The sequence below is a fragment of the Salmo trutta genome, chromosome 36, assembly GCF_901001165.1.
Source record: "Salmo trutta chromosome 36, fSalTru1.1, whole genome shotgun sequence".
In the NCBI taxonomy this organism is placed as follows: domain Eukaryota; kingdom Metazoa; phylum Chordata; class Actinopteri; order Salmoniformes; family Salmonidae; genus Salmo; species Salmo trutta.
The window spans coordinates 30,465,985-30,754,342 of NC_042992.1; the positions used below are offsets into that span (position 1 = coordinate 30,465,985).

A 288,358-nucleotide genomic window follows, 5' to 3' on the forward strand; every position below is an offset into this window, starting at 1 on the left:
GAATTTTTTGGTGGCAAAACCATCAGTAGAGTTGAAAATGCAATGGAGACCCATTTGACTTCCATTTTTTATTCAGTACATGGAAGTTTAACTGCAACAAGTGAATTTGATGGAAACACATTTCTGTTGGTAAATTACGCATATTGTTTTTATGCAGATTTTTTATATTCGCATGAAAATCTGTCTCCAATTGGATGGAAACCTAGCTTCTTATTCATTTTTGTTAGCTCTACCAGCTAATGTGAGATTTGAAGATTACATAACATTTGAGGACACAAATTATGGTCCTATGTACAGGTAACTGCCAAAATAATGGAAACACTTGAGTAACTGAGGGATTCAAAGTATATTGAAAGCAGGTGCTTCCACACGTGTGGTTCCTGAGTTCATAAAGTAATTAACATCCATCATGTTAAGGGTCATGCATAAAAAATTGCCAATTTGCCCATTATTTTGGCTACCATGGCTAGAGGAGAGCTCAATTACTTTGAGAGGGTTTCAAAGGAGCATAGGGGGATTTAAGTTTGTGTGTGTGTGTCTCAGTCACCAGATCTCAACCCAAATGATCACTTATGGGAGATACTGAAGCGGTACCTGAGACAGCGTTTTCCACTACCATCAACAAAACACATAATGATGGAATTTCTCATTGAAGAATGGTGTCGCATCCCTCCAATAGAGTTCCAGACACTTGTAGAATCTATGCCAAGGTGCATTTAAGCTGTTCTGGTGGCTCATGGTGGCCCAATGCCCTATTAAGACACTAGATTGGTGTTTCCTTTATTTTGGCAGTTACCTATATTTTCAATGTTTTGTTCACCTACAATCTAACCACAAAGCTGGCAATCTTTTCCCCTCTCTTTCTGTATGCCCTCACCCTTCCCTTCTAAGTTCAAGTTTGTTTATTTTTCATATACACATGATATACATGGAGTACATGCTTACTTGCAGGTTAACCTGCAAGGTCCAACGTAAATAAAGGTTGGGCTTGTTTCAATCTTGCCCACATGCTGGCAGCACACAAGTTATCATCAATTCTGCATGCGACCCGATCATAATGCATATTGCAAATTTGGGTTGACATTGGATATCTCTATTGGGCAGGTTACCTGTCGAATGGAATGGGTTATAAGACCCTCATTTCATTTGGTCAGTTCTACCACCTCAACATAATTTGTGCTCAAGAGGTAATCCTACAGATGAGAAACCGATTTTAATTAGAACAGTTTTGGGTGTTGTAACTGTTGGAAAATAATGACAACTAAGAATGTGAGAGTTGTGTGACTCCCGTAGCAGGTCTCGAACACGGGCCACCAGCACCAATGACGAACAGCCACTGTCCCAATAAGATATCACAAAGGCAGGGTTTCCCAACTCTCTCCTTGGGCCCTCCCAGACGTTTCACATTTTTGTTTTAACCCTAAAATGGCATATTTGATTACATTTGTCAAAGGCTTGATGATTACTATCATGTATTGTTTTTTATTTTATTTATTTATTATTATTATTTATTTATATATATTTTTCCCTCTTTATGCGATGCGCACTGCAGAAAACAACGGAAGAATAATTATTACTGAATTATCACAGTGAATTATTGTAATGTTTGTTTATGTGTCAATTAATCGCCAACTGACGATTTGACAGGGTTAAAAAATAATAATCATTCATTCATTAATTCCAGCAACTTCACACAGCCATTGAAGAGGACCAAGACAACATTCCACATGCCACAATCAACAACCGGATTAACTTTATGCGAAGTAGATGTGTCGAGCTGCATGAGGCAAATGGTGGTCACACCAGACACTCACTGGTTTTCTAATCCACCCCCTATGTCACGCCCTGACCATAGAGAGCCCTTGGTTCTCTATGGTGTAGTAGGTCAGGGCGTGACTAGGGGGTGTTCTAGTTCAACATTTCTATGTTGGTGTTTTGTATGGTTCCCAATTAGAGGCAGCTGGGGATCATATATAGGTAGCCATTTTTTCCCACCTGTGTTTGTGGGATATTGTTTGTACCACGTGGTCATGGTTCGTTGTTTGTTTATTGTTTTTGTTAAGTAGTTTCACTTTAAATAAATATGTGGCACTCAAGACACGCTGCGCCTTGGTCCGTCACTTTCAACACCCTACCTTTTTTAAGGTACAGTATCTGTGACCAATAGATACATATCTGTATTCCCAGTCATGTGAAATCCATAGATTAGGGCCCAATGAATTTATTTCAATTGGCTGATTTCCTTATCTGAATTGTAACTCAGTAAAATCTTTGAAATTCTTGCATGTTGTGTTTATATTTTTGTTCAATATAACATACTTTTAGAAAAAAAACAGTTATATTAACTGGCTAGCTAGTGGTCAATCAGACTGAGGCTGGGAGCTAGTTTACCAGCTGAGCTAGCAAACACTGTAACAAAAGTATAATTTCGGATTCGAAAAATACTCCAACAGCAATTGCATTTCAGGAATCACAGTAGCAAGTAACCCTGGTGCACTGTTATACTATTTTGCCATTTAAACTATCCGTTTTTGCAATGCCCTCAATGGCTTCCATGCGTTTAAAATATGAGCTTGTCTGAGGTGACGGACTCAAAGCGCTACGATTGGTTCCCCCAAATTCTGGGGTGGGGCTTAGCGAAGGGTCAATAAAGTACCTTTTCCACCACTGTGCTACATTTAAAACCAAATACTTTTAGACTTTTACTCAAGTATTATTTTACTGGGTGACTTTCACTTTACTTGAGTCATTTTCCATTAAGGTATCTTTACTTTTACTCAAGTATGACAATTGAGTAATTTTCTCACCACTGTTTCCACGAAACTGGTCTAGGACATTAATATGTTATATTCTGAGAACATGGCAACTATGTTTTGTGCATGTTTGGTGGGCGTTGATGGAATATTCTCTGGACTGTGAAAAGACGCCTGGTGGCATGTCCGGTGGGGTAAGTGTGTGTGTCAGTGCTGTGTGTAAATTGACTGTGCAAACAATTTGGAATTTCCAACAAATTAATAGTTCTTATAAAAACAAGAAGTGATGCGTTGTCTTTCCTCAACTCTTAGCCAAGAGAGACTGGCATGCATAGTATTTATATTAGCTCTCTGATTACAATGAAGAGCAAGATGTGCGGCTCTGTTCTGGGCCAGTTGCAGCTTAACTAGGTCTTTCTTTGTAGCACTTGACCATATAACTGGACAATAATCAAGAAAAGATAAAACTAGAGGCTGCAGGATTTGCTTTGTGGAGTGTGGTGTCAAAAAAGAAGAGCATCTCTTTATTACGGACAGACCTCTCCCCATCTTTACAACCAGTCCTGTGGGCGCGCTCCACCTCAATCTTCCTGTGGTCCAACTTCAGTTTCTCCGAGATAATTTCCTCACTTTGTCCTTAGACTCTGTCCAGGTCTCATGTAGAGATTCTGCAATCCCTGGGAGAACTGAAAACTGTTATTCAGGTCCTGGACCTCTCTGGTCAGGTCGTCCATTATTTTGTTAGTTGACTTCACCAGTATTTGGACACAACACTTAAAGCTGTTTTCTTGTTGTTGTAACAACTGCTTGTAGAACTATTTTTGTTTGTTTAAAAGATCCTTCACCTGTGATAGAGAGACACCACTGTCCTCAACGGTACTCCCGCCGGCTTTGGTCTTGGTTATGGTAGCAACGTAGGTTACGCTGTTACTCCTCGCAGTTCCAGACTGGGCAGGTTGCAGGGAAGATTGGAAACAACAACAACAGTAAACAGCAGGGATCTAGACGGCCACAAGCCCGGTGCAATCCGCGGTCCCAGCCACAATGGCTAACCGCATCGCAGGCTGCGTTCAAGCCTCTATGGTACAGTTTTTATTGCTATCTATCTGTACTGTTAGTCCTTCCATTTGCTTTGTTAATATGGACTCTTTTGACCTAAATTGCGTTTGCTTTAGAGAAGAGTACTGAATTGCATGGCCTCTAAAGGCACATTTAAAAGTGTCCCATACAATAAGGGGATCTGCTGTACCTATGTTATGTTGGATAAAGTCAGTTCTAAATTCTTCTGTCCTAGTTAAAAAAAAGTTAGCATCCAATAGGCTTTTATTCAATATCCAATATCCTCACCCACGTGGAAATTCTGTAAGAGTAATATATATATGCCAATTATGTGATGGTCCGACCTCATTCTATCCCCTATCAACACTTTTTAAACTTTTGGTGCCAGAGAGAATGACATAAGAAAGTAATCAAGTGATCTTGACTCAGAAAACGTTGGTGACCACTGGTGTAGGGGGTACAGTGTATAGTAACCTTATGTGTAAAATAGTAAATGATGGCTACTTCTCAGAAAGTTTTAAACTGTCAAGAGGAGTAAAACAAGGTTGTCCACTATCGGCATGTCTATTTATTACTGCCATCGAAATGTTAGCTGTTAAAATCAGATCCAACAATAATATTAAGAGGTTAGAAATCCAGGGCTTATATTAAAAATCATTGTACGCTGATGATTCATGTTTTCTTTTAAATCCACAATTTGGATCCCTCCATAGCCTCATAGAGGATCTAGATACTTGTTCTAACCATCTGGATCTCTAGATTTAAACCAAATTATGATACTATATTACATATTATAAACTGGGTGATTCCGAGCCCTGAATGCTGTTTGGCTGACAGCCATGGTATACAACGGGTATGACAAAATATTTATTTTTACTGTTCTAATTACGTTGGTAACCAGTTTATAATAGCAATATGGCACCTCGGGGGTTTGTGGTATATGGCCAATATACCACGGCTAAGGGCTGTATCCAGGCACTCCTCATTGCGTCGTGCTTCAGAACATTACCATGTAGTTTACCAGTAAAATGGTCTGACGGGGATGTGGACAAACTCGGTATACATATCCCGAAATAAAGAAATTATCTCACTCCAATACATTTTAATAGAAAGTTAGCAAAAATAGATAAGATCTTGCTACCATGGAAAGGAAAATACCTGTCTATTTGTGGAAAAACCCTGATTAACTCTTTAGTCATATCCCAGTTTACCTATTTGCTTATGATCTTGCCTACACCTAGCAATCTGTTGTTTAAATTATATGAGCAAAAAAGATTCCATTTTATTTGTAATGGCAAGCGAGACAAAATTAAAAGGGCCTAATGAATTTGAATTCGGAGGGTAGAAATTATTAAATATTAAAGCATTAAACCTCTCACTAAAGGCGTCAGTCAAACAAAAGTTATACTTAAATCAGAACTGGTTCTCTAGCAAATTAGTAAGAATGTCTCACTCCATGACCAAGAATGGCCTTTTTCCCTTTATTCAGATTACAACTTCTCACTTTCGGTTATTCGAAAATGAAATCATCTCCAAAATATCGCTATTTTTAAAACAAGCCACAGAAATGTTGTTGCAATTTCAGTTTAATCCACCATAAAAGACAGAACACATATTACAACAAATATGATGGTTAAACTCAAATATATTAATTGATTAAAAAATCTTTATTTTTTTAAAACATTTTTAAAAACTGTATAATCTTTGTAAATTATATCATAAATAGGACTGGTGGAATTGTCACACATGCAGCTAACAAAAATATATGGAAATGTCTGCTCTACCCAAAATTACAACCAACTAATTGCAGCATTAGCGCAAAAATGGAAGAGGCATGTTGAAGGGGGAAAAAGTAAGGAATTTGTCTGTCGGCCCTGCATTAAAGACCATAATTGGTTAAAGAAAATTATGATAAATAAAAAAAATATACCAGTTTAATTTAAGGACCAAAAAATTGACAGCTGTGCCATATAGATTGCAAAATAGTTGGGAAGAGATTTTCAATGTACCAATTCCATGGCACGTGGTTTATGAACTGATACGCAAAACGACTACGGATTCAAAACTTAGAATTTTTCTATTTAAATGATTATACACAATTATTGCAGCCAATATGATATATATATATATATATATATATATATATATATATATATATATATATATATATGGGGATACAACCTTCCTAGCTCTGCAGATTTTAGATAATTTATTTTGGCATTGTCCATATGTAGCTTGTTTTTGGTCACAGGTCCAGGAATGGCTGAAGAATTGCAACATTTACCTACAGCTAACACTGCGTATAGCAATACTGGGTAATCAATCAATAATATAATAATATTTTTAGCAAAAATGTTATCTTTCATTTACAATCTGTAGAAACTAAATGGATGGTGTTAAGAGATAGATGGGAGGAGTTGAATGGAGCTGAAGGGTGGGACTAATAACAACAAGATAACAAATGTAAAATATACTGTGTCGGTATAATGTATATAGGTTAAAAACTTTTATGAAACAGCTGTGGTGGATGAATCAGAATTAGTTGGGTAACATAGATAATTAAGATGTCTTATCTGCATAATATGCTTATGTGATATACTTGTTATTAGAATGTATCCCTTCGGACTCTGGTGTTGGCAGTTGTACTTCTTCCTTCAGCTGGGGCTCAGTCACTTGGGGCCCAGAGAGGGGAAAGGTCAGGCTTGTCTTTTACATGTCTCTGGTGCTATGCAGAATATGAGAAAGGTAAGAGGACAGGATGGAACACTGTCTTCATATGTGAATGTGTCTTTACCTATTCTTAAACCATGTGAAGGGATGGCGTGATTAATGGGGAACCAATTACTTGTCTCCACAATGTCTGTGCGCAAGTTACTCCCTCCTTTGACATTGGGGGAGGTGTATGGCAGTGTATGGAACCATTGTATGTCCTCTCTGATGTTGCACTTATCCTGGGATAGTGTATAACCTAGAGACTCACTCCCCTCAGTGAGCTTGTCCAGGAGAGGGGTCAAGAAGGAGTTTTACTTGAGATGGGAGTATCTAGAGTTGACAATTGAGTTATGCCATTGGATGAGTTGGTGTTTTTGTGCTATGAAGTACCAGGAATGAGATTAAAACCTTCTCTTAGGAACCAAACTGAACGATAATTTATAGCGAATGCTATCTGGCTACGGGATACTCCTTTCTCATTATAAAGTCTTCCTTTGTGAACTGTTCCTAATATCTGTGGTTTGTTATGTCGACTAGGGGGGTGGATCTTTGCTATAAAAGATCTCAGTAGCCATTGTGTTGTCACTCTCAACGGTTCATTCGAAATAGGGAATCGTTGAAAGTCATTGCTATTGCAAAGCTCTTATTATTAAAGATGTAGTTTAAGTATAACTCTGACTGGTGTGTGACGTTTGTCTCTCCTCATTTGGAAATACAGAAATAGATGAAAATAGAAATCAAACTGGATGGACATCAGAAATAGATGGGAGAGGTTGAGGGTAGAGGGAGGACAAGACTAAAAACAAATAAAATATAACTATTGTAAAATAGATTGTGTCCGTAAAATGTATATAGTGTCGATAAGCTGGAAATAGAAGCCTAGGTGTTGTTGTTCATTAGTTTACTCCAATAAGGGGAGAGGTTCTCAGGGTTAGTGGAAAATGAATATACAGTTGAAGTCAGAGGTGTACATACACCTTAGCCAAATACATTTAAACTCAGTTTTTCACAATTCCTGACATTTAATCGTAGTAAAAATTCCCTGTCTTAGGTCAGTTAGGATCACCACTTTCTTTTAAGAATGTGAAATGTAAGAATAATTGTCACGCCCTGACCTGAGAGAGCCTTTTCTATGTCTCTATTTAGGTTGGTCAGGGTGTGATTTGGGTGGGCATTCTATGTCCTTTTTTCTATGCTTTGTATTTCTTTGTTTTGGCCTGGTATGGCTCTCAATCAGGGACAGCTGTACATCATTGTCGCTGATTGGGAGTCATACTTAGGCAGCCTGTTTTCCTTTGGGATTTGTGGGTAGTTAATTTCTGTTTAGTGTGTTAGGATACCTGACAGGACTGTTTACACGCTGCACCTTGGTCCTCTTCTTCCAAAGACAGCCGTTACAATAATAGTAGAGAGCATGATTTATTTAAGCTTTTATTTCTTTCATCACATTCCCAGTGGGTCAGAAGTGTACATACGCTCAATTAGTATTTGGTAGCATTGTCTTTAAATTGTTTAATTTGGGTCAAACATTTCAGGTAGCCTTCCACAAGTTTCCCACAATAAGTTGGGTGAATTTTGGCCCATTTGTCCTGACAGAGCTGGTGTAACCGAGTCAGGTTTGTAGGCCTCCTTGCTCGCACATGCTTTTTCAGTTCTGCCCACACATTTTCTATGGGATTGAGGTCAGGGCTTTGTGATGGCCACTCCAATACCTTGACTTTGTTGTCCTTAAGCCATTTTGCCACAATTTTGGAAGTATGCTTTGGGTCATTGTCCATTTGGAAGACCCATTTGCGACCAAGCTTTAACTTCCTGACTGATGTCTTGAGATGTTGCTTCAATATATCCACATAATTTTCCTACCTCATGATGCCATCTATTTTGTGAAGTGCACCAGTCCCTCCTGCAGCAAAGCACCCCCACAACATGATGCTGCCACCCCCGTGCTTCACGGTTGGGATTGTGTCCGAGAATCTTGGACGGCCCTCAAACCAAGGGCTCAGTTTCTTGCAGGGCAGGCGGAGTGGGAGGTTCCTGATAGAAAGCCAGACACGATCCCCAGGGATGAACACAGGGGTCGCACTGAGGTGGCGGTCTGCCTGCTCCTTTCGACGGCGGAAGGCAGCGCGCCGGAACCACTCATTAACCGCAGGCGCTTCGGTCTGGCCCGGGGTCCACAGAGCCAGGGCTGGCTGAAAACCCAGAACACACTGAAAGGGGGTCAACCCAGTGGAGGAGTGATGTAGCGAGTTCTGGGCACGCCCACTCTTCCTGCTGGTCCTGACAATGACTCCTCAGGAACCTCCCCAGCTCCTGGCTCATCTCCACCTGCCCGTTCGACTGAGGCCGGTAGGCGGAAATGAGGCTGACCGTGACCCCGAGGTTCTCCATAAAGGCTTTCCATACCCATGATGTGAATTGGGGACCACGGTCGGAGACAATGTCCTCCGGAAAGCCATAATGCCAGAAGACCTGCTGGAAAAATGTATCAGCGACCTGGAGAGCAGTAGGGAGACCAGAAAGAGGGATTAAACAATTGGATTTGGAAAATCTATCCACAACCACCAAAATGGTGATGAAACCGTCAGAGGGGAGATCAGTAACAAAGTCAAAGGATAGATGGGACCAGGGACGCAGGAGGGGAAGGAGCTTCCCTGCTGGAGAGTTCCGGGGGGATTTGGTTTGGGCACATACAGAACAGGAGTTGACATAGCGAGTGACATCCTGCGCTAAGGTGGGCCAACAGTATTTCCCAGGGATGGATTGGGAAGTGCGAGAAATACCTGGATGTCCAGTGACAACAGCTGGGTGTCCCCAGGTCAGCAGCTGGTCCCTTATCCCTGTAGGAATGTAAATGCGCTTGGAAGGACAGTTAGTGGGTGCGGGCTCCCTCTCCAGAGCCTGGCATATGTCCACATCGATGTCCCAGATCAAAGGAGCTACAACTCGGGAGGATGGGATTATAGGCGCATTCTGGACAGGACCCTCTCCGGAATCGTAGACATGGGACAGGGCATCAGCCTTGGCGTTCTTGGAACCTGGGCGGTAGCTCAGCATGAAGTCAAACCTTGTGAAGAAAAGTGCCGACCTTGCTTGGCGCAGATTCAGCCTCCTCGCTGTCCGTATGTACTCCAGGTTCTGATGGTTGGTGAGAATGACGAATTGTTCCTTGGCGCCCTCCAGCTAGTGTCTCCACGCCCTAATGCCAACTTCACCACCAGGAGCTCACATACACCGACGTCGTAATTCCTCTTTGCAGGGAATAGTTTCTTCGAGTAAAAAAGCACATGGGTACAACTTCTGTGGGTTACCCTGTCGTTGAGACAGAACTGCCCCCACGCCTACCTCTGAAGCATCCACCTCCATCACAAAAGATTTTGTGGGATCTGGATGTTTGAGCAATGAGGTGAAACGTCCCTTGAGTAGTCAGAGGGCCTTGTCGGCTGCTGGGCTCCACACCAACCTATGGGGGTCTCCCTTAAGGAGAGAGGTGAGAAGAGCGGCGACAGAGCTGAAGTTACCGATGAAACGGCGGTAGAAGTTGGAAAACCCCAAAAACCGATATAACCCCTTTATGGTGGTTGGGACTGGCCATGACTTGACTGCATCTACCTTCTTGTCATCCATCCTCACTCCCTGCGGACTGATTTGGTAGCCTAAGAAGGAGACAGCCCTCTGATGAAATTGGCACTTCTCAGCCTTGACGAACAGATGGTTAGACGGGAGGCGTTCCAGGACTGCTCGAACGTGAGTGATGTAATTCTTCAGGGCAGCCGAGAAGATCAAGATGTCATCGATATACACGACCACCTGGCATCCGAGCATGTCCCTGAACACCTTGTTAATGAATGCCTGGAACACTGACGGAGCATTGACTAAGCCAAATGGCACCACCAAGTACTCGTAGTGACCAGACATCATTCTAAACGCAATCTTCCACTCATCCCCCTCCCGGATGCAGATGAGATTGTAAGCACTCCGCAGGTCCAGTTTGGTAAAGAACCAGCCTCGCGGCCCAGTTCGATGGCTGCCGGCACCAACGGGAGAGGGTACCGATACTTTGTGTTAATCTCATTGAGTCCTCTGTAGTCAATGCATGGACGTAACCCTCTATCCTTCTTGGCCACGAAGAAGAAATCAGCTAACGCAGGAGAAGTGGATGTGCAGAGGAAACCTTGTTGGAGCGCCTCTTGGATGTAATCCTCCATGGTCTGGGTCTCAGCCACCGACAGAGGGCAGATGCGTCTGTGCGGAGGTGCTGCACCTGCAAGCTGGTTGATGGCTCAGTCCCAGGGCGATGAGGAGGAAGACAGGTGGCGCGGTGTTGGAGAATACCTCCCGCAGGTCCTGTTATACCTCCAGGATGTTGGGCTGAAGGGCAACCACAGAACTCAACCGATGTGGAACCACAGGGGACAGGGAAGCAGGTCCTCCAGCATTCGGGTGACCAGTCTGTGATTCTCATCCTCAACCATGAGATTGTAGGGTTACGGCGTTGAAGCCAAGGGAGGCCAAGACTGATCTTGTGAACTGGTGCACTGGTAATGAAGAAGAGGATGTTCTCCTGATGAATGAACTCCATGTGAGGTTGAGTGGTTGGGTGATGAGTGTGATGGTTACGGATCCTAATGGCCGACTATCGAGGGCTTGAACCGGAAAAGGAGAGGAGAGCGGGTATGAAATTATGTTAAGAGAGGAGGCAAGGGTCTAGTCAATAAAGTTCCCCGCTAATGCTGTAGACACAGTACATGAGTGACAGTCAACTAGTGTGATGGACACCAAAAAGAGCCAAGCAGAAAGGGATGAAGGTGGAATACTCACTCCTGCCCCAGGGGGAGGAAGATCACGTGACCGTCCTTCTGCTCTCTGATCCTGGATTTGGAAGTGATGGACACCGCTGGAGCTTGTGCCCTCCTGGCCCACAGTACAGACAGAGCCCCAGCTGTATCCGTCTGCGGCACTCCGCCGCGGGGAGGCGTGTGACCCCTACCCCCATGGGTTCAGGCTCTGATCCTGAGTGTTCGCTGAGGGAGAGAGAGAAGCAATAAGAGTACCAATACTCCCGAAGTAGGTTGTCCAGACGGATGGCCACCAAGTTGAGGTGGTTGTTGTTTCGGCCAGTTCCGTCTGGACCTCCTCGCGAGGACCTCTTCTGAAAAGCATACGACGCGCTGGCTCATTCCATCCACTGGATGCTGCTACTGTCCGGAAGGTGAGCGCGTACTCGGCATCCGTCTGGTCCCCTGCTGTAACTGAAGCAGACCCCCTCCCTCTTTGCCCTCCGGGGGATAATTGAAGATACCTTTAAAACAGAGCCATGAACCCCTCATTGGAATCTAGCTCCTCCTCTCCTCTCTCCCAGACGGCCGTAGCCCATTTCAACGTCCGCCCAGTCAGCAGAGAAATAACCATGGCAACCTTGGACCTCTCGTGGTGGGAGCTCCCATCTTGTTTAAAGCAGAGGGAGCACTGAAGTAGGAAAACACAGCATTTGGATGGGGTACCGTCATATTTATCCGGGACGGACAAACGGGCATTGAAGTAGGAAGACACAGCATTTGGATGGCGTACCGTCATATTTATCTGGGAGGGATAAACGGGCATCGCAGACCTAAGCAGGTTGCTGACTGGGCTGTTATGCTGGCTTGCTGGTTGTAGAGTATCCTCTGATAGTTGACGGTAACGCCTCCCTGGTGTGTTCGAGACCTTGCAAACTGCGAAGAACCTCTACCATAGCCATCCCTAGTTGTTCCAGCTGGTCATTGTGTTGACGTACAAGGTAACCCTGCTCGTCAACCGTCTGAGAGATATTCGGTTTTCCTGCTGTGAGTCGAGAAGCAGGTGAAACGTTTAATAAAACAACAAACATGAAATGACACAACATAACAGTGGCGTTTACGCATGAACACAGGAACAATACTGACTGAGGAAGGAACCCAAGGGGGTCACAGATACAGGGGAGGTAATCAGGAAGGTAATGGAGTCCAGGTGAGTATCATGATGATCTGCAGGTGCGCGTAATGATGGATGCCAGGTGTGCATAATGATGGATCCCAGGACCGGTGGTTAGTATAGCGGCGACGTCGAACCCCGGAGGGGAGGAGCAGGAGTAGACGTGACAACCGCCACAGGAAAGGAAGACCCAGAGTTACCTCTGCTGCAGAGGATTAGTTCATTAGAGTTACCAGCCTCAGAAATTGCAGCAAAAATAAATGCTTCACAGAGTTCAAGTAACAGACACATCTCAACATCAACTGTTCAGAGGAGACTGCGTGAATCAGGCCTTCATCGTCGAATTGCTGCAAAGAAACCACTACTAAAGGACACCAATAGGAAGAAGAGACGTGTTTGGGCCAAGAAGTACGAGCAATGGACATTACCCCGGTGGAAATCTGTCCTTTGGTCTGATGAGTCCAAATTTGAGATTTTTGGTTCTAACCGTGTCTTTGTGAGATGCGGTGTGGGTGAACGGATGATCTCCTCATGTGTGTTTCCCACCGTGAAGCATGGAGGAGGAGGTGTTATGGTGTGGGGGTGCTTTGCTGGTAATACTGTCTGTGATTTATTTAGAATTAAAGGCACACTTAACCAACATGGCTACCAGAGCATTCTGCAGCAATACGCCATCCCATCTGGTTTGGGCTTAGTGGGACTATCATTTGTTTTTAACAGGACAATGACCCAAAACACCTCCAGGCTGTGTAAGGGCTATTTTACCAAGAAGGCGAGTGATGGAGTGCTGCATCAAATGACCTGACCTCCACAATCCCCGACCTCTACCAAATTGAGATTGTTTGGGATGATTGGACTGCAGAGTGAAGGAAAAGAAGTCAACAAATGCTCAGAATTATTGAGAATTCCTTCAAGACTGTTGGAAATGCATTCCAGGTGAAGCTGGTTGAGAGAATGCCAAGAGTGTGCAAAGCTGTCATCAAGGCAAAGGGTGGCTATTTGAAGAATCTCAAATATAAAGTATATTTGATTTGTTTAACACTTTGTTGGTTACTAAATGATTCCATTTGTGTTATTTCATAGTTTTGATGTCTTAACTACTATTCTACAATGTAGAAAATTGTAAAATAAAGAAAAACCCTTGAATTAGTAGTTGTGACTGGTACTGCATATAAATAGAAAAATAAAAAGTATGTGAACCCTTTAGAATTACCTGGATTTCTGCATAAATTGGTCATCACATTTTATCTGATCTTCATCTAAGTCAACTATAGATTAACACAGTCTGCTTAAACACACACACAATTATAATTGTTAATGTCTTTATTGAACACCGTGCAAATATTCACAGTGCAGATTGGAAAAAGTATGTGAACCCTTGGATTTAATAACAGGTTGACCCTCCTTGGACAGCAATAACCTCAACCAAACGTTTTCTGTAGTTGTGGATCAGACCTGCACAACAGTCAGGAGGAATTTTGGACCATTCCTCTTTACAAAACTGTTTCAGTTCAGCAATATTCTTGGGATGTCTGGTGTGAACCGCTCTCAATCGGGCTGAGGTCAGGACTGACTGGGCCATTCCATAAGGCGTATTTTCTTCTGTTCAAGCCATTCTGTTGTTGATTTACTTCTGTCTTTTGGGTTGTTGTCCTGTTGTATCACATAACTTCTGTTGAGCTTCAATTGGCGGACAGATAGCCTTACATTCTCCTGCAAAATTTCTTGATAACTTGGGAATTCATTTTTCTGTCGATGATAGCAAGCTGTCCAGGTCCTGAGGCAGCAAAGCAGCCCCAAGCCATGATGCTCCCTCCACCATAGTTTACAGTTGGGATGAGGTTTTGTTGTTGGTGTGCTGTGCCTTTTTTTCTCCACACAGTGTTGTGTGTTCCTTCCAAACAACACAACTTTAGTTTAATCTGTCCACAGTGTAACGGCCGTTGTATTGAGTAGACCAAGGTGCAGCGGGAAAATGTATACTCATTTTCTTATTTATTATAAAAGAAGTAAAAACCAAAAGAAACACGTATACAAGAACGAACAAACGACACTAAACAGTCCCGTCAGGTGCTACATACACTAAACAGGAAATAACTACCCACAATTCCCATTACCAAAACACCCCTATACATAGGACCTTCAATCAGAGGCAACGAGGAACAGCTGCCTCCAAATGAAGACCAAATCAATAAACTAAACATAGAACTAGAAAGACTAGACTAGAACATAGAAATATACTAACATAGAACATAAACTAAAACCCCAGAACACTCTAATCAAACACCCCTCTACAAAACACATAGCCCAACAAACCCCGAAACACTCTAAACAAATACCCCTTGCCACGTCCTGACCAAACTAATATAACAAATAACCCCTTTACTGGTCAGGACGTGACACACAGAATATTTTGCCAGTAGCGCTGTGGAACATCCAGGTGCTCTTTTGCGACCTTCAAACGAGCAGCAATGGTTTTTTCTTCCATTGTGTCCTCCCATGAACATCACTCTTGTTGAGGGGTTTACGTATTGTAGACTTGTCAACAGAGATGTTAGCATCTTCCAGAGATTTCTGTAAGTGTTCAGCTGACACTCTAGGATTCTTCTTAACCTCATTGAGCATTCTGTGCTGTGCTCTTGCAGTCATCTTTTCAGGACGGTCACTCTTAGTGAGAGTAGCAACAGTGCTGAACTTTCTCCATATATAGACCATTTGTCTTACCACGGACTGATGATCAAGGCTTTTAGAGATACTTTTGTAACCCTTTCCAGCTTTATGCAAGGCAACAAATCTTAATCTTAAATCTTCTGAGATGTATTTTGTTAGAGGCATGGTTCACATCAGGCAATGTTTCTTGTGAATAGCAAACTCAAATTTTGTGATTTTTTTTTTATGGGGCAGGGCAGCTCTAACCAAAATCTCCAATCTCGTCTCATTGATTCGACTCCAGGTTAGATGACTCCAATTATCTTTTGGAGAAGTCATTAGCCTAGGGGTTCTATCGAGGCACAAGGCGAGACCCAGATGCAGACACAGGAGGCAGATGGTTAGAGTCTTTGATATTTATTAACAATCCAAAAGAGGTAGGTAAGAGAATGGTCGTGGACTGGCAAAAAAGTCAAAACTAGTTCAGAGTCCAGGAGGTACAGAGTGGCAGGCAGGCTCGAGGTCAGGCAGGCAGGAATGGAGTCCAGAAAACAGGCAAGGGTCAAAACTGGGAGGACTAGTAAAAGAGAAATAGAAAGCTGGAGCACACGAAAACATGCTGGTTGACTTGAAAACATACAAGACGAATTGGCATAGAGAGACTGGAAACATAAGGATAAATACAATAGGGGAAAAAAGCGACACCTGGAGGAAGTGGAGACAAACACAAGAAACAGGGAAACAGATCAGGGCGTGACAGGTTCACATACTTTTTCCAACCTACACAGTGAATTTTTAATTGATGAATTCAAGAGAGAAATACAATCATTTGTGTGGTATTAGTTTAAGCACACTGTGTTTGTCTATTGTTGTGACTTAGATGAAGATCAGATCAAATTGTATGTCAAATTTATGCAGAAATCCAGGTAATTCCAAAAGGTTCACATACTTTTTCTTGCCACTGTATATATTTACAAAAAAATTATATGGGGGATTGGAAATGATGCAAACAATTACACTGATGGAAGCTACAATCTATATTCAATATTAAAGCTGATCTTCCCCAACTGCCCCCCCCCCCAAAAAAAATCACTTTCGCAGTCAAAAAGCAAGCCGAGATCCAACGCTCAGATTTTTATTTAAACATGACTTAAAACATGTAACATTAACCTAATAAAAACAGTTCTATAGGAATGAGCTTTGTGCGGTAGGCCTTATATAGTATCACAGCATATTGGCTATATGCCTGGCCTGCCAATATTGTTCTTCTCAGACCATATTATATTTCCAAACTCAAGCTTTTGATAACAAAATAGATCAGTTGGTGTAGAACTTGCGAGGCACAGATGAGCATAAATTGAAATAATTTGCAAATAATTCGCTTTTTTATTTTACTGGACTGATGGTACCTGCATCTGATGGTCATGGTGCTTTCAAGAACACTGGGAATTCAGAAAAAAACGAGGTCAAATCATGTCAGTGAACTTCAGGTTGGAAAGTCTGAGCTCTAGAAAGATGCCAGAGTTTCCGAGTTTGATTACTTTTCCCCAGTCGGATCTCGTTTTTTCTCAGTTCCCAGTTATCTTGGACGCACTGAAGGCGGAGATTTCCGAGTTCCTTGTTGTTTATAACACGGCATTAGTCTCAGCAGAGGGACGAAGGGAGCAGCAGAGTCCCCGTCTCTCACTGTCCCTGCTCTCTCCTTCCTTTCCTCCGGTGAGAGTGACAGTCTCTCACCTGATGGCGAAACTCGAGTCGCACCGCATCTGCCTCAGGCACAAATTCCTGTTGTTCATATGACCAGAGAAAGTGAACTACTCCTAACACGACGAGCTGCTAATAACATCAATACACTTGGCTACTCATTCATTGCAGCTGCAACGCGAGTGGAAGTAGAGAGAAGCGCGTTTTATGTTTTGTAATAGCGTTGAATAAAAACAGGGTTGATAGTTCTGGATAAAACTTAGACATGAACTCACTGATAAAAACAGCAGCACTTTGCTGTATTCTTTGACACCCTCTCTCTCTGGTCATGGTTTTAAAAGTTATGAAATCTCATGCAGACTTGTATCTAACTTTGCTGTGGCCGGAGTCGTGGATGCTGTAGGGAGGCACGGTGATTTCAGCTATCCAATTGTCCAGCACAGTAGACGCAGTCGATTTAGCAGATCTCCCAGTCCGTCGGGTAGGCAGTTTTTCTTCTCAGACAAATGAAATGTTCAAGATGCGAACAGTTTGCCTACTTGGTGCGCAGGGCTTCTGAATCAAGCGCAGCTACCTTCAACAGTGCAACACGGGAAAAAAGAGCGCAAGCCTTCATGCTTGTATCGTTGGCTTTTCTACAGAAATGTTTGGCTTCAGTATTAGTCAGAAACATTTATTCCAGTGCCAAACTGGACTAAAAAGTGTAAATAGAAAAATGTAAGTCATAAAGTCAGTATATTCCAAAACAGAGTTGTGAGATTTGTGTTTTGTGAGCCAATGCTAACTAGTATTAGCGCAATGAAAACCATAGGCTTCCAGTCATTGCGCTAACGCTGGTTAGGAATTTGCGCATCCTTCAAACTGCACGCAGAGACATAAAAATGGTATCCAGGAATTCATCTAACTATGGGGAAGTAGATAAAGGTCCTCATTACCACAATCCCAAAGTATCCCTTTAACCATCATAAAGTCGATCATGTCGCTATAACTTATTACATTGCTGTATCATGTTGTTGTTATTAGGTTGACGTTTGGTGTGATCTGAGCCTTGGTGCTTCAGTGATGATGGTCAACTTATATTGAATTCTGTTCAAGTCTCCAACCACCCAAGCCATATACTATTTTCTCTGCTGCCGCACGGCAAGAGGTACGGTGCATCAAGTCTGACACCAGCAGGCTATTGAACAGCTTCTATCCCCAAGCAATACGACTGATAAATAGCTAATAAAATAGCTACACGGACTATCTGAGTTAACTTTTATCTTTATTGACCTTTTTATTTCAATTTCGCTATGCACACTCACACACACTGTCACCCCAACACCTAAACAAAAACTCACTCCACCATTTGCTCACTCACACATAATATGCACATACAATTACAATGACTCTACACACCCGCACATCCACTCACATACAAGCTGCGGCTAGTCTGTTTATCTTATATCCTGTTGCCCTTACCCCTATACATATCTACCACCATCACTCCAGTATCCCTGCACATTGTAAATATGGTATTGGAACTTACTTAAAAATATAAACTTCCTGTATATGGTATGCTTACTTACTTTGTGTATTTCAAATGTCTTATTCTTATTTCTCATGTTTTTTTCTACGAATACATTGTTATTGATTATTGCATTGAGTTTCAAGAAAGACATTTCACTGTACTTGTGCATGTGACATGAAAGAACATGGAATCAACACTAGGTCATAAGTATTTTATACTTTGGGATGATTTTGACATGAAGCGCAAAAATGCTAATATGGGCACCATTGACCATTGATTATGCATAACGCACAATATAATGAAAAGGATGTAGAAAAGAGGAGGCTGGTGGGAGGAGCTATAGGAGGATGGGCTCATTGTAATAGCTGGAATAGAATAATTGGAACAGTATTAAACACACGGAAACCACGTTTGACTCTGTTCCATTTATTCCATTCCAGCCATTACAATGAGCCCGTCCTCCTATAGCTCCTCCAAACAGCCTCCTCTGATATACAGTTAATGATAGATAGCCTAAGGAACTGAAATATTATGCAACATATGGTGTTTTCTTCCCAATCTGTCATCAATTCCTGCCACTACTAAAAGGGAATGGGTATGGCTGACTTACAGTGGCTCCAGAAAGTATTCATACCTCTTGACCTCTTGACTTCCACATTTTGTTGTGTTACAGCCTGAATTCAAAATGGATTACACACATTTTTTTCCACCCTTTTACACACACTACCCCATAATGACAAAGTGAAAACATGTTTTTAGACATTTTTGCAAATTTATTGAAAATAAAATACTGAAATATCTCATTTACATAAGTATTCACACCACTGAGTCAATAGTTGTTAGAATCACCTTTGGCAGTGATTACAGGTGTGAGTCTTTCTGGGTAAGTCTCTAAGAGCTTTGCACACCTGGATTGTACCATTTTTGCCCATTATTCTTTAGAATTCTTCAAGCTCTGTCAAATTGGTTGTTGATCATTGCTAGACAACCATTTTCAAGTCTTGCCATAGATTTCCAAGCAGATTTAAGTCAAAACTGTAATTCGGCCACTCAGGAACACTCACTGTCTTGTTGGTAAGCAGCTCCAGTGTAGATTTGGCATTGTGTTTTAGGTTATTGTCCTGCTGAAAGGTGAATTCGTCTCCCTGTGTCTGGTGGAAAGCAGACTGAACCAGATTTTCCTCTAGCTCCATTCCATTTATTATTTTATCCTGAAAAACTCTCCAGTCCTTAACGATTGCAAGCATATCCATAACATGATGCAGTCACCACTATGCTTGAAAATATGAGGATTGGTACTCAGTAATGTGTTGTATTGAATTTGCCCCAAACATAACAAACATTGCATTCTGGGCAAAAAGCCACATTTTTTGCAGTATTACTGTAGTGCCTTGTTGAAACACAATGCATGTTTTGGAATATTTGTATTCTGTACAGGCTTTCTTCTTTTCACTCTGTCAATTAGGTTAGTATTGTGGAGTAACTACAGTGTGGTTAAATCCATCCTCAGTTCAGCTATTAAACTCTATAACTGTTTTAAAGTCACCATTGCCCTCATTGTGAAATCCCTGACCGGTTTCCTTCCTCTCCGGCAACTGAGTTAGGAAGGACACCTGTATCTCTGTAGTGACTGGATGTATTGATACACCATCCAAAGTGTAATAACTTCACCATGCTCAAAGGGATATCCAATATCTGCTTGTTTTCTTACACTGGAAAACCTCCCTGGTCTTTGTGGTTAAAACTGTGTTTGAAATTCACTGCTCAACAGAGGGACCTTACAGAGGGACCTTGTAATGTATGTGTGGGGTACAGAGATGAGGCTGTAACACAACAAAATGTCAAGTCAACGGGTATGAATACTTTCTGAAGGCACTGTATGATAGAGAAAATATGTCCTCCAATGTTCAACCTGAGCATTAGCATGCCTATGGACACTAGAATAATTGTCTCTCCTCAAAGCTGCTGTGTGGCGGAGATACAGCGACTGTGAAAAGAGACGACTAATTCTATTTGTTTGGGAAACGCTAATCTCACCTGCCAGACTTTACATTACTTTTATGCTAAATTCAGAGACACTTGTCTGGCTCTGTGAGATAAGAAAAATGATTGGAGTGGCTGCAAAGCCAATATAACAATGAAATGACATGGTTAACAGTGTTACACTAACCGTGGAATAACATCAATCACAATCTTAAACCGCTTTTATAAGGGTATGAAGATCATATGACACACTTATGACTATTGTATAAAGGCACTTCAAACCTCGTACTATAAATGTCTTGTAGGAGAAGCCTTGGATACATACTGTGCAACATTAGCAGAAACTTTCACTCTGCCTTGGGGCAATGTTCCTTTTATCAGAAACTTTAACCTTGCCTCAGAGCAGTTTCCTCTACCAAATGTTTCCCATTGTAGATTAACATTTCAGATTTTGTACCCTAAGGACTTGAATACTGGAACTAAATGAACATGAAAAGTCAAACAGTGTCAAAACACGACAAAAAAAAGTTTGTATTAAAATGACAATGCTGTATTTTTATTTCACTTTGGTGTACAGTCAACATTACAAGAGCAGCACGTCTTTTTACAATAAAATAATTACAATTACAACAATAATAGAAATAACAATACCATAAAATAGCCAAATTGAGTAATTTCACACTTGATAACATATTGTCTATTATATTTTCTGTTTTAAAACGAAATAGATCATTTATGTACGGAATGATGTATGATTCCTGTTGAGTGACCATCTCACTCACGTTCTCTTTGGTGACAGGTATCAGTTTGAATGTGGTCAAATGCAGAGGAACACGACATGGGTCTCAATTAGGGTTGCAAAGGGAGGGTATATTACTGGAAACTTTCAAAGTTTACCAGTAAACTACCAGAATTTTGGTATCATTCAAGAATTTTCTGTAATTTATCAAAATACATCTAGTGGCCCTGTTGGGTACTTCATATTATCACCGGAGTGTGTAATTACCTCTGGCCCTCCATGTGGCCTTATCACAGGTCAAATAGAAAATACAATGCCAAAGCTGTAAAACATTATCCTAAATATAAACCATCAACTTAGCGAATACCACTGATGTTTAATATTAGGGTTTCAGCATGAAATAGACTTGTTTTTATTTTTACTATGTCAATATGTGTTTGTTGTCAATGTTTTGGCATCAAATTGGTGGCAGTTGTGAAAAAGTCAATAGTTGGAAGAGTTGCAGAGTTAAATGAAAATAATGGCACTGTTGATTTAGATGCTTTTTTCATGCATTAGATCATATAATTAAACAGAAAATAGCCTATCTACTAGAAACTCATGGACAATATGGACACATATAAAAAAGGAATAATATATATGAATACATTTTTTTTAAGTCATTCAAGTATAAATTACCAAAGTTAAGATAAATTGCCACAGACTTTCTGTTAATTACCAAATTTACTGAAGATTCTGGTAACTTTGGAAAACTACCGGTAGCTTTGCAACCCTAGTCTCAATGGTTAAAGCGCTGGTTGAGGGGAGATGTAGTGGGGTAGATATAGCACTACGATAAGCAGAGCCATAGATGGAGCAACAATAGTTTTAAACCTCTCTTCATCCCTGAATACATAACACTCCCAGACACATGCCGAGTCCAAGTGACAAATAATGAAATAACTGTGACAAAGCTGTGTGGAGTGCATGGGCAGTTTCAAGGGGCAGCAAGTTTTCCAATTCATATTAGACACCTTAGGAACATAATTGTTCAGTATGGCTAAACAACACAACAATGGCTATATGGATATTTGGGTTAGAACTGTTAAACAGTATTAATCCATAACCAGCCTGATACAATAATAAAGTGTTATGTAATAACACCTGCAATGGGGCTGTAACACAGTACCTGAGGGAACCACTAGATGTCGGTCTCAATCTAACTCAGGGGCTGTTGAGCGCAACACATTTCACTTCTTATTGCTTCACTGCCCGAATTGATCAGCAAAACTCAGTGGCATGTACAAACACTTGAGCTGTGTTATTTTCCATTCCCCCCCCCCAACCGACACACTCAACAGATGGGATAAAACTATTGAGATGACAACCAGTATATCATGGTACTATATATCTACAAAGGAAGACAAAGTGTAGTTTGTGTGTTACAATCCAGTGTGAGGTGTATCATCTACTTTGACTAAAACTAAAGGCACTAATCACAAACAGTGAGTATAAATGGCTGTTCACTTTAAAGCAGTTGTGTTAAATGACAACAATTACATGAAGTCTAACTTCTATCTTCAACATAACCGGAGACAACTTTTTCAACCCTGCAGTGAGGCTTCTCTTTCAACAAAATCTCTTGTATTACTGAATAAACTACCACTAAAATTGTTGAATAGAATTGTTGAATAGAATTATTGAATAGACTCTTTCAATGACAGTTTTTAAAAGAGCTATTGAGATTCTCCCAAAACACAAAGGACACCGTTTGACCTTGAGCATTGTTGCCAACATGTAGGCTTAGTAGAAATCCCACTACAACTGGAGGAGTAAATAGTCACGCTTTGGAGAGGCCCCACTTATGAATTACATAAACCCTGGTGTCTGAAGTACATTCCTAAACAGCTTGACTAGGAGAACGGAAAGGCACAGGTATCAAATGCACTAGAGCACAGGAAGGAGCAAATAAAAGCACTCATGTTCCTGCCCCTGGATTGGGTGAAGGTTTGCATTCAGTCCAGGCACTTCAACCCAAAATCACGAAGCCAAGCCTACTTTCTACTACTGTAGAAAATGTGTTACGTCTTATATGATTAGCTTTCATATCGTATCACGCATCAACGTTATAACATCAGTCATAACTTCACTTTAGTAGGCTTGAGGTTGATTGTTACCAACACTAGGGTACCTGATTTAAATTAATGCAAAAAAGTGAAGATACATTTTATGTTATTCCAAAGTGTTCTAAGTCACAGTATGTGATATTATTCTGGACTAAGTTAAATTGACTGAGAATGAATCGTTCTATCCAAAAGTGGGACATCCTATTAATATGATATTTGAAAAAGTTGTGTTGGGTCTCTACTGAAAAGATTATTCCCACGAGTCACTGGATTTAAACTTTTAAATCTGAGCAACTACTGTATTACAGCCTGGATTATGTCTTGGTGTTCCCCAAGGCTCCATTGAGGGTCCACTCCATATTCCATCTTATATTGATTTGGTGATACAGGCATAATGTGATATGAGGCTGTAAGGGGGAACTTACAAGAGGAGAAAATGCTGAGAGTCTGAGGTTTTGGCTGAAAGACAAACTGTGGGTTTACACTGTTATCATGAGGTATTCTGGCTTTGGTGAGTTCCACCATATGGCAAACTGTTTGGTTACATACACTGTACTGCTTCATCACAAATACAAACACCACTTTTAAAGCTGACATTTTTGGGCTTTTTTTTCTCCATCTTTTGGTAAGAAAATAAATTAGCTTGAGAAAGGTGCCCTGTGCTATTACAGGGCTAACGAGCTAACAATGTTAACAATGACTAACTATGTGATTTGAGATCCACACACAGGAGAACACAACACAAGCACAGATATGACAAAAGATTGGCTGGCTAGGTTCATTAGAACGCTGGTTCCATCACTCTGGTGTTCTTCCAAGGTCACAAGCCATTTTGGTTCTGTGACCCAGGTTTTGGTCTGGATTTGCCAAAAACTCTGTAAATCTTCTAGGTTAACCTTAGAATCCACATCTGATTTTTTTGTGTGAGATGTGTGTGTGACCAGGTCATATTATTCATGAGTTACTTGGGTAAAGTTCTTTAGTCCTCCTGGGTTTGGGACATCTCTGGATTTCTGACCTATGTTTGTGTGTATATAAGCAGGAAATAAGCAAGTGTGGATTGTGTGTGCATTTGAGGAGTACCAAAGTGTATCATGTTACACATCTCTGAAACACATCCCTATATTTCTACAGTGCAAATCTATTTCTGTAGAGAACAGAAGACGAATAAACATAAATTACTCAGTAGACATATTCACTAAAGTTACCTGATTATACTATAATAAGGAACCTATATGAAAGGTAATTCATGGGTCTGGGCTGCATTGTAGTGTTTGTGTTTAGCATGTGGGAGCTGTGCAAAAACAATGAATGTTCACAAAATATTGAAAGTATGTTAAGGACATCAGTAGCTTTATGTCTGCATGCCCACAGACATGTGGTTTGGTTAGTGGTTGCATGACCATGTGGGAGACCGTACAAGTGGTTAAGAAGTGTGCAGGGATTGTTGGCTGCTTGAGTGTGTGTGACGGAGAGATTGAGGTTAGTGTGGGGCTTTGTGTGGCTCTAGATTGTGTGCGTTAAATAGAAAGAAAACATGCATGTGCCTGTATGTGGTTCTATCTGCATGTATCGGTCTATATGTATCATCAAGAGGGGGGAAATCAGTGTGTGTGATTGTAAGTTTTTAACCCAGTATGGATTTTTAACTGCTCATTTTCCTTCCACTCAGTTAGCGGGTCCTGGGTCGGCCAAGGGCATGGTGTGTAGTACCTCGTCCAGCAGCTGCAGAGCCCGGTGCAGGTGTACCTCCACCCAACAGGGGGTATGTTTGATGCTCTGCCGGGGGTAGTCGGGCCCCCAGCCCTTCACAAAGCTCAGCCGCAGGATACACAGCCTCCGGAGATCATCCACACCTATCCCCGCTGCTGCAGAAAGACCTGGAAGAGAGAGGAAGTGAGGTATTAGGGATATGCATTTGAAAGGATTTCACTATTAGAATAATAGTTGAAATACATGTTTTTTTAAGAAAACCCTTATATATTTTTTTACTTCAATGGGGAGTTGCTCGCATGACTTGGGAGGGAGCCGGTGCGCTACGCTACACTCTTAGAAAAAAGGTTTCCAAAAGGGTTCTTCGGCTGTCCACATAGGATAACCCTTTTTGGTTCCAGGTAGAACTCTTTTGGGTTCCATGTAAAACCCTCTGGGGAAAGGGTTCAACATGGAACCCAATAGGGTTCTGCAAATGTTTCTCTATGGGGACAGCCAAAGAACCCTTTTAGGTTCTAGATAGAAAAAAAGGTGCTAAGAGTGCATGCTTGTTTCAGCAGTAGGGTGGGGGAGCGGCGGAAGAGGAGCAGGGGCTGGTGTGTGTGACAATAAGTGTGGCATGGAGGGAGAGGAAGAGAGAAAAGTAGCCAAACAGACTCTCGCTAGATAGAGAAACGTATTGCTTTCATAGGTTCCTATCATACCATCTGGTAGTGCCTGTCTTGTCTGCATCAAATCAATGTAAAGAATCTAGCTAGCTACAGTAGCCTGTTCAATTAGCCAGCTAGCTAGCTAATGTAGCAAGGCTAACTGAGGCTATTTTGCTGAGCTCCCAGTCCTTGTCTACATCTTCATTCATATTAAACAACAGCCTACTTGTTGGTTGATCATTGTAGCCTTCTCATTTAGTCAACGTAATTTGGCTGCACAGTAATGTCTCTTATCGCTGGCGGTTATGATGTCGTTTAGGACCTTGAGCGTGGCTGAGGTGCACCCATGGCCAGCTCTGAAACCAGATTGCATAGCGGAGAAGGTACGGTGGGATTCGAAATGGTCGGTAATCTGTTTGTTAACTTGGATTTCGAAGACCTTAGAAAGACAGGGTAGGATGGATATAGGTCTGTAGCAGTTTGGGTCTAGAGTGTCACCCCCTTTGAAGAGGGGGATGACCGCGGCAGCTTTCCAATCTTTGGGAATCTCAAACGATACGAAAGAGAGGTTTAACAGGCTAGTAATAGGGGTTGCAACAATTTCGGCAGATCATTTTAGAAAGAGAGGGTTCAGATTGTCTAGCCCGGCTGAATTGTATGGGTCCAGATTTTGCAGCTCTTTCAGAACATCAGCTATCTGGATTTGGGTGAAGGAGAAATGGTGGGGGCTTTGGCGAGTTGCTGTGGGGGGTGCCGGGCAGTTGACCGGGGTAGGGGTAGCCAGGTGGAAGCATGGCCAGCCATAGAGAAATGCTTATTGAAATTCTCAATTATAGTGGATTTATCGGTGGTAACAGTGTTTTCTAGCCTCAGAGCAGTGGGCAGCTGGGAGGAGGTGCTCTTATTCTCCATGGACTTCAGTGTCCCAGAACTTTTTTGAATTAGTACTACAGGATGCACATTTCTGTTTGAAAAAGCTAGCCTTAGCTTTTCTAATTGCCTGTGTATATTTGTTACTAACGTCCCTGAAAAGTTGCATATCACGGGGGCTATTCGATTCTAATGCAGAACGCCACAGGATGTTTTTGTGCTGGTCAAGGGCAGACAGGTCTGGAGTGAACCAAGGACTATATCTATTCCTAGTTCTAAATGTTTTGAGTGGGGCATGCTTATTTAAGATGGTGAGGAAGGCACTTTTAAAGAATAGCCAGGCATCATCAACTGACGGGATGAGGTCAACGTCATTCCAGGATACCCCGGCCAGGTCAATTAGAAAGGCCTGCTCGCAGAAGTGTTTTAGGGAGCGTTTGACACTGATGACGGGTGGTCATTTGGTCGCAGACCCATTACGGACGCAGGCAATGAGGCAGTGATCGCTGAGGTCTTGATTGAAAACAGCAGAGGTGTATTTGGAGGGCGAGTTAGTTAGGATGGCATCTATGAGGGTGCCCGTGTTTACAGATTTGGGGTTGTACCTGGTAGGTTCATTGATAATTTGTGTGAGATTGAGGGCATCAAGCTTAGATTGTAGGATGGCCGGGGTGTTAAGGATGTCCCAGTTTAGGTCACCTAGTAGCACGAGCTCAGAAGATAGATGGGGGGCAATTAATTCACATACGGTATCGAGGGCACAGCTGGGGGCAGTGGGAGGTCTTTTGCAAGCGGCAACAGTGAGAGACTTGTTTCTGGAAAGGTGCATTTTTAGAAGTAGAAGCTCGAATTGTTTGGGCACAGACTTGGATAGTAATACAGAACTCTGCAGGCTATCTTTGCAGTAGATTGCAACACCGCCCCCTTTGGCAGTTCTATCTTGGCGGAAAATGTTATAGTTAGCGATGGAGATTTCATGGTTTTTGGTGGTTTCCCTAAGCCAGGATTCAGACACGGCTAAGACATCCGGGTTGGCAGAGTGTGCTAAAGTAGTGAGTAAAACAAACTTATGTAGTAGGCTTCTAATGTTAACATGCATGAAACCAAGGCTTTTACGGTAACAGAAGTCAACAAATGAGAGCACCTGGGGAGTGGGAGTGGAGCTAGGCACTGCAGGACCTGGATTAACCGCCACATCACCAGAGGAACAGAGGAGAAGTAGGATAAGGGTACGGCTAAAGGCTATACGAACAGAGGAGAAGTAGGATAAGGGTACGGCTAAAGGCTATACGAACTGGCCGTCTAGCACGTTCGGAACAGAGAGTAAAAGGAGCAGGTTTCTGGGCACGATAGCATAGATTCAAGGCATAGTGTACAGACAAAGGTAAGGTAGGATGTGAGTACATTGGAGGTAAACCTAGGCCTTGAGTAATGATGAGAGAGATATAGTCTCTAGAGACGTTTAAACCAGGTGATGTCATCGCATATGTAGGAGGTGGAACAACATGGTTGGTTAAGGCATATTGAGCAGGGCTAGAGGCTCTACAGTGAAATAAGACAGTAATCACTAACCAGGACAGTAATGGACGAGGCATATTGATATTAGAGAGAGGCATGCGTAGCCAAGTGAACATATGGGACCAGTGAGTGGTTGGGCTGACTGGGGACGCGGTGATTCAGAGAGTTAGCAGGCTGATGCTAACAAGCTAACAGTTAGTAGGCCGGGGCTAAACAAGCTAGCAGTTAGCAGACCGGGGCTAGCAAGTTAGCCTTTGGGGGACGTCGCGATGGGGGTAAGTCTGTTTTTGCCTCTTCGTGCGGTGACGTCGATAGACCAGTCGTGGAATTAGTAGGGTTCCAAGTAGCTCTAGGTAGCTAGTAGGCCGCGGTTAGCAGAATGGGCCTTCAGCGGACGTCGCGCCTGAGGGCCCTGTTGGAATCCTCCGGGCAGATTATGTCAGTATTCCGGTCGTAGAGAATCGGAGGGGATCCGTGCCCCGTACCGGCAGTAGAAGGGGTCCGGATATTGTAGCCCAGGAGTGGACTTCGGTGGTAGCACAGGAGCCCTGGCTGGGCTAGCTTCAGCCTAATTGGTGCTTGCTCCGGGATGGAAACGCTAGCCAGGAGTAGTCACCCGGGATTGCGAAGATCCAGATGAAAATGTTCAGAGTTTGCGGTAGGAATCCGGGGATATGGGGGGAAAAAAGACAGACGTCTGACTGCTACGCCAGCTTGGATTCCTGTATGGCTATAAGGTATGCCTTTTTATGGGGCGCACGTCATAATAACTACATTCAAAAGTCTGAGGTTTTATAAAATTAAGAATTGAAAATGTCATGGTATATCCTTCTGTGTAGCAATGTCACATATAATTGTATTTAATTGAGAAAGTCTTCACAGTTAAAATGAGTCTATATATTTTTTATTAAAAAAATGTATACTCTCAAGTAATCGAACACTAACGTCTGTTTGGATATTCAAATAATCCTACCCATCCCTACGAGGTATACACTGAGTATACAAAACATTAAGAGTTAGACTGACCAGGTGCAAGCTATGATCCCTTATTGATATCACTTGTTAAATCGACTTCAAATCAGAGTAGATGAAGGGGAGGAGACAGGTTAAAGAAGGATTTTTAACAATTGAGACATGGATTGTGTTTGTGTGCCATTCAAAGGGTGAACGGGCAAGACAAAAGATTTAAGTGCCCTTGAACGGGGTATGGTAGTAGGTGCCAGGCGCACCGGTTTGTCAAGAACTGCAACGCCAATGGGTTTTTCACGCTCAACAGTTTCCCTTGTGTATAAAGAATGGTCCACCACCCAAAGGGCATTCTGCCAACTTAACCAAACTGTGGGAAGCATTGGGGTCAACATGGGGCGGAATTCTTGTGGAACGCTTTTGACACCTTGTAGAGTCCATGCCCCGACTAATTGAGGCTGTTACATGGAACAAAAAGACCGAGGGTGCAACTCCATATTAGGAAGGTGTTCCTAATGTTTGGTATAGTCAATGGTGTCCCACAGGGGTCAATACTTGGACCCATTGTCATTCAACAGAGGTTATAAATTCACAACAGCCTAATGGAAAAATGTAAATAAAAGACACTAAGGCTGTGCATATCTCATACACTGTACATTGTACTTACTGACTGCAGGGGCAATGCCTCCAACACTGCCTGGCCCGGGGATGTTGCCGGCCACGGCAGCAGCCTGAGCTGCTGCGGCTGCCTGCGCTGTAGCTGCCTGCTGCTGCATCTGCCTGTGACACTGTCTCAGGTCAAACACCTACAGGGGAGAGAACAGTTTGATGTCAGAACACCTACAGAGAGTCATCAGTGTCCAGTCAAATTCCTATAGGAAGAGGTCAAGCAACTGCAAAGAGAACAGACAGAAGTCATTGTTTTCCTCACCTTGATGTAGGCGCCGGGGTAGATCTTGTGTACTGCGTCGCCTGGTGCTCTGCCTGCCTCTCGGTCCAGGTAGTAGCTCTGCACGAACACGGCGTGGTCGCTCATACAGCGCATCCACACATCTCCCTCGCCACGACACTCCAGCTGCACTCCTTTACCTATGTGCAACCTGTGAGAGAGAGGGAGAGGTGAAGATGATGAGTACAAGTGAATATAAGTTGTATTAAAGTGTTATATTACGGCCAATAAAAGAAGTAGCATTTTGCTAGAGTGGGTCTTCTGCCACTGGTACAAACAGATAGAGACTGGCATGATTGTGAACGAGAGATATACACCTATACATAGTTTGCAAAAAGGCATAGATATACCAATCAACATTTCTGAGCCAAAACACAGACACATAAAAACATACAAAATAGACATTTGTGGCAAGGTAAGAACTAGCATGCTTTTTGATATAGAGATGGCACTAGAGGAGCACAGACCTGGCTCTCTCGCTGGAGTCGGTGCGGTGGACGTTGCTGAGCTGGCCCAGACAGAAGCGGTCGCCCCCTGAGGGGTCCACGTAGCCGTCCACCGTTACCACCGGGCAGCTGGCCGGCACCTTGAACATCTCCCCCACCTGGACATCCATCTCAAAGTAGGAGATGGAGCACCAGAACTCTGGTCCTGCACACAGACAAAAATGTGGATAGCAGAGTGTTTGTGCATCTATACATCTGCGTACAGTGCATTTGGAAAGTATTCAACCCCTTGACTTTTTACACATTTTGTTAAGTTATAGCCTTATTCTAAAATGTATTAAATAGTTTTTTCCCCTTGTCAGTCTACACACAATACCCCATAATGACAAAGCAAAAACAGGTTTTAGAAATGTTTGCAAATTTACAACAAATTTAAACCTGAAATATCACATTTACATAAGCATTCAGACCCTTTAATCAGTACTTTGTTGAAGCACCTTTGGCAGTGATTACAGTCTTGAGGTTTCTTGTGTATGACACTACAAGCTTGGCACACCTGTATTTGGAAAGTTTCTCCCATTCTTCTCCGCAGTTCCCCTCAAGCTCTGTCAGGTTGGATGGGGAGCTACTTTCAGGTCTCTCCAGAGAGGTTCGAGGCTTCTCCCGAAGCCACTCCTGTGTTGTCTTGGCAGTGTGCTTAGGTTCGTTGTCCTGTTAGAAGGTGAAGCTGCCCCCTAGTCTGAGGTCCTGAGCACTGTGGAGCAAGGTTTCATCAAGGAGCTCTCTGTACTTTGCTCCGTTCATCTTTCCCTCGATCCTGACTAGTCTCCCAGTCCCTGCCGCTGAAAAACATTCCCACAGATGATGCTGCCACCCCCATGCTTCACCATAGGGATGGTGGCAGGTTTCCGCCAGATGTGACGCTTGGCATTCAAGCCAAATAGTTCAATCTTGGTTTCATCAGACCAGAGAATCTTGTTTCTCATGGTCTGAGAGTCCTTTAGGTGCTTTTGGCAAACTCCAAGCGGGCTGCCATGTGCCTTTTACTGAGGAGTGGATTCCGTTTGGCCACTCTACCAAAAAGGCTTGATTGGTGGAGTACTGCAGAGATGGTTGTCCTTCTGGAAGGTTCTCCCAACCTTACAGAGGAACTCTGGAGCTCTGTCAGAGTGACCATCAGGTTTTTGGTCACCTCCCTGACCAAGACCCATCTCCCCCGATCGCTGAGTTTGGCCCGGGCATCCAGCTTTAGGAAGATTCTTAGTGGTTCCAAACTTCTCCCATTTAAGAATGTTGGAGGCCAATGTGTTCTTGGGGATCTTCAATGCTGCAGAAATGTTTTGGTACCCTTCCCCAGATCTGTGCATCGACACAATCCTGTCTCGTAGCTCTATGGACAATTCCTTCGGCCTCATGGCTTGGTTTTTGCTCTGACATGCACTGTCAACTGTGGGACCTTATATACAGGTGTGTTCCTTTCCAAATCATGTCCAATCAATTTCCTTTACCATAGGTGGACTCCAATCAAGTTGTAGAAACATCTCAAGGATGATCAATGGAAACAGGATGCACCTGAGCTCAATTTTGAGGCTTATAGCAAAGGGTCTGAATACTCATGTAAATAAGGTATTTTTGTTTATTCTTTTTAATACATTTGCAAAAACAAAATCAAATGTTTTCGCTTTGTCATTATGGGGTACTGTGTGTAGATTGATGAGGGAATACATTTATTTAAATCAATTTCAGAATAAGGCTATAACGTAACCAAATGATTCAACGGGTCTGAATACTTTCCGAACATGTGTTGTCTTACCTGGATGATTGGACACAGGGGGAGGAAATGAAGCCGAGCCATGATGCTGAGACCCTAAAAGGTCAACAAGTAAAAGATGTAGATTACGACACAGGTTACCAAACATACACTATTCCTAGGGCTGGGCGGTGTACCATATTTTACAATACACCGTTATTGATGCCTGGATTGATTAGGGTTTTTACTTGACCTTCTATAACGGTATTAAATGTTTGTTTTGTTAAATATGATATGCCATGTGTAACTTACATTTTTACAATTTACTCCGATACTTGAGTAATTTTTCGCCACTTTCCACACAGACCTAGCCCCGCCCCCTGTCACATGCATTGAGTCTGCAAGGTCAATGCAGCACAAGCAACATTGTTGATGACAACCATGCTGTTTTCACTTTGCTTCTTAATAGAAATCCACTAGCGTGCTATAATTACATTATTAGTTTGTTTCTTCTTTTCTTAGCAAGTTAGGCCTAAATCGCGTTAGCTGCTAGTGCTAATCAGCATACCACCCTGCATCCCACTTCAGGGTTGCCTCTGAAGCTAAATAGGGTTGGTCCTGGTCGGTCCCTGGATGGGAAAGCAAATGCTGCTGGAAGTGATGTTGGAGGGCCAGTAGGAGGCATTCCTTTCTCTGGTCTAAAAAAATATCTCAATGCCCCAGGGCAGTGATTGGGGACATTGCCCTGTGTATGGTGCAGTCTTTCAGAGGTGTCCTGACTCTCTGTGGTCACTAAAGATTCCATGGCATTTATCGTAAGAGTAAGGGTGTTAACACTGGTGTCTTGGCTGAATTCCCAATCTGGCCATATAATCATCCCCAGCTTCCAAATGGCTCATTCATCCCCCTCCTCTCCCCTGTAACTATTCCCCAGGTTGTTTCTGTAAATGAGAATGTGTTCTCAGTCAACTTACCCGGTAAAATAAGGGATAATAAAATAAATAATCGCTAGTTAGCTAGCTACCTAACAAATACATTTGAGTCAACAATATCTTCTAAATCAAAGAAGAATATTCGAGGCATGAATATGTTAGCTACATGAAGTAGCTATGAGAACATTAAATGTTACCAAAGAGTATAGGGTCCCCTAGGAAACACTTAGGTTCCTACCCTGTCACAATAACTCCTCCCTGGCATTTTCATTTGTTGTCACGTGAAACACTGTATTCAAAGTGCCCACTATTATATTTTAACAATAGAATTAGAATAATCCTTCTATTTCAATGATTCCAACAGTTCACCAAAGTGTTTTGCTCTAAAACGCCAGTCAAATCGCAATTTCAACATTTGGTTAAAAATAAGTCCTAGATTGTTTGCTTATATCATGCAGCCCTATGTGGCAGTGCGGAAATGATCCCAAATGAGTGCAGGAAATGCAAAAATGTATCAATTGTTTTTGGTTGAAGTTGAATTGAACAGTATAAAACAATCAGAATGGAGAAAGACCCATTGAAATCACTTAGAATATATGTGTTGCCACCCTAGGGTCACACTACTCATAAAGCAAATGTAGAACTTTTATTATTCAAAAACATAAAATACCGTCCAAAATGTAAAAAAGACCAAGATATGATATTTTGGCCATATCACCCAGCCCTAACTTTTCCTAACAATATCCAAAAAAAGCACCTCAGAAGACATACGGACACACTTTGGGCTTGCATACTATAACTTACTGTAACTGCCTAACTTACAGAAGTGGGTTGGATGGTGGAGAGGAGGCTGTTGGTGGCCACGCCCATTCTGTTGTTGGGGTCCTACAGGAGTGTAGGAGGCTGTGCTGCTGCCTGTCCAAGTTGCTGAATTCCCAAAAAATAAATACAAGTTAACAACAGGCACATCAATCTAGCAAACAATCATTTTGCATTTTCACTAATAGTTCGATTTCATTTTACACTTTTTAAATATGACGATTCATCATGCCATTGAAATGAATTGTGTATTGCTCCCTGAGTGTTTGTGTGTGTGTGTGTGTGTGTGTGTGTGTGTGTGTGTGTGTGTGTGTGAGAGAACCGTATGGCAGTACTAACTGTGGAACGCAGCCTGTGTCTGTGTGTGTTTGGAGCTGTTGTATCCATTCTGACCAGACGGGAGCTGGGGTGGCTGAGGGGTCTGTGGTGGCCCGTGTGGCAGCCCGTGTGTTGGGGTGGAGGGGGGCGGCGTGGGGGTTATAGGGGTCATGACCTGACCCTGAGGAGAGGCGATCTGTAGGAGCCCCTCACTGTGACCTCCCTGGAGAGGCAGCATAGAGCCGGACACTAGAGAGGAGAGAGAGAGAGACAGAGAGAGAGAGAGAGAGAGAGAGAGACACACACAAGAAGAGCTAACGGGTTGTTTTCAATATCAATAGGTAGGCAGAAGTCGATAAACAAATGTCATAAAATGGGATTACGTAGTAACACCCTTAGAAACAAAAATATAACCCTTGTGGACATCCTTGGTAACACCTATCTGCCAAACAATCCCCTAAGCTTATCAAAAGATCACCTTAGGGAGCAGCAAAACAGGAGCGGACATTCCATGTTTCTCTACGCATTGGAACTTCTTTCTGTCTAGTTCCCATTATTATGTTGGATGTGCGTATAACTCCCTCCATTCATTAAACAACTATCGCTTTTACCTGTGGGCGAGAGGGGCATGTTGGGGTAGAGGGTGATGGGCGGAGGGGCGCACTGCGGTTCCGGCGGGAGCTGCAGAGGCGGGAGGGGCTGGCCGTAGTGGTCGGGAGGCGGTAGCTTGAGCGCCCCTGGGTGGGGGTGGTCCGACGGGGACATGCCTAGCGGCATATCCATCTGGATACAGTCATGAATGTACTCCTCTTTGATCAGCCTCCCAGGGGGGCCTAGAGGAGAGAGGGAGAGGGCTACCAACAACATGGTATAACATTGTCATTAGTTTACAGTTTTATTAGGCGTATGTAGGGGATGCACATGGTATACACCGTCCAACGAAATGCTAACTTGCAGGTTCCTTCTCGACAATGCAACTATCTTAAGAAATAATTAAAGATAATAATACCTACATGAAGTAAATGGCTCAGTAGAATAAACATTTTAACATAAGAATAACATGAACCATGTGTGTGCAATTAATTAGCCACCTGTATTAACAGGTTTAAAACCTGTGTTAAAGTATTACCACCTGTGTGTAATGCATTGTGAACGCATTTATGCAATTATAAAACATTAAGTTCAATGCTTTGTAATGAATTCAAGTCATTTTTGTCTAGGCAACTATAAAGAATTGATTAATGCAGAAACAGTCTTGCATCCAGGCCAGTGAGGCACGAGCAAACCTCAATAGTACTCTTTTCACACTATTGTGCCAAGCCGAACCGTTGAGTGTTGGCTTGGATATTTTTTTCTCCCACATTGTCCTTTCCAGCAACTATGGTGGATCTTTAACCAGACCAGCACAGTGCAGCTAGGCTCAGTGGTGTGAAAAGGGTATAGGAATGAAAGGAAAGAGGAATGTTTGGTCATCTGATACCATCAGCAAAGTATAATAGTGTTATACTTAACATGCCTGCAGTAAGTTCGTTAGTGCTGTGACAGGGCACTCACCTGTATTCTGAAGACTGAGACCAACTTTGAAAGAGAAAAGAAAGAGGGGCAAATAAAGAGGGGCAAAGAAAGAAAGGAGAGAATAAGATACAGAAAATGCTTATCATTTGTATTTAAGTTACATTGTGGTGAAGTCAAAATATCATTCACATAAACCCTTTTATGTGAGTAAAGTACATCTTGGATAAAAATGTCCTGACAGGCCTGACGGAAACAGCACAAATCAATACTGGTATATCGGAAAAATGTGGGACCTTTTTGTGTCAGTAAAATGTATTACGTGAGAAATGGCAGTGAAAACACCTCGATATAATAACCATCATATCGAAGTAAAGTTGGAGTCACGCTGATGATATGTTGGTTGGTCTTCCCACTACGACTTGGGAAAGCTTGCAGTTTGTTAGGCAACACATGAAATAAGTGATGAACTTCACAGGGAGGTGAAAGTGCACGCTGATGAGCTTGATGTGCTTTTCCAATAAATATTGAGGGCCTAATTCTGGTTACATTATGATCGATGCTTGGCTGCCGTTTGACAAATCTAAAATCTTGCTCTTATCCATAATAATCTCATCATGTAGGTAACCTAACCTTGACTGTATCTGCGAGCTGATGGCTAGAGCGCATGTGCCAAGACCAGAGCAGGCGCATTAGATTACTATTACGCAATTTCTTTGGGACAAAACCATCAGTGGTACCGAAAATGCGATGGAAACTTTAAAAAAAAATGTTTGGTGCATTACATCATCACGCACAGCTTTTTATCCACAGAAAGTCAATTTGACTGAAACATCTCGGGTGGGAAAATGCATATTGTTTTTCTGCGGACTTTAATTTTTGGCATGTTATGACAGAAAACAGTGTTTACATATCAGAAACAGCTGCACCATTAGACATTACGCGATATATGGTGAACTATCCCTTTAAGCTGTTGAGCAGACCTACCAATGCCGGGAGAAACCACTCTCTCGTAGTGGTAGGGGTTGACACACACATTGTCATATTTGAGGTCGAAAGCGTACTGGCAGAACTTGACGTGCTTTAGCTCGTTCTTGTGCAGGTCTGGCCAGCGCCATAGTCGAGCGTAAATCACATGGGGGAAGCCTTTCCTCCCTGCAACCTGGAGATAAAGAGAGAAAGAAAGGATGAGAGAGGGGGGGCGAGAGAAAGAGAGGGGGTGAGAGAGAGAGGGTGACGAGAAAGTGTTAGATACATAGAGATACATGGCCCTATTCAATCAAAATTTGTACATGGGTTTATCTATAATCTTTTAACTGGGTAAGAATTTTAAGAGGCTGTGCAATCAAAAACGTGATTTAACTTTTTTTTTACACTATGAGGTTGAACTTATGATAATGTCCTTTTATTGTCCTTGAACTTCAGCCTTTTCAGGTAGATGGAGTTTTTTGCCCACATCATGACATCACAATCTGATTATTCTGACCAATGACCAGTCATCTTTTATTTGCATATGTATCCTCCTACTTTGAAGGGGGAAGTAGGGTAGGCTCTAGGGCAGGGGTCTCCAACCCATTTACTGGACAACTACACTCATGTAGGTTTTCGCTCCAACCCCAGTTGTAATTAACCTGATTCAGCTTTTCAACCAGCAAACAAAGTACAAAGTTAACCTATGGAATTGTTTTAAGATGGTCATTTAGCAATTTGATTTACAATTTTAGGACACCTCTAAGCATATATATATACATACACAGTACCAGTCAAATGTTTGGACACACCTACTCATTCAAGGGTTTTTCTTTATTTTTTAAATGTTCTACATTGTAGAATAATAGTAAAGACATCAAAACTATGAAAGAACACATATGGTATCATACAGTAATAAAAAAAACACACATATGGAATCATATAGTAATCAAAAAAGTATTAAACAAATCTTAATATGTTATATTTTAGATTCATCAAAGTAGCCACCCTTTGCCTTGATGACAGCTTTGCACATTGTTGGCATTCTCTCAACCAGCTTCACCTGGAGTGGTTTTCCAACAGTCTTGAAGGATTTCCCACAAATGCTGAGCACTTGTTGGCTGATTTTTTTATTTTACCTTTATTTAACCAGGTAGGCAAGTTGAGAACAAGTTCTCATTTACAACTGCGACCTGGCTAAGATAAAGCAAAGCAGTGCGACAAAAACAACCCAGAGATACACATTAACAAACGTACAGTCAATAACACAATTGAAAAATCTATGTACAGTGTGTGCAAATGTAGAAGAGTAGGGAGGTAAGGCAATAAATAGGCCATAGAGGTGAAATAATTAATATTTAGCATTAACACTGGAGTGATAGATGTGCAGATGAAGATGTGCAAGTAGAGATACTGGGGTGCAAAAGAGAAAGAGGATAAATAACAATATGGGGATGATGTAGTTGGGTGTGCTAGTTTGTATAGTTGCCTAGACAAAAATGACTTGAATTCATTACAAAGCATTGAACTTAATGTTTTATAATTGCATAAATGCGTTCACAATGCATTACACACAGGTGGTAATACTTTAACACAGGTTTTAAACCTGTTAATACAGGTGGCTAATTAATTGCACACACACGGTTCATGTTATTCTTATGTTAAAATTTTTATTCTACTGAGCCATTTACGTCATGTAGGTATTATTATCTTTAATTATTTCTTATTATAGTTGCATTGTCGAGAAGGAACCTGCAAGTTAGCATTTCGTTGGACGGTGTATACCATGTGCATCCCGGGAACTAGACAAAAAGAAGTTCCAATGCATAGAGAAAAATGGAATGTCTGCTCCTGTTTTGCTGCTCCCTAAGGTGATCTTTTAATAAGCTTAGGGGATTGTTTGGCAGATAGGTGTTACCAAGGATGTCCACAAGGGTTATATTTTTGTTTCTAAGGGTGTTACTACGTAATCCCATTTTATGACATTTGTTTATCGACTTCTGCCTACCTATTGATATTGAAAACAACCCGGTAGCTCTTCTTGTGTGTGTCTCTCTCTCTCTGTCTCCTCTCTAGTGTCCGGCTCTATGCTGCCTCTCCAGGGAGGTCACAGTGAGGGGCTCCTACAGATCGCCTCTCCTCAGGGTCAGGTCATGACCCCTATAACCCCCACGCCGCCCCCCTCCACCCCAACACACGGGCTGCCATACAGGTCACAGTGGTGGGTAGTATATGGGGCTTTGGTGACAAAACGGATGGCACTGTGATAGACTATATCCAGTTTGCTGAGTAGAGTGTTGGAGGTTATTTTGTAAATGACATCGCCGAAGTCAAGGATCAGTAGGATAGTCGGTTTTACAAGGGTATGTTTGGCAGCATGAGTGAAGGAGGCTTTGTTGCGAAATAGGAAGCCGATTCTAGATTTAATTTTGGATTGGAGATGCTTACTGTGAGTCTGGAAGGAGAGTTTACAGTCTAGCCAGACACTTAGAATATGTGGACAACTACAAATACCTAAGTCAGAACCGTCCAAAGTAGTGATGCTCGTCGGGCGGGCGGGTGCGAGCAGCAATCGGTTGAATTTAGTTTTACTAGCATTTAAGAGCAGTTGGAGGCCACAGAAAGAGTGTTGTATGGCATTGAAACTTGTTTGGAGGTTTGTTAACAGTGTCCAAAGAAGGGCCAGAAGTATACAGAATGGTGTCGTCTGCGTAGAGGTGGATCAGAGAATCACCAGCAGCAAGAGCGACATCATTGATATATACAGAGAAAAGAGTCGGCCCGAGAATTGAACCCTGTGGCACCCACATAGACTGCCAGAGGTCCGAACAACAGGCCCTCCGATTTGACACACTGAACTCTGTCTGAGAAGTAGTTGGTGAACCAGGCGAGGCAGTCATTTGAGAAACCAAGGCTATTGAGTCTGCCGATAAGAATGCAGTGATTTACAGAGTCGAAAGCCTTGGCCAGGCCGATGAAGACGGCTGCACAGTACCGTCTTTTATCCATGACGGTTATGATATCATTTAGGACCTTGAGCGTGGCTGAGGAACACCCATGACCAGCTCGGAAACCAGATTGCATAGTGGAGAAGGTACGGTGGGGTTCGAAATGGTCGGTGATCTGTTTGTTAACTTGACTTTCGAAGATTTTAGAAAGGCAGGGCAGGATGGATATAGGTCTATTACAGTTTGGGTCTAGAGTGTCTCCCCCTTTGAAGAGGGGGATGACCGCAGCAGCTTTCCAATATTTGGGGATCTCAGACGATACGAAAGAGAGGTTGAACTGGCTAGTAACAGGGGTTGCAAAAATTTTGCCTGATAATTTTAGAAAGAGAGGGTCCATATTTTCCTTCACTCTGCGGTCCAACTCATCCTAAACCATCTCAATTGGGTTGAGGTCGGGTGATTGTGGAGGCCAGGTCATCTGATAAAGCACTCCATCACTCTCCTCCTTGGTCAAATAGCCCTTACACAGCCTGGAGGGGTGTTGGGTCATTGTCCTGTTGAAAAACAACTGATAGTCCCACTAAGCGCAAACTAGCCGCAGGGGTAACTCTGGGTCTTCCTTTCCTGTGGTGGTCCTCAAGAGAGCCAGTTTCATCATAGCGCTTGATAGTTTTTGCGACTGCACTTGAAGAAACTTTCAAAGTTATTGAAATTTTCCAGACTGACTTACCTTCATGTCTTAAAGCAATGATGGACTGTCGTTTCTCTTTGCTTATTTGACCTGTTCTTGCCATAATATGGTCTTGGTTTTCACCAAATCTTCTGTATACCACCCCTGCCTTGTCATAACACAACTGATTGGCTCAAATGCATTAAGAAGGAAAGAAATTCCACAAATGAACTTAACAAGGCACAACGGTTAATTGAAATGCATTTCAGGTGACTACCTCATGAAGCTGGTTGTGAGAATGCCAAGAGTGTGCAAAGTTGTCAAGGCAAAGGGTGAACTTTAACTTTTTAAGGTATAGGGGGCAGTATTTTAGATTTCGGATGAAATGTGTGCCCAGAGTAAACTGCCTAATACTCGGGCTCAGAGTCAAATATTTGCATATTATTAGTAGATTTGGATAGAAAACACTCTGAAGTTTCTAAAACTGTTTGAATGATGTCTGCGAGTATAACAGAACTCATATGGCAGGCAAAAACCTGAGAAAAATCCAACCAGGAAGTGGGAAATCTGATGCTTGTAGTCTTTTCAAGTCATTGCCTATCTAACACACAGTGACTTAGGGTTAATTTTGCACTTCCTAAGGTTTCCACTAGATGTCAACAGTCTTTAGAACCTTGTTTCAGGCTTTTGCAGTGAACAGAGTGCGAACAAGAAGGCCAGGAAGTTGGTGACTCAGAAATGACATGAGATCAGTGGCACGCATTCACATGATGAGGTAGCTGTGTTCAGCGCGCTTCCTACATTTGGAGTAGCTTACTGAACGCGCAAACAACAAGGAGGTATTTGGACAGAAATTATGGACTTTATCGAACAAAACAACATTTATTGTGGACCTGGGATTCCTGGAAGTGCCTTCTGATGAAGATCATCAAAGGTAAGTGAATATTTATAATGCTATTTATGATTTTAGATGACTCCAAATCGCGGGTATCTGTATTGCCTGATGTATTTTTCTGAGCGCCGTACTCAGATTATTGCAAAGTGTGCTTTCCCCGTGAAGCTTTTTTAAAAAATCTGTCACAGCGGTTGCATTAAGGAGATGCTTATCTATAATTCTTTGTATAACAGTTTAATATTTTATCAACGTTTATGATGAGTATTTTTGTAAATTGTTGTGCTGTTTCACCGGCAGTTTTGGAGGCAAAATATTTTCTGAACATCACGCGCCAATGTAAAATGGGGTTTTTGGATATACATATGAACTTTATCGAACAAAACATACATGTATTGTGTAACATTGAGTCCTAGGAGTGTCATCGTCAAAGGTTAGTGCTTAATTTTAGCTGTATTTCTGGTTTTTGTGACCCCTCTCCTGCTTGGAAAATGGCTGTGTGGTTTTTCTTGTGTTGGCACTGTCCTAACATAATCTAACTTTATGCTTTCGCCGTAAAGCCTTTTTGAAATCGGACAATGTGGTTGGATTAAGGAGAAGTGTATCTTTAAAATGGTGTAAAATAGTTGTATGTTTGAGAAATTTGAATTATGACATTTTGTTGTTTTGAATTTGCCGCCCTGATATTTCACTGGCTGTGTCCCGCAGGTGGGACGCTAGCCCATAGAAGTTAAGTGCTCGGAGGAGACCTGGGACACCGCTCATGTGCACCTGCAACGGGCCGTGAGGCGGCAGAAGGCGAGCGCCGACCGCCACCGCAGTGAGGCCCCGGTAGCCCATAGAAGTTAAAGAATCTCAAATATATACTTGATTTGTTTAACACGTTTTTGGTTACTACATGATTCCATATGTGTTATTTTATCATTTTGATGTCTTCCCTACTATTCTACAATGTAGAAAATAGTACAAATAAAGAAAAACCCTGGAATGAGTAGGTGTGTCCAAACTTTTGACTGGTACTGTAATATATTTTTATAAAATATTGAATTTGGCCTTTACTACTATAGCCCATAGAAATATATTGAATAACACATTCATAAAAGGCAAAAAAGACAATCAAAACAAATCATAAGGAATCAGGTTTTGAAGTGTCTGTCCTATATATCTAGGAGATATAAGAACACTTGTTTTTTGGACACATATTTAACCCCTTATTTTCGTTGGCACAAAACTACCTCCATACTTCTATTTGTTTGTATGGGTTACCTTCAGACAAATCCCTTATGGGGTCGTAGAGCAAAACGGAGAACACCATCATGTTCGTTTTCGTGAGAAGACAGATTTTCGATATGTCTCATGGTCTGACAAACACAGCTGTAGCTCAGCCATCTTCCACTTGGCAGAAGGCCAACACAGGCGGATGAGGCTGTTATCTCTAGCTTAAACTGACGGATTGATGGGAATGTTTTAAATTATGTTACTTAGATTGAAGCAAAGATGGAACCTCATGATAAACTTTCATGAGGTTTCTTTGGAAGAGGAACAGAGAGAGACAAGAGACTTTAACCTCTTTTCATACACGTTTGGGCTGAAGGTCAGGGATCAACTGATAGGAGCTACCAGGGATTCTGTAGCGGTGTAGCGGACATGAGTCGGACTCATGGCCTCGTGATGAGGTAACCCTGCCTGTGACTTCACCCAAGGCCCATCTAACAGTCAAGACGTTCGTTTCCCCTGTGGGAGACCTGGGTTCGGATCCTGTTCGTGACAATGGTACCCAATTGTGGGTCAGTCTCTTGTGAAAGAGGTGGTCTAAAGGGGGTGAATGTAGCAGACATGAGTCGGACACATGGCCTCGTGATGAGGTTGCCCCTCATTGTCACCCTTGGTCTAACAGTCAAGACATTGGTTTCCCTTGGGATACCTGGGTTCAGATTGTGCCTGTGACACTGGTTTCTCCCATTACAAATCAGGGCACCCTCATAAGTCTTGAAAATATTAACATATAAACATACACTACCGTTCAAACGTTAGGGGACACTTAGAAATGACCTTGTTTTTGAAAGAAAAGCACATTCTTTGTCCATTAAAATAACATCAAATTGATCAGAAATACAGTGTAGACATTGTAAATGACTAATGTAGCTGGAAGCGGCTGATTTTTTTAATGGAACATCTACATAGGCGTACAGAGGCCCATTCTCAAGCAACCATCACTCCTACAGTTGAAGTCGGAAGTTTACATAAGTTGTAGACCTTAAAACTAGTTTAAGTGTTTCAACCACTCCACACATTTCTTGATAACAAACTATAGTTTTGGCAAGTCGGTTAGGACATCTACTTTGTGCATGACAAGTCTTGTTTACAGACAGATTATTTCACTTATAATTCACTGTATCACAATTCCAATGGGTCAGAAGTTTACATACACTAAGTTGACTGTGCCTTTAAACAGCTTGGAAAATTCCATAAAATGATGTCATAGCTTTAGAAGCTTCTGATAGGCTAATTGACATCATTTGAATCAATTGGAGGTGTACCTGTGGATGCATTTCAAGGCCTACCTTCAAACTCTGTGCCTCTTTGCTTGACATCATGGGAAAATCAAAGGAAATCAGCCAAGACCTCAGATATATGTTTTTTAGACCTCCACAAGTCTGGTTCGTCCTTGGGAGCAATTCCCAAATGCCTGAAGGTACCACGTTCATCTGTACAAACAATAGTACGCAAGTATAAACACCATGGGACCACGCAGCAGTCATACCGCTCAGGAAGGAGACGCGTTCTGTCTCCTAGAGATGAATGTACTCTGGTACGAAAAGTGCAAATAATCCCCAGAACAGCAGCAAAGGACCTTGTGAAGATGCTGGAGGAAACAGGTACAAAAGTATCTATATCCACTGTAAAACGAGTCCTATATCGACATAACCTGAAAGGCCGCTCAGCAAGGAAGAAGCCACTGCTCAAAAATGGCCACAAAAAAGCCAGACTATGGTTTGCAACTGCACATGGGGACAAAGATCGTACTTTTTGGAGAAATGTCCTCTGGTCTGATGAAACAAAAATAGAACTGTTTGGCCATAATGACCATCATTATGTTTGGAGGAAAAGGGGGGAGGCTTGCAAGCCGAAGAACACCATCCCAATCGTGAAGCACAGGGGTGGCAGCATCATGTTGTGGGTGTGCTTTGCTGCAGGAGGGACTGGTGCACTTCACAAAATAAATGGCATCATGAGGTAGGAAAATTATGTGGATATGTTGAAGCAACATCTCAAGACATCAGTCAGGAAGTTAAAGCTTGGTCGCAAATGGGTCTTCCAAATGGACAATGACCCCAAGCATACTTCCAAAGTTTTGGCAAAATGGCTTAAGCACAACAAAGTCAAGGTATTGGAGTGGCCATCGCAAAGCCCTGACCTCAATCCTATAGAAAATTTGTGGGCAGAACTGAAAAAGCATGTGCGAGCAAGGAGGCCTACAAACCTGACTCAAGTTACACCAGCTCTGTCAGGAGGAACGGGCCAAAATTCACCCAACTTATTGTGAGAAGCTTGTGGAAGGCTACCCAAAACGTTTGACCCAAGTTAAACAATTTAAAGACAATGCTACCAAATACCAATTGAGTGTATGTAAACTTCTGACCCACTGGGAATGTGATGAAATAAATAAAATCTGAAATAAATAATTCTCTACTATTATTCTGACATTTCACATTCTTAAAATAAAGTGGTGATCCTAACTGACCTAAGACAGGGAATTTGTACTAGGAATAAATGTCAGGAATTGTGGAAAACGTAGGAATTGTGGAAAACGTGCCATTGGAACTGTATGTTCCAATGGCACATTGTGTTAGCTAATCCAAGTTTATAATTTTAAAAGGCTAATTGATCAATAGAAAACCCTTTTGCAATTATGTTAGTTATGTTAGCACAGCTGCAAACTGTTGTCTGATTAAAGAAGCAATAAAACTGTCCTTCTTTAGACTAGTTGAGTATCTGGAGCATCAGTATTTGTGAGTTCAATTACAGGCTCAAAATAGCCAGAAACAAATAACTTTCTTCTGAAACTCGTCAGTCTATTCTTGTTCTGAGAAATGAAGGCTATTCCATGCGAGAAATTGCCAAGAAACTGAAGATCTCGTACAACGCTGTGTACTACTCCCTTCACAGAACAGCGCAAACTGGCTCTAACCTGAATAGAAAGAGGAGTGGGAGGCCCCGGGGCACAACTGAGCAAGAGGACAAGTACATTAGAGTGTCTAGTTTGAAAAACAGACGCCTCACAAGTCCTCAACTGGCAGCTTCATTAAATAGTACCAGCAAAACACCAGTCTCAACGTCAACAGTGAAGACTCCGGGATGCTGGCATTCTAGGCAGAGTTCCTCTGTCCAGTGTCTGTGTTCTTTTGCCCACCTTAATCTTTTCCTTTTATTGGCCAGTCTGAGATATGGCTTTTTCTTTGCAACTCTGCCTAGAAGGCCAGCATCCCGGAGTCGCCTCTTAACTGTTGACGTTGAGGCTGGTGTTTTGTGGGTACTATTTAATGAAGCTGCCAATTGAGGACTTGTGGCGTCTGTTTCTCAAACTAGACACTCTAATGTACTTGTCCTCTTTCTGCGTGACCCCAAACTTTTGAACGGTAGTGTATATTACCATGAGCACTCCCATGGTAGTCTAATTAAGCAATAAGGCCCGGTGGGTGTGGTATATGGCCAATATACCACGGCTAAGGGCTGTTCTTATGCACAACGCAAAGCGGAGTACCACAACCCCCCCGAGGTGCCTTTTTGCTATTATAAACTGGTTACCAAAGTAATTAGAGTAGGAAAAACAAATGTTATGTCATAACCGGTCTGATATACCACGGCTGTCACCCAATCAGCATTCATGGTTCAAACCACCCAGTTTATAAGTGTTTTTATAGAGAACTTTTCAGGCCAACTCCAAGAGTCAATATATAATCCACAACCAGCACTAAGTCTTATGTAATGATGTCACTTTTGCTCTGCATCTACTGGTGTCAATACTGTTCTGACTGTACCTGGAGCATTCTGAAAGCAGGGAGATTAATTATGTGTGAAAATAGGGGTGGGGAGTGAGTTTGTACAGTATTTAATGTGTATTTGCATGTGTGCCTGCATGTGTTCATGCATGCATGTTTGTGTGACAGAAAGAGAGAGCGAAAGCGAGACAGAACGGGAGAGTGGGTGACAGAAAGAGAGGATATGGATCTACATGTGACTGTGAGCAAAGTCCTTAGACATTTGAAGCCTGATCTAGTCTACAGCTATGTCTATACAGCGCCCCCTCTCTCTCGCTCTCTCCCTCCCCCTCTTGTTGGGGAGAAGGTCACAGAAGGTGAGACATGTCTTCACTCAGCAGTTAGGATTTATTCTGCCAGGGCGTATTGAATTAATTCCCTCTCTCTAGTTCCACCGCGCGCACACATACATACAGTATATATACACACACTCAAAACAGACGGCCTCAGATTAGCCCGGCCCCTTTCCTGTGTCTCAGACAAAACAACTTTAACAGCCCCTCCAGCCCTCCCCTCCCTCCCACTCTTTCTCCCCCTCCCTCTTCAGGGGGATGGGTGGGGGTTCATTGGGAACTCCCTAAAACGTTCTCTCTCGACACGCAAAACTTGACTGTGGTACTGGCCACCATAATTCAGGCTTCAACTGTTAAACACAAGTTTCAGATAAAAAAATGTTAGCATCACCAATAACCAAACAGCCTCAACCAACATAGGAGATAGGATTCTCCTTAGCAATACTGAGGTGTTAGCTACTATTAGCAAGTATCCCTTTGTTTCACTACTATAGCACCAGCCACATTAGCAAAACCTGGCTGTTAGCTAACACGTTTAGCGTTTACTATAAGTAGTGAGATCTCCAGCTGTCAGTAACTCTATAGTGTTAGCCTCAGTGAGTACAGTCTGCTTCCTGGTAACTTTGCAGCATTAGCCACCATTAGCAAGGCTTAAGTCACTGAAACCTCATAGCATCCGCATAAATTAGCAACTGCTCATTTGACTATTGCCCTGTAGCATTAGCCAACACTTTTTCCAGGAAAAGTCTATGAAAGAGTTTAGCATTTAGCTGTATCGAGGCAAAGATTTATACATTCCATGTAGGCTATCGTCATTAAACATTTTTCATGTCTTTCAGTACAATACCTCCCACATGTGTTTGACAGCAAGTGCTTGACAGAAACCTGGGCCTAACTCTCAACAGAGAAAACCAGGGCAACAGCTGCACAGACAAACGTATTGAGAGGTTTCACAGTAGGCTACATATGATGTGGCATGACATACATAAGTTGTCTATGTATTTCTCAGTTTACTAAAGTGTAGTCAAATAATCGCCTCCTCATATCGCACAGTTGTCAAATTAAATCACACTGCAAGACTACGAGGTTTACGCTATTTTTTGCACTTTTCACAATGCTCTTGCACTATGAAAATGTTGCCCTAAGTCTTTGTCTGTGACGCTACATGTGCATTTGAGTCATTTAGTAGATGACTTACATGATCAATCAGGGTTACGTGCATTGCTCAAGGGCACATCGGCCCATTTTTCACCTAGTCGGCTCTGGGATTTGAACCAGAGACCTTTCGGTTACTGGCCCAATGCTCTTAACTGTGCTATAGGTTGCTCTCTGTATGCTATAGGTGACCCATCTGCAGGTGTCCATATACATGAATGAATATACAATATATAATTTATACTATAGACTTTGGACAATACTTTTGCACTATGAAAATGTCTGTAGTATAAATTCTATATTGAGTATTCATTAAATGCATATGGACACCTGCAGATGGGTCATTTATAGCACACAGAGAGACATGTAAGTAGTGCATGTGTACACCGTACAGGCCTATATCACAGAGAAAGACTTGGGGCGATATTTTCATTGTGTCCCTCTCTTTTTACTACTGTATGACCCACTTGCAGGCGTCCGTCTAGGGTCCTCTGGATGGTAACACACTTGCTGGGGTGCACTCCGTTGGTGGTGATGGCGGTGATGAGCGAGTCCAGCTCGTCCTTCTTCTCCTTCAGCTTCTTCACCAGGCTCTCGATGGCGCGCTTGGCGAAGCCCTCATTCTCGCCGCCCTGCCGGTGGCACATGAGGCTGTGCACGATGCTCAGGCAGGCGTCATTGCTGCTGGGGGCATTCACCGACATGATACTGCAGAGGGAGGGAGGAAGGAATGGAGGGAGGAAGGAATGGAGGGAGGAAGGAACGGAGAGGTCAGTGGTTGGCATAATGATGACCCTCAACATATGTCATAACGCTTGTCATAAAGGTTCAGGTGCATGCAAACTGACACTGTCTTGTCACTTGACATTCAGTTATGTTATGTTTATGACAACATTGTGATACTGTTATAGCATACAATTGAAAATAGTGTCCTACATAAGAACTTAATAACCCATTCATAACCCATACATACTGCATTTATGAGCACAGACATGAGTGCACACCATTAGCGCACACAGTCACACACACACACAAAAGGGAATGAAGTTGTGTATCAAGGCTTGTGCTTTTAGTTGTTACGACTTGCTTCTGTGTGTGTGTGTGTGTGTGTGTGTGTGTGTGTGTGTGTGTGTGTGTGTGTGTGTGTGTGTGTGTGTGTGTGTGTGTGTGTGTGTGTGTGTGTGTGTGTGTGTGTGTGTGTGTGTGTCATCATTCTTTACTGGCATTGTTAGTCAGCTGATAACACTCAGTATCAACAAATGAATTTAAGCGTTCCAACTGGCTTCCCTCCATCTCTCCTCTAGAAAGAGTCCCAGGGTTACATTCAATAAAATCTGCTTCTTCAATGTTGATTCTGATGCAGTGTCTTTGCTTACAAGCTGCTGCCCCTGCACAGGTTGCCATTTCCAACCCTCCCGGCTGGTCTCGACCAGAGTCTCCAGGAATTGGCCTTTATCTTGGAGTATAAAGCTATTTCGGGAGATTATAGTAATGTCGTTGACTGAGATGTGAAAAATGTTAAAAGGCTTCCTATGAATACACTTTTCATAATGCATTATAATCACATTTATAATATCTTATGAGCCACGGATAATGCACTCTTATGCACAAAATACATGCCAACAACTATAATCTCCCAGCCTGAGCTTGATCCAACTTGGCAACCTTAGCCTCGCCTGGAGGCACCTGCCTGTGATGGGAATCTACCTGGTACTTTAAAATAGCCTGCCCTTAACCAATCTACAGTTTCATTTGACAAAAGTGGAAAACATGTTTGTGCTACTAGTGCAATGTGAATTGAATTAAATTGAGCCCCCCATACTCACTAATCAACATACCTCCACTACCAGGGTCGAGTTCAGAGGCACAAAACGAAAGAGAAAAAAAAAAAAAACACTTCAAAACTGAGTGAAACAGGGTGGTACTATCTGCATTTATACTTCATATTACGTAAGCCAATTTCTCTACTGTTAGGCCAATAACCCCAAAATGTCACTATTAGGAAATCCATGGCAAAACTGCAGCCTTGCTTTGTTAATACGTGCAAGAACTAAAATAATTCTGCAATGACATAGCTATCATAACCTGTTAACATCTACGTGGCTAAGCTGACTGGAAGTGACTCCATGTTCTCCCTCCTCTCATTATCTTAATATCTGTCAGTTTGGAAACATCCTCGCACAACAACATGGCTCCAAGCTGTGGGAGAAAGTCACAGGCTACCAGTGTGTGTGTGTGTGTGTGTGTACTCTCAGGAAATTCATTGACACAGCTTCTTCAACATAGAACAGCCATAAAAAGACAAACTCAGTCACCATAACGTGAGTCACATCACAAAACAGCAAGTCCTACTTATATCAAGCGATGTGTGTCTTCATTATTCAGGATATACTGTATAGGCCAGGACCACTGAGTGGGTGGTGTAGTATAAAGCTTATCTAGAGCAGGATAGCATTCCTTTGATAGTTCTTTTTTCAAAGTAGTCATAGGGAATGGTGCATGTCACCATCAAAAAGCCTGGTGTGTCTGTCCTCTTACACTGAACCAATCTGATAAATATCAAGGGACAGGGGACATATTGGACTAAGCCAGTGTTACTGTGAAGTCAATGCTCCAATAGAGATGGAGAGGGATATTATGAAAAGAGAGAATTTGGGGGCTCTGTGCAAAGGGGAAAACTCTCATCTGATGAGAAAGCTACGACGGCTTACAGTAGGTCTAACGACTGTCGATCAACCTGTCCTCAGACCGACTATAAACCAAGCTTTAGACAGACTCTAAATCAAAATTCAAGAATTCAGACTTGAATCCATGCAACAGGTGACCAACAAAAAGGGCATTCTGAGAAAAGAATGATAGCCTGGAGTAGAGATGTCATTCTGTGGGTAGATGATAAATTTGTACTAAACTAGGGCCTACCTCACAATTAATAGATATATAACTAGCAAATTATCACTTCAACAATTAATGAATGAATGATTGCAATTCTGTTCTGCACACTACTGCACACTATTCCTGTAGGCCCATTTTGAAGGTAATATTTTATTCAAATGTAATATTGTAATAACAACATGAGCACACGGTTAAGGTCCACTTATAGGCCTAAATGTATAACATGTTGCGGTTACATTTAATGTGCATCTTTAGACCCTAGTAGTGAAGCCATTATTAAATTACAGTATGGCCTACACTACAGAGTCTGCTGTTATGTAGCAAGTAGTGAGCATTCTGCCATTTCCCTCATAAAACAGCTGATGCTGCCAATAACATTACCGATCCAGCAATGCTCACAATATATAGGCCCCTACCGCCCAAATAAGATTTGCCAATTGAAGATGTACACTCACTGGACAGTCTATTAGCTACACCACCCCGTCACAAAAATGGATCGCTCCTACAGACAATGAGTCATGTGGCTGTGGCTTGCTATATAATGCAGGCAGACAGGCATCCAGTTACTGTTTGATTGACCATTAGAACGAGCAAAACAAGTGACTTAAGCGGCTTTGAATGTGGTATGATTGTCTGTCCAGTATCTCAGAAACGGACGCCGTCCTTGGCTTTTCACGCACGACAGTGTCTATCAAGGGTTTACCGAGAATGGTGAAAAAATTATAATAACAACCCAGTCAGCGGCAGTCCTGTGGGAGAAAACAGCTCGTTGACGAGAGAGGTCAAAGGAGAATGGCAAGCTAACAGGCAGGCCGCAAACAGATAAATAACGGTGTAGTACAGTGGTGTGCGTTGGCAGAACGCACAACTCGTCGATCCTTGTCATGGATGGGCTATTGCAGCAAGCGACCACACCACGTTCCACTCCAATTATCTAAAAACAACAAGAAGCGGTTCCAGTGAGCACGCGATCACCAACACTGGAATATTGAGAAGTGGAAAAACATTGGCTGGTCCGACGAATCCCGGTTGCTGTTGCGTCATGCTGATGACAGAATCAGGATTTGGCGTAAGCAGCATGAGTCCATGGCTTCATCCTGCCTGGTGTCAACGGTACAGGCTGGTGGCGGTGGTATACAGTTGTGGGGAATGTTTTCCTGGCACACGTTAGGTCCCTTGAGACCAATTGAGCAACGATTGAACGCCACAGCGCATCTGAACATTGTTGCTGACCAAACCCACTGGAGTATCATTGGGATAAAATGGAACGGGCTGTTGGCAGCATGAATGTACTGCCGTCCAATCTGCAGCAACTGTGTGATGCCATCACATCAGCATGGACCAACATCCCTGTGAAATGTTTGTGACACCTTGTAGAATTCATGCCCCAAAGAATTAATGCTGTTCTGGAGGCAAAGGGGGGGGGGGGGGGTCCAACCCGGTACTAGATGGGTGTACCTAATAAACTGGCAGGTGAATGTCTGTGTCAATTTCTGCACGACTATAGGCTAATCTCAGGGAATGGAAAGGATCCTTACATGACAAAAAACATATGCTACAACTAAAACACAGCATTGTTGGCGTGACCTTCTTGGCCGACCCTTATAATGCATTATTATAACTCATTCTGACCAATTTTCAAGCCATACATTCCCTTTACGAGGGTCTTTCCGCGGAGAAGCAAACACTGCCACACCATATTTGGTCATGTCGCGTCACCAAGTCTAGGCTACAGTCAACATTTTAAGAAATCCCGGTAGGGATGATAAAACGTTGTATCAATCTAATCCTCCGAAAGCGGGAACTACAGTGTAACTCATTGCAGTGCTACATCTAGTAGCATCTTTGAATAGAACATTAGACGTTGGTAAAATAGAGGGCAAAATGTCATATCAACTACCTTTCCGAAAAACCATCGACAGCGCAGACTACAGTCATGCAGCCAGTGAAATCACTGCTGGACCAAATCATTCGAAATAAAAGCAGCTAAAACAAGCATATCATAAAACCGAAGACAGACAGACACACTCCCCAGACATATGTCTGGTTGATAAAACTAGCGAGTAATCAAGCTATTTTGACAGTCTGGTCCAGAAATCTCCTCCCCGGTCTCTTACTGTATTTGGTATGCTTGGAGATTACAGAGCTCGCCTGACTAGAAACCGCATAATTTGATAAATTGACTATACTTACACGTCAACCAGAGTACTGAGGGATTAGGAGAGAAGTAGTGGTGAATGTGTTGCACTGAGGTAGCTAGTATTCCGAATTCCCTTCCTCCCCTCCTGGGCTATCTGTTTCTATCCCTGTCGATATCAGCCTCTCCGTCTCCGCTCGTGCATCCTGCTAGCTCCCCCAAACCTCTCCTCGCGCTCGGTACAATAACAAAAGAGAGTAGATATTTTGCGCTTGAGCGTCTCACCGAGCCCCAGCCAATGCGGCCTCCAGTCTCAAAGGGATGGCGGCTCTCAGCCAATAGTGATGCGGCTCTCACGGGAGAGCCCGGGCGGAGGTCTGTCTGGGTCGCGTCAAGATTGACATATCAACGCGACTGTTTTTTTTAAAGTGGCGCCGCCGAGATTACCACGCCCCTCTGCCTAACCCACTCACCCCCCCTCCCCGACTCCACTTTGTCCGTCCTACTAATGACTGGTGTTGTACACTACTACAAATAGGCCTACACACCGCCCCAAGTTGGATGACTATTGTATTGTTTCTTAAATCCCGATTACTTTGCGCCACATTGGCCCTAATTTGTTAACATCAGGTTCAAGAAACCATGGTGATGAATAGGGCAATTAGTTTTCAATTTAAAACACCTGTCTCCAGTAATACATTTGGTCTACAGTGATACAATCCAGTCACACAACTCTATATAAAGGGGTGGGATAACTTTTTTCTGCCTAACTTTTGAAAACAACCGTGTCCCCTCCTGCACCACAGGATCATAGATTCGAGCCCCCCTGCAGCTTTTCTCTAAATTACAATAGACAAAGGAATTAAGCATAAAAAAAATACAACAGTGAAACTCTAACTCTCCATTGCAAGTGCCATACATACCTGTCTGCACAAATTCTCTCCAAATTCATGTTCAGGGAAATTCAGGGATATTCAAGAAAATCCGGTTTGATCTGAAAAACACATCAAGGGCCGTACAGTCAGTGTAAGATTTTTACTTTGTCTCAGCCTTTCCCTCCATCTCTTTCTCTCTAACTACCCCAACCATAAAACTCAAACTCAGCCGCCCTCACCCAATCCATTTTTATCAATTCCTCTTCCACAAGCCTTCCCTTCTTGACCTTTGCCCCACTCTCAAATCCCTCTCACGCATTCCCTCCTACTCCAGCTCAAACCCAACTGGGTCACCTTCAACCTACCGTCTCTCGTTACAAAACATTCAGTATTGACATAGGAGGCAGACATACTTTGCATTTTACCACTGATCCAATTATGCAGGAGCGCAATCCTTAAGAAGGTATTCAGGTGAAGGACTTTTTAAAAGAGAGAAAGAGCATTTCTAGCCCAGTCTTAGATTTGTTTGTGTCGCTTCATTCTCGGTAAACTGTAGACACTGTCATGCTTGAAAAGCCCAGGAGGGCGGCCGTTTCTGAGATACTGGATCATACCACGGTCCAAGTTGCTTAGGTCACTTGTTTTGCCCATTTTAACATTCAATTTAACAGTAACTGAATGCCTCAATGCCTGTCTGCCTGCTTTATATAGCAACCAACAGCCATGTGACTCACTGTCTGTAGGAGCGATCCATATTCGTGAATGGGGTGGTGTACCTAATAAACTGGCTGGTGAGTGTAGGTCAGAGCTGAGTTTCCTACAATGCTGTCTTTCTTGGCATGAAAACACATTAAAATGATTTAAGTTCAGTATATCCACATAAACATAAGGTTAGTTTGTGAGAAAGATGGTGTTGGTTGAGAATTGTGATTAAAATTACAGAGCAGAAATTTGAATCACAGAGCAATCCCTCAAAATCACATTTTTCAAAGGTGTCCTTGAAGTTTACTATTAAAATGCTTGAAAACAGTTGCTAATAAGAATACTAACTTGCCACCATTCATCTTAAACTTTGATATTGATCTGTCATCTTGAACCAATAAAATGTGTTTGCGTAAAACTTCAGAGTAAATATTTGGCTACTGTAACACATTTCATTGTGTTGTCAGACCACTCCGCTGAAACACAAATAATGTTAAGGACTCTGATTGTCTATACACACACAATACGACAATGTCACGACAGTAGTACTAAGACCGTTTCCTTATACTAAAATGTATACACTAACAGAGTATTTGCACAATTCATAATATAAAGGACCGGAAAATGGTAATGCTTCTGTTTTATTCAATTGCACCTACTAAGTGCAGACGTTGTCACTAACATGTTGTTTTGTACTATTAGGTATTACTACACTGTCGGAGCACTTCGCTGCACCTGCGATAACATCAGCCAAATATGTGTATGCAACCAAGAAAAAAGGTTTGACAAACCGTATGTGCATATCAGCTGCTGCTAGAAGCGTGAAACAGTGACGGCGGTTTCCAAACATTCCCTGCATCTTTTTTTCTGCACTATATTGTGTTGCCGGGTCTAGTTACTGAGTCCATTGACAAAAAAATACATCACCCTTCAGAGGAACTGGTTCTATCAACTACATATCTGTGGGCATAGCTTTGAATGGAATGAAGAGGCATCCATTCACATATTCTGGAAAGAGGTTCGTAAAAATCTGTACGCCCAAAGCATGTAAACTCATATTTCCTTGCATAACTTGAGGATAACCAGCCACCCATGGTTCTACACTTAATCCTATTTGAGTTGCAATGTCTGAACATATTAAATGCATTGTTTCATTAATTTTCATGACCTACGTGAAAAATAGTGTGACAAGTGATTGATTGGCAAACCTTAGTCAGTGTCATGTGTTAAGGATGAACCATACCCTCCCGTGGCCATAGCAAACCTGTACATATATGCAATGGTGAAAAGCATGACTTCAGATCGCTTTCAAATTATTTTTATTTGCAATTCTAATTTTAGATTGCACAATCTTAACATTGTATCAAGTTGTGTCCGTTTTCGAAGCAAAGCCCTCCTGATTCTAATTGCTTTCGTCTTATTGTAAATTAGTAATTTATGACTATACAAGATATGTACACGTTGATACAATAGCACAAAGCAGAGGTGAGGTCGGCGTTTCAGCAGGTAAAATGAGCATAGCCTTAGTCTCACTGCTGCAGTGGTACATCCCACCTGCGTGAGGCGTAGACTTGGGCAATATACCGCATGCCGGGATATTTTGAAATACAGATGGTATGATTTTCAATACCGTCTGCTATGCCACTGCTTATAAATATAAGTTAACCATCTATGATGTGCCAAATATATTATGGCCATCTCAGGGCTCCAGCGATGCAGCTAGATCAAGCTTCTTGGTTACAGCAAAGACAATCAATCCCTACTGGATCAAGATCCCTGCTATCTAATATTTGTTTTGTACTACAGCAAACTGTGAGTAGCCTTTTGAGATGGTTAACTGTCCTTGCAATTAGTTTATGTTCGCTTGTTAGCATTTAGCTAGCATCCGCTATGGGAATTCACTAGTAATTTGTTATAATTTGTTGGGACCCCAACACACACATATATATACACTTTTTACATTTGAAAATAAATAGCGCCCCTTGTACACACTGACGGTAATCCCGCATACCCCGGTATGGTACAGGAACGGTATGAAGGTATGAAAATCTGGATACCGCCCAACCCCAGTGGAAAGTTGAATGTGAAAACTTTATTAAGTCCAGGAGGTAGGCAGACAAGTTTTGTTGTTTCCCAGGCTGAGGAGTGGGGCTGTAGTCATGGTTTACTAGGCGACCGAGGAGTGAACGCTCCAGAGGTCTCCAGCATGGTCTTTCGACGCGCCGTCTCCTTGGCGACGTTGTGATTGAGCCGTCGCAGCCGTTCCTAGAGAGGGAGAAAGAGTGAGTGAAATTCAAGTGAGCATTGAATGTTGAAAGTCAGTAGCTTGAAATTATATACCACCTAAGCAGTGGCGACCTGTCATTCAGGGCCTGAGCCCCAAATTTGAGCTAAAATAAATGTTTTGGGCTTGCCTGGTTTGCATGTTATTTTGGCATTAATACGTGTCATATATCAATTTGCAAACAATGTGAAAAAATATATAATTGAGTTAATAAAGCTACATACAAACATGGTCTCTTTTGTTTTCTTGAGTAAGGCAGCTCCAAAATGCAGGTGTTTCAGCCTAGCTCAGTGCTTTCTGTGGTGGTGGGGCAAGCCAGCAGAAAATATGGAGCGTTGCGCTGTGATTGGCTCAGTGTTCTGTCACTCATGGGGACACTACGTCACCGCCAAGTCTAAGAGTAGACCTCGAAAATTCTAGCCCTTTGGGTGCTGCCAAAGAGTTACATTAGAAGTGCCCATCCAAGAAGGCTGAAGGTCATTGGCCACAGATAAAATGACGTCAAGTCACATATCTAGCTTTGATTGGACTGTCAAAATCATACTTTCAAAATCTTAGCTAGCAGTCATCATGAATCAAGTCGACAATCTACTGGCAAATCCTTGTCATATGAAGAGAAATAATGAAGAGAAATTATAGATAAAACATATCGCTGCTCATCGGCTATTGGACATAAACATTACACAACAAGTTGGAAATCACAAATTAAAAAATGTGTGGTTTGGAAGGAATCAGTGACCGTGGCTGTGTGGTCCCAAATTTGGGATTAAGGGGCTCTTTTCCAAGTTTAAAATGATTAACATTCAACATTGTCCATACTGTCAATGAAGCATGATTTGTGCCGCGCTCAAAACAACTGTTAACTCGGAACTGCGAAAACTTGACTTCGGTGAGTTTAAAACAACTGGGAAGTCGGGAATAAATGAGCTTTGACTGGAAAAATTCATTTTGAACTGTCATCCAACTAGGAATTGTAAATCCGGCCTCTTTCTAGAGCTACGACCTGAAGAACAATGACATCATCATGATTTAACCTTGTTTTTTTCCAGAGTTCCCAGTTGTTTTGAAAGCACAATAAATCTATAGAATGCCCGACTTTGATGACAAAATTTGCCCACGAGAACCGCCCACCACCTTCCTGTTCAAGTGAGCACAGCACAATGCGAGTCCAAAAATGTATTGTATGCTGCTGCATAAATTATGTAATATGCCAGGGAGATATGTATACTGTAGCTAAGAAAGTAATACTAAGTGTATGTTGTGTAGTAAGATGTTAGTAGCACATGTGCCTCACCCTAATAATTTGGTCTATTTACTCCTCTTAATTTTGCCTACTGTTCTGAATTGGTGGTGCACATGTAGCCAGCCTATAACCTGTTTTAGAGAAATGTAATCATTTAATATTGTAAGAGCTTTCATTGTCTGCTTATATGCCCCCTTTATTTATCCTACGGTTCTGACTTGGTGTACAGGGAGAACACTGTAAGAATGGCCCATGTTCTGAATTCTGTCGTTGTACATTTCAAAAGTGCTAAAAAAATTGTTATATCGACTACGTCTGTCCGAGCTCGACCATTAATGTCTTAATTAAAATTACGGATTGCCTTTAATCCGCTTGTCGTCCCCTTATGCCATAGTTTGTAAATCTCAATTGTCATTAGAAACCACATTTGTTTAAGCAAGTCAGCCATATCAGTTATGTAAATGAGGCTGAATGAACTGTTTTGCTGCCAGAAAAGTCTCCGCTGATAGCCAGGTGTAGCAGTGGTAATGTGTTGGGACTGCTGTTGGGACATTATGTAGGTTTGTGGGCACCGTTTGTCACCGTTATAGTGCAATTAATGTATTGTTTAGTGGCTGGCATGCATCCCACTTTTATTTTTTTCCCCCACCAAGATTTACATGATAAAATCGCCACTGCACCTGAGTAGCTAGCAGAGCTGCATGAATGCAAAATGCACAGACAAAGCAGAATTGCCATGCCCATTGGAATTGAACAAATACACATTTCATCCACATATTTAATGTTTAGATAGACACATGGGATGAACACTAAGACAATTAATTGGACACAGTGACACATACAAATAGAGTGTTAGGTAAAATGACAGGAGTAAAAGAAGGCCCACAAAACAGCACAGGTAAATAAGAAAGAAAGCATCCAAGCTCTTGCTTTGAGCCACTGACCTGGGCATTCTGTAGTATGTTGTTGACCAGCACCACCCTGCGTCTCGCATTCAGCAGCTTTTTCACATAGGGGTCCAGGTCTAGCACCACCTTCTGGTGCTCATTAATCCTGCACAGCTCTAAAAATGAAGGGATGAGCTGAGGATGACTGACAGGATGGTTTGGCTAACCATAAAGAAAATTGATAAGACAGCAGCCATTTTGGTAAGGTATTCAGGTCTCATACATGCCTTCAACTGTAGGATTGATTCTGTATATAATTAAACAACTTTTTTTATGATCTCATGAAAATCACAGGTTCTGAATAAAGGATATACCTCTTTCGATTGAATTACCCCCAGGCAGCACATGAGCTTGTAGAAGCCTTACACGAGCTTCAAAAGCTGTGGTTGTACTGGTCACATCACAGCAGCGTCTGCCTGTCTCACACAGTGGTTTTCATGGGCTTGGCTATGGGCTTTCTTTCACAGGGTCAAGTGCATTAACCTGGCACCACTCCACTTCCCTGTTCCCCGGGAAGGCATAATAAGCATGTAAAAGTAAATCATTTTACCTGTGGCTAGATTGTCTATGTGTTCTCGTAGTTCCACCTGGCTTTCCCTATAACAAGAAAACACAATAGCATTATTCATAGAGAAAAATAGTAAAGTAACAATCATTGCTACTACAACAGACAAAGAGTGGTTACAGCAGATTACATTGACATCTGTAGCATAGGCCTACTTGGGCTACAGCAAGTAACAAAGTAATGAGGAAAGGAGACATTCAGAATGTCCCTCCCTAAAAACACGCCTCTTCAATACAAGTGACTTTTCGTAGCAGGTTAGGAGAGCATTTTCTTTAACCCTAACCCTTTTTCTAACCTTAACCTAATTCTCCTAACCTGCTACGTAAGTTCTCTTAACTTGCTATGAAAAAGTTGTAGCTGAGCCACCAACACAGAGAATAGTGAGGCACTGGACACAGGAGGCAGACTCAATGCTGCAGGACTGTTTTTGAGTATACTGATTGAAATATGTTCAAAGATTAATCACCCAAGACTCATCCATCAACGTTAAGGAATATACATTGTCAGTCACAGGCTTCAATAGGAAATGCGTTGATGATGTTGTATCCGCAATATCAATCCGGACATACCCCAACCAAAATCCCTGGATGAAAGGAGATATCCGTACCATGCTGAGAGCCCGTACGGCAGCATTCAATGCCAGCAGAACGAACCCCAATGACTCGATGGCGTACAACATGCACAGGGCAAGCAGGTACGAGCTCCACAAATCCATTAGGGACGCAAAAAGACAACACAGACTCAAACTTGAAATGTATGTCCGACACCTCAGACTCGCAACGCATGTGGGAAGGATTATAGACTATCACGGACTAGAAAGGAAAATCCAGCTGTGACGAGCTCAACACATTCTATACTCGCTTTGAGGCAGACAATACCGAGCCATTCAGGAAGACTCTCACTGCTTCGGAGGACCAGGTGCTTTTGCTCTCTGAGAAAACTCTCGAGTGAAAACTCACAAAGCCGTCGGTCCAGATGGCATCCCCGGCCCCTTCCTCAGAGTGTGTCCTGAAAAGCTGGCGGGAGTCTTCTCGGACATCTTCAACCTCTTCCTCTCCCAGGCTGTATTCCCCACCTGCTTCAAGGAGACCACCATCATCCCAGTGCCAAAGAAAAACAAGGCGACATGACTATCGCCCTGTCGCTCTCACCCCGGTCATCATGAAGTGCTTCAAGGGGCTGATGATGGCCACATCAAGGCTAGCATGCCACGCACACTGGACCCACTCCAATTTGCCAACCACTCCAACAGATCCACGGAAGATGCCATTTCCATCGCTATTCACACAGCTGTAACACATCTGGACAAGAGGAACACCTATGTGAGAATGCCGTTCAGTGACTACAGTTCAGCATTCAACACTATTGTTCCCTCCAAGCTTGACACAAAGCTCAGAGCCCTGGGTCTGGACACCACCCTCTGTAACTGGATCCTGGACTTCCTGACGGGCAGACCACAGGCTGTGAGGATTGGTAACAACACCTCCTCCACACTGACTCTTAACACAGGAGCCGCCCAGGGTTGTCTTCTCAGCCCTCTGCTGTACTCCTCTGCTGTACTCCATGTTCACCCACGTGGCTTTGCATGACACCAACTCCATCAAGTTTGCTGACGACACCACGGTAGTAGGCCTGTTGTAGGACGAGTCAGCCTATAGGGAGGAGGTAAGTGAACTGGTGTCAGGACAACAACCTCTCCCTCAACGTCAGCAAAACAAAGGATTTCAATGTTGACTTCAGGAAGCAGAGGAGGGAGCATGCCCCAATCCACATGAACGGGACTGCAGTACAGAGAGTCAGCAGTTTTAAGTTCTTCTGCATCCACATCACCGAGGACTTGACATGGACCAACAACACCACCAATCTTGTCAAGAGGGCGCAACAGCGTCTCTACTTCCTAAGGCAGCTAAAGAAATTCGGCATGCCATCCCGGAATCTCTCCAAATACTACTAATGCACCCTCGAGAGCGTCCTGACCGGTTGTATCATGGCCTGGTACAGGAATTGCTCCGTCGACGACCGCAAAGCCCTCCAGCGGGTGGTGAAGACGGCCCAGTACATCACTGGGACCATGCTCCCAACCATCCAGGACATTTACTCAAAACTGTGCCTGAGGAAGGCCTGCAGCATCATCAAGGACCCCACACACCCCAGCCACGAGCTGTTCACTCCCTTACCGTCAGGCGGACGGTATCGGAACATGAGGTCTGATACCAAAAGGCTCAGAGACAGTTCCTATCTACAAGCCATTAGACTGACCACCTGCTCTGATTCTCTGCACCTTAGCACACATGCACTCTATCACACACAACACAAATGTTACAACCAGACTCTTATTATAATTGCTAAATACTGTACAATTTAAACACAATTTAAACCAGACTCTTATTATAATTGCTAATTGCTAAATACTGTACAATTTAAACACTTGTCCCCAAATTCCCCCTTCCCCAAATATTGGAATATAAATTGTGCCTTCCTTTATTATACATATGCTCAAATCTTTTTCTATTCTACTGAGCCATTTCCTTTATGTTTGCATTCTTATATTTTATAATTTCTTATTGTTGTTGCATTTCGAGAAGGAACCTGCAAGTAATTGGAATTGTAACCCCCTGTAAAGACTGGGTTTAATTTATTATGTGTGGCAATACTCATGTCTGCGTTCTGGAACTGCCTGCATCCCCGTACAGAACTGTCCATGTAAGATGTGGCGTGAAGTAGATTGGGCGGGAGTAGGACTGAGGTGATCTTGGGGAACAACGACACCGAAGTTTATTGTTCAATTAGCTTTTTGTTTAATAGTCAGGGGCAGTATGAGTGTAGCCAGTTCCTTTTCACTCACTATTCTTGTTTCATTTTGTGGTTCACCGGATTGGTCATCATCCTCGAGGGGCAGTCGAACGACCTGCTGGCTAGCCAAGCTAGTCGGTACAGCTACCTAAGCAGCTAGCTACTCTACCAGCAGGATCCTATTGATCCTACCACTACATCATCACCGGCTTCCTGCAGTTGTGCAAGTTTTCTCTCGGCACCGATGGAGCTCCCCTGTTGTTTTTTCACCTGTTAAATCCTGTGGAGGGCTTGGCCCTCTCGTTGACGGATGCCGGCTATCTACGCTCCCTCTGTCCGGTTCCCCTCTCTTCACTGGATGGATGGTAACTTGAATGTTTAACCCCTCTGTGTCCAAGAACAAGGGCCAAACTTATTAATATTATTTTCGGGGCGCCCCAAGGTTTTTATTGTATGTAAAACGTTTTTTTTTTACTTTACTATCTACCGGCTTTTAGGTATATATTCTGGTACTAGTTTCAAACTAGCTTCAGCATACTAGGGTTCTAGGTTTGGAAAGTAACTTTAGCTAATTTTACCCCGGGTTTAAGCTGTTTACAGGTTTTGATCCATATTTGTTATAACCCATGTGGCTCATTTGGTAGAGCATGATACTTGCAATACCAGGGTTGTGAGTTCAACTCCCACGGGGGACCAGTATGAAAATGTATGCACTCCTTACTGTAAGTCGCTCTGACTAAGAGTGTCTGCTAAATGACTAAAAAGTAAATATATATATTAGTAATTTTTTTATGCAGCTTATTCAAATCATTTTCTCATTTTGAGGTTTTAATATTATACCAGTTTACAATTTCTCTCAGGGTTTTATTAGGTTCAGTATTATTCTGTGGTCCTCCGTGGCTCTGTTCTTTGCGATAATTGCTATATCTTACATTTTTTGGCATTCTAATTTATTTTTGACCATTATCTTTAGTTTGAATCAATTCTACTAACGTGGAGGAAAAAGGTTGTGTTTGTCACTGTGTGGGTGTATCATGTAATTTCCTAATAAGCTAATTATAACCTTTCACGTCTTATTGCTTATTAGGTGGAGGCACAGCATTACTCTATACATGGTACATATACAGTCTCATGGTATATCTTACCCCTGTATCATTCATGGGCATACTGACTCATGGTAATACACAGTGTCCTGTAGGCCTACTGGGTTTTTCTTTATTTTTACTATTTTCTACATTGTAGAATAATAGTGAAGACATCAACACTATGAAATAACACATATGGAATCATGTATGTTCTCTATAGTTATGTACTTGAAAATGTATCAATTCGGCACATTTGGGCGGACTTGCTTCACTGGATCAGTCTGACACTTTGCACATACACTGCTGACACCTAGTGGCCAAAATCCAAATTGTGCCTAAACTGCAATATTATATTATGGCCTTTCTCTTGCATTTCAAAGATGATAAAAAAATTTAACAAATGTTTTTTGTTTGTATGATTTTTTACCAGATCTAATGTCTTATTCTCCTACATTAATTTCACATTTCCACAAACTTCAAAGTGTTTCCTTTCAAATGGTATCAAGAATATGCATATCCTTACTTCAGGTCCTGAGCTACAGGTATTTTAGGCAAACATACATTGAAAAAAAGGGTCAGATCCTTTAAAACATGAAGGTCAGTCAATGGGGAAAATTTTAAGAACGTTTCTTCAATTGCAGTCACAAAAACCATGAAGCACTATGATGAAACTGACTCTCATGAGGACCACCACTGGAAAGGAAGACCCAAAGTTACTTCTGCTGCAGGGGATAAATTCATTAGAGTTACCAGCCTCAGAAATTGCAGCCCAATGAAATGCTTCACAGAGTTCATGTAACTGACACATCTCAACATCAACTGTTCAGAGGAGACTGTGTGAATCAAGCCTTCATGGCCAAATTGATGAAAATAAACCACTACTAAATTACACCAATAAGAAGAAGACTTGCTTCGGCCAAGAAACAAGAGAAATGGACATTAGACCAGTGGAAATCTGTCCTTCAGTCTAATGAGTCCAAATTTGAGCTTTTTTGTTCCAACCGCTGTGTCTTTGTGAGACACGGAGTAGGTGAACGGATGATCTCTGCATGTGTGGTTCCCACCGTGAAGTATGGAGGAGGAGGTGTGATGGTGCTTTGCTGGTGACACTGTCTCATTTATTTAGATTTCAAGGCACACTTAACCAGCATGGCTACCACAGCATTCTGCAGCGATATCCCATCTGGTTTGCGCTTAGTGGGACTATCATTTGTTTTCTACTGGACAATGACCCAACACCCCTCTAGGCTGTGTAAGGGCTATTTGACCAAGGAGAGTGATGGAGTGCTGCATCAGATGACCTGGCCTCAGTCATCCTACCTCAACCCAATTGAGTTGGTTTGGGATGAGTTGGAGCACAGGGCGAGGGAAAAGCAGCCAACAAGTGCTCAGCATATGTGGGAACTCCTTCAAGACCGTTGGAAAAGCATTCCAGGTGAAGCTGGTTGAGATAATGCCAAGTGTGTGCAAAGCTGTCATCAAGGCAAAGGGTGGCTACTTTGAAGAATCTAAAATATATTTTGATTTCTTTAACACTTATTTGGTTACTACATGATTCCATACATGTTATTTCATAGTTTTGATGTCTTCACTATTACAACGTAGAAAATAGTAAAAAAAAAAAAAAAACTCTGGAATGAGTAGGTGTTTCCAAACTTACTGGTACTTATAGATATATATATATATATATATATATATATATATATATATATATATATATATATATATATATGCCCACCCTGATATAACCCAGGTATTATCTCTATATCAGTACGTGCTTAGTTAAAGTCATAACAAAGCTGCCAGAAGAAAGAGGGGTCACATAAGCATTTTGTTGGCTGGTGTATACCATGTGTATCCCGTACATACAACTAATAAAACTTGAAACTATATCGAAGCGGCATGTTTTTAGGAATCTCTGTCCCTGATAACTACCGCTGCATTCACGTGCTAGTCGGAACTAGGAAACTCTGACTTGCTAACTGGTTGTAGTTATAGAGCTTGCTAGCTTGTAGTCCTAAAACCCAGAATGAGTTACCTCTGGTTCGTTCAACCATCCCTATGGAAAATATAATGGGGAAATAATAATCTTTCCCGGAAGACCTTTATGAATAATGAAGCCTTTATGTGCTTAATGTGCTTTTTTATTAAATGTTTTTTTAAAGGTGGCGTTAGCTGTTGAAGATTATCATAGAACAAAACCGTATAAGATCTAAGCCGTTTTAGCACAGACTTTATTTTTGGCGTTTATCCAAAAACGCCATTCATTTTCTCCATAGGCATTGTCCAACACACCATGGCGGAGTTAATGCCTTCCAAACTGACGACATTATTATTTCTCTACACATGCTGCGTTCAACCGTTAGCTAGTAGGACATTTCCGAATTCCTAGTTCCGACTGGCATATGAACGCGACATTACTAGGGAGGAGAAAGGGCTGCATCGCGGGACTGTCATGACTATGGGGTTAGCTTATTACCGCGTTCAAAACAACTGGGAACTCGGGCCTCTTTCTAGAACACAGACATTTAAACCTAAAGATCACCCACGTCATGATTTGACCATGTTTTTTTTGTGTTCCCAGCTGTCTTGAACGCATCATCTTTGATAGCAAGCTAGCTAGCTGTGAATGGAGCGGTATCTAGCGAGCACATTTGAAGTCGAAGCACATATCTTGCTACCCACCTCACTGAGCGTACATGAAGATCAAGCTGCTGGACAGCTGGTTTTAAGAGGTCAAGCAGTCCTTCTGCAATTGCATCTTTCCCGGATGGTGTCTCAGCCACAGCTAGAGCGGCAGCCATTTCTCTTCCAGAAACAGCGACAACAACAAACGTAAACCACTCCAGGAAGTAACTTTGTGACGTAGCTATAAAACCTCTCCATTTTCCGTCAGTTAGCACCATTTTGTAAGGAAGGGAGCTAGGGAGAACAGGCTGTTATCAGTTTTAAATAAATAAATAAATAATAATCATCAAATAACGTTACTGTTTTAGTCATTGTAGCTAGCTAGGATAGTTCGTATTTTAATAGTATCCGAAAGAGCAAGGCGAAAGAAAACATCAAGTGAGAAGTGGATCCAGATCTTTCGATTGCAACTAGCTTAGCTGCTAGCTAACTCGTAACTGATTCATCGCTCAAGTTAACGAAGATAACTAGCACAGCTAGTAGTTAGCTTGCTAGCCAAGTGAAACGAGTATTGACAATATAAGCACCGATCAAAGTAAGTTTCTACCAATCGTCTACTGAACTTGTTTCAGATAATGTTTACTTTAAAAAAATAGTTTATAGCTAGTTAACATTATTTACGTTGACTAATATTCAGACTCGTTAGGGACGCCAGCCCAACGTTAGCTCACACTGCAGGTTCCTTTTTTGTTGTTGCTTACAGGCTGCTTATAACTAGTTAATTAACTACCGCGACTAGTTACTATAGTTTTTGTAGATGTCCCGTCTCTCGTTTGTCATTTAAAAGCAGTGAAGCCAACGCATGTGATACATTTCCTTTCTTATTAACTGGACGTGTAACGTTACGTTGTGCCTGCAATGTCCACGATATGTTTATTTCGAGCCCGTGGCGTGGCCCTTTTGTGTATTTTCTTAATTAAAATGATGCATCCAATTATCGGTTAATGCTAACTAACTAGTTGGATACCACAACTAGCCAACGCTAGCGATCTACTAACTAAGGTAACCATTTTGCCAGCTAAATATAATGAATTATTATACAACTAGTTAGTTATGCACAGATGAAATGGCCAACACGGGTGAATTTCCATCTCCTTGCTTGTGAAGTCTTTCTAACCAGCCCCCTCTCCCCCTCCCTTTACACCCTCCCCTGGCACATCCCAATTTGATCTATCCCTCCCTCTCTTGTCTGTTGCTTGTTCCAAGGAGTTCCAGTGAAGTCAAAATGAGTGCTCCCTCCTCCCAAAAAGTTGTGCTGAAAAGCACCACCAAGCAGTCCCTGAATGAGCGGTGAGACGCGCTACGCACCCTGACAGCACTAAGCGAGGCGAAGGGCGAAACAGTGGTACAGACGGCCCTAGTGTGCTCTACTACGGAAGGCCACTGTTGGGGACCAGACATGGACGCTAGGCTGCCCGGGGCCGACGTGTGCGCCGCTCACTCAAAATGCATGCCGTATTCAGCATTTGCTGACAAAAAGTTTAACAAACAGAGTTTGGAGTGCAAACATGGTGCTCCGGGTCTACCTTTTGTGTGAGCAGCGCACACTTAGACCCAAGGAGAGAGGGTAACGGTGATGCTTGGTAAGGCGACTGCCCTAGAATGGGCACAGGCCGCACTCCTGATATGCCCGGGCACTCCTCTCTGTGTGTCACACAACCCAAAATATACTGTACGTATGGGAGAGGAGAGACCAAACCAATGAAAAGGGGAGGGTGCGCCAAAGCACCCTCCTGCTCCTCTCCCACCCTCTCTACACACACAACTCTCTCTCAACTAAATGACTGTTTGTTTAGCCATTTGTCTCCTCTTTCTCTCTTTGCTACCACTTTAATTTTCAGTTCTCTGTGCTCTGAAGTCTTTCTATAAGACTAGGTGCCCAGTCCTAGCCCGGACGTGACCAACCCCCCCACCCCCCGCCTTCTATTCTCTCTCCCCCTTCTATTCTCACATGTGTGGCGTGAGCACAAGGCACGGTCCGGGCTGTAAGTGGCTGGGTTGCCAGATACCCCTCCAGTCCTGGGCCTCCAAACTCCGCCAGGCCTTTTTCGCAGGCGGATGACATCAAAACAAGGTGGCGGGAGGCCTGTAAGTGGCAATCACTATCCTCTCTTGACATCCTCTTTCTGCTCTCTCCATTTTCTCTCCTGCCTTTCTCATTCTTGTCTTCCAATCTGTCCCTTCTGTTCCAGTGTTAGTTCTACTGCCTTTTCATCCATCTTTCTACTTTCTTTTACTTTAACCTAAAATGTGCTGAATTGCTTCCAAAATACATTTTGGGTTGTCAAATACTTAACAATGAGAGAGAGAAACAAAGAGAGTGAGGTGCCAATAAGTGGGGCATTCATAACACACACCACCGCTCCTGTGGCCGTGTCCATGGTATGAGAAATGACTTGATTTGGAACCATCCCTCCCCCTCCGTATCCTCTCTCTCTCTCCCTCCTTTTACCCCCTCTCTGTCCCGCTCCCCCTCCCCTCCAAAGCTTCACTACCATGCTGAAGAACAAGGCGCCGACAGCGGTGAGTGTGCGAGCCACCATGCAGCAGCAACACATGGCCAGCGCCCGGAACCGCCGCCTCGCCCAGCAGATGGAGAACAGACCCTCTGTGCAGGCCGCCCTGCACCACAAGCAGGTGAGATAAGGTGCACCATCTCGTTTAGTCTTTCTGCAATTCCTCACCTTACTCGAGGAAAGAGAAAGAAACAAATGGGGAGACATCTGAAGCACTAAACGGGTGAGAAGGAGAGAGGAATGGGACACCGGAAACAGGCCATGTTCTATATAAGTGTAAGATGGGGAACGGGAAAAAGGCTTTACATTGAAATCACAATATATTAGGAACTTGAAATGCTTGACGCAGACCTAGTTAGAGAGGGGACCGTAGAGCAAAGGTTAATATACAGATCACATAAATGCTGAGTGCTTCACCATCTCCCTATCCCTGCCACTTGGTATCAATCTTCCACCTAACCCTCCCAGAGCCTGAAGCAACGCCTGGGGAAGAGCAACATCCAGGCCAGGCTGGGCCGGCCCATCGGGGCCTTGATGCGGGTGGGTGCTGGAGGCCGGGGATTTTCCATTGGAGGGATGCGGGGGATGACCAGAGGAGGTCTGCGAGGCCGCGGCAGAGGAGGAGTCCTGAGGGGAGCTATGGCTCTGAGAGGTGAGCATTTGGTACCACACAGCAAAGCCTACTTGGATTGATATTGTGGTACTATGTTAGACCTGAAAATGTTGGCTTCATAAATTGTTGGAAGACGACGACAAGAACGTTTTCTCTGAAATGTTCTACCCTGGGGCTGGAATATACTTTCCACAGCTTTTATGTAAGCCTTGTACTTTTTTTGCATAGGTGAAAGGCACATTTAGTTATTTTAAGGGGTGACTTTATCAGTAAACTAGCTTGACCAAATGCCCTCTGCTGAGTTGAATGGAATACCCCAGCTGTCTGTCCAGGTGGAGCTGTCAATCAAAGTATGGCTTCACCCCCTGGTTTACTATCATTCCCTCAACCTGAGGGAATGTGGCTTTCAATCATGTAACTCCACTCTCCATAAACCCCCCGCTGTCCTGATTGGCCCGGCATCTTGGCAACTGTTGTGCTACTGAACATGTGGTGACGGATCTAACAGCTGCACTGTCCCTACTTATCCACACAGTCACCCCACACCCATTTCTACACACTCCTGGTGGAGGGGATTGATTTTAGAAACCATTTAGAATAAAACATTTTAAAAAATGACGGTAATACTTCAAGTGAAATTAATTTAAATAATCCTGATGTCTACACGTTGACTTTACATTTTCTGTGTTTAGAATGTAATGGTGCAGATACAAAATGTGCACTGCCGTCGCATATCTGTTGCATACAGAGCATAACTGCCATTCCGTGATTTTTTTTTTTAGAATTTTTTTTTTTCAAACCAATCTTGGTCATAGCATTTGAAGTTATATTAGTGCATTTACAGTCTTGCTAATTGTTACTCCGTCAGAATACCTCATGCCTAGCTAGAACGGAAGTAGGTGATTCGAGAGAATACATGGGCAAACACCTCGACCCTGTCTGTCAAGGCTAACTTAAAACAAGATGGAGTACAGTTGCGTAACCACGTTTTTTCCCCCCTCATAGAATTTGAATACTTTAGCTGTTTTAGTTAGGTATGTGGGTGAATGATAAGCTTGTAGAAGGTTTTTGTATTCACTTGACAACTTTGTTCTTAAACTGAAATGTGATAGTTCAATTCCTAAATGATAAGTTATCAACCTTCAGCTAAGTCGCTAGTTAACTGTTTGTTTTATTACATCCTGTGTCTTGATAGGGAATGGCCTTGCCCCAGGCATGGGCCAGATGCGTGGCAGAGGGGGTCCAGGCCGGGTGGCCCACCGTAGGGGGATGCGTCAGAGAGGAGGGTTTGCTGGTCGTGGAGGTGCCTTCGGAAGAGGAGCTGGAAGAGGAGTGGGAGCCAGGGGTATGGAGCTGGATTTTGAGTTGGGATTAATTAAATCTGTATATTGACATGTCATAATCTACCTCAAGTTTCTTGTTTACATGAACGCTTGTGCAGCAGCCATTTTGTTAACACATTGTGATTCTATCGTAGTTTGGTTGGCGTTGTTGACCATCTCTCTGCCTCCAGGACGAGGCGGTCTGCGTGGGCGTGGTGGCTTTGCCGGTAGGGGTGGTGGCCGCGGTCGTGGGGGGACAAGAGGAGGCCGGGGCAGGGGAGGTGGCCCAGGGATGACCCGCGAGCAGCTGGACAATCAGCTTGACGCCTACATGTCCAAGACCAAGGGCAACCTGGACGCTGAGCTGGACGCGTACATGGCCCAGGCTGACCCAGAGGGCATGGAGTGAACCTGGACCTCCACCACAAGAGAGCAGGGACTCCTTCAACAGACCCCTTAGTGAGACAGTACTGATAACATGGTGACATGGAGAGAAGCTTGTATAGTGCTATTACTCCACACAAGCGTAATGATAAACGCACATACGTAAACCCTGAGTGCACTGTCTCACACTACATGGCTAAAATTTTAGATGTGATCACAACCTCGGGCTTAAATAGGAAACCTGCTTACTCACCGACACACATGCATACAAACTCACTCTAAAATGTCGGGCCTATGAAGAGAACTGTTTGAAATGGATTGTTTCCCTGAATCTGGATTTGACCATTCTATCGGTATCAGTGCAACGTAGACACACCTGCAGTTTTAAACCCTTTTTCTGTATGTGCAAGTGTGCATGAAGAATGCAAATATCTTAAACTTGAATGGACGACACTGACCAAACTAGAGACTTGAAGAACCAATATTATCAATGTTCCTGAAAGGCCTGCTTTTTGGACCAGAATCTGTTTTGATGCTGAATTGGACTGTTACTGAACTTTGCGTCTATGTCCAAATTCTTAAAAGTGCTTCATTTTTATGGTATGAACCATGCCCCCCCCCCCCCCCCAGCGCCATAATCATGTCCAACAAGCATCCACTTATCATATTTCTTAAACCTATTTTTTTACTACCATGTTTTTGTTAGGATTTGTATTTAGCAATGGATGCTCCTTTTATTGTTTTAGCAGTAATGTACATCAACTTGACTCTCGGGTAAAAAAAAAAAATCTAAAGAAAATGACCAGGGGAATTCTAGAGAAATCATTTAGTGGTTTTCTCCAATTTAATGCCTCCAACTTAACTTAAGCTTTGCTTCTGGTGACTTGAAGTATGTTGATGTCTTCAGTTGAAATTCCCCTAAAAGAATTTTATGGATGCTAGACATACCAAATAAGCAACTACACAAGGAGGTGCAAAATATTTCCATCAAGTTGCAAACGTGTGAGTGGTCTTCCCTCCTGGTGTCAATTGTATACATTTGAAATGGTCTTTAAGCTGTGGTTGTTGTACACAACACTCCAATGAAGTGAGTGAAAAATATTTTCAGATTGTGTCCATCTGGATGAAACTATCAACTCCAATTTCTATGTAATTCCCTCTCCTACCTGGTTAATGTCATAGAAAAGAGAATAAACTTTATATTGTCATCTTCTCTTAACCTAGTAGTTGTTGTTGTTTGAGTACTGGTTCCATCATGTATTCTCTCAAAACTAATCCACTTGGCGTTTGGCCAAATCACCGCACACTCACCACCCCCTTCATGAAAATGGATCGCTCCTACAGCGAGCGTGGTATCATCGTTGGTGCCAGCCGCACTAGATCCAGTATCTCAAAACAACGCCCTCCTGTGCTTTTTCCACATGACAGTAGAGGGTTTACCAAGAATGGTGCGACAAACATCCAGTCAGCGACAGTCCTGTAGGCGAAAACACCTTATTGATGAAAGAGGTCGAAGGAGAATGCCAAGAATCGTGCAAGCTGACAGGCGGGCCACAAACACACACAATGATTTGTAGAGACCTGATCATATCGATGATCACATCAATGTCTTTGATATGTTAAGACTTTACCATAAGTTTCTCCGTAGTAATTGTAATCACTCTAGTACAACATTGCATTATAGTTGCAATTAGCATTTTTTTGTTCTTGAGGAACACAGTCCCTATTCACTTGTGTAATTAAAATGGCTGAACTCATAGCTTAATCACAAAGCAATTACTATGTATACTGAACAAAAATATAAATTTAACATGCTAAAATTTTCAAAGATTTGACTGAGTTACAGTTCATATAAGGAAATCAGTCAATTGGAATAAATATATTAGGCCCTAATCACATGACTGAGAATACAGATATGCATCTGTTAGTCACAGATACTTAAAAGTGAAGTGGTGTGAAAACCAGTCAGTATCTGGTATGACCATTTGCCTCATGCAGCGTGACACTTCTCCTTCGCATAGATTTGGTTGTGGGACAATGGTTGTGGAATGTTGTCCCACTCCTTTTCAATGGCTGTGTGAAGGTGCTAGATATTGTCGGGAACTGCAACACACTGTCGTAAATTGTCAATCCCAAACATGTTCAATGGGTGACATGTCTGGTGAGTAAGTATTTTCATTTTCCAGGAATTGTGTAGAGATCCTTACATGGGGCCGTGGATTATCATGATGAAACATGGGGTGATGGCGGCAGATGAATGGCACAACAATGGGCCTCAGGATCTCGTCACGGTATCTCTGTGCATTAAATTGCTATAGATAAAATGCATTTGTATTTGTGGTCCGTAGCTTATGCCTGCCCAGACCATAACACCACCGCCTCCATGGGGAGCTCTGTTCACAATGTTGACATCAGCAAACTGCTCGCCCATACAAAGCCATACATGTGGTCTGTGGTTGAGAGGTCGGTTGGACGTACTGCCAAATTCTCTAAAACGATGTTGGAGGCAGTTTATGGTAAAAAAAAAAGAACATTAAATTCTCTGGCAACAGCTCTAGTCAACATTCCCACAGTCAGCATGCCAATTGCACGGTCCCTCAACACTTGAGACATCTTTGGCATTGTGTTGTGTGACAGAACTGCACATTTTAGAGTGGCCTTCTATTGTTCCCATCATAAGATGCGCCTGTGTAATGATCATGCTGTTTAATCAGCTTCTTGATATGCCACACCTGTCAGGTGGATGGACTATCTGGGCAAAGGAGAAATGCTCACTAACAGGGATGTAAACACATTTTTATGCACAACATTTGAGAGAAACTTTTTGTGCGCATGGAACATTTCTGGGATCTTTGTTTTCAGCTCATGAAACATGGGACCAATACTTTTCATGTTGTATTATTTTTTTGTTGTTGTAACATAATTACAATAATTTCAGGCTTACTACCCAAGCTACGCTATAAATTATCTTTGTTAAAAGCCTAATGGCCTACTTATTGGTAGATCTGATGATTTTGAATATTCATATAACAAGAATATCCATGCATTTCAATATTTGTATAAGATATACACTCCCCTATGTATTTATTTGGACAGTGAAGCTAAAACCTTTCATTTGGCTCTATACATCAGTATTTTGGATTTGAGATGAAATTATATATGAGGTGACAGTATAGAATGTCAGATTTTTTAAATTTATTTCAAAAACATTTTTTTTATTCATACAAGTATTTGGACAAATCCACTTATAGGCTATTCATTACAAGTTTAGTATTTGGTCCCATATTCCTATCACACAACGACTACATCAAGCTTGTGACTCTACAAATTTGTTGAATGCATTTACAGATTGTTTTGGTTTTGTTTCGCATTATGTTGTGCCCAATAGAAATGAATGGTAAATAATGTATTGTGCCATTTTGGATCACTTTAATTGTAAATACGAATAGAATATGTTTCTGAACACTTCTGTATTAATGTGGATCCTACCATGATCACGGATAATCACAAATGAATTGTGAACATGATGAGTGAGAAATTGAAAGAGGCATAAATATCATCCCCCCAATGCTAACCTCCCCTGTTAATGTTAATGTTGAGAGGTTAGCATGTTTTGAGGGCATGATCTTTGTGCATCTGTAACTCATCATTATTCAAAATTCATTTATGATTATCCATATTCATTGTAGCATCCACATTAATGTAGAAGTGTTCAGAAACATTTTATATTCTTAATAAAATAGCTTCCAAAATGACACATCATTAACTATTCATTTCATTTGGGCACAACTTATTCCGACACAAAAACTAACTGCATCCAACCAGTTTGTAGTCACAAGCTTGAGGTAGTCATTTTGCCTTAGGAATATAGGACAAAATACTAAACTTTTGACATAAATGTAATACAATATAAGTTGAATTTCTCCAAACACTTGATACCTTCAAATGGGGGGACAAGATACATAAAGTGCTCCCATTTCTAAACAGTAAAACAGATATGTATGAAAATACCCTCAAAAAGGTGGCAGACAGCCTCATATAAAACATTTGATCTCAAATCCAGATTTTCTGTCCAAATACGCAGGGGAGTCTGAACTTGATATAGGGGGGCATTGAGGTAGGAAGTGTCCCCTACTTGTCCTCCAACAACACACTTCCAGCAGCATCTGGTCTCCCATCCAAGGGTCGATGGTCATCAAAATGAGAATAATTTCATACATTTGCAATTAAGTTGGGTTATTGGGTAGTTGTACTTAGTAGGCAAATTGCTTCATATTTGAGTAACCTAGTTGACAAATATCACTTCAATGAGAAAGAATGCAAACACTAAATTATTATTGGCTTTTAGATTTTAAGGTGTCAAATCCATCTGTCATACTTTTTGTTGAAGTGATTTTTGTATCTACAGTACCAGTCAAAAGTTTGGACACACCTACTCATTCTAGAGTTTTTCTTCACTTGTACTATTTTCTACATTGTAGAATAATAGTGAAGACATCAAAACTATGAAATAACACATATGGAATCAAGTGTTAAACAAATCAAAATATTTGTTATATTTGAGATTATTCAAAGTAGCCAACCACTCTTCAAGTGCTGTCACAAAAACTATCAAGCGCATTATGAAATTGGCTCTCATGAGGACCACCACAGGAAAAGAAGACCCAGAGTTACCTCTGCTGCAGAGGGTATGTTCGTTAGCGTTACCAGCCTCAGAAATGCAGCCCAAATAAATAACAGACACATCTCAACATGAACTGTTCAGAGAAGACTGCGTGAATCAGGCCTTCATGGTCGAATTTCTGCAAAGAAACCTATTAAAGAACACGGATGAGATGGAGAAACTTGTGGAAAGACCGGTGGAAATCTGTCATTTTTTCTGATGAGTCCAAATTTGAGGTTTTTGGTTTCAACCCCTGTGTCTTTGTGAGTTGCAGAGTAGGTGAATGGATGAACTCCGCATGTGTGGATCTCACCGTGAAGCATGGAGGAGGAGGTGTGATGGTGTGGAGGTGCTTTGCTGGAGACAATGTCTGTGATTTATTTATAATTCAAGGCACACTTAATCAGCATGGCTACCATAGCATTCTGCAGCGATATGCCATCCCATCTGGTATGCGCTTAGTGGGACTATAATTTGTTTTTCAACAGGACAATGTCCCAACACACCTCCAGGCTGTGTAAGGGCTATTTGACCAAGAAGGAGAGTGATGGAGTGCTGCATCAGATGAATATATTTTGATTTGTTTAACATTTTTATGGTTACTACGTGATTCCATGTGTTATTTCAAAGTGTTGATGTCTTCACTATTATTCTACAATGTAAACAATAGTACAAATAAAGAAAAACACTTGAATGAGTAGGCGATTCCAAACTTCTGACTGGTACTGTATGTATTTGAACATTAATCGAAAGAAAGTTAAAATGCAACAAGTAAATACATTTGTTACATTTCTGAAAAATATTTAGCAGAGGATGGTTTCGATCCATCGACCTCTGGGTTATGGGCCCAGCACGCTTCCGCTGCGCCACTCTGCTACTGTAGACATTGGAAGATCCTAGCTACTTATTCACTTTTTCTGATGGCAGTTTGCACGTCGGCGTTGTGTTTTTGCAGTTAGCAACAGGTAGTTCCATTTCGGGCCCTGACTTCCGTCCGTAGCTGTACTCCATCTAGTAGTCTAGCTGACCGGCGTTGGATGCTGGTGATTTCTCTTTGAATATCTACATTAAAACATCAAAACGTCGTACGCAATGAGGTAATTTCATGCATTTGATAAGACCGTAATGTTGGATTATATTTATACAGTATCTAATTGTAAAAGAGTTATAGACAGATGGAATTTAAAGGGGTGGTTTAGAGGGGGTTGCATTATTAGCTAGTTTACGTGTAGCGCGCTAACGTTAGCCCAGCTAGCCAACTTTGTTAGCCAGGTGGCCTGTATCATAGCTTATCTGATAACTGACTAGTTAGCTATTGTAGCTACATATCTACAGAGATATCCATCAACTATCTTGCTTACTAGTGTATGATTTGCTAGCTAGCAACCTTTATTAGCTACCTAGCTAAACGTGCTTTGTTTTGTCTAAGTAAAATCAATGGACGAATGAATGAATGAACAGTCAGTAGCTAGCCATGCTATGCTATGGTAGCAGCTAGCTAGTTATCTGGCTAGCTGCTGTTGCTTCTAAAACAATTTAGTTAATGTGGTAATTGCTATCACTCAACTAACTGTATTAATAATGTAATCAATTTCAGAGGCGATAGGGGCAGGGGCCGTGGTGGCCGGTTCGGCTCACGTGGAGGACTGGTGCAAGGGTGAGTAGCCAGTTGCTAACATAATAATGCCCACAACTGTACATTTAACCTGTCCAATGTATGATTTAAGATTCATGCGATCACTTTGCCAACTGAAATTCATAGAAGAATGTCTGGCACAATATAAGATGCATTGATGTTTCCTTGTCCCTTGTTTCAGGTATCGGCCATTTGTCCCCCACATTCCCTTTGACTTCTATGTGGTGAGTATTTGCCACTATGCCAAGCATCCTTCCCATACTCATGCACCAATGGTTATGTTGAAGTGGTGCAGCATGTAGCTCACATGAATTGAAATAAACAAAGAGTCAGACAGTAAAGACAGATTATAATCATTGGAGATCAGCTCACATACTCCTACACAATGGTCTAGTAATGCTCTAGTCGAAACGACAGGGATCTTGTCAAAGTAATACGGTAGCGCAGATAGGGAGGTCGAGTGGACAGGGCTAAGCTGCCTCGCTGGTTCCCCCAGTGTGAGATGGCCTTCCCCAGAGTGAAGCCGGCAGCGGATGAGACTGCCTTCAGCGAGTGTCTACTGAAGAGGAACCAGGACCTCAGTCCTACACCTGCAGAGCAGGTAGAGAACACATACATTCTCTCTCTCTTAAACATTCAACACACTTCCCTCGGTCAAACCACGCTCAGTCCAACTGTTGTATGCACACAGCGACATATTCCTTTCGGTTATGTGTTAAAAAACACACTCCTACACTATGCCACCATAGAAGTCTTTCTGTTGACTCCATGCAAACTCTCTGCTCCGACTTTCAGTCCTCTATCTTGTCCCTGGTCACCAAGATCAACAACGTCATCGACAACCTCATCGTCGCCCCCGGCAACTTTGAAGTGGTGAGTTCCAGAGCTTGGTAGAGATTAGCGTGCCAAAATGGTTATGTATCTGTATTGGATAACGTATTTAGCCATGTACAACAACAATGGGAATTGCTTTCTCCTCTCATTCCAGCAAATTGAAGAGGTACGTCAGGTAGGCTCATACAAGAAAGGCACCATGACAACGGGACACAATGTCGCTGACCTGGTGGTCATCCTCAAGATCTTGCCCACACGTGAGTTGTGTGTGTGTGTGTGTTTGTGACCCAACAAAGCAAAGCCCAGTTGTACATTCATTAACTGGTGTTCAAATGTCAACATAATGTCACAGATGTTGATTGCTGCACAGCATTTTGCGTCTTTGCTGTGTTATAATACGAATTAGTCTTCATTCTGGACTGTATTTCCCAGAGCAGCCATTTTTGAAATTGCGTCTATTGGTTGTGCTGAACCCCCATAATGGAAGTTCTCTCTCTGGCAGTGGAGGCCGTCGCAGCTCTCGGCAACAAAGTGGTGGAGACCCTTCGCACACAAGACCCTGCTGAAGGTGACCTATATTACACAGTTACATTTGTTTTCATGTAGCCACAGTGAAACATCAGTCACAGAAGTTAGATTTAGCTTTCAATAGTGTACATTTGATAATGGGATATTCTCGATCTTCAGTGGTTACGATCTAATGTTGCCAAGTGACTCCCGCTCTGTCCTAGTTCTCTCCATGCTGACCAATGAGACAGGCTTTGAGATCAGCTCTGCCGATGCCACAGTGAAAATCCTCATCACCACCGTTCCCCCCAACCTGCGCAAGCTGGACCCCGAACTGCACTGTACGTGCAGACAGAAACCCACACACAAACACGCAGTACAATGTGATAGAATGTAAACATGAGCTGCAACATAAGTACACTCATAGAGCTACAGAAATAAGTCAAAACACTCACATAGATTCACTGGGATTGGCAAACAGCTCCGTATACCATGCATGCCATACAGAAGCATTCACTGTAGACTGGAGGAAGAGTGTGTGTGTTTAATGTAGATGGTCCCAGGACCGAGTTTGGGGAAACCCTGCTATAAGTGGTCACATTGGTGTTGATGTTGATATGGTCTGTTTCTCCCTAGTGGACATCAAGGTGCTGCAGAGTGCTCTGGCCGCCATCCGCCATGCCCGCTGGTTTGAGGAGAATGCCTCCCAATCTACGTAAGTCACCGTTTCCCCTTAACCTTTTAGTCTTTTACCGTTTACCCTCCCAAACCGATATCTCCTCAGAATGTGTTCGTTTTTGTAGTAGGTCCTTACACCTCACTCTTTTTTTTCTTGAACCTTTTCACGTCAAGGAGGAATAGAGGGAGGCTTTTTAATCCTAAATGTTTCAGCCATAATGACCTTTGTCTTGAAAAATACTGTCTCCCTTAAAGGATCAAGTTGGCGCCGACTAACTTGATCCTTTAACTTGTTAAAAGTCTTACTCATGTCCTGTTTGCTGTTGTTATTTAGGGTGAAAGTGCTGATTCGCCTGCTGAAGGATCTGAGGGTGCGTTTCCCCGGGTTCGAGCCTCTCACCCCCTGGATCCTGGATCTACTGGTGAGTCCATTGCACTGACCATAGTTGACCTGGATGTACTGGTTTGGTCACTACATCCACCACTATCACGACTCAACACTTAACATATGATACTAGTAAGCCCACTGCATTCACCGTATTTATGCTAATGTACAGTTATACTGGTGAGGGCGCTACGCCTACCATTAACACAACCACTGGTGAACCAATAGCATGTGATACTGGTGAACGTTGGCACTTGGAGAGGCATGATAATGGATGATTTAGCTATTCATTTGTCGTGGATTACCACACACAGAGCAAGTCACCTGGCTGATATGTTTTGTCTGATTCTCTGTCTTTGCTATCATATTGACCCGAACTGAAAGCTTGTATCGCATCACGTCATATCTAAAGGACGAATAAGAAATGAAAAGCGTTTCATGTGTGTCTTCTCAGGGTCATTCTGCGGTCATGAACAACCCCTCCAGGCAGCCCTTGTCCCTCAACGTGGCTTACAGGTGAGCCTCCCCATTCCCTCAGTCAGCTCTCGATGTATCTGAGGTTGTTTTCTTACCACTTACTGTTAGATATAGTCGTTTTTCTGTTATACATGTTTTTCATACCACATTCCACTATCATTTTGTATTAGACACCAATATTTCCCTAAGTGTATGCACCAAGTTGTTTTTCAACTGTAGGGGTCTTTGTTGACAGTGTCTCAATTTATGATACGTTGCTGGCGGTGCCTATTTTGCAATCGGAAAGTATTCAGACCCTTTCCCCTTTTCACATTGTTACGTTACAGACTTAAATAAATAAATGTCTCCAATCTACACACACTACCATATAATGACGAAGCAAAAACGGGTTGTTAAATTATTTTTGCTAATTTGTAAAAAAAAATATATATATAAACAGAAAACCCTTATTTGCATAAGTATGCAGACCCTTTGCGATGACATTCGAAATTGAGCTCAGGTGCATCTGGTTTCCATTGATCATTCTTTAGATGTTTCTACAACTTGATTGGAGTCCACCTGTGGTAAATTCATTTGATTGGACATGATTTGGAAAGGCACACACACCTGTCTATATAAGGTCCCACAGTTGACAGTCAGAGCAAAAACCAAGCCATAAGGTCAAAGGAATTGTCCATTGTGTTGAGGCATAGATCTGGGGAAGGATACCAAAAAATGTCTGCAGCAATGAAGTCCCCAAGAACACAGTAGCCTCCATTCTTAAATGGAAGAAGTTGGGAACCATCAAGACTCTTCCTAGAGCTGGCTTCCTGGCCAAACTGAGCAATCGGGGGAGAAGGGCCTTGGTCAGGGAGGTGACTAAGAACCTGATGGTCACTCTGACAGAGCTCCAGAGTTCCTCTGTGGAGATGGTTGTCCTTCTGAAAGGTTTACCCATCTCTGCAGCACTCCACCAATCAGGCTTTTATGGTTGAGTGTCCAGACGGAAGCCACTCCTCAGTAAAAGGCACATGACAGCCCGCTTGGAGTTTGCCTAAATGGCTCAGACCATAAGAAACAAGATTCTCTGGTCTGATGAAACCAAGATTGAACTCTTTGGCCTGAATGCTAAGTGTCATGTCTGGAGGAAACCTGCCACCATCCCTATGGTGAAGCATGGGGGTGGCAGCATCATGCTGTGTTGATGTTTTTCAGCGGCAGGGACTGGGAGACAAGTCAGGATTGAGGGAAAGATGAACAGAGCAAAGTACAGAGGGATCCTTGATGAAAACCTGCTCCAGAGCACTCAGGACCTCAGACTGGGGCTAAGGTTTACCTTCCAACAGGACAATGACCCTAAGCACACAGCCAAGACAATGCAGGAGTGGCCCAGCCAAAGCCCGCACTTGAACCCGATCGACCATCTCTGGCGAGACCTGGAAATAGCTGTGCAAGAACGCTCCCCATTCAACCTGACAGAGCTTGAGAAGATCTGCAGAGAATAATGGGAGAAATACAGGTGTGCCAAGCTTGTAGCGTCATACCCAAGAAGACTCAAAGCTGTAATCACTGCCAAAGTTGCTTCAACAAAGTACTGAATAAAGGGTCTGAAGACTTATGTAAATGTAATGTTTCAGTTTTTTTTTATTTAAAAAATGTACAAAAAAATATAACCTGTTTTTGCTTTGTCATTATGGGGTATGGTGTGTAGATTGATGAGGGGGAAAAACGATTTAATCATTTTTAGAATAAACCTGTAACGTAACAAAATGTGAAAAGGTCAAGGGGTCTGAATACTTTCCGAATGCTCTGAGTATTTTTTCCCTTAACCGTACCACGCCCGCCCCCCTCCCCCCGGAGTAAACTAATGGACAACACTTAGGCTTCTACTTCCAGTTATACATACTATATAGTTATCTTTTGTTTGTTTTTAGTCCCATCCTTCCAAAAGTGAGATGTTGTAATCTGAATAAAGGGGAAAAGGCCATTCTTGATTGTTAATTTTTGTTTATGTTGCTCTTTTCAGGCGCTGCCTACAGATGTTAGCCGCCGGACTTTTCCTGCCAGGCTCAGTGGGCATCACTGACCCCTGTGAGAGTGGAAACTTCCGGGTGCACACCGTCATGACCCTCGAGCAGCAGGTAATAATTTTGCTTTAGCTGCCTTCATGGTGCAGGGGTAGGGAACCTTGGTCCTGGTGACAGGGTTTGCGCCAGCACTAAAACACTAAATTAATTTCCATGATCATATGTGTTTGGTTAGGATTATTGTCAGATGATTCACATTTAGGTATATGAATTGAAAGTGTGTGTGTCTGTTTTGCTTTTGTAGGACATGGTGTGTTTCACTGCTCAGACGTTGGTGAGGGTGCTCTCTCATGGAGGGTACAGGAAGATCCTGGGCCTGGAGGGTGATGCCAGCTGTGAGTCTCATTCTCTCGCGTGTGCTCACACACACACACACACACACACACACCATTTTCTCAAAGTAAACATTAAACAAATCTAACTCACTCTCCCAGACCTGGCTTCGGAAATGTCCACCTGGGACGGCGTGATCGTCACACCCTCCGAGAAGGCCTACGAGAAGCCGCCAGAGAGGAAGGAAGAGGAGGATGAGGCGCTGGAGGAAGGAGGAGATGTAGAGGATGAAAGCATGGAGACACAGGAGTGAGAAGGACCCGGAAGGTGGTAACCTGCCAGGTACCAGTAGCCAGTAAAAAAAAAAACAGGCTCATTACCAGGCTAGCTTGCTGCTTAGCTTGTTACAGCTCCTACAGTAGCTTTGTTAGCGCATTAGCTAACTTAAGGCATAGTTAGCTAGAAACGTAACGTTCTATAAATTAGCCTACTTTGCATAGATGCTAGTAGAAAATCTCATTCAGAGTTAACAAAATCAACATATCTTTTTTTGTTTATGGAAAGAAGTCATTGTAATACCAAGTCATAACAAAGTAAACTATGTAGCCAACAAGCAGTGCTGCCACACATCAACTCACCAGCGAGAGAGACTAGCCAGCGATAGTACTGCATGGTGTCATAGTGCATAGCGCCATCTACTATATCAGCGTTATTGGCAAGAATTCTGCAAAATCAACTCCACTTTACACAGAGTATAATAGGAGAGGGTTTGCGAAGGATATGATTTTGTCTTTGAGAACCACCCAAAGTTGAACTTCAATTCTAACCCTGTGGGCAGAGTGATGGTTGTCCCAGATATCCTCTCTAGTAAGACAAAAAGGTCAAGGGTTAATGGGAGACGGGCAGCGCCATTAGCGTTGCGAGTGACAGAAGGCCAAATCGTGTTAGTGGTGGGATCCAATTCACCCTTTTACCCATACAATGTGCTCTGAGGCTTAACAACGTTTTATTTTTCTCTTGTCGCCATCCAGAGGATCCGGTGCCACGTCTTTTAAACAATTGTTTACCCCTGACCCTTTTGGAAACCCTTCACTCGCCCATTTGTCCTTCATTGAAGTTCATGTCCACTAATCATGAATTGACTGCATTGACCTGGACCAAAGTGCGCCAACTGGACGGACAGACTTGCATATAGACTGTTACTGGTCCCTCAACGCCCTCAACAAAAATTAAATTCATGGTCTTTTCAAAAGGGGTGGGTGTCACTATCAATTTGTATTCCGTGTGTTTGTGTGGTTTTTACTTTGTAACAGCAATGATGACTAAATTAAACAACTTCTTTATTTTAATATGCCTCTTTATGTAAATGTATACATTTAGAAATGCATATCCTTATTTTCAAATGTGTGGGTGGCTGGCTGGATGGGTGGGATACATATGGGCCATGCTTGTGCGAAAACGCATACTTCATTTTTAGATCTGGCCATAGAATGTTTAATTACCTCCACAGAGCCAGTCTGTACCCCAAATTTGACAAACTTTTAAATGTTTTATTTGATACTTTGAAGCACAGTTCAAATGAAATGCTGTTTTGCAGTTCAGATTTAAGATACTTCTGGAAAATACCTGGATCTTTCAAATGGTCTCATAGAGATTCTATGAAATTACTAGAGGGGATATGTCACTGAACCCTCAAAGTTCCATAATAGGGTGAAAATGGCATCCATCTTGGTCAGGGAGAAATCCAAAACCAGTCTAATTGGAATGAATGGCAGTAGAGATAATGGTGTGGTGTTACCTGCTTCTACTTATGCAGGAAAATAAAAGTAAGGCATGTGATGTATTAGAAATTGTAATGGAATTATAGTCATATAGTTATAAATACAGTTTATACAGGTTTTATACACATTTTCTATATAAATAGTCCCTATCGTCAACTGATTTCAGCCAATGTTTGGCTGTGGATTGACTGCATTGTTTGAATGAAATGTTGGCATATTGGCAGTTAATTTGACAAATGTATGGAATACTTCCTCTAAAACTAAATGCAGATAAATTCTTCAAATTCATTGTTTTACACTATTTATTAACAGCACTGGAAAGCCATGGTTGACCAACTCCCTGACCTGTATTCTAGTTTCTCATTTTCAAGTTGAAGTTACCACAATTGAATTAGGACTTAAAGTAATATAGTAGGGTCTAATGATCTAACTGAAGAAGACTGCATAACATTAGAACAACTGAGGACCAGCCACAAGTAGCACCGCATGCCTGTAGATGGCATCAGAGTAAAGGATATTGCATACGGCAGCCAAGCTCAACCAACTTTTGCTGAAATCACCCTTATGGTCTATCGATCAACTCTTCAATTCAAGCTAATCACACTGTACCATGATCTTATCATTTACCAAATCTCCTAATTCTATTCTTGAAGACTTTATTCAGAAACAGGATATTCATGATATTCTTCTCAAGACATTATTCAGAAACAGGATATTCATGATATCTTTATTAATTGTCTCTGTGTTTTGCAATGGGAGTGTTACCTCATCCAGCTCCAATATGTAGCGTTGGCCTGGTTGACACACGGAAGCCATTTTGTGCCCGAAAACTATGCTCACATCTGCGATTATAGCAGAGAAGTGAGGGTTTGTTCCCTGACCAATCTGTTTCACTTCTGAAGGGTTACACAGACAGACTAATTGAATAACAGAGTATCTGGAAAGCCATCATGCACTTTATCTGCCAGTTCTGTTTTCTGTTGCTTTTACCAGACCGTTCAAGTCCATCCAATGGTGTGTTTACTGAGTGAATTTAGCCAATTAGCTGCAGTGAATTAGTGTCTGTGTTCCAGATGGCCAAGTGATCTTGTTTTTGACCCAGTAGACCTTATTAACCCAACAGTGACCTCGTCAAGACATTCGGACCGCTTGGCTTTACAGCTAAAGTGTTGGGTTTGATAGTAGCATGGGTTGAGGCCCCGGTTGGGACTAAACCCTGACTTGTCTATGTGAAATGTACAAATAAAAAATACATTTCCAATGCTGATTATAAGAGAAACAATATTTTAGAATACAACAGCGACAGTGTGTGGTGGTAAAGCACTACAGTTTAGTCATATCTGATAAACTGGATAGGCCTTATTAAGTATCCAAGCCCAGGTCCTTCAGCCTTCAACCAGCAGGTCCTTCAAATGTACCGTTTGTCACAGTTAGCTACATTGTAGTTTTTTGGATTACAAAGATCTCTCAACAGCTCCTTTTCAAACAAACGTGACATCCTTCCAATTTTCTAACAACCAAGTCACACCTGTAAACGCCACATCTTGTGTTCACTTTCCATTTCCCTCCTTTCTGAAGCAGTTGCCTGGAACGGCCTATTTTCCCTCTGCAGGAGGTAAACTGGGATGTGAGAAGCAGTTTGCTCAGTGGAATAAAGCTGGCGCTCGGATTCTCGGATCCCATTGAGTCACACAGCTGTTCCTCTACATGTAGAGCCTTCTATCTGATGCTGTCTGGTCCAAACAAGTAGGACATTGTTGCCGCCCGTTGCGTTGAAGGCAAGGGAATATAAACAATTATTTAATCAGCGTTGAGCTACACTGAGCGAGCTCAACTGTGAATGTTCCTGGCTCAGCAAAAAAAGTGTGGGGGAAGCCAGCTTGAATTTGGCATCACTCCTATCATCCCATTGAGAGCATACCTCATGGACAGTAAAATCTTAAGTGTTGCATCAGGTTGTGTTGTCCTCCAGAGGATAGTTAGCCAGCTAGCTAAAATTGTCCCTTTCCTAAATTAGCTATGGATGGAGATAGGGATTTGGACTTGTGGTTTTACTTAATTCTCCATTCTGGCCAATGATTATAATGGTGATTCTGATCCAACCATTCCTTCATACATTGTTGTGCCCCTGGCCTGAGAGGATGGAAGTTCAATATGTAGCTAGATGTAGAAGGCTAATGTTACCCATGAATGGAAGTTAGGCTAGCGAGGAAGCATTTTAGCTAGGTCGCCTACGACAACAGAAAATGTAATTGTGTACTGTATGACAGAGTAATAGACTGTTTCGTCAACATGAAAGAGAGGAGGATGGCGTTGGCGTTTCTCTACAAGTAGGGTAAGTCAACATGTTTTTCTGTTTGCATAAACAGGCATGCACACGCACACAGAAATCAGAACCATGGACATTATATTTAGCTTACGTTGATTGGACTAAATTGTTTTTGGTATCTTTTAGTTGTCACTGTATTAGACAGAGAGGTGATTTGATGATAAAATGTTGCTGGAATAGTGGAGGCAGCTCCTGTTTTCTTTGCAAATTGCAGTAACTCTGTGGTTCTAAATCAATAGTTGATTAGTGAGCCGAAAATGTCGGAAACATTAACTTGCTTGACCATGCTGTAGGTCATGTAACTGTCTTACTGAACATGCAATATGCTTTGTGGACTTCACTGGACAGAGGTTGCTATCAGGTTTTGTGATAAAACAAAGGTGTTTGAATTTATTCTGCCACTCTCTTCTTACTGTCTCGTCCTTTAAGCCTATATATCACGGTCGCCTTCCCCAGTGATTTTACCCACGCACCACTACTGTAAAGGACTCGAAACGAACTGATTGTCAGAAAAAATCATCACATTGCATGAAATTGGTTGTCGGCGGGTGAAAATCGTAATGTTCTCTAAATCTAGAATTGTAAAGAGACACATTTGTGAGCTGAGAGTAGCCTTGATGCAACACCCTCACTCAGACGCCTATTAAAATAGTGCAGAAAATAGGAAGAATTGTTCGCAAACTACTCTTGTAGAGCATTTGGAGGCAGCATGTACAGTCTTACTTGTCACAGTCTTACTTGCCTTATATACATTTTCCAATAATTATTTCCCATAGTGAGCAGTACCTCACCTGTTCCTTCAGAGAACCTTGGTTACATACGCAGTGCAACCTTTTAATATCTCAGGTCCAGATCAGACACTAATTCAGAGGATGAAAAGTTTGAAAATCTACAGGAGTGAAATTTGACACCTTCGCTCTATAATCACTGTCCTGGTGACCAGGGCCAGTCCTTTCCATTCTGCCGCCCCAGGCGCGACCAAAAAATGCCTCCCCACAAAACTATTGTAGTCCCAGTATTTGGTATTTTATTAGGATCCCCATTAGCTGTTGCGAAAGCAGCACCTACTCTTCCTGGGGTCCATACAAGACTTGAAACATAATACAGAATGACATAATACAGAACATCAATAGACAAGAACAGCTCAAGGACAGAACTACATACATTTTCTAAAAAGGCGCACACAGCCTACATATCAATGCATACACACAAACTATCTAGGTCAAATAGAGGAGGGGAGGCGAGGTGTTGCTTTATCTGTTTTTTGAAACCAGGTTTGCTGTTTATTTGAGCAGTATGAGATTGAAGGAAGTTCCATGCAATAAGGGCTCTATATAATACTGTGTGCTTTCTTGAATTTGTTCTGGATTTGGGGACTGTGAAAAGACCCCTGGTGGCATAAGTGTGTGTCAGAGCTGTGTGTAAGTTGACTATGCAAACTATTTGGGATTTTCAACACATTGTTTCTTATAAAAATAAGTGATGCAGTGTCTCTCCTCAACTCTTAGCCAAGAGAGACTGGCATGCATAGTATTTATATCAGCCCTCTGATTACAATTGAGAGCAAGACGTTCCACTCTGTTCTGGACCAGCTGCAGCTTAACTAGGTCTTTCCTTGCAGCACTAGACCACACGACTGGACAATAATCAAGATTAGACGAAACTAGAGCCTGCAGAACTTGCTTTTTGGAGTGTGGTGTCAAAAAAGCAGAGCATCTCTTTATTACGGCTAGACCTCTCCCCATCTTTACAACCATTGAATCAATATGTTTTGACCATGACAGTTTACAATCTAAGGTAATGCCAAATAATTTAGTCTCAACTTGTTCAACAGCCACACCATCATTACCAGATTCAGCTGAGGTCTAGAACTTAAGGAATGATTTGTACCAAATACAATGCTCTTAGTTTTAGAGATGTTCAGGACCAGTTTATTACTGGCCACCCATTCCAAAACAGACTGCAACTCTTTGTTAAGGGTTTCAGTGACTTCATTAGCTGTGGTTGCTGATGCGTATATGGTTGAATCATCAGCATACATGCTTTGTTTAATGCCAGTGGAAGGTCATTGGTAAAAATAGAAAGGAGTAGAGGGCCTAGAGAGTTGCCCTGCGGTACACCACACTTTACATATTTGTTACGTACGCAACTCCCCGTGGAGTGAAAAAGTATGTGATCGTAGGTGCGGGGAAGGATGACAGAGGCAGAGAAAATGACCGTTTACAGGGAATTTATTTCCTTAACACGGTAATGTGTGGAAAAGGGGCTGGACGGAACCAAAGCAAAGAAAGTAAAAGTTAGAGTCCCCTCTCATACCTTATCTGCCTACCCACAACTTACCTAATCTTAGCACCACCTGGCACGTTAACCAAAATACAGGGGGTGGTCCACCCAGGTCTTACCTAGTGTGCATAAACAGATTAAATACTACGGGTAATGTATGCCTGCAGGCCTCTTGCCTTAACACTCCCAAGGTGTGTTCCCCTTCCCCCCCCGGGATCAAATGAAACAGAATAATTCACCAATACTTAGTGAACAATAAACCAAAAACACTAAGTCCTATGACATACACATACCTCCGCAGGAGCAGCTACAAAATACTTTCAACAACTTATACAGACCAACACAGGACATACAAAGAAGCTCTCTCCCCTGGGGAAGGAACACTGGCTTTTCAAGCTGCAGAAGGAGTCGGTAATTGATGAGCCAGCTGTTTCCCCTGACGAGAGGGCGAGGTCAGAGCCCCAATCAGTGATGGGGCCGACCAATCAGCTGCTTGAGGAATCCGGGATTCCATTTCCTAAAATACACACATACACACACACAAACCCAGAACAACACAGAAACTGGGGAACATAACATTTGACATTAGAGAAGCTTCCATTAAAGAAAACCCTCTGAGTTCTATTAGATAGATTGCCATATTGTGGATTCAGAGCTGAGGTTGAAAAGCCATAACACATATAATTTTTCAACAACAGGTTATGGTCAATAATATCAAAGGCTACACTGAAATCTAACAGTACAGCTCCCACAATCTTCTTATCAATGTCTTTCAACCAATCATCAGTCATTTGTGTCAGTGCAGTACATGTTGAGTGCCTCTCTCTATAAGCATGCTGAAAGTCTGTTGTTAATTTGTTTACAGAGAAATAGTATTTGGTCAAACACAATTTTTTCCAACAGTTTTCTAAGAGCTGGCAGCAAGTTTATAGGTCTGCTGTTAGAAACAGTAAAGGCCACTTTACCACTCTTGGGTAGTGGAATTACTTTGGCTTCCCTCCAGGCCTGAGGACAAAGGCTTTCCTCTAGGCTCAGATTAGAAATTGGACAGATAGGAGTGGCTGTAGAGTCAGCTACCATCCTCAGTAGCTTTCCGTCTAAGTTGTCAATGCCAGGAGGTTTGTCATTATTGATCGATTACAATAATTTTTCCACCTCTCCCACACTAACTTTACAAAATTCAAACTTGCACTGTTTTTATTTCGTTATTTGTTTTTTTTATGGATGAATACAATTGCTCTGTGTTCGTTGTTGGCATTTCCTGCCTAAGTTTGCCCACTTTGCCAATGAAATAATCATAAAAATAATTGGCAACATCAAATTTTTGTGTTTTGTGATGAATAAGCCATCTGAATTGATGAAAGATGGTGTTGAATTTGTCTTTCTGCCCATAATTTCATTTAAAGTACTCCAAAGTTTTTTTTCCCTTATTCTTTATATCATTGATCTTGGCTTCATAATAAAGTTTATTTTTGTTGCGTTTAGTCACATCATTTCTCAATTTGCAGTAAGTAAGCCAGTCAGATGTGCAGCCAGACTTATTAGCCACCTCTCTTTCAACCATACAGTTTTTCAACAGTCAGTTTCTTAACAGGTGCATGTTTATCAATAATTGGAAGAAGCAATTTCATAAATTCATCAAGTGCAGCATCTGGATGCTCCTCATCAATCACATCAGACTAACAAATATTTTTAACATCAGTAAGCAAATTATGTTGTAAAGATGTCTAAAATATGTATTTTCCAAACGTTGACGTTAGGTTCAGTTTAAGTTCTGAATGAAAGGCGAAAAGGTAATTTCTGTTTGTTTAAAATACATATTTTACAGGACTTTGAAAAAGCATCTTGAAAATATGTATTTTTCTGAGATTTGAAAGTATGTATTTTCCGGATGTTGAAATCAGGCACATTTTTGGTTCTGAATAAAGTTGAAAATAAGTAATTTATAGACATTTATGTTTAGGCCAAATTTAAGCTGGCTAAAATCTGAACCAAACATAGACGTCTAAAAACCAATGTCCGTGGATGTGGAAATCAAAGCCGGTCCGGAACTGCACCAAAAAAAGACGTCAAAAAGGTGTCGGTGTCGGTCTGTGCTGTCGTTTCTTTGGCTATGCTGGATTAAGTGATATGACATGCTATTCTATAAAATCCTTTCTCTGTAATTAATTTTACCTGATTAAGCTAATCATGTAAATGTAATTAACTAGAAAGTCGGGGCACCACAAAAGAATATTTATAGAGCTGTTATCTTCCGAATAAACTCTTAAAGACCTAGTAATATTTTACATCAATAGCAGTCAATATTAATCGTCACCTTATTTCAGTCTCATCTGAAAGTTGTAAATTCTTGGTTATCTTCACGAACCCTGGCTAACAGGTTCAATCAGCAATACAAAATTGGGTTTAATTAGTTATTTACTAAGTACCTAACTAATCACACAGAATTACATATACACAGAATGCAAATTATGTCATACAGAAAACGTCCCTGGTGGACGGAACCTGTATGACGGCCTGTTACACAAAGAGAGGGGGTTGGGCTTGAATGAAAGAGCGGGAAGACTGAGGAACAAAGGGAGAAGCTAAGCTTTCGTAAATACAGTATCTTATGCATTCTAAATTACCGCCCATTTGGAAAAGGGAAATGCAATAAATATTTACTCTGAGCTGCGCTTCGGTAGGTTGGTCGTAGATGCTGGTCGTGTTGCCCAACAGAGATCATGCTGTCCTCGGAAGAATGTCTCTGGTGGTAAATTGGATACGTTGTAGTATCTTCGTTGTGTGTTAACGGCTAGGATATCTCACGTCTTTAGTGAATAAGAGTTCAAAGTTCATACCATTCACAACCAAAGCTCATGCTGAGGTTGGCTTAGTTCTGTAGTTGACATGTTAGTCCTCTTTAACGTATGGACCGTCGTCCTATCGTCCTCGGAACAGAAGGTTACATTTTCGTCAAGGGAGAGAAGGCTGTGTTTCATAGTTTATAACCCATGTCTCTTCACAGGGGCGGGCCACTGATTGAGCAGCGCTCTAACCTTATGAATACCCAATTCTCTCATTTGGAAGCTAAAATTACATTTCCTCTTTTCTCAAATAGTTTCATATTTAAACATTTAAATTACACAACAATTCCATGTGAATCTGTTAACTAGAATGTGTAGACTTTCCCAGATACATTTTATGTCGTCCTGTCATCAGTCATAATGTCTCAGATGACAACCGAACTGACATCATATTCATTAAGTACCAACACATATTTTCCACTGGTTGGATTACTGAAATATGGTTCCTTCCCCCCCACCGTTTGATGTTCCCACACTCTCTATGTTTAACAAAGGCTATTCAAGAGTCCTTCAGTAGAGTCAAGAGAGAGAGGGGAGAAAGGTATTTATGGGGGGGTCATAAATCTTACCCACAGGCCAACTTCATGTCAGTGCTTACTGGGGTGTAGGCTACCATGTTAGTGCAAATGAAATTTTATGAATGCCCATCCATGTGGTAGGCCCACAATTTGTAAAACAGGCCATTTCGTTCACTTTATTAGTCCTGATTCATGTGACTAATCAATTTGTCTGTTTAAGCTCTGACTATCAGCTACCCAACTTTATCAGGAGTTATCGTGAGCCTATTTGCAATGTGTTTACACAGCCGGAAATGCAGAAGTATTTTCTTTTTCGCTACGATCAGCAATTGAGGGATACAAACTTGAAACCACTGATCATGACAATGGGGTGAAACACCTGGACAACAGTTGTGATTGTCCATTCCATATTGTCCATTTAACTTTGACCTGTCCTGTTTTTAGGATATGTTTGTTAAAACCTGTTGGGGCTAGGGGGCAGTATTTGCACGGCCGGATAAAAAAACGTGCCCGATTTAAACTGGTTACTACTCTTGCCCAGATACGAGAATATGCATATAATTGGTAGATTTGGATAGAAAACACTCTAAAGTTTCTAAAACTGTTTGAATGGTGTCTGTGAGTATAACAGAACTCATATGGCAGGCCAAAACCTGAGAAGATTCCATACAGGAAGTGTCCTGTCTGACAATTTGTTCTCCTTCTGCGGCATCTCTATCGAAAATACAGCATCTCTGCTGTAACGTGACATTTTCTAAAACTTCCATTGGCTCTCAGAAGGCGCCAGAAAGTGGAATGACGTCTCTCCAGTCTCTGGGCGAAAAACAGCTGGAGATTTTGTGAGTGGTCAGGAGATGCGCGTTCATGTGAATTCTCCATGTTTTTCTTTCTCTCTTTGAATGAATACAACGTCGCCCGGTTGGAATATTATCGCTATTTTACGAGAAATCGCGTAAAAATTGATTTTAAACAGCGTTTGACATGCTTCGAAGTACGGTAATGGAATATTTTGAATTTTTTTGTCACGAAATGCGCTCGCGCGTCACCCTTTGGATACTGACCTGAACGCACGAACAAAACGGAGGTATTTGGATATAACTATGGATTATTTCGAACCAAAACAACATTTGTTGTTGAAGTAGAAGTCCTGGGAGTGCATTCTGACGAAGAACAGCAAAGGTAATCCAATTTTTCTTATAGTAAATCTGAGTTTGGTGAGGGCCAAACTTGGTGGGTGTCAAATTAGCTAGCCGTGATGGCCGGGCTATCTACTCAGATTATTGCAAAATGTGCTTTCGCCGAAAAGCTATTTTAAAATCTGACACCGCGATTGCATAAAGGAGTTCTGTATCTATAATTCTTTAAATAATTATGTATTTTGTGAACGTTAATCGTGAGTAATTAAGTAAATTCACCGGAAGTTTGCGGTGGGTATGCTAGTTCTGAACATCACATGCTAATGTAAAAAGCTGGTTTTTGATATAAATATGAACTTGATTGAACAAAATATGCATGTATTGTATAACATAATGTCCTAGGTGTGTCATCTGATGAAGATTATCAAAGGTTAGTGCTGCATTTAGCTGTGGTTTTGGTTTTTGTGACATATAGGCTTGCTTTGAAAATGGCTGTGTGATTATTTTTGGCAAGGTACTCTCCTGACATAATCTAATGTTTTGCTTTCGCTGTAAAGCCTTTTTGAAATCGGACAGTGTGGTTAGATTAACGAGAGTCTTGTCTTTAAAATGGTGTAAAATAGTAATATGTTTGAGAAATTGAAGTTATAGCATTTATGAGGTATTTGTATTTCGCGCCACGCGATTCCACTGGCTGTTGACGCAAGCGTCCCACCTTGCCCAGGGAGGTTAACATGAAAACGCATTTTTTATTTGATTGAGCGCCATTTAGGTTAGGCTATTTGATCGGAGAAACCGGCATGATGTAAAAAGTGTCCGTCTCATTACATTGTCATACGTTTTACCTCTAGCCTGTAGGCTACAGAAAAGGCCACATTCTCTTTCTACCATATCCTATATCTGCTACTTGATTTATGTTAATTATCTTTTTGACTGAATGTTGGGGGAGTCCCGCAGCGATGCCCGGAGAGGCATGCTTGGCATGCTTGGTCTGTTTAGCTCAGAAAATGCCACCCTTGTCACGATCGTGTGGAGAGACGGACCAAGGCGCAGCGTGATTGGAGTTCCACATCTTTAGTGAAACTTAAAACAAACCAAGAAACAAACAACGACCATGTCGTACTGAGGTGCAACATGCACTCACTCAAAAACAATATCCCACAAACACAGGTGGAAAAACGGCTACCTAAATATGATCCCCAATTAGAGGCAACGATTACCAGCTGCCTCTAATTGGGAACCATACCAAGCACACCAACATAGAAATAGGAAAACTAGAACACACCCCTAGTCACGCTCTGACCTCAACACCATAGAGAACCAAGGGCTCTCCATGGTCAGGACGTGACAGGCCTCATCAATCTGCCGTAATAGGTGTCCGCCTAATCCTGCCTAATGAGCGAGCGGGCCAGCCATGCTGGTGACTCATCTTGTATCTCACTCTAGCGGGAACAGTTTCTCAATGGCGCTGTGTCAATAATAGTCCTAATTAAATGAAACTCTGAAAGGACATGCAGCTGCTGGCAGAATCACATAATGTCAAATCTACATCATTAGCTTGCAGTCATATCATATCAAATTACCATAAATTGGTGACTAGTAAGAGTGCCATTTAAGCAGGGGCTAGTTGATCTTTACAATCTGCTTGGTTAATTACAGTACTTTTACCAAATCCTTCTATATACTTATGCCAAGGTAGTAATGGTTAAATGTGCACCAATATTGTTTTGAACTACCATCATATGACAGAAAATAATGACTCTGTTGACGTATGCCCTCCATTTGATTTTGGCCACACGGTTGATGCTTATCTACGTATCTCACATCTGTAATTGCCATGCTCCATACCATGCTGATGCTAACTTGTATTTTGTCCAGAACAAAATACTGTGTAGACTGGCCATTAGCTTTGCACTAAAAGAGAAACAATATAATTTTTATCCACATGAGCAGAAATGACCTTCAGGGTCAGGAACTTGAGGTAGAAGTTGCCGCAAACCCTAATTAGCTCTGGGCTCTGTGCAAGTCAGTCAAGTTCTTTCACACCGATCTCGACAAACCATTTTGGTATGGACCTCACGATTTGCATGGGGTGCACGGGGGCATTGCCATGCTGAAACAGGAAAGGGCCTTCCCCAAACTGTTGCCACAAAGTTGGAAGCACACAATTGTCAAGAATGTCATTGTATGCTGTAGCGTTGATTTCCCTTCACTGGAACTAATTGGCCTAGACCGAAACATGAAATACAGCCCCAGATCATTATTCCTCCTCCACCAAACTTTACAGTTGGCACTATGCATTGGGGCAGGTAGCGTTCTCCTGGCCTCCGCCAATAAAAGATTTGTCCGTCGGAATGCCAGATGGGAAAGCGTGATTCATCACTCCAGAGAACACGTTTCCACTGCTCCAGAGTTCGATGGTGGCGAGCATTACACCACACCAGCAAAAGCTTCAGAGAAATTTGACTAACTGACTTGTTGGAAAGGGGGCATCCTATGATGATGCTACGTTGAAAGTTACTGAGCTCTTCAGTAAGACATTTTACTGCCAATGTTTTTATGGAGATTGCATGGATGTGAGCTATTGCCAAATGTACTAATTTGAAGGGGTGCCCACATACTTTTGTATATATAGTGTATGTGTTACTCCTCTCCAGTATTACGGTTTTTCGCGTACAAGTATTTTGGGGATCTGTTTTGAAATCAAATCAAATTTATTTATATAGCCCTTCGTATATCAGCTGAAATCTCAAAGTGCTGTACAGAAACCCAGCCTAAAACCCAAAACAGCAAGCAAAGCATGTGAAAGATGCACGGTGGCTAGGAAAAACTCCCAAGGAAAAACTCCCTAGAAAGGCCAAAAACCTAGGAAGAAACCTAGAGAGGAGCCAGGCTATGAGGGGTGGCCAGTCCTCTTCTGGCTGTGCCGGGTGGATATTATAACAGAACATGGTCAAGTTGTTAAAATGTTCATAAATGACCAGCATGGTCAAATAATAATAATCATAGTAGTTGTCGAGGGTGCAACAAGCACGTCCGGTGAACAGGTCAGGGTTCCGTAGCCGCAGGCAGAACAGTTGAAACTGGAGCAGCAGCATGGCCAGGTGGACTGGGGACAGCAAGGAGTCATCATGCCAGGTAGTCCGGAGGCATGGTCCTAGGGCTCAGGTCCTCCGAGAGAAAGAAAGAAAGAAAGAGAGAAAGAGAGAATTAGAGAGAGCATATTTAAATTCACACAGGACACCGGATAAGACAAGAGAATACTCCAGATGTAACAGACTGACCCTAGCCCCCCGACACATAAACTACTGCAGCATAAATACTGGAGGCTGAGACAGGAGGGATCAGAAGACACTGTGGCCCCATCCGATGATACCACCGGACAGGGCCAAACAGGCAGGATATAACCCCACCCACTTTGCCAAAGCACAGCCCCCACACCACTGGAGGGATGTCTACAACCACCAACTTACCGTCCGAAGACAAGGCCGAGTATAGCCCACAAAATCTCCGCCAAGGCACAACCCAAGGGGGGGCGCCAACCCAGACAGGAAGACCACGTCAGTGACTCAACCCACTCAAGTGACGCACCCCACCCATGGACGGCATGGAAGAACACCAGTAAGTCAGTGACTCAGCCCCTGTAATAGGGTTAGAGGCAGAGATTCCCAGTGGAAAGAGGGGAACCGGCAAGGCAGAGACAGCAAGGGCGGTTCGTTGCTCCAGCCTTTCCGTTCACCTTCACACTCCTGGGCCAGACTATACTTAATCATAGGACCTACTGAAGAGATAAGTCTTCAGTGAAGACTTAAAGGTTGAGACTGAGTCTGCGTCTCTCACATGGGTAGGCAGACCATTCCATAAAAATGGAGCTCTATAGGAGAAAGCCCTACCTCCAGCCGTTTGCTTAGAAATTCTACGGACAATTAGGAGGCCTGCATCTTGTGACCGTAGCGTACGTGTAGGTATGTACGGCAGGACCAAATCGAAAAGATAGGTAGGAGCAAGCCCATGTAATGCTTTGTAGGTTAGCAGTAAAACCTTGAAATGTATCTACAGCAGAACAGCAATGATCAAATTCTCAAATACATTTACAGATCTTCAGATCATTTTCTTGCCTTTGTACCTGAGTTAGATATCTTAGACCCCTTTTTGCAAAACTTTAGATACAAATATTTTCAGTGAATTTTGGTTAAGTGCTTTGTTCACAGAATATTAAGAAATTGTTTAATCAGAAGAGAAATGTGTGCAATTGTGTTCACTGTTTCCAGCAGTGCTGGGGGGTGCATCATTCGTGGGGGACCACATGTTTACTGTTGCCTTGTTTCTATTGTGGGATTGTGTGTCTGTGGGCCAATGGAAAGTCTGCAAAACTATTAGTAACCAGCCTATGTGTTAGATACATGGAATTGGATTGTACTGATAACGATGAATGAATCATCTTTCCTCATGCTGAACACATTTGCCTCAAGGACCCTTTAGGTCCGCCAGGATAGATTTTGGAAAACCAAATAACACCGAATTGTATGCCTATTGAAAAGAGCGCCACCTACTGGTGGTGGACTCCAATAGAGGTGCCGGTTTAGATATAGTTGCAACTGTCCCAGCGTCCTGGTAAGAGTACATAAATTACCAGTAAGGACAGGTGTATAGAACACACATTTATTGCCACAGTCAAGACAGGGACACACACAGCAAACAAGAAGAGGACTGATGATAGTGATAGTGGTTTACTGTAGTACAGAAGGAACAGGGGATATATATTACAACAGTGTAATGGCAGTATTGGCTATACAGTAGTAATAACAGTGATGCAATCTATATACAAAACTGCAATGGCATAGCAATGGGCTAATACATTGTAGCGTCAGCGGTGCTAGCATGGTAATACAATTGGCTGGTAATAAATATACAGTAATACACAGGGCCTAGTAGGCTAAACTGCTACAGAGCAGTAATGCGGTGGAACAGGCTAAATAGCACAAATGATAGCATACTGGGCTAGAATAGCATAGGCTGTATAAGCCAGGATGCAATTAGTGACTAGCATAGTATACAATAGGTACAGGGGGAGCTAGCATGCTAGGTTAGCAGGCCAAGAGCTAGTAGACCTAAGGCTATAGGTAATAGCACAAAGTAGTATGGACAGTAAGGGCAAGTTAGTGTGAGGGAAAATGTTGTTGTCTGAATAGAGAGCCTTGAATTGTACACAGCATCTCCTACCACTCTATCTTGGTTTGTGCCGGGGACTGTGACCTCCTCCTCAGACCAATTGGTGGTACACTCAGAACATTGTTCTCAGAACCAAAAGGAATATCTCAGTTTCAAGGTCCCAGCTTTGAGAGAAGAAGCCTTGTGAGGTATCAATCAGTCACATGCAGGAACCAAAGTTAATAATGAATAATGTAAATCATGCTTATATGACTTGTTTGTGTAGCAGTATATAAGGACTGAAAAAGAACGCCCTTTTCAGAGTTTTCTTGAAGCTTTGGATTGAGTTTGTGAACCTCTCCGACCATGATTATAAAGAGTGATTCATTTCATATTGACTTTAGGTGTCCCTGCTGTAGAATTTCCACCACAATCTTGGCGTGACGGAACAGGATGTTTGATCTTCTCGACGTGATCCATCAGTGAAGGTCTGAGAGGGAACACCGGTGGCACTTTCTTGGGAAGGCATCAAAGGAAATTCCTGTCTCACTAAAAGAGGACGAGGACACACCCGTAACAGATCTTCACTGTGGGACGCGTCTGTGAGGAAACACAACATCTACGAAACCTAGATGGACAACTCAACTGATTTTAAGTAAGTCAATTTAAATTAATTTGTATAAAAATAGATATATAAAACTAAACATACAAATGAATAAAGGTACCATAGTCTTAAGAAGACTATAGCTAGTCTTAGGAGAAGGCTAGAGTGAGGGTAGGAAGAGCCAGGGTAGGAAAAGCCAATTGTCAACAATTGTCTGTAGGCATTTATGAGAAATGTCTACGTGGTCTGAGAAACACTGATAATAGCATGAGGTGTTATTGAGCACGAGGTGTTATTTTATATGTATAGGAAGTAGTGGCAAGACTATAGTCTATAGAGACAATAGATAAAGAGACTATAGATATAGAGACTATAAAGAGAACCGTTGAAGGTTACATATGTATGCATAGGAGGTAACGACAAGAGAATCGTTGAAGATGCATGAAGAGTTATAAGGGAGATTACTGACTGTGTTTGGGAATAGTACTAAGTGAATGTACAGTGAGGGAAAAAAGTATTTGATCCCCTGCTGATTTTGTACGTTTGCCCACTGACAAAGAAATGATCAGTCTATAATTTTAATGGTAGGTTTATTTGAACAGTGAGAGACAGAATAACAACCAAAAAATCTAGAAAAACGCATGTCAAAAATGTTATAAATTGATTTGCATTTTAATGAGGGAAATAAGTATTTGACCCCCTCTCAATCAGAAAGATTTCTGGCTCCCAGGTGTCTTTTGTACAGGTAACGAGCTGAGATTAGGAGCACACTCTTAAAGGGAGTGCTCCTAATCTCAGTTTGTTACCTGTATAAAAGACACCTGTCCACAGAAGCAATCAATCAATCAGATTCCAAACTCTCCACCATGGCCAAGACCAAAGAGCTCTCCAAGGATGTCAGGGACAAGATTGTAGACCTACACAAGGCTGGAATGGGCTACAAGACCATGGCCAAGCAGCTTGGTGAGAAGGTGACATCAGTTGGTGTGATTATTCGCAAATGGAAGAAACACAAAAGAACTGTCAATCTCCCTCGGCCTGGGGCTCCATGCAAGATCTCACCTCGTGGAGTTGCAATGATCATGAGAACGGTGAGGAATCAGCCCAGAACTACACGGGAGGATCTTGTCAATGATCTCAAGGCAGCTGGGACCATAGTCACCAAGAAAACAATTGGTAACACACTACGCCGTGAAGGACTGAAATGCTGCAGTGCCTGCAAGGTCCCCCTGCTCAAGAAAGCACATATACATGCCCGTCTGAAGTTTGCCATTTTAGTCATTTAGCAGACGCTCTTATCCAGAGCAACTTACAGTAGTGAATGCATACATTTCATTTTCATTTCATGCATTTTTTTTTTGTACTGGCCCCCCGTGGGAATCGAACCCACAACCCTGGCATTGCACACACCATGTTGGCATTGCAAACACCATGCTCTACCAACTGAGCTACAGGGTTGTGCCACTGAACATCTGAATGATTCAGAGCACAACTGGGTGAAAGTGTTGTGGTCAGATGAGACCAAAATGGAGCTCTTTGGCATCAACTCAACTCGCCGTGTTTGGAGGAGAAGGAATGCTGCCTATGACCCCAAGAACACCATCCCCACCGTCAAACATGGAGGTGGAAACATTATGCTTTGGGGGTGTTTTTCTGCTAAGGGGACAGGACAACTTCACCGCATCAAAGGGATGATGGACGAGCCATGTACCATCAAATCTTGGGTGAGAACCTCCTTCCCTCAGCCAGGGCATTGAAAATGGGTCGTGAATGGGTATTCCAGCATGACAATGACCCAAACACACGGTCAAGGCAACAAAGGAGTGGCTCAAGAAGAAGCACATGAAGGTCCTGGAGTGGCCTAGCCAGTCTCCAGACCTTAATCCCATAGAAAATCTGTGGAGGGAGCTGAAGGTTCGAGTTGCCTAACGTCAGCCTCGAAACCTTAATGACTTGGAGAAGATCTGCAAAGAGGAGTGGGACAAAATCCCTCCTGAGATGTGTGCAAACCTGGTGGCCAACTACAAGAAACGTCTGACCTCTGTGATTGCCAACAAGGGTTTTGCCACCAAGTACTAAGTCATGTTTTGCAGAGGGGTCAAATACTTATTTCCCTCATTAAAATGCAAATCATTTTATAACATTTTTGACATGCGATTTTCTGGATTTTTTGTTGTTGTTATTCTGTCTTTCACTGTTCAAATAAACCTACCATTAAAATTATAGACTGATCATTTCTTTGTCAATGGGCAAACGTACAAAATCAGCAGGGGATCAAATACTTTTTTCCCTCACAGTAGATGTGAGTTTTGTGTGATTGACTAATTGATTGAACAGGGGTTTAGCCCCAGTGTGAGAGTTGTGTGAGTGTGGGATGGCGTGTTAAGTTGGACGAGTTCAACAAAGGGTTCAAGTATGGGAAAGAGAAATAATAAGAGTATGATTGAGGATCCGTGCTGGGAACCAAAAGGGCTGTGTCGTGTAATGGCCCAAAAAATTGGTAGGGGGCTACTGGACCTAACAGAAGACTGGACAAGATGGACAGATGAAGATTTCCCTGCTGATGGGACACTGAGCACAGAAAAACGGGAGTCTGTGAGAGGCCAACTTGAAAGAAAATACAAGAAAGTTCAAGTGAAGTGGGACGATTTCAGAAAGTGGGAGAGAGAAGCAGATAATGCTAAAGATAAATCTGTAAGAGGATTGATGGTAAAGCAAGTGGAACCGGAGAAAAAAGAGGACAAAAGAAAAAGAAGAAGCTTGGATGGCCTTTCTCCAAAGGCAACCCTTTCATTGGGCCCCCCTTGTATCTGCCACTGCCAAATCCTCCACTGGCAGACAGAGATGGTGGCCTCCCTCTCTCTCATATAGGAGCTGTTGGAGGAGCTGCAGAAGGTGCTGGAGCTGAAGACAGAAAGCAGCTAGCCAAGGCAAGAACCAAAGCAAACAAGCAGAGAGAAAAAGAGGCTGAGGTAGTAGCCAAGGGGCCCCTGCTGGAGCTGGCGGAGGGAGAGACTGGAGCTGCTGCAACTGTGGGAAGTTAGGGCATTTCTCAGACACTGTCCTGGAGCAGAATGTCAAGGAGAGTGGCCATCCCCACCTGTGCAGGTGGACAACCCATTTGGAAGAGGAGGTGGACGAGTGGGCTACCAAACATAGGATGAGGCGGAAACAGAAGAAGAAACTAATGAAGAAAACAATGATGAAAAACCAGAAGAGACCTGTCAAATGCTAAAATTAACCACCTTGTCAACCCAAAACCCCCTTATTGACATTTTAGTTAATAAACATAGAATTCCATTTTTGGTGGACACTGGTGCTGCGGTCTCGGTGTTGAAATTGTCTGCCCTGTCTGTCCCCCCCAAAAGAAAACAATGCACACAGTTGGAGCATCTGGAATTCCCTTGGATGTGGAGTGGGAAGAGGGAAAATGGAAACACCAATTCCTCTGCCTGACCAGTACATTTATTAGGAAGAGATTTGATGTGTAAAATGAATTTATCTGTTGCCTATACTGACAAAGGATTGTCATTGGGATCGAGAGAAAACGTAATCTTCCCATGCCTGATGAACTGTTACTATGCTTGGCACCTGAATGTTCTACATGTTGAGGGGGAGCTGAGAAAGCAATCCCTCTCTTCCCTGTTGCATGCTAACTGGGAAGTGTCTGAACACCTACATTGTACTGCTGATGTTCCCTAATGCGAAAAATACCAACAGAGATGGTCAAAACAAACAGAGAAAGTTGAGATAAACATGAATGGGATATACAGAGGAGAAGACTTTGTAGCAGTCCCTGGCTGTTTCCAATTGTAGCTCATCAAAAGCTTCTGGAACACAATGGAAAGATGTGGGTGTTTGGATGAAGAAAGTGATGGAAGCAACTAATTGGGTGGCCTGGGAAAGAGTGGGAAAGTGGCAGCTTCAACAGCAACTTTCTATTCCCCATACTGGGCTACTGCAATGACAATACCAAGAAAATAACCAATTCCCGTTGAAACCATGCCTGTGGAATTACAAGATAATTCACACATTGATTGGTTAAAAGATATACGTGAAGAACTGTGGGCTAAATCCAAGACTGACATTGGACGCATGAAAGGAGCTTTTACCAGTTATGGTTATTCCAAAAAGCACCCACAAAGTTCAGTACCCTCTCTAGGGTAGGGGGCAGTATTTTCACGGACGGATGAAAAACGTACCCAAATTAAACGGCCTACTACTCGGGCCCAGGAACTAGAATATGCATATTATTAGTAGATTTGGATAGAAAACACTCTGACGTTTCTAAGACTGTTTGAATGATGTCTGTGAGTATAACAGAATTCATATGGCAGGCAAAAACCTGAGAAAAATATAACCAGGAAGTGAGAATTCTGGTGCTTGTAGTCCTTTCAAGTCATTGCCTATCGAACACACAGTGACTTAGGGTTCATTTTGCACTTCCTAAGTCTTCCACTAGATGTCAAAAGTTGTTTGAGGCGTCTATGATGAACAGAGAGCGAACAGAGGAAGTTGGAAGTTGTTGACTCAGGAAGGTACTGGCGTTCATTGGCGCGCATTCACGTGAGAGTTAGCTGTGTTCCAAAACGTTTTTCAAGACATTGCAATCGTCCGGTTGGAATATTATTGAAGTTCTAAGTGATAAAGGCCCTAAAGATTGATGCTATACAACGTTTGACATGTTTGAACAAATGTGAATAGAACTTTTTTTACTTTTCGTCGTGACATTTTCTGCGAACTAGGAGCTATTTGGACATAAATTATGGACTTTATCGAACAAAGCAACATTTATTGTGGACCTGGGATTCCTGGAAGTGCTTTCTGATGAAGATCATCAAAGGTAAGTGAATATTTGTAATGCTATTTATGATTTTAGATGACTCCAAAATGGCGGGTATCTGTATTGCCTAGTGTATTTTTCTGAGCGCAGTACTCAGATTATTGCAAAGTGTGCTTTCCTCGTGAAGCTTTTTTGAAATCTGTCACAGCGTTTGCATAAAGGAGATGTTCATCTATAATTCTTTGAATAACAGTTTAATATTTTATCAACGTTTATGGTGAGTATTTTTGTAAATTGTTGTGCTGATTCACCGGAAGTATTGGAGGCAAAATATTTTCTGAACATCACGCGCCAATGTAAAATGGGGTTTATGGATATAAATATGAACTTTATCGAACAAAAAATGCATGTATTGTGTAACATGATGTCCTAGGAGTGTCATCTGATGAAGATCGTCAAAGGTTAGAGCATCATTTTAGCTGGTTTTCTGGTTTTTGTGATGCCTGTCCTTGCTAGGAAAATGGCTGTGTGCTTTTTCTTGTGTTGCAACTGTCCTGACATAATCTAACTTTATGCTTTCACCATAAAGCCTTTTAGAAATCGGACAATGTGGTTACATTAAGGAGACGTGTACCTTTAAAATTGTGTAAAATAGTCCTTTGTTTGAGAACTTTGAATTATGACATTTTGTGGTTTTGAATTTGGTGCTCTGATTTTTCACTGGCTGTTGAATAGTGTGAACCGTGGCGTCCCACCTGCCCAAGAGAGGTTAACAAAGAAGCCGAAAGGGGTATCATTCCCACTCATAGTGCGTTAGTTGAACAAGGCGCTCTGGTTCTCTGCCCGAAATCGCCCTGTAACACACCAATTTTACCTGTTAGGAAACCATCTGGTGATTATAGTTTTGTGCAAGACCTTAGAATAGTAAACGATGCTATACATGCTAGAACATCCCTGGTGCCTAACACTGTTACCATTTTATCCCAGGTGCCTCCAGGTAGTTGTTGTTTTTCAGTAATTGATTTAACCTGTTTGGTATAGGGGGCAGTATTGAGAATTTTGGAAAAAATATGTTCCCATTTTTAACTGCCTCCTACACCAACTCAGAAGCTAGAATATGCATATTATTGTTCAGGTTTGGATAGAAAACACTCTGAATTTTCTAAAACTGTTTGAATGGTGTCTGTGAGTATAACAGAACTCCTATGGCAGGCAAAAACCTGACAAGGCTTCAAGCAGGAAGTACCCTGTCTGACAAGGAGTCGTGTGTCTTACCTCTTTTTATTGAAAAGTAAGGATCTTAGCTGTAACGTGACAATTCCCAGGGCTCCAATAGGCTCTCAGAGCCCGCGAAATAACTGAAGGTTTACGAGGGAGCCTCAGGTTGAAACATATTATCGCCTTTTGTAAGTGGATGCTCGGAGGACCTTTCAATGATGCGCGTGCATGAGTCGCTTCTGAGGAGAAATTTTATTCGGCTGTTTAGGCTCAATGCATACTCCCGGTCGGAATATTATCACTTCTCTACGACATAAATGGCATAAAAATTTGTTTTAAACAGCGGTTGACATGCTTCGAAGTACGGTAATGGAATATTTAGACATTTTTGACAAGCCAACGCGCCATGCGCGGGACCGTGAGGAAGCATTCTGATAGTGTCTAGAACTCACGAACAAAACGTCGCTGTTGGAATATAACGATGGATTATTTGGGACCAAACCAACATTTGTTATTGAAGTAGAAGTCCTGGCAGTGTATTCTGATGAAGAACAAGCAAGGTAAGAACATTTTTCTTATAGGAAATGTGATTTTGGTGGAGGCTGAACTGGGTGGGTATCTAAATAGCTAGCCCTGTAATGCCGGGCTATGTACTTAGATTATTGCAAAATGTGCTTCATCCGAAAAGCTATTTTAAAATCGGACATATCGAGTGCATAGAGGGGTAATGTATCTATAATTCTTAAAATAATTGTTATGCTTTTTGTGAACGTTTATCGTGAGTAATTTAGCAAACTGTTAGTAAATTCACCGGAAGTTTGCGGTGGTTATGCTTTTTCTGAACGTCACATGCTAATGTAAAAAGCTGGTTTTTGATATAAATATGAACTTGATTGAACAGACATGCATGTATTGTATAACACAATGTCCTAGGTGTGTCATCTGATGAAGATTATAAAAGGTTAGTGCTGCATTTAGCTGTGGTTTGGGTTTATGTGACATGATATGCTAGCTTGAAAAATGGGTGTCAGATTTTTTCTGGCTGGGTACTCTGCTAACATAATCTAATGTTTTGCTTTTGTTGTAAAGCCTTTTTGAAATCGGACAGTGGGGTTAGATTAACGAGATTCTTGTCTTTAAATAGCTGTGAAATAGTCATATGTTTGAGAAATTGAAGTTATAGCATTTCTAACGATTCAAAAATCGCGCCACTGGATTGAAGTGGCTGTTACGTAGGTGGGACGAAATCGTCCCACATACCCCAGAGAGGTTAACTAATGCTTTCTTTAGCATCCCTGTGGCTGAAGAATCACATGACTGGTTCTCGTTTACATTTCTTGGTAGAAAATGGTCATGGACAGTGATGCCTCAAGGTCACGTTGAATCACCTGCCATCTTTGCCCAAGAAACGTCTCGAAACCTAGAGGGTTTTGTTGTTTCTGGAGGGAGTATTTTGGTTCAGTATGTTGACGATTTGTTGGTTTGCTCACAATCAGAGGAGATTCGTCACGAGGACACTCGGGCATTGTTGTTTTTAAATTTTTTTTTACAGAAAATGGTCATAAAGTTTCCCCCTTTAAGATGAAATTATGCCACAGTTCCGTTAAATATTTGGGTCATGATGTTACTTCTGAGGGTCGCGCCCTCTCCATAGATAGATTAGAGGCAATTAAAGTGTTATTGGGTGTGGCTGGTTACTGCCATCTGTGGTTGAAAGACTATGCAGAGATAGTTAAACTGCTGCAGGATGGAGGCAAGTGAAGTTGTGGTCTGGACTGATGAGGCTGAGGTGGCATTTGTAAAATTGAAACAAACATGAATGTCTACCCCTTGCTTGGGTTTGCCAGACCATACTAAACCCTTCCATCTTCTTGTTTCAGAGACGGGTGGGTTTATGTCAGCAGTTTTGACACAGTATCATGGGATAGGATATAGACCTGTTGGTTATTATTCTAAAAGACTGGATACTGTGATCAGGGAATGGTTTCCTGTATGTGATCGGTAGCGGCTGCTACTGAGGCTGTTTTGGCATGTTCTGCTATTGTGGCAATGTCTCCTCTAACTGTACGTGCACCATACTGTTCATGCAATTATTACACCGTCAAGAACAACTCATTTGACGCCTGCGAGACTGCTAGACAATCAGAACTTTCTGTTGACATGTCCCATGTTACTCTGAAACGATGTACAATTCTTAACCTCTCTAGGGTAGGTGGGACGAAATCGTCCCACCTACTCAACAGCCAGTGGAATCCCATGGCGCGTTATTCAAATACCTTAGAAATGCTATTACTTCAATTTCTCAAACATATGACTATTTTACAGCATTTTAAAGACAAGACTCTCGTTAATCTAACCACACTGTCCGATTTCAAAAAGGCTTTACAACGAAAGCAAAAAATTAGATTATGTCAGCGGAGTACCCAGCCAGAAATAATCAGACACCCATTTTTCAAGCTAGCATATAATGTCACATAAACCCAAACCACAGCTAAATGCAGCACTAACCTTTGATGATCTTCATCAGATGACAATCCTAGGACATTATGTTATACAATACATGCATGTTTTGTTCAATCAAGTTCATATTTATATCAAAAACCAGCTTTTTACATTAGCATGTGACGTTCAGAACTAGCATACCCACCGCAAACTTCCGGTGAATTTACTAAATTACTCACGATAAACGTTCACAAAAAACATAACAATTATTTTAAGAATTATAGATACAGAACTCCTTTGTGCAATCGCTATGTCCGATTTTAAAATAGCTTTTCGGTGAAAGCACATTTTGCAATATTCTGAGTAGATAGCCCAGCCATCACGGGCTAGCTATTTAGACACCCACCAAGTTTAGCCCTCACCAAAGTCAGATTTACTATAAGAAAAATGTGATTACCTTTGCTGTTCTTCGTTAGAATGCACTCCCAGGTCTTCTACTTCAATAACAAATGTTGGTTTGGTTCAAAATAATCCATAGTTATGTTCAAATATCCTCTGTTTTGTTCGTGCGTTCAAGACACTATCCGAAGGGTAAAGAAGGGTGACGCGCCCGATGTGTTTCGTGACCAAAAAATTCTAAATATTCCATTACCGTACTTCGAAGCATGTCAACTGCTGTTTAAAATCAATTTTTATGCAATTTTTCTCGTAAAAAAGCGATAATATTCCGACCGGGAAACCCTGTTTTAGATCAAAGACTAAGAAAATAAAAACATGGGGTCGCCTCATGGGGTCGCCTCGTGCACGCGCCTCAGTCTCATTGTACTCTGATCGACCACTTACCAAAGGCGCTAATGTTTTTCAGCCAGGGTCTCCAAAGACATCATTCAGCTTTTTCCCGCCTTCTGAGAGCCTATGGGAGCCGTAGGAAGTGTCACGTTACAGCAGAGATCCTCAGTTTTCAATAAAGAGAGTGAAGAAGCCCAAGAAATTGTCAGACAGGCCACTTCCTGTAAAGAATCTTCTCAGGTTTTTGCCTGCCATATGAGTTCTGTTATACTCACAGACACCATTCAAACAGTTTTAGAAACGTTAGGGTGTTTTCTATCCAAAGCCAATAATTATATGCATATTCTAGTTTCTGGGCAGTAGTAATAACCAGATTAAATCGGGTACGTTTTTTATCGGCCGTGCAAATACTGCCCCCTACCCCCAACAGGTTAACCCTTCAACTCGTCTCCCTACAGCAGATGCCAGTGAAGACCATGACTGTGATTTAGTTTTTGAAGTTGACTGTAGCCGTAGGTTGGACTTGAGAGACACCCCGTTAGACAATCCGGATTTTTTGTTTTTTTAACTCGTCTGGAAAACAAATTGCACACAGTTATCTTGTTTCATCTATGTTACAGGCTGTCCAACTCCCCTCCTCTATTTGAAGATAACATTTCTCTGGGGAACGCTAAGACTGACTGCACAGCTAAATTAGCTGCTTCATCTTTTGTTTCCCCCTCCTACAGATGGCAGCAGTTCCTGCTTCCACTAACCCTTTCTCTGTTAATGATATTGTTGCTCTGCAGGCAACGGCTGATGCATCAGAGAAGGATGCCTCGAGTGAATGGCTGGAAGTGTGGAGCACACCAGCTATGCCCCGTTGTACTTTCCAATTCCTTGACAAATTGTCACATGGTCAAGACCATGTGTCAAAAGGAGGGATGGTGGGGAAAATAAACATTGGTGTACAGTAGGTTTTACTGTGTTTGCAGAAAATGTCTCTGGTGGCGGGGTTGTACTATGTTAGATTTGCATGACTAACAATGTTGAACCAAACTCTGGAAACAAATTTTATTAAACTAATTGGTGAAACAAGCCTGACATGGGTAAAGGTGCTTCCATTGGCACTGATGAGTATGAGAGGAAGATCCCACACAGTCACTGGTTTCTCTCCACATGAGGTGCTGACTGGGCGTCCCATGAGGATGACTAATACACTTTTCCCCAGAACAGGTTGTCCCTGCAAGGAATGGAGGAAGACATGGTTGAGTATTGTGTCAACCTTAACAGTGTTCTTAAGAATCTTTTCCCCCGGGTAAAGGCATCTTTGCCGAACCTGGCAGGTGGAGCTGAGAACTATTTGAACCCAGGTGATTTCGTGGTGGTTAAAGACTTCAGGAGAAAGAGTTGGAAGGACACCCATGTGCTAGATGCGTCACTACAGACCCTGGTTCGATCCCAGGCTGTGTCGCAGCCGGCCGCAACCGGGAGACCCATGAGGCAGCACACAATTGGCCCAGCATTGTCTGGGTTAGGGGAGGGTTTGGCCAGCCGGGATGTCCATGTCCCATCGTGCTCTAGCGACTTGTGGCGGGCCGGGCGCATGCAGTCTGACTACGGTCACCTGCTGTACGGTGTTTCCTCCAACTCATTGGTGCGGCTGGCTTCCGGGTTAAGCGAGCAGTGTGTCAAGATGCAGTGCGGCCTGGTGGGGTCATGTTTTGGAGGATGCATGGCTCTCGACCTTCGCCTCTCCCGAGTCCGTATGGGAGTTGCAGCGATGGGACAAGACTGTAACTACCAATTGGGGAGAAAAAAGGTAAAAAGTACACAAACAAAAAAACAGCTTCCAACGCAAAATAATTGAATGAAATTAACCAGCCATTAGGGACGCCCCTCAAGGGAAACAGCATCTTTGATACAGCAATGCCCACAGGTAAAAGGTGACCAATCTGTCCCAAAAATTATGGTATACATACAGGAGAAGGAAATTCCTATGTTGGTAGATACAGGTTCTTAAACGTTTATGGGATTTCCTCCACCCGGTAATACATTTTGAAACAAAACCCATGCCCTATTCCATAGGACCAATGAATATTAAAAATGATTTTCTGTATTCACCAACCCAACCTTGTAAGTTGATTGGTAGAGACTTGTTAACTAAACTTAATGCTTCAATTTATTGTACCCCAGATGGAGTTTTAGTTTATATTCCAAATGATGAGATATTAAACCAATGAGTAAGCAGACAAATTGAACCCCTCCCCCAGAAGGAGTGGGTCTGACACTGTTTCCCAGTCTATCCTCTCACAAGTGCCAGACTTATTTTGAACAGAGCACTCCAATGACAGTGGACTGATAGGCAGTGCTAGCCCAGTTGCAATATATGTTGATCCCTGAAAGAAACTCTAGTCTCGAGAGCTACCTTAAAAAGGAAGCTCCCTGTTACATTTACATTTAAGTCATTTAGCAGACGCTCTTATCCAGAGCGACTTACAAATTGGTGCATTCACCTTATGATATCCAGTGGAACAACCACTTTACAATAGTGCATCTAAATCTTTTAAGGGGGGGGGGGTTAGAAGGATTACAGTGCCTTGCGAAAGTATTCGGCCCCATTGAACTTTTCGACCTTTTGCCACATTTCAGGCTTCAAACATAAAGATATAAAACTGTAATTTTTTGTGAAGAATCAACAACAAGTGGGACACAATTATGAAGTGGAATGAAATTTATTGGATATTTCAAACTTTTTTAACAAATAAAAAACAGAAAAACTGGCCGTGCAAAATTATTCTGCCCCTTTACTTTCAGTGCAGCAAACTCTCTCCAGAAGTTCGGTGAGGATCTCTGAATGATCCAATGTTGACCTAAATGACTAATGATGATAAATAGAATCCACCTGTGTGTAATCAAGTCTCCGTATAAATGCACCTGCTCTGTGATAGTCTCAGAGGTCCGTTTAAAGCGCAGAGAGCATCATGAAGAACAAGGAACACACCAGGCAGGTCCGAGATACCGTTGTGGAGAAGTTTAAAGCCGGATTTGGATACAAAAAGATTTCCCAAGCTTTAAACATCCCAAGGAGCACTGTGCAAGCGATAATATTGAAATGGAAGGAGTATCAGTCCACTGCAAATCTACGAAGACCCGGCCGTCCCTCTAAACTTTCAGCTCATACAAGGAGAAGACTGATCAGAGATGCAGCCAAGAGGCCCATGATCACTCTGGATGAACTGCAGAGATCTACAGCTGAGGTGGGAGACTCTGTCCATAGGACAACAATCAGTCGTATACTGCACAAATCTGGCCTTTATGGAAGAGTGGCAAGAAGAAAGCCATTTCTTAAAGATATCCATAAAAAGTGTCGTTTAAAGTTTGCCACTAGCCACCTGGGAGACACACCAAACATGTGGAAGAAGGTGCTCTGGTCAGATGAAACCAAAATCAAACTTTTTGGCAACAACGCAAAACGTTATGTTTGGCGTAAAAGCAACACAGCTCATCACCATGAACACCCTATCCCCACTGTCAAACATGGTGGTAGCAGCATCATGGTTTGGGCCTGCTTTTCTTCAGCAGGGGCAGGGAAGATGGTTAAAATTGTTGGGAAGATGGATGGAGCCAAATACAGGACCATTCTGGAAGAAAACCTGATGCAAAAGACCTGAGACTGGGACGGAGATTTGTCTTCCAACAAGACTATGATCCAAAACATAAAGCAAAATCTACAATGGAATGGTTCACAAATAAACATATCCAGGTGTTAGAATGGCCAAGTCAAAGTCCAGACCTGAATCCAATCGAGAATCTGTGGAAAGAACTGAAAACTGCTGTTCACAAACGCTCTCCATCCAACCTCACTGAGCTCGAGCTGTTTTGCAAGGAGGAATGGGCAAAAATTTCAGTCTCTCGATGTGCAAAACTGATAGAGACATACCCCAAGCGACTTACAGCTGTAATCGCAGCAAAAGGTGGCGCTACAAAGTATTAACTTAAGGGGGCTGAATAATTTTGCACGGCCAATTTTTCAGTTTTTTATTTGTTAAAAAAGTTTGAAATATCCAATACATTTCGTTCCACTTCATGATTGTGTCCCACTTGTTGTTGATTCTTCACAAAAAAATACAGTTTTATATCTTTATGTTTGAAGCCTGAAATGTGGCAAAAGGTCCAAAAGTTCAAGGGGGCCGAATACTTTCGCAAGGCACTGTACTTTATCCTATCCTAGGTATTCCTTAAAGTGGTGGGGTTTCAGGTGTCTCCGGAAGGTGGTGATTGACTCCGCTGTCCTGGCGTCGTGAGGGAGCTTGTTCCACCATTGTGGTGCCAGAGCAGCGAACAGTTTTGACTGGGCTGAGCGGGAACTGTGCATCCTCAGAGGTAGGAAGGCGAGCAGGCCAGAGGTGGATGAACGCAGTGCCCTTGTTTGGGTGTAGGGCCTGATCAGAGCCTGAAGGTACGGAGGTGCCATTCCCCTCACAGCTCCGTAGGCAAGCACCATGGTCTTGTAGCGGATGCGAGCTTCAAGGTCTCGTGTCCTCCCATGATTTCTTCCCAGGTCAAAAACTCCTTTATCTCCGTCACACGCTGCTTGGTCCTTGCTTGGTGGAATATTCTGCCATGATCGTTAACATGGACGGACCAAGGCGCAGCGTGATTTGAGTTCCACATCTTTATTCAAAGTGAAACTACCAAAACACGTTAGTTTGAATGGACGGACCAAGGCACAGCGTGTGTTGAGTTCCACATCTTTTATTTAAGTGAAACTTTCAAACAAAAACGATAAACAAGCAACGAAACGTAAAGTAACGTAGTGCTACCTGCACATACACAAACAATATCCCACAAAGCAGGTGGGAACAATGAACAACTTAAGTATGATCCCCAATTAGAGACAACGATAAACAGCTGCCTCTAATTGGGAACCATACTAATACACCAACATAGAAAATACAGACTAGAACACCCCCCAGTCACGTTCTGACCTCAACACCATAGAGAACCAAGGGCTCTTTATGGTCAGGGCGTGACAGTACCCCCCCAAAGGTGCGGACTCCGGCCGCAAAACCTGAAACCAAAGGGGGAGGGTTGGGGGGTGACTACTGTCGGTGGCGGCTCCGGTGCGGGTCGTAGCCCCCGCCCAGATTACGAATCCGGCCATGGAGTTGGGCTGGACGCCGAGCCTGGACTGGGCACCGGCGCAGAGGAAGGCTCCGGCCTTGGAATGGTACTGGATGCCGTGCCTGGACTGGGCACCAGCGCAGAGGAGGGCTCCGGCCATGGAGCTGGGTTGGACGCCATGCCTGGACTGGGCACCGGCGCAGAGGAATGCTCCTGCCATGGAGCAGGACTGGACGCCATGCCTGGACTGGGCACCGGCGCAGAGGAAGGCTCCTGCCATGGAGCAGGACTGGACGCCGTGCCTGGACTGGGCACCGGCGCAGAGGAAGGCTCCTGCCCTGGCACCGGCGCAGGAAGCTCCGGGCCGTGAAACGTCACTGGAAGCTCCGGACCGCTGACCGTCACTGGAAGCTCCGGGCCGTTGACCACCACTGGAAGCTCCGGGCCGTTGATCGTCACTGGAAGCTCCGGGCCGTTGATCGTCACTGGAAGCTCCGGGCCGTTGACCGTCACTGGAAGCTCCGGGCCATTGACCATCACTGGAAGCTCTGGGCCGTTGATGTCACTGGAAGCTCCGGACTGTGAACCGTCACTGGAGGCTCCGGACTGTGAGCCGTCGCTGTAGGCTCCAGACTGTGAACTGTCGCTGGTAGCTCTGGACTGTGAATCGTTGCTGGAAGCTCTGGACTGTGAACCGTCGCTGGAAGCTCCGGGCTGTAGACCGTCACTGGAGTCTTAGTGCGTGGAGCCGGTACAGGTGGCACCGGACTGTTGACACGCACTTCTAGGCGAGTGCGAGGAGCTGGCACAGGACGTACCAGACTGGGGAGACGCACTGGAGGCCTGGTTCGTGGAGCTGGCACAGGTGGCACCGGACTGGTGACACGTACTTCAGGACGAGTGCGGGGAGCTGGCACAGGATGTACCGGACTGGGGAGGCGCACTGGAGGCCTGGTGCGTGGAGCCGGCACAGGTGGCACCGGACTGTTGACACACACTTCAGGAAGGGTGCGGGGAGCTGGCACAGGACTCACCAGACTGCTGACAGGCTCTTCAGGTCGAATGCCGTGCAGAACACACCTACATAACATTTCTCTCCTCTCTCTCTCTCCCAACTTCTCCATCGCCTCCCTGATGGTCTCTGGCTCTTCAGGGTGAGTGCGAGTAGCTGGCACTGATTGCACCGGACTGGTGTCATGCTCTTCAGCACGCCATACTCCTCGCCAAAGTCATTCTCCGATATCCCTCCTCACACTGCTCCATCGACTCCCAGGCGGGCTCTGGCTCTCTCCTTGGCTCGGCCGACCACCCCTCGTGCCCCCCCCCCCCAAAAAAAAAATCTTGGGGTTTCTGTGGCTGCGGTCCCCGGCGTCATCACTGTCCCCCAAAGGTCTCGTGTCCTCCCATGATTTCTTCCCAGGTCAAAAACTCCTTTATCTCCGTCACACGCTGCTTGGTCCTTGCTTGGTGGGATATTCTGTCACGATCGTTAACATGGACGGACCAAGGCGCAGCGTGATTTGAGTTCCACATCTTTATTCAAAGTGAAACTACCAAAACACAAATAACCAACAACGAAAACGTGACCTCAGTGGTGCTACATGCACAGACACAAAACAATATCCCTCAAAGCAGGTGGGAACAATGAACAACTTAAGTATGATCCCCAATTGAGACAATGATAAACAGCTGCCTCTAATTGGGAATCATACTAATACACCAACATAGAAAATACAGACTAGAACACCCCCCTAGTCACACTCTAGTGACACTCCCTCCAAAGTTTCTCTCTCCCCTTCTGAATTGGCCAATGTATTTTATAATTTCGGCTCATAACATATTAATCTCAAAATAACAGACATTTATTGAGTGCGAAACAGAAAGTGAATATACAACAGTAATACATATTAAGAGTAACATTGTTAGGGTAGACTAAAATACAAACAATTCCTTCCAATAAGGAGAAAGTTATCATGTTTGTTTTGTTTGTTTTTAAACCTTACAATAGGGGTAAAAGCAGAACATTGTTGGAAAGTGGTCAGTGTGTATTAGCAGTAGTGATTGAGAGGGTTTTTCCTACTGGAAAGACTAGAAAGGTCCTAGTTTAAGGAAACCTATATAGAGACTAATGAAAGTAACAAACACAGTGATAAAGAAAGTAAAGTGGAAAGATTCATGGTACTCATGATCTATCAGTTGATTTCAAATTGAATGAGTGTTGACAGTATGTGAATGGTATATTAGTGGCTCTCAGATAGAACTCTAATGTCGTAGTAATTTTAAGAAGCTAAGGTTTTAATACAAGGTCACATGACAAACAGAGGGATTGAGCCTTGGGACTGATAATATATTAGAGGCTGCCATCTGGTGTTTGGGTTAAAGAAGCTTCCTGTGGACCAATAGATAAGCCGCCAGTGAAAGGGAGTGGTACTCACTGAACTCAGTCTGTAAGTGACACAGGCATGAATAATTGAATAGGATACATTTTTGACAATTTCCAATTATTATTTCTCAATTCGATAGTTTGAATATACCAGTGATTTAAATAAGAAGGTAATGTCATCTAGAACAATAATCTGTTTCCATTACGTGGAACACTGTCCAGAATTGGAGTAGATCCAAGTTAATGTTTTAGTACTGAATATTGAGCTGATAAGTCAGCACCAACTTTTTGAAGGCCCGAGCGGATATTAAACAGGTTTAATATTTTGACCAGTTGATGGCCCAGGGACACTGTGAGATCAAAATTAAAAGATTATGTTATAATTCTGTTTTTACATCAAATGGTTGTTTTATGGAATATAATAGGGTTCTTTGAACACTCTCATCTGTGTGTTCTTCTGAGTTGGCCCTTTGGGGCTTAATGCTGACAGTGGATTTACGATGCTTTGGTGATAAAACCTAAAGACCGCATTCCATAGCATGAGTTGGTGTTTGTGTACTGGGAGGTACGAGGGTGGAGATGGCTCCGGTATGGATAATGATGAGGGGAACCTTGTTTTGGGGGCCAGACCCTGGTCTCCACACAATACAACAGTCTTTACAGCAGATATTGTCTGCTGTGAATTATTCATTTATTTCATACAAATCCTAACCTTGTGACCCATTCAACACATCTGTTGTTTGTCATGTAGACTAAAGGGGTGTATCTTTGCCATATAAAATATATTATTTGACTCGGGGCTCTCAACAAAACAGTCAAGAGTGTTGTGTCAACCAGCCATCGTTATTGCAGAGCCCTCACATCATTCACTTGTGTGTGTGGTGTGACATGCTTTCCTTATGAATAAGTGAATAAAGATTTAGTTTAAGTATAACTCTGACTTGTGTGATAAGTTTGTCTTTCCTCATTTGATAATAAAGAAATAACCACCACAACAGAACATATGTCAAAGTAACCCAAATGTGGTAAGAGCCATGGAAACAATGGTAAACATTGAGATATTTTTTTTACCTCTGAGTCTACAGATCCCTTATGTATGTGTGTGTAGTTTAGATTGTACAACCCAGAGTGAAGGGTTTGAAAGGATAAAGTGTCTGGTTTTATGTGTTGATTTCACTTACTTCAATATACAGTTGAAGTCGGAAGATTACATACACTTAGGTTGGAGTCATTAAAACTCATTTTTCAACCAATCCACACATTTCTTGTTAACAAACTAGAGTTTTGGCAAGTCGGTTAGGACATCTACTTTGTGCATGACACAAGTCATTTTTCCAACAAATGTTTACAGACAAAACATTTCACTTATAATTCACTGTATCACAATTCCAGTGGGTCAGAAGTGTATATACACTAAGCTGACTGTGCCTTTAAACAGCTTGGAAAAGTCCACAAAATTATGTCATGGCCTTAGAAGCCTCTGATAGGCTAGTTGACATCATTTGAGTCATTTGGAGGTGTACCTGTGGATGTAGTTCAAGGCCTACCTCCAAACTCAAAAGAAATCAGAAGAAATCAGCCAAGACCTCAGAAAAACAATTGTAGACCTCCAGAAGTCTGGTTCATTATTGGGAGCAATTTCTAAACGCCTGAAGGTACCACGTTCATCTGTACAAACAATAGTACGCAAGTATAAACACCATGGGACCATGCAGCTGTCATACCACTCAGAAAGGAGATGCGTTCTGTCTCCTAGAGATGAACGTACTTTGGTGAGAAAAGTGCAAATCAATCCCAGAACAACAGCAAAGGACCTTGTGAAGATGCTGGAGTGAACAGGTTCAAAAGTATCTATATCCACAGTAAAACCAGTCCTATACCGCTCCAAAACCGCCATAAAAAAGCCAGACTACGGTTTGCAACCTCACATGGGGACAAAGATCGTACTTTTTGGAGAAATGTCCTCTGGTCTGATGAAACAAAAATAGAACTGTTTGGCCATAATGACCATCGTTATGTTTGGAGGAAAAAGGGGGAGTCTTGCAAGCCGAGGAACACCATTCCAAACGTGAAGCATGGGGGTGGCAGCATCATGTTGTGGGGGTGCTTTGCTGCAGAAGAGACTGGTGCACTTCACCAAATAGATGGCATCATGAGGTAGGAAATTTATGTGGATATATGGAAGCAACATCTCAAGACATCAGTCAGGAAGTTAAAGCTTGGTCACAAATGGGTCTTCCAAATGGACAATGACCCCAAGCATTCTTCTGGCAAAGTTGTGGCAAAATGGCTTAAGGACAACAAAGTCAAGCCCTGACCTCAATCCTATAGAACATTTGTGGGCAGAACTGAAAAAGCATGTGCGAGCAAGGAGGCCTACAAACCTGACTCAATTACACCACCTCTGTCAGGAGGAATGGGCCAAAATTCACCCAATTTATTGTGGGAAGCTTGTGGAAGGCTACCTGAAACGTTTGACCCCAGTTAAACAATTTAAAGGCAATGCTACCAAATACTAATTGAGTGTATGTAAACTTCTGAACCACTGGGAATGTGATGAAAGAAATAAAAGCTGAAATAAATCATTCTCTCAACTATTATTCTGACATTTCACATTCTTAAAATAAAGTGGTGATCCTAACTGACCTAAAACAGGGAATTTTTACTTGGATTAACTGTCAGGAATTGTGAAAAAATATATTTTCAAATGTATTTGGCTAAGGTGTATGTAAACTTCTGACTTCAACTGTAAACATTTTGACAGAACCTCTTTTGATAGTTAAGCCATAATCTAATGCTTACCATAAAATGTAACAATAATTATCACGGTGAAAGGAGGGAGTGTGAGGGAAAATGTTGTTGTCTGATAAGATAGCCTTGAATTGTACATAGCATCTCCTCTCACTCGATCTTGGTTTGTGCAGGTGACTGTGACCTCCTCCTCAGACCAATTGGCGGTACGCTCAGAACATTGTTCTCACAACCAAAAGGAGTATCTCAGTTTCAAGGTCCCATCTTTGAGAGAAGAAGCATTGTGAGGTATCAATCAGTCACATGCAGGAACCAAAGTTAATAATGAATAATGTAAATCATGCTTATATGACTTGTTTGTGTAGCAGTATATAAAGCCTGAAAGGGTACGCCCTTTTCAGAGTTTTCATCAAGCTTGGATTGAGTTTGTGAACCTCTCCGTTTGTGATAATAAAGAGTGATTCATTTAATATTGACTTCCGGTGTCCTTGGTGTAGAATTTCCACGACATTAGCATTAGTGTTGGCAGCTATAAAGGCTAGGATGCTAACATGCAGCCATGTTGGATGTGGCTATGACCATATCAGGACATGACTGTGAAGTATGTAACATGGGATTACAGAAAGCAATCCTGACATAAACATCTTAAACCTCTTACATCTAGACGTTCCACTAGCGGAACACCGCTCCAATATCCAATGATAGGGCGTGGCGCGAAATACAAACTCCTCGAAAATCCGAAAACTTCCATTTTTCAAACATATGACTATTTTACAGCATTTTAAAGACAAGACTCTCCTTTATCTAACCACACTGTCCGATTTCAAAAAGGCTTTACAACGAAAGCAAAACATTAGATTATGTCAGGAGAGTACCCAGCCAGAAATAATCAGACACCCATTTTTCAAGCTAGCATATAATGTCACAAAAAACAAAACCACAGCTAAATGCAGCACTAACCTTTGATGATCTTCATCAGATGACAATCCTAGGACATTATGTTATACAATACATGCATGTTTTGTTCAATCAAGTTCATATTTATATAAAAAAAACAGCTTTTTACATTAGCATGTGACGTTCAGAACTAGCATTCCCACCGAACACTTCCGGTGAATTTACTAAATTACTCACGATAAACGTTCACAAAAAACATAAATTATTTTAAGAATTATAGATACAGAACTCCTTTATGCAATTGCGGTGTCCGATTTTAAAATAGCTTTTCGGTGAAAGCACATTTTGCAATATTCTGAGTAGATAGCTCGCCATCACGGGCTAGCTAATTTGACACCCACCAAGTTTGGTACTCACCAAACTCAGATTTACTGTTAGAAAAATTGTATTACCTTTGCTGTTCTTCGTCAGAATGCACTCCCAGGACTTCTACTTCAACAACAAATGTTGGTTTGGTTCCAAATAATCCATAGTTATATCCAAATAGCGGCGTTTTGTTCGTGCGTTCAAGACACTATCCGAAGGGTAACGAAGGGTGACGCGCGGATGCGTATCGTGACAAAAAAATTCAAAATATTCCATTACTGTACTTCGAAGCATGTCAAACGCTGTTTAAAATCTATTTGTATGCGATTTTTCTCGTAAAATAGCGATAATATTCCGACCGGGAGTCGTTGTTTTCGTTCAAAGACGGATAATCTAAAATGGACTCTTCACGTGCACGCGCGCCCCGTCTCATTGTTCTCAGATCGACCACTATCCAAATGCGCTACTGTTTTTCAGCCATGGACTGCAAAGTCATCATTCAACGTTCTGGCGCCTTCTGAGAGCCTATGGGAGCCTTAGAAAGTGTCACGTTACAGCAGAGATCCTCTGTTTTCAATAAAGAGAATAAAGAAGGCCAAGAAATGGTCAGAGGGCATTTCCTGTTTGGAATCTTCTCAGGTTTTGGCCTGCCATATGAGTTCTGTTATACTCACAGACACCATTCAAACAGTTTTAGAAACTTTAGGGTGTTTTCTATCCAAATCAAACAATTATATGCATATTCTAGTTTCTGGGCAGGAGTAATAAACAGATTAAATCGGCTACGTTTTTTTTATCCGGCCGTGAAAATACTGCCCCCTATCCATAACAGATTAAGGAAGCATATAAACTCAGAAAAAAAATGTATGTCCCTTTTTCAGGACCCTGTCTTTCAAAGATAATTCGTAAAAATTCAAATAACTTCACAGATCTTCATTGTAAAGGGTTTAAACACTGTTTCCCATGCTTGTTCAATGAACCATAAACAATTAATGAACATGCACCTGTGGAACGGTCGTTAATAAGAAACTAACAGCGTACAGACGGTAGGCAATTAAGGTCACAGTTATGAAAACTTAGGACACTAAAGAGGCCTTTCAACTGACTCTGAAAAACACCAAAAGAAAGATGCCCAGGGTCCCTGCTCATCTGCGTGAATGTGCCTTAGGCATGCTGCAAGGAGGCATGAGGATTGCAGATGTGGCCAGGGCAATAAATTGCATTGTCCGTACTGTGAGATGCCTAAGACAGCTCTACAGAGAGGCAGGATGGATAGCTGATCGTCCTCGCAGTGTCAGACCACGTGTAACAACACCTGCACAGGATCGGTACATCCCAACATCACACCTGCGGGACAGGTACAGGATGGCAACATCAACTGCCCGAGTTACACCAGGAACGCACAATCCCTCCATCAGTGCTCAGACTGTCCGCAATAGGCTGAGAGAGGCTGGACTGAGGGCTTGTAGGCCTGTTGTAAGGCAGGTCCTCACCAGACATCACCGGCCACAACGTCGCCTATGGGCACAAACCCACCGTCGCTGGACCAGACAGGACTGGCAAAAAGTGCTCTTCACTGACGAGTCGTAGTTTTGTCTCACCAGGGGTGATGTTCGGATTCGCGTTTATTGTTGAAGGAATTCCCCCTGGGCCTGTACTCTGGAGTGGGATTGATTTTGAGGTGGAGGGTCCGTCATGGTCTGGGTCGGTGTGCCACAACATCATCGGACTGAGCTTGTTGTCATTGCAGGCAATCTCAACGCTGTGCGTTACAGGGAAGACATCCTCCTTCCTCATGTGGTACCCTTCCTGCTTGCTCATCCTGACATGACCCTCCAGCATGACAATGCCACCAGCCATACTGCTTGTTCTGTGTGTGATTTCCTGCAAGACAGGAATGTCAGTGTTCTTCCATGGCCAGCGAAGAGCCCGGATCTCAATCCCATTGAGCACGTCTGGGACCTGTTGGATCGGAGGGTGAGGGCTAGGGCCATTCCCCCCAGAAATGTCTGGGAACTTACAGGTGCCTTGGTGGACGAGTGGGGTAACATCTCACAGCAAGACCTGGCAAATCTGGTGCAGTCCATGAGGAGGAGATGCACTGCAGTACTTAATGCAGCTGGTGGCCACACCAGATACTGACTGTTACTTTTGATTTTGACCCCCCCCCTTTGTTCAGGGACACATTATTCAATTTCTGTTAGTCACATGTCTGTGGAACTTGTTCAGTTTATGTCTCAATTGTTGAATCTTGTTATGTTCATACAAATATTTACACATGTAAAGTTTGCTGAAAATAAACGCAGTTGACAGTGAGAGGACGTTTCTTTTTTTGCTGAGTTCATAAGCATATACTAACAAAGCAGTAGCAGCTTATAACATGTATACAGATCAAATGCACATGAACCCTAACAAAGTCCACTTACATGTTCAGTGATGCACTAACACAGGGTTGGGGAAGTCTGTTACCTCCAGAAGGTAGAGCCTGTGATTGGCTGGCCCTGGTCAGCTGACTGAGTTCCCTGGCAAACTGGACCCTTGCACACAGGTGTGAAGTGCCCTATGCCTGAATAATAGAGTCAGGCTGAGGCGGGGGATGATAGCCTACCTTAGCAGTAAAAGGCTACAAATTTTGTGTCTCGTCCAGGGTCAGAGAGAGGGTTAATGAGAGAGGGTTTTTAACACCCATGGTAGATCTATAAACTTAGTTTCAGAAAAGTTAAAGGATTGCTTAAGAGATGGCTGAGTTATTGATACATCAGCAAATCAGATTTTATGTTTCAATCAATCAATCAATCAAATGTATTTATTAATCCCTTTTTACATCATCCGATGTCAAAGTGCTATACAGAAACCCAGCCTAAAATCCCAAACAGCAAGCAATGCAGATGTAGAAGCACGGTGTCCATTTAAAGCCTTCGTAAATCCACTCCACAGTGGCCTATCAATATGAATCTTTCTTGGGTCTTCAAAGCCAATACCATGATGAACCATGTTAAGTTTTGCATTGATATGAAAAAAAGCTAACTATTAACAATTACTATGTTTGACTATGTAACACCAATGCTCAAAACCATTTGCAATTATCTTCTTATGAACCATACATCAGATTCACTCAGTCTTTAATGGTTTTGTGAAAAAATTGTTGCTGCATTCAAATATGGCCGCACTGTACCTATAGATGCACGTTAGCACATATGCTACTGCTAAAAATACTTTAAAAATCTTCTCCTCATGAACCACACAGATTGACTCCAGATTTGGAATACAGACACAATGAATTAGCCTCTAATCAATTTAAGAATGATTCATTTTTGCATTCAACGTCGGCAATGCTACACCACTAGATGGCACCGTGTCACACCAGGGCTATAAGAACTGAACAGATGGACATGGGGCCATGAAATTTGGAATGTAAACTTAATGTACATTTCCTTAGAAGCTGTGTGAATATTAAGTCACTGCAACCTTAGATTGCTGCACCAGACGAGTTGGTGGCACTATAGATGTCATAGGATACTAGAGCACCAACTAATGATCAACTAGACTTTGTCTCATGCAAATTAATGTTAGATTTTAATTATGCAGACGAACAATGTAAAATATTGTAAAAATATTTCACAAATCTTAACATAAACCATTAGTCAAATTGACCCCAGAATTGGTATATAAACTCGATACATTAAGTAATGACTTTAAGAATGAATACCTGCTGCATTCAAAGATCACCAACCTACAGCACTGAGCACCCACTGTACACAGTACGAAGGTTTTCATTTTGACCAATTAGGAATTTAATGATGAAAATGTTTCTTTTTGAAACTAGGTTAAATCAAAACCATGTCTGGTGTCTGTTTGATGTTTTTCTAAACTGATTAAAGGGTAACCAATTAACTCTGTCTTTGATTGGTTGCATCCTTTAACTGGGCACGCATCCTAATAAGTGTTTAAGTAATGGTCTAACGAATAATGCTTTGATCATATTGTCACAGGTGTGATTTATTTGCATGTTTATGAAAGAAGCCTTTTTATTGGTTGATTAATGCATCTGTATTTAAAACCCCCTGTTTGTGTGTGCCAAGCAGATACCCATAGGAAGTGAATGCAGTCCAGAGGCATGGTGGAGCCCAGGTTTGGCCAGAGTGTGTTATGGCTTTGTTTGGTGAGAGCACACGGCTAATGGAGTTTGGTTAAGCTGAAATAGAGATATTGAGAAAATGGACGTGTGCTTCCTGGGCTGCATCACTTCCTGTGCCCCTTTTGTTATCTGTTGGTTTGGTATGTATGTGTGATTTAAAAAATATATAATAATTTTAACTACCATGGCTTTTAAAAGTAAAGAAAATTGAAATGATACGTATGGTAACAAAGTATGCTGAATTGAATTGACAACGGTATAAGATTGTGCTGTAATGTTCTGAAAGGAACCTGGGAAAAAACATTGATTCAACCAGTTTGTGCCTAGTGGGGGGTTGTTTCAACTGTGACTCCGTTGTCTCACTCATGCAGTAGCAGCTCGACTGTGGCGGCCTCGCTATCTATCTATCACTCCTCGACTTGTCTTCTTGCCTCGCTGTTTCTTGTCCACACTTGTCTCCATGCCCTCTGGAAAGTGATCAGAGCCTTGTGCTATTGGCTGCCCTCTCTCAAACTCAACAATTCCAGCTGCTACCAGGAACTTGCACTGCTGTGATTACCCATGGTTGGCAGCTGCACATCCTCATAGCATGGCGGTTTCCTGCGCTCCCTCTCATGGGCTAACTGTAATCAGAAATGAGTCATTAATTTGAGCTTGTCAACTGTGATGCCTTCTAACGAGCCTCGTGTGGGCTACGGCCTCCTGAGGGCAAAGGGTCTGAAAAAGTCTGTAAAAAAGTCTGTAGCTGCTGTAACTGACTTTTTGCATCCTGAGCCAGTGTACGACATGTACATATTGCATAGACCTGCAGTGTGTTTATCTATACGGGAATTGTATCTGTTTATTTGAAGTGTTTTTTTTTTTTTTTTTTTTTTGGTATACATCAGCCTCTGCCCAGTTACTATTTGTGACGATAACAGTGTTTTGTACCTAATTTGTTGTAATTTTCTTGCACTGGCTCAATGGGGTGGGGGTGTTTTAATGTATGGGAATGTGAAAGGTCCTGCTACATATGGTCTTTACCAAAAAAGAGCTGAGTGTGGTTTGTCAACTTCCATTTTCAGCTAACGCCAAGATGGTTTCCAAGGGGAAACCTGTGTGTGTGTGTGTGTGTGTGTGTGTGTAGTACATTCCCTAGCATTAATTAAGGCCATAGGCTAGTCCCCACACTTCTCTGTATAGGTTTTGTGCGGACTCCTCTTTTTTTTCCCCCCATTTATGTGATGCATCTATTACAGCTTTTCTCAATCACGTACAAACATTTTTTTTTGAAAAATGTTGTCGATTTTCAAAACAGAGTTCACAAGACACAGAACTCTGTGGCCCTTTCCAAAACAGTACATTTTTTTAAATGTAAATGCATTAATCTAAACTATACCACCAAAATGGCAAATGTATTCATCAATAACACTACTGCCTGCAAGAAAACCACAACCATAGTTATCTCTTAAGTCCAAGCAAACAGAACCAAATTAGTTTGTCTTTCAAAAATCCCAGTAGATCAATACGTTTTTCTATGCCGTCACTAAATCATGATGATCAAAATTGGAAGCAGTTTTATCAGTGTTTTGTAGACTTTCCATTGGCGCACAAACACTATCCAAAATAAAAATAAGGTAAATACAATGTATGAACACAACTGATATGAATGTATAGGTCTAAATTCACATCAGTTAAATAAAAATGTTTTAATAACAAATGAACTCACATCAAAGCAAAGCTCTATAATGGAAGGTCACAATGTCGAAGATGATGACTAAAGGCGCACGCGTATATTAGGTCAGTTTTTCTCCTAGCAGGGCAAGTCGACGCGAGTGTCTTCGCCTCGCATACTCTCTAAAAAAACTTTGCTTGAAAAACAGCAATATAGTTTGAGACGCTGTAGCAACAACATATCCAGTATAGACAATAGTTTGCTTTAATCCAATAAATCAAGAAATATGTAATTGATTTTAACATTTTTGCAGAGGTGGTCTTAGTCGTGCAGTATTTCTCAAGTGAGAAATGTTGCATTAAAACTAGTCTCTCATTGAATGACAAATATTTAATAGAATCCCCTCCATAGTTCACAATCCTACTAGGAGTAGTATTGTTGACCAACCACAGACAAGGGGGCGTAGACTTTGGCTACTGAACATCAACTTGCCTCAAGAAAAAAATTGTGTGCTTTAACAACCACCCCAAAAAATTACCTGCCGAACCCCAAACGAACAAAAAAGTCTAAACATTGTCACAATATATGCGGAAACTGTTTCGACTGTGACGCATGCCACGAGCTTTAAGAGTAACCCAAAGTTACTTAGAAGTAACCCAACTCCATTCTCTGCATCTCATGTCTGCAATATGGTAAAACATAACAATTAGACAGTTCATTTATTGTACATGTTATGACACTGATGGGGTGATTTTAGAATTTTGTGCAGTAGTATTTATTGATTACTGGAAACAGTGAACACAATAGCTTACTCCATACAAATAAATACATTCAATACACACACATCTCACTGAACAAAAATATAATGAGCTGAAACTCCCCAAATACAGGTGTGCCAAACTTGTAACTTCTTACCGAAAGAATACTTGAGGCTGTAATCGCTGCCAAAGGTGCTTCAGCAAAGTACTGAGTAAGGGTCTGAATACTTATGTATATGTGATAATTGTAAATATATAAACATTTCTATAACCCTCTTTTTGCTTTGTCATTATGGGGTATTGTGTGTAGCTTGATGAGGTGGGAAAAAAACGATTTAAGGCTGTAACGTAACAATGTGGAAAAAGTCAAGGAGTCTGAATACTTACCAAAAAGACTGTATACACACACAAACCAAAGTATGTGGACAACGCTTCAAATTAGTGGATTCGGGCTATTTCAACCACACCCGTTGCTGACAGGTGTATAAAATGTAACCATGCAATCTCCATAGACAGCCATGCAATTTCCATAACAAACATTGGCAGTAGAATGGCCTTACTGAAGAGCTCAGTGACTTTCATCGTGGCACCGTCATAGGATGCCACCTTTCAAACAAGCCAGTTCGTCAAATGTCTGCCCTGCTAGAGCTGCCACGGTCAAATGTAAGAGCTGTTATTGTGAAGTGGAAACGTCCAGGAGCAACAGCGGCTCAGCCACGAAGTGGTAGGCCACACAAGCTCATAGAACGGGACCACCGAGTGCTAAAGCGCGTAGCGCGTATACATCTTCTGTGTTTGGTTACAACACTCACATCAACTGACTTGCTTTCTTGATGTCTATAGTATTATCTCTAGTATGCAATCTGGTTTCTGCTCAGGTTATGGATGTGTCACTGCAAAAGGTCATAAATGATGTCACAATTCCTCTTGATTCTAAGCAATGTTGTGATGCTATTTTTATTGCCTTGGCAAAAGCTTTTGGTACGGTAGACCATTCCATTCTTGTGGGCCGGCTATTGATTGCCTGGGCCGGTTATTGGTGTCTCTGAGGGGTCTTTGGCCTGATTTGCTAACTACCTCTCTCAAAGAGTGCAGTACATAAAGTCAGAACATCTGCTGTCTCAGCCACTGCCTGTCACCAAGGGACTACCCCAAGGCTCAGTCCTAGGCCCCACGCTCTTCTCAATTTACATCAACAACATAGCTCAGTCAGTATAAAGATCTCTCAGCCATTTATATGCAGATACAGTCTTTTACTCAGCTAGCCACTCCCTGGATTTTGTGTTAAACGCTCTACAACAAAGCTTTCTAGTGTCCAACAAGGTTTCTCTGCCCTTAACCTTGTTCTGAACACCTCCAAAACAAAGGTCATGTGGTTTGGTAAGAAGAATGCCCCTCTTCCCACAGGTGTTATTACTACCTCTGAGGGTTTAGAGCTTGAGGTAGTCATCTCATACAAGTACTTGGGATTATGGCTAGACAGTACACTGTCCTTCCTTCAGCACATATCAAAGCTTCAAGGCTAAGGTTAAATCTAGACTTGGTTTCCTCTATTGTAATCGCTCCTCTTTCACCCCAGCTGCCAAACTAACCCTGATTCAGATGACCATCCTACCCAGGCTATTATGGAGATGTAATGCTCCTTATAGGACACATCACTGCACTCTATGCTCCTCTGTAAACTGGTCATCTCTGTATACCCGTCGCAAGACCCACTGGTTGATGCATATTTATAAAACCCTGTTAGGCCTCACTCCCTCCTATCTGAGATATCTACTGCAGCCCTCATCCTCCACATCCAACACCCGCTCTGCCAGTCACATTCTGTTAAAGGTCCCCAAAGCACACACATCCCTGGGTCGTTCCTCTTTTCAGTTCGCTGGAGCTAGTGACTGGAACGAGCTGCAACAAACACTCAAACTGGACAGTTATCTCAATCTCTTCATTCAGACTCAATCGTGGACACACGTACGGACAGTTGTGGCTGCTTTGCGTGATGTATTGTTGTCTCTACCTTCTTGCCTTTGTGCTGTTGTCTGTGCCCAATAATGTTTGTACCATGTTGTGCTGCTGCCATGTCGTGTTGCTACCATGCTGTTGTCATGTGTTGCTGCCATGCTGTGTTGTCATGTGTTGCTGCCAGGCTATGTTGTCGTCTTAGGTCTCTCTTTATGTAGTGTTGTGGTGTCTCTCATGTCATGATGTGTGTTTTGTGCTATATTTTTATTTTTAATCCCAGCCTCCGCAGGAGGCCTTTTGGTAGGCCGTCATTGTAAATAAGAATTTGTTATTAACTGACTTGCCTAGTTAAATAAATACTGAGTTCCAAATTGCCTCTGGAAGCAACGTCAGCACAAGAACTGTTCGTCGGGAGCTTCATGAAATGGGTTTCCATGGCTAAGCAGCTGCACACAAGCCTAAAATCACCATGTGCAATGCCAAGCATCGGCTGGAGTGGGGTAAAGCTCGCCGCCATTGGACTCTGGAGCAATGGAAACGCGTTCTCTGGATTGATGAATCACGCTTCACCATAAATCTGGGTTTGGCGGATGCCATAAGAACGCTACCTGCCCCAATTCACAGTTCCAACTGTAAGGTTTGGTGGAGGAGGAATATTGGACTGGGGATGTTTTTCATGGTTCGGGCTAGACCCCTTAGTTCCAGTGAAGGGAAATCTTAATGCTACACCACACAATGAGATTCTAGACGATTCTGTGCTTCCAACTTTGTGGCAACAGTTTGGGGAAGGCCCATTCCCGGACAATGCCCGCGTGCAAAAAGTGAGGTCCACACAGAAATGGTTTGTCGAGATTGGTGTGGATGAACTTGACTGGCCTGCACAGAGCACTGACCTCAACCCCATGGAACACCTTTGGGATGAATTGGGACACCGACTGTGAGTCAGGCGTAATCGCCCAACATCAGTGCCCGACCTCACTAATGTTCTTGTGGCTGAATGGAAACAAGTCCCCACAGCAATGTTCCAACATCTAGTGGAAAGCCTTACCAAAAGAGTTGAGGCTGTTATAGCAGCAAAGGGGGGACCAACTCCATATTAATGTCCATGATTTTGGAATGAGATGTTCCACGAGCAGGTGTCCACATACTTTTGGTCATGTAGTTTATATTACTACCAATAATTTAAGTGACGTTGGTTAGGATTATGCAGGCACAGCCAGAAGAGGACTGGCCACCCCTCATAGCCTGGTTCCTCTCTAGGTTTCTTCCTAGGTTTTGGCCTTTCTAGGGAGTTTTTCCTAGCCACCGTGCTTCTACACCTGCATTACTTGCTGTTTGGGGCTTTAGGCTGGGTTTCTGTACAGCACTTTGAGATATTAGCTGATGTAAGAAGGGCTATATAAATACATTTGATTTGGGCGCATAATGTCCAACCTTTACATTTTTTTTTAATACAGATTACTCTCCGTTAGTCATCACTTCTACACATAGCTTTTTGGGGGGGGTGGGGTGATGCTTTTTACTAGACTGTAGCTTACACACTCACAGGCAAACACACACACGGTGATGCAAACCATCATTGGTGAAGCTGCATCATGTCAGAACCATGGAGGCAAGTGGTAACTAGTAAGATCAAGGCACTCTCCCACACCCACACAGACCCGCAAATGTGTGTGCGTGTCCACACACATCAATATCTGTCACCACCGTGGTGTTCGGCTCTCTATTTTACTCAGTGAGACCATTAGCAGCTTTGGAACAGTGTGATTCGGCAGGTTCAAAGGGACAGAGAGAAGGAGAAAAGGACACAGAGAGGTTAGGCATCATCACATGCAGCGCGCTGGGAAGAAAACGCTAGTGGGAGTGCAGGGAAAGAGTCATCAAGAGCTGGAGGAAAGCAAAACACCACATGAAGGAATTGTGGAGGTTTTCTAGTCTTATGTTTGTATGTTCATGTGTAAGATAGCTACATAAGAGACTACTGATCTAATGCTATTTTATCCGGAGGTATTCTGTCTTCCGCCAGTTAATAGTGTGGGTAGGGAAGAGGGAAGCGTGTGTTTAATTGTCAGAGCAGTGTGATGACCAATAACCTGAGTGCACAGGCCTAGTGGAAGAGGGAGGGGGCGGAAGAGTGTGTGTGGTGGGGGGGGTCTGTCCGGACACCGGCACAGGGGAGAGAGGGAGTGCACAACTGTGCCACATCCTGTTTTGTAAACTGTATCCTGCAGCCTTTAGGAGTGCTGCTTTGGCAGAAGGATGAGGGAGCCAAAGGGGAGAGAATGGGTTAGGTGGGTGGACAGTAGTGGAGGAGGGTTGTACATTAGCCAAGAAAAAACACATGTCGGGGTAAGAGGAGCATGGTGACTGAACTCACTCCTCCTCTGTTGGAGGTAAAGGCAGCATGCGTCCCGCGGATGATTTACGAGTGGCCATGACTCGGGAAGCTTCACCTCCGCTTGGCACTTTGCATACACACGTTCTTCCGCCTCCCGGCGTCCGGGAAGCAAGCGAGCGCTTGTTTTCCCTCTATTGAGCTGGAAGTTAAGCGAGCAGAACACGCTTGCAAGTGACGCAAGACACGAAATAGGGCTTAGGTGAAATTAAAGTGCAGTGAAGACTATTGAGGGGAGAAGGACTAAGTGGCAATAAAAGCTTAATGGACTTTTACAAAAATAGTATGCTTTAGTTGAGTGGAAGAGGTGGGAAAAAACGTGGAACCATGAAAAGGAAGAGAAGCGTGCGATGGGCAGAAATTATTCAGAATCTAGTTTAGCGACAGTCCGTAGTAGGCAATTGTTAAATACATTTTGTTGCTCTGAGTCCATTAGTAGAAGTCACTAACATTAATTAACCTACATTGCTATCCAGTCATAATAGGAGTGACTGGATTACCGTATGCAATCACAGTTAACCTTAGTGTATTTTTTTTGCCAAATGTCTATCTCAGCTTGCTTGCTCAGTTTGAGGAACAATGGTTTCAGATGTGCACCTCGAACAAGCTCACCCAATTAAGCATGTATCTGGAAATCAGACCACCAGCCCTGCCTGATATTCTAACTATTACAGTACATGCATTTGGGAACACACACACTGACAATGCATACATTTCTTATGCACACACACACACACACTCAAACAACATCATGTTTTGGCATAAATGTCCCTGCAATGACACAGCTCCCCATCCATCCCTTAGGCGCACATATCTTGTTATTGATGACACATGGTCATGTAATGGTATATGCCTCACCCTTCCCAGCCCTGTGCACAAAAGCAAATATAGCCTATCACACTGCAGCGAACACAGACTGGTTACCGTTGTGCCCGGAGCTCCCCAGCGCTTATTCATCAGAGCGAGAGATCCGTGTGTGTTGCTGTATGACTGAGTTGAGGTGAATGTTGGCGATGTGCGCAGAGAGGAAACCACCGCACGCAACGCTAAGAATGACACTTCGGTTTATCGGTCGGCTTCGAGAACTTTGGATGTTTAGCTGCTATTTTAACTTTTAGCATTAGTGGAATCAACAAGAGACGAGTAAAATCGCTGCCTTCACAGCACCAGCAAAACATGTGTTGGAATTTGGGCTAAGAAGCAGCGGCTTCAGATTGAAATAATTAGCCGTTATTTTTTTCATTCTTCAAAACAACAAAAGTGATATACATTATGCAATAATTCAGTCGCCTACTGCAGATATTCACCTAACTTTTGTGTTATATATGATCCCAAATACCAGCCAGAGCTTAGGGAATTTTCCTATAGGCCTAGTGTTGCCAATTTAGCTTAGCCTATAGCCTACTTGGTAGACACTCCTGGCATACCTAGAGAGCTTATAAATGGTTTTCTGCGTTAAAAAAGTAGGCCATTTCAAGAAAACAACAGTTCAAATCTACTGTTCAAACTAAATTGTAGGACAGAGTCAGGAGATCAAGGATTTGTACTCTAGTAGGAGTGGTGCGCAACAAAATGTTCCTCGCGCCAGGCGCAATGTGTTTACAGCCTCGCATCTTCCATTGACAGGACAGCCGGGAGACAGTCAGCCGGGAGACAGTCAACCAAGAACATCTGTGCGACTTGCGGAAGAGATACAAAGAATGGCGAGAAATAACCATCGACATTAAGGTAACATTTCATTTGAATTCAATTTAGGCCAATCACGGAAAGTTTCACGCAATAGTCCAGGGTTCCCTAACTGCCATTCCACTGGTGATTTTTATTTGGCCCCCCAAGATTTTTTGGGGAAGGAAGGGGACATAACAGACTAAAAACACCAGCAAATCAGTTCGAAGTGATTTTAATTTTGGAAATCTCTTCCCGAAGTACGCACGCACAATAGAGAGAGGTGTGATCTTATACAAACGTAAGCACGGTTTGAACCGCTTGTTTTAGTCAAATTGTATATCTGTTTGGGCTTCTTGCGGTCAATTTGCAGTCCACAAATTATTTGTAATTAAGTTCTAACCCCGTGACCATCTTCTCAAGAAAAAAATCGGCTGAATCTAGTTGATGATCCCTACAATAAGCTATCTGATATTAACACTTCGAGTAGCTAGTCTATTTGGCTGCACAGATGAGCACGCACTGACAGCTGGGTTCGTTTTGGCTTCACACACGCAATGGCATGGTAGTGAATCTTTTTAACAAGTCACAGGTTGGCTACGGGGTTATACTACATTATTTGGTGTCTCAAGTAAGAAACACGCAATTGCTATATCAGCTATTTCAAGTTAAGTATACAGCGGCAGGTCTAGCCATCCTCACTAACAAAGCAGTCAAATGCTAGACTTTATCATATCATGTGTCTTATCCACACACACCACATAAGTAGATTAGAACCTGTTAATACCATGATGCTTCCCTTATCCCCCACCACCACCTTTTTTAAACCCTTATTCTGTCAATCGCCATCCATTCAAATTCCATGATATTTGACATACAATAAATTCAACACTACTTTGGTAGTCTTATCTAGTGGTTATTCAAAATCCTGCTACAGAATTGAACTGAATCAAATAATCATTCAAAATAAAGGCCACATGCCTCTGGGAGTTGGGTTGGTGTCATGTTATAAATCATTATTCACAGGCCACCTCATGCACTGTGTTTCTTTTCTTCTGCCAGCCCCCCTGTGGTTGATGGTGATGCCTGAGTCCAACCCAGCAATGCAGAGGACGAGAACCTGGTGGTGGCAGGGACAACTGGGGGTTTCTCTGCTGTTTCTGGTTTTCCCGCTCCTCAGGACCGAACCGCTCCAACTCGAGCTGTCTTTCAATGGACTTTTGGAACCCCAGAATGTGACACTGGCCGCTATTCTGCCATTGAGCAACACTGAGTACCCGTGGGCCTGGCCTCGCGTGGGGCCCGCTCTGATGAGGGCTCTGGAGCGAGTCAATGATGACCCCACCCTGCTACCGGGCCACCGCCTTCGAATAGTCTACGACAGCAGCGAAAACAAGGACGGCGTCTGCTCCGACTCAGTGGCGCCATTGGTGGCCGTGGACTTTAAGTTCTCCTACGACCCATGGGCTTTCATCGGCCCTGGCTGCGACTACGCTTCGTCTCCCGTGGGCCGCTTCACTACCCACTGGGACGTTCCCATGGTGACGGCCGGGGCAGCGGCCATCGGCTTCCACTTGTACACGTCCATCACCAACACGGGCCCCACGCACAAGAAGCTGGGCGAGTTTGGGGTGCGCTTGCATCGGCATTTTGGCTGGCACAGACATGCCATGCTCATGTTCAGCGACAACAAGAACGACGACCGGCCGTACTACTTTACGGCCGAGGGGTTGTACACGCAGCTGCAGCTGGACAACATCACCACAGCAGACAAGGTCTTCAATGAGCAGAATGGACCGGTCCAGTATGATGACCTCATCAGTGTCATCAGCCAGAGTGCCCGAGGTGAGCTCCCTGTCTAATCTCTGTCCATCTGACCTTTATCCTTTTTCTACCTGAAGTCTTCTGGACACCCTCTGCCATTATCTGGGTGACTGTTCCTTGTTCTCAATCTTGATATGAAATGTTTTTTTGTTTGTTTGTACAATTGCATACAGACACGTACATGTTGACATGGTTTTTTTCATGCCAAAGACATGAGAAAATGGCTCCCCATCAGTCACAAATCCAGCTAGCAGTAGATTTGGTCAAATTTTTATGACCACGCATTAAAGTCATATGTTTAATGTGTGAAAATAAGTGGCCTGAATAATTGCTGTTGGCAGTAATGGTATTTTAATTCCATTATTTCATGAAGCTGTAGTGAGCAGTCATTCCCAGTTGGCCCTTATTTTAAGAACCCCATGTGTATGCTGTTTTCATTTCCAACCACTCTTTTAATTATTTTGAATTGACCTGTAAACTTACTAATTATGTCGACACATGACGTCCCAATTACCAGAATTAGGCCTACTTGCACATGCACAGTCTTAGTCCAATAGATTGAATGATATTATTTGAGCTTATGTTTTGTTGACCTAGTGAGTCACACAGATGGACCTAGATGGAAAATGTAACCAAAAGCCTAATTAATGCATTGCCCTGGCAGATCGAGTATTCAAAATGCTGTCAACTTGCCACAACGACAATTAACACACAACACGGTGAGGGAGAGAAAACAGACGTCTGTTAACACACATTTAACAGACAGCGTGACAATGTATACAACAAACACAACGCATTTCTCACTCTCCACTTTTAAATTCCACTGAGGGATCAGCTATTTTGGAGAAATTAAAATTAAAACAAGGCAACAGTAAACATCTCGTCCTCCACGAACGATCTCTGTGGCAAGCCGTATCATTCACCCAAGTTTCGTCAAAATTGGGCCAGTGCTGTGAGAGATGTCGCGTGTGACTAACGTACCAACGGACGGAGACAAATCCACAGTCCCCTCCCCGATTTCATTGTGGGGGGCAATGAATCCTGGCAGGTAAAAAACACGGAGAGTGGAGAGGGAGTTAGAGTGAAAAAGAGAGCATGTGCACAAGCAAAGTGATGGGTCTGTCAAAGCTATAATGGACGAAACAGGATGGTGAGAGAGAAAGATATACAGATAGAGTGCAAATAGTTAGACGACGTAGTCCTGTCAGAGAGACGGCAAGTGTTGAAGTACAATAGTGTTGAAAGGGAGTAGAATGGTATTCCCTGCTTTGCAGGGCTATGGATGGTATTTGGTATTTTTGGTATTTTATTAGGATCCCCATTAGCTGTTGCAAAAGCAGCAGCTACTCTTCCTGGGGTCCACATGAAACATGACATAATACAGAACATTAATAGACGAGAACAGCTCAAGGACAGAACTACATAAAAAAAAATTAAAAGGCATACGTAGCCTACCAATCAATGCATACACACAAACTATCTAGGTCAAATATGAATCATAACTAGTCCACTCCTCTGCTTTTGGCTCCGTGTGTGGCAGTGGTGCTATCCATATGGCAGCAGGAGAACACCCTGTGTGCACATTCTGAAACGACATCTCACCACATCTTCCCATTTAAGAGATGCTGCGTCTGGCACTGTGTCTGCAGGTGTGAGGAGCCTCGCTGGCATCACCTTGCTGCAGCCGAGGCCACACAGGCACTAAAGTTTAGGAGAGAAGTAGAGGAAATTCGTCCAGGAAATGCTGACAGAACATGTTCCTGAAAACTCTCTCTCACACACACACACTAAGTTGGGCACCTCCCCACCAAATAGCAATGGAAAGTTAAGGCCAACGTCAGCAGAGGCAACTCCACTTGGCATACAGATAACCTTATTATGTACTTGAGTGCTTCATTGTTATTTCAAATATGTAACTAATTAAAGGTGCACTATGCCAAAATTGCTCCGACATTTCCTGGTTGCTAAAATGGGAATAGTTTGCCTAATTTAATTTTATGTGACAAAACAAGCAAGTATAGTGTAGAGAATCACTACCATCTAAACCGCTGTGAAATATATTTTCCTTAACCAAAAATATTGTTATTTGAGCTGTTTGAAGCTGGTGTACAAAACCGAAAGTAAAAGACACAAAAACTAAACTTAAGAATGGGAAGCGTAGAAATAGCGCACATAGACCAAATCTACCACTTCTTAGACTTGCTTTCAATGAGAATGACAGATCTATAACTCACATTTCTATGTGAATTTGTTTAGATCGCCCAAAAAGTTACATATTGCAGCTATAAGTGCTCCCTGGCTAGCGCCCTTAACTGAACCACCACCAATCAATCAATATATCCAATATGAAATTTGCGAGTACTGTGAACTTTAATTCGATGTGGCTTTAATACGATAATTGGCTAGTTCATATGTTGAAATGTGTTGTCAGACTGGGTCGTCCCCCAAGCGAGGCCAAGACATACTGGAGGAGGCCACCTAGAGAGAGAGAGAATAGGAGGAAGAGAGAGAGGGGATGAAAATAAACATGTTCTGAAGCCCTTCAGTTGGTGTGCTGTTTGAGCGTGAAGTTGACCTGAGACAAAGCTGTCATGTCCAGGCAAAATAACTCTTGTACAAAGGGCAAATGGGAACGGAAGAGGGAGGTTGTTTTACCTTCTGAGATGTACAGTATTTCATTAGCATTTTTTTACACTACTGATTTCTTTATTTTGGAATTAATCCACAAAGAAACTATCTAGTTGGCTGTAAAATCCAACAATGTGTGAATGGGAACACTTGATTTGGTTGTAGTTTGATTGTAATGGAGAAAGTCTTTGTTTCCCTCAAGTAGACATATGAATCTGTTGCCAGTACTTTGTGTTCTTAGCCTCAGGACACATTGAAGAAGGTACATGAAAGCACATTGAATGATCAGAACTCATCATTTTCCATAGATTTTACTTTTGACTTCTTCAATTTGATCATAAGCTATTTGATTATTATTAGCAGATGGTATTCATTTTAACATGGCTTCTTTCAATTTATTTGGCTTGCTGCATAGCTGTAAATGTTGAATTTTGATAGTGTGGCTCATGGTTTCTGAAACAGAGGACATTACGTGAACCTGAATGGTAGAATGTAGGTGGTATAACTGCCCTGTCAGGAACCACCTCGCGCTGTGCCCGGCCTCAGCCCACTCCCCCAGTTCCCACATGGGTACGACAACATTTCTAATTAAAAGTCCCAAACTTAAGCAAGAGGTCAATCCAGTGACCCCTCTTTGACTTTATAAGGCACACGGCTCGGGACATTTCTGACACCAAGATATTTCCTGTGAAACATAATTCGTCCAGATTTTTTTGTTCTCTGTTTTGTAGGGTTATTTCTGGTACCGGCCCCGTATGATCGCAATCTGAGTTTATTGACTGTCACACAGTCGTTTGTCTCACCGAGCGACCGGGGAAGCAATTTGCAGGCTAAGCTGACCCAGCAGGGGCGGACTGGTGATGGGTGGGAGAGAGAAGGGGAGAGAGAAGCGGGATGGCTGGCTCTTCAGCTCTGCCCCAGTCCATTGTGAGGGATGCTCTGTTCTAACATGGTCTTCACTGCACTCCCACTCCCTCACCAGGAGCCTGAAGTTTTCGCGGTTGGTCAAAATAATACAGGACCATCAGTGGCCCCTCTGCCTCCCTTCAACAACCACCGCTTCACGTGATTAGGAAACCAATGGGAACCACTCTTAACTGGTCAGAACACACAGTTTAAAATGAATTATTTTTTCAATTACCCAGACCTCCGGACAATATCCGAGTGTTTTCCTCTTGTATTTTTTTGGTTATAGCCTGTCCAAGCCCCAGGGCCTCTGGAATGATTTAAGGCTGGTGGTAAAAGGGTTTTGGGTTTTGGGGGAGAGGGGGTGGGGGGGAGCTCTGGAACAACGTCATTTGATGAAGTGATTTGCAAGCAGAGATCTATATCGGAGCCAGCAGTCCCATTTTAAAAGGCATAAAAATAAGCCTGGTTACTCTGGCTCTTTGGGTTGGAGTGGAGGCAGAGAGTGCCCCTAATTCAAACAGCATGGAGACTTCCAGTGTGGGATTACTTAGTGGTGCTGTCTCATCCTTTGTGTTTACCCCCCCCCCCCAGCAGCATTTAGCAAATCAAAGCTGGAGGTAGTGTCGGTTTGTTAGACTGGAAGGCAAGAGAAGGGGATAGAGAGAGAGAATGAGAGAAGGAAAACAGTTTTCAGAACATTTTCTAACTGATTTGACATTGGGAATGTTTTCAAATAGTTCAGAGAACATTAAACAACGTTCTTCTGAGGGAATTTCAGTACTTCAAGCATAACGTTTCTTCATGGTTCTATTTAAAGATGTAGTATGCATAAATCGCTCCGCCATTTCCTGGTTGCTAAAATTTGAATAATTTCAGTTTATCTGACAAAACAAGCAGTCATTGTGTAGAGAATCATTGTACCATCTAAACTGCTGTGAAATACAGTATATTTTCCATAATCACAAATATTGTATTTTCAGCTGTTTTGAAGCTGGTGTGCAAAACCGAAAGTAAAAATCATCAAATCAAATTGTATTTGTCACATGTGCTGAATACAACATGTGCTGAATACCGTGAAATGCTTACTAAAAGCCCTTAACCAACAATGCAGTTAACCTCTCTGGGAACCTGGGACGCTTGCGTCCCACCCTACTCAACAGCCAGTGGAATTGCGTCGCGCGAAATACAAATACCTCATAAATGCTATAACTTCAATTTCTCAAACATATGGCTATTTTACACTATTTTATAGATACACCTCTCCTGAATCGAACCACGTTGTCCGATTTCAAAAAGGCTTTACAGCAAAAGCAAAACATTAGATTATGTTAGGAGAGTACCCTGCCAAAAAAAAATCATACTGCCATTTTCAAAGCAACTAGCATGCATCACAAATACCCAAAACACAGCTAAATGCAGCACTAACCTTTGACAATCTTCATCAGATGACACTCCTAGGACATCATGTTACACAATACATGCATTTTTGGTTTGATAAAGTTCATATTTATATATAAAAACAGCATTTTACATCGGCGCGTGAGGTTCAGAAAATATTTTCCCTCAAATGCTTCCGGTGAATCAGCGCTACAATTTACAAAATTACTATTCAAATAAAATTTAAAATGTAATATTGTCATTCAAAGAATTATAGATTAACATCTCGTGAATGCAACCGCAATGCCAGATTTAAAAATAACTTTACTGGGAAATCACACTTTGCAATAAACGAGGTGGTATGCTCAGAAAAATAGGCTAGGCGATACATGTTAGCGCCATCTTGGAACCATCTAAAATCAAATATACTATTGTAAATATTCCCTAACCTTTGATTATCTTCATCAGAAGGCACTTCCAGGCATCCCAGGTCCACAACAAATGTAGTTTTATTTCGAAAAAGTTAATAATTTATGTCCCAATAACTCCTTCTTTTTAGCGCGTTCCGAAGGCTACTCATAATGTACTGTAGCGCGCGGGACTTGTCGCCACGAAAGAGCAAAAAATATATATTTACGTTCGTTCAAACATGTCAAATGTTGTATAACATAAATCTTTAGGGTTTTTTTCAACCAGAGCTTCAATAATATTCAAGGCGGACGATTGCATTGTCTTACTAAATGTTTCGAACAAAAGGGTTCCCATGGGCGCCCGCGTCATAGTAGTAATGGCCCTCCCCCTGTGACCAACTTTCCAAGCCTCTCTTTCGGTCAGTTTCTACCATAGAAGACTCAAACCACTTTGTAAAGACTGTTGACATCTAGTGGAAGCCTTAGGAAGTGCTAAATGAATCCTAACTCACGGTGTGTCTCATAGGCAAAGTGTTGAAGGGATTCCACAAATCAGATTTCCACTTCCTGCATGGAATCTTCTCAGGTTTTTGCCTGCCATATGAGTTCTGTTATACTCACAGACATCATTCAAACAGTTTTAGAAACTTTAGAGTGTTTTCTATCCAAATCTACTAATTATATGCATATTCTAGTTACTGGGCAGGAGTAGTAACCAGATTAAATCGGGTACGTTTTTTATCCGGCCGTGCAAATACTGCCCCCTATCCCCAACAGGTTTTAAGACAAATAAGTGTTCAAGTATTTATTTACTAAAATAAACTGAAGTGTAAAAAAAAAAAATGTAGAGGTAAAGTGACTATGTATAGATAATAAACAGAGTAGCAGCAGCGTAAAAAGGAGGGTGAGGGCAGTTAATGCAAATAGTCCAGGTAGCCATTTGATTAGCTGTTCAGGAGTCTAATGGCTTGGGTGTAGAAGCTGTTAAGAAGCTAAAAAGAAACTTAAGAACGGGAAGTATAGAAATAGTGCTACCACTTATTAGACTTACTTTCATTGAGAATGAAAGATCTATAACTTGCATTTCTATGATAATTGGGTCGGGTCATGTTCTCATTGTTCTGAGAACATTAAGAAAACTTTCCATAAAAACCACAACTTTAACGTTCAGAGAACATTCTAAGAATGTTATTTAAAAATATACATGCCATTCTCAGCATGTACAAAACTCTTATTATCCTCTATCTTGTTTTATGTGTTCAGGTGTGTTGGCTGCACCCACTGATTGGCCACACCTGATCTTAATCAGTGCTTTGTTCCTTTGAATGGGGTCTGTTTGAATAGACTAAAATGAACAGCTTTGAATGCGTAAAAAACTAATGGCGTGCTAGCTCCATTCTGGTGGCACAGTGGGCACATTCCATGAATAGAGAACAGAAGATTATAGGTTCAAATCTCACTGATGCCATGTCACAATAACATTTTTTAAAAGTGTTTGTATGTTTAGGCCTAATGCCTGAGGTAATTAATTTCCATGTGTCCTATCTGTGTTTGGTTCAACAAAGTTAACTAAAAATGAGCTGGCAGTGTTATTAAAAGTCTTAATGAAATGTTCAATTAAAGTTTTTAGGAAGTTATTCAAAAACCTCCAAATAACCTATAATTTCCATTGTTTGTGTTAATAAAACCTCCCAGGAAAACCTCCAACGAACAAGAGTAAAACATTCTCAGAACCTCCCTGTAACCGAAAAATAAAAGTTCTCAGAACAGGCAATATTTTCACTTCTGTTCTCAGAACGTTTAAAAAATGTTCAGTTTTACCGGTTGGGAAATGCATGGCATCGTTCCCACAACCAATGTGAAACCAAAAGCATACGTTCCCACAGCTTCCAAGAAACCAAATGTGCTAGCTGGGAGAGCTTTTGTAATACTGTTCCATTATTACTTCTAATTTGCCTGGCAGCATTGCGTCTTTCACAGTCATGCTGATAAAGAGTATTTGGATCAGAACGTTCATTTGCCAGAGAGTCATAGATCTCACCAGAAGAGGAGACTGAGTGTGCCAGAATGTGCCAGCTTGTCAAACAACCCAAGGGGCAATGAGAAAACAGTTTGGTGTAACTTGCTCCCAGAGAAATATGCAAAGTCATTTTTGATCACATTCCAAATTACTTAGTTCTGGTTGTCTATTTTCCTGTCCAAGTTCAAATTTCAATCAATTGTAGTACTTGCATAAATATTACTTGCCCTGTGTTGATGCAAAGAAAGTTACAAAGCAATTAGTTTGAAACATAGAAAGGAGTGAGAGAAATAAAGACAAAGAGATGGCGGAGGCTTGGCCAGTGAGGGTTGTCTCTGAGGAAAAAAATAAATACCAAGAGAGCCAAGACAGAAGGAATGCGAGAAATACAAATTTAGTGTGAATGAAAGCGTAGAGCTGCTTTGTAACGCTCACTACGTCTAAATCGCATCTTAGCTGGATTTGAGAGTTTACCCTTCACTGAGGGATTATGAGGCCCTGGCACTGTCAAGGTATTTTGGATAGATGCTCCATTTTCTTTCCGACTCCCGATGTGCCATGATGAAAGTTTGACGGAGAGGAGGATCCGCAATCATGTCTGAGCCGAGGAGATAGTTTCCATGGCGACAGGCAGCATCTGCGCAGGAACGGGTGGGCATGACAGGAGCTGTCACCTGCCCTCCCGTGTCATATATTTTCATCGGGCGCACAGTGGAACTGTCGGTGTGACCACCACACTGTACTCCCTCTCTTTCACATGCTCTCAAACATACAGAAGCACACAGTCTCTCTCTCTCTCTTTCATATACACGCACAATAACCATATGTTCGAAAACATGTCACTTTGTCTATGCATGTGCATCTGACATGGTAAATTGAATGTCTTGATGTTCAATACTCCCAGATACACGTAAATCAAAGATTTGCTTTTTACCTAAACATCTAACTGACATCACTGGACTCATATGAGAAAAAAAGCATGCAATTGCCATAAATAATTTACTAGCCAGGACTTGGAGAACTGACATATGCATGCTTCAGCAGAGTAACTTTGGACTAGCCTTGTATTGCCAGACTGATTACCGCTGAATCCGTGGAGGTAAACAGAATGTAAGTTCGCGAGACTTCCAGATGGTTGTACGAGGTTAGCTTTGGACTCCAATTAATCAAAATCCTATCTATTTTGACCCTCACCTCAATTGCTTTAAATTGCTTGTCTTTTTCTAAATATGAGGATGTAAACAAAACTGACCAGTTTCTACAGGAGCAATATGGCAGAGCCTTACCTCATCACACTCTAGATGGAATATGTTGACAGGACTCTGCATTCTTAGAGTATCTACAATGAAGAACTTAATTGTACCCCAGGGAGAATGCTTTTACATTTGAACTCTGGAGACACGGTTACAAAATGAACAGACAAACTAGTGTTTGCTTTAATTGAAGTGACTTGTTACATTGTTAGGTTGCTGAACTGTAGAGATTATTTGCAAGCATTTATTCACTTTCAACTTGCCTGGATTTGATCTACTTTAAACTAGAAATTGGTTGTGCAAGCAAGGGCATCGCTAGAAGTTTTGTCACGCACATTAAATCATGTAAAATAAAGCAACTATTCCCATTCATTAGGCTATGTTCAGTTTTATCTATGCAACTGCTACTGTGAAAATGTTTATTTGTCACTATTTACAACAGTTTAAGTCGGCACTGGCTGTTTGTCAATAGAATGGATTAGAGTTTGAGTGAACACGCTCCCTGTCATTTCAAATGATATGCTTGAACAGAGGTTGATCACTGGTTGAGTTGTCACATCAACTGAAAAGGTAAACTGATGTCTTGTGCGCTTGGGCAAAATGATACGATATCATTCCACTTCTCTGAATTGGAGAGAATTACTTTCAGACCAGCTGGGAATCTAATATCTTTTCGTATTGGCAAACTAGGTTGCCTTTTTTTTTCTCTTCATTTTGGCAGAAAACACCTGGACACCGGCGCGGCTACGCAGCAGACGTGACATGTTCTTTGGCTGAAGGACCACTGAAGCGCGGCTCCGGGGTCGCCGCCTCGCTAAATGGCACAACACACACACGGGAAGACACACAGAGGAGCGAAGGGTCTGACCCTATCTGATTTATAACAGCTGATACGGTTGAGCATGACGCTGGTAGAAAGATTGCTGGTCCGGTTAGCATGGCAAACGCTCCCCTGGTTTCAGTGGGCTATAATAAAAGGGGGCCATCTGTTGCCGCTGGAGATGCGAGGCCTACGTGCCGTGGGCCAAGACAGGAGAGGCTGTAATTGCTGCTGTTTGCCGTATGCAAGGCCCGCCGTTGCTCGTCATGGACGTGCTGGACGTAGTGTGTAAACAAGATGGGCCTGCTGCTGCTTTTCTTTCACCACGTAGAAGCCAACTCTGCCATATGTACTTCCTCGACACAAGAAAAATGGGTTCGACGGAATGGAAATATGTTACTCCGAGCTAAACATTTGAACATAATGTCAGAGAGCTTAGTCAACCTACTAATTTTCCCTGGCAAGAAGCAAATATAAGATTACTTACTAACACAAAGTCCTTATTCACCTTCACCCCTAGAATTTAGATTTTTTTTATGTACATCAAGCCAGGTATAGTTTTGTGGTTGTAAATTATTTAGGCAGGGCACTTTGCATGTACAGATCATGCAAATCCCTGTATCCAGGATTGATAGTACCTTTCACCCTACCTTCCCCTTTGTAGATTGAATGTGAGATTATGAAGTCTGGCAACTCAAATTTAGATTGGTAGTCATTAAGATTTTGAGGTTTAATATTGGAATAAAAACCAGGCTTTTATACCCTAGTCGATGTATTGATTGGTTGCAGAATACTTAGGGCACTTTGCATTCCACCTATGTAAAACAAATGCATCTTAACAAATCCGTGTATGCAGGATAGTGACTAAGATTGCGGGGTTTAATACTGATATAAAATCCAGCCTTTTAGGCCCTTGTCAATGTATTGATAATATTCTGTTTGACATGTTGCTTTCATTAACCAGAAGGCCTTTTTGCATGAAATCTCACTGCCCTTCATGCAAATGACTAATGACACTAATCAACACTGTGGACAGATGACACTCAGAGGACGTCCCCGCATCTACAGTGCCTTCATAAAGTATTCATACCCCTTGACTTATTCCACATTTTGTTGTGTTACAGCCTGAAATCAAAATGTGTTAAATAGATATTTTTTATCTCACCGATACCTCATAATGACAAAGTGAAAATATGTCTTTAGAAATGTTTGCAAATGTATTGAAAAATTAAATACAGAAATATGTTATTTACATAATTATTCACACCCCTTAGTCAATACATGTTAGAATGACTTTTGGCAGTGATTACAGCTGTGAGTCTTTCTGGGTAAGTCTCTAGGAGCTTTGCACACCTGGATTGTACAATATTTGCACATTATTCTTTTTAAAATGATTCAACCGCTGTCAAGTTGTTTGTTGATCATTGCTAGACAGCCATTTTCAAGTCTTGCCATTTGATTTTCATGCCGATTTAAGCCAAAACTGTAATTCCAGTGTATATTGGTCTTGTGTTTTAGGTTATTGTCCTAACTGAAAGGTGAATTTGTCTCCCAGTCTGTTGAAAAGCACACTGAACCAGGATTTCCTCTAGGATTTATCCTTTGCTTAGCTCTAGTCTGTTTCTTTTATCTTAAAAAGAACTCCCAGTCCTTGGTGATGACAAGCATACCCATAACATGATGCAGCCACCACTATGCTTGAAAATATGAAGTGTTACTCAGTAATGTGTTGTGTTGGATTTGCCCCAAACATAACGCTTTGTATTCAGGACATAAAGTTAATTTCATTGCCAAATTTTTTGCAGTTTTAATTTAGTGCCTTATTGCAAACAGGATGCATGTTTTGGAATATTTATTATTCTGTATGGTCTTCCTTCTTTTCACTCTGTCATTTAGGTTAGTATTGTGGAGTAATTACAATGTTGTTGATCCATCCTTAGAGTTTAATGGCTGCGATAGGAGAAAACTATCGGTTTTAAAGTCACCATTGGCCTAATGATGAAATACCTGAGTGGTTTCCTTTCTCTTAGGAAGGACGCCTGTATCTTTAGTGACTAGGTGCAACATTCAAAGTTTAATTAATAACTTCACCATGCGTAAAGGGATATTCAATGTCATTTTTGAAAGGTATTTTACCCCATCTACCAATAAGTGCCTTTCTTTGTGAGGCATTGGAAAACCTCCCTGGCTTTGTGGTTGAATCTGTGTTTGAAATTCACTGCTCGACTGAGGAACCTTGCAGATAATTGTGTGTGTGTGGGTTACAGAGCTGAGGTGGTCATTCAAAAATCATGTTAAACACTACTATTCCACACAGAGTGAGTCCATGCAACTTATGTGACTTGTTAAGCACATTTTTACTCCTCAAGCTTTCCATAATAAAGAGGTTGAATACTAATTGACTCAAGATATTTGTAATTAATTTGTAAACATTTCCAAAAACATAATTCCCCTTTGACATTATGGGGTATTGTGTGTAGTCCAGTGACACAAATTATCAATATAATACATTTTAAATTCTGGCTGTAACACAACAAAATGTGGAAAAGGTGTAAATATGTTCTGAAGGAACTGTACATCGACAAGATAGAGACCATATGAGCAAGGGAGAGAAAGGGCAAGAGTGGGGAAAAAGAGAGCGAGAGAGAGGGAAATGAGAGAGCGATGGAAGAGAGCAATGCAAAAGAAAGAGGAGCGAGACGACCGCGTATAAATAATGAGTGATTATAAGGAAAAAGAGGAGACAGGAGAGATAGAGACAGAATGTGTGTGTGAGAAATGGATTAGCCCGTCCTCCAGTAATTAAGTCTCCCATCTCCTCAGTCTTAAGTCTCTCACCACGTCTAATTTACATTAGCCGCTTCACAGCCACATCCAGCAGAACCATTTAATTAGGCAGAATTTGTTTAGAATAATTAACCTTTCTTTGAAGCTTTACATTTTGGCGTTAGGTTAGGGAATAGCTTGTGGCAGTTGGTATCGTTTTTGTCCATATACACCTGGTTGTTTTGTCAGGTATAGGATGGATTTTTTCAGGAAAGGTTGATTTATGCCACCATTTATACATTATATTGACCAGATACTATAGTGGCCACTTTTCAATTAAAAGAAATGTGTTCAAAAATGGAAGGCAGTCTGGAGGAGATAAGATGGGACCATTCTAGCCAATGAGAGTGCAGATAGGCATGTGAACAACAGGCATAACGGTCTCCACTAGTTATCACAGCCACAAAGTCAAAATTGGCTATATCATAAATATTCATGAAAACAAAAATGTGTTTTTTGGTCATATTTTAAGGTTAGCAATGTGGTTAGGGTTATAATCAAAATTTAAGAAAAGAAATTCCAGAAATAGGCAAGGTTTATGACTTTGTGGCTGTGGTAACTAGTGGAGACCAGGCACAAATCCGATATAAATAGTTTTTTCCCAAAGTTGCTGGTATGTCACGTGTCCTACTTATATCAGTACACTCGTAACAACCGAATCATTGCAAAAACGTATATCCGATCAAATAAGCTACACGTAACATAAAACCAGAGGTAACACGTATTTACAGTTGAAGTCGTGAGTTTACATACACTTAGGTTGGAGTCATTAAAACTCGTTTTTCAACCACTCCACAAATTTCTTGTTAACAAACTATAGTTTTGGCAAGTCGGTTAGGACATCTACTTTGTGCATGACACAAGTAATTTTTCCAACAATTGTATCTGTATCACAATTCCAGTGGGTTAGAAGTTTACATACACTAAGTTGACTGTGCCTTTAAACAGCTTGGAAAATTCCAGAAAATGATGTCATGGCTTTAGAAGCTTCTGATAGGCTAATTGACATCATTTGAGTCAATTGGAGGTGTACCTGTGGATGTATTTCAAGGCCTACCTGTTTGTCCATAGTGACCATCGTTATGTTTGGAGGAAAAAAGGGGAGGCTTGCAAGCCGAAGAACATTGACCAGATACTCAAGACATCAGTCAGGAAGTTAAAGCTTGGTCGCAAATGGGTCTTCCAAATGGACAATGACCCCAAGCATACTTCCAAAGTTGTAGCAAAATTGCTTAAGGACAACAAAGTCAAGGTATTGGAGGCCTCCTTGCTCGCACACTTTTTCAGTTCTGCCCACAAATTTTCCATAGGATTGAGGTCAGGGCTTTGCAATGGCCACTCCAATACCTTGACGTTGTTGTGCTTAAGCCATTTTGCCACAACTTTGGAAGTATGCTTGGGGTCATTGTCCATTTGGAAGACCCATTTGTGACCAAGCTTTAACCTCTCTAGGGTAGGTGGCACCAAATCGTCCCACCTACGTAACAGCCAGTGGAATCCTGTGGCGCGTTATTCAAATACCTTAGAAATGCTATTACTTCAATTTCTCAAACATATGACTATTTTACAGCATTTTAAAGACAAGACTCTCGTTAATCTAACCACACTGTCCGATTTCAAAAAGGCTTTACAACGAAAGCAAAACATTAGATTATGTCAGCAGAGTACCAAGCCAGAAATAATCAGACACCCATTTTTCAAGCTAGCATATAATGTCACAAAAACCCAGAAGACAGCTAAATGCAGCACTAACCTTTGATGATCTTCATCAGATGACACACCTAGGACATTATGTTATACAATACATGCATGTTATGTTCAATCAAGTTCATATTTATATCAAAAAACAGCTTTTTACATTAGCATGTGACGTTCAGAACTAGCATACCCCCCGCAAACTTCCGGCAAATTTACTAACAATTTACTAAATTACTCACGATAAACGTTCACAAAAAGCATAACAATTATTTTAAGAATTATAGATACAGAACTCCTCTATGCACTCGATATGTCCAATTTTAAAATAGCTTTTTGGTGAAAGCACATTTTGCAATATTCTAAGTAGATAGCCCGGCATCACAGGGCTAGCTATTTAGACACCCAGCAAGTTTAGCCTTCACCAAACTCCGATTTACTATTAGAAAAGTTTGATTACCTTTGGTGTTCTTCGTCAGAATGCACTCCCAGGACTTCTACTTCAATAACAAATGTTGGTTTGGTCCCAAATAATCCATAGTTATGTTCAAACAGCGGCGTTTTGTTCGTGCGTTCAAGACACTATCCGAATGCTAAATAAGGGTTACGAGCACAGCGCATTTCGTGACAAAAAAATTCAAAATATTCCATTACCGTACTTCGAAGCATGTCAACCGCTGTTTAAAATCAATTTTTATGCCATTTTTCTCGTAAAAAAAGCGATAATATTCCGACCGGGAATCTGCGTTTAGGTAAATAGACGAAAGAAAATAAAGCACAGGATCGACTCGTGCACGCGCCTAAGCCCATTATCCTCTTATCGGCCACTTGCCAAAAGCGCATATGTGTTTCAGCCTGGGGCTGGAATGACATCATTCAGCTTTTTCCCGGGCTCTGAGAGCCTATGGGAGCCGTAGGAAGTGTCACGTTACAGCAAAGATCCTCAGTCTTCAATAAACAGAGACAAGAAGAACAAGATCTTGTCAGAGAGGGCACTTCCTTTAAGGAATCTTCTCAGGTTTTTGCCTGCCATATGAGTTCTGTTATACTCACAGACACCATTCAAACAGTTTTAGAAACTTTAGGGTGTTTTCTATCCAAAGCCAATAATTATATGCATATTCTAGTTACTGGGTAGGAGTAGTAACCAGATTAAATCGGGTACGTTTTTTATCCGGCCGTGTAAATACTGCCCCCTAGCCCTAACAGGTTAACTTCCTGACTGATGTCTTGAGATGTTGCTTCAATATATCCACACAATTTTCCTTCCTCATGATGCCATCTATTTTGTGAAGTGCACCAGCCCCTCTTACAGAAAAGCACCCCCACAACATGATGCTGCCACCCCCGTGCTTCACGGTTGGGATGGTGTTCCTCGGCTTGCAAGCCTCCCCCTTTTTCCTCCAAACATAACGATGGTCATTATGGCCAAACAGTTCTGTTTTTGTTTCATCAGACCAGAGGACATTTCTCCAAAAAGTATGATCTTTGTCCTCATGTGCAGTTGCAAACCGTAGTCTGGCTTTTTTATGGCGGTTTTGGAGCAGTGGCTTCGTCCTTGCTGAGCGGCCTTTCAGGTTATGTCAATATAGGACTGGTTTACTGTGGATATAGATGCTTTTGTACCTGTTTCCTCCAGCATCTTCACAAGGTCCTTTGCTGTTGTTCTGGGATTGATTTGCACTTTTCTCACCAAAGTACGTTCATCTCTAGGAGACAGAACGCATCTCCTTCCAGAGCGGTATGACGGCTGCGTGGTCCCGTGGTGTTTATACTTGCGTACTATTGTTTGTACAGATGAACGTGTTACCTTCAGGGGTTTGGAAATTGCTCCGAAGGATGAACCAGACTTGTGGAGGTCTACAATTTTTTATCTGAGGTCTAGGCTGATTTCTTTGATTTTCCCATGATGTCAAGCAAAGAGGCACTGAGTTTGAAGGTAGGCCTTGAAATACATCCACAGGTACACCTCCAATTGACTCAAATTATGTAAATTAGCCTATCAGAAGCTTCTAAAGCCATGACATAATTTTCTGGAATTTCCCAAGCTGTTTAAAGGCACAGTCAACTTAGTGTATGTGAACTTCTGACCTACTGGAATTGTGATACAGTGAATTATAAGTGAAATAATCTGTCTGTAAACAATTGTTAGAAAAATTACTTGTCATGCACAAAGTAGATGTCCTAACCGACTTGCCAAAAATACAGTTTGTTAACAAGAAATTTGTGGAGTTGTTGAAAAATGAGTTTTAATGACTCCAACCTAAGTGTATGTAAACTTCCGACTTCAACTGTATATATATTTTAAATATATATAAAAAAGAAATGTTGACGTCCAAATGACACCGCATTGTAGGAATGACCCAGCTATTCTTTCCCGCCTTATTTACTAGCTAGGTAACTAACCATCTGACTGCAGGTAACATTACCCAGAGTAGTTAATGTAAACTGCCAGCGATTTCTGTTTTTGATAATGTTAGACATCTACACGCACACACACCAATGACCTGTAAATCACCAGCAGTAGCTAGGTAGCTGCAGTACATTTGGCTAACTAATTTTCCTCATCTCCCCTTCTTAGTAGCTTATTAATGCCCCCCCTCTCACAAACTATGATAGCTAGTTAGATAGCTTGCTTAGTTAACCCAGTTAACAGCAAGTTAGCTAGTTAGCTATGCTTTCCCTCCTTGTAGCTAGCGAAAGATATTTAGCAATCCACTTATGTCTGTGTTGTAACATTAGCTAGCTAGTTAGCTAGCATCAGCAATCTTGAGAAAAGTCTACATAAAATATTTGTTTCGACTTGGACAGATTACAAAATGTTTAGAAAATTATTCTGACAAAAATGTGTACTTACAGTCCCCACTCTCACCTGTCCTCCACTTTTTGAAAGTCGTCAGTGTGCTTTGTGGCTTTTGTGTGGTTTTGAGAGGAGCAAATGGCGCGAATGATTAAAATTATTTTGTCCCTCTAGCAGTTGCGCAGTAAAGTTGTCACAGAAGCAAATGGTTGTTAAAATATCGAATTCAAATTGGTATGAATTCATTTGTTAAATTGTGCACCCATAAGATTACAGGCTGTTTTCAGTCATATTCTTCCTATGTCAGAACATTTGACAACTTGACAAGGTAAATTTCTTGGGGAAAAATCCATCTTTTGTGGATATTTCCATGAAGCCACCATCATTTTATCAATATAGGCTATGCAATACATTATTATTTTTGTGGATTTCATGTTTTTAATGAGTACAGCAAGCTAGCGGTCAGGCTGAACTTTTTTTAAAATCTAGACCAAAACGGATTGACTATTTTTGAGCGAAATAGCGGCCATGATGGACGGACCAGATATCACCCATAAATTGACGTCTATTGACGTAACGTGCTGAGTGGGATGTTCTCCAACCAGATATCAACTAATTGATATTTTTTCCATGCAGTGTTTTAATTTTGGTACGATTTCACCAATGATAATTATACTTCACTTCATCCTCTGTCTTCGCCTCAGAAATGATAGAAGTATGTTACACAGAACAAAGCCATTAGAGTCCCCTTCAAACCTGTATGCCTTTTACTTTGAATCTTTTTCATATTTTGTTCCTATGGGCTCAACAGTAATTAGCTCTTCTTTAGTTGATTGTTAAGCGGCTCGTTAGGAGAACCGCTCTCGGATAATTATCATAGCGATTGACCTAGAATGTGAAGTCATCAGTGAAGCGCAGTTGACCTGATGGAGAGGGGGATATTGAGTTTCCATCACTGTATAATAGATATGGAAACATAAAGGGGGTTGGGTGAATTGGTTAAACTGTGTGTGTGCCCGATGCGTATGCCTGATGCGTATGCCCGATGCGTATGCCTGATGCGTAAGGGAGAGCCTGGATGAAAGTAACACGGGGCGAAAGTAACACCCCCATTTTCTCAGATAACACATAAGCTAGAATGGTGCACTGAAGTCAGCATGTCCCTAATGCGGAGGACGACCTCCCTTAAAAAAAAGGAGCCCAGTCCGACCATGTTTCGCCGAGTTATCAACAAAAAGTGGTTTTGAGCAATGTAAGTTTAAAAAAGCAGACGTGACAAGGACAGCTGCAACACACCTGATTGGTAGGGCTAAGCATGAATAGTAATAGAAAATCTCCCACTACATTTACATTAAAGTGAGATGATAAAATGATAGTTATTATAGCAATTATGTGATCCATTTTAGTCCGATTTAATATTGTAAGGCACAATATTGTGGTTGCGCAACATTGCGATGTTGACACATGGTTCATTTTCATAAATGTCGAACCTATAGCATTCATTATTCAAATCAACAAAAACATGAAATTATAGCTGATAGTACATTTGTTGAAAGTAACAAGCATTACAAACCAGAAACATGGAGATAAGACGGATATTGTGCACTTCTCGCCAAGTGTTACTTCTGTCCCAAGGCTGTGTTACTGCTGCCACACTGGCAGGTACAAAAGTAACGTTGTGGTCAATGTTCCCTCTAAGCTGCACACGTGCCATCTCAAAAGTAACGTCAGCCCGCACAGAGAAGCACGAGAGTTGAATTTCACTCAACTTTCTATAGTTTCCCCCGTTAGTTAACACGTATCGTTTCCCTTTACTGTGGGAATAGTGATCGAATCAACGCAATATTAGCGGCCACGTGTGCACATTTGTTCATATCCTTTGCTAGTTAGTGAGTTATTAGCCCAGTTATTGATCATTTGTAGTCAGCAATGGGGGAGTGATTTCTTCCTACAAGAGCACAAAACGTGTGCATTTCTAGCCATTTTTGAAAAGCAAGTCAGGTAAAGAGCTTTTTTTTAACCTCTCTGGGATATGTGGGAGGCTAATGTCCCACCTCGACAACAGCCAGTTGAAATTGCAGGGCGCCAAATTCAAAACAACAGAAATCTCATAATTAAAATTCCTCAAACATACAAGTATCATTCACCATTTTAAAGATACACTTCTTGTTAATCCAGCCACAGTGTCTGATTTTCAAAAAGGTTTACGGTGAAAGCACACCATACGATTTTGTTAGGTCAGTGCCTAGTCACAAAAAAACATACAGCCATTTTCCAGCCAAAGAGAGGAGTCACAAAAAGAAGAAATAGAGATAAAATTAATTACTAACCTTTGATGATCTTCATCAGATGGCACTCATAGGACTTCATGTTACACAATACATGCATGTTTTGTTCGATAAAGTTCATATTTATATCCAAAAATCTCAGTTTACATTGGCGCGTTATGTTCAGTAATGTTTTGCCTCCAAAACATCCAGTGATTTTGCAGGGAGCCACATCAATTTAAAGAAATACTCATCATAAACGTTGATATAAGATACAAGTGTTTTACATAGAATTAAAGATACACTTCTCCTTAATGCAACCGCTGTGTCAGACTTCAAGAAAGGTTTACGGCAAAAGCACACCATGCGATAATCTGAGTACAGCGCTCAGCCACCAAAACAAGCCATACAGGTACCCGCCATGTTGTGGAGTCAACAAAAGTCAGAAATAGCATTATAAATGATCTTCATCGGAATGCACTCCCAGGAATCCCAGTTCTACAAAAATTTTCGTTTTGTTTCGATAAAGTACATATTTATGTCCAAATACCTCCTTTTTGTTCGCGCGTTCAGTTCACTATTCCAAATGCACAAGGCGCAGGCACTAAGTCCAGATGAAAATTCTAAAAAGTTGCATTACAGTTTGTAGAAACATGTCAAACGATGTACAGAATCAATCTTTAGGATGTTTTTATCATAAATCTTCAGTAATATTCCAACCGGACAATTCCTTTATCTTTAGAAATGAAAGGGAACGCAGCTCACGCTCACGGCCGCGTGCGTGACTTAGCTCATTGCATTCTGCCAGACCCCTGATTCCAACAGCTCTTATTCTCTCCCCCGTCACAGTAGAAGCCTGAAACAACATTCTAAAGACTGTTGACATCTAGTGGAAGCCTTAGGAAGTGCAATATGACCCCACAGACCCTGTATATTGGATAGGCAATCACTTGAAAAACTACAAACCTCAGATTTCCCACTTCCTGGTTGGATTTTTTCACAGGTTTTTGCCTGCAATATGAGTTCTGTTATACTCACAGACATCATTCAAACAGTTTTAGAAACTTCAGAGTGTTTTCTATCCAAATATGTAATTATATGCATATTCTAGCTTTTGGGCCTGAGTAGCAGGCAGTTTACTCTGGGCACCTTATTCATCCAAGCTGCTCAATACTGCCCCCAGATCCCAAAGAAGTTTTAAGGGGCAGTGTTGTATTTTAGACAGGCTTAAATAAGCTAAGTAGCCATAGGCAGAGGGTAGCATAATTTGTCTGATTCTCTGTAATAATGGTATGGGAATAATAATGCATTTTATTTTGTAAAGGGGTTTCTTGCATCAAACAACACAAAAACATTTTCAGTCATCTCCTTGTCTGAAGGACAAATGGATAAACAGGTTAATGTCAAGCCCTGCATGTTTTTTCATAAGTCTCATGGAATGTAGGCCTACACTGAACACCACACATTGGCTGCTACTGTAGGCTGAATGATAGAACAGCTATTTCCATATTAAAATGTTATGGGATGTTTTCTCCATTGTTTTTGATGATCGGCCACTCTGGTAGGTCCTACTTGACCACAGTAGCCTACTTGACCACTGTTAAAACTAACTTAAAGCAGAAAAAAATGTAAGCGATCATTGGTTGCGGTAGTTCTGTTCTTGGTCTATTTAATTTCAAATCATTTACCCTAGAAATGAAATTACAGTTGCTAATGGTAGAGGACATATATAAGTTGTTTGTCATAAAATATGGTGTCTCTAGATCTATCGATCTCTGGGTAATTTGGAAAAAAAATTAAAGTGTCACTTTCATCCCGGTTCTCCCCTATGTGTGTGTGTGTGGGGGCGGGTGAGGTGAGTTGGCAGTATATTGTATTGCTAACAGCAACATGGGCCGTTCACATCATACTGTCGTCAGAACATCTGCTGTGAATCAGTTTGAGACCTTCACACAGAACCTGTCGTCATATTCGCTCTGTCTATGTAGACTACTGTATGTCTTCCCCCTAGAGTGGTTCTTGGTATGTTGCAGAATGCACTTCATGTTGTGTGTCTTTACTAGTTGACCTTGTGTATAGTATTCCTTTCAGTTGTACCCTATAGTATAAGCAATAAAGAACACTATTTCTATGGAAAATCACCACAACGCGGGATGTAATGGAGTCAAGTACAGTCAAGATGTAGTCAAATATTATATCTTCTCTCTGACACAATGTACACTACAGGACCAGTGGCGTGTACTCATGGATGCCAAGGGAAGCCAGGCTTCCCCCAAAAAATGTACCCCAAAAATAATTGTAATAATGTATCTTCCGTCTCTCTGTGTTTCACAATTTTACTTTAATTCGCAAGAGGCTTAATGTATCTCACTGGAGAAAGCATCCGAGCGAGCAAAACAGCGCCCTTCTTTCTCAGGATGTGTTGCCCATGTATCTGAGGCTGTCTGGTAATTAAGAATATGACATTGTTTTCGCCCATAGCATTGAATGCAAGGGAAGCCAGCGAGCATTTGGCCTCCCTTGATAAAAATGTTATAATAATAGCCAATCGGCATTGAGCAACACTGATTGAGCTCAACTGTGAATTGTCCTAAGTGGTCATGAACTTTCGTCAGCCGGTGATTGTCAAGCAAATAACTATCTGTCTCATGGTAATTGTCCATTAATTAACATAAACACATTTAGCATCTCCTGCCATCCACACATAGCCTACAAGCCACTAATGCAGACCTTTGGAACGTCTACATTTTTAAAAGGTCTAATAAATCCATGTAATATAGCCTATACCTTCACAATAAATGCATTATTTATTTTAGACATGTCTAAAGAAACATGATAGGATAGGAAGAAAATGTCTATTTCAGAAGAACAGAATAGCAAACTCTGAGTTGTCCTTATGTTAGGTACTGACCTGGCTATGCCATATGGCTGTGGGCTACAGTAGTTCATTTAGCAGACAAGATTTGCTTAGAATTCCGTGGAATTATTTTATATTATTTTATAGTATGAAGAATACAACCGAGCAAAGCTGAATAAAATAGAAAGGATATTTTCTCCAAACGACTTCAGAGAGTGTGCACATGCGGCTATTCTGTGTTGAGCGGTTTACAAAAAAATAGGTACTCCTATATGCTTAATTTACATTTATTAATGTAACTGTAGTTGTTTTACAAACGTTGGGCTATATGTTTTGATTTTTAATACATTGTAAGGCTGCATTATGCGACTCTAATGATGATTTGAAAAAAGTTGCTTGAAAGGCAGGGGCTCTGCTTTGTTATTTGCGCAGGCTGTACCCACTTCATCAGTCTCTCATTCACAATTTGAGAAGCACTTGATAATCCCTCAAATTTCCCAGAGGCATCCCCTTTGTGTGGCCATAATGCACCCAAAAAAATCCATGCCTTTTACAGGCCTTCTCCCTGAGTGCTGCCTGCTCCGAAGCACCTCTCACTCACACAACTCTCCATCAGGTGATTCGGTCTTTGAAGACAGACACATAAGGGACTCAACTGCGCACGTCCTTATCCATATTGGAAGAACTGTCCACATTTACTTTTCGTCAGTCAACAAGATGAGTAGGCCTAATGAACAGCGAAGCACTAGCCTATGTCAATCTACTATCCCCCATAGTACAAAAGTTGGCCTATTCTGTGTGAAAAATAATTATTCCAAACTTAGTCTGGGACAGTTGTGGGATGTGATAGATCCCAAATGAATACAACCACTAGTATCAAAAATCTTTTTTACGCAATGAGGTTGGCACAACAGATCAGAACATTAGCTTAAAATGTTGATAAACTGTTAGGCGATTTCTTCACATTATAAGCACAGCAATGCGCACATGCCACTGGCTTATAAGCGCAAATGTTCCATTTGCGGGAAAACAATTATTTTTCGCACATTATCAAAAGTGACCACAAATGCGATCATGCATATAAATTATTTTATTATTAAGGTACATTTGTATGGTGAAAATTATCTTCCCCAAAATTGAAACTCATGTGCTGCTTATGTGCAGTTGAAGTCGGAAGTTTACATACACCAAATACAGCCAAATACATTTAAATGCAGTTTTTCACAATTCCTGACATTTAGTCCTAGTAAAAATTCCCTGTCTTAAGTCAGTTAGGATCACCACTTTATTTTAAGAATGTGAAATGTCATAATTAAAGTATTCAGACATTTTTACTCAGTACTTTGTTGAAGCACCTTTGGCAGCGATTTCAGCCTCAAGTCTTCTTGGGAATGACGCTGTAAGCTTGGCACACCTGTATTTGGGGAATTTCGGTCATTCTTCTCTGCAGATCCTCTCAAGCTCTGTCAGGTTGGATGGGGAACGTTGCTGCACAGCTATTTTCAGGTCTCTCCAGAGATGTTCGATCGGGTTCAAGTCTGGGCTCTGGCTGGGCCACTCAAGGACATTTAGAGACTTGTCCCGAAGCCACTCCTGCATTGTCTTGGCTGTGTGCTTAGGGTTGTTGTCCTGTTAGAATGTGAACCTTTGCCCTAGTCAGAGGTCCTGAGCACAATGGAGCAGGTTTTCATCAATGATCTCTCTGTACTTTGCTCTGTTTATCTTTCCCTCGATACTGACTAGTCTCCCAGTCCCTGCCACTGAAAAACATCCCCACAGCATGATGCTGGTACCCCCATGCTTCACCGTAGAGATGGTGCCAGGTTTCTTCCAGACATGACCCTTGGCATTCAGGCCGAAGAGTTCAATCTTGGTTTCATCAGACCAGAGAATCTTGTTTTTCATGGTCTGACAGTCCTTTAGGTGCCTTTTGGCAAACTCCAAGTGGGCTGTCATGTGTCTTTTACTGAAGAGTGGCTTCCGTCTGGCCACTCTACCATAAAGGCCTAATTGGTGAAGTGCTGCAGAGATGGCTGTCCTTCTGGAAGGTTCTCCCATCTCCACAGAGGAACTCTGGAGCTCTGTCAGCGTGACTATCAGGTTGTTTGTCACCTCTCTGACCAAGGCCCTTCTCCCCCGATTGCCCAGTTTGGCTGGGCGGCCAGCTCTAAGAAGAGTTTTGGTTGTTCCAAACTTCTTCCATTTAAGAATGATGGAGGCCACTGTGTTCTTGAGGACCTTCAATGCTGCAGAAATGTTTTAGTATCCTTCCTCAGATCTGTGCCTCGACACAATCCTGGCTCAGAACTCTATGGACAATTCTTTCGACCTCATAGCTTGGTTTTTGCTCTGACATGCACTGTCAACTGTGGGACCTTATATATACAGGTGTGTGCCTTTCCAAATCATGTCCAATCAATTGAACTTACCACAGGTGGACTCCAAGTTGTAGAAACATCTAAAGGATGATCAATGGAAACAGGATGTACCTGAGCTCAATTTCGAGTCTCATAGCAAAGGGTCTGAATAGTTATGGAAATAAGGTCTTTTTTGATTTTGATTTTGATTAATTATCAAAAATGTCCAAAAACCTGTTTTCACTTTGTCATTATGTGGTATTATGTATAGATTGATGAGGAAATGTGTTAATTTAATCAATTTTAGAATAAGGCTGTAACGTAACGAAATTTTGAAAAAGGGATGGGGTCTGAAGGTTGGATGTAATATGGCTTTTTTTTCCTGGCTTGGTTTCCCAAGTGATTTTGCCCACGCACAGCTACTGTACAGAACTACATAACAATGACTCTATTTCTCTGTATTGTATTAAAACAGTCATAATTGTTAGGGTCAGTTAGGGCTGGGCGGAATACCGTATGTTACTATTTACCGTATTTATTCACGGACCGGTTTGGGTTTTTACTTCACCTTCTAGAACAGTATTTTAATGTTATGTTTGTTAAATGTGATACGGCATATGTAACGTCCATTTTTATGGTTTACTCCACTACTTGAGTCATCCCTCTCCGCTCTCTCTCTCCATGCCGCTTTCCACCCAGACCTAGTCCCACCCCGTCACTCAAGGAGAGCATTTGCTGTTGCTTGACCAGAGACACATTCTTTCAGTCTGCATGGTCAATGCAGCACATGCAACAATGTAGATGACAACGATGTTGTTTCCACTTTGATCTTAATATAAATCCACAAGCATTCTATAATTACAATATTAGTTTGTGTTTCTTACATCTGCAAACAGCTAGTTTGTATTTTCTTAGCAAGTTAAGCTAAATCGTGTTAGCCACTAATGCTAATCGCTAGGTATCTGGCTAGTACTAGTGGAGGCTTAAATTAGCATGTTGTTTGTGCAACTGTATCTTCTAAATCAAAGAGGAATAGGCGAAGCATGAATATGTTGGCTATATGAATAAAGATTTAATGTAGCCAAAGATTATAGGGTCCCCTAGGAAACACTGAACATCAACTTGGTTCCTACCCTGTCATAATAACTCGTCCATGGCATTTTCATTCAGTGTCATGTCAAACAACACTGTATTCAAAGTGCCCACTATTATTTATATTCTAACTATAGAATTATAATAAACGTTCTATGTCCATGATTCCAAAAGTTCACCCAAGTGTCGCAATTTCAACATTTGGTTAAAAATAAGGCCTAGTATTTTTGCCCATATCGTGGCAGTGTGGAAATGATCTCAAATGAGTGCAGGAAATGCAGAAATTGAGGGAAATGCAGGAAATTATTTTAAGTTGAATTGAACAGTATAAAACAATCAGAATGGAGAAAGACACATTGAAATAATTTAGAATATATGTGTTGCCACCCTAGGGTAATGCACTACTCAAATAGCAAATTTAGAACTTTTATTAATCAAAAACATAAAATACCATCATACCATCAAAAATGTGAAAAATACCATGATATGATATTTTGACCATATCGCCAAGCCCTAGGGTCAGTCTTCTTACTGACATGTTTTGACTACCAATGCCTTAGTAACTTTAAACCACAGACACCAATTGCAAATTCTGCTGGTATTATTAAGAAACTGCATGGCAACTGTTGATGGTGCATCACATTTTCCCAACTCAGCTGGCAAGTCCAGCATTTTCCATTAAATTATATACAATTTCACCAAATATTTGATCTTTAGTCTGTCCTCCTTGAAGTCAAATCAAATCAAAGTTTATTTGTCACGTGCGCTGAATACAACAGGTGTAGACCTTACAGTGAAATGCTTACTTACAGGCTCTAACCAATAGTGCAAAAAAGGTATTAGGTGAACAATAGGTAGGTAAAGAAAAAAAACAACAGTAAAAAGACAGGCTATATACAGTAGCGAGGCTACATACAGACACCGGTTAGTCAGGCTGATTGAGGTAGTATGTACATGTAGATATGGTTAAAGTGACTATGCATATATGATGAACAGAGAGTAGCAGTAGCGTAAAAAGAGGGTTTGGGGGGGTACACAATGCAAATAGTCCAGGTAGCCATTTGATTACCTGTTCAGGAGTCTTATGGCTTGGGGGTAAAAACTGTTGAGAAGCCTTTTTGTCCTAGACTTGGCACTCCGGTACTGTTTGCCATGCGGTAGTAGAGAGAACAGTCTATGACTTGGGTGGTTGGGGTGTTTGACAATTTTTAGGGCCTTCCTATGACACCGCCTGGTGTAGAGGTCCTGGATGGCAGGCAGCTTAGCCCCAGTGATGTACTGGGCCGTACGCACTACCCTCTGTAGTGCCTTGCGGTCAGAGGCCGAGCAGTTGCCGTACCAGGCAGTGATGCAACCAGTCAGGATGCTCTCGATGTTGCAGCTGTAGAACCTTTTGAGCTGTAGAACCATTCTAGTTTGTTGTTGATGTGGACACCAAGGAACTTGAAGCTCTCAACCTGCTCCACTGCAGCCCCTTCGATGAGAATGGGGGCGTGCTCGGTCATCCTTTTCCTGTAGTCCACAATAATCTCCTTAGTCTTGGTTAAATTGAGGGATAGTTGTTATTCTGGCACCACCCGGCCAGGTCTCTGACTTCCTCCCTATAGGCTGTGTCGTCGTTGTCGGTGATCAGGCCTACCACTGTTGTGTCGTCTGAAAACTTAATGATGGTGTTGGAGTTGTGCCTGGCCATGCAGGGGACTGAGCACGCACCCCTGGGGAGCTCCAGTGTTGAGGATCAGCATGGCAGATGTGTTGCTACCTACCCTCACCACCTGGGGGCGGCCCGTCAGGAAGTCCAGGATCCAGTTGCAGAGGGAGGTGTTTAGTCCCAGGATCCTTAGCTTAGTGATGAGCTTTGAGGGTACTATGGTGTTGAACGCTGAGCTGTAGTCAATGAAAAGCATTCTCACGTAGGTGTTCCTTTTGTCCAGATGGGAAAAGGCAGTGTGAAGTGCAATAGAGATTGCATCATCTGTGGATCTGTCTGGGCGGTATGCAAATTGGAGTGGGTCTAGGGTTTCTGGGATAATGGTGTTGATGTGAGCCATTACCAACCTTTCAAAGCACTTCCTGGCTACAGACGTGAGTGCTACGGGTCGATAGTCATTTAGGCAGGTTGCCTTCGTGTTCTTGGGCACAGGGACTATGCTGGTCTGCTTGAAACATGTTGGTATTACAGACTTAATCAGGGACATGTTGAAAATGTCAGTGAAGACACCTGCCAGTTGGTCAGCACATGCCCGGAGCACACGTCCTGGTAATCCGTCTTGTCCCGCAGCCTTGTGTAAGTTGACCTGTTTAAAGGTCTTACTCACGTTGGCTACGGAGAGCGTGATCTAACAGTCGCCTGGAACAGCTGATTCTCTCATGCATGCCTCAGTGTTGCTTGCCTCGAAGCGAGCATAGAAGTGATTTAGCTCATCTGGTAGGCTCGTGTCACGGGGCAACATGCGGCTGTGCTTCCCTTTGTAGTCTGTAATAGTTTGCAAGCCCTGCCTCATAAGACGAGCATCGGATCCAGTGTAGTTTGACTCAATCTTAGCCCTGTATTGACGCTTTGTCTGTTTGATGGTTCATCGCAGGGCATAGCAGGATTTCTTGTAAGCTTCCAGGTTAGGGTCCCGCACCTTGAAAGCGGCAGCCCTACCCTTTAGCTCAGTGCGAATGTTGCCTGTAATCCATGGCTTCTGGTTGGGGTATGTACGTACAGTCACTGTGGGGACGACGTCCTCGATGCACTTATTGATAAAGCCAGTGACTGATGCGGTGTACTCCTCAATGCCATCGGAAGAATCCCGGAACATGTTCCAGTCTGTGATAGCAAAACAGTCCTGTAGTTTAGCATCTGCTTCATCTGACCACTTTTTTTATAGACCGAGTCACTGGTGCTTCCTGCTTTAATTTTTGCTTGTAAGCAGGAATCAGGAGGACAGAGTTGTGGTCGGATTTACCAAATGGAGGGCGAGGGAGAGCTTTGTACGCGTCTCTGTGTGTGGAGTACAGGTGATCTAGAATTTTTTTCCCTCTGGTTGCACATTTAACATGTTGATAGAAATTTGGTAGAACTGATTTAAGTTTCCCTGCATTAAAGTCTCCGGCCACTAGGAGCATCGCCTCTGGGTGAGTGGTTTCCTGTTTGCTTATTTCCTTATACAGCTGACTGACTGCGGTCTTAGTGCCGGCATCTGTCTGTGGTGGTAAATAAACAGCCACGAAAAGTATAGCTGAAAACTCTCTAGTCAAGTAGTGTGGCCTGCAATTTATTTATCATTCCGCTTTAGTAGTGTACCTAAAGTCTACTATTCATAAACAGTAGATGCTACAGTATTTTCTCTCTCTCTCTCTCTCTCTCTCTCTCTCTCCTCTCATCTCCTCTCTCCTCTCTCTCTCTCATCTCTCTCTCTCTCTCTCTCTCTCTCTCTCTCTCTCTCTCGTCTGTCTTTAGTAATGCACATAGCACAGTGGTTGTTACATTCTTTCATCTTTGTCCTTTTTCTTCAGTGGTGCACCTGTATTGCCCATTAACAGTAGTAACCAATTCCCCTTATTGTTTTCTTTCCACCCTCTGTAGTTGCTCACAAACAGTACCACAGGGGCAGAAAACTATTTTCCTGGTGTGCTGCAGGTACTGCAGGATTTTGTTCCAATATAGGCACCACATCTGACCAACTGAACTAATTGATCAGTTTAGTGATTGCCTAAATTCAACACACCTGGTCCCTGGTCTTCCAGGTTGGTTAAATCAAAAACATGCAGTAGAACATTGGTAAATTCCACTGTGAATCACAAACAGTAGCACATGGGTAAATTCCAGAGATATACATGTCTTTGATACGTTCTCTCTTCTATGTCTCTTCTTCTTCAGTGGTGTACATGTGCTGCTCATGGGACACTTTCCGGATGCTGATGGTACAGTTTTGGAGGGATGGCTTGCCCCCGGAGGACTATGCTTTCTTCTTCATCGACCTGTTCGGCCACAGCCTGAGGAAGCGGCCCGCTAGGCCCTGGTACAGAGGAGACGCAGACGACCACGCCGCCAAGAAGGCCTTCAGGGTGAGAGGGGGATGACGGAGGGATGGATGAGGGAGGTCTGTAGGAACGAAGGGAGGGGTAGATTGAGTAGGGGGTATAGGAGATGGATTTAATGGGATTTAGTGGGGACTGCATCTTTGGGTCTGGGAAAAGCATTTTAATCCGATGTATTACTGTCATTACATTAAATGAGTGATGACTGAGCAGCAGATAAGAGAAAAAAGCCATCAGTCATGCAGCTGTATTGGTAGGTAATGAGAGACACGATACATTTTGAGAATATTGTGAAATAGGACGTTTTATCGTCAGTTCAAGGAAATAGCACTAACCCAGTGAAAAATTGGAGAGTGGTTGCCTAAACATGCATCATTTTTCTGTGAGATATGTACCTTTTTCAAGAGAGAAATGGATGAGACGAAGGAATGAGGAAACGGAATGACTGAGGAACAAAGGACTATGGCAAAAATGTAACCAAACATATCCAGCTGTATATGTATATATCCAGCTGCATATCTCCCATTACACTGTCAGATAGAGTAACACTGAGTGAGGAATATAGTGTGTTAAGCATTCAGATGACTTGTCTTGATGACAGTACCCAGACAGCAAAATTATTACGGCCCAAATCCAGTCCACATCTACAATGTTACAGCCAGTTATAACTTGGTATTACGGTCAATTAACCCAAGCTATAACCATTTGACAAAACAAACTTGCACAGTGAATTGAAGTTATGTTTGTCTCTCTGGCGAACAGTTTAAATAGATGCAAGCTGCACCACACTACTGGGAAAAAAACGTGCATCTCAAGGGGGAAGGCCAGCTTTGTACAGCGCTGTCGGTATGTTTTCTCACCCTGAATAGCCATGTACTGTAGTCTGTACTGTAAATCAAATATTTTTCACTCCTTCACAAATAAAGTCTAGAGCTTCGTTAGCATACTTACTGTGTAGTACACGCTTACAAAACAAAGTGCTATCTGGAACCTAAAAGGGTTCTTCAGCTGTCCCCATAGGAGAACCCTTTGAAGAACCCTTTTTGGTTTTAGGTAGAACCCTTTTTGGTTTTAGCTGGAACCAAAAAGGGCTCTAACTGGAACCAAAAATGGTTCTCCTATGGGGACAGCCGAATAACCTTTCGGAACCCTTTTTACTAAGAGTGTACAGCATAAAGTTTGGTAGGATTGTTAGATTTTTGCAGAATGCATGCTCTGAACATTATCGCCACATTCCTAAATTACAGCCATGTTTTTACTCACAAGCACGTGGGAGATCGGGCCCCTCGTCTTAAAAGTGTCATAAGTAGCAAAGAGCCCATTTGTCATACATTCCTAATTATTACATTGATAGAATATGTCTCACGTCCTGAGCATTGCCTAAATGTATACAGCCATGTTAAATGACTAATTAAGTTCAGCGGGTAATATATTGATTGCCGTCTACAATACAATAAGAAGAGCGAGCGAGAAAAATGAATAAAAATAGATCGGAAAATTTAAAGAAGGCAGCATATCACAAAGACGTAGTGAATGCTTTGAACATATAAAAATACAGGAAAAAAGAGAAAAGGATGATGAGTCGGAGGTAGGGTAGGGAAACAGAGGGTTTGGTCCAATATCCACACTAGCACACCACTTAACCTCCTAGACTAGAGTCTAAGCCTCTAGATGGCGATATGTACTAACTTATGGAATTGTTTTACGATGGTAATTTGCCTACCCAGACTCCTTGCTCTGGCTAAACGCCACGCCACACCCACGGACATTAGTTTATTTTCCTCAATGACTTCCTTCCCAATGATTTCTAGATTGAAAACACATTCTAGTCTCAAAAACCGATGGGTTGGGCCAACTATATTAATTTGGGGACAGGTCGAAACACACATGAGACATTTATGGACATTTAGCTAGCTTGCTGTTGCTAGCTAACTTGTCCTGGAAAATAAACATTGGGTTGTTGTTTTACCTGAAATGCATATAGTCCTTTTTTTTGCTGGATCTTTGTCGAATTTTGACCCATGTTGTCATACAAAAAATGTTCTAGTTTGTTTTTCTCCTTGTTCATTCTTCTTTTTCTTTGGATTTTTACAATTTAAAATATATCTGTGAGCAGCAATAAACGAGGTTCATAGGATGTCAGAAAGGACACAAGATCAGTTGGATAACAAAGCAGGCACTCCATGATGTAGGAACTATCTTCCTTTATGTGCGATCATGAGACAAATACAAACTCTGGAGTGAATCTGACTATGGTTCATGAAGAGAAAACTATTTTGAGAATTAGCATTACATGTGCAAAGAATTAGTTGCTAATAGTTTCCTTGTTTTTCAAGATGGCAATACCAAATTCAGTGTGGTTTTTGAAGTATTTGTAGCATATCTTAGCATATGTACTAATATGTATCTACTAGATTAGTGTGGCCATCGACGTTATTTTCACAATCTCTTTAGGGACAATTGTGATGAGTTCAAAGACCAAATTTGCAGTGAATCTGACTTTTTTACATAATCAAAAGTGAATTGTTAATAGTTTCCTTATTTTTAAAGATATCAATGCCAAACATGGTTCATCATGGTAATGTCTTTGACGATCCTAAAAAGTTCCAAGTGTTAAGTTGATTTACAAAGGAGTGGATTTACAAAGGATTTAAATGGACATGTAAAATCCAATTTCCTGATTTATCAATAACTTAGCCATCTCTTAACCATTCCCATAGTTCAAACTAAGTTAAGAGATTTACCATGGTCATACATACTGAATGTTGTGTTATTTGGACTTGTGTTTTTCAAAGATTTTCCAAAAGTTCCAAGATGGAGGAAAGTCTGTCCTGATGGACCTTATGTGTTCTTGAGGCAAATTTGTTCAGCATGAGGAAAGACCGCTACATGCAAAGTTCCAAGTCTCTAGGTCATACAGGGCGGTGGATATGAGGGTTTAAGTGAGACTGCTTATAACAACACCACCTATAGGCCAATTGGTGCAATTCCTTTTGACAAAGTTAGTCATGGCCTTTAGTTTGTGTGCCAAAAAAAATCAAAAATATCAATCTATGCTAGTTATTTGACCATGTCAAGGGAAAAAAAACCTCTAAGAATAACAATAGGTTTCACAGCTTTGCCGTGAACCCCTAATTAAAATGAGACGCGAGTTTTGACGAGTGTTTGTACAATATCTAACATGAGACTATGGCAATGTGTATGTCATGATCTATATGTTATGTTATTGCATTTTTCTGACTGGTTGTCATTCATTTTTCTTGACAGAGTGTGAAGATCCTGACCTACAAAGAGCCACAGAACCCAGAGTACCGGGAGTTTGTGTCCAACCTGAAGATGGATGCATTGAACATGTTCAACTTCACCGTAGAAGACTCGCTGGTAAGTGGGGGTGGCTGATTGGTTGCTTGACTGGTTTGTTGGTTGATTGACAGGCAGGGAGAGGTCAGAATAGAAAGCCGGTAGAAATAAGTCAGTAAAAGTACAACTACAGATGTTGTTGGAGCGAGAGTGGTAGAGACAAAAAAATCGAGGATGTCTCTCTTATTCACAGGATGAACACTCAAGAAAATCCAACTTTGAAAAGCATTGTACCTCTTTCAGACCCACAGACAGAATGAAATAGACAAAACGTATTAATTAGACCAGGGATGGGCAACTGGCCCGCAGGCCCCCCTTTTGTAGGCCCGCTGACCAATAAAAAAAAATCTAACCAAAAAATATTTTGAAACTCAGTCGTGGCCTCAACTTACTGTTGAGAGTTATAACAATATAATACAATAAAATATGCAATTTCAAAATTTGGTTGGGCATCAGCAGTCACTCAATTATCCCATGTCAGCAAATGATCTTTAGGTTGATAAGTTAGTCTAGCGGTCAGCTATCTAAACTTGTAGTAAGCCTGGTCGAATCCCCAACCGGGGTGGGACCCATTGATCATCAGTTATCATATTAAAAGCAGCGAAATCTTCCCCTCAGCCCCATAGCAAAATGTGTAGAATTACAGGAAATGAATTTAACATTTTTTGTTTTAGTTTTTGCTGTCATGAAGGGGATCCCTAAAATCTTTTGCTCACAAGGTGGGTAACTGGCTCACTGTTACCGGTGTGGGCCCAAACTGTACTGCCTCTACCTGCCTTCACAATGCATGACCTTTCAAAGGCTGCTGGGACAAGAGAGGACATCCGAGAGGCTGTAGAATGTTCATGATTTCCCCTCAGTCCTAATGGATCTCATGGTAAAAAAACATAGGTAGGTTTATTCTTCGCCAATACGGATGTTCTGCGATGTGTGTAACACTAGTCCTTAAATGGTATTTGAATCGCAACAGTAGATATGGAATATTGTCATTTGATGCACCATTGTCAACGATTTAATTCTGTCCTATGAGGAGTGGATGGAAAATTGTACGATATACTGTTACAGTAATTCCTCATTGTCCCCACTACAGATCCTTGGGTTGTCCCATTCCATCAACAGGGGTTACTGGGTAAATGTTGCTTGTATGAGTTATTCAGGGCAGAGCATGCCAGTTAAGCTTCTGGTGACTGAAATGGGGTGGTTAAGACTCTGGCCGCTCATATATCAAAAAACACCTTCACAATTTCCTCTACCCTCTCTTTTCTCCTCTCCCACTCGTTCTCTTTATTTAGATTCTCTCTCTCTCTCTCTCTCTCTCTCTCTCTTTCTCTTTCTCTTTCTCTTTCTCTCTCTCTTCTCTCTCTCTTCTCTCTCTCTCCCCCCCCCCTCTTTCCGGTTCTAAAACCAGCTGTAATTATTTATATAAAGGTGAAGATTGGAGTCTATGCTTTGAATCTACACCCTTAGAAAAGCCCAAACTTTTTTGGGGTTGAACCGTTTGAAGAACCTTTTTTTGGTTCCAGGTAGAACCCTTCTACCTGGAACCAAAAAGGGTTCTCCTATGTGGACAGCTGAAGAACCCTTTTGGAACCCTTTTTGTGTAGAGAATTAACATTCTGCCATTTTGCCTTCTGGCTCTGGCTGGATTTGCTAGTATAGAATTACCTTAATTACCAGTATGCAATTATCAAACTGTAAGTATAGGTGTTGCATTTAAATTCCAGTACTTTAAAGTCAGTCAGCGATCGCTGTGGGACATCTAGAAATGGTCATTTCCCTGCACTTGGTTTGCACAGTCCCTAAGTATGATTGTCAAGTAAAATTCCAACTTAATTAGACTGTTGTCTGGCAACAGATTTAGATGTTCCACTGAAATGCTAAATTCTGCATGTTGGGACATGCAGTTCTGGTAACCATTGCTATAATAAATGGTTAGCTATGCATTCATTAAAAGAACAGTGTTATTTTTAGCTATGCTAATATAATATAGGTTATAGAACCGATAACAAGCTCTCAATGTGATATACTGTACAGAAGCATCTTGCAGAAATGAAAATTGGCTGAATGCCAGTGGCTTACTGCTTTTTCTGTCTCTGAGAATCCTGGTGTTGAAACATACAGTAGTAGCATTCATGAATCTCATGCGTCACCCTGTTTTCTAAGTGGATTATTGGGCTTGCTAGAGTGTATATTTTCCACACAAACCTGGCTTTCGATAGATGAAGTTATGCCACAGGTCTTTTTACACTGCAAACAGGGATTTATCTGTCAAGGAGAGCATATTGAGTTGCATATCTCCCCTTGGGAAGATTTTGGGGATCTTTTTGGTGTGTGGCATCATGTTGTTTATGGAAAATAACAAGCTGTTGCTTTATAGCCACTGCTGGGTTCAGTGTCGGTGAGCTAAGGTTGTTGGAAAGTCTCTCACAGACTCTCATAAGCATGGTGGTGCTGAGCTAATTGGAGTGACAGGGCTGTGTGTCACACTCCAGTGTCTCTAGTCTCAGCCCAATCAATGGCCCCTCAGTTAGGAAGCTAGCGAGCTGGTCACTAATTAACGCAGCAACAGTCCAGGAAAGGTAGAAAGTTACGCTTCCCCTCTCATTTGGCACTTAGGAAAACTTGATGATATCCTAATTGCTATAGCAACACGGATCCAACGTAGAAATGGCAGCCAGTATTGTACAGTGTACTTGAGCAGCCCTGCTTATTACGCTAGGAGACGGGCTAAAGTTCAGGCTAAACATCTATGTGGATTTGTCAGCTCGTGAAAGCAGTTCCATGCATCTTTAGATCACATTGTATTTGTGTGGTAGACATAGTAAGTTTCACCTAAATACACAATTAAAATGTCTCTATGAACATTTTGTAAATTACACAGTTTGTGCAAGACATTTATTCTGTGAAACCATGTCAAGGTATATAAATGATGTTATTATGTTTGAGTTGTGGGTGGTAATAGAGTGATTATGAGATGTAGAGGGAGTGTGGGTGTAGAGAGCTGCCTGGCTAAAATTCAGGGGTTTCCTCTGTAAGAGAGCTTAAATTGGTACTCAACGTCCCTAGGTGGTGCCTGCTAAAGTGCTGAACGAGAGATGTGGGGGGCAGGCGCTCCACCTTTATTAGAGCCAACGAGGGATGGAGTGTGGGGACGGTTGTTCGCTCAGGGGCCAGCTAATGTACCTGTGTCTGTCTGTCTGTCTGTCTGTCTGTCTGTCTGTCTGTCTGTCTGTCTGTCTGTCTGTCTGTCTGTCTGTCTGTCTGTCTGTCTGTCTGTCTGTCTGTCTGTCCTGCTGTCTGTCCTGCTGTCTGTCTGTCCTGTCCTTTGCCTTGCTGTCCTTGCCTTGCCTGCTTCTTGCCTTGCTGCTTGCCTTGCCTTGCCATTGCCTTGCCTTGCCCTTGCCTTGCCTTGCCTTGCCTTGCCTTGCCTTGGCCTTGCTTGCCTTGCTGCCTTGCCTTGCCTTGCCTTGCCTTGCCTTGCCTTGCCTTGCCTTGCCTTGCCTTGCCTTGCCTTGCCTTGACTGCCTTGCCTGCCTGTGCCTTGCCTTGCCTTGCCTTGCCTTGCCTGCCTTGCCTTGCCTTGCCTTGCCTTGCCTTGCCTTGCCTTGCCTTGCCTTGCCTTGCCTTGCCTTGCCTTGCCTTGCCTTGCCTTGCCTTGCCTTGCCTTGCCTTGCCTTGCCTTGCCTTGCCTTGCCTTGCCTTGCCTTGCCTTGCCTTGCCTTGCCTTGCCTTGCCTTGCCTTGCCTTGCCTTGCCTTGCCTTGCCTTGCCTTGCCTTGCCTTGCCTTGCCTTGCCTTGCCTTGCCTTGCCTTGCCTTGCCTTGCCTTGCCTTGCCTTGCCTTGCCTTGCCTTGCTTGCCTTGCCTTGCCTTGCCTTGCCTTGCCTTGCCTTGCCTTGCCTTGCCTTGCCTTGCCTTGCCTTGCCTTGCCTTGCCTTGCCTTGCCTTGCCTTGCCTTGCCTTGCCTTGCCTTGCCTTGCCTTGCCTTGCCTTGCCTTGCCTTGCCTTGCCTTGCCTTGCCTTGCCTTGCCTTGCCTTGCCTTGCCTTGCCTTGCCTTGCCTTGCCTTGCCTTGCCTTGCCTTGCCTTGCCTTGCCTTGCCTTGCCTTGCCTTGCCTTGCCTTGCCTTGCCTTGCCTTGCCTTGCCTTGCCTTGCCTTGCCTTGCCTTGCCTTGCCTTGCCTTGCCTTGCCTTGCCTGCCTTGCCTTGCCTTGCCTTGCCTTGCCTTGCCTTGCCTTGCCTTGCCTTGCCTTGCCTTGCCTTGCCTTGCCTTGCCTTGCCTTGCCTTGCCTTGCCTTGCTTGCCTTGCCTTGCCTTGCCTTGCCTTGCCTTGCCTTGCCTTGCCTTGCCTTGCCTTGCCTTGCCTTGCCTTGCCTTGCCTTGCTTGCTTGCCTTGCCTTGCCTTGCCTTGCCTTGCCACTTGCCTTGCCTTGCCTTGCCTACCTTGCCTTGCCTTGCCTTGCCTTGCCTTGCCTTGCCTTGCCTTTGCCTTGCCTTGCCTTGCCTTGCCTTGCCTTGCCTTGCCTTGCTTGCCTTGCCTTGCCTTGCCTTGCCTTGCCTTGCCTTGCCTTGCCTTGCCTTGCCTTGCCTTGCCTTGCTTGCCTTGCCTTGCCTTGCCTTGCCTTGCCTGCCTTGCCTTGCCTTGCTTGCCTTGCCTTGCCTTGCTTGCCTTGCCTTGCCTTGCCTTGCCTTGCCTTGCCTTGCCTTGGCCTTGCCTTGCCTTGCCTTGCCTTGCCTTGCCTTGCCTTGCCTTGCCTTGGCCTTGCCTTGCCTTGCCTTGCCTTGCCTTGCCTTGCCTTGCCTTGCCTTGCCTTGCCTTGCCTTGCCTTGCCTTGCCTTGCCTTGCCTTGCCTTGCCTTGCCTTGCCTTGCCTTGCCTTGCCTTGCCTTGCCTTGCCTTGCCTTGCCTTGCCTTGCCTTGCCTTGCCTTGCCTTGCCTTGCCTTGCCTTGCCTTGCCTTGCCTGCCTTGCCTTGCCTTGCCTTGCCTTGCCTTGCCTTGCCTTGCCTTGCCTTGCCTTGCCTTGCCTTGCCTTGCCTTGCCTTGCCTTGCCTTGCCTTGCCTTGCCTTGCCTTGCCTTGCCTTGCCTTGCCTTGCCTTGCCTTGCCTTGCCTTGCCTTGCCTTGCCTTGCCTTGCCTTGCCTTGCCTTGCCTTGCCTTGCCTTGCCTTGCCTTGCCTTGCCTTGCCTTGCCTTGCCTTGCCTTGCCTTGCCTTGCCTGCCTTGCCTTGCCTTGCCTTGCCTTGCCTTGCCTTGCCTTGCCTTGCCTGCCTTGCCTTGCCTTGCCTTGCCTTGCCTTGCCTTGCCTTGCCTTGCCTTGCCTTGCCTTGCCTTGCCTTGCCTTGCCTTGCCTTGCCTTGCCTGCCTTGCCTTGCCTTGCCTTGCCTTGCCTTGCCTTGCCTTGCCTTGCCTTGCCTTGCCTTGCCTGCCTTGCCTTGCCTTGCCTTGCCTTGCCTTGCCTTGCCTTGCCTTGCCTTGCCTTGCCTTGCCTTGCCTTTGCCTTGCCTTGCCTTGCCTTGCCTTGCCTTGCCTTGCCTTGCCTTGCCTTGCCTTGCCTTGCCTTGCCTTGCCTTGCCTTGCCTTGCCTTGCCTTGCCTTGCCTTGCCTTGCCTTGCCTTGCCTTGCCTTGCCTTGCCTTGCCTTGCCTTGCCTTGCCTTGCCTTTGCCTTGCCTTGCCTTGCCTTGCCTTGCCTTGCCTTTGCTTGCCCTTGCCTTGCCTTGCCTTGCCTTGCCTTGCCTTGCCTTGCCTTGCCTTGCCTTGCCTTGCCTTGCCTTGCCTTGCCTTGCCTTGCCTTGCCTTGCCTTGCCTTGCCTTGCCTTGCCTTGCCTTGCCTTGCCTTGCCTGTTAAAGGTCCAATGCAGCCATTTTTATCTCAATATCAAATCCTTTCTGGACACAATTAAGTACCTAACTGTGATTGTTTTCAATTAAAATGGTAAAAATAAACAAAAATAGCTTATTAGCAAGAGCAATTTCTCAAGCAAGAATTTTACTAGGATTGTCTGGGAGTGGCCTGCAAACTAGCTGTTATTGGCAGAGCGGTTTGGAACTATCTTTCTTATTGGTCTATTAACCAATTTACCGTGATGTCACCAGACAGGCCAAAACTCCATCCCACCAAACAGCTCTTAGACTAAAAGGGCATTATCATCACTTTCACAATTTCACAGGATTATTCCAACTTCATAGTGTGTAAGAATATATAAAGCACAGGGAAATCACGTTTTTTGACTGCACTGGGCCTTTAAGCCACATTTATGGTAGAAAGGTGGCGTCCTGATGAGTCACAGACACACTTCTGTGTAACTCCACTGTGGCCAACACCTACTTAATTTTGTCTGCTTTGCTGTCACATCTGTCTGCGACTCACCAGGACGAAACTTGCCTTTTCTAACATAAATTTGGATTTTGTCTGTCTGTCTGCCCGTTAGTCCGTCCGTCTGTCCTTCTGTCTGTCTTTTTCCAGTGAACAGCTCTCTCCATATCCCAAGCTTTATTTTTCTCTCTTCCATGTGTCTGTACTGGGCTTGAATCAGTCCACCTGGCCACTGTTTTTGACAGTCTTTCAGCTGCCCAAAACTTTAAATGCCCATATTGGAAGTTATTTTTCTCACCCCTACAACTACTTCTGCATGCTTTGGAGATTCATTATAGATTCATAGTTTCATTATTAAACTCCTTCATATCTTCATCTCTTGTTACCTGTGGGCAACAACGACAGCATCTGTCAAAATACCTGCCACAGCACGAGTCAGTAAAATCCAATCACTACTGTACTTATTAAAAATACACACTGAATCTCACAACATGTACAGAGTAAAAGGTCCATTTAAATAGAAAGACAGAGAAAAGAACTGGATAAATATGCATAATGTTTGTTTATATTAAGCTTATGTTTGATTCATGTATGAAGGAATAGTTGGTTGGTTGGATGGGTGGATGTATAGTTTGTCGGCTATGTTTTAGCTAATATTGTTTGGATTTTAAGGTTTACTGGTGGATGGGCGGCAGGTAGCCTAGTGGTTAGAGCATTGGACTAGTAACCGAAAGGTTGCAAGATCAAATCCCCGAGCTGACAAGGTAAAAATCTGTCGTTCTGCCCCTGAACAAGGCAGTGAACCCACTGTTCCTAGGCCGTCATTGAAAATAAGAATTTGTTCTTAACTGACTTGCCTAGTTAAATAAAGGTAAAATAAATGGACATATAGTCAAGCCCAGATTTATTGGCACCCTTGATAAAGATGAACAAAAAAGACTGAATAAAATAAATAATACAAATACTGAGCTATATATTGTACCCTCCCCCCCCCCAATTTTTTTTTTAAACTAATACAATTGCTCAGAGAAAGGTCCTGGGACTCTTCTTAAGGTCAATGGCATCATGAACCTTACCCAGTACCTGGACATTTTAGCCAAAAAACAGTTTGCCTCGGCCAGAGGGCTGATCATTGTAGGCAAGTGGATCTTCCAGCAAGACAATAACACATACAAATCCACAAAGAAATGGTTAATTGACCACAAAATCAACATTTTGCAATGGCCATCTCAGTCTCCGGACTTGATCTGAAAAGATTCTGTGTGGAGGAATGGTCTAAGATCCCTCCCAAAGTGTTCTGCAGTCTCATAAAACATTTTAGAACAACTCTTTGTGCCTTTATCTTCGCAAGGTGAGGTGGTATTGAAAACAGGGGTGCCAATACATTTCACCCCATATCTTTTTAAGATAAAGAATTATTACTTGTTAAAAAAATCTCTTTTTTTTTTTTTAGCATACACTATAGCTCAGTATTTGTATTATTTATTTTATACCATCTTTTTTTCTCATCTTCTATCAAGGGTGCCAATAATTCTGGACCTGACTGTAGATGGCTTGAATTATAATTCAGTGAAAGATTCTCCAGCTTCTCCAGCTGTCCCAAGTCCGCAGTGGGAGGTTAGACATATTTCTAACCACAGGGGAATAGGATCTATTTCTCCATGTCTGAGTGATGTAGAGATATGGCCAGTTTTGGCACAAGTGTAAATCCATGCTCATAGTCTGGGCTCTAACTCAAACAAATACAGGTTTTACTTATGAGCCTGTGTTAGGCATTCTATAATAGTTCATATTTATAGTTACACAGTTACATTCGGGGCCAGTAAATAATCCCTATGTCAGCGTGAACTCTTTCAAGGTCTATTCAAGTCAAGTCACATACAGGCTTGACTCTGGCTCACACACACACACACACACTCACGCACACAAACATGTAGACAAACACACACACACACCCTTACACGCACAAACAAACACACTGTTATGGATACTCTCAGACACACTCAGACGTGTGTCTGAGAGAGGTAGAGGACTAAAAAGTGGATGAAAAGATAGACAGGTAGAAAACAAGTAACAAACAGATGAAAAGGAGAGAACAACAGATGGTATGAGAGTGGATGTAACAAGATTTGATGACTGTCCTCCTCCCTCCATCCTTCTAGACGAACCTGATAGCAGGAGGCTTCTATGACGGGGTAATGCTTTACTCTCAGGCCCTGAACGAGACCATGGCCGAGGCAGGGGGCCGGCCGCGAGGGGACATCGTCACCAAGAGGATGTGGAACCGCACGTACCACGGTGAGTCAACGCAGATACACACACAAACAATGCCCGTATCAAAATAATATTCCAAACTTATTTTTCAGTAGTGCCATACCGTCCATTTGAAATGATATGGTTGTTTTTGGTAAGATCACTATTTAGCTCACTTTAAGGCCTATGCATTGGACAGAAAATGTCGCCCATCATCTGTACACTTTTAGGAAAAAAGGTGCTATCTAGAACCTAAATAGTTCTACCTGGAACCAAAAAGGGTTCTCCTATGGGGACAGCCGAAGAACCCTTTTGGAGCCCTTTTTTCTATAGTTAACTATAGTATAAATAATGTTGTGAAATAAAACTGTAGTATATACTATATTATAAACTGGGTGGTTCGAGTCCTGAATGCTGATTGGCTGACAGCCGTGTTATGTAATGGCAATAAGGCACTTCGGGGGTTTGTGGTATATGGCCAATATACCACACCCACTCGGGCCTTATTGCTTAAGTAATTAATGTAGACTTTTTGCAGATTTTAGTATACTGCAGTATTTACTGTAGTGTCTTTTCAGTCTGCAGTATACTGTAGTGTTTTTGCAGACTGTAGTATACTGTAGTATTTACTGTAGTTTTTGCAGACTAGTATACTGTAGTGTTTGCAGACATGAATCTATTATTTACCATAGTGTTTAGTGTTAATATCTTTGACATAGAAATGGAGTCTTTCTCCTTTTATTTAACTAGGCAAGTCAGTTAAGAACAAATTCTTATTTACAATGACAGCCTAGGAACAGTTGGTTAACTGCCTTGTTCAGGGGCAGAACAACAGATTTTTACCTTGTCAGCTTGGGGATTCGATCTAGCAACCTTTCGGTTACTGGCCCAACTCTCTAACCACTAGGCTACCTGCCGCCCCAAATTCCTCCTTGAGGAATTTTTTTTAAATATATTTTTTTTAAATTGAACCTTTATTTAACTAGGCAAGTCAGTTAAGAACACATTCTTATTTACAATGACGGTCTACTAAAAGGCAAAAGGCCTCCTGCGGGGACGGGGGCTGGGATTAAACATTTAAAATAAAATAAAAATATAGGACAAAACACACATCACGACAAGAGAGACAACACTACATAAAGAGAGAACTAAGACAACAACATAGCATGGCAGCAACACATAACAACACAGCATGATAGCAAACATAATGGAGAAATAATAAAATAGCACATTTTCCATAACTTGTAAATTAAATCAATCAAAATCCAATAAAATGTAATGTTATTGTGTCACATGCTTCGTAGAAAACAGGTGTGGACTAACAGTGAAATGCTTACTTACGGGCCCTTCCCAACAACGCAGAGAGAAAATTAGAAAAATAATGTCACAAGGAGTAAATAGACAAGGATTTACGATAACTTGGCTATGTACACGGGGTACCAGTGCTGAGTTGACGTGCAGGCTGCGAGGTAATTGAGGTAGATACAGTATGTACAGTGCCTTCAGAAAGTATTCACACCCCTTGACCTTTTCCACATCTTGTTGCGTTCCAGCCTACTTTTTTTTTATCACTGGCCTACTCACAATACACCATAATGTCAAAGTGGAATGATGTTATTAGAAATGTTTAAACATTTATAAAAAATGAAAAGCAGAAATGTCTTGAGTCAATAAGTATTCAACCCCTTTGTTATGGCAAGTCGAAATGCGTTCAGAAGTAAAACATTTGCTTAACAATTTGAATGCTCACTCTGTTTGCAATAATAGTGTTTAACATAATTATTTTATAACTACCTCATATCTTGTATGCCACACATACAATTATCTCTAAGGTCCCTCATCTCTAAGGTCCCTCAATTTCAAACACTGATTCAGCTACAAAGACCAGGGAGGTTTTCCAATGCCTCGCAAAGGATGGCACCTATTGGTACATGCGTAAAAAAAAAAAGCAGACATTGAGTATCCCTTTGAGTATGGTGAAGTTATTAAAAACCCTTTTGATGGTGTATCAATACACCCAGTCACTACAAAGAAGCAGGCGTCCTTCCTAAATGTTCCAAAACATGCATTCTGTTTTCAACAAGGCACTAAAGTAATACAGCAGATGTGGCAAAGCAATTCACTTTTTGTCCTGAATACAAAGTGTTATGTGTTGTATTGGATTTGCACCCCTAACATTACTGAGTACCACTCTCCATATTTTCAAGCATAGTGGTGGCTGCATCATGTTATGGGTATGCTTGTAATCGTTAATAACTGGGGAGTTTTTCAGAATAAAAAATAAATGTCACAGGCAAAATCCTATAAGAAAACCTGGTTCAGTCTGCTTTCCACCAGACACTGGGCGATGAATTCACCTTTCAACAGGACAATAACCTAAAACAAAAGGCCACTGGAGTTGCTTACCAAGAAGACAGGGAATGTTCGGGAGTGGCCGAGTTACAGTTTTGACTTAAATCTACTTCAAAATCTGTGTTAGTGTCTAACAATGATCAACAACCAATTTGACGGAGCTTGAAGAATTTTTTAAGGAATAATGGGCAAATGTTGCACAATCCAGGTGCGGAAAGCTCTTAGAAACTTACCCAGAAAGACTCTCACGGCTTTAATGGCTGCCAAAGGTGCTTCTACAAGTATTGACTCAGGGGTGTGAATACTTATGTAAATGAGTTATTTCTGTATTTTATTTTCAATACATTTGCAGCAATTTCTAGAAACATGTTTTCACTTTGTCATTATGTGGTATTGTTTGTAGAGGGGTGAGAAAAACAATAATTTAATACATTTTGAATTCAGGCTGTAACACAACAAAATGTGTAATAAGTCAAGGCGTATGGATACTTTCTGAAGGCACTGTACATATAGGTAGGGGTAAAGTGACTAAGCAACAGGATAGATCATAAACAGTAGCAGCAGTGTATGTGATGAGTCAAAAGAGTGTAAAAGGGTAAATGCAGATAGTGCGGGTAGCTATCTGGTTAACTTTTTAGGAGTCTTGTGGCTTTGAGGGGTAGAATCTGTTCAGGGTCCTGTTAGTTCCTGACTTGGTGGATCACTACCGCTTGCCGTGCGGTATCAGAAAGTCAACAGTCTATGACCTGGGTGGCTGGAGTCTTTGACAATTTTTAGGGCCTTCCTCTGACACGGCCTCGTATTGAGGTCCTGGATGGCAGGGAGCTCAGCCCCAGTGATGTAGGGCCGTACGCACTACCCTCTGTAGCGCTTTGCGCTCGGATGCCAAGCATTCCATGATCAGCTCCTTTGTCTTGCTGACATTGAGGGAGAGGTTGTTGTCATGGCACCACACTGCCAGGTCACCGACCTCCTCCCTAGCTGTTTCATTGTCGTCGGTGGAAAAGGCCTACCACTGTCATGGTAGGCCTGATCACGGATGGTGTTGGAGTCATGTGCTGCCACACAGTCGTGGGTGAACAGGGAGTAAGCACACACCCCAGAGGGGCTCCTGTGTTGATGGTCAGCATGGCGGATTTGTTGTTACCTACCCTTATCACCTATCAGGAAGTCCAAGAACCAGTTGCAGAGGGAGGTGTTCAGTTCCAGGGTCCTGAGCTTAGTGATGAGCTTGGAGGGCACTATGCTGTTGAACGTTAAGCTGTAGTGAATGAACAGCATTCTCACATAGGTGTTCCTCTTGTCCTGGTAGTAGAGGACAGTGTGGAGTACAATAAAAATTGTGTCATCTGTGGATCTGTTGGGGTGGTATGCGAATTGGAGTGGGTCCAGAGTGTCTGGGATGATGGTGTTGTTGTGAGCCATGACCAGCCTTTTAAAGCATTTGATGGCTCAAGATGTGATTACTATGGGGAAATAATCATTTAGACAGGTTACCTTGCTGTTCTTGGGCACAGGGACTATGGTGATCTGCTTGAAACATGTAGGTATTACAGACTGGGTCATTGAAAATGTCAATGAAGAAACTTGCCAGCTGGTCAGCGCATGCGCTGAGTACACATCCTGGTAATCCATCTGGCCCTGCAGCTTTGTGAATGTTAACCTGTTTAAAGGCCTTACTCACATCAGCTAAGGAGAGCGAGATCACACAGTTGTCCAGAAACAGGTGGTGCTCTCATGCATGGTTCAGGGTTGCTTACCTCGAAACGAGCATAGAATGCATTTAGCTCATCTGGTAGGCTTGCGTCAATGGGCAGCTCGCGGCTGGGTTTCCCTTTGTAATACGTGATAGTTTGCAAACCCTGCCACATCCAACAAGCATCAGAGCTGCCGATCTTAGTCCTGTATTGATGCGTTGCCTGTTTCATGGCTCATCGGAGGTCGTAGCGGGATTTATTATAAGCATCCGGATTAGTGTCCCGTTCCTTGAAAGCGGCGGCTCTAGCCTTTATCTCAGTGCGAATGTTGCCTGTATTTTGTGGCTTCTGGTTGGGATATGTACATATCAAGGTTTCCCTTAGGAAAATGTGGCACCGGACAACATTACCGGGAAGATTTAAATCAGGGCGTCCACCCACTGTGCTCAAAATGACAGAAATCACATATAAATTATGGTAATGCATCTTAACAGAACATGGAACTAATGTAATGAAGCAGCCAATAAAATGTCATTTTCAAACATTTGCCAAAATGCAATTTGTGGGAAAACACCCATTCTAAACAGTGCACCTGATAGCGGTTCCATATGTAACAGATGAAAATCTCTTTTAGAAACTTAGGAAGAGGGGGAATCTTAAAATTCAACAACTAGGATGGATTGCTAATATGACCAGAATTGTGCCTTTGGCTTCTGGAAAACTAAATAAAGCTGATATGAAAATCAATAGAACAGGAGAGAAAAAGCATAGCAGATCCAATAGGGAAGTAAACGGAAATAATTTTGCCAAAAGTATATTATTACTCCTGTCTTTACAGAAATAAATAAAATAATGCTAAATACTTCACCAGAAAGCATGACTTAGCCACAGAGGAAATAAGGATCATAAGCTTCTTTAAAAAAATATCTGTGGATTGTTTCAAATCCTAAGCTCGTAGGCCTATGCCTATTTTGGAAACCCGCAATTTGGGTAGCATGCGTGACGATATGCCTAGATGATCACTGAGTGGCGGCTGTCAGTGAAAAGCATCTAAAATATGTGTGAAGATAATGTGTCTTGAGTATCATTTTAAATGTTGAGACAAGAAGGGAGGGATGTGTGGCGAAGATACAGTGCATTCCAAAACTATTCAGACCCCTTGACTTTTTCATATTTTGTTACGTTACAGCCTTACTCTAAAATATATATATTTTTATCCCTCATAAATCTACACACAATACTCCATCATGACAAAGTAAAAACTAGGTTTTAGAAATGTTTGTAAAAAAACAGATATCACATTTACATAAGTATTCAGAACCTTTACTCAGTACTTTGTTGAAGTACCTTTGGTAGCGATTACAGCATTAAGTCTTATTTGGTATGTCGCTACAAGCTTGGCACAGGTGTATTTGGGGAGTTTCTCCCATTCTTCTCTGCAGATCCTCTCAAGCTCTGTCAGGTTGGATGGGGAGCGTCGCTGCACAGCTATTTTCAGTCTCTCCAGAGATGTTCGATCGGGTTCAAATCTGGGCTCTGGCTGGGCCACTCAAAGACATTCAGAGACTTGTCCCTATGCCACTCCTGCGTTGTCTTGGCTGTGTGCTTAGGGTCGTTTTCCTGTTGGAAGGTGAACCTTCTCCCCAGTCTGAGGTCCTGTGCGCTCTGGAGCAGGTTTTCATCAAAGATCTCTCTGTACTTTTCTCTGTTCGATCCTGACTAGTCTCCCAGTCCCTGCCGCTGAAAAACATCCCCACAGCATGATGCTGCCACCACCATGCTTCACCGTAGAGATGGTGCCAGGTTTCCTCCAGACATTTGGCATTCAGACCAAAGAGTTCAATCTTGGTTTCATCAGACCAGAGAATCTTGTTTTTCATGGTCTGACAGTCCTTTAGGTGCCCTTTGTAAAACTCAAGCGGGCTGTCATGTGCCTTTTACTGAGGAGTGGCTTCCGTCTGGCAACTCTACCATAAAGACCTGATTGGTGGAGTGCTGCAGAGATGGTTGTCCTTCTGTAAGGTTCTCCCACCTCCACAGAGGAACTCTAGAGCTCTGTCAGAGACCATCGGGTTCTTTGTCACCTCCCTGACCTAGGCCCTTCTCCCCTGATTGCTCAGTTTGGCCGGGTGGCCAGCTCTAGGAAGAGTCTAGGTGGGTCCAAACTTATTCCATTTACGAATGATGGAGGTCAATGTGTTCATGGGAACCTTCAATGCTGCCGATATTTTTTTGGTACCCTTCCCCAGATCTGTGCTTCGACACAATCCTGTCTCGGAGCTCTACGGATAATTCCTTCGACCTCACTGCTTGGTTTTTGCTCTGACATGCACTGCCAACGGTGGGACCTTATATAGACAGGTGTGTGCCTTTCTAAATCATGTCCAATCAATTTCGATATATCTGTTTTTTATTTGTAATACGTTTGCTAAAAAATCTTAAAACCTGTTTTCGCTTTGTCATTATGGGGTATTGTGTGTAGATTGATGAGGATTTATTTTATTTAATCCATTTTAGAATAAGACAAAATGTGGAAAAAGTAAAGGGGTCTTAATACTTTCCAAATGCACTGTATAGGCGAATCTCTCTCCAGAATGGCTCAGCTGTCCCCCGCCAATTGTTGCGCATTCATTGTTCCATTGTGTGAATTATTTTCCCTTAGTTTTTTTTCAATCAATTCCCCATTACATATGTCACCAGTAGTCAATGTACCGTTAATCCCTGTCATTTGGTTACATTAATTTCTGTTAATGCATGTATTGATCACAGTCATTTACTGTTCTCATTCTCAGAGTGGAAACGTTGCTACAACCTGCTACCCATGTGAGAAACAAGTTTTGGTTTATTTAATAACCAACATATGAGATTTGTCCATTTTTTCATTGTCTTTCGTTTGGAGTGCTCCATGTGAGCAATGAGCATGTGTCTGGTTTCTCCTTCCTGATAATGTTTAGTAACTGGAAATGTGGAAATGTAGGAAAGTTATTTTTTTTTTCTTTTTTACATCCATTACAAATGATACTATATTAAGCCTATAGTTCCTCACAGTAAGCTATTTGAAAAATCTTTCCAACAATCTCCACCTCGATAATCACCAATCCTCAGTGTGAAAGAGAAATGGAAGTTAAAGGCCTAGTGCTGCATTTGGCCTATAGGCTATGAGTTCCATGCACTCATTTCTTTAGCTGCCAATGGATCACAGTGTATCAATGTGTCCATATGGAAGAGGCTGGTGATATAGCATTAGTTGACTTTTAACTTTTAGACCTGTATCATTTTAATTCAGATTTGTATGATTAACCACATGATTGAAATGAAACTGTTCCACAGAAATGCGTATATGAAAATCATAACTGGCATGCAGAATGGTAGAAATGGTAGGAGTGGCAGGCAGGTATTCTAGCGGTTAAGAGCGTTGGGCCAGTAACCAAACGTTTTCTGGTTTGAATCCACGAGCTGACTAGGTAAAAAATCTGTCAATGTGCCTTTGAGCAAGGCACTTAACCCTAATTGCTCATGTAAGTCGATCTGGATAAGAGCATCTGCTAAATGATGTAAATGTAGGATGAATTGTAAGCTTTCCCTAACTTGAAACTCACACTCTGCCTATGAAGTCTTTATAAAATAATTGCCTCCACGTCCATGGTCGGATTTTGCCTAAAAGCTACTTTGAAGTAAGATAATAATATTCAGGGTTCAAATAATTAAGTATGTTTTCAAAATGCATACTGCCTCCAGCTCACATTGTAAAGTGGTCGGTGACACACTGACAGCTTGTTGCCTGCGCTTAATTGGTCAATGGGAGGCGTGCTTCAATTACCAGTTGAGAAATAAAAATAGCAGCTCTTTTTAATCGTGCCCCTAACGTTTTTTAACATGCGATTGCATTTAGAGTTGTTGCGTATTGAATTGGCTTAGAAAAGCACATATTTTACTACAGTAGAAATCCAGTTCAAAATAGTCTCTGTATGCAGTACTGTCACGTTGGTATGAAGGGTCGGGAGACAGGCGCAGGAATGCGTAATCGTTTTTTTTATTAAGCCCAAATTACCCGCGTGCTGTGTAAAGGCACGGGGACGGGCCAGTTGCCGCTGCCGAAGTTGCGTCGTCGGACGGACCCTTTGTGGCGACGTTGGACGGGCCAGTTGCAGCTGCTGAAGTTGCGTCGTCAAACGGACCCGTTGTGGCGACGTTGGACGGGCCAGTTGCAGCTGCTGAAGTTGCGGCGTGGCCGGACGGACCAGTCGCAGCGTCGTTGGACGGGCCATTCCCGCTGTCTCCCTTAATGGTCGATTATTCTGTCACGTTGGTATGAAAGATCTGGAGACAGGCGCAGGAATGCGTAATAGGGTTTTTTATTATGCCCAAATTACGACGTGCCGTGTAAAGGCACGGGGACGAAGACCAAACAAACACATAACAAAACACAGGGTTGAAACACAAAACAAAAGAGTGAGGAGTACCTCGAATAAATAACACACGCTCACAATGAATAACACACGGGACGAGACCCTTAATCATCTGCACAATCCACAAGGGCACGAAAGCCTAAAACACACAGCACAGGTACTCACACGACCAACGGACATAGTAACAATAATCAACAAGACCATAGTGAACATAGGGCACATATATACAAATACAATCAGTGTGAATAGGGGCCAGGTGTGCGTAATGAAAGTTCCGGAGGGATCCGTGACAAGTACGCATGTAATAATTGTGTTGGATAAATTAGATAGGCCTACATGATGACTAATGAAAATACACACAGGCCAATTTAATTCCACAGAATTATGCAAACTAACCTACAGACCAATAAGCAAATCTATTTACATCTACTGGTATTTCCGTCAATGAATAAACAGCATTATTTTTTTCTCCCTGTCATTTTGGTCAGCAACAATTGTAATTATCAGCTTTTTTTTCAATGACCAGCTAACGGAATTCCTGTTTTCAGTTTTTGCTTGTAAGCAGGAATCAGGAGGATATAGTTATGGTCAGATTTGCCAAAGGGAGGGTGAGGGAGAGCCTTGTATGCGCTTCTGTGGGTGGAGTAAAGGTGACCTAGAGTTTTGTCGCCTCTAGTTGCACAGGTGACATGCTGGTAAAAAATAGGTAAAACGGATTTCAGTTTCCCTGCATTAAAATCCCTGGCCACGAGAAGTGGCTGTTCTAGATGTGCATTTTCTTCTATGCTTATGGCCCTATACAGCTCGTTGAGTGCAGTCTTAGTGCCAGCATCAGTTTGTGGTGGTAAATAGATAGCTACAGAAAATGGTAAATAGTATAGTCTGCAGCTTATCATGAGGTATTCTAACTCAGGCGAGAAAAAACGTGAGACTTCGTTAACATTAGAGCGCACCAGCTGTTGTTAACAAAGAAGCACACCCCTCCCTCGTTCATCTTACCCGAGGCCGCCGTCCGGACTCGATGATGCATGGAAAAACCAGCGAGATGTAAATTAGGAGCCCAGAAAATAGCTGCTATCCACTGCGGCGCCATTTTCTTAGGTAGGTAGGACTGGGGTCTGAACGCATAGTCCAGAGCTTCTGCTCTTTTCTATAACCTGTAGGGAAGGTAATACAGTATATGATCTATACTTGGCATGTTCAGTAGGTTTCTCACTTATGGGTGGCAGAAATTGGGATATAGGGGAGGGGAATGGGCAGGGTATATGCAAATTGTATACTGTAGTATTTACTATAGTTAAAAAAAGTGTAATATTTTTGCGGAATGTAGTGTTTTTGTGGACATTACTGTAGTATTTACTACAGTGTATTTTTCCGGTTAATACTGTAGTATTTACTATAAACTGTAGTATTTTTTTCATGTAGGTAGCAAACTGGGCTGTAATTGGGTACATTTTCTAAATAGAGTAATCCAGTTACCTAGGCATTATCTGTGTGAGAAAAAAAAATCTAATGACACACTTCAAAGTGCTTAAATGTGCATCAAATCTGATAAAATAATTTAAAGTGCAGTAATTGGAGGCCTGCTGTGACCACACACTGTCAGGGCTTTCAAATGTTGAAATGTTAGTCTACTTCTCACAGTCAGTCTTTGTATCAAAGCGCTACTTCACTCTGCACCCTGCACAGCATGGAAGAGCACACCTTGCCATTCCCTGTCTCCATAACAACTGTCTAACCCCCACACACCCCGACTACCCACCCCCACCCCACCTCTAAAATTGATTACGCTGATGACTGTAGAGCACACATAAGCTCCTCTCGCTGTCCCCAATAAGCACTAACCAGCCAATCAAAGGGTCAAATGGCAATTTAAGCATTTATAGAACGTTCAATATCGAAGATGTCAGAGCAAACACACACATACAGAATGTATAATCACCTGTATTTGTGAAGAGTTGACATCGATGAAGGGAGAATATTGAACTAATGCATGCATGTGTGTGCTGGCGACTAACTAAATGTCAACTTGTAGAATAAATCATCAGGGCCGGCCTTAGCTTTGGAGGCCCTAAGTGACATTTTGTTGCCCCCACCCCCACAGGGGCAAAACAGTCCCTCCAGGATACTGCAATTCTGTGATCGCACGTCAACAATTTCCTACTAATTATGCATTTGATTGCAAATTTGGGTATCACTTTACTTAACACCTAGCGTCATAACACGTTATGACACTGTCATAACCATGTCATAATATGTCATGACAGCTGACATAACTTGTCATAACCTTACCATAATATGGTCATAACACTGTCATGACCAATATATTCAAACCTGTTGTGACATATATTGCGTTATTTTATGGCTGGTTATGACACCTTCGTAATAGTGTCAAAACCCACATTTATTGAAATGTGTTTTTTCCCTGCCAAGAAGTTACATCAACACCATCATCCCAGAAACCCTAGACCCACTCAAATTCACATACCGCCCCAACAGATCCACAGATGACTCAATCTCAATCGCACTCGCACCACACACTGCCCTTTCTGACCTAGGCAATAGGAACACCTATGTGAGCATGCTGTTCATTGACTACAGCTCAACGTTCAACACAATAGTGCCCATAAATCCCTGGGACTAAACACCTTCCTCTGGAACTGGATCCTGGACTTCCTGACGGGCCGCCCCCAGGTGGTAAGGGTAGGTAACAACACGTCTGCCACGTTGAACCTCAACACGGGGGCCTCGGGTGCGTGCTTAGTCCCCTCCTGTACTCCCTGTTCACCCACAACTGTGTGGCCAAACACAACTCCAACACCATCATTAAGTTTGCTGACTACACAATGATGATATGCCTCATCACTGACAAAGATGAGACAGCCTATAGTGAGGAAGTCAGAGACCTGGCAGTGTGGTGCCAGAACAACAACCTCACCCTGAATGTGAGCAAGACAAAGGAGCTGATTGTGGACTACAGGAAAAGGAGGGCTGAACACGCTCCCATTCACATCGACACGGCTGTAGTGGAGAGGGTCGAGAGTTTCAAGTTCCTTGGTGTCCACATCACCAACAAACTATCATGGTCCAAACACACCCAGACAGTCGTGCAGAGGGCACGACAACGCCTTTTCCCCCTCGGGAGACGGAAAATATTCGGCATGGGTCCCCAGATTCTCAAAAGTTCTACAGCTGCACCATCAAGAGCATCCTGACTGGTTGCATCACCGCCAGGTATGGCAACTGCTCGGCATCCAACCGTAAGGCACTACAGAGGGTAGTGTGTACGGCCCAGTACATCACTGGGGCCAAGCTTTCTGCCATCCAGGACCTACACTATCGTTCAAACGTTTGGGGTCACTTAGAAATGTCCTTGTTTTTGAAAGAAAAGCACATTTTATGTCCATTAAAATAACCTCAAATTGATCAGAAATACAGTGTAGATATTGTTAATGTTGTAAATGACTATTGTAGCTGGAAACGGCTGATTGTTAATGGAATATCTATGTACATAGGTGTATAGAGGCCCATTATCAGCAACCATCATTCCTGTGTTCCAATGGCACGTTGTGTTAGCTAATACAAGTTTATCATTTTAGCAGGCTAAAGAAGGCCAAGAAAAAACATAAAAGAATGTATCTTTTGTCTCTCTGAGTTTTCAGAATTTTCCTTCAATTCGCAAGATGTTGAACGTATCTCACCACCGAGCGAAAAAGCGCCCCTCTGTCTCTGTGTGTGTAGGCCATCTATCTATAAACTGACTGAGCTCAACTGTGAATGGTCCTGGTGCACCAAAAAAAGTGTCAAGGGAAGCCAGTTTGGATTTGGCTTCACCCCATCACCGAGAAATGCGTCATTGTTAGAAACAACTTGAATTGTTGCATCTCGTTGTGTTGTTGTCCTCCGTTGGCTAGCTAGCTAAAATTGTCCCTTTCCTAAATAAGCTATGGATGGAGAAAGGCATTTTGACTGGTTGTTTTACTTAATTTTCTGTTCTGGCCAATGATTATAATGGCGAATCCGAACCAACCATAAAATACATTGTGCCCCTGGACTGAGAAGATGGAAGTTTCATATGTAGCTAGATGTAGAAGGCTAATATTAACTAGAAAACATTGGCCATGAAAGGAAATTAGGCTAGCGAGCATGCATTTTAGCCAGGTAGCCTAGGACAACAAAAAAATAAAAGCGTGTAGGTCATGTAACTGTTTGTTACACGCAATATGCTTTGTGGACTTCACCAGACAGATGTTGCTCTCTGGTTTTATGATGAAGAAAGGTGCAGTTGAATTTATTCTGCCGCTGTGTCTTCTTATTATCTCGGCCTTGCAGTAGGCAGGCATTTTATATATATATATATACATATGAACTAACAGGTTATAGAGCAAACAATGCAATTATCACAACACCTATGTTGTAATATGGTATTTTTTTCTGGCTTGACTTCCCCAATGATTTTACCCTCACACCGCTACTGACTATTTCCTCATAAAACAATCAAAGCATTGCAATATTATCGCATAAAACGAACCCATCACCACAGTACAAAAAAAGCTCTCGATTTCAACCATTCACTGCACATCTACTGCATAACATGGTTCAATCGAGCCACACATCAACAAAATGTTTCCCTCGTCAGCGCATTTTTGCAACAAATTTGACAAAATCAGCGCATATTGCCATGTAAAATGTCAGAATCGCCAGAGCAAAATCAAGCATTTTTGGCCACAAATATCACAAAAAAATCTCTGAGAGATCCTGGAGGGACTGAAACCATAAGTGGCCCCCGTATTGATGGCCGATTTTTTTTTTTTTTTAGAGTTAGAGGTGTAGAGAAAATGATGCAGTTTTCAAGCTAATTTCCTGCCATTCTACACATTTTATCATGACTTATGATATGTTCATATGATATCTGAGTGAGAGTGACTAACTAAATCAATGGGGGCCCTCTAGAGGTCAGATAGCTGGCTAGACTTACAGTCAAAATTGAGTGACTATCAGTGACTGACATAAGAGAAACACTGCCAATGCACAACCACATTTCGAAATGGCACCTTGTGTATTCTACTATTCTAACTCTCAACAGGAAGTTGAGACACCAACAGAGTTCTAAAAAATACCACTTATGTCGCTTATGCCCAGGGCCGGCCCTGCCTATCATCACCTCGCAGCTAAACCTTAACTTGATTGCACTGATGGGGGAAAAAAATACAATAATCAGATTACAAATGATCCTCAGGGGTTTCTCATTCTGACAACAGAACGATTAGCTTGTCGTGCCGAAGTCCATACTTCTGACTTGAGGCCTTTCCGAGCTCTTATCTCTGCTTTTGTTCTTGATGTCATCGCGCTAACGAGGTAGCTGACTGGGCACCGTTTGCGTCGCTACACCAGCGGGCCTTCTTTTCATCACGAAGATAAGCTCACAGCGGCCGATGGTCACATTCAGCGACAGCCTGTTACAGCACCATCGATTCGTATCTGTCTTTGATAGGATTGCATTGTAAGATGTCGTATGGGTACATTGTCATATTGACGGTTTGCCTCGAAGGATTTATATTGGGTACATTGTGTTTGGTGGCTGACAGGGAATAGCATAATGTAGGGAGAGAAAGCATGTGAGAGAGAGAGAGAGAGAGAGAGAGAGGGGAAGAGATAAGTAGAGGGAAGAGACAGATGGATAGAAAATGATGAGTGAGAGAGAGAGATGGAGACGGACACTGATTAATGCCACAAATGTTGGTGAAGGGTCTATAAGGTGTCTAACTGCCGGCGCTATTGGGGAGAGCACCAACTTCAGCTCTATTCTGTTCTGCTCCCAGATTATTGGCCAGCAGCCCCTGACTGCCTCAGGGATCCCTCAGGGATGTTGTGTCTGCTCCGACCAAGGCACACAAGAGCCAGTCACCTACCACAGTCATATATACACACACGCAGAGAGAGAGAGAGAGAGGAGAGAGAGAGAGAGAGAGAGAGAGAGAGAGAGAGAGAGAGAGAGAGAGAGAGAGAGAGAGAGAGAGAGAGAGAGAGAGAGAGAGAGAGAGAGAGAGAGAGAGAGAGAGAGAGAGAGAGAGAGAGAGAATTTGGTATTTACTATTTTAATAGGATCTCCATTCACTACTAAAGCAGCAGCTACTCTTCTTGGAGCGCGTGCGTTTATTGAGACTACTTAGTGGGAGGAAAGCTCTCTGTTCTACAGTTGTTTATTTTAAGCCATCTCCGCTGGGTTGTCTTCATGTGTCGGCAGATAGGAGTTAACACACTGTGTCATGAGAGAGATAATACATAGAGGGTAGAGGTCAACTCCTCCCAGACAGCACAGCGACACTGGAATGTGTGTGTATATTATACAGTATAAACACCCAGGTCTGTGCACCTTATTGACTGGATTCAAGTGTGATACTTGTGCGTGAATCTGTATTAGCAGGACTGTACAAGTTCACCGCTCTCCATGTTTATGTTTGTACCTACTGTACCTGGATCACTAACGGGTTGGGGCCTTGTGGTGGCACGAGCAGGACCATGAAAGGTACTGCTGGCAAGTACAGCATAAAGACTATGTCTTTTAAGCTTTCTAAAGCTGCCGTGATCCTTTTACATTACATTAAGATAAGGGCACTTTACCCCTAAGTGATCCAGGGGCTCTGCTCTGCCGCACACCTCTCCAAAGTGTGCACACTTCCTAAGTCATTTCAGTGCACTTTTATGACTCAAGGAAAGAGCCTTTAACTACTAGGTGCTCTTTTAAGCTCTCTAAGCTGTGCCGTTGAAGGACTGATGCAAGCACACTTGTAGTTTTTGGTTTGGAACACAGCCCTGCATCCCCACCCTCACACGATGACTGTTGTTGTTTATTTGTTCCGTTACAAATCGCAAACTGGGTCACAAGGGCAGCATTTGCAAGCTTATTCAATTACCAACATGACTAGCTAAGTTCTAAAGTAAGATCTTACAGTGTTAGGTTTTCACAAAGCACAGAGAAACACATTGTAATTTTGGTGCGTAGAGAATGGAGTCATGAGTGCATTTCGGTGTGCGTTCCATGGCTACTTGTCACGTTCTGACCATAGTAAGATGTGATTTTCTATGGTAGAGTAGGTCAGGGCGTGGCGAGGTGTTTTTCTATGTTTTCTATTTCTATGTTTAAGTTCTAGTTTTTCTATTTCTATGTTGTTTTTTGGGTTGATCTTCCTGGGTTTTGTGGGTGATTATCTTTTGAGTAGTGTTTGTTTCTCTCTGCGTCACGGTTTGTTGTTTTGTAAATTCAGTTATTTATGTTTTGCAAAGTTTCACGGCTTTAATAAAATGTGGAACTACAACCACGCTGCACTTTGGTCCGATCCTTTCGACAGCCGTGATAGAATCACCAACCACAAAAGGACCAAGCAGCGTGCCCAGGAGCAACAGAAATGGACCTGGGAGGAAATTCTGGATGGAAAAGGACCCTGGAGGCAGGCTGGGGAGTATCGCCGTCCAAGGGAGGAGATTGAGGCAGCTAAAGCGGAGCGGCGTCATTATGAGGCGCTGTACCAACAATGAGGCAAGGGCGAGAGACAGCCCCCCCGTGGCACACGGGAGATTGGCAGAGTCAGGTTGGAGACCTGAGCCAACTCCCCGTGCTTACTGTGATCGAGCAAGCACCATGTTAAGCTGAGATACGCACTGTGTCGCCAGTGCGCAGCAACAGCCCGGTGAGCTCAGTGCAAGCTCCTCACAGGTGCCGTGCTAGAGTTGGCATTGAGCCAGGAAGGAGTATGCCTGCTCAGCGTTCCTGGTCTCTGGTGCATCTTCTCGGTCCAGGTTATCCTGCGCCAGCTCTATGCACGGTAATCCCAGTTCACCAACACAAACCTGTGCGACTTGTCACAACGCCTCACGCTTGTCGGGCTATGGAGGTTATCCAGCCAGGACGGGTTGTGCCAGCCATAAGCTCCAGACCTCCAGTGCGCCTCCACGGCCCAGTATACCCTGTGCCTGCTCCGCGCACCCGGCCTCCAGTGACGTTCCCTAGTCCAGAACTCTCAGCGACGTTCTCTAGTCCGGTGAGACCTATTCCAGCTCCATGAAAGAAGCCTCCAGTGATGATCCATGGCGCGGAACCTGTAGTGATGATCCATGGCACGGAGCCTCCAGCGACGCTCCCCAGTCCGGAGCCTCCAGCGACGCTCCCCAGTCCGGAGCCTCCAGCGACGCTCCCCAGTCCGGAGCCTCCAGCGACGCTCCCCAGTCCGGAGCCTCCTGAGACCCTCCCCAGCCCGGAGCCTCCAGCGGCGGCCTGCAGCCCGGAGTCTCCAGCAATGATCTACAGTCCGGTTCTTTCGACGACGATCCACGGTCAGGTGGTAATAAAGCAGAAGGTTCAGCGGGTGGAGCGGGGAGTACGCCCCGAACCAGAGCCGCCTCCTCTGCTGGAGGTTAAGGTTAATTGGACTGCATTTGAGCTGCCATAGACAATTGTCACCCTCCCTACCCACCCTTTTGTTTTGTGGTTTCTTTTGTTTTAGGTGCATTCGGAGTCTGCACCTTTGGGGGGGGGGGGGGTACTGTCACGTCCTGACCATAGTAAGATGTGATTTTCTATGGTAGAGTATGTCAGGGCGTGACAGGGGGTCCTATCGACAGCCGTGATACTACTTTTCTTCGGGATACGGCGAACAGAGGCTTATTCTTTTCAGAACCACCGGGGGTATGACACCATGTCATCTTCATAACTGTACATACTGTGACACTTAGCAATTATAAATGTTGATACTGTAAATATTTTTTGGGGTTTGTCGTATATGCATTTTAAGAGCACATTTGGACTCATGGGTGTGTGGTTTGCTTGTGTGACATCAAAGTCTTATTTATTATAATCCTCAACGTTACATCTTTCAGGACACATCAACTCCTCTCGAATTTACTGCATTCCTCTCACTTAACTCAGACAACACCAACATGTGCAAAAGTAACCCCATTGGCAGGAAGAATGGGGGCATCTTCTTGTTGCAGGTCATGCTCTCACTTAGAACGTATTTCAGTTGAATCGCATACAGCGCTGTAAAGCAGAGACCCTGAGCTCTGACATCATGTATAGCATGTTACTGTACAGCAACTGTTCCTATTTATACGCTTATCAGTGACAGAATCTGCTACAGCAAGCACTTGTAGAACTTGTTTCAAACAAACAAAACTTAACAGAAGTTAAATAGGGTTACACTTGATCAGGCGCAGGATGCAGCACAGTTATGTTGTCAGTACCAGAATAAAAGGAATCTTATTTAATAAGCGCAAAACACCTGCTTTCCTAATATTAAGCATCATTTATTGCACTTACCTTTAGGCAAACAACATTTTAAATGCCGTTTTAGAGGGTTGCTTTTGAGATCGCTTAATGTGCCATCTCTTCATTCTGGCCTTCTATGGCACTGGTAATGTCATCCTTATAACAAGCTTCATCCTTCAATGAAAGACACCTACTGTATTGATGCCAGCCCTTGATTAGCTGAAACCACCTTCAGCTGGGGCTGAAGATGCAGAGTTCCAAAAGGGTTCTTCGGCTGTCCCCATAGGAGAACGCTTTTTGGTTCCAAGTAGAACTCTTTTGGGTTCCATGTAGAACCCTCTGGGGAAATGGTACCACCTGGAACCAAAAGGGTTCTACCTGGAACCAAAAAGGGTTCTTCAAAGGGTTCTTCTATGGGGATAGCCAAAGAACCCTTTTACTTTCTTGATATAACCTTTTTTTTCTAAGAGTGTAGGTTGTGTGTGCTCATGGGACGTGTAGTCTTTGTGGGCAGGACAATGACTGACATCTTCACGAGATATACCAGAAAATGCCACTCAATAGTAAACCTCATTCTGGCTTAATCCCTTCTCTACATTAACAGATCCAATCTGTAGACCATTTAAAAAACAGATGCTCAGCCCGCTGCCTAAATGACCTGTCTGCTCTACTCTCTCTCCTCCATGTCCATTATCACCATCCCTCTATCCTTTCACCTCTTCATCTCCATCCTCTCCTCACCACCACCACCGCTTGACACTTATTATCTCACCTAAAGATCAGCCTCCTTTTGATCGGCGCCTTAATTTCTTCTCAAATATTTAGCCACCACATCTAGCTAGAATTGAATCTTACTCTCTTTGTATTGCTGCTGTTCTGAAGATGGACCAGCCATCAGAAATCAGTAATAAAGCCTGAGAGAAAGAAAGACAGATAGAGGGGATAGAGAGAGGGAGATATAGAGAGGGGAAAGACAGAGAAAGCAGAGGCCCAGAGGGTCCCTCCACATAAAGAGTAACTTCATATATATAATAATTTGTTTTATTGTCACGTAGGTGCAGTGAAATGTTTTGTATTACAGGGTCAGCCATAGTAGTAAATCAGGGTTAAGTGCCTTGCTCAAGGACACATTGACAGATTTTCCGCCTTGACGGCTCAAGTATTCGAACCAGCGACCTGTCGGTTACTGGCCTAACACTCTAACCGCTAGGCTACTTGCGCCCTATTAACTGGTCTCTCAGTCCTGAGCAAACCGTCCCTCAGTATATTTATAGTGTAAAGTGGGGATCTGGGGGAGTTTGCCCTGGATTTGCGTCATGAGAGGCCGTGCGGTCAGCTAATCGCTCCTCTGTGGCTAGCGGGTGTAAACGGTCAGGGGAGAGATGGAGAGATGGAGACGGATGTGGTGTAGAATTGGAGCGAGCCCCGCTTATCACATTAGTTGATGGGGCCTGATTGAATCTGAACTTGGTGATATAGCATGGTTTTCGTGTTGGGAATGATTGCAAAGTTTTCAACACAACAAAATACAATCATATTCACCACCCCTGTAGATAAAGCAAGCAATGACCATAATCATTTTCATTCCCTTTGAATTAGACATTTCTGCAGTTATGCTGAAACCCCTCCACAAGATCATCCTACCAAGTGCTGATCGCCTGAAGAGCTCAAGTTACCATAATGAGCGCAAAGATGATGATTTTTAATTTTTTAATCAGAAATGTTACCTTTTCCCAGGAGTAATGTACTTGAGTTTCAATTACTTGAAATGATGTGTCAGAGTAATGGCCTATGGGAGGAATTTGGCGGTGTCAGAATTTGGCTCAGTTCTGCTGAACTAGGTTGTCCTGCTGGGTTGTCTTCATGTGTTGGCAGATAGGAGTAAACACACTGGGACATGAGATAGATAATACATAGAGGGTAGAGGTGAACTCCGACCAGACAGCACACCGACACTGGAATGTGTGTTTATGCTCATGCTGATATGCATATGTGTGTGCGTGAATAGAGAAATGTATGTGTGTGTGTGTGTGTGCGTGCGTGCGTGCGTGATAAGGATACAGTAAGTCCACACCTCAGTGAGTCAGTCAGTGGAGGGAGTATCCATGGGTTTCATATCCACCTTTCATGTCCTCCTCTCTTCTTCTCCCCCCCACCCCCCGTACAGTCCTGCATGGCGTTAAAACACCCGTGTGGGTTCTGTCAGGACACACAGCGCTGCAGGACCTCAATAATAAAAGGGAGGGAATCTAATAAAGGGGAAACAGAGCGTCCTGTTTATCTCTCCCATCTGGGTCCCGTCTCGCTCTGCCTCCGTCATACAGAGAACAGCACAGCAGAGCAGCACCCTCCCCTCTAAAATCAGTTTTACCCTCACACTTTGTCTCTATCTTGTTGCTAATCCTACCCAGTGTGCTGGTTGTGGTAAAGTTATTATGGGGTGTTTTGGGACGTCACATTCAGGTTGTTTACTAGTTATAGAAGGACGTTTTCTAGACATCTTTTTAGTGATCAGAAAAATAAATCTTTCACTGGCTGTAATCTGGTAATCTGACCAAAATAATGGATTTAAGTAACGTCTGGATGACGTCATGAAAAAAGACGTCTCTACATGGCTCACACAATAATCTGACGTCTCTACAACCACAAAACTTCTTTTCATCTAGATAATGACATCATTATGCAAAATGTTGCCCTTTATTTTTCGCCTCCTCAAAACTGCTGTGTCTATTTAAGTTGGTCTCCTTCTGTCCATGCTCTGGATCTTGTTGTTTATTTCACCCTCTTTTTATTACCCCTTTACCTAACTTCTTTATCCTGTTCATCTTGTACTCTTGTTACTATCTAGCTACTTTACTTTTACGGTCTGTCTGGCTACTTTGTCTTGTTTATCTTCTCTTTTCATTATCCCATCTGTTTATCCTTCCTTCTCTCCCTTGGTCTGTTCCTTGAAGCCAGGATTCCACAACTGGCGGCCCGCCGGCCAAAATTTGGCCCCCCAAGTGATATGAAGAAAACAAATGAAGGCTGTTCTGAGGGCAAAACTGGGTGTGCAACTCAATATTAGGAAGGTGTTCTCAATGTTTGGTACAGTATGCTCAGTGTATGTGACCATATACAAATGTAAGCAAGTTTGAAATTATGTTTTAGTCAAATATATCTTCTTGTGCTGAATTTGCAGTCTACAAATTATTTGTATTTATGTTCCGGCCCCCAGACAATCCTTTCAAGAAAAAAATCAGCCTGCGGCTGAATCTACTGATGATTGCTGCTCTAAGCACTCTTTCCGTTTCTCGATGCTCCCCGACTTCTGAGGTCTCTTCTGAGTTTTTTTTTTTGTGCTATCCATTCCTCTCCACACTCTATTTCTCCTTCTTTCTTCTCCTTTAGAACTTTACACAGTGGACTCACTCTCTCTGACCCGCCACGCCCAACCGAAGACTGCCAGGAACTCGGCCTCAATGTATCCTCAACTTTCTCTAACTTTGCTATTACATCCTGAACATGTATTTTAGACTTTCATTGCTTCAAGCACCCCAGTCTCCCCCCTCCTTTCTCCCCCTCTTCTTTCTTCCCTCCATTATCAGAAAGTATTCAGACCCATTGACTTTTCCCACATGTTGTTAGGTTACAGTGTCACGAACGTTGTTGTAATGATCAGACCAAGGTGCAGTGTGGAATGGTTTCATCATCTTTATTCGAGTGAAACGCACAGAAAACAATAAAGAGCAAAACGAAATGTGAAGCCAATGTAGTGCTCGCAGGCAACTATACATAGACAAGATCCCACAACAAACAGGTGGGAAAAGGCTGCCTAAATATGATCCCCAATCAGAGACAACGATAGACAGCTGTCTCTGATTGGGAACCATACCAGGCCAACATAGAAATACAACAACTAGAGTACCCACCCTAGTCACACCCTGACCTAACCAAAATAGAGAATAAAAAGGCTCTCAGGTCAGGACGTGACATACAGCCTTATTGTAAAATCGATTAAATAGTTTTTCTCCCTCATCATAATCCACACACAATACCTCATAATGACAAAGCAAAAAAGTTTTTTTGAAATTTGTGCTAATAAATAAAAATAAAAAACTGATATCACTTTTACATAAGTATTCAGACCCTTTACTCAGTACTTTGTTGACACACTTTTGGTAGCGATTACAGCCTAGAGTCTTCTTGGGTATGATGCTACAACCTTGGCACACCTGTATTTGGGGAGTTTCTCTCATTCTTCTCTGCAGATCCTCTCAAGCTAAGTCAGGTTGGATGGGAATCGTTGCTGCACAGCTATTTTTGGGTCTCTCCAGAGATGTTCGATCAGGTTCAAGTCCGGGCTTTGGCTGGGCCAGTCAAGGACATTCAGAGACTTGTCCCGAAGCCACTCCTGCATTGTCTTGGCTGTGTGTTTAGGGTTGTTGTCCTGTTGGAAGGTGAACCTTCGCCCCAGTCTGAGGTCCTGAGCTCTCTGGAGCAGGTTTTCATCAAGGATCTCTCTGTACTTTGCGCCATTCATCTTTCCCTCGATCCTGACTAGTTTCCCAGTCCCTGCCGCTGAAAAACATCTCCACACAGCATGATGCTTCCGCCACCATGCTTCACCATATGGATGGTGCAGGGTTTCCTCCAGAAGTGACGCTTGCCATTCAGGCCAAAGAGTTCAATCTTGCTTTCATCAGACCAGAGAATCCTGTTTCTCATGGTCTGAGATTCTTTAGGTGCGTTTTGGCAATCTCCAAGTGGGTTGTCATGTGCCTTTTACTGAGGAGTGGCTTCCGTCTGGCCACTCTACCATAAAGGCCTGATTGGTGGGGTGTTGAAGAGATGGTTATCCTTCTGGAAGGTTCTCCCACCTCCACAGAGGAACTCTAGAGCTCTGTCAGAGTGACCACCGGGTTCTTTGTCACCTCCCTGACCTAGGCCCTTCTCCCTGGTTGCTCAGTTTGGCCGGGCGGTCATCTCTAGGAAGAGTCTAGGTGGGTGCAAACTTCTTCCATTTAAGAATGATGGAGGCCACTGTGTTCTTGGGGACCTTCAATGCTCCCTCATTAAAATGCAAATAATTTTATAACATTTTTGACATGCGTTTTTCTGGAGTTTTTGTTGTTGTTCTGTCTCTCACTGTTCAAATAAACATACTATTAAAATTATAGACTGATCATTTCTTTGTCAGTGGGCAAACGTACAAAATCAGCAGGGGATCAAATACTTTTTCCACCACTGTATAAAGGATGATCAATGGAAACAAGATGCACCTGAACTCAATTTTGAGTGATAGCAAAATGTCTGAATTTCTATTTAACCTTTAACCTTTAAGTCAGTTAAGAACAAATTCTTATTTACAATAACAGCCTAGGAACAGTGGGTTAACTGCCTTTTCAGGGGCAGAAGGACAGATTTTTACCTTGTCAGCTCGGGGATTTAAGCCACCAACCTTTCGGTTACTAGCCCAACGCTCAAACCACTAGGCTACCTGCTGCCCCAATACTTATATAAATAAGGTATTTCTGTAGTTTTTTTTTTTTTTATTAGCAAAAATGTCTAAGAACCTGTTTTCGCTTTGTCATTGTGGGGTATTGTGAGTAGATTGCTGAGGATTTTTTTTTTTTTAAGCCATTTCAGAATAAGGCTGTAACATAACAAAATGTGAAAAATGTCAAGGGGTCTGAATACTTTCTGAAGGCACTGTTAAAAGGCAGCCCAGACAAAGAGCAGACACATAATCACACCACCAGAGCCGTGTCAGCTGACCCTGACTGGCACAAAATGGATGCTGGTCGCCCAGTCACCCTTATTAGTGGGAAGGAAAACAAAGGCAGCCGGTCGCCTGATGTCAGTCTATGCCTTTCGCTTCGTCATTATTCTTGTACTGTAGTTCTGACGGACAATGTACAGTGTTGGACTGTCACAGCCACCTGCCGTGTTGGTATAGTGCCCTTCTTATCCCAGTTTGGTCTATATGACTCACTGTATGTATCATTATTTGGTGTTCTTAACATAACATATTCCTTACCTAGTTTGCGTCAAACGTATGCTTATTGGTTTGCTTTAGCTGTCATCGATGTTTTATATGCTAGTCAATTGTGTAAATAAAATGACAGAATGTGTTATTTACATGCAGCAGGTCACTCAGTGAACTCATACGCTTCCTAACTCATACACTGCATGGGCAGATCATTCGGTAATTGATTGATTGAACTTATGGGCATCAAGTAGCCTCGAGGTTTAGTGCGTTGGCCAGTAACCGAAAGTTTGCTGGATGGAATACCGGAGCCAACAAGCTCAACAAAAAAAATCCTATCGCTGTACCATTGAGCAAGGCACTTAATACTAATTGCTCCAGGGGCACTGTACAATTGTGCCCCCCACACCCTGCGGGTGTCTCGGTATTTGGGATATGCAACAACAACAAAAATATATTACACACTTGTGTGTAACAGGACAAATATAAGCACCCCCCCCCAAATGGCATTATTATATTGATAATGCCGGTCAGAGGTCACATTACTCTAAGTGGTCTGAGCCTGACGTCTCCTCTTCAGCACTGACCAAACAGGTCAAAGGTCACATTACTCTAAGTGGTCTGAGCCTGACGTCTGTCCTCTTCAGCACTGACCAAACAGGTCAGAGGTCACATTACTCTTAAGTGGTCTGAGCCTGACGTCTGTCCTCTTCAGCACTGACCAAACAGGTCCGAGGTCACATTACTCTAAGTGGTCTGAGCCTGACGTCTGTCCTCTTCAGCACTGACCAAACAGGTCAGAGGTCACATTACTCTAAGTGGTCTGAGCCTGACGTCTATCCTCTTCAGCACTGACCAAACAGGTCAGAGGTCAGTGGATCATGGCTGTGAGCTTCTGTTCGGAATGGAGTGACAGACAGTCCAATGTTCCTGCACCTTATACTACTTAACCAATTTACTCAGACTAATGTCTGTTTTACTGTACCTCCAAAAGCAGTTTTTTTTTTACTAAGTTCTAAATGGCTCTAAAGTGTGTTGTGGAATGAGGGCTCCTGGGTGAACGTAAAATAGTTCACAGGTGCACATTGGTAGAGTTGTGCTTCAGAAAAGGAAACATTCTGTTTAGAATGTGATCATTCAGCCGACTCCAGGGTTTGTTTTGGATCCAGCGTGGTTCGTTTCTATTGAGAAAGTTTCAAAAGTTTTGCTAACAAAACAAAGTGAAAGAAACTGCGCAAGGTCCACATGACTTAAGAACCTGAAGACAGTTCAACCCCATGATTGATTCCATAAATCGCCCTTGGCGCTCGTGTATTCTTTTTTATTAAGTCTTCAAAACTGGTTACAAGTGGTTATTTAATCTATTCAGCCCTGGGGGATGTAGAGCTAAACCCTTAACAGCCATTTTGTTGCCAGAGGCTGCCTGTGGGTAATGTGAGCTCTGTGGTGTGCTGCTGACTACTGAATCATCATGGCCTCCTGTTACACTGAGGTCAGCCTGCTTCCCTGTGTACCTCTATCCCCACTGTGCTGACCTGTGTGTCTGTGTGTGTCTCCATCCCCACTGTGCTGACGTGTGTGTGTGTGTGTGTGTGTGTGTGTGTGTGTGTGTGTGTGTGTGTGTGTGTCTACCTCTATTCCCACTGTGCTGACCTGTGTGTGTGTGTGTGTGTGTGTGTCTACCTCTATCCCCACTGTGCTGACCTGTGTGTGTGTGTGTGTCTACCTCTATCCCCACTGTGCTGACCTGTGTGTGTGTGTGTCTACCTCTATCCCCACTGCGCTGACCTGTGTGTGTCTCCATCTCCACTGTACTTACGTGTGTGTGTGTGTGTGTGTCTCCAGCCCATTTGTGCTGACCTGTGTGTGTGTGTGTGTGTGTGTGTGTGTGTCTCCATCCCCACTGTACTTACGTGTGTGTGTGTCCATCTCCACTGTACTTACGTGTGTGTGTGTGTGTGTGTGTCTACCTCTATCCCCACTGCGCTGACCTGTGTGTGTCTCCATCTCCACTGTACTTATATGTGTGTGTGTGTGTGTGTGTCTCCAGCCCATTTGTGCTGACCTGTGTGTGTGTGTGTGTGTCTCCATCCCCACTGTACTTACGTGTGTGTGTGTGTGTGTCCATCTCCACTGTACTTACGTGTGTGTGTGTGTGTGTGTGTGTCTCCATCCCCACTGTACTTACGTGTGTGTGTGTGTGTGTGTGTGTGTGTCTCCATCCCCACTGTACTTACGTGTGTGTGTGTGTGTGTGTCTCCAGCCCATTTGTGCTGACCTGTGTGTGTGTGTGTGTGTGTCTCCATCCCCACTGTACTTACGTGTGTGTGTGTGTGTGTCCATCTCCACTGTACTTACGTGTGTGTGTGTGTGTGTGTGTGTCTCCATCCCCACTGTACTTACGTGTGTGTGTGTGTGTGTGTGTGTGTGTGTGTGTGTGTCTCCATCCCCACTGTACTTACGTGTGTGTGTGTGTCTCCATCCCCACTGTACTTACGTGTGTGTGTGTGTGTCTCCATCCCCACTGTACTTACGTGTGTGTGTGTGTCTGTGTGTGTCTCCATCCCCACTGTACTGACCTGTGTGTGTGTGTGTGTGTGTGTGTGTGTGTGTGTGTGTGTGTCCATCCCCACTGTACTTACGTGTGTGTGTGTCTGTGTGTGTCTCCATCCCCACTGTACTGACCTGTGTGTCTGTGTGTGTGTCTCCATCCCCACTGTACTTACGTGTGTGTGTGTGTGTGTGTGTGTGTGTGTGTGTGTGTGTGTGTGTGTGTATGTGTCTCCATCCCCACTGTACTTACGTGTGTGTGTGTCTGTGTGTGTCTCCATCCCCACTGTACTGACCTGTGTGTGTGTGTGTGTGTGTGTGTGTGTCTCCATCCTCACTGTACTGACGTGTGTGTGTGTGTGTGTGTGTGTGTGTGTGTGTGTGTCCATCTCCGCTGTGCTGACCTGTGTGTGTGTCTCCATCCCCACTGTGCTGACCTGTGTGTGTGTGTGTCTCCATCCCCACTGTGCTGACCTGTGTGTGTGTGTGTGTGTGTGTCTCCATCCCCACTGTGCTGACCTGTGTGTGTGTGTGTGTGTGTCTCCATCCCCACTGTGCTGACCTGTGTGTGTGTGTGTGTGTCTCCATCCCCACTGTGCTGACCTGTGTGTGTGTGTCTCCATCCCCACTGTGCTGACCTGTGTGTGTGTGTGTGTGTCCATCCCCACTGTGCTGACCTGTGTGTTACTGAGCCTTTTCACCCATCCAAACTACCTGGAGGAGGGAGTTTGTCATGAGGGCCTAAGTGAAGTCTTCTTTGCATAGGGGTTCATTAAAAAAATATATATATATATATAATTTAACCTTTATATAACTAAGAACAATTTCTTATTTACAATGACGGCCTACACCGGCCAAACCCGGACAACTCTGGGCCAATTGTGCGCCACCCTATGGGACCCCCAATCACTGCCGGTTGTGATACAACCTGGAATCAAACCAGGGTGTCTGTAGTGACTGACATGCAGTGCCTTAACCGCTGCGCCACTCGGGAGCCCTCAAAATTGCAGGTAGCTCTTTGGTGACTGTTGGTTTCTCTCTCTTTCAGTTGCCCTTCTCCCTCTCTCTATTTTTCACTCTCTTTCTCTCTCGCTCTCCTTCTCGCTTGCTCGCGTGCTCTCTCTCTTAGTCTCTTTCCATCTTTTTCTTTTTCTCTCAAAGTTGTTTTGATTGGCATGACCAAAAAAATCTGGTTTAGGAATTAGAAAATCTTTCCAGCTCCCAATTGTTAAATGTAAGTACCTCTTTGAATTATGGCCCTAAAGTGTGCCGTGCACTTCCTCCCCATATCCCACCAAGTATCTTTTTAGCCTTGGAGGTCTCAATTACACTCATATACACCCGTCCCCCCACAATTCTTACACACATTATTGACTTTGCCCTTTCCAAAGAGGGCCGTCATCCCAAATCCATTCATTTTAGTCCGTCGGACCGCTCTGAATACCCTCCCCCCTGTTTATCTCCACCTCCCCATCTCTCCTCTCACTGATTAGATTAGCTGCCAGCTGCAGCTGGGCCCAGCCTGTCAATTCCCTTGATGGACACACTTCCTGTGTCCATGTGTGCATCCAAATGGAACCTATTCCCTATACAGTGCACTACTATGGGCCATTTGGGAAGCACCCATATGTTTTGAATAAGAGAAAGTGGAGTCCCTCTTTTCTGTGGTTGGTTGCCTGGCACTGGTGGTACTTCTGTTTGGATTTCGCACAACGTTGATTGGACAAATGTTTTATATATGGTAATATACTTAATCGTTTTATTACGGTATAGGACAGCGGGTATGAGTTGTATTTTGAATGGGAGAAAGTCCCTTGTTGCCGGTGGCACGGTGCTTTTCCATTGCATCTGGATCAATGTTTCTATCGCACTGTTGATTTTGAGTTGGATTAATGTTTTCATTAGGACAACTGACCAATGTCGCAAACCTGTGGTCTTTAGATTTGTACAGGACACAAACATAAATGTTTTGATTATCAGACTGCCTGTTCTTGTTGCAACCACCAATGAAGCATTGGAATGATTGGGACTGGAGTAACACTGACACGTCCACAGTGTGATAATCTCTCTTGCTACTAATCATTGCCAGTCTGCCTTCCCTCCTTTTCCTGACGTGTGACATCAACCAGTGCAGAATTTCATTAGGGCTCTAATCAGTTGTAATCAGCAGTAAATATAGTCCATTCAGCGCCGGGTGCCTAATTGACGAAGCACTTCTATACTGAACAAGCATATAAAGGCAACATGTAAAGTGTTGGATCCATGTTTCATGAGCTGAAATAAAAGATCCCCAAAAAAATGAAGTAGGACAAAAAGCTTTTTCTCTCTAATGTTGTGCACAAATTTGTTTACATCCCTGTTAGTGAGAGTTTCTCCTTTGCCCAGATAATCCATCCACCTGACGGGTGTGGCATATCAAGAAACTAATTAAACAGCATGATCATTTTTGAGGGAGCGTGCAATTGGCATGCTGACTGCAGGAAAGTCTACCAGAGCTGTTGCCAGAGAATTGAATGTTCATTTCAACATAAGCCGTCTCCAACGTCGTTTTAGAGAATTTGGCAGTACATCCAACTGGCCTCACAACCTCAGACCACATTTAACCATGTTCTTGTTGTCTCTACCTACTTGACCTTTGTGCTGTTGACTTTGCCCAATAATGTTTGTACCTTGTTTTTGTGCCGCTACCATGTTGTGTTACTACCATGTTGTTGTCATGTTTTGCTGTTACGTTGTCGTCTTAGGTCTCTCTTTATGTAGTGTTGTGTCTCTCTTGTTGTGATGTGGGTTTTGTCCTATATTTATATTGTATTTTATTGTTCCCAGGCCCCCGCCTTTTGCCTTTTGGTAGGCCGTCATTGTAAATAAGATTTTGTTCTTAACTGACTTGCCTAGTTAAATAAAGGTTAAATAAAGGTTAAATAAATCAAACCACGCCAGCCAGGACCTCCACATCCGGCTTCTTCACCTGCGGGATCGTCTGAGACCATCCACCCGGAGAGCTGATGAAACTGTGGGTTTCCACAACCAAAGAATTTCTCGACAGTCAGAAACCGTCTTAGGGAAGCTCATTTGCGTGCTTGTCGTTCTCACCAGGGTCTTGACCTGACTGCTGTTCGGCGTCTTAACCGAATTCAGTGGGCAAATGCTCACCTTCGATGGCCACTGGCACGTTGGAGAAGTGTGCTCTTCACAGATGAATCCCGGTTTCAACTGTACCGGGCAGATAGCAGACACTGTATGGCATCGAGTGCCCATGGTGGCTGTGGGGTTATGGTATTTTTATTTTTATTTTATTTCACCTTCATTTAACCAGGTAGGCTAGCTGAGAACAAGTTCCCATTTACAACTGCGACCTGGCCAAGAATGAAGCAAAGCAGTTCGACACATACAACAACACAGAGTTACACATGGAATAAACAAACATACAGTCAATAATACAGTAGAAAAAATTGATATACAGTGTGTGCAAATGAGGTAAGATAAGGGAGGTAAGGCAATAAATAGGCCATGGTGGCGAAGTAATTACAATATACTTATTAAACACTGGAGTGATTGATCTGCAGAAGATGAATGTGCAAGTAGAGATACTAAGGTGCAAAGGATCAAGATAAATAAATAAATACAGTATGGGGATGAGGTAGTTGGATGGGCTATATTACAGATGGTCTATGTACAGGTGCAGTGATCTGTGAGCTGCTCGGAGTAGGCGTAAGCTACAGACAACAAACACAATTGCATTTTATTGATAGCAATTTGATGCACAGAGATCCTGAGGTTCGTTGTCGTGCCATTCATCCGCCGCCATCACCTCATGTTTCCGCATGAAAATGCATGGCCCCATGTTGCAAGGATCTGTATCCTGGAAGCTGAAAATGTCCCAGTTCTTCCATGGCCTGCATACTCACCAGACATGTCATCCATTGAAAATGTTTGGGATGCTCTGGATCGACGTGTACGACAGTGTGTTCCAGTTCCCGCCAATATCCAGCAGCTTCGCGTAGCCATTGAAGAGGAGTGGGACAACAATCAACAGCCTGATCAATGCTATGTGAAGGAGATGTGTCGCACTACATGAGGCAAATGGTGGTCAAACCAGATACTGACTGGTTTTCTGATCCACGCCCCTACTTTTTTTTTTAAAGGTATTTGTGACCAACATATGCATATCTGTATTCCCAGTGATGTGAAATCCATAAATTAGAGGGCCTCCCAAGTGGCGCAGCAGTCTAAGGCACTGCATTGCAGTGCTTGACGCGTCACTACAGACCCGGGTTCGATCCCAGGCTGTGTCACAACTGGCCATGACCGGGAGTCCCATAGGGCGGTGCACAACTGGCCCAGTGTTGTCCTGGTTAGGGGAGGGTTTGGCCGGGGGGGCTTTACTTAGCTCATTGTGCTTTAGCGACTCCTTGTGGCGGGCAGGGCGCCTGCAGGCTGACTTCGGTAGTCAGTTGAACGGTGTTTCCTCCGACACATTGGTGCAGCTGGCTTCCGGGTTAAGCGGGCAGTGTGTTAAGAAGCACGGCTTGGCGGGTCATGTTTCGTAGGATGCATAACTCAACCTTCACCTCTTCCGAGCCCTTTGGGGAGTTGCAGCGATGAGACAAGATCGCAATTGGATATCACAAAATTGGGGAGAAAAAGGGGGTAAAATACAAAAAAGAGATGAACCATAGATTAGGGCCTAATGTTTCAATTGACTGATTTCCTTATATGAACTGTAACGTTTAGATTTTTGTTCAGTGTAATATAGATAGAAATAGAAGGCCTGAAACACACAAACACACACAGGCTAGCTTGGATGATTAATGAATAAACAAATCTGACATTTGAATCACCTACATGGAGAAATCTCAATGACAAAATGACAATAATAGGTGAGACTGGAAATGAAAGGCACAATCACAGTTATCTGATGGTAATTATTTGGATGATTACCTTAAATGAGTTTAATAGTATCATGTAATATATTCCAACCAAATAACCACGTACCACATCAAAGCTCACAATACACCTTTACCTGATGCACATAGTGGCTCCATGGCCTCTGTACTATAATGAGCAGTTAAATAATGACACACTCTGAAAGCACAGGGCCCTTGAGAAAAACAAGGACATTATCTTCTTTCAATATATGATATAACCCAGCTAAATGGGTGCCAAGAAACAGCCAGAACTACGAAATGTCAATAAATCTGTTGAAAATCAACCACTCTGCCTTACATTACGCCGATTCTCAGCATAGCATTCACTAGCGACGTTGTGCCAAATTTAGCGTCACTGTACAATACCACATCCTTGAATCATTCTGAGAGTACATTTTTAGAGGAGTTGTATCGATTGAGCACATACAGATGTAGGATCGTAATTTGAGCCAGTTTTCTACTGTAGGAAAATGATTCTGCAGGAACAGGAAATGTGAATTATTATGTGGATTATAATTATTGGACATTTTTTGTAGGGGTTGATAAAAATGAATAATGTGGAAACTACAAACTGGAAGTCTTTTTAAACCTCGAATACAGTACGTTTGCATTCCCTGCTGTGCAGGAAAATTCTCAGCAACAAAAGAGTGATCAAATTAAGGTCCTACATCTGTACGTAACCTGTTCAACTCTATCGACAGAAATCAGGACCGACTAGCCTAACTATATCAACAGACTCCTATAGCGAAGGACGCTCAACCAATAAATCCCCCTCTTTACTCCATCAATAAAGCCTCATCAACCAATCACCTCAGACATAGGAAGGGGTCTACCCAGTGGGGGTCCATGGGAACATGGAGGCTGGAGGTTGATGTTGTTCTCTTGTGATTTCCATCTTTCGTCTTTTCCTAAAAAGATCACTCGGTCTCTCCTATTCCCACAGCCCACACTCTGAACTCCACAAGCCTCTTCTCATAGCTCTTCAGTTACCCACAACCCCATCGGTGACAATACGGGGCGGCACTGTTGCATATCCTAAGGGAAAGCCTGTATTATTGCATGATGAATCCATATGTGGTCATATGTGTGTGGTTGCTCATCGAGCAGTGGCTGGTTTCTTCAATGTTGACCGTTATAAGAGGCCCCGGTTTGATTGATTTGGTTTGATTTGGACATGCATGTTTTGGGTTGTCTAACAGCCGTGGGTTCCTGTGTGTTTCCTTGCTGATTGTTTCAATGTGACATGGAAGAGGCCACTACATTGGAAGGTATTGCTTTTAAACATACAGGGAAAAGAAAGGCATTTGAATTGAATTAAAATGGCCTATTTAAAACGTGAGAGATGGCCTTCATAATTGACATTTCTAAAGCAAACGCGCATCTTCACAGTGAAAATTACAAAGGAAATGTCAACTTAGCTCGTTATCGAGTGACCTTCCATTGCCATTTATTAATCATTTATAATACATTGATAAGGCATGAATAAAACATGAGTAAGGCATGAATAAGATATATTAACAAGAGGGGCCTATGCTGAAAGGGACTCCATTAATGGAGGTTTCAAAGAACAGGGGTAAGACGGCTACTTCTTCATTGACCTGAGCAGTGAGTGACAGATGGGTAGAGTGCTCTTCTCTCATCACAAAGGGACAGATTGGTGGAGGAGAGGGAGCTGTTAGTGGATTGGGCTATGTAATCACCACAGTGGGTTAGCCGGGTCTCTTGTAGAGACCTATACTGAAACCCACTGAGCCTGGCGACTCAGGCAGATTGGCAACAGATAGATGGAGAGATTGGAGGAGGTTACGAAAGTGTGGAGCGAGAGTGGAAGAGATGTGAAGAGGAGAGATGGATAGAGGAGATGGTAGGGTGATGGACTGAGGTGGTTACAGAGAGGGAAAGGAGAGATGTGAAGAGGAGAGATGGATAGAGGAGATGGTAGGGTGATGGACTGAGGTGGTTACAGAGAGGGAAAGGAGAGAGGGAAAGAGAGGAGAAGAGAAAAGGTTGAGAGAGTGCTTTTAGAAAGAGTGGGTAAATAAGATGGGGAGGTGAGAGAGATGAAAACAACATTGAAGGACACAGAAATAGGAAAATAGTGAAGGCAATTAAGAGACAGCAAAGAGACAAAATCATTAACACTGGACTCTAAATACATATAGTCTGGCCAACAATTATTGGCACCCTTGATAAATAAAACAACACTGTATTAAATAAATAATCCAAATGCTGTGTTATATTGTATGCTCAGATTTGTTTACATATTATATTATTTTATACTAATACAATTGACCTGACTGTACATAGCAAAAAAATAGAAAGGAAGCAGAAACGGAGAGGGAATGAGGCAGAGTGGTCCTGTGAAGTGAATGACAGTGTTCAGTTAGGACTTATACTGCCAATGGAGCAGCACAGGCACCAGGAGTCAGCGGCAGAGCATTGAGTTTCAGCTTCTACACAGAGGGGCTCCTATTACAATGACTAATGGACCAGGGGTTTGTGTGTGTGTGTGTGTGTGTCTGTGTGTTTCGACATATGAGACTGAAAGCCAGAAAGCTTTTTTCATTTTGTTTGTCAAATCACCCTGTGTGAAATTAAAAGCAGCATCACTGTTATCATTCAGTTAAACGCAAATTCTCTTTATTTTTTTTGTGGTGGTGCACGGCCCACTCCTCGGGTTCTGCCTGTCTAAGAGCTGGGAAAACATGTCAGACGAGATCTGCTTCTCTTTCTCTCTCTCTCTCTACACACACACACACACACTTTACTTGCTTTAATTACAGTTCTGTTTTCAATGCACCCCTCGACCACTCCCCTGTTCACCCGCCTAGTTGAAAGCACATGCCACTGCTACCACGATTAGTCTTGTCAGAGACGAGCGCTGCTGCCACTGTGCTTTTTACTCCCACGCTAATTAGCCGGGTATTTTACAACACAATGGATGGAGATTTTAGAACAAGGACAGTTTAACCACCTGGCGAAGAGACGAAAGATGATTCCCTTTTTTGTGGAGAAAGAAAGAGCGATGATTTTTTACATTTAGACATAGGGCCCTGCTGGAATACTTTTCGAATGCATCCTACCTTCCTTCCTTCAGTCCTTCCCTTCTTCCTTCCCTTCTTCCTTCTTTGAAGTAAACCTAGATCTGACATTTTTGGACGAGGTTAAATGATGTAGTGGAACCCTTGCTTTCACCTTTCCAGTCATATACGATTAGTGATAATTACTTCAAGGCAGGGAGCGGAGGGATACATGTCACAACTATTCAAAACGGTTTTAGTCAGAATTACAAGTGATGGATATCTGTCCTGTAGATTTGAAGTTGGGTAGCTGCTCAAATCAAATCAAATGTTATTTGTCATATACACATGGTTAGCAGATGTTAATGCGAGTGTAGCGAAATGCTTGTGCTTCTAGTTCCAACAGTGCAGTAATATCTTACAAGTAATCTAACAATTCCCCAACAACTACCTAATACACACACATCTAAAGGGGGAATGAGATAATGTACCTGTAAGTATATGGATGAACGATGGCCGAGCGGCATAGGCAAGGTGAAATAGATGGTATAAAATACAGTATATACATGTGATATGAGTTATGTAAGCATTATTAAAGTGGCATTATTTAGAGTGGCATTGTTTAAAGTGACTAGTGATCCATTTGTAAAAGTGGCCAGTGACTGGGTCTCAATGTAGGCAGCAGCCTCTCTGAGTTAGTGATTGCTGTTTAACAGTCTGATGGCCTTGAGATAGAAGCTGTTTTTCAGTCTCTCGGTCCCAGCTTTGATGCACCTGTACTGACCTCGCCTATATAGTTTGACATTGAGACGCTATAAATTGCCGGTATCATCATGATTCCTTACAGACGGACATCATGTACTGTAGCAACAAATGACGTCCTTTTTAGGGAACGCGTTTACTGTACATTATGTCCTTGGGGGTCCGTCATATGTAAGTCAGAATAGACTGTGTCTGTTGAAATGAGGATGGCTTTGAAAGAACCATAGCCATCTGAACGTAGATGAATGATACGATGATTAACCCCCATACAATGTAAAGTACTTGGAGACCTAGGCCTTGAACGTTATATAAATGCATTCCATCCGTGATTCACCCTGTTAACCTTAGAGATCTTGTAATATATAAGCAGTCATTTGGTACAGTGAGCTGTACTACCTCAGTCAACTATGAGCCTTATGGACTCGGGTCAGGGACAGCCACTGTATGATACCTTGCATATCTGATCTGAGGTCAGAGCAGTAGAACATGTAGGAGGCAGCATGTTGGACACAGAGATAAATAAATGTATTAAATTCATTATGGTTATGCAATGATTTATTTCTGATGGCATTGAGCAAGGTACTCAATCATAGAAGTAGTAAATATAACATAATAAAGTGATCTTATTTTTATGGGCTCAATTAAAATCTGTTCAACTCTGACTCAAGAAGATAGAGGAATTTGAAAGTGCTGAAAGAAAGATTTTTTTTTCCAAACTTTATTACTGCCCTCTTCCAGCACAGTGGTCTGAAGAAGTGAAGAAGTGGGAGGTTTGGGTTAGGAGGCTAGGCTTTTCACTGTGAGGTTGCAGGTTCAGTTCCCAGACACTGTGTGGTGAAGTATGGGAAATGCCTAGGTGCCTGTGAAGTTCTAAAAACTTCAAAACTAAAAGTCAGCTCACGCCATTTTATTGGCAGAACTATTGCTGCAGTGCATGTGCAACACAGTGCTATAACATCTTGTAGTACAGGGTTTTGTTTTAGTTTTTTTGTAACAGGCTAACTTCTTATGTCTCACAACTGTAGAGCCAAGATCCAAACTAAGAGATGGCATCAGTTTGAATCAACTCATATATTTTCCTTGGTTTCCCCTAAACCCTATTGATATTCAAAACCATGTCCGTCTCAAGTGTGCACGGTGTATTTGAATTTTTTTTTTTAAGCGAGCTTGATAAATGTGCCGTATGGATTACTTAACCAAAGACTTGATACAAGAGAGGGGCTTTACATCACATTATGCTCCTATATCCCATTACCCTCTCCACAACATTAAAGACGGTGTCCGGCAGTTAAGTTGCTAATTTACCTCAAATTTTTACTTGAGGTGTAGAATCTTAATTTTAAATCTGAAACTTGTGTATTTCAGGTTTAAAAAATGCTTCCGAAGTTTGATATTCCATTACGAAAAATGTATCAACCCTTACAAAAATGTCAATTTCTAATCCAGATAATAATTCACATTTCCTGTTGCTGCAGGATCATTTTCCTGCTGTAGCAAACTGGCTCAAATGAAGATCCTACATCTGTACTTGTGACTTGGCAAGGCTAACTTTCTGCATCCTGTTGGTTTGTTTTACTGCGGGGGACAGGATATAGCAACACACAGGGACTGGCAACAGGTGGTGCTACACAATATGGACCCAGCTGGCTAGTTTGTCCATTTATTTTGTAAAGGGCAACAAAATCAACCAACGGGATTGAACAAAGGGCCCATCTCTCAATCTTGAAAGCAATGAGGAAATAGCACAGCTTGCGCCCAGATTGTGCACCTGAATCCTTTGTGTTAATCTCTCTGTTCTTTCTCTCTCTCTCTCTCGCTCTCTCTCTCTCTCTCTCTCTCTCTCTCGCTCTCTCACTCTCTCGCTCTCTCGCTCTCCTCTTCTGTGGCAGGTGTTACTGGCTTGGTTCAAATTGATGGAGAAGGCGATCGGGAGATTGACTTTGCCTTGTGGGACATGACCGATCTTGAGTCTGGGGTCTTTCAGGTAGGCACTGACTGCTCCTCTAGCAAAATGGTGGTTAGGCACAAACACACACTGGCACATAAATACACACTCACACTCTGTAGCTGTGTTCTTTGTCCTCTTCCAGTGTAGCAGCTATAAAACCTGCAATGACATGCACTTTCGTTCAACACCCAAAGTTAGGCTAACCATCTATCCTGTGTATCTCCAGATCGTATCCGTCTACAACAGCACCCTGAAGGAGTTGGTTCCAGTGCCGGGTATGAAGGTCCAGTGGCCGGGGGGCGCCCCGCCCCAAGACATCCCCGACTGTGGCTTCAAGAATGACAAGCCGGCTTGCTTAGCACGTATGCACTGAGGAACCCCTGGGGCCTCATTTATCAACATAAAAATATGTATATTTGCATACGAATAAACAAAACCCCCTGGAGATTTTATAAACACTGAGAGAAACATTCAAATGTTGTGCTGCTCTCAATTAGGGCTCTTGCGGTGACCATATTTACACCACACCGGCAGTCATGATGATAGGAGACACATTTCATATTTACACCACACCGGCAGTCATGATGATAGGAGACACATTTCATATTTACACCACACCGGCAGTCATGATGATAGGAGACACATTTCATATTTACACCACACCGGCAGTCATCATGATAGGAGACACATTTCGTGTGACCAGTGATCACGGTAATCTCAATCCAAAACTATGCAAATGAATGGCGCTGATGGGTAGCCTACCAAACTTGCTAATGGCCCTCGCTAATGACCTGGTACTCAGCGCTCAGTATGCTTTTTGCAGTTTGGAAGAGTTTGTGCAAATATTATGATGACATTTTGTGGCGTTTTTGTTCATTTTAGACTTCGGTAAGGATTTTTACGTCAAAATTAATGACAGATTTCTTCAGTTATCTTAGACTAATTCTGACTATTTTGAGGAAGTGTATGCTGGCTATGCCATCTTAAAATGGTCAAACAGTACTATTGCGATTTTGTTTCTCATTCGGTTCGACTTTGGTTAGCCACCAGCCGAACTGAATCATTCTGACTCCTTTAGAGTGCTGTTACGAAATGGACACAGTAAAGCCCGGACTCATTATGCATACATTTTTTAAACCTGTTCCAAAAGGACAAACTGTCCGATACGAGTGAAGGAAGCAGCAGAAATTGTTGTGCCAATTTCCAAATGTTTTTCTACTTTATTCAACCAGAGCCATGGAGAGAGAGAGGGGCAAAGAGCGAGCAGCTGTAGGCTATTAGGAGGAGTGGAGGCAGTTTGGTGTGTGTGTGTGTGTGTGTGTGTGTGTGTGTGTGTGTGTGTGTGTGTGTGTGTGTGCGTGTGTGTGAGTAACACACGGGAAGCTCAGAGCACCATGAGGCACAGAGGGAGAGACCGCAACCACTTATCTCATGCTAGACTAACTTCTTGCTAGTTATTTATCATCCCATCTGGTTACACAGTACCTGTCTTGCTTGACTGCATCAAACCGAAAGAAGCAAGCTAACTAGGCTAATTGAGCCTAGCCATAACATTACTGCGCTTTTCACCGTCGTACAGTTAGCCTACACATTTATGTATTTTTTTCACCATTATTTAACCAGGTAGGCTAGTTGAGAACAAGTTCTCATTTACAACTGCGACCTGGCCAAGATAAAGCAAAGCAGTGCGACAAAAACAACAACAAATATACAGTCAATAACACAATAGAAAAATCTGTATACAGTGTGTGCAAATGAACTAAGGAGGTAAGGCAATAAATAGGCCAATAGTGTCGATGTAATTACAATTTAGCCATTTACACTGGAGTGATATATGTGCAGATGAGGATGTGCAAATAGAAATACTGGTGTGTAAAAGAGCAGAAAAACAAATAGGGGGATGAGGTAGGTAGTTGGATGGATGGGCTATTTACAGATGGGCTGTGTACAGCTGCAGCGATCGGTAACTTCTCTGACAGCTGATGCTTAAAGTTAGTGAGGGACATATAAGTCTCCAACTTCAGTGATTTTTGCAATTTGTTCCAGTCATTGGCAGCAGAGAACTGGAAGGAAAGGTGGCCAAAGTAGGTGTTGGCTTTGGGGATGACCAGTGAAATATACCTGCTGGAGCACGTGCTACTGGTGGGTGTTGCTATGGTGACCAGTGAGCTGAGATAAGGCGGATCTTTACCAAGCAAAGACTTATAGACGACCTGGAGCCAGTGGGTTTGGCGACGAATATGTAGTGAGGTCCAGCCAACGAGAGCATACAGGTTGTAGTGGTGGGTAGTATATGGGGCTTTGGTGACAAAACGGATGGCACTGTGATAGACTGCATCCAATTTGCTGAGTAGAGTGTTGAAGGCTATTTTGTAAATGATATCGCCGAAGTCAAAGATCGGTAGGATAGTCAGTTTTACAAGGGTATGTTTGGCAGCATGAGTGAAGGAGGCTTTGTTGCGAAATAGGAAGCCGATTCTAGATTTAACTTTGGATTGGAGATGCTTAATGTAAGTCTGGAAGGAGAGATTACAGTCTAGCCAGACACCTAGGTATTTATAGTTGTCCACATATTCTAAGTCAGAACCATCCAGAGTAGTGATGCTGGGCGGGCGGGCGGGTGCGGGCATTTAAGAGCAGTTGGAGGCCATGGAAGGAGTCCTGTATGATGTTGAAGCTTGTTTGGAGGTTTGTTAACACAGTGACCAAAGAAGGGCCAGATGTACAGTTGAAGTCGGAAGTTTACATACACTTAGGTTGGAGTCATTAAAACAAATTTTTCAACAACTTGACAAATTCCTTGTTAACAAACTATAGTTTTGACAAGTCAGTTATGACATCTACTTTGTGCATGACACAAGTCATTTTTCCAACAATTCTTTAAAGACAGATTATTTCACTTACAATTCACTGTATCACAATTCCAGTGGGTCAGAAGTTTACATACAGTAGGTTGACTGTGCTTTTAAACAGCTTGGAAAATTCCAGAAAATTATGTCATGGCTTTAGAATATTCTGCTAGGCTAATTGACATCATTTGAGTCAATTGGAGGTGTACCTGTGGATGTATTTCAAGGCCTACCTTCAAACTCAGTGCCCCTTTGCTTGACATCATGGGAAAATGAAAAGAAATCAGCCAAGACCTCAGGAAAAAATTGTAGACCTCCACAAGTCTGGTTCATCCTTGGGAGCAATTTCCAAACACCTGAAGGTACCACGTTCATCTGTACAAACAATAGTATGCAAGTATAAACACCATGGGACCACGCAGCCGTCATACCGCTCAGGAAGGAGACGTCTTCTGTCTCCTAGAGATGAACGTACTTTGGTGCAAAAAGTGCAAATCAATCCCAGAACAACAGCAAAGGACCTTGTGAAGATGCTGGAGGAAACAGGTACAAAAGGATCTATATCCACAGTAAAACGAGTCCTATATCGACATAACCTGAAAGGCCGATCAGCAAGGAAAAAGGGGGATGCTTGCAAGCCGAAGAACACCATCCCAACCGTGAAGCACGGGGGTGGCAACATCATGTTGTGGGGGTGCTTTGCTGCAGGAGGGACTGGTGCACTTCACAAAATAGATGGCATCATGAGGCGTGAAAATTATGTGGATATATTGAAGCAACATCTCAAGACATCAGTCTGGGAATTAAAGCTTGGGCGCAAATGGGTCTTCCAAATGGACAATGACCCCAAGCATACTTGCAAAGTTGTGGCAAAATGGCTTAAGGACAACAAAGTCAAGGTATTGGAGTGGCCATCACAAAGCCCTGACCTCAATCCCATAGAAAAGGTATGTGCAGAACTGAAAAAGCATGTGCGAGCAAGGAGGCCTACAAACCTGACTCAGTTACACCAGCTCTGTCAGGAGGAATGGGCCAAAATTCATCCAACTTATTGTGGGAAGCTTGTGGAAGGCTACCCGAAACGTTTGACCCAAGTTAAACAATTTAAAGGCAATGCTACGAATTACTAATTGAGTGTATGTAAACTTCTGACCCACTGGGAATGTGATGAAAGAAATAAAAGCTGAAATAAATAATTCTCTCTACTATTATTCTGACATTTCACAATCTTAAAATAAAGTGGTGATCCTAACTGACCTAAGACAGGGAATTTTACTAAGATTAAATGTCAGGAATTGTGAAAAACTGAGTTTAAATTTATTTGGCTAAGGTGTATGTAAACTTCTGACTTCAACTGTATATAGAATGGTGTCGTCTGCGTAGAGGTGGATCAAAGAATAACCCGCAGCAAGAGCGACATCATTGATATAAACAGAGAAAAGAGTGGGCCCGAGAATTGAGCCCTGTGGCACCCCCATAGAGACTGCCAGAGGTCCGGACCACAGGCCCTCCGATTTGACACGCTGAACTCTATCTGAGAAGTAGTTAGTGAACCAGGTGAGGCAGTCATTAGAGAAACCAAGGCTGTTGAGTCAGCCGATAAGAATACGGTGATTGAAAGAGTCGAAAGCCTTGGCCAGGTCGATAAAGATGGCTGCACAGTACTGTCGTTTATCGATGGTGGTTATGATATTGTTTAGGACCTTGAGCGTGGCTGAGGTGCAGCTGTGACCAGCTCGGAAACCAGATTGCGTAGAGGAGAAGGTACGGTGGGATTCGATAATGGTCGGTGATCTGCTTGTTAACTTGGCTTTCGAAGACTTTAGAAAGGCAGGGCAGGATGGATATAGGTCTATAACAGTTTGGGTCTAGTTTCTCCCCCTTTGAAGAGGGGGATGACTGCGGCTGCTTTCCAATCTTTGGGAATCTCAGACGATACGAAAGAGAGGTTAAACAGACTAATAATAGGGTTTGGCGGCAGATGATGGCGGCAGATAATTTTAGGAAGAGAGGGTCCAGATTGTCTAGCCCAACTGATTTGTAGGGATCCAGATTTTGCAGCTCTTTCAGAACATCAGCTGTCTGGATTTGGGTGAAGGAGAAGCGGGGGGGGGGCTTGGGCCAATTGCTGCGGGGGTGCCGAGGTGTTGGCCTGGGTTGGGGTAGACAGGTGGAAAGCATGCTTATTGATATTCTCGATTATCGTGGATAACAACATAACAACTCTACTCTGATTATAGCGTAAATAGCAGCTTACCTGTTGGCTTTTGGTCGCTATAATTTTTCTTTCTCATTTCTGTAATTTTATTTCCATCTTTCATTGATTAGATATCCCCTAACTTTATTGCTACAAAGCATAGCAGCAATGCAGTTGTCTCTCTCGCCCCCCTGGAAGGGAAAGGATCAGAGCCCATGCCTTTTTTTGCAACTTTTTCCAAATCATGAATATAGAGTTGCATCAAATCAAATACATTTGCATTTGTCACGTGTGCCGAATACAACAAGTGTAGACCTTACGGTGAAATGCTTACTTACAAGCCCTTAACCAACAATGCAGTTCAAGAAATAGAGTTAAGAATATAAAATATGTACTAAATATCTTTATTTAGTAAAGTTATAAATGACTTTATAAAGTCAAGTAAAAAAAATTATGTAAAATAAAAAGTAACACAATAAAATAAAAATATAAATGCATAATAAACAGCGAGTAGCAGCAGTGTAAAAACAAACGGGGGGGCGGGGGGTCCATTTGATGAATTGTTCAGCAGTCTTATGGCTTGGGGGTAGAAGCTGTTAAGGAGCCTTTTGGCGCTCCGGTACTGCTTACCGTGTGGTAGCAGAGAGAACTGTCTATGACTTGGGTGACTGGAGTCTTTGACAATTTTTTGGGCCTTCCTCTGACATCGCCTAGTATACAGGTCTTGGATGTCAGGAAGCTTGTCCCCAGTGATGTACTGGGACGTACACACTCCCCTCTGTAGCGCCTCACGGTCAGATGCAGAGCAGTAGCCATACCAGGCGGTGATGCAACCGGTCAGGATGTTCTCGATGGTGCAGCTGTATAACTTTTTGAGGATCTGGGGACCCATGCCAAATCTTTTCAGTGTCCTGAGGGGGAAAAGGTGTTGTCGTGTCTTCTTCACGACTCTCTTGGTGTGTTTGGACCATGATAGTCTGTTGGTGATGTGGACACCAAGGAACTTGAAACTCTCGAACCGTTGCACTACAGCCCAGTCGATGTTAATGTGGGCCTGTTTTGCCCGCCTTCTCCTGTAGTCCACAATCAGCTCCTTTGTCTTGCTCACATTGAGGAAGAGGTTGTTGTCCTGGCAAAACACTGCCAGGTCTCTGACCTCCTCCCTATAGGGTCATCGTTGTCGGTGATCAGGCCTACCACCGTTGTGTCATCAGCAAACTTAATGATGGTGTTAGAGTCGTGTTTGGCCATGCAGTCGTGGTTGAACAGGGAATACAGGACGGGACTAAGCACGCACCCCTGAGGGGCCCCAGTGTTGAGGGTCAGCATGGCAGATGTGTTTTTGCCTACCCTTACCACCTGGGGGCGGCCCGTCAGGAAGTCCAGGATCCAGTTGCAGAGGAAGGTGTTTAGTCCCAGGGTCCTGAGCTTAGTGATGAGCTTTGTGGGCACTATTGTGTTGAACGCTGAGCTGTAGTCAATGAACAGCATTCTCACATAGGTGTTCCTTTTGTCCAGGTGGGAAAGGTCAGTGTGGAGTGCGATTGAGATTGAGTCATCTGTGGATCTGTTGGGGCGTTATGCGAATTGGGGTGGGACTAGTGTTTCTGGAAGGATGCTGTTGATGTGAGCCATGACCAGCCTTTCAAAGCACTTCATGGCTACCAACATGAGTGCTACGGCGCGGTAATCATTTAGGCAGGTTACCTTCGCTTCCTTGGGCACAGGGACTATGGTCGTTTGCTTGAAACATCAAATCAAATTGTATTGGTCACATAAACATATTTCGCAGATGTAGCGAAATGCTTGTGTTCCTAGCTCCAACAGTGCAGTAGTATCTAACAGTGCAGTAGTATCTAAAAACGATTCACAATACACGCAAATCTAAAAGTAAAAGAGTGGATTTAAGAAATATATAAATATTAGATCAAGCAATGTCGGAGTGGCATTGACTAAAATACAGCAGAATAGAATACAGTATACACATATGAGTTGAGTAAAGCAGTATCTAAACATTATTTAAACATTATTAATGTGACTAGTGTTCCATTTATTAAAGTGGCCAGTGATTCAAAGTTGCAGGGTTGCGTAACCGGGTGGAAGCCGGCTAGTGATGGCTATTTAACAATCTGATGGCCTTAAGATAGAAGCTGTTTTTCAGTCTCTCGTTCCCATCTTTGATGCACCTGTACTGACCTTGCCTTCTGGATTGTAGCGGGGTGAACAGGCCATGGCTCGGATGGTTGATGTCCTTGATTATCTTTTTACCCTTCCTGTGAAATTTGGTGCTGTAAGTGTACTGGAGGGCAGGTAGTTTGCCCCCGGTGATGCGTTGGGCAGACCGCACCACCCTCTGGAGATCCCTGCGGTTGTGGGCTGTGCAGTTGCCGTACCAGGCGGTGATACAGCTCAACAGGATGCTCTCAATTGCGCACCTGTAAAAGTTGGTGAGGGATTTAGGGGCCAAGCCAAAAACATGTACGTATTACAGACTTGGTCAGGGAGCGGTTGTCAGTGAAGTCCTGTAGCGTAGCATCCGCGTCATCTGACCACTTCTGTATTGAGCGAGTCACTGGTACTTCCTGCTTTAGTTTTTGCTTGTAAGCAGGAATCAGGACGGTAGAATTATGGTTAGATTTGCCAAATGGAGGGCGAGGGAGAGCATTGTATGTGTCTCTGTGTGTAGAGTAAAGGTGGTCTAGAGATTTTTTTTACTCTGACTGCACATGTGACATGCTGGTAGAAATGAGGTAAAACAGATTTAGGTTTGCCTCCATTAAAGTCCCTGGCGACTAGGAGGACCGCTTCTGGATGAGCATTTTCTTGTTTGCTTATGGCCGGATACAGCTCATAGATATGGCTTTATTCAGCTGCATCATGCAGCCCTTATGTTTTGATTTCTAAGACATTCCCAGGTTTAGAAGCCCATCACAACTAATGAAATAATGGATTCTATTGTGATGGCTATATTAAATGGATTTATTTACTTGTTTTAGTAACTTATATTATTTGGTTACCTACCTTAGCTGAATGCACGTACTATACTTGGCTATGGAATAGAGTGTCTGCTATATGACTAAAATGTAAATGTGTTTATTTTATTTATTTAACCTTTATTTAACTTGGCAAGTCAGTTAAGAACAATTTTTTTTTCCCAATGACGGCCTACCCCGGCCAAACACGGACCAAGCTGGGTCAATTGTGCGCCGCCTTATGGGACTGTAGTAGCTATATGAACAAAACCTTGCCATATGCTACACATACTATGACAGATGCTATTGAATTTGGCCCTGGGTATAACTTCATAGAATTCAATAACATAGTTTGTTCTTTCCTCCCAGGGACGGTCACCATGCACCAGATGGTGGCCATTGTTGTGTGCTTCATCTTCATCATCATCGCCACCGTCACCGTCTTCATCTACAGGTCAGTGGTGCCCCTTTTTTTTACCGTACAGTGTACCCCTTCCCTGAGCAAGACACTGGTCGATGGTTATGGGTTCTGATGCCTCCACTCCTAACCCCTCCTCCACCCATCTATCGCTCTCGCCATTCTGTTCACTCGCTTCCCATACTCTGCACATCTTTCCTTTTCTCTATTTTATCCCCCCCATCTCTTTCTCTTCTGTTTGTTTTTCTACCTTTAATCTCTACAATCATGGTATGTTTTTGCCTCCCTGTTTAACTTTCTTACCCACATTGTTACTCTGTCTGTCTATCTCTCTCTTGTCCTCTTCACCCTATGACTCTCCTCTTTTCACTATCTTTCTTCCTCTGCCCTCTTTTCCCTTACTCTTTCTTTACACATTACAGGGAGATCACTGCCAGGCCAAGAAGGAACGAATAAAAGTGTTTCTGTCTCCTCTTCAGTGATGACTCACCACCAGGGTCATGTTCATTAGGCACCACACAGAAATAAACAGACAGAAACAGTGAGGGACTACCTGGACCTGTTTAATAAAAAACATGAATTTTCGTTTTCCATTGAAAAGTGTTTTTATATATTTACCTCCAGCCCTGTGTTTGCCCTTTGACCCTTCTCTCTGGCCTGTTTCCAGCTCCATCAGTCTTGCAGCTGAAAAGGTCACTTGCTTTATAGCTTGTCATGTCTTGTGATAACATTGTTTAACATTGAGTGCAAGTCCAGGTGAAAGTATACCTTACTTTCTAAATAATTGTTTTCTCTGGAGGAATATCAGGCCCAAGGTCGAAGTATATTATGTCTCATATCAAATATAAAAAAGCAATGTGTTTTTACATTTTCTAGAGATTTATGTTATTGCGCTAGCGTTAGCGCAATAACTGGAACTCTATGGGTATCTGCTAGTGTGCTATGGGTGTCTACTAGCACTCTAGCAGATAACCATAGACTTCCAGTCATTGTGCTAATGCTAGTTAGCATTGGCTCATGAAAGTAACTTCCTTCTTACTGGACACAGAGACATACACATTTTATCCACAAGTTAATCTGATTCTGGGGAAGAAGATAAAGGGCCTCATTGCCAAAATCCCAAAGAATCCCTTTACACGTGCTGTAAAATTACACAGACCCTTTTTTCACTTATTTTTTTCACGTTATAAAATACAGCAATGTGTAGTACATTTGAATAGCACATAGCCATAGGCGAATATATTTATGAATGTTTATTTTCAAATTCTTGTAAGATAAGTGCTTACTATATGAATGACTTAATCTATGGATTACTAAATCTATGTGAAGTGTATCTGTAAATGTATTGCTTAAAGTAAATGGAAGCTACTGTATGATGTGTTTGTATGTTCATAGATTAAAAAAACTAAACAAATGTGTTATTACTACACATGAATAGTGACTTTTTGACCTCTTCTTACATAATGTTCCATTACAGTAAAGAACGTTAGATCAAGCACAGGAGGCTGCTGAGGGGAGGATGGCTCATAATAATGTCTGGAATGGAGTGAATGGAATGGTATGGATCACATGGAAACCATGTGTGTGACGTGTTTGATACCATTCCACTGATTCCGTTCCAGCCATTACTATGAGCCTGTCCTCCTCAATTAAGGTGCCACCAGCCGCCTGGGATATCAACGTACACGTCTAAACAACTTCACACAGACAGCACTGTTGGTGAATGATGACTCGATTGAGTTGTATTCACAAATTGAGGGGCGACACTCCAATCAGATCACCCACTATAATGGAGCTCAAATCACAGATATTAATCTCTATCCAAACTCAATGAATTAATCCCATCCCCAGTGCTATAGTTAGGTTGCATTTGTTGCTGAGAAATGTGTGTGTGAATACAGTTTGTGGTGGGTGATAGAGGTTCTGATTTTGGAGTGTTGATGGCCTGTGTGGGTAGAGGTTCAGTCCTACACAGTGTACAATCACGCTGAAACACATCCATCCCTCTCCTTAAGCTCTCTGTCCTTTATTCTGGATTCTCATTCTCTCTCCCTCTTTCTCTTTATTGATTTGTCTTTCTCCGTCGCCCTCATACAATTTTGTCTTCCACCATCCTCACCTCCTTTCTCTACTCTATCCTTCTACCTATTTCTCCTCTCTCTCTCTCTCTCTCTCTCTCTCTCTCTCTCTCTCTCTCTCTCTCTCGCTCTCTCTCTCTCACACTCTCTCTCTCTCTCTCTCTCTCTCTCTCTCTCGCTCTCTCTCTCTCTCTCTCTCTCTCTCTCTCTCTCTCTCTCTCTCTCTCTCTCTCTCTCTCTCTCTCTCTCTCTCTCTCTCTCTCTCTCTCTCTCTCTCTCTCTCTCTCTCTCTCTGAACCTCTCTCTCTGAACCTCTCTCAAGCCTCCTCTTTCCATCACCCTTTGTCTCCCTTTCTCTCACCTTCTACCTTATCTCTCTGTTTGTCCCTCTCTCACCCCCCCCCCCCTGCACCCTCTCCCTCAGGAAGCTGAAGTTGGAGAATGAGTTGGCTGCTCAGCTCTGGCGGGTGCAGTGGGAGGACGTGCAGATGAGCGACCTGGAGAAAGTGATGCGCAGGGCCTGCAGCAGACTCACCCTGTCTCTGGTACTGCACGGAGAAACACACACATACAGTATATAGTACACTTACACAGGGAAACACACTGTGTTGATAACCACACTGTTCTCATTCCCTCTATATGGTCCACAGAGAGGCTCCAACTATGGCTCCCTCCTGACCATGGACGGAAACTTTCAGATCTACGCCAAGACTGGCTACTACAAGGTCTATCCTTTTACACAGGGATTGTTGTAATAGACTGACAATGCTTATGATGTTTGCTTTAATAAGGATTTGTGTAGTGATACCTACAGTAGTTGAATACATAAAGGCTTCATGAGCACTACATAAATGCTTAACAAATCATCTATAAGGGTATGACATACTCTATAAATCAGGGGTTCTCAAACTTTTTGGGGGGCTGGGGACCCCTTTTATGATTGCAAATTCATCAGGGACCCCTCATATTCAGAACACAACTGGAGTGAGATAGGCGGCAGGGTAGCCTAGTGGTTAGAGCGTTGGACTAGTAACCGAAAGGATGCAAGCTCGAATCCCCAAGCTGACAAGGTACAAATCGGTCATTCTGCCCCTGAACAAGGCAGTTAACTCACTGTTCCTAGGCCGTCATTGAAAATAAGAATTTGTTCTTAACTGACTTGCCTAGTTAAATAAAGGTAAATAAATTAAAAAATATCATAAAAGGAGTATGATTATGACTCTGGCAGTGCAGGGCCGGACGAACCAAGTCTCTGGCCCTGGGGATGACATTTAAATCCCGCCTCTAAGAATCTGAGAGAAAATGTTTCAGTTTTCAAGCTAATTTCCTGCAATTTGACACATTTTGTCATGGGGCAGAGAGATTCTTTTTGTTGATTCAGCTTTAAAGGATATTTATAGCTAATATCCTGCAATTCCACGTATTTTGCCATGAGGCAGAGAGAAAACGTTATAGTTTTGAAGCTTAAATTACAGTGCATTTACGTTTTAAAAACCATTTTTGGGAAATACAAGAAGTATTGAGTTAAAACCTTGATAATTGGTTGAGAACTGTGGATACCAATAACCCTGTGACCCTCCCAGGTCCATGTTGCCTTGGGTTAACAACATATATTGTAGATGAATATTACATTGTATTGTAGTACACCCTCTAAACGTATTCCACGGATCCCTTTGCCAAAATTAGTTGAATCTTTTGATGTTAGTAATATTCACCAACAAATATATCTGTCCGCGGACCCCCCTGCAGCACCTGGAACCCACTTTGAGAACCCTTGCTATAAACGGTGTATAAACATACATAGTATGTTATGTCACATTTGGAAATTCGCTCTACAGTAGGAATAATTATGTCACCCTTTATTAACCATTTATAGTGTATGACATACGCTTACAGATTATTTGTGAAGCAGTTATGTAGTGCTTATAAGGCCTTTATGAATGCTATATAAAGCCTTTATCAGTTTCACTTTGTTTAAATTGGGACTCAGTATTTGCGAGTGGTAAGTGTTCGTACCGGGATTCTGATAGGCTTCACCTGGGCATTTGCACAGTTTACATCCTTGGAGTCGGAATTACAAGTGAATTACACTCATTTTACATCACCCCATATTAGTGACGGACACAGATAGTAAAATCATGGTGAAATATTGTGTTGATTAATGTGTCCTCCTTTCCAGGGAAACATTGCGGCCATTAAGTACGTCACTAACAAGAAGCGCATCGAGCTCACCAGGATGGTGCTCTTTGAGCTCAAACATGTGAGGGTTTTATTCAGTAGGCTTGTAAACATGTTGCCAGAGCAACAATGTCCTTTCTAGTATTTAATCTACTCATTATGTTCTAAGGTGTATCATTTTCTCGGGTGTAAATGCTTTTGTATGTTGGTGATTGTGTATGCAGTTGCTAGTATGTCGGTATTGATGTTAATCTTCTTGCCTCCAGATGCGTGATGTTCAAAACGAGCACCTGACTCGCTTTATCGGAGCTTGTATCGATCCTCCCAACATCTGTATCATCACAGAGTACTGCCCCCGGGGCAGCCTGCAGGTACTTCACACAGCCTAGAGGATCTACTTGTTCCATTCTACACTGCTCAAAAAAATAAAGGGAACACTTAAACAACACAATGTAACTCCAAGTCAATCACACTTCTGTGAAATCAAACTGTCCACTTAGGAAGCAACACTGATTGACAATAAATTTCACATGCTGTTGTGCAAATGGAATAGACAACAGGTGGAAATTATAGGCAATTAGCAAGACACCCCCAATAAAGGAGTGGTTCTGCAGGTGGGGACCACAGACCACTTCTCAGTTCCTATGCTTCCTGGCTGATGTTTTGGTCACTTTTGAATTCTGGCGGTGCTTTCACTCTAGTGGTAGCATGAGACGGAGTCTACAACCCACACAAGTGGCTCAGGTAGTGCAGCCACATCAATGCGAGCTGTGGCAAGAAGGTTTGCTGTGTCTGTCAGCGTAGTGTCCAGAGCATGGAGGCACTACCAGGAGACAGGCCAGTACATCAGGAGACGTGGAGGAGGCTGTAGGAGGGCAACAACCCAGCAGCAGGACCGCTACCTCCGCCTTTGTGCAAGGAGGAGCAGGAGAAGCACTGCCAGAGCCCTGCAAAATGACCTCCAGCAGGCCACAAATGTGCATGTGTCTGCTCAAACGGTCAGAAACAGACTCCATGAGGGTGGTATGAGGGCCCGACGTCCACAGGTGGGGGTTGTGCTTACAGCCCAACACCATGCAGGACGTTTGGCATTTGCCAGAGAACGCCAAGATTGGCAAATTCGCCACTGGCGCCCTGTGCTCTTCACAGATGAAAGCAGGTTCACACTGAGCACATGTGACGGATGTGACAGAGTCTGGAGACGCCGTGGAGAATTCTGCTGCCTGCAACATTCTCCAGCATGACCGGTTTGGCGGTGGGTCAGTCATGGTGTGGGGTGGCATTTCTTTGGGGGGCCGCACAGCCCTCCATGTGCTCGCCAGAGGTAGCCTGACTGCCATTAGGTACCGAGATGAGATCCTCAGACCCCTTGTGAGACCATATGCTGGTGCGGTTGGCCCTGGGTTCCTCCTAATGCAAGACAATGCTAGACCTCATGTGGCTGGAGTGTGTCAGCAGTTCCTGCAAGAGGAAGGCATTGATGCTATGGACTGGCCCGCCCATTCCCCAGACCTGAATCCAATTGAGCACATCTGGGACATCATGTCTCGCTCCATCCACCAACGCCACGTTGCACCACAGACTGGATGCTTTAGTCCAGGTCTGGGAGGAGATCCCTCAGGAGACCATCCGGCATCTCATCAGGAGCATGCCCAGGCGTTGTAGGGAGGTCATACAGGCACGTGGAGGCCACACACACTACTGAGCCTCATTTTGACTTGTTTTAAGGACATTACATCAAAGTTGGATCAGCCTGTAGTGTGGTTTTCCACTTTAATTTTGAGTGTGACTCCAAATCCAGACCTCCATGGGTTGATAAATTGGATTTCCATTGATTCTTTTTGTGTGATTTTGTTGTCAGCACATTCAACTATGTAAAGAAAAAAGTATTTAATAAGATTATTTCTTTCATTCAGATCTAGGATGTGTTGTTTAAGTGTTCCCTTTATTCTTTTGAGCAGTATATATTACTCCATTCTATTCTTTAACCTTAGAACCTTAGCATTGTGAGCTTAAACCCCTATTGGTCTCTTATCTCCCACATCACACATTCTCACAATGAATAAGTCATGAACCATCTAGCCTACAATTACAACCCTTGGGTCTTGAGATGGTTGGTTTACCCTCTAGGCTACATGTGTTGAATACCGACAGCCTGTGTGAAAGGAATGTGACGTCATGCATATTCTGATGTTAGTATTGTGGACTGGGATTATTAACCTCTGGGTGACTTTCATGTCTGGCTGATTTGCTATGTTCTGAATATTTGTGTGTGTGTGTAAATTGTCATGTTTATGTTCATGTGTTGTGCAGGATCTTATGGAGAGCGAGACCATCACCCTGGACTGGATGTTCAGATACTCTCTCATCAACGACATTGTCAAGGTGTTTCTCCATCCGTCATCCTCCATTCAGAGATGTTAAACAAAGATATAAGCCATTATAGGAGGAAAGAGAGGAGGAGGTGTGTGATTAAGTAGGGATTGGTCCAGGATTCTCAACCAACGGGGTCACGAGCATATATGTACTGTATGTGCTGAAAGCCCAAAACCAGTAAACAGATACTTAATGTTATTTTCACAGTATGGGGGGCTAACTTTGTGCTAGGGGAGAGGTAGAAAATATTCAAATAATATTTATTCTATCATACTTCTTCAGGTTTTTTTTATTGTCAATGCAAAAAGTTATGCCAAGCATGTTACCTCTCTCTTTATTTCATGCTCTTACGCAGATTTGTATCATATATTTTCAACAAGATGTTTGGGATTACACCAGATCCAACCAACCCGTCATGTGTATTGCCCCACAGCAGGAGTTGGGATTGTCCAAGCTTTGTAGATGCATGCGGCCAGGCATGTGCGATGCTTATAATGAAGGGTACACGGATGGTGTCTGACACCTCCTGGTGTCCTGGTTAGAATGATGAATGAAGAGCTCACGCCTTTTACTTGAGTTAGCCTCGATTTAATGCCCCTCAATGTACATTCTCGCAGAGATCGCTGTCGTGAGAAGGCTACCTCCGTACTATGCAAAGGAAGCTATGCCTATCTTCAATGGAAGTTAATGGGAGGGTACAGAATTGTTGGTTGTTGACTTGCAATGCATACTGTAGATTGTTCAGCAAATGCAATTTTGTTGGCTAAAAGCATGTTTGACAGTTCCCGCCCCTCTGCATGGAACTGTGCGGGAAACATTTTACACAGGGTCGTCCACTGGTTGCGTACCTTGCGAATCACACCGTCTTTGATTCTAGGGAATGGCCTTCCTTCACAACAGCGTCATCGTCTCCCATGGTAACCTGAAGTCCTCTAACTGTGTGGTGGACAGTCGCTTTGTTCTGAAGATCACTGACTATGGGCTGGCCAGCTTCCGCGAGAAGTCCAATATGGAGGACACACACGCCTACTATGCCCGTGAGTTACCTGAGCTGCAGAAGCACATGTAGACAAAGACACACAGATTCAAAACCCATGAGAAAACACACACACACACTCTCTAAATAACTCAAACCAAGTGATTTAGTGGCTCAATCCCTGCCATTGTTTTTGTTATTCAAAAACAAAGCATGCCCCATTTTCTGATAAAATTGGCTGTTTGTTTTACACAACAGATTTCTTTCTAAATGTTCTGTAACAATGTCCCTTCCTGAGAGAAAGCCCTTGCTGGCTCCATTGAAATACATGTCATTGATGTGGCGCAAAAGTCAAATCACCTGGCTGAAAAAGTCTTGATTAGTTGCTGATTGAAAAGGTGGGTATTAAAACTCTCTCTCACTCTTTCTCTCTCTCTCTCTAAGTACGTCTTTGGCTAAAGAAAACTCATAATACAGCCTTTTATTCTTATGTCGCGTTAAATGTGTAAATATATATTTTGTGCATTTAAGTTGTGTTATACAAGGCGGATTTGAAAAAGAGACCAAGGTCTCAAGATGTCTTCCCTGTTAAAACAAAGATTCAATTTAAAAAAAATAAGGAAACTGTATCCACCTCTTCTTTCTCCCTCTTTCCCCTTCTACCTCCCTCTTTCTTTCTCTCCAATCCCCCTTTACAGGAAAATTGTGGGCAGCTCCAGAGCTGCTGAGGGCAGAGTGTCCCCCACCATGTGGCACTCAGAAAGGGGACATCTACAGCTTCGGCATCATCCTGCAGGAGCTGGCCCTGCTCCGAGGGGTCTTCCACATCGAGGGGGACACCCTCAGCCCCAAAGGTGTGTGTGTCAAATCAAATTAAATGTTATTTGTCACATGCGCCGAATACAACAGGTGTAGACCTTACCGTGAAATGCTTACTTACAAGCCCTTAACCAACAATGCAGTTTAAGAAATAGAGTTAAGAAAATATTTACCAAATAAACTAAAGTAAAAAAAATGACATCAAAAAGTAACACAATAAAATTACATAACAATAAAGAGGCTATATGCAGGTATAGGTTAGTTGAGGTAATTTGTAAAGTGCCTATGCATAAATAATAAACAGCGAGTAGCAGCAGTGTAAAAATAAAGGGGGGGTAAATGTAAAGTCCAGGTGGTCATTTGATGAATTGTTCAGCAGTCTAATGGCTTGGGGGTAGAAGCTGTTAAGGAGCCTTTTGGTCCTAGACTTTGCGCTCCGGTACTGCTTACCGTGCGGTAGCAGAGAGAACTGTCTATGACTTGGGTGACTGGAGTCTTTGACAACTTTTTGGGCCTTCCTCTGACACCGCCTAGTATACAGGTCCTGAATGTCAGGAAGCTTGGTCCCAGTGATGTACTGGGCCATACGCACTACCCTCTGTAGCGCCATACGGTCAGATGCCGAGCAGTTGCCAAACAAGGCGGTGATGCAACCGGTCAGGATGCTCTCGAGGGTGCATCTATATAACTTTTTGAGGATCTGGGGACCCATGCAAAACTTTAAAGTCTCCTAAAAATATTTGTGTGTCTGTGCGTGTTCTTCAGGCAAGTACAGGCATGTACAGTGCCTTCAGAAAGTATTTACACCCCTTGACTTTTTCCACATTTTCTTGTATTGCAGCCTGAATTTAAAATTGATTCAATTGAGATGTTTTTTGTCACTGGCTTACACACAGTACTCCATAATGCCAAAGTGGAATTATGTTTTTCAAAATGTTTATCAATTATTTAAAAATGAAAATCTGAAATATCTAGAGTCAATAAGTTAGCCTAAATAAGTTCAGGAGTAAACATTTTCTTAACAAGTCATGTAATAAGTTGTATGGACTCACTCTGTGTGCAATAATAGTGTTTAACATAATTTTTGAATGACTACTTCATCTCTGTACCCCACACCATTATCTGTAAGGTCCCTCAGTCGAGCAGTGAATTTCAAACACAGATTCAACCACAAAGACCAGGAAGGTTTCCCAATGCCTCGCAAAGAAGGGCACCTATTGGTAGATAGGTAAAGAAGAAAAAAAGCACACGTGAATTGTGCATTGTGAAGTTATTAATTACACTTTAGATGGTGTATCAAAACACTGTCACTAAAATATACAAGCGTCCTTCCTAACTCAGTTGCCCGAGAGGAAGGAAACCACTCAGGGATTTCACCATGAGGCCAGTGGTGACTTTAAAATAGTTACAGAGTTTAATAGCTGCGATAGGAGAACACTGAGGATGGTTCGGTTCAACAACATACAACAGTGTAGTTACTCCACAATTCTAACCTAATTGACGAGGTGAAAAGAAGGAAGCTTGTTTGCAACAAGACACTAAAGTATAACTGCCAAAAATGTGGCAAAGCTATTAACTTTTTGTCCTAAATACAAAGTGTTATGTTCCGGGCAAATCCAATCCAACACATTACTGAGTACCACTCTCCATATTTTCAAGCATAGTGGTGGTTGCATCATGTTATGGGTATGCTTGTAATTGTTAATGACAGGTGAGTTTTTCAGGATAAAAAGAAACAAAATGGAGCTAAGCACAGGCAAAACCCTATAGGAAAACCTGCTTCAGTCTGCTTTCTACCAGATACTAGGAGATTAATTCACCTTTCAGCAGGACAATAACCTAAAACAGAAGGCCAAATCTACACTGGAGTTGCTAACCAAGAAGACAGTGAATGTTCCTGGGTGGCCGAGTTACAGTTTTGACTTAAATCTGCTTGAAAATCTATGGCAATGCCTGAAAATGGTTGTCTAACAATGACCAACAACCAATTTGACAGAGCTTGAAGAATTTTGAAAACAATAATGGGCAAATGTTGCACAGTCCAGGTGTGGAAAGCTCTTAGAGACTTACCCAGAAATACTCACAGCTGTAATCACTGCCAAAGGTGCTTCTACAAAGTATTGACATTTACTTATGTAAATGAGTTATTTCTGTATTTCATTTTCAATAAATGTGCAAACATTTCTAGAAACATTATGGAGTATTTTTGTAGATGGGGGAGAGAGAAATAATCTATTTAATCCATTTTGATTTCAGGCTGTAACACAACTAAATGTGGAATAAGTCAAGGGGTATGAATACTTTCTGAAGGCACTGCAATTATATAAGAATATATATCAAGGTAAATACGGTTAGGGTTAAAGACGAAAGTACAGACAAATATGGATGGGCACTTGGAACAATGAAAATAAAAAAAATGGATGAGGTTGGCATCTTTTATTTGGATTATTTTTGGGAAAGACAAAGCATTTCATTGCACAATATTGTAAAAACAAAATATGACCTTTTATTTATCCAGGTTAGTCACATTGAGATAAAAACTATTTTTCAAGCGAGACCTGGACTATATAACCTTCTGTGTAGAAGACAAATAATTTTGAAAAGACAAGGACAGGCATTTTGAACAGGGAAAATGTACAAGACCTTGATTGAATTTTTTTTTACACATTTTGTCATTTGTTATTTGTCTTCTCCAAGATGCAATGAATCCAATTAAATTCTGAGAAGTGTGTGCGTTTGTTTCTCCTTCCTCCTTTCTATAATTACTGGTATACTAATAATGTGCCAGCGCGACAGACGGTTATATCGGTCCACTAATACAGGAGTAGGCATACTTTTGTGCCACAAAAAAATGTTTTCAAGTGTTTTATTTATTTTATTTTGTACATGTATTTATTTTATTCAGATTTTTCAGGGGTGCTGCAGCACCCTCAGCACCCCTACTTCCCTCGGCTATGAATACTTCCTTTTTAAATGCTAAATATAGTAATTCATAGGGTACTCTATTTCTTTCTGTCGCTTTCCTCTTTCTTTCTATCTTTCTTTCTTAATTTCTGTCTTTCTCTCTCCTTCCCTCTCTCTTTCTATCTGTCTCTCTCTCTCTCCCCCCTCAGGTGTTTTTTTTATCAGTCTTCTCCTTCCATCTTCCCTATTTACATTCCAGTCCTGTCAGCCTTGGGTCTGTGACATCTCTAAGGTGCTGACTCTCTGCCACCATACATCTTTCACACACACACACACACACACACACACACACACACACACACACACACACACACACACACACACACACACACACACACACACACACACACAACATGAATCTTGACATTCCCCTAAGTATGTAGGATCAAAAGCACATGCTACTGGAGCACATGCTACTGGAGTACCGACGCAGCCCGCTAGCTGTCTAGAGCATATTGGACTGTTAGCTGAAGAGATCCATCAGCCAATTTCTTCGGCCACTATACCTCTTTTGCAAATTAAACTTGCCCCTTTACTACATGGAACCATACTAATCCATCACGACTGGTCTACTTATGTAACCACACGAGGAGGCTCCGCACGAGGAGGCTACAACAGACTTCTAACGTCGCAACGTCCCTCTAAGGCCCTTCTGCTAGCTTGCTAGCCCCGGACCGCTAGCTGTCTGAATCGCCGTGTTTCAAGCCAGCTTAACTACTCACTGGACCTCTATGATCACTCGGCTACGCATGCATCTCCCTAATGTCAATATGCCTTGTCCATTGCTGTTCTGGTTAGTGATTTTTGTCTTATTTCACTGTAGAGCCTCTAGCCCTGCTCAATATGCCTTAGCTAACCCTTTAGTTCCACCTCCCACACATGCGGTGACATCACCTGGTTTAAATTATGTTTCTAGAGACAATATCTCTCTCATCATCACTCAATGCTTAGGTTTACCTGCACTGCATTCACAACCTACCATACCTTTGTCTGTTCTGTACATTATGCCTTGAATCTATTCTATCGCGCCCAGAAACCTGCTCCTTTTACTCTCTGTTCCGAACGTACTAGATGACCTGTTCTTATAGCCTTTAGCCGTACCCTTATCCTACTCCCCCTCTGTTCCTCTGGTGATGTAGAGGTTAATCCAGGCCCTGCAGTGCCTAGCTCCACTCCTATTTCCCAGGTGCTCTCATTTGTTGACTTCTGTAACCGTAAAAGCCTTGGTTTCATGCATGTTAACATTAGAAGCCTCCTCCCTAAGTTTGTTTTATTCACTGCTTTACCACACTCTGCCAACCCAGATGTCCTAGCCGTGTCTGAATCCTGGCTTAGGAAGACCACCAAAAACCCAGAAATTTCCATCCCTAACTATAACATTTTCCGACTGCCAAAGGGGGCGGAGTTGCAATCTACTGCAGAGATAGCCTGCAGAGTTCTGTCTTACTATCCAGGTCTGTACCCAAACAATTTGAGCTTCTACTTTTAAAAATCCACTTTTCCACAAACAAGTTCCTCACCGTTGCCACTTGCTATAGACCACCCTCAGCCCCCAGCTGTGCCCTGGACACCATATGTGAATTGATTGCCCCCCCATCTATCTTCAGAGCTCGTGCTGCTACGTGACCTAAACTGGGACATGCTTAACACCCCGGCCATCCTACAATCTAAACTGATGCCCTCAATCTCACACAAATTATCGATGAATCTACCAGGTTCAACCCCAAATCCGTAAACACGGGCACCCTCATAGATATCATCCTAACCAATTTACCCTCCAAATACACCTCTGCTGTCTTCAACCAAGATCTCAGCGATCACTGCCTCATTGCCTGCATCCGTAATGAGTCTGCGGTCAAACGACCACCCCTCATCACTGTCAAACGCTCCCTAAAACACTTCAGCGAGCAGACCTTTCTAATCGACCTGGAAGGATATTGACCTCATCCTGTCAGTAGAGGATGCCTGGTTATTCTTTAAAAGTGCCTTCCTCACCATCTTAAAAAAGCATGCCCCATTCAAAAAAATTGGAACCAGGAACAGATATAGCCCTTGGTTCACTCCAGACCTGACTGCCCTTGACCAGCACAAAAACATCCTGTGGCGCACTGCATTAGCATCGAATAGCCCCCGTGATATGTAACTTTTCAGGGAAGTTAGGAACCAATATACACAGGCAGTTAGGAAAGCTAAGGCTAGCTTTTTCAAACAGAAATGTGCAACCTGTAGCACAAACTCAAAAAAGGGGACACTGTAAAGTCCATGGAGAATAAGAGCACCTCCTCCCAGCTGCCCACTGCTCTGAGGCTAGAAAACACTCTCACCACCGATAAATCCACTATAATTGAGAATTTCAATAAGCATTTTTCTACGACTGGCCATGCTATCCACCTGGCTACCTCTACCCCGGTCAACAGCCCTGCACCCCCCACAGCAACTCGCCCAAGCCTCCCCCATTTCTCCTTCAACCAAATCCAGATAGATGATGTTCTGAAAGAGCTGCAAAATCTGGATCCCTACAAATCAGCCGGGCTAGACAATCTGGGCCCTCTCTTTCTAAAATGATCTGCTGAAATTGTTGCAACCCCTATTACTAGCCTATTCAACCTCTCTTTTGTATCGTCTGAGATTCCCAAAGATTGGAAAGCTGCCGCGGTCATCCCACTCTTCAAAGGGGGAGACACTCTAGACCCAAACTACTACAGACCTATATCTATCCTACCCTGCCTTTCTAAGGTCTTCGAAAGCCAAGTCAACAAACAGGTTACCGACCATTTCGAATCCCACCGTACCTTCTCCGTTATGCAATCTGGTTTCAGAGCTGGTCATGGGTGCACCTCAGCCACACTCAAGGTCCTAAACGGTATCATAACCGCCATCGATAAGAGACAATACTGTGCAGCCGTATTCGTCGACCTGGCCAAGGCTTTCGACTCTGTATTCTTATCGGCAGACTCAACATCCTTGGTTTCTCAAATGACTGCCTTGCCTGGTTCACCAACTACTTCTCTGATAGAGTTCAGTGTGTCAAATCGGAGGGCCTGTGGTCCAGACCTCTGGCAGTCTCTATGGGGGTGCCACAGGGTTCAATTCTCGGGCCGACTCTCTTCTCTGTATACATAAATGATGTCGCTCTCGCTGCTGGTGATTCTTTGATCCACCTCTACACAGACGACACCATCTGTATACCTCTGGCCCTTCGTTGGACACTGTGTTAACTAACCTCCAGATGAGCTTCAATGCCATACAACTCTCCTTCCGTGGCCTCCAACTGCTCTTAAATGCAAGTAAAACTAAATGCATGCTCTTCAACCGATCGCTACCCGCACCTGCCTGCCCGTCCAGCATCACTACTCTGGACGGTTCTGACTTAGAATATGTGGACAACTACAAATCGCTAGGTGTCTGCTTAGACTGTAAACTCTCCTTCCAGACTCACATTAAGCATCTCCAATCCAAAATGAAATGTAGAATCTGCTTCCTATTTCACAATAAAGCATCCTTCACTCATGCTGCCAAACATACCCTTGTAAAACTGACTATCCTACCGATCCTCGACTTCGGCGATGTCATTTACAAATAGCCTCCAAGACTCTACTCAGCAAATTGGATGCAGTCTATCACAGTGCCATCCGTTTTGTCACCAAAGCCCCATATACTACCTACCACTGCGACCTGTATGCTCTCGTTGGCTGGCCCTCGCTTCATACTCGTCGCCAAACCCACTGGCTCCAGGTCATCTACAAGTCATTGCTAGGTAAAGCCCCGCCTTATCTCAGCTCACTGGTCACCATAGCAGCACCCACCTGTAGCACGCACTCCAGCAGGTATATTTCACTGGTCACCCCCAAAGCCAATTCCTCCTTTGGCCGCCTTTCCTTCCAGTTCTCTGCTGCCAATGACTGGAATTAACTGCAAAAATCACTGAAGCTGGAGACTCATATCTCCCTCACTAACTTTAAGCACCAGCTGTCAGAGCAGCGCTCACATTACTGCACCTGTACATAGCCCATCTGTAAATAGCCCATCCAACTACCTCATCCCCATACTGTATTTATTTATTTTGCTCCTTTGCACCCCAGTATCTCTACTTGCACATTCATCTTCTGCACTCCAGTGTTTAATTGCTATATTGTAATTACTTCACCGCTGTGGCCTATTTATTGCCTTACCTCATTTGCACACACTGTATATAGACTTTTTCTACTGCATTATTGACTGTATGTTTGTTTATTCCATGTGTAACTTTGTGTTGTTGAATGTGTCGAACTGCTTTGCTTTATCTTGGCCAGGTCGCAGTTGTAAATGATAACTTGTTCTCAACTAGCCTACCTGGTTAAATAAAGGTGAAATAAAAAATTTAAAAAATAAAGAAATGCCTAGGCAGGCTCTTATGAAAGCACATTGAAATACTGTACCTTTTTCTATAGCTCAATTGGTTGGTACGTTGTCAAGTGGACGGTCACATGTGTTGGTGAGGTAGAGCAGGGGTTCCCAACCTTTTCCCCCAGGGCCCCTGTTTCACATTTTCATTGTCATTTTCATTGTCATCAACATTTTCATTATTGAGATTGCCTATTTTAAATACACCGCCAGCTTGGTTTTGTTTAATTTGAGGGACGTAGGAAATGTTTTGTTTGAAGCTAATTTCCTGCAATTCCTTTGTAGTTTAACAAGACTCATCTTTTAGGTAGGCTATTTAATGATAATTATTATTATTATTATAATTATGATCATGTTTAAGGAAATAAAGTCTAGACCCAATTTCCCCAAATGTTTTTCTGCTACCGAATATGTTTTATGATCATTTATATGAACCCTTAATTTAATTATGCATATTCTCTTTTACAGAAAATGATTAGATCAATTGATAGCGACAGTGACACATTGTATAAGATAACGCCCTAAGCAAATTCCAATTTCTTTGACTACTCGACTTTAGAAGGTCGTAGCTCAGCTTCATATAAATGTCTTAGAGACAAACCAAAGATATTCCCGTGTGCATCAGAGTCGCATCTTCCTCTGGCATTTTACCACTTGTTTCTAGCCTTGCAGGTGTATGCATCATTTTAGATCGGTATAAACAATCGTTAATTGTGTATTTTTTTAAATTATTTAAAAAAGGAAGGTCCCGTGCACTCACACAAAATGTTGCCGCCCCCTATGGGGTGGGCGCGCCCCCTAGATTGGGACCCACTGAGGTAGAGGACCCTGGTTCAGGGAGGCAACGCTATATGCTAAGCTAGCACACTTACGCCAGTTATATACATAATTGAATTGAAGAGGTGGGTGGGTCATATAATTTATGTGTGAGAGACGAGACAGAAGTTCTAATAAGAGGAAAATAAATTAAATGAGAAGAGAGAGGGGGGATGGACAATGAGTTCAGGACACTGATGGAAATATTGTTGTAATGAAGAAGAGCTGATATGGAGAGTAAACATGGGAGGTGACCCAGATACAGTATTGAGTATTGACGAATTTTACAGAACACATCATTTCCTTCAACCTCATTCTGCATTGCCTTTCATCTTCCATATTCAAGTCTATTGGGATGGCGCTGCATTTCAAGTGCCGCCTTGTTCGGAACAGAAAACATTTTTACATTTTAGTCATTTAGCAGACGCTCTTATCCAGAGCGACTTACAGTAGTGAATGCATACATTTAATTTAATTTCATTAAAAAAAAAAATTCTGTGCTGGCCCCCCGTGGGAAGCGAACCCACAACCCTGGCGTTGCAAACACCATGCTCTACCAACTGAGCTACAGGGAAGGCAAGAAAGGAAACAGAGAGAGAGAGGGAAGAAAGGAAGGAAATGGCGAGATTAGATGACAGAGTTATGTCTCTGAAACTATTGACCATGAGAAGAGGCTGGTTTTGCTGTCACCTTGGGAATATTTTAACGTGTCGTTCTTGTTATGCGAAAGGAAAAGAGGCTTGCCTGTCCAAGGGCTGTGTAGCTTTTGTAAATGAAGCTCCCTTGAGCTCCACCTCTCCCTCTCTCTCTCTCTCTCTCTCTGCTTCTCTTTCTCTCGTTCTCTCTCTGAAATTGATGTGTGCCTTAGTACAATAATACAAAATGGTTATATGAATTCGCACATCCCCCCTTTCTTCCTCCCTCCCTCTTTCTCTCTACCAGAGATTGTAGAGCGCGTGGCCCTGGGCCAGTGGCCCTACCTGCGGCCCTCCCTCTGCCCCCAGAGCCACAGTGAAGAGGTGGGCCAGCTCATGCAGCGCTGCTGGAGCGAGGACGTGAACGAGAGGCCCGAGTTCCACCACATCAAGCTGCTGCTGCGCAAACACAACAGGTACTCTATTTCTGTACACACTGCTTAAACCTCCCTGGACGCCATGCACTTTATATGGTTCCTGATCTACAGACACGCACTTATACCCATTCACTCACTTTAGAGATCTTCCTTCCTCTGCATTCAAAATAACACTCCACACGCGAGCATGTATTTATTATCCCCAGTGACTTCATGTACTCACAACAACAGGTTTGCACTGCTCCGACCACTATCTTCCAAACCTCCCTCCAATGTTTTACCTGTTCTTTACTCCGCTCCTCCGTCCCTCTCTCCATCATTCCCTCCGCAGAGGCTATGGGTCTAATATCCTGGACAACCTGTTGTCTCGTATGGAGCAGTACGCCAATAACCTGGAAGAACTGGTGGAGGAAAGAACACAGGCTTACCATGAAGAGAAACGCAAGGCCGAGGCACTGCTCTACCAGATACTTCCACAGTGAGTGTATTAAGAGGATCACAATGGAAATATGTAGTTCAGCTTTTTTGTGTTGTCCTCAATGATTTTGAATGCAGTGTATCCACTGAGTTGTGACAAAAAAATGACACAAACACACCCTCACACAGAAATACTCAGAGGCTCCAGTCTGCAGAGGACTGAATCACACACACACACACACACACACACACACACACACACACACACACACACACACACACACACACACACACAGCCTACTCACTCTGTTTAACACTGTGTCTTACATAGCTCTGTAGCGGAGCAGCTGAAGAGAGGGGAGACGGTGCAGGCTGAGGCCTTTGACTCAGTCACCATCTACTTCAGTGACATCGTGGGCTTTACCGCCATCTCAGCAGAAAGCACGCCCATGCAGGTCAGTCCAGAATGAACGTAGTCTACAGCAGGTTAACCTCCATCTCAGCAGAAAGCACGCCCATGCAGGTCAGTCCAGAATGAACGTAGTCAACAGCAGTTTAACCTCCATCTCAGCAGAGAGCACGCCCATGCAGGTCAGTCCAGAATGAACGTAGTCTACAGCAGTTTAACCTCCATCTCAGCAGAGAGCACGCCCATGCAGGTCAGTCCAGAATGAACGTAGTCAACAGCAGCTTTACCTCCATCTCAGCAGAGAGCACGCCCATGCAGGTCAGTCCAGAATGAACGTAGTCAACAGCAGCTTTACCTCCATCTCAGCAGAGAGCACGCCCATGCAGGTCAGTCCAGAATGAACGTAGTCTACAGCAGTTTAACCTCCATCTCAGCAGAGAGCACGCCCATGCAGGTCAGTCCAGAATGAACGTAGTCTACAGCAGTTTAACCTCCATCTCAGCAGAGAGCACGCCCATGCAGGTCAGTCCAGAATGAACGTAGTCTACAGCAGTTTAACCTCCATCTCAGCAGAGAGCACGCCCATGCAGGTCAGTCCAGAATGAACGTAGTCTACAGCAGTTTGCCAATACAGTCTACTGTATGGCTTTGGGCTGTCATGTGGCTTTGGGCTGTCATGAATGAGAAGTGGAGTATGCCGATTTTCAGAGCAAATGAAAATAATATGTTTGAGTTGGGACTGATGAACTGCACTCCATTTAAGCATACTTGTGTTCAATGTGCACTTTCAGAAGTTGACTGTATTGAAAATGCCTTATATTGCTCGGCAAATTAATGAACTGTTATTCTACTGAAAGGAAACCTATTTCATGCAGGAGCTAATAATCTTCATGTTTTCCCATAGGTGGTGACCCTATTGAATGACCTCTACACGTGTTTCGATGCCATCATCGACAACTTCGATGTTTACAAGGTGAAGTCAGAGTCTGAACCGTGTTATTCACACATGGCCACAGGGTGTACAAGCTTTTATTCCAGTTCAGCATTAATAACAACTGATTCAGCTAATCAAGTGCTTGAGGATTAGTTGAATCAGGTGTGTTGGCGCTAGAATGTCACAAAGACCTGGACACACTGCGGTCCTCCTGTACTACACTTACCCACCACTGGGTTAGGGACATATTTAAAGGGACATTTCGAATAATTTCAACTTCATATTCATCATCTCCAGCACCACCCCAACATCAACATATGTGAAAATGGCGCTTTTCTATGTTTTGTAGTAAAAAAGGTAAATTAAGATGTTTCCAATGACATCATAAACCAATTAGTAGACAATACTCACACGATGCACACCGATGATGTCATTGGAAACACTTATATCTTCCTTTATCTTTTTTTACTACAAAACATAGAAACGCCCAATTTTCACATATGTTGATGTTGAGGTGGTGCTGGAGATGATGAACACGAAGTTGAGAAATTGTGAAGTTTCCCTTTTAAGAACCCCTAGTGACCATGTGACCGTCTCGCTCTCTCTGTGTCGCCCTCAGGTGGAAACGATAGGTGATGCGTACATGGTGGTGTCTGGGCTGCCGGTGAGGAACGGCAAGCTGCACGGCCGAGAGATCGCCCGTATGTCCCTGGCCCTGCTGGAGGCCGTACACTCCTTCAGGATCCGCCACCGACCTGCCCAGCAGCTCCGTCTGCGCAGCGGCATCCACAGTGGTGAGCGGCGCTGGGGGCACGATTGTAGAGTTCAAGCAGTACTGTATTTGTTTTCGGACAAATGCACTTCATTGAGCTTTTCCGACACTGTGGAATCATTGGAGTCTGTGGAATGTTGAAATAGGTTGTCTGCGTGTTCTCTCCAGGCCCTGTATGTGCCGGCGTTGTAGGACTGAAGATGCCTCGGTTCTGTTTGTTTGGAGATACAGTCAATACAGCCTCTCGCATGGAGTCCAATGGGGAGGGTGAGAGTGACCAACCTCTTTTATCTACTATCTCATGACCTATCAGGACAAACACTATTCCTTCTCTGGTTTAAATGACCACATTTCTGTCATGTTATCGTCCCTCAGCCCTGAAGATCCACGTGTCGGAGGCCACGCGCGTGGTGCTGGACGACTTCAATTGTTTCCAGCTGGAGCTGAGGGGAGACGTGGAGATGAAGGGCAAAGGGAGGATGAAGACCTACTGGCTACTGGGGGAGAGCATGAACAACATGGCTTAATAGAGAGAGAGAGAGCGAGAGAGAGAGTTAGGCATAGACACTATTGGAAAGATGCCGTAGAAAAGAGAGGTAAGGCAAGGGAGGACTGAGGTAAAAGGAACAGACATGCATACAGATACACATAGGAATGGAGGGAAATAGAAATAAGCAACAAACAAGTACTCCTGACAACCCCCTCCAGAATGATAGTCTCATCGACTCAGTCTCACTGCTCTTCAAGGGCATTCCTTGGTTCCTTTAGGTGGAAAAGCTCTCTCTAGATAGCTTATCCACCATAGTAAGTCAATCAACGTTGACCTTCCATGGACAGCTTTAGACATGTGCCTCTCCAACCAAAGGAAAGCTATGACTGTTAAACCGCCGTGTGCCGAATGGTGAGGCCCCACCTCCTCCGATTGGCATGGACGATGGGCATTTGCGAACATCTCCACCCAGTGTTCAAGAGTTGTAACTGTCGTTTTCAAGAACGAACATTTTGGACAATCTTGTTGGACCTGTTGTTTATCGTGACGAGAGTAGTCCAATGTGTTATTTTGTGGTTATTTCACTTTGTGACTGACTTGGTGTTCTCTAACATGTAGAGGCCTTAGTGTTATGTGAAGCCTTCACAGGTGTTATTCTATTTGTTTCACGGTGGTGTTTGTTCTGTATCACAATATCAGTTTGTTCTATATCTATATCAATTGAACATTAATCAATTGAAGACCAGAGGGGTATACTACGAATGTAGCTAGATGTACTCAGGCTTTTCTGAAATGACCTAACTTCATGAACTGCGCGTTCATGTCGCGCATGGCTAGTCAAATGCCGAACTCTTCATTGAGACAATGCTGAAACAGCAAACCGTGGGCGAGTCAGTGCCACATTTACATTTTTTCCGAAATCAATTTACCTGCAAATTCAGCAGGCTATGGTGTGAAATAGACTTTTTTAAATTCTTTTTTACACATATCATTTTTTTTGTTTGTTGTGCTTATCAATGCACAAGTCCCATGATTCCCCACTCCTAACGATACAAAAATAGTATTAAGTCATACGAAAGTTTTACTGCACGGGAAGTTTCCAATGTGTCATTACTAAATGTGTTATTACTATTTTTAACACAAGAATTTGACTGGTCCTCGGCTCAAAACACTTCATTCAATATAAGTGGGACAAGCCCTGAGTTAGCCTGCCCGGGAGCAGGTTACTTCTGAAGGATTCGTTGCCATAGAAATGTTACTGGCTAGAGCCATATTCGTGTCACCACTTATCCCGAGTTGACCACTTATCTCAGAGTTGACCAAAGTTACCTCAACTCCTCAAACCTGATTCATGGTGTACAGCTCAGTTATCCATAATAATACCAGTCCACAATGTGTGCTCTACAGCCTGCTTGGCTATGTGCTTTAGGAGGAAGTAGTGGAGGTAATCACCACCATGCCAATGTAGGCTATCTGATTGACATTGGTGAAATGTCTCAAATGGACACTTATGGCTGTTAAGTTGTGAATTAGCATTCAACAGGACATATGCATTCAACAGGACTGTTCAAAATCTTTTTGTTAAAAAAAAACAATTCATTGCTTTAGTCTGCTCAAGATAAACTGTGATGACAACGAAGAATGGAGAATTAGATTTGGCCATAAATGACAACTTCTGGGTGAATTAATATTGTCGCAACCTGTTCTCAGAGCATTTCGATTTATTCTATACGTAAATCCAAGACACTCCATTTAGTATGATATGTTACATAAGACAGATGGTCACTTATAGACAGATGGTTACTTATAACCAGCTAGCCCTCTCACATTCAGTTCTTATATTACAGACTCATTTTGAGGTTCATATTTTCTAATTGTCATTTTTCCTTTACTTACAAGATGATGTCATAATAACTTATATTTCACACTCAAGGGTACAAAAGAAAAGATCCACAACTTTTTCCATATACACAAAATTATTATTTCTCTCATTTTGTGCACACATTTCTTTACATCCCTGTTAGTGAGTATTTCTCCTTTGCCAAGATAATCTACCCACCTGACAGGTGTGGCATGTCATGAAGCTGATTAAACAACATGATCATTACAGAGGTGCACCTTGTGCTGGGGGCAATAAAACGTCACTCTAAAATGTGCAGTTTAGTCACACAACACAATGCCACAGATGTTTAAAGTTTTGAGGGAGCGTGCAATTGGCATGCTGACTGCAGGAATTTCCACCAGAGCTGTTGCCAGAGAATTTATTGTTAATTTCTCTACCATAAGCCACCTCCAAAATCTTTTTAGAGAATTTGGCAGTGTGTCCAACCGGCCTCACAACAGCAGACCATGCATATGGCATCATGTGGGCGAGCGGTTTGCTGTTGTCAACGTGTGAACAGAGTGCCCCATGGTGGCAGTGGGGTTGTAGTATGGGCAGGCATAGGCTATGGACAACGAACACAATTGCATTTTATCGACGTCAATTTGAATGCACAGAGATACCGTGCCGAGATCCTGAGGCCCATTGTCGTGCCATTCATCCACCTCTGTCATCTCATTTTTCAGCATGATAATGCACGGCCCCATGTCGCAAAGATCTGTACACAATTCCTGTAAGCTGAAAATGTCCCAGTTCTTCCATGGCCTTCATACTCACCAAACATGTCACCCATTGAGCATGTTTGGGATGTTCTGCATCAACGTTTACGACAGCATGTTCCAGTACTCGCCAATATACAGCAACTTCGCACAGCCATTGAAGAGGAGTGGGACAACATTCCACAGGCCAGAATCAACAACCAGATCAACTCTATGTGAAAGAGACGTGTCGCGCTGCATGAGGCAAATGGTGGTCACACCAGATACTGACAGGTTTTCTGATCCACGCCCCTACCTTTTTTTGAAGGTACCTGGGACCAACAGATGCATATCTGTATTTACAGTCATGTGAAATCCATAGATTAGGGCCTAATGAATTCATTTTAATTTACTGATTTCCTTATATGAACTGTAACTCAGTAAAATCTTTGAAATTGTTGCATGTTGCGTTGATATTTTTGTTCAGTATATTTAAAAATCTCAGAATTGATTCTCTGAGGATACTTCTTTTGCTTGTGATTTGCAAACATGTTACAACAAACTGTACTCTTTTGCCTTTTGTTCTCTGGTATTTTTGGGTGGTTCTGCTCAGTTGAAAGGGAACAACTGCACCACCTAGATACTCAGCTTAGAAGTGGAGCATCACTGACAGGCAGTAGGCACCCATTAGCCAACCAGCGCTATGGACCATGTGAATGTGCTCTCAGTTGAATGTTGAACCTAAACCTCAGTTGAACCTAAACCTTAAACTTATCATCAGTGAGATTTTCCCCTTTCCAACTTAAGTCTAAATGTTTTGATCATTTAATTTTCCATGATTGAATTGATCACCTAAGGCCTAAGCTAAAGCCGATACTCCTGAATTGATCAGGATTAGTAATGAGACGTGGTAAATGCTAACAGCGCTGTGTAATGTCAGGGAGACAAGTTATTGATCAGTAGTAACTCACCTAATGTCAGGCTTGATCTGACAGGTGACCCAGCGTGCAAAACTGGTTTCAATGATGTCAGTATAATCTATTTTATGAGGTCATGGTCAGGTTGCGTACTGGCCTTGTGAAAGTTTATGCAGAAGTTAACGTATTTTTAGCAACCAGAAAAATATGTAAATATGTATTTAATCTGACCAGATAACATCCAAAATATGATGTCTTTCCCATTGTTTTCTTGTCATGAAAAATGTCTTATGTGGTAATGTTATTTTTTCCTCGATCAGATCAGAAATGTACATCATTAAGACGATTCCAAGTCAGGTCCGTCTGCATACGGTATATGTCCACTATGAATATGCTCCCATGGGTTCGGTAAATGGGTCTCTGATGCAGTAAAATGTATTGTGTTGTTTTGGTTGCTTTGTATTTTAGAGGAGAGGGTTGGTCTTTGAATTACTGTGTGTTACCATGTATTGTTTGGTGTGCTTTAAAATATGACATTGACATTGTTTTTGGGGCGAGAAAGAAATGTTCAGTTACATTGCCTGTCTTGTTTCTAGTCAGTTAAATGTCTTTATAAAATCAGTTGACAACTAAAATCTTCTGAGTTAATAGCAATGTGTTATTGTGCTTTATGTCATTTTGGCAGATTAATTTCCCATGTTTAGTTATTTATTAGACCTTACAAGTGGGGCAGTCCATGCATTTTGTATCACAGTGGGGCACAACAATCCACATACTTGTAGTCTAATCTACAGGTTACAAATGTCCATCTTTACAGTATATAAACTTGAAATAATGGGGATATAGAGTAACTACAAGTAAGTACAAACAACACGTACAAACAACACAGTAAAAAAAACTGCTCAAAGACATCACTTTGACTGCTTTTATTTGTACTGTGTAGCAATTTGAAAAAAGATATTTGTCACACAGCACTTAAATAATATGCTGACAAGGCAGATACTTCCCACAGATTTAAGGATGAAACATGAAAGGAAAAGGAACCAAATGAGGAGTCTATTTTTTCTGGCAAGTGAGCTGAATGTTCAGATTTTGTCACCCTTAAGGTAAGTCATTTGTCCATGTCAAAAGACCAGTCCCTGCATCTATTTAGGAATCCGATGGAAGCAGGCCTGATGTGGTCTTAAGCGTCCAATCCAATGAAGGTCCCATCCAACTGGGAACTCTGACAGAGGCTGGAACAGTTGGCAGTCATGGCCAGACCGAGGGCTGTGGTTGACACAGCAGCCAGGGCATAACGAGAAGAAACGTCGGTCTAGCGATGGCATGGGGTTAAAGTCATATCAATTGTAACAGAGACAACATTGTAGCATAGACAGAGGCTTAGATAAAAAAACACAAACATGCAATCAGAACAAATGAGCTAGTGCCTCATTGAGGAATAAAGAAGAAGCTCAATACAGACTATCTGGTCCGAACATATTCTTCCTTTGTACAGGCCGTCATTTTTAACAATAATTTGTTCTTAACTGACTTGCCTAGTTAAATAGGCGTCCCGTCAACGGGACAGTTGTAAATCATGCAGCGCCATGTGTCACGATCGCAGATTTTAGAGAAACAAATGTCGGTACATATAAGTGTCTTATATCGGCTGAAAGCTTAAATTCGTGTTAATATAACTGCACTTTTAATTTACAGTAGCTATTACTGCGAAAAAATGCCATGCTATTGTTTGAGGAGAGCTAACAAAACACTTTTTTCACCGCGATAGGTTTGATGAATTCACCTCTGAAGGTGAAATGTGTACTTAACTTCTGAAATATTGCTCTGATTTATCATCCAAAGGTGTCACGTCCTGACCATAGTAAGATGTTATTATCTATGGTAGAGTAGGTCAGGGCGTGACAGGGGGTGTTTTGTGTTTTTTCTATGTTTTGTATATCTAATTAGGTTCTAGTTTTCTATTTCTATGTTTTTTGGGGGATGATCTCCAATTAAAGGCAGCTGGTCCTCATTGTCTCTCATTGGAGATCATACTTAAGTAGGGGGTTTTTTCCACCTGTGTTTGTGGGTAGTTGTTTTCTGTTTAGTTTATGTACCTGACAGAACTGTACGCTTTCGTTTTCTCTTTGTTATTTTTCTTTAGTGTTCTGAGTTAAAATAAATATTCATCATGAGCAATCACCACGCTGCACTTTGGTCCCCTCTCTACGACAGCCGTTACAGAACTACCCACCACGACTGGATCAAACAGCGTGCCCGGGAGGAGATGGATTCCTGGTCTCTGGAAAAGTTGCGAGAGAGGATAGACTGGACTTGGGGGCAAGTATTGGACAGATACAGAAGCCTGCCGGGGAAGCACGAGAGGCAGCCCCAAAAACATTTTTTGGGGGGGCACACGGGTAGATTGGCGGAGTCAGGGGTGAGACCTGAGCCAACTCCCCGTGCTTATCATGGTGAGCATGTGCCTGCTCCTCGCACTCTCCCTCCAGTGCGCCTCCACAGCCCAATACGTCCTGTGCCTGCTCCACGTATCAGGGTGTCAGTAAGTCTCCTCAGTCCGGTGAGACCTGTTCCAGCTCCACGAAAGAAGCCTCCAGTGATGATCTATGGCCCGAAGCCTCCAGGGACGATCCATGGCGCGGAGCCTCCAGGGACGATCCATGGCGCGGCGCCTCCAGGGACGATCCCCGGCGCGGAGCCTGCAGCGACGATCCCCGGCGCGGAGCCTGCAGTGACGATCCCCGGCGCGGAGCCTGCAGCGACGATCCCCGGCGCGGAGCCTGCAGCGACGCTCCCCGGCGCGGAGCCTGCAGCCGGGAACCTCCAGCGATGATCTACAGTCCGGTTCCTCCGACAACGATCCACGGTCCGGTGGTACTAAAGCAGAGGGATCAGCTGGTGGAGCAGGGTTTACGCCCCGAACTGGAGCCGCCTCCTCTGCTGGAGGATCCGCTGGAGGATAAGGTTATGTGGACTGCACTAGAGCCGCCATAAACAGCAGTTACCCACCCAACCCTCCCTTTTGTTTTTAGTGGCATTCGGAGTCTGCACCTTTGGGGGGGGGGGGGGTACTGTCACGTCCTGACCATAGTAAGATGTTATTTTCTATGATAGAGTAGGTCAGGGCGTGACAGGGGGTGTTTTGTGTTTTTCTATGTTTTGTATATCTATGTTTAGGTTCTAGTTTTCTATTTCTATGTTGTTTTTGGGATGATCTCCAATTAGAGGCAGCTGGTCCTCGGTGTCTCTAATTGGAGATCATACTTAAGTAGTGTTTTTTTCCACCTGTGTTTGTGGGTAGTTGTCTTCTGTTTATGTACCTGACAGAACTGTACGCTATCGTTTTCTCTTTGTTATTTTTCTTTAGTGTTCTGAGTTAAAATAAATATTCATCATGAGCAATCACCACGCTGCGCTTTGGTCCCCTCTCTACGACAGGCGTTACAAAAGGGTCCCAGAGATAACTGAAGTGTCGTTTTGTTAGAGAAAATCCTTTTTCATATCCTAAAAAAGGTCCATATATCACTCGTTCAATTTGCAAAAAAAGGAATCTGCGAAAATCTAAGCCTAAATGTTGTTTCAACCAGTCAAATCACGTTTGTATTTATTCCTCAGAGATCCCAAAATGTAACCAGACTTCACTATCATTAGGAGTGTAGTATATCCTATAGGACACCAAATCTGAGAGAGCAACACCAAACAAGAGAGCGACGCCTTCATGGCGCGCCGATGACGCGGGCGGTCTTCACTTGATTGACTGTAACTTTGTCAAATAAGCACCAATCGTGGTCAAACAAAGCTAACTAGATAGCCAATGAGCTGGGCTTTACGGGAGTATGCGTATGTGTCGCAAAATGTTGCTGCTAACCTTGTGCGACAGCAAGCCTTTTCCTTTTGGACAAAAATTACAAGAATATGGAGAGTTATGAAAACTGGGTGTTTTGCAAATGTTCAACTTACAATATGGCTACTAATACTGGAAAAGCTAAAGTCCAAGTTTACAGATTTGATGATGTTCTTGCAGGTAAATGTCTCCTTCACGATTTGCCCAAATGTTCCTGGGTGACTTCACACTAAATGTCATGTAGCTTGCTCATAGTTTATCTGTCTGAAACTTTGCAAATACACTGCTGCCTGCTTGTGGATACCATCGGAATTACAACCAGATTGATCGCTAGATTTGGGACCTTTCTGTTGCATTTCAAAGATGGTGGTAGAAAAAAAAGTTTTTTTTTTTCCTTTGTATTTTCTTCTACCAGATCTATTCTGTTATATTCTCCTACATTCAATTCACATTTCCACAAACGTGAGTGTTTCCTTTCAAACGGTACCAAGAATATGCATATCCTTGCTTCGGGGCCTGAGCTACTGTTAACTTCCGCCGAAGTTTGTCCCTCTCCTTGTTCGGGCGGTGTTCGGCGGTCAACATCACCGGCTTTCTAGCCATCACCGATCCACTTCATTTTCCATCTGTTTTGTTTTTGTTTTACACACCTGGTTTCACTTCCCCAATTACTTATTACTTATTATTTAACCCTCTGTTCCCCCATGTTTTTTGTGAGTGATTGCTTGTGTGTTATACGGTCCGTTATGTGGGCTTGCTTTATTGTATTGTATTTACCTATTTTTGAGTAAATTACGTTTATTTACTCATATCTGCTGTCCTGCGCCTGACTCCTCTACACAAGCTACACACAGACCTCATAACAGCTACAGGCAGTTAGATTTGGGTATGTCATTTTAGACAAAAATTGAAAAAAGGGGGCTAAGATTTAAATTGGAGGAAAAAAATCTAATTCACAAAAATGTAAAGTGCCTTCAGAAAGAACTCACAACCCTTGACTTTTTCCACATTTAGTTAAAATTGATTTAATTGTAATTTTTTTGTCAACGATCTACACAAAATACTATCTAATGTCAAAGTGGAAGAAAAATACATTACATTTTTTTTATTCAACCCCCTGAATCAATCAATACATGTTAGAATCACCTTCGGCAGCAATCACAGCTGTGAGTCTTTCTGGGTAAGTCTAAGAGCTTTGCACACCTGGATTTTATAACATTTGCCCATTATTCTTTATAAAATTCTTCAAGCTCTGTCAAGTAATATGCATATCCTTGCTTCGGCCATTTTCAAGTCTTGTCATAGATTTTCAAGACTATTTAAGTAAAGACTATAACTAGGCCACCCAGCAACTTCGCACAGCCATTGAAGAAGAGTGGAACAACATTCCACAGGCCACAATCAACAGCCTGATCACCGCTATGTGAAGGAGATGTGTCGCGCTGCATGAGGCAAATTGTGGTCAAACCAGATACTGACAGGTTTTCTGATCCACGCCCCTACCTATTTTGTAAGGTATCTGTGACCAACAGATGCATATCTGTATTCCCAGTCATGTGAAATCCATAGATTAGGGCCTGAGGAATTTATTTCAATTGACTGATTTCCTTATATGAACTCAGTAAAATCTTTGAAATTGTTGCATGTTACATTCATATTTTTGATCAGTATATATTAGGAGGTTACAGAGATTGAGACAGTGATATGTTATCTTCCTGCCTTAAATTTCCTGAAAATGCAAGATAACCCTTTCACCTGTGACTGTAACAGTGCTTGGTTTATCCAGTCAGTGAAGATCAACAACCAAACACAAGTCGTTTATGCTCATGATTTTGTCTGCAAATTCCCAGAGGTTCAGAAAGGCACATAACTGTTGGATCTTGACATCCACTCTTCTTAGGGTTCTTCTATTTCATCCCTACCCCTTCATTTGTCTCTTCTTAAAACCTCTTCAGGATCCGCCCCTTTTTTTCAATTTTCGCCTAAAATGACATACCCACATCTAACTGCCTGTAGCTCAGGCATTGAAGCAAGGATATGCATATTCTTGATACCATTTGAAAGGAAACACTTTGAAGTTTGTGGAAATGCGAAATGAATGTAGGAGAATATAACACATTAGATCTGGTAAATCTAATACAAAGAAGAAAATGTTTTTAACTTTTGTACCATCATCTTTGAAATGCAAGAGAAAGGCCTTAATGTATTATTCCAGCCGAGGCGCAATTTATATTTTGGCCACCAGATGGCAGCAGTGTATGTGCAAAGTTTTAGACTGATCAAATTAACCATTGCATTTCTGTTTAAAATGTTGTATCAAGACTGTCCAAATGTGCCTAATTGGTTTATTAATAACTTTTCAAGATCATAAATGTGCACTCTCCTCAAACAATAGCATGGTATTCTTTCACTGTAATAGCTACTGTAAATTGGACAGTGGAGTTAGATTAACAAGAATGTAAGCTTTCTGCCAATATCAGATATGTCTATGTCCTGGGAAATGTTCTTGTTACTTACAACGCCATGCTAATCACATTAGCGCATATTAGCTCAACCGTCCCGAGGGTGGGACACCGATCTGTAGAGATCCTTAAGTTAAGCTGCTGTGGTCATTTATCTACCATTTCAGCGGCTGGTTTGGTTTCCCTGTAGCTCTCAAAAACTCTAGGTGGCATTCTGCCTTCTCCCCACAGTTTTCAGCGATTAGCTTCGCCCAAGACTGACTTGTGAACTCCTGGAAACCATGTGTTTGATGTATTTGATACCATTCCATTGATTCCGCTCCAGTCATTACCACGAGCCCGTTCTCCCCAATTAAGGTACCACCAACCTACTGTGGTGTGTAGTAATTTAACCTTTTGTTTTATAAAAAAAGATTTTTCGCTGATATCAAAGATACGTGTTAATGTTTACATCAAGCGTCGGGGCTCTTAACAAAACTCCCCGGTCAGAAGATACTATTGACACTAAAGCATTTAGAGCCTATGAATGGGGTAGCTAGTTTCCATGTAGATCAGGGATGGGCAACTTTGATGGGTGTGGATGCCACAAAAAAACTCATCGTTCAGTCACCCGCTTGTTCGTTGACATGGGTTGTTGCGCCATCAAGTGGTATAAATATATAGCTAGCAGTTGGCCACAAACTTTTCTTGTCACCCATAACAGCATATTTACCTTGGAGTAGGCTATATACCATAGGCAGTTATACCTAATATCAACCACGTTTCCAACGTTTTGCTTTATGAACTGTAAAATGTATTAATTCGAAGGTAATTGGTCTGAATGCTATTTTTTTTAATTTAGCATGATAAGGAAGAACAATTATCCAGATTGTTTTTCAATGCACACATTTCAATAACTAAAAATCCGACTTTTCTGTTCTGTCCTTACAAAGTGACACAACTGTGTTGATGTCAATATTCGACTCTATTTCTGTTCAAGTTACATCGCTACTCATTTGCCGGTTAACCTCTGCGTTCATTGGTAAACCTTTATGTAATTCAAAATAACTAGATCAATGATTGGCTAAAAAAGTGACTACTGCTCCTCCCTTCTGCTAGCTCTGTGAAGGAATACTTCCGCTAGGCCACCATGCCCTCCGGAAGTTAGTTTGTTTTATTCGGACACAGTCGAAAGCAATGGAGTGAGAGTGAAAGGTGGTCAAACCAAGTAAAAAAAAACACACGGTGTCCGACGAAGAGCGCGTAAAAGAGTCTAAACAACTGTCTAGTGTTAGAGGCGCTCCATTGATACAAGAAAATCATTTAGAATTTTCCCCGAACCCCAGTGTCTAACCCCTCAAGTCCTCTGGGGCCAGACGAAGCGAGGCGGGAGGTGATGGAGCCTTCACCGGCAAAGGGGAAACCGCAGGGTCGCCTATTGGTGTCCACGACCCTGGACGCAAAAGATGAGCTGGAGGAGGTAGGTTTACTGTATAACATATTATTAACAAGCGTTGCTATATCATACAAACAGCTGTTCAACCATACAGCACGTAAAAAAAACATTCACGAATACAAAGACACGGAACCATTTTCTAGAATAGCCTCGCCTGCATGTTGCTAGCTATCATTCAGCAAGGCTAGTTCCTAATTCTGAAATGCATTTGCTAGTCTAACATGTGTAGGTTTGCAGCACGCATTTGTGCTTTGTTGACGTGGGTTTAAACGATGGGGAATCCAGCAGAATTTACCGTAGCATTTAGTATGCTATTTATGTAAATATATGGATGAGACACGAGCCCATGCACATGCGCAAAGGTCATCATACACATGTCAATACAGTACCTTTTCTGACACTACCATTGTAGTGGTTCTTCCCTTAAAAAATCTATGGCCTAACCTCCACACCAGATGGCTTAGACATTTTCATACAGTATGTAACTAGCTCAATTGACAGAGGCGTCAACACATTCTGTTGTTTGTCTGCTGTTTTTGTGTGTGTGTGATTTCTCAGACTTTTTTTTTCTCCCATGGGTGTGAGCCTGCTGTGTTGCTCTGTGGCCTTTTTGTGTTTTTTTGTTGTTGACTGTCTGTATGCCCACATTATGTGAATTGTGAATGATTTGGCCTATCTATGTTGGTGTGTGTGTCTATCTGTTTTTGTGGTTAACATCATTTTTTGCTTTTGTTCATCAGCGTTTGGAGAGGTGTGTGGGGATCGTCACTTCATTGACAAATGGCCTGTCAGAGCGTGAGGCCAACGATGCCATCACAGCCAATGTGAGTCCCTCGCCCTCTCACTAATAGTCCATCACCATGGGATTGGACACTGCATGCTAGAATGTGCAGTTGAGGTGTGGCTACTTGCATGTTTGTATTGAGCCTTGTGATCTACATTACATTAGATGTATAGCATAGGATTGCATTGAATCTAATAGAATGTGACTATGGTCAGACTAATCAGAGCAGGCCTAGTAATTGATCCTTTCTCGTAAACATTTTTGCAATGCCATTTGTAAATGTGAGTAGTTAAAGGATGTAGTACATATGCTTCATAAGCATATTGAGAAGTGTAGGATTATGTACTGTATGCTACTGGTAGGCTAGGTCTTTATGTTGAATTGAATAGGTTCAAGTGACGTGAATCCCTGATATGGCTAAAACTTCCAATGTCAACACAATGATAAACAGGTTGATGTTTATTGTCAGGAATCTTGACCTGGAGGCAGAACTGAGCAATTTCCGCTAGTTGGTACCTACACACTGAAGAAGGCTGCGATGCCGAAACCTCTGTGTACACTATCCCTGATGCAGTGAACTTTTTTTTTTAACGAATTCAGCTTTATCCGACATCTTTTTGAGTGAGGACAGATTACACCTTTTGTTTGTCTGAATTCACAGTTTTTACGCACCAGCCAAGCTTCTGGGAGAGCACGTGGTCCCCTTTCGGCCAGCTGCAAAGTGAAAATGTCTATATGGTCTTATGTAAGGTTAGGGGTTAGGCATTAAGGTTAGCAGTGTGATTTTTAAGGTTAGTTTTGAAATCAGATTTGATGACTTTGTAGCTGTGTCAGATAGTGGCCACTCTGCAAAACTCCCCCCAGGGCCAGATTCATGACAATAAATGCCAACCTGACCGATTTATAGTGATGGCTACAGCCGTATCATGGGTAGGTTAAATGGCATGGTACATTGTCATATTCTCCTCATCCTCCAGGTGTGTAAGGGCCCCCAGCAGCACGAGGAGGTGTGTCTGGGACTCTTCGCTCTGCTGCTCACCGAGCCTCCACAGGCACAGAGGGTAAGGCATTGTTACAACGTTATCCTTATCAGCATTATCATACTTCACATCATTATTATACACATTATCATTTCATATGATCATTGGGGTTGCCAATTCAGTCTGTAACTTTGTTATTGCATTTTCAAAACACCCTGGAATAGCTTTATTGTTCGTCGGCAGTCAAAAGCCAATTCTGGGAGACTCCGGGTCAAACCAAGATGGTCGGAAAGCCCTCATGATCATGGCACCATTGATTGCATTCACTATACATACACCAATATTTATGCCCACCTCACGTTTGAATTAGCTTACATAGTGATTATTGTGAGTGCACTAAAAATAGTGTGCTGTTATCAACACTTATGCCCAGCATGCAATTCCAACCCTAATACCTCAAATATTTTAGGCTCCATGATATGAATGGAATTATGCACTTTACATACCCCACAACCCAATCTGTACATCACATACGCTGCAAACACTTCACAAACGTTCATGCTATAGTCTGAAGCTTCACTGTTCTCGTCAATGTTGACACATTTTGCATTTATGGCTCTCATGCGAACAGAGAGAGCCATAAATGTGGCTTTGTGTGTGTATTTATTACACACACAACACTATAACGACACACACTGCAGCCTCCAAAACCACTGTGTGTGACCACCAGTATCACACACACTTGATACACATCTCATTTCCTCAACCCCCTAACACCGGTATTATAAACACACACACCTTCAGACTGTGTATTTTCAGTATACCTTATGATGACACGTCAACATTTCCACCATAAGGTACTATAGAACGGGACAGTCTGGGCCTTTTATGAATTACGACTTGGGGATATCAATAAGAATACTTTCACCATTCTTGAAATAATGTGCCCGAGTCTGGTGTAGTGGTTAGCCCTACAGACTCCGGAGCACATATACCCCTGGCGCTTTGGGTATGAATTTTCTCACCCCTTCTTGTCTCTCTTCCTCTGTATCTATCTCCCCTCTGTATTCTGACTTTCACTGTCCATAAAATAAAAAGAATGGTCAACTTCTATAATATTCCTGTGGCCTCTCTAAATCCTTGTCACCTGAACATGCTTGTCTGGGTGGTCAGTTTAATTGAATCCACATTACACTAGTTATGCAGTAGGCCCTATTGAGGCACAAACCTGTTAATAATCACACTAAATTGTATGGACACTGTACAGTATGTCATAATAAAGACTTACATATTCTCTACTTTACTATATTCTACTTAAGCAATAAGGCCTGAGGAGGTGTGGTATATGGCTATATATCACAAACCTCCAAGGTGCCTTATTGCTATTATAAACTGGTTACCAACGTATTTAGAGCAGTAAAAATAAATGTTTTGTCATACCCCTGGTATACGGTCTGATATACCACGGCTATCAGCCAATCAGCATTCAGGGCTCGACCCACCCAGTTTGTAATCTACTATATTTGACTCTACTCTCCACAGTGCTACAGAGACCTCACCCTGGTGAATAGGGACGGCATGAACGTGATCCTGATCAAGATCAACCAGATCCTCATGGAGAAGTTCCTCAAGCTGCAGGACGTGTGCCGCACACAGGTCAACAGTTTCTCTGTGTAGAAAAGGCAGAAACCGTTTCCAATACAGTTAGCTTTATTGTCACAATACACATGTGGAGGTTTTCTAATGAGTAAGTGATTGACTAATGATCCTGCCCTTCTCTCTCTCCCTTCAGTTGGTTTGGTTGGTGAGGGAGCTGGTGAAGAGTGGCGTGATCGGAGCGGACGGCGTCCTCATGACCCTTATGAAGCAGATCGCAGGTCAGTCCATTCACCGTGTGTACTGTTGGTTTCACTGTTTTGAGTAGCGTCTTGTTTCACCGTTCCTCTCGCGTCTAAATTGTGTCAAGACAAAATGGCTTCCTCGCCTTTTGTCTCTAGTCTCTGTGTTGGTTTGCTTGATTGAGCATCTCTGGCTTTTTTTTCCTGTGTCCAGGAGGAGACATCACCAGTAAGAACCTGTGGCTGGCTGAGAATGTGCTGGACATACTGCTGGATCAAAGGTGTGTTGGAGAGCGATCAACAGGAAACACTCTTTCACACCATTATTGTCATGCAATAAAAGTCAAACTGGTTCATAAGGCAAAAAACATATCACACAATTATTATTATTATTATTTAAATATGTCATGCTTTGAAGTAGGCTCACAATACATGAGAAGGGCTTACCAATAAAAACTGCCAAAATAAGTGATTTCTGTTGAGTGCTCCAACTCCTTTCTTCCTCAGATTAGTACTTTGGGAGTTTTACTTAGTTTTACTTCGAGGCTTATAACACACTCACACTTTTGGACTCTTTTGGTTTAGCGCACAACAGTCTCTCTACACGAACTACAATCGTCTCTTGTCTCTTCGTCGTCTCTCAGGGAGTGGGTGCTGAAGAGTGGCATGCTGATAGCCATGTCCGTGTACACCTACCTGCGCCTCATCGTGGACCACGGCACCCCGGCACTGCTGGTCCTCAGACAGAAGGAGGTTGACTTATGTATCGGCCTGCTCCGAGAGAAGGTGAGGGAGGAGAGGAATGAAGAAGGGAGTGATGTAATGGCATAAGTTAGGTAAGGAGATGACCGATACAGTGAGTAAGGGAATGAGGGAGGAGTAGATTTGGAGCGAAGATGCGTCTGGAGTCTTGAGGACAGATGAAAAAGAAGATTTGTATCGTATATGCCCAAGAACACAGACAAGCGTATTATACTGTCTCTAGGTTTGACAATGGGGAATTTCCACACCGCAATTCAATAATTGAATGAGTAATGACATATTCCTCTCTTTCTCTCTCCTCCCCTCATCCCTGTCTAGTTTATGGAGTGTTTTATCATTGGGAGAGACCTGGTGCGTCTGCTGCAGATCGTGGCCCGGATCCCAGAGATGGAGCTACTGTGGAAAGACCTGCTCCACAACCCTCAGGCCCTCAGCCCTCAGTTCACTGGTAAGGGTAAGAGAGTGTCGTTAAGCAGGGGTGGGTCTGTGTGTGTGTGTGTGTGTGTGTGTGTGTGTGTGTGTGTGTGTGAGAGAGACCCGTGGTTCAGTTCTAACTCTCTCTCTCTGGTTCCATAGGTTTGCTGCAGCTCCTGACCGCTCGCACATCCCGCAAGTTCCTGGCTTGTCGCCTCACACCAGACATGGAGACCAAACTGCTCTTCATGACCTCCAGGGTAAACACACACACTGCAACACTTCTCAGGACAGTATACACGCTATAACACATCTCAGGACGGTACACACACACACTACAACACTTATCAGGACAGTACACACACAAAGTACATGCACATTCACATTCCTTTATGCCGATCCTCTCCCTCTCTCCCTGTAGGTGCGTTTTGGCCAGCAGAAGCGCTACCAGGACTGGTTCCAGAGACAGTACCTGTCCACGGCAGAGAGCCAGTCGCTGCGCTGTGACCTGATTCGCTACATCTGCGGCGTGGTGCACCCATCCAATGAGGTGCTGAGCTCTGACATCCTGCCCCGCTGGGCTATCATTGGCTGGCTGCTCACCACCTGCACGGTAAGGGGCAGGGCAAAGATTGGTTATACCTTTAAGGCACTTTAATGCAAAGATGGGTAATGCTTTATTTTATAGTATGCCCAATATTATTTTCTGTCTAATGTTAATCTAGTAAACAATAAAGCTTTTTGAATTTGACTTTACCTCGTATTTACGACTATTTACCTGGATTTTACCCATACAGATAATAGTAATTACATTGAAATATTTAAATGTTTTATTACTTGCGTCTTTAGTCTAACGTGGCGGCCTCGAACGCCAAGCTTGCCCTGTTCTACGACTGGCTCTTCTTCAGCCCAGAGAAGGACAGCATCATGAACATAGGTAAGACGGAGGAACAGAAAACACTACCTGTATCTCTTCATGTGTAGAGTAAGGGACCAATGTGCTCAACTAAATGTATAGAAGTAGGGGGGAAATGTGGGTGTTGGGTTAGTGGTATATTAGAATAACGAGTAAACTGGAACAGAGCTTACAAGATGGACGCATTTCTGCGATCACCTTCTCTATCCGCCACAGTATGCACTTTTGTCTCTTTCTCTTTTCATGGTTTACCCATCCGTTCTCTCTTGCCCGTCCCTCTTTCAGAGCCGGCCATCTTAGTGATGCACCACTCCATGAAGCCTCATCCAGCCATCACTGCCACTCTCCTGGACTTCATGTGTCGGGTGAGTGGATGCACACATTACACAACTGAGCTGATTCAGATTACTTAACTGTGGCGAGTGTACCACTTTTTTAGCTATTCAAAGTTGAATAGACTTTATTGACATGTGCTTCATGCTCAGTGTGTTAGCGAAGCATTAGAGAGCGAAGAGATGTTTTGACATTTCCTGCCGTGTTCACCCGTTCTTTCTGACTTGGGAAGCGAGTGGTACATTTACAGCAGTGGGGAAGATTAATGATAACTTTCATTTGTGTTCGTTGTGCCATGCTTTAGAGAAGTTGTTAGTTGTGTGGTATTTTGTCGTTCTCGCAGATGTTTGACTCATCTTGTCTTTTGACTCCCGCTTGACTCCCGCTTACCTTCCATTGATTTGGCTCTCTTTTCTCCCCCCATTTTCCTCTTTCTCCCTCACAGATCATACCTCACTTTTTCCCCCCTCTGGAGGGGCAGGTGCGGCAGGGTGTCTTCAACTCTCTCACCTTCATCATGGAGAAAAGAGTGCTGGCGTGAGTCTCTCTCTCTCACACACACACGTTCATGCACCCACCACCGCCAGCCATCATGGGATATATTTCACCTTGGACACAGTTGTACATAAAAAAAAAAATAAACAAATGAACATATATTTAAATTGAACCTCTGCAGATTTTACATTTTTGATCAAGGGGTTTTGGTTTCGTCAGTGATTTTGTTATTTTATTACATGTTATGTCAGTGAATCTTCATCGCCCTGATTTTAACCCCCTAATCTGTCTGTATTTTCCTCCCTCAGTCATCTAGCTCCTCTGTTTGACAACCCCAAACTGGATCGGGAGCTGCGCTCCATGCTGAGGGAACGCTTCGCAGAGTTCTGCAGTTCCCCCTCACCCCCTACCGAGGGAAGGGATGAAGGTGCAAATGAAAGTAATTCAACTTTTATTTGTTAACATGAATGAATGAATGAACACTGTTGGTGGTCCTTGAAGAGCAACCTTTTTGAATCATGCTTCATGGTATAGTTTGTGGAGTTGAAACTAGCCTATTTCGAGTAACGGTAGGGAAACCAGGGAAGCCCTAGTCCAAGAGCAGAGGCTGTTATGTGTCAACTGGAAGTGGCTTTGGCTAAACGTGTCTGCTGAATGTTCCATCTAGACAAGGAACCCTAAAGTAGAGCATGAAAGTAAAGCATGTTTAATTCAATAGGACTTTATTGAATTGCATTGAGGTGCAACTAACAGTTAACTTAAGTTGACCCGCTAAATATTGGATGATTAAATCATTTCGATTTTGAAGTACTTTGAATTAGGTTAACCAGGAAAATAATATGCAAGTGTTTGAAATGTGTTTGCATTTTTGGAAGGGTATATCTAGCTAAGCTATTATTCCAGTGTTGCCTTTATTTGAGAACCTTCTGTGTTTGCTTGCCTCTACTTTACAATGTCGTCTGATCACTTTTTGCTCCTCAGTGAAAATGGAGGAGTCTGTTTCCTTGGAGATGGACAATCATGTTCTGCTTGACAAGGAGGATGGTTGCTACGACAACACGGAGGCTGCCTTCAGCGACGATGAGGAGGAGGTTAACAACAAGGGTGAGGGTAAGAAAGGACACATTTTATTACTCCACTCAACACAGATACTAGATAATGTTAGAACCATGTTAACATTGAACTACACCAGACTCAACACTTAAATGGGTACAAAATATTCTGCTGTATTTTACACCAAATGAGCATTATCTAGCTTGCTCCCAAATCTGTCTGTCCTTGTCAACTCCTATGGGTGACAATGACCATAGGAGTTGGATAGACAACACAAACAGATCTAGGACCAGGCCTATCACTAGCATCATCTCAACTCAGATTATCACCGCGTTAGATTTGTTTTGCCTTCTATAGATGAAGCCCTCTTTTGACATAGATGAACCTTAATGCCGTAACACTGATTTTAGCTTAGATGAAGCCAAATCAGAAACTGGCATGTGAAAACAATTTAGGAACTCATGATCCAATTCAAAAGACTGGAACCATATTATGCCTCACTCTCACTCTGCTTCGTACTCATCCACATCAAGTCATTGGCTGACCTCTCATTTGGGTTATTACAGGCAATAAAAAGCGGGAGTTCAGATTCCACCCAATCAAAGAGGCCATTATTGAGGAGCCCGCTGACATCACTCCCTACGTGGACCAGTTGGACGACACGATGAAGGAGAAGGTGTTGCAGTTACAGAAAGGAAGGTCAGTAGAGTGGATGTGAAATGACAATACTCTCACATCGTGACATTATTTGTCTAACCAACACACTCAACAAATTCAATTAAATTAGCCGTATTGGTATAAGACATTGCCAAAGCCAATATCAGTGAACGTGACAAAAGTCGGAGATCCCTGTTTTACCCATTCACAGTGGTAACGTGTAGATCTGTATGGATTGGAGCGATGTTGACTGTAATGCCATTAGCTCCGCTCCTCTGCCTAGCTCACAAGTAGGTTGGGTGCTTTCGGCCATTTTGCTTCCTTTGATTTGGAGAGCCACTTTCATACTTCATCTCTCAGCCCCCCCCCTCCCCCCATCACTCACCCATTCACTCCCATTGCTGTCAATTGTTCTCATTGCTGATTGCAACAACATTGCTGATTGCAGCAGTGGAAATCTTTTTCGAAATGGGCTCTTCAATAATTGATTCCTTTCCCCATCTCTCCCTCCAACAGTGACACAGAGGCACATTGTGAAGTCATGCAGGAGATAGTGGACCTGATCCTGGAGGTGAGTCAGCAAAAAAAAAATATATATATAGTCTGAAAAACATTGGTTAAATACAGATATTTATTTGGGTAATCGTATATCTTGTGGGGGAAATGAGAATTCTCTGTGGTTTATTGATGTCCCCTTTCTGTCTCTCCTCCCTCGTCTGGCTTGCTTTCTCTCTCAGGAGGACTTTGACTCAGAGCAGATGTCCACTCTGGCCTCCTGTCTGGCTGAGCTCTTCAAGGGCCACTTCAGAGGAGACGTACTGCCTGACGACATCACAGAAGAGTAAGTTAATGTGCGCCTTCTGATGGCGTCCACGTGGCCTGGTTAGGGGGTAAGACGGGATGCGAAAAAAGACGAAGTCTGTAGAATATTCACTTTGTTGTGTCTTCCCAGGTCGCTGGAGGAGTCTGTGTGTAAGCCTGTGTGCCTGGTGTTCAGGAACCTGTGTCAGATGCAGGAGGACAACAGTGGCTTCTCAGTGCTGCTGGAGATGCTGGCGGAGCTCTACCAGAAACAGCCCAAGATCGGCTATCACCTGCTTTACTACCTCAAGGCCAGGTGAAGGGGCCGGGGCCACCACACTGCTTAGTATTAGCCTTAGAAAGGAATGGGAGCCCTTGGTTTCAGGGAGGCTGAGGGAGTAGTGGGTTAGACATTTTGGTGTCCGCTAGAAATAATTGTCTCCTTTCTTACAACAGTCCACTGTTTTAGTTTCTCTAATGCTGCTGGTAACGTTCTTTCTACATTGATAAAGCAGTCATTGGAGACATGAGCCTGGACACATTTTTTCCCTCAAACTGCTCTGTTGGTTTAACATCACTTGATCTAATGTTGTTGTACCATTGTTGCAGTATAGCTGTAACCTAGTTCTAACGTTGTTGTAACATCATCTCCCACCACAGTAAAGCAGCGATGGGGAAGATGAGTCTGTACGAGTCGTTTGCACAGGCCACGGCGCTGGGAGACCTGCACACCTGTCTCATGATGGACATGAAGGCCTGCCAGGAGGACGATATCAGGCTGCTTTGCTATCTCACACCATCCATCTACACCGAGGTACACACAAACGTCGTCTACGCCGAGGTACACACAAACGTCGTCTACGCCGAGGTACACACAAACGTCGTCTACGCCGAGGTACACACACACAAACTCCGTCGTCTACGCCGAGGTACACACACACAAACTCCGTCGTCTACGCCGAGGTGTAAACACACACACAGACACCGTCTACGCCGAGGTGTAAACACACACACAGACACCGTCTACGCCGAGGTGTAAATACACACACACACAGACAGCATCTACAGTGCCTTGAGAAAGTATTCACACCCCTTGACTTTTCCCACATTTTGTTGTGTTAGATTGAATTTAAATGGAGATGTTGTGTCACTGATCTACACACAATACCCCATAATGTCAAAATGGATTCATAGTTTTAGAAATGTTTACAAATGAAAAGCTGAAATGTCTTGAGTCAATAAGTATTCAACCCTTTTGTTATGGCAAGTCTAAATAAGTTCAGGTGTAAAAATATTGAACAATCCAGGTGTGCAAAGCTCTTAGAGACTTGTAATCATTGCCAAAGGTGATTGTAACATGTATTGACTTGGGGTTGAATACTTATCTAATCAAGATATATTAGTGTTTTATTTTCCATTAAATCCTAACATTGTAAAAAAAACAATTCCACTTTGATGTAGATTGTTGACAAAAAATGACATCCATTTTAATCCTACTTTGTAACACAACAAAATGTGGAAAAGGTCAAGGGGTGTGAGTACTGAAGGCACTGTTACACTGTTAATATCTCCCTCCTCTCTGTAGTTCCCAGATGAGACATTGCGCAGTGGAGAGCTACTCAACATGATTGTAGCAGTCATCGATTCAACACAGGTAATTTAACCACACTCACACAACAATATACACTAGTATTTGTCTCCTTCAACCCTCCCATTTCACCTCCCCAACTCTTATTTTTTTCTCTTTCAGCTTCAGGAGCTGATGTGTCACGTGATGATTGGCAATCTGGTGATGTTCCGCAAGGACTCTGTCCTCAATATCCTCAGTGAGTCACATATAACGTCAGACACACACACACACTGACACTAACACACAGACAAACTGAGAAAAACAGATTCATAGTGCATGTGTATGAACTGTGTGCTTGTCTCTCTGTATGAAATATTGTCTCTGCCCTACAGTCCAGTCTCTGGAATGGGAGACGTTTGAGCAGTACAGTGCCTGGCAGCTCTTCCTGGCCCACAGCATTCCACTGGAGACCATTATCCCCATCCTGCAGCACCTCAAGTACAAAGGTGAGACACACACAATGGCCTAGATAGACACTGCTCTCCGCTATCAGCTAAATCGGGAAGACTGTTGACCCCTTCAATAGTGCCATTGTCGCTTTTTTTGTTTGGTACACATCCCTACCATCACATAATTACTGTTTATGCAATCCAAAAATGTTCCATTATTAGCTGCGATCTGGGTCGGGTGGGTATCATTTGAAAGCCTATTCTATTGCCAACGTGGCGATCTAAGTTATAAAATATGGTCTTACAGTGTTGGGTTCAAAAGGCAGAGTGTAATTAAAACAGTGTGTAATTCTGGTGCGCATAGAATTAAGTCGTGAGTGCATTCAAGTGCATGTTCCGTGGCTCATTCTGTTCAGGACAACCCAGGGTATAACACATGTCATCCTGTGGGTCAAACATAGCGATTGTAAACGTTGATACTGTAAATTACATTAGTTTTAAAATAGGAAAATGTGAAGTGCCCATTTGGACTCACAGGTGCATTTCCCTCAGACAACACATGTGCAAAAGTAGCCCATTTGTGGCGGGGGGGACCAATCTTTTGTACTCAAGTTTGTAACGGTTGTCAGTCAAAACACACAGCGCTGGGAAGTGGAGAACCTGTGTTCTGACATCCATGTATAGCATGTTAACTATACAGCTTCTAAATTAGCCACTTATCAATGACAAAATGTGAATATTTGCCTGGGTATGCTATTGACCTTCACTAAAATGAGTTAATGGTTCTACACTGTTCTTTCCTGATATTACCACTGGCATAATATTCTTATGTTGTACCTCTTCCTGTCCAGAACACCCAGAAGCACTCTCCTGTTTGCTGTTGCAACTACGCAGGGAAAAGTAAGCTATATTTACAGGTACATACTGTATCTCTGCAAATGAATACAGTGGCATCGGTACTGATCCCTGTGGTGCTCCTTCCCCCTTTAGACCCAGTGGTGAGATGGTGAAGATGGTGCTGAGTCGGCCCTGCCACCCGGAGGACCAGTTCACCACCAGTATCCTGCGCCACTGGGCGGCCAAGCACGACGACGTCCTGGGGGAACACATCAAGGCCCTGCTCATCAAGAACAACAACATGCCACGCAAACGCCAGAGGTGACTACGAGTCCACCGCTTTCACTTTTTAAGGAGATGGAGTTTTTACCTTAATCTTAATAGTTTTCTTTACCTCCAGAGAAGGTGTTTGATGACTTGTTACATCAATCCACTGTTTGGATATTGCGAATGTCGGCATCCAATTGGTTCACGCTTCATAAACGCATAGCTCACACACATACTTCAATTCAACTTATAGCACAACAATATCAGTCCAGAAGATCTGTGTTCGACTTAGTTCTGGCTAAAGATTTTTCATTCTGTTTCCAACGATTTTAAGTCCCAAGTTTTCATACTCGCATTCCATGCATTGTTTACTTCACAGTGCTTTCCGTATCTCTCGGGGTAAGAAAAACCATTGATTGGTGTGAAAGTCCGGAAATGTGTAACTGAAGAGACACACGTGGGTTTAAAGGCTTCAGGTCCTGTTCATTGATTTTGAGCTTTTGTTGGTTTTCACTGCACTGCAGATAGCCTGCCTGATCACCCATGGTCTTGATTATTAGTTGAATCGGTCGTTTAAATGCTGGGCTTGAACAAAAGCCCGCACACTGTGTTGGTGACTGATAGGTTAAAGCCTGGTAACGAGAGTATAAGGAAAGACGGTTATTGTCTGTGTGTGTCTCCCAGTCTGCGCAGCTCCAGCAGTAAACTGGCCCAGCTGACCCTGGAACAGATCCTGGAGCACATGGACAACCTGAGGCTGAACCTCAGCAACACCAAGAACAGCTGTGAGTCTCACACACACTGTTTTACTATTCTAAAACGCACACATCTGTCCTGCAATAGCAGCAAACTAACACCGCATTATACACCTACCTCAGTGTCCCCCAAACATGCCTCTAACCCAGTGAACTCTGACCCTACTCTGTCTGTGGGTCCCCAGTCTTCACACAGACGCCCATCCTGCAGGCACTGCAGCATGTCCAGGCCAGCTGCGACGAGGCCCACAAGATGAGGTGAGACCCCAGACTCTCACTGTCCTCAGGGGATCATTTCAAGCTACTATGACTACACTAAGATACTCTGTATTTTTATTACACAGTTACCAGGCATGTCTTCTAGTGGTTTAACAGTGTGACAGGATTGTAAATGTGTCCCTCCTTTCTGTCTCCACCTCTCAGATTCAGCGACCTCTTTTCATTGGCCGAGGAGTACGAAGAGCCCTCCTCCAAGCCTCCCAAGTCACGGCGCAAGGCCCCCGCCTCCTCCCCGCGGTCACGTAAGGGAGCGGCCACCCCTGTGAGCAACGAGGAAGAGAGCGCGTCTAGCAGTGCCTCGGTAGGTCTTCCTACGGCAACTTCCTTCTTATATCCTGTTTTAGAAGCTGCGTTAAGATGAGCCTTACAAAGCCCCATACCCTTGTACACTCCAGAACCAGGATTAGATTTAGGTTTTGTTAATTGCTAATTAACAGAAGCCACGCTGTTAATCAGGAACTATTTTGTGCCTCCCTCAGCTGTGTCACTATAATTTGTTTTATTTTAAGCGTTCCTGGTTTCAGAAGCTATTTCTGCCTCCACTTGTTCCTCCAACCTCCTTTTTATTTCCACCCCTACTCCAGGAGGAAGAGGACTCCAAACCCAAAGCCCCCAAGAGGAAGAGGAAAGGCTCATCTGCGGTGGCCTCGGACAGCGACTGACAGCCCCACAACCAACCCGCTCCCACCTGTCATAGTGACATCCCTGAAGAAAGGACCATCAGCCAACCAGCTTCTCCAAACCACTGAGGAAACCCCGCCCCCAGAGACACTCAACAAGAGGGGTCCGGGACTCCTCCGCGTGGACTCTGATGCTACTGGCCGGAGCCATGGAGACGCTCGACCTCACCTCTCACTGGTCATTGGCTGCTTTGTGTCAGTTGGTCTGGCTGGATTGGTCAGGGGGAGCATTCCAAGGGGAAATGCCAGTCGCTGTGGCACAGACTGACAGAAGTACATCTATATCCTTGAGGAAAGGATTACATGACTAGACTGGATGTTTGGGGGGGTAAATGTGTTGCTCTATTGTCACTTAGTTGTCCGCCTATCACACTGCACTTAGAGACATCAGACAAAGCATTTTATAAGCCATGACCATGATGACCGACCAACCAGCAAGACCATCCAGTCCAGGCAATTTTAACAGAGGCACGTGAAAGCTTTAGGTGATTCCTACCGTTTTGAGGGAGGAGAGGAGGAGAAATGGTCACCTTTGTCCCAATCCCACCCCCATAGAGAAAAATGTTCCGCCCCACATCTGAAAAACTCAACGATTGGTTGATAAACATGCCTGTCCCTGTTCACCCTTCATTTCTGATTGGCAAGAAGCGAGACCATGGACACACGCTCTCATTGGATCATTTTAACCCCAGATGGTTGGACTGTATGCGAGGTCAGAAATAAAGACTATGAACGGAGGAGCCAGATGTAGTCGCTGAACTTTTTAATGGAAATGTCTTTCTACTGAACTATTTTCATAAAAAAGATCATAACTATGTTAAATGATTATGATATTAATAAAAAAAAAGAACCATGTGGTGGAAACATAGTCATATGTCATGTGTTTGACTATTATCTGGACATTAGAGTTTGAATGTTGCATGTCGATTCGGGCTTATGGTTGTGTTTTCACACGCTGAAGCACAGCGTCAATTGTTATAACACTACCCAGAACAGAGAGAGACTGTCGAAGAGTACAGCAAAGAGCTGCTGCCGCCGCAATGAATGAGTAGCCAAGTGTATCGACAGCTATGGGTTTTTATTCTTCTTAGCAGCTCCTTGTGTCTATTTTCATTTTGAGTAATATTTTGCTTTCTCTGGTCATAGTAGCAACATGAATTTGTGCATGTGGCAGATGCGGTGGGGACTCGACTGTCCCATCTCTCTGGTCAGTCTCACCGGAGGAAAGGAAGGAGAGAGCAAGGACCGTGAAAGGCGGACCCTCTGCTGCTCTCTCTCCCTCTGAGACTAATGCCATGTTCAAAACAACTGGGGAAATCTCAGACTTCCGACTTCAGTGCGTCTCAGACTTTTGTCTTACCTGATATCTGTTTAACCTAATCTCAGACTTTTGTCTTACCTGATATCTGTTTAACCTAATCTTAGACTTCCGACTTCACAACTGGGAACTCGAGGGGGGAAATCAAATCCAGAGTTGTTTTGAAAGCACGGTGACTGATGCAGGTACCATCAGTCCAGTCAATTTATGCTCAGTTCGCAAGTGCTGCACCAACTGATCTATTTCGTTATCAAAGGTAGAGTTTTGAAATATGATATTGTCTGAGAATAACAACATTGGCAGACCTGGCATTTAGCCAATATGTTTTTTTGGACTGCGAAAGTGACTCAAAGGTTGGTGACCTCTGCTTTAACAGATACAAATCCAAGGATAACTAGGTAAAAAAATACATGTGTATCCACTGATAACTGAAATTGAGACTTCATTTATTGAAATCCATATTTTTCAGTCAAGTAATTCATATCAGGCAAGTCAAGTAAGAAGAACACATTCTTATTTACAAGTTTCTATCAAATTGTTATTCCTTACGTACATCAAAGCACACATTGAGAGGAATGTGAATGTACAAGATTGAAACATTTACTTAAGTGATAATGCCCAAGAAGCCGGTGTTTGGAGGATATATTGGCACGGGTGTTGTTAGGCCCGAGACGAAGTCGAGACTGAGAAATGCTGCCTGCCTCTCTCTCGTCCCAACTCCCAACCCCAACACTATCATTACTATGGGACAGCTGGAGATCGAATTTGAATATTGAAACAATGTGGCAAATGTTGGAGACAGACAGCGAGGTTTATACAGATCTCTGCTGTTGAAAACTAAATGTTAGTCTTAAAGAAATGTGAGAATGTGTAGATGCTTTTTATAGTGGAGATCAAGTTTATAACTTCCCTGCCTGGGTTGATGAGACAGTGGATTACGCAGTCAGATGGAACAGAGTAAATAGACATTTTAACATCATACTGGTGGATACTTGTGGGATATACTGTACACCGGTGGGAATGCGCGTATAACCAATTAGCATTCAGGATTGCACCCACCCGTTTATATGATATACTAAAAATAACATCTTAAATCACAAAGTGTAATAATGGCACAGGGTTAAAGAACATAATGAAGCATATCTCTAGTAAGGCAACGTCAATCACAATTTACACAGCTCTACTCTATCTTTATATGTCCAAAACCCAGGATAGAGGGGCTTAGTGAATGTTGTCTGGCCTCTGGACGAGAGGCATTGTGTCAGAGATTCTGTAGGAGAACAGAGAACCTGCCATGTGATCAGGCCCTACTCTGGAGGACCGAGGGCCTGATACTTTCATCTCAACAGTAGAGTGTCTGAAACTACCACCTTGATGACAGTGGAAACTCCAGGACGTGTCATTGCATACTATTACTGAGTCATTACCACCTGTTTTTCTAATGCCTTCATAGGAGACTGCTGTATACACCCGGCCCGCTCTTCTCTACCTCCCGGTAACAGCGTGCACCTTTCTGTCATCAGAGAGCGGTTTTCATATGCTGTGGAACGAGGGGAGTTAAACCAATACCTTCAGTCAGATACTGTATCAACCACGTCTTTGACTATAGCAGAGATCAAATGGGAGAAATAGCAGGAGGCAGACAGCAACCCAGTATTTGACTACTGCTATTTCTGTCTGATGCAATATTAGGGTTTGTAAGATACTGAGATACAGTAAAAGATACTGTTAGTTACAGGAGAATGAAGAGACATTTTAATAACTGTTCTCTGGTCTTGGGCTCTGTAGGCAGAAGAACATCCACTATATTAACTACAGACACAAATACAACAGAGAGAGGAGGAGTTGTATCATCCTATTATAATACACATGTATAAAGTCATGTCTGTAACTGGGACCTGTGGTCTAAAGTTGATATTCTTACATGTATTATTTAACCCGCCTGTGCTGGAGATCGTAGTCCATTCTTTAAGGAGGTCCTCTAGTTTCTCTCTCAAAGTACTGATGAGGACAGACAACGATAGCAGGTTAGTCTGAAGAGAGAGAGAGAGAGGAGTTTCGAATAGTTTTTTGTTGATATTGTTTTCTGTCTTCTCACTTGTTTATTGTTTCTTTAACTTGCTTTGGGAATGTAAACATCATTCCCATGCCAATAAAGCTCTGGATAAGAGCGTCTGCTAAATGACTAAAATGTAAATATTTACTATTATTATTACGACTGAATTTCATTATCCTACTGCGTTGGCAATATCTACAAATTTGTATTTCATGTCAATAAAGCAATCTGAGAGACAATCAGAGAGACTTGTCTATGCATGTAGCTGCATTTATGACAAATAGGCAAGCCCAGAAGGCCTGTCAGATTTCTCCTGGGCTTGATTCAGCTTCGCTCTGGATGGGAGAGGGCCTTTTCTCAATGGAGCAGATCAGATCAGTAAAGATCCTCTCACTGTCCTCTACTGCTGCCTGTGAGGAGCGCTGTTAGGACACACAGACAGGCAAGGGAAGGCTCTGTGTTAAGCAGTCTATTCCCAACTGGGGACCAAGACAGCATGTTTCCTACGTTGGGGCTCAGTGGGATTGGAGAGGGGCCTTTCTCTCTCTGGCTGACAGATAATCCTGAATGAATAGTGAATAATGAGTGAGAAAGTCACAGAGGGTCAAAGATCATACCCCCGAGACATGCGAACCTCTCCTCTGATTGGTAATGGTGAGAGGTTGGCATGTCTTGGGGGTATGATCTTTGCAGATGTTAATCATTTTGACCCCTACCTTTTTGAGAAAAAAAGTATTACTTGATAAACAAAATCTCTTGATCTGAGCAGTATTAGTATAAAATAACATAATTCCCCCCCAAAATTACATACAATATAGCTCAGTATGATATATTTTATACAGTCATTATTGCTCATCTTTATCCAGGGTGTCAATCATTTTGGACTCATATCACTAGGCTGTATGTATTTTTAGATATAGGCCTAAATGTTAATGTGTATTATTTTAGCGTCAGCATCTGCAAAAATAAATACAAACATAACATTAGACTACATATTCATTTGACAGAGGTAATGAACTGTCCATTGATCAGCACAGCAATTGATAAAACAGGACCATGTTTGCAAAACAAGTGGTTCTGAGCTTGTGTCAATATTACACAGTTAAGCTAACAGTTACAGAAATCAGGAATGCAGACAGGCTCGATAGACCTCGATATCTATATGAGTGGCTGTGTCCAACACACCCCCACCTGTTGTTATGTTGGGCACCTACTGACCAACAAAATATTACATGTATTGCTAAAATAAAGGTTTAAGGAAATACAGGCAGGCACCACATTACCATAAGACTAAACCGCTCACTCAATCAAGCCTGATGGTCTTGTAAGTATAAAAGCAAAGCTTATTTTGATGCAATAAACGTTCAAAAAGGTAGTGGAATGGGATCATGTCTAAGTGCGGTGTGTGAAAAATCCAATACTTTAACTTATATGCAGAACAAATCACAGTATTGTGGGAGCACCTCCTCTAAGAGTATGAAGTATGCTGTTTGAGAAGGTTTGAATTCTAAGCAACCTGCCTACACATTGTTTGAAGTACAATAGACCAACATAAGTACTGCTGTAGGTTAAAGCTGTGTGCTGGAAAACCTTGGTAGAGCATGGGTGAAATGGGAATTTTGGTGCTCCTGGGAATTTCCTTTCTTTTTTTCGGCTTCAGACCAATACCTACTTCTCCCTTAAAAGTATTTGTTTTTGTTTTTAATTAGTAGAACGTCTAGTCTGTCTGTATGTAGGGACGTCAAATACGCAGGCTGCTGCACAGACACTAGTCTAGAGCGCCTTATTAAACTGTGTTTGAGAGCATTTTTAAACTCTCTAAATGTTTAAATGAGTGAGAAATAGATGTTATTGTTGCAATAGTTTGTGAGTGGGGAACAGATAGGGGAGAGTGGAGTAAGTTGAGCCACCCTTGTTTGTAGGAATCCATACACAAAATTAATCTTTGATCAAAAATTTAGGAAGAGCTCATCATTTCATGGAGTCTGTGAAGGATGAAACTACATAGAAAAAGTAGTAAGCAAGTTTGGTCGAAACACCTGATTTTCACCAAGTCAAATACATGTATTCCATTAGAGGTTTCATGATGTTAGTAACAAAACCAAAGTGGATTTGTACAATTGTACTAAAAGTCAGTTGGGGTCTCTATAAGCTTCAATATGAGGTCCTACACCTAACATGAAAGTGCATCCTGTTAATTAAGGCTTAGGGGATCTTATAGTTTATTCCATGAGATAATTTCAGTTCTTTAACATGACCTTTATGAATCCTAAATGATCTTTATGTGCTTTTTGTTACTACATAAATGCTTTAAAAAAATCACAAAAATTGACATTAGCTGATGAAGATGATCTAATAGAACAAAACGTATCTAAGAAAATCTACAAAAACGGCATTAATTTCCCCACAGGCTTCATGCAACGAACCATGCCGGAGTTAGTGCCTGCAGAAAGACAGCATTACTATTTCTCTCTATTTATCAAAATGTCCTGTTCACCTTAAGTTTTAGGAATATAACTTGAACATTCAAAGTTCATTTCCAATGATATTGTACTTAATCAGGTAAAAACTGCTGAACAAGTCCAAAAACGTGCTGTGATTGATAGATGTTTTATTATATACCAGTAATCACCAAAATATGTTTGCCGTGCCTACTTGTATGCCTCTGTTTCACACTTGACTTCAGCGCCATCTTCTGGTGAACGCCACACATCATCACATGAACATTTTTATATCTAGGTGGCTAGGTATGGAGCGTTTAGTATTTAGTATTTATTGGGATCCCAGCGGCTACCCTTCCTGGAGTCCAAACAGGAATCAACACAGCAAATAAAATACATCATATACATATACATAGCAACACATTTACCTTACAATTTAGCCATTCAGCAGACGCCCCCATCCAGAGCGACCCACAGCTAGTACATTCATCATAAGATATGGGATAGCCAGGCGAGACAACCACATATCACAGTCGTATCCCAACCACGTGTCACATACAATACATTAATACAATGCAAAATGTAAGGTGTTCTTTTATCAGTTTTTTAAAAATATGTTATTATTGCTTGCTTCAGTTACCTTCGATGGCGTTGCAACCTGGCATGATCAAATAATGATTCAATAAGCATTAAACCTCTCACTAAAAGTTTTACTCATACATAAGGTATACTTAAGCCCAAACTGGTTCTCCAGTAGATTAAGAAAAGCTCATCTTTTGCTCTAAAATTTCCCTTTTGCCTTTATGCAGATTAAAAATTCTAAAATCCGATTATCTGAAAATAAAACTTTGTTCAATGTATCGCCCTTTCTTAAACAACCTGGTTACAATTTCAATTTTGTCCTCCAGAACAAATTTTACAACAAATATTATGGTTAAACTCAAATATAGGCTACTGATTGATAATAATAAAAACATTAATTATGGAAAAATGTAAAAAAAGATTGAATTATGAATAGGAATGGTAGAGTTATGACACATGCAGCTATCGAAAATATACGGGAACGTTTGTTCAATTCAAAGCTACAACCAACTGCAACATTACCACAAAAAATGGAAGAGGCAAGTGGAAGAGGGAGAAGGAAGGGAACTTGTTTGTTTGCCATATATTAAAGAGAAAAATTGGCTGAAAAAGATTGACATAAATAGAAAGATATACCAGTTTCACTTGAGAACAAAAATGTTGAGAGCTGCGTCGTGCAGGTTGCAAAATAGCTAGGAAGAGATGTTCAATGCCCGATTCAATGACACATGGTATTTCAACTGATACAAAAAACAACCCTTGATTCAACCATTTTTGTTTTCAATATAAATGATTATTAAAAATTCTTGCCAGCAATAGATTGTTATATGTATAGGTATACAACAATTTCAGCTCTGCAGATTTTGCTGCGAAGAGACAGAATCATTAGATCATGTATTCTGGTTTGCCCTTATGTAGCTTGTTTCTGGTCACAGGTTCAGGAATTACAAAAAATCACAACATTCATTTAAAATGAACCCTGCAAATAGCACTGTTGGGCGATTTGTTAAATCATAGTCAATTAATAAACAATATAATAATACTCGTAGGTTAAGGTTTTCATCTTTAACTCACAATCTGTGGGTACTATGTGAATAGAAAAGTTAAAAATGTATGTGAAACCATCACAGCACAGTTGAAAAATACATGGCACATGGAAACCAAAAGCAGGTGGTGGATGGTGATAGGTGGGATGAGCTGAGAGTGGCTGAGGGGTGGGATTAAAGAGCTCATGATCGGTAATGGTATTATTGAAAACACTACATACAGTATAATGTATACCATATTAAAGTTGAATGTATGTATATGTGTGTATATATATATATATATATATATATTAACCTCATGAAGCTGGTTGAGAGAATGCCAAGAGTGTGCAAAGTTGTCATCAAGGCAAAGGCTGGCTACTTTGAAGAATATAATATCAAATATCAAAAATATTTTGTTTGCTTATCACTTTTTATCACATGGTTTTGATGTCTTCACTATTATTCTACAATGTAGAAAATAGAAAATAAAGAAAAACCCTTGAATTGTAAGGAGTGCGCTGGGAGTCTGGAAGCAAGTTCAGGAAGTGAGTTCAGGGAGTGAGTTTTTAATAAATAAACGCAACTAAATACAAAACAAGAAACACAAACAACTCACAGACATGACACTGGAACAGAAACAATAACGCCTGGGGAAGGAACCAAAGGGAGGGATATATATAGGGAAGGTAATCAGGGAGGTGATGCAGGTGCGCGTACGGATGGTGACAGGTGTGCGCAATAACGAGCAGCATGGTGACCTAGAGGCCGGAGACGGAGCACACATGACATGAATGAGTAGGTGTGTCCAAACTTTTGACTGGTACTGTATATGTACAGTTGAAGTCGGAAGTTTACATACACCTTAGCCAAATACATCAAAACTCAGTTTTTCACAATTCCTGACATTTAATCCTAGTTAAAATTCCCTGTCTTAGGTCAGTTAGGCTCACCACTTCATTTTAAGAATGTGAAATGTCAGAATAATGGTAGAGAGTGATTTATTTCAGCTTTTATTTCTTCATCACATTCCCAGTGGGTCATAAGTTTACATACACTCAATTAGTATTTGGTAGCATTGCCTTCAAATTGTTTAACTTGGGTCAAACGTTTCGGGTAGCCTTCCACAAGCTTCCCACAATAAGTTGGGTGAATTTTGGCCCATTCCTCCTGACAGAGCTGGTATAACTGAATCAGGTTTGTAGGCCTCCTTGCTCGCACATGCTTTTTCAGTTCTGCCCACAAATTTTCTATAGGATTGAGGTCAGGGCTTTGTGAAGGCCACTCCAATACCTTGAGTTTGTTGTACTTAATCCATTTTGACACAACTTTGGAGGCCATTTGGAAGACCCATTTGCGACCAAGCTTTAAGTCCCTGACTGATGTCTTGAGATGTTGCTTCAATATATCCACATAATTTTTGTTCCTCATGATGCCATCTATTTTGTGAAGTGCACCAGTCCCTCCTGCAGCAAAGCACCCCCACAACATGATGCTGCCACCCCCGTGCTTCCCGGTTGGGATGGTGTTCTTCGGCTTGCAAGCCTCCCCCTTTTTCCTCCAAACATAACAACGGTCATTATGGCCAAACAATTCTATTTTTGTTTCATCAGACCAGAGGACATTTCTCCAAAAAGTACAATCTTTGTCCCCATGTGCAGTTGCAAACCGGTCTGGCTTTTTTATGGTGGTTTTGGAGCAGTGGCTTCTTCCTTGCTAAGCGGCCCTTCAGGTTATTTCGATATAGGACTTGTTTTACTATGGATATAGATACTTTTGTACCTGTTTCCTCCAGGATCTTCACAAGGTCCTTTGCTGTTGTTCTGGGATTGATTTTCACTTTTCGTACCAAAGTACGTTCATCTCTAGGAGACAGAACGCGTCTCCTTCCTGAGCGGTATGACGGCTGCGTGGTCCCATGGTGTTTATACCTGCGTACCATTGTTTGTACAGATGAACGTGGTACCTTCAGGCATTTGGAAATTGCTCCCAAGGATGAACCAGACTTGTGGAAGTCTAAAGAAATCTGAGGTCTTGGCTGATTTATTTTGATTTTCCCATGATGTCAAGCAAAGAGGCACTGAGTTTGAAGGTAGGCCTTGAAATACATCCACAGGTACACCTCCAATATACTCAAATTATGTCAATTAGCCTATCAGAAGCTTCTAAAGCCATGACATCATTTTCGGGAATTTTCCAAGCTGTTTAAAGGCACAGTCAACTTACTGTATGTAAACTTCTGACCCACTGGAATTGTGATACAGTGAATTATAAGTGAAATAATCTGTCTGTACATTTTTTTTGAAAAATTACTTGTGTCATGCACAAAGTAGATGTCCTAACCGACTTGCCACAACGATTGTTTGTTAACAAGAAATTTGTGGAGCGGTTGAAAAACGAGTTTTAATGACTCCAACCTAAGTGTATGTAAACTTCCGACTTCAACTGTATGTATGTATGTATGTATGTATGTATGTATGTATGTATGTATGTATGTATGTATGTATGTATGTATGTATGTATGTATACATTATGAACAAAATATAAACGCAACATGCAACAATTTCTGTGATTTTACTCAGTTACAGTTCATATGAGGAAATTTGTCAATTGAAATAAATTCATTAGGCCCTAATCTATGGATTTCACATGACTGGGAATACAGATATGCATCTGTTGGTCACAGATACCTTAAAAAAAAGGGCCTCACAATGGGCCTCAAGATCTGTCACTGTATTTTTGTGCATTCAAATTGCCATCGATAAACTGCAATTGTGTTTGTTGTCCGTAGCTAATGCCTTCCCATACCAGAACCCCACCGCCACCATGCGATGCGCTGTTCACAACGTTGACATCAGCAAACCGCTAGCCCACACAACGCCATACACGTGGCCTGCGATTGTGAGGCCAGTTGGAAGTACTGCCAAATTCTCTAAAAACAACATTGGAGGCGGCTTATGGTAGAGAAATTAACATTAAATTCTCTGGCAACTGCTCTGGTGGACATTCCTGCAGTCAGCATGCCAATTGCACACTCCCTCAAAGCTTGAGACATCTGTGGCATTGTGTTTTGTGACAACTCAAATGTCCCCATTACATGGTGCACCTGTGGAATGATCATGCTGTTTGATCAACAAAGGGGAAATGCTCACTATCAGAGATGTAAAACCAATTTGTGCACAAAATTTGAAAGAAAAGCATTTTGTGCGCATGGAACATTTCTGTGATCTTTTGTTTCAGCTCATGAAACATGGGACCTGCACTTTACATGTTGAGTTTATATTTTTGTTCAGTGTATAATACAGTATCTTTGTCAGGTGAATGCTGTATATGAAAGTACAATTGATGTAGTATGTGAAATGTATGTATGTGTAACAAAGAAAGCTGTAAAAAGGTGGTGGATGGGTTAATAGTTAATAGTTAAAAATAGAAAATCAAGAAAGGGGTGTCACAAAAACCACAATTTGGCCCACATAGAATATAGTTGAATAGCCCTGCCATAGCCCTTCTAAGGATGGCCTTTCCACTCCCTATTTAATCTTTCTCTTGTGACTGACTGGTTTCAAAACAGGTCTCCTTCATGTCACAAGACTGTGTTAGCCCACTTAGCGAAAGCCCATAGGGATGAGTGCACAAGCTAACACAAGTATTTAAGTGTCCAGCAAGATTATTCATCAAAGGAGCATGGTTCAATGAACCACCTCAGTTACATTTCACCCCCATTTGATTTCGTATACTCAGAGATCTCAGCACCAATATAACTGACTGGGTCCAAACCAGGCCTACTACACAACAACAACACTTTCTGTGGAAAACACAAGCAGAAGGATCTGTGAACCCCATTTAATGAGAACGCAACACGGGTGATTTGGTGATCCGTGCACATGATGAGCAACCTTGCCTGAGACCTGAAGACGTGTTAGTTTGACTGATGGGGTTCTAACCCAGGGCTTCCGTGGGCCAGACAATGCCACTTTCCAGGTCTCAGATAAGTTCCTTATCACACAAGCGTGGTCACCGAACCACCTGTGTTAAACTTCACCCCCCTTTGCACCCTCCTTGAAGAGACCCATCCAAGTCCCAGGACCAATGCCTAGGTTTTAGCTCAACAGGCTAACACAGTCTTAACCCAGTCAGACACATGTTAACCTTATAATGACTACCCTTGCTGTCAAACACAAACGAACACGTCAAACCAACAAGTCTTCAGGTCTCAAACGAGGTTCTCATCATATAAGCATGGGTCACCAAAACACGCTCTTTTGATGAGTGACCTTGCTAGATCTTGAAGACGTGTATTAGTGCAGCATATAGGGATCTGTGAACCTCACTCCTCAGCCTGAAGTGTCGCCGCTCGCGCAATTAAAGAAGGGCTTTTTTAATAGGACGGGTTGGAATGCTTCAGGAGGGCAGTCATGTGTGTTTGCGAGGCTGTAACGCCCTGGCCATAGAGAGGGGTTTTTGTTCTTTATTTTGGTTAGGCCAGGGTGTTACATTGGGTGGGCGTTCTATGTTCCCTTTTCTATGTTTTTGTATTTCTTTGTTTTGGGCCGTGTGTGGCTCCCAATCAGGCACAGCTGAAGCTCGTTGTTGCTGATTGGGAGTCACACATAAGGAGCATGTTTACCCTTTGGGTTTTGTGGGTAATTGTTTCTGTTAGTGTTTGCACCTGACAGGACTGTTTTGGCTGTAAGTTTTCTTGGTTTTTGTATAGTGTTCACGTTGTTCTATTAAAATTCTAATGATGAACACATCCTCTGCTGCACCTTGGTCTTCTTCCGATGACAGCCCTTACAGAGGCAGAGGCCCTGAGTTCGAATCTCGGTATGAGCTGAATCAGGGGGATTCTTTTTTTATTGTTAAAAAGGCTATTAATTTCTCTGGGAGTCAAATAGAAGGTATGCATCCCAGAAGGTGTCTATTTCATCCATTGCCATCTATAAAAAGGCTTTCATCTCAGGATGAGACCCTGAGAGTTGCTGAGATTTAATGTCCCTTCTGTCAACTGGAACCAGAGGCATCATACACATAGGAGGCAAAGGAGCACGTCTCCCCTCAGATTTGTCCTGTTAAAAAATATATTTTACTATTTAAATAAAATAACAATAATTGTAAAAGGCCTACTACTAGCCACCTAGCAATGTTGAAGTTGGCTTTGGCTACCCTGGACAGGTTCCCAATCTCCCAACCCCATAACTAGCTACCAAGAAGGAATGTCACATTATCAATCAAGTTAGAGTAGCTAGCTTGTCTAACTATCTTTTAACTGGCATGCCGGCTGCCAAGGTTGGTAGACTTTACAAAAGCAAGCAATAACTAAATGTACTGAATAAGACTGTCATTCCTTTAAATATTTGACCCAGATTTTAGCAGAGATGCAAAGAAGCATTTTTAATGTAATTAAAAAAAGAAACACCAGTCAGGAGGATACATCTCAAGAGGAATGCTTAGATATGCAGAAAAAGTACACACATTTTGTTAATAGAATTAAGAATAATGAGTGTGCCTGTAGATTGCAGGAATAAGCTGTTTCTGGTGTTTGAAAAATGCTAAATTCTCCAACTTCTGGACGGAGGACCACCATCCTGCAACACATACAGATTTTTGGGGTGCATGACGTCCAGTGGTGTAAAGTACTTAAGTAAAAATACTTCAAAGTACTACTTAAGTATTTTTGGGGGTATCTGTACTTTACTTTACTATTTATATTTTTGACCACTTTTACTTTTACTTCACTACAAACAAAATAATGTAGCAGCACTTATCAAGAGAACACGTGGTCATCCGTACTGCTTCTGATCTGGCAGACTCACTAAATACAAATCCATCATTAGTAAATGATGTCTGAGTGTTGGTGTATCCCTGACTATCCATACGTTTAAAAAACAAGAAAATGGTGCCGTCTGCTTTGCTAAATATAAGGAATTTGAAATGATTTATACTTTTACTTTTGATAATTAAATATATTTCAGCAATTACATTTACTTTTGATACTTAAGTATATTTAGAAACAAATACTTTTAGACTTTTACTCAAGTAGTATTTTACTGGGTGACTTTCACTTTTACTTGAGTCATTTTCTATTAAGGTATCTTGACTTTGACTCAAGTACGACAATTGGGTTCTTTTTCCACCACCGATGACGCCCCTGAACTCAACCGTTATGAACGTTCATCTTCACATTTTACTGAGTGCAGGATTTGATATATATATGTAGCTTATACCAACTTCATAGACAGGGTTTGGACAATAAAGGCATTTAGTGTTGTCTAGAGCGAATGACTCTCTCTTTCTCTCTACCCAGTAGCGTGATGGTCCTGTGATGCGCTACCCAGGCGTTGAGAGTTAGGGTCGTAGGGGTAACTAGCCCCCTGGGTTAACTGCCCCTCCCCCCGTAATTCACATTAAAACTACAAGATGTCACCAAATTATTTCTCCAACACGTTCCCTGGCTGCCACCACTATTGCTCAACAAAAAATGTCCTCTGTGTCATCACAACTTTTGGAGATATTTCAACGAAACAATTTTGTGATAAGTTTATCAAATGTTTTGAAATTGAAAGTTGTAGATACATTCCGATTAAGTTACATCTATATATTATTTTTTTAAATATACAAGTAGGGAAGCCCTAAGATAAATAATCCACTTGTTCAGAGAGAATATTTTTGAAAATGTTTGAGTAAAGTAGTAATATGCTTTATTTGTGACCTATGTACAAATTACAATTGTGCAATAGCGGAGCATAATAGAGTAGCCACATCAATGTTACACTGAATTAATTAGTTCAGTTATTGTTATTAAATGTTATATTCCAATGTTATTTAATGTTATTAGTTATATTCCATTCCAATATTAAATTCCAATTTTAAAAAAAGGATGAATTAAAAACAACTTTTGAAATCCTTTTGCTCCTGAATGTCATTTTAAAGACTGCTGGGATTTAAAGACTGGTATGTATGTGTGTGGTTTGGAGGTGATTCTGTTAGTCCGTCAGAATGTGTGAGAAAGACCCTCGGTGTGTGTGTGTGTTCAGGGAACCACCCGCCCATGAAACAAGCTCACCCCCGGGGTCATGAGGTATGTCCCCACCGGTCCAGAGAGGGGGGAGTGTGGGGGAGGGAGGAGAAGTCGAGTCGGAGACGCGGGGTCTCTGATCTGACTGGAGGAGCTACATGGATTTCGTCTTATCTCACTTCTACTTTCCAACTCCTCTCTCAATGACTCTAGACACGTCACCGGGCTGGTGTGTGTGTGTGACAGGACAGGCCTGGACAGCTGTGTTTGTGTCGGTGTGTGTGGTGAAGTGTTGCGATGCGGCTCTTGCTCCTCCACGGTGTGTTTTTCCTCCAGTGTGTGTGGTTATCCCAGCAGCAGTTTCCCCGTCTCTGCGCCACCACGGAGGCCCTGCTCTCTAAGGAGTGCTGCCCGGTCTGGGATGGGGATGGCTCGGCATGCGGGGCCAGCTCTGGCAGAGGGTTCTGCCGGGACGTGGAGGTATCGGATCTACCCAACGGGCTGAATTACCCGTTCTCCGGCTTGGACGACAGAGAGAGGTGGCCTCTGGTGTTTTATAACCGGACCTGCCAGTGCGCCTCCAACTACATGGGGTTCAACTGCGGAGAGTGCCAGTTCGGGCTGTTTGGTACTAACTGCGGGGAGAGGAGAGAGTCCGTGAGGCGGAACGTGTTTCACCTTTCGGCGGCGGAAAGGCGGAAACTAATCTCTTACCTCAACCTGGCCAAGCACACAGTCAGCCAGGATTACGTCATAGCTACCGGGACCTACCGGGAGATGAATAACGGGAGCACCCCACTGTTCTCTGACGTCTCGACCTATGACGTGTTTGTGTGGATGCACTACTATGTCTCGAGGAATGCTCTTCTCGGTGGACCGGGGAATGTCTGGACAGATGTGGACTTCGCCCACTGGGCTCCCGCCTTTCTGCCGTGGCACCGTGCGTACCTGCTGCACTGGGAGCGTGATATTCGGAAGCTGACCGGGGACTTTGAGTTCTCCATCCCGTACTGGGACTGGCGGGACGCGCAGGGCTGTGACGTCTGCACCGACGACCTGATGGGCGCCCGGAGCCCGCGAGACCCCAACCTCATCAGCCCGGCTTCAGTGTTCTCTTCTTGGAAGGTGAGACACCTTTCATCCTCTTCTTGTCTCTTTTCTCTTCACCTCTCCTGCCTACCTATTTTCTCCTCCCTTCCTCTCACTCTCACTGTCACCTTGGCATTATTCTTAGAAGTTCACAATAGTCTCCACAGTGTTGTATTTTCATTGATGGTACAGGGAGGCCTGGAGAGGAGAGGAGGAGAAGAGTCCCTCTTACGCTATAGAGATGTAATCAACCAGACAGTACATGCTTCTCAACTCACAAAACGTGAATAGACATTTTAATAATTCAACTCTTCTTTATTACTTTTCCTGTGATGACTTGAATACTGTGATGATATACTATCATTGTTGAGCTCCCCTGTAGCCTAGATAGGAGGGAGGAGAGGTGGAGGACAGGAGAGGACTGGGGAGAGGAGAGGAGGACAGGACAGGAGAGGACTGTGGAGAGGAGAGGAGGACAGGACAGGAGAGGAGATGACTGGGGAGAGGAGAGGAGGACAGGAGAGGACTGGGGAGAGGAGAGGAGGACAGGACAGGAGAGGACTGTGGAGAGGAGAGGAGGACAGGACAGGAGAGGAGATGACTGGGGAGAGGAGAGGAGGACAGGAGAGGACTGGGGAGAGGAGAAGAGAGGACAGGAGGAGAAAAGAGGAGAGGAATGGGGAGAGGAGAGGTTCGCAGAGGAGAGGAGGAGAAGAAAGGAGACGAGAGGAGATGAGGAAAAGAGAGGAGAAAACTGGGGAGAAGAGAGGAGAGGAAGGGGAGAGGAGGGTGGTTATCAGGAGACTGTCTGAGTACCTCATGTCTCTGCCAGAGGCCATGTTCTGTGATTAACAAACACACACACACACACACACACACACACACACACACACACACACACACACACACACACACACACACACACACACACACACACACACACACACACATACACACACACACACACACACACACACACACACACACACACACACACACACTCGCGCATGAGTGTGTGTGTGTGTGTGTGTGTGTGTGTGCGTGTGTGTATGAACGTGTTTAACTATACTTGTGAGGCCCAGAACGAACAAAGTTTGACCAACTGGGGACATTTTGTTAGTTCCCACAAGGTCAAATGCTATTTCTAAGGGGTTTAGGTTTAAGGTTAGAATTAGTGTTTGGGTTAAAATTAGGTTTAGGGTTAGGAGCTAGGCTTAGGTTTCGGGTTAGGGTAAAGGTCAGGTTTTGGGTTTAAGTTTAGGGTTACGGTTAGGGTTATAGTTAAGGTTAGGGATTAGGGAAAATAGGATTTTGAATGGGACTGAATTTTATGTCCCCAGAAGGTTAGTTGTACGAGACTGTGTGTGTGTGTGTGTTCTGTGCCTGAGATCTGAATTGTGCTCACTCCCCAAGTTAAGGAAACTGTCCAGTGTTTCCAGATTTCTATGAAATACAGTAACCGGTCAAAAGTTTGGACACACCTACTCATTCAAGGGTTTTTCTTTATTTTTACTATTTTCTACATTGTAAAATAATAGTGAAGACATCACAACTATGAAATAACACATATGAAATCATGTAGTAACCAAAACAAATAAAAATATATTTTATATTTTATATTCTTCAAAGTAGCCATCTTTTGCCTAAATGACAGCTTTGCACACGCTTGGCATTCTCTCAACCAGCTTCACCTGGAATGCTTTTCCAACAGTCTTGAAGGAGTTCCCACATATGCTGATCACTTGTTGGCTGCTTTTCCTTCACTCTGCGGTCCAACTCATCCCAAACCATCTCAATTGGGTTGAGGTCGGGTGATTGTGGAGGCTAGGTGATTGTGGAGGCACGCCATCACTCTCCTTCTTGGTCAAATAGCCCTTACACAGCCTGGAGTTGTCTTGGGTCATTATCCTGTTGAAAAATAAATGATAGTACCACTAAGTGCAAACCAGATGGGATGGCGTATCGCTGCAGAATGATGTGGTAGCCATGCTGGTTAAGTGTGCCTTGAATTCTAAATAAATCACAGACAGTGTCACCAGCAAAGCACCCCAACAACATCACACCTCCTCCTCCATGCTTCACGGTGGGAACCACACATGCGGAGATCATCCGTTCACCTACTCTGCGTCTCACAAAGACACAGTGGTTGGAACCAAAAATCAAAAATTTGGACTCATCAGACCAAAGGACATATTTCCACTGTTCTAATGTCCATTGTTCGTGTTTCTTGGATCAATCAAGTCTCTTCTTATTATTGGTGTCCTTTAGTAGTGGTTTCTTTGCAGCAATTCAACAATGAAGGCCTGATTCACGCAGACTCCTCTGAACAGTTGATGTTGAGATGTGTCTGTTACTTGAACTCTGTGAAGCATTTATTTGGGCTGCAATTGCTGATGTGCAGTTAACGCTAATGAACTTGTCCTCTGAAGCAGAGGTAACTCTGGGTCTTCCTTTCCTGTGGCGGTCCTCATGAGAGCCAGTTTCATCATAGCGCTTGATGGTTTTTGTGACTGCACTTGAAGAAACTTTCAAAGTTCTTCATGTCTTAAAGTAATGATGGACTGTCGTTTCTCTTTGCTTATTTGAACTGTTCTTGCCATAATATGGACTTGGTCTTTTACCAAATAGGGCTATATTCTGTATACCACCCCTACCTTTTCACAACACAACTGATTGGCTCACACACATTAAGAAGGAAAGAAATTCCACAAATTAACTTTTAACAAGCCACACCTGTTAATTGAAATGCATTCAAGATGACTACCTCATGACACTGGTCACTTTTCTGTTTACTACATGATTCCATATGTGTTATTTCATAGTTTTGATGTCTTTACTATTTTTCTACAATGCAGAAAATAGTACAAATAAAGAAAAAGCCTGGAATGAGTAGGTGTGTCCAAACTTATGACTGGTACTGCATGACCTATAATTAAGCAATAAGGCCTAAGGACTGTTCTTATGCACGACGCAACGCCCTTAGCCGTGGTATATTGGCCATATACCGTTAACCCCTGAGGTGCCTTATTGCTATTAAAAACTGGTTAGCAACGTAATTAGAACAGTAAAAATAAATGTTTTGTGGTCTGATATACCACGGCTTTCAGCCAATACCACGGCTTTCAGCCAATCAGCATTCAGGGCTCGAATCAACCAGTTTATAGAATTGAGGACAATCGTTTTCCTTCCAAGAACTGGTAATTAAGTATGTTAAAAATAAGCTTTTCTGTGTTGGAATGGTGTGGGCGTACGTACCCCAACAACAGAATAATGTGGGCGTATACCGGTTATAAAAAATATTCATGCAAGTAGACCCCTGATTGGCCAGCTCATCCTCCTCTGGAGGATAATGTCATCCGCTATGAGGAAATAGCAAGCATTCTTTTAAAGATCTGTTTGAGAAACAAGTTTGACGTGGGGTTTTTGAAGTGTTTTTCTCCAATTTATGCTTTGGCCACAGATGCGAGTATAGGATGAGTCAACAACTTTATTTGGGTAGGAGTTAAGAGAATATGAACTTTTAAAAGTGAGATTTTCACTGGACAGTTACTTTAATGCTTAAGCCTAGGCTTTAGCTCAGCAGGCTAACACAATCATGTGGTATGCAGTCGTCCTGATTCTAAAGTTTCGTGTGTGTGTATGTGTGTAGGTGATGTGTTCGCGTGCGGAAGACTACAGCGTGAGGGGGGTGCTGTGTGACGGTAGCGACGAGGGGCCATTGCTGCGTAACCCTGGCAACCACAACCGTAACTTGGTTCCGCGGTTGCCAACGGCAGCAGAGGTGGAGTTCACTGTCAGTCTCCGTGACTACGACACGGGAGCCATGGACCGCTCCGCTAACTTCAGCTTCAGAAACACAATGGAAGGTAAGTAGGGGTGTGTGTGTGTGTGTTATTAGTTCTAGACCTCTAGAAAGTCAGTAGTTCTAGAACACTCTAGAGAGCGTTGTTCTAACCCTAACTCTTGTGTTGTATTCTGACCCCTGACCTCTGACCCCTAACCTCTAGGTGTCGGCAGCTCTGTGACAGGCCTGGGTAACAGTGTGGTGATGGGGATGACATCTAACCACTTATCTGACCCCTGACCTCTAGGTTCTGGCAGCCCTGTCAGGCCTGGGTAACAGTGTGGTGATGACCTTTAATCCCTGAACTCTAGGTTTTGGCAGCTCTGTAACAGGCCTGGGTAACAGTGTGTTTTAGGGGGATGACCTCTAACCTTTGAGCTTTTACCCCTTACCTATAGGTTTTGGGAACCCTCAGACAGGCCTGGGTAACAGTAGGGTGATGGGGATGCACGCCTCTCTTCACATCTTCATGAATGGCTCCATGTCTTCAGTTCAGGGGTCAGCTAATGACCCTATTTTCCTACTGCACCACGCCTACGTCGACAGGTTGGCACACACATACACACACACACACACACAAACACAGACATACAAACACACACACACACGCACGCACGCACACACACACCCTCACCCTGTTTCTCTCTCTTTCTCTCTCTTTTTTTCTTTCCCCCAACACACACCCTCTCTCTCTCTCAATTCAATTCAATTCAATTCAATTCAATTCAATTCAATTCAAGTGCTTTATTGGCATGGGAAACATATGTTAACATTGCCAAAGCAAGTGAAGTAGATAAACAAAACTGAAATAAACAATAAAAATGTACAGTAAACATTACACTCACAGAAGTTCCAAAAGAATAAAGACATTTCAAATGTTTTATTTTTTTTATTTCACCTTTATTTAACCAGGTAGGCTAGTTGAGAACAAGCTCTCATTTACAACTGTGACCTGGCCAAGATAAAGCAAAGTAGTGCGACACACAACAACACAGTTACACATGGAATAAACAAAAGTACAGTCAATAATACAGTAGAAAAGTCTATATACAGTGTGTGCAAATGAGGTAGGATAAGGGAGGTAAGGCAATAAATAGGCCATGGTGGCAAAGTAATTACAATATAGCAATTAAACACTGGAATGGTAGGATGTGCAGAGGATGAATGTGCAAGTTGAGATACTGGGGTGCAAAGCAGCAAGATAAATAAATAAATAAATACAGTATGGGGATGAGGTAGATTGGATGGGCTATTTACAGCTCTGACAACTGGTGCTTAAAGCTAGTGATGGAGGTAAGAGTCTCAAGCTTCAGAGATTTTTGCAGTTTGTTCCAGTCATTGGCAGCAGAGAACTGGAAGGAGAGGCGGCCAAAGGAAGAATTGGCATTGGGGGTGACCAGTGAGATATACCTGCTGGAGCGCGTGCTATGGGTGGGTGCTGCTATGGTGACCAGTGAGATGAGATAAGGCGGGGCTTTACCTAGCAGAGACTTGTAGATGACCTGGAGCCAGTGGGTTTGGAGACGAGTATGAAGCGAGGGTCAGCCAACGAGAGCATACAGGTTGCAGTGGTGGGTAGTATATGGGGCTTTGGTGACAAAATGGATGGCACTGTGATAGACTGCATCAAATTTGTTGAGTAGAGTGTTGGAGGCTATTTTGTAAATGACATCGCCGAAGTCGAGGATCGGTAGGATGGTCAGTTTTACCAGGGTATGTTTAGCAGCATGTGTGAAGGATCCTTTGTTGCGAAATAGGAAGCCGATTCTAGATTTAATTTTGGATTGGAGATGTTTAATGTGAGTCTGGAAGGAGAGTTTACAGTCTACATTTACAGTCATTTAGCAGACGCTCTTATCCAGAGCGACTTACAGTAGTGAATGCATACATTTCATACATTTTCTTTTTTTTTTTCGTACTGGCCCCCCGTGGGAATCGAACCCACAACCCTGGCGTTGCAAACACCATGCTCTACCAACTGAACCAAACACCTAGGTATTTGTAGTTGTCCACATATTCTAAGTCAGAACCGTCCAGAGTAGTGATGCTGGACGGGCAGGCAGGTGCGGGTAGCGATCGGTTGAAGAGCATGCATTTAGTTTTACTTGCATTTAAGAGCAGTTGGATACCACGGAAGGAGAGTTGTATGGCATTGAAGCTCATCTGGAGGTTAGTTAACACAGTGTCCAACGAAGGGCCAGAGGTATACAGAATGGTGTCGTCTGTGTAGAGGTGGATCAGAGAATCACCAGCACCAAGAGCGACATCATTGATGTATACAGAGAAGAGAGTCGGCCCGAGAATTGAACCATGTGGCACACCCATAGAGACTGCCAGAGGTCCGGACAACAGGCCCTCCGATTTGACATACTGAACTCTATTGGAGAAGTAGTTGGTGAACCAAGCGAGGCAATCATTTGAGAAACCAAGGCTGTTGAGTCTGCCAATAAGAATGTTGTGATTGACAGAGTCGAAAGCCTTAGCCAGGTCGATGAATACGGCTGCACAGTAATGTCTTTTATCGATGGTGATTATGATATTGTTTAGGACCTTGAGCGTGGCTGAGGTGCACCAATGACCAGCTCTGAAACCAGATTGCATAGTGGAGAAGGTACGGTGAGATTGGAAATGGTCGGTAATCTGTTAACTTGGCAAATGTCTTCTTATGTCTATAT

The 288,358-nt window shown here is 42.7% G+C and overlaps 7 protein-coding genes and 1 non-coding gene across 19 annotated transcripts in view; 5 read left to right on the plus strand and 3 right to left on the minus strand.

Annotated features, from left to right (window-relative positions):
* Positions 1 to 20,850: 20,850 nt before the first annotated feature.
* On the minus strand, positions 20,851 to 54,090 carry LOC115175837 (mothers against decapentaplegic homolog 4). Of its 4 annotated transcripts, none has more exons than XM_029735386.1 (12): positions 53,531 to 54,090; positions 48,046 to 48,286; positions 36,597 to 36,771; positions 35,652 to 35,675; positions 34,709 to 34,951; positions 34,119 to 34,346; positions 33,765 to 33,887; positions 32,092 to 32,145; positions 30,300 to 30,483; positions 29,815 to 29,983; positions 29,551 to 29,689; positions 20,851 to 25,046 (listed from the first exon to the last, which is right to left on the minus strand). In XM_029735386.1, exons 1-12 carry the CDS (start codon positions 53,557 to 53,559, stop codon positions 24,835 to 24,837), a joined length of 1,821 nt encoding a protein of 606 aa, XP_029591246.1. In that variant the 5' UTR covers positions 53,560 to 54,090; the 3' UTR covers positions 20,851 to 24,834. The 4 variants fall into 4 exon arrangements, with proteins under 4 accessions (XP_029591246.1, XP_029591249.1, XP_029591247.1 ...); XM_029735389.1 differs by having other exon boundaries at positions 34,173 to 34,346; positions 53,531 to 54,089; XM_029735387.1 differs by having other exon boundaries at positions 33,783 to 33,887; positions 53,531 to 54,088.
* Positions 54,091 to 55,486: 1,396 nt separating this feature from the next.
* On the minus strand, positions 55,487 to 60,496 carry LOC115175840 (SNARE-associated protein Snapin-like). The gene is made up of 5 exons (XM_029735393.1): positions 60,375 to 60,496; positions 60,183 to 60,298; positions 59,209 to 59,255; positions 58,656 to 58,774; positions 55,487 to 56,449 (listed from the first exon to the last, which is right to left on the minus strand). Exons 1-5 carry the CDS (start codon positions 60,384 to 60,386, stop codon positions 56,342 to 56,344), a joined length of 402 nt encoding a protein of 133 aa, XP_029591253.1. The 5' UTR covers positions 60,387 to 60,496; the 3' UTR covers positions 55,487 to 56,341.
* Positions 60,497 to 65,778: 5,282 nt separating this feature from the next.
* Positions 65,779 to 71,843, plus strand: LOC115175838 (chromatin target of PRMT1 protein). 3 transcript variants are annotated; one of them, XM_029735390.1, is made up of 6 exons: positions 65,779 to 65,936; positions 66,996 to 67,079; positions 68,276 to 68,426; positions 68,774 to 68,957; positions 70,114 to 70,263; positions 70,432 to 71,843. In XM_029735390.1, exons 1-6 carry the CDS (start codon positions 65,872 to 65,874, stop codon positions 70,647 to 70,649), a joined length of 852 nt encoding a protein of 283 aa, XP_029591250.1. In that variant the 5' UTR covers positions 65,779 to 65,871; the 3' UTR covers positions 70,650 to 71,843. The 3 variants fall into 3 exon arrangements, with proteins under 3 accessions (XP_029591250.1, XP_029591251.1, XP_029591252.1); XM_029735391.1 differs by lacking the exon at positions 65,779 to 65,936 and adding an exon at positions 65,954 to 66,324; XM_029735392.1 differs by lacking the exon at positions 65,779 to 65,936 and adding an exon at positions 66,340 to 66,791.
* Positions 71,844 to 76,091: 4,248 nt separating this feature from the next.
* Positions 76,092 to 76,163, minus strand: trnam-cau (transfer RNA methionine (anticodon CAU)). Its single transcript has one exon. It is a non-coding gene; the product is annotated as a tRNA-Met (tRNA).
* An 83-nt stretch (positions 76,164 to 76,246) lies between these two features.
* Positions 76,247 to 83,492, plus strand: LOC115175841 (interleukin enhancer-binding factor 2 homolog). Its single transcript, XM_029735394.1, has 15 exons — positions 76,247 to 76,384; positions 76,885 to 76,944; positions 77,105 to 77,147; positions 77,420 to 77,524; positions 77,719 to 77,796; positions 77,912 to 78,014; positions 78,260 to 78,325; positions 78,489 to 78,605; positions 78,901 to 78,979; positions 79,277 to 79,364; positions 79,782 to 79,843; positions 81,810 to 81,924; positions 82,115 to 82,205; positions 82,305 to 82,485; positions 83,175 to 83,492. Exons 1-14 carry the CDS (start codon positions 76,380 to 76,382, stop codon positions 82,454 to 82,456), a joined length of 1,164 nt encoding a protein of 387 aa, XP_029591254.1. The 5' UTR covers positions 76,247 to 76,379; the 3' UTR covers positions 82,457 to 82,485; positions 83,175 to 83,492.
* A 47,817-nt stretch (positions 83,493 to 131,309) lies between these two features.
* Positions 131,310 to 243,134, plus strand: LOC115175842 (atrial natriuretic peptide receptor 1). 5 transcript variants are annotated; one of them, XM_029735399.1, is made up of 23 exons: positions 131,310 to 131,501; positions 132,057 to 132,158; positions 133,158 to 133,940; positions 163,099 to 163,286; positions 166,527 to 166,640; positions 175,093 to 175,228; positions 212,024 to 212,118; positions 212,309 to 212,444; positions 220,470 to 220,554; positions 223,021 to 223,141; positions 223,247 to 223,321; positions 224,776 to 224,856; positions 225,041 to 225,145; positions 227,088 to 227,159; positions 228,028 to 228,187; positions 228,825 to 228,980; positions 238,051 to 238,219; positions 238,512 to 238,658; positions 238,929 to 239,052; positions 239,911 to 239,979; positions 240,560 to 240,734; positions 240,881 to 240,979; positions 241,088 to 241,239. In XM_029735399.1, exons 3-23 carry the CDS (start codon positions 133,172 to 133,174, stop codon positions 241,237 to 241,239), a joined length of 3,228 nt encoding a protein of 1,075 aa, XP_029591259.1. In that variant the 5' UTR covers positions 131,310 to 131,501; positions 132,057 to 132,158; positions 133,158 to 133,171. The 5 variants fall into 5 exon arrangements, with proteins under 5 accessions (XP_029591259.1, XP_029591258.1, XP_029591256.1 ...); XM_029735398.1 differs by having other exon boundaries at positions 132,062 to 132,158; XM_029735396.1 differs by having other exon boundaries at positions 131,310 to 131,430.
* An 8,973-nt stretch (positions 243,135 to 252,107) lies between these two features.
* Positions 252,108 to 267,181, plus strand: LOC115175844 (integrator complex subunit 3). Of its 2 annotated transcripts, none has more exons than XM_029735401.1 (29): positions 252,108 to 252,467; positions 253,184 to 253,267; positions 254,205 to 254,288; positions 255,750 to 255,863; positions 256,000 to 256,084; positions 256,260 to 256,326; positions 256,690 to 256,831; positions 257,126 to 257,261; positions 257,384 to 257,481; positions 257,643 to 257,834; positions 258,071 to 258,158; positions 258,423 to 258,502; positions 258,916 to 259,007; positions 259,274 to 259,404; positions 259,947 to 260,075; positions 260,585 to 260,717; positions 261,192 to 261,246; positions 261,413 to 261,516; positions 261,628 to 261,792; positions 262,137 to 262,290; positions 263,062 to 263,130; positions 263,227 to 263,302; positions 263,439 to 263,552; positions 264,347 to 264,395; positions 264,486 to 264,653; positions 265,284 to 265,384; positions 265,540 to 265,612; positions 265,778 to 265,934; positions 266,218 to 267,181. In XM_029735401.1, exons 1-29 carry the CDS (start codon positions 252,384 to 252,386, stop codon positions 266,293 to 266,295), a joined length of 3,102 nt encoding a protein of 1,033 aa, XP_029591261.1. In that variant the 5' UTR covers positions 252,108 to 252,383; the 3' UTR covers positions 266,296 to 267,181. The 2 variants fall into 2 exon arrangements, with proteins under 2 accessions (XP_029591261.1, XP_029591262.1); XM_029735402.1 differs by having other exon boundaries at positions 252,384 to 252,467; positions 257,126 to 257,255.
* A 13,866-nt stretch (positions 267,182 to 281,047) lies between these two features.
* LOC115176221 (tyrosinase-like) overlaps positions 281,048 to 288,358 on the plus strand; it is an 8,757-nt gene continuing 1,446 nt past the window's right edge. For both annotated transcript variants that reach the window (XM_029736085.1, XM_029736084.1), the window contains exons 1-3: positions 281,048 to 281,875; positions 285,489 to 285,705; positions 286,082 to 286,229. In XM_029736085.1, the coding sequence (XP_029591945.1) occupies positions 281,048 to 281,875; positions 285,489 to 285,705; positions 286,082 to 286,229 (1,193 nt within the window). The remainder of the gene's footprint in view (positions 281,876 to 285,488; positions 285,706 to 286,081; positions 286,230 to 288,358) is intronic.

Bases quoted from the DNA above. Each gene is read 5' to 3' on its own strand.
- LOC115175844 (XM_029735401.1), top strand. From the start codon at position 252,384: ATGGAGCCTTCACCGGCAAAGGGGAAACCGCAGGGTCGCCTATTGGTG. The intron at 258,159-258,422 runs GTAAGACGGAGG...TCCCTCTTTCAG, and splicing joins GGACAGCATCATGAACATAG to AGCCGGCCATCTTAGTGATG. The intron at 259,405-259,946 runs GTAATTCAACTT...TTTGCTCCTCAG, and splicing joins GGATGAAGGTGCAAATGAAA to TGAAAATGGAGGAGTCTGTT.
- LOC115175842 (XM_029735399.1), top strand. From the start codon at position 133,172: ATGGTGATGCCTGAGTCCAACCCAGCAATGCAGAGGACGAGAACCTGG. The intron at 220,555-223,020 runs GTCAGTGGTGCC...CCTCTCCCTCAG, and splicing joins GTCACCGTCTTCATCTACAG to GAAGCTGAAGTTGGAGAATG. The intron at 238,220-238,511 runs GTACTCTATTTC...TTCCCTCCGCAG, and splicing joins CTGCTGCGCAAACACAACAG to AGGCTATGGGTCTAATATCC.
- LOC115175840 (XM_029735393.1), bottom strand. The intron at 59,256-60,182 runs GTGAGTTTTCAC...TTCTTGTTATAG, and splicing joins CCATCTGGACCGACGGCTTT to GGAAAGCCAGGTGGAACTAC. The intron at 56,450-58,655 runs GTCAGTGGCTCA...CTCCCTCTCTAG, and splicing joins ACATACTACAGAATGCCCAG to GAACGGCTGCGACGGCTCAA.
- LOC115175837 (XM_029735386.1), bottom strand. From the start codon at position 53,559: ATGAATTTGGAGAGAATTTGTGCAGACAG. The intron at 48,287-53,530 runs GTATGTATGGCA...CTCCCTCTGCAG, and splicing joins GAGAGAATTTGTGCAGACAG to TATCATGTCGGTGAATGCCC. The intron at 34,952-35,651 runs GTGAGTGCCCTG...TGTTGTTGGTAG, and splicing joins TCTCAGTCTTCAGAATACAG to CCCTCTCCCTCTCTCCTCTA.
- LOC115175841 (XM_029735394.1), top strand. The intron at 78,606-78,900 runs GTACGTGCAGAC...GTTTCTCCCTAG, and splicing joins GCTGGACCCCGAACTGCACT to TGGACATCAAGGTGCTGCAG. The intron at 81,925-82,114 runs GTAATAATTTTG...TTGCTTTTGTAG, and splicing joins TCATGACCCTCGAGCAGCAG to GACATGGTGTGTTTCACTGC.
- LOC115175838 (XM_029735390.1), top strand. From the start codon at position 65,872: ATGGTGTCTCAGCCACAGCTAGAGCGGCAGCCATTTCTCTTCCAGAAA. The intron at 68,427-68,773 runs GTGAGATAAGGT...TAACCCTCCCAG, and splicing joins CCGCCCTGCACCACAAGCAG to AGCCTGAAGCAACGCCTGGG. The intron at 70,264-70,431 runs GTATGGAGCTGG...CTCTGCCTCCAG, and splicing joins AAGAGGAGTGGGAGCCAGGG to GACGAGGCGGTCTGCGTGGG.